At 47.4% G+C, this 243,621-nt stretch overlaps 5 protein-coding genes across 12 annotated transcripts; 4 read left to right on the forward strand and 1 right to left on the reverse strand.

Moving 5' to 3' along the window:
- The first annotated feature begins 5,078 nt into the window (after nucleotides 1–5,078).
- FUT4 (fucosyltransferase 4) lies at nucleotides 5,079–14,750 on the forward strand. Its single transcript, XM_077344161.1, has one exon. It carries the CDS (start codon nucleotides 5,079–5,081, stop codon nucleotides 6,438–6,440), a length of 1,362 nt encoding a protein of 453 aa, XP_077200276.1. The 3' UTR covers nucleotides 6,441–14,750.
- Nucleotides 14,751–22,466: 7,716 nt separating this feature from the next.
- PIWIL4 (piwi like RNA-mediated gene silencing 4) lies at nucleotides 22,467–65,880 on the forward strand. Of its 3 annotated transcripts, none has more exons than XM_077341471.1 (21): nucleotides 22,467–22,569; nucleotides 29,301–29,401; nucleotides 30,931–31,021; nucleotides 33,651–33,776; nucleotides 34,654–34,868; nucleotides 36,487–36,608; nucleotides 38,549–38,629; nucleotides 41,203–41,400; nucleotides 42,167–42,278; nucleotides 43,691–43,817; nucleotides 44,317–44,434; nucleotides 47,289–47,397; nucleotides 48,340–48,524; nucleotides 51,215–51,287; nucleotides 52,375–52,575; nucleotides 58,516–58,619; nucleotides 60,477–60,547; nucleotides 62,837–62,990; nucleotides 63,652–63,777; nucleotides 63,943–64,090; nucleotides 65,570–65,880. In XM_077341471.1, the coding sequence occupies exons 2-21, from the start codon at nucleotides 29,318–29,320 to the stop codon at nucleotides 65,684–65,686; spliced, it is 2,562 nt and encodes an 853-aa protein (XP_077197586.1). In that variant the 5' UTR covers nucleotides 22,467–22,569; nucleotides 29,301–29,317; the 3' UTR covers nucleotides 65,687–65,880. The 3 variants fall into 3 exon arrangements, with proteins under 3 accessions (XP_077197586.1, XP_077197585.1, XP_077197587.1); XM_077341470.1 differs by lacking the exon at nucleotides 22,467–22,569 and adding an exon at nucleotides 22,609–23,081; XM_077341472.1 differs by lacking the exon at nucleotides 22,467–22,569 and adding an exon at nucleotides 25,326–25,554.
- Nucleotides 65,881–75,384: 9,504 nt separating this feature from the next.
- AMOTL1 (angiomotin like 1) lies at nucleotides 75,385–161,854 on the forward strand. 6 transcript variants are annotated; one of them, XR_013231707.1, is made up of 16 exons: nucleotides 75,385–75,492; nucleotides 85,832–85,992; nucleotides 92,580–92,630; nucleotides 128,180–128,314; nucleotides 131,989–132,907; nucleotides 137,832–138,138; nucleotides 142,867–143,011; nucleotides 145,717–145,806; nucleotides 152,338–152,465; nucleotides 154,583–154,732; nucleotides 156,249–156,439; nucleotides 157,623–157,748; nucleotides 158,534–158,760; nucleotides 160,220–160,492; nucleotides 161,240–161,540; nucleotides 161,679–161,854. XR_013231707.1 is itself a non-coding variant. In XM_077341473.1 (15 exons), the coding sequence occupies exons 2-15, from the start codon at nucleotides 85,908–85,910 to the stop codon at nucleotides 161,344–161,346; spliced, it is 2,934 nt and encodes a 977-aa protein (XP_077197588.1). In that variant the 5' UTR covers nucleotides 75,385–75,492; nucleotides 85,832–85,907; the 3' UTR covers nucleotides 161,347–161,854. The 6 variants fall into 6 exon arrangements, 5 of the variants coding, with proteins under 5 accessions (XP_077197588.1, XP_077197591.1, XP_077197589.1 ...); XM_077341473.1 differs by having other exon boundaries at nucleotides 161,240–161,854; XM_077341476.1 differs by lacking the exons at nucleotides 75,385–75,492; nucleotides 85,832–85,992 and adding an exon at nucleotides 92,082–92,278 and having other exon boundaries at nucleotides 161,240–161,854.
- Nucleotides 161,855–173,506: 11,652 nt separating this feature from the next.
- On the reverse strand, nucleotides 173,507–185,972 carry CWC15 (CWC15 spliceosome associated protein). The gene is made up of 7 exons (XM_077341483.1): nucleotides 185,833–185,972; nucleotides 183,588–183,726; nucleotides 181,934–182,046; nucleotides 180,155–180,243; nucleotides 176,832–176,942; nucleotides 174,956–175,074; nucleotides 173,507–173,945 (listed from the first exon to the last, which is right to left on the reverse strand). The coding sequence occupies exons 2-7, from the start codon at nucleotides 183,716–183,718 to the stop codon at nucleotides 173,816–173,818; spliced, it is 693 nt and encodes a 230-aa protein (XP_077197598.1). The 5' UTR covers nucleotides 183,719–183,726; nucleotides 185,833–185,972; the 3' UTR covers nucleotides 173,507–173,815.
- A 34,210-nt stretch (nucleotides 185,973–220,182) lies between these two features.
- On the forward strand, nucleotides 220,183–234,878 carry ENDOD1 (endonuclease domain containing 1). The gene is made up of 2 exons (XM_077341484.1): nucleotides 220,183–220,953; nucleotides 233,545–234,878. Exons 1-2 carry the CDS (start codon nucleotides 220,657–220,659, stop codon nucleotides 234,658–234,660), a joined length of 1,413 nt encoding a protein of 470 aa, XP_077197599.1. The 5' UTR covers nucleotides 220,183–220,656; the 3' UTR covers nucleotides 234,661–234,878.
- The last annotated feature ends 8,743 nt before the right edge of the window (nucleotides 234,879–243,621 follow it).

The raw sequence follows: 243,621 nt of genomic DNA on the forward strand, positions 1-243,621 counted from the left end.
GGATGGATGGATGGATGGATGGATGGATGGATGGGCGGGCGGGCGGGTGGATGGAGATGGATGGGTGGAGATGGGTGGATGGATGGATGGATGGGTGGGTGGGCGGGTGGAGATGGGTGGGTGGATGGATGGGTGGATGGATGGATGGGTGGGTGAATGGATGGATGGATGAGAGAGGTCCCTGCCCTCCTCAGGTTTCAACCCCAAATCTCCATGAGTTCGCACAATACTACTCTCTTCCTTTCATGTATTTATTTTAATATTTATACCTCAGCAAGCAAACAAACCAGGGAGGAGGGTCAATAACAATTATTGGGGGCATGCCACTGTGCTCCACTATATACTACCCAAAATAATCTCAAAGCAGCTGACAATTGCCTTCCTTTCCTCTCCCTACAGGACACCCTGTGAGGTAGGGTGGGGGAGAGAGCTCTGAGAGAACTGTGACTGGTCACAAAGCTGGCTGCATGTAGAAGAGTGAGAATCAGACCCGGTTCTCCACATTAGAGGCCGCAACTCTTAACCACCAGGCTGGCTCCCCTTTCATAATGCATTATTTAAAGATGATGATGGGCTCTGAGGTAGCTGGATCCAAAGAGCACTGTCCTTCCTGCTTGCCTCCCTCTTTCTGTTTCAGGGACACAGGAGTGGAACCAGCAAAGGAAAGGAGTTGCCTCCTTTAAAAACTATATATCCAGGTTTGAAAATTCCTCCCCCTTTCCTTTCTTGCAGAGATATCTGCCCACACCCACCATAGTCCTTGCACCAACAAACAGGACACTACTGTCTTTTGATACGGTGGAAATAGGGGCAACCCATAGCTCGCAAAATTTAAAACAAATTGATGAGATAGGATAGACTTTCAAGGCTGTGCTCTGCTCTCAGAGCTTCTGTTTTATTTTATTCTTTCCCCCTCTAAGTTCCTGCAGGGTGTGTGTGTGTTAACTTTTCTCTCTTTGCTCCATTTCCTCATTGCTTCCTGTATTATTTGTTTTTACAAAGGATTTGTAGTTTTTGTAAAATCTCACCTGCACCTTTCAGGTTTGGCTGGATTTACTAGCTTGCCAGGCAACAATTCCTTTTATCCACTCACCCCCCTCCCACCCCCCACTAACTTGCTGTTCTACTTCCTTTTGCTGTTTATTACCTGATTAATCTTTTTATCTGTTTTGTTAATATATTAACTTTTTAACCTTTCTCTAGACCTATTTTGTCTGTTTATCGCTGGAACAACAGAAGTATAGGCTTTATTTCACCTTCGGAACATTTTTGTTTTTATATTTATCGTATTGGATTTGGTGTTGATTTATATTGATTTATATAGAAGAAGAAGAAGAAGAAGAAGAAGAAGAAGAAGAAGAAGAAGAAGAAGAAGAAGAAGAAGAAGAAGAAGAAGAAGAAGAAGAAGAAGAAGAAGAAGAAGAAGAAGAAGAAGAAGAAGAAGAAGAAGAAGAAGAAGAAGAAGAAGAAGAAGAGGAGGAGGGGAGGAGGAGGAGGAGGAGGAGGAGGAGGAGGAGGAGGAGGAGGAGGAGGAGGAGGAGGAGTTGGTTCTTATATTCTGGTTTTCTCTACCCGAAGGAATCTCAAAATGATGGAGGAGGAGGAAGAGGAGGAGGAAGAGGAGGAGGAGGAGTTGGTTCTTATATTCTGGTTTTCTCTACCCGAAGGAATCTCAAAATGGCTTACAATCACTCTCCCTTTCCTCTCACCCCAACAGACACCCTGTGAGGGAGGTGAGGCTGAGAGAGCCCTGATATCACTGCTCGGTCAGAACAGCTTTATCAGTGCTGTGGTGAGCCCAAGGTCACCCAGCTGGCTGCATGTTGGGGAGTGCAGAATCAAACCCAGGTCGCCAGATTAGAAGTCCACACTCCTAATCACTACACCAAGGTATGTCTACACTATATCACATTCAGCTGTTTCCTTGTGCTCCTTGCCAGTCTTCCCCTCTCCCTTTTATCTCAGCTTCTGTGTCAAAAATCTACCCTCCATCTCTTGTTTGGGTGTGGCTGAGTAGCGAGAAGGCCAAGTGAACCCCTTTATTTCCCTTAACTTTTGCATTTGCTTAAGTGTGGAGTTTCTGAAAACTCCTCAGTGTATCCGTTAAGCATGTGCAAAGTACTTTTTGATAAGCCTAACAACAGCCCTGTAAGGTATGGCAGCATGACAGATATGGGCTCAAGTTTCAGAGAAGGTGGTTTTCTGAGGCCTCCTAGTCTTTAGGGGTGATATTTGAACCAGAAACTGAAAGGCTGGCAGCTTAGGACTTATCTTTATTGCTGTTTAGGAGACTGGCCAAATCATTTCGGATCCAGCTGGCTATTGATCTTCCACCCACACACTCATTTGCGTTGGGAAATTATTTTAATGGGACATTAGTAGTTCTAATGCTTTTAATGGGTTCTTTCATATTTAAATGGATTATAACTGAATACCGGTTGGTGGAGTGCAGTTTAATATTTTAGTACTGTAATGACCATTTTGATACACGCACACACCTACAAATCTGGCTCCATAGATTTCCCTTTATGTTTTATTTATGAACCATCCTGAATTTCTGCTGAACTTCAAGAAAAAAGTATTCATTTTCCAGCTAAGTGGCTTTTAGAGTCATCCCTCCTGTTTCACTGGCAATTTATTTATTTGTTGGATTTATAACTCTGCCTCTCCCGGCATAGCCAGCTCAGGGCGGTTTACAACATTTAAAATCATACAGATCCAGAATAAGCACATATTAACAATGAAGCGTAAATCGATCATCCACTTGACATCTATTGTTGCTTCTGGCATACTGCCTGGTAATCCCTTCTTGTATTCATGAAGGTTGTTTATATGGAGGTGGACCAGGTAAATGTTCAATCCTCATTGGCCCCAGCCAAACACCTGGTGGAGATAGCTCCAGTGGGGCCCTCAGCTCTCCTGTGAGCTCCTTCCACCAGGCAGGGGCCAGGACAGAAAAGGTCCTGGCCCTGGTTGAGGCCAGACGTACCTCTCTAGGGCCAGGAATCACCAGCCTGTTGGAATTGGCAGAGCAGAACACTCTGAATAGGTGAATTTCCTCCAGGCCAGGCTGGATTCTGGAGATTTTTGGTGGGGGCGATCACTTGGGCATGGAATTGGTGTCACTGTGGATAGGCCGGTAGTTGTGAGTTCCTGCATTGTGCAGGGTGGTGGGCTGGATGACCCTGGAGATCCCTTCCAACTCTGTGATTCTTTGGGGGGGTATAGTCAGTCAGGTGGTCCCTCAGATGCTAACATTGTAAACTCAGAAGCAGAACCAAGTTTATGATCATGGCAGTGGGGAAATCATGTATGAAGATCGTTCTTTTTTGCTTCTGCAAAAAGGATTTGGAACTGTGCGGGGCTTGATCCCATGAACATGCCTGACACTGAATCCATCCAAGTCTTGTCTACCGAGATTGGCAGTGGATCTCCGGGGGTTCAGATAGCTCTCTTCCGCTCCTTACTGGAGATACTGAGGACGGAACGTAGTACCATCTGCATCCTAAGCAGATGTTCTGCCACTGAGTCACAGCCCCTCCCACATCCATTCAGAATGTTTTCTGGCCTATTAATAGCTTGGCCATTTGGCCTTTTTTTGTGAATGTATTTTGGAATATGGGCAGTGTCTCAGAATTCCGGAACGGGATGCAAGCCATATATTTGAACCAGCAAGCAAAGGATTCAATTAATGTTAAAGGAACATAAGGGATATTGATTGTAACAACAAAGAGCGTCTAACAATAAAGAGAAGCCAAAATACCAGAGTTTCAAAAGGTAAGGGTTCCTCAGGCCAATGGTTACTTACTGATTCAGCTCGCTCTATCATCCCTCCATCCCTCCATCTAGCCATTTATGTATTACATTTAAATACCGGCTTCCCCTGAGGCTCAAGGTGGCGCATATAAAACACAGAGGAACAAGAACAATACATCAGACTCAATAGCTACGTCAAGTGGATAGTAACAATAATGATAACAGCAATAAACAGAGAGAATAACATTCTAACAAAAAGGGAAATGTCTGTAGGTCTTATGAGGGTGCACCATATCTGTCTATCTGGAAGAAGAAGAGTTGGTTCTTATATGCTGCTTTTCCCTACTCGAAGGAGGCTCAAAGCGGCTTCCAATCACCTTCCCTTTCCTCTCCCCACAACAGACACCCTGTGAGGTGGGTGAGGCTGAGAGAGCCCAGATATTCCTGCTCGGTCAGAACAGTTTTACAGTGCGTGGCAAGCCCAAGGCCACCCAGCTGGCTGCATGTGGAGGAGCGCAGAATCGAACCTGGCATGCCAGCTTAGAAGTCCGCACTCCTAACCACTACACTAAACTGGATCTATCTATCTATCTATCTATCTATCTATCTATCTATCTATCTATCTATCTATCTATCTATCTATCTGGGGGGGGGGGGAAGCATGCACAAAATGTATGATGAATTTTGTAATGTGAGCTTCTTTACATATAGGTAGAACCTTAAGAGACATAGACAATGGGCCCTGAAAGAAAAGAGGAGAAATACTTTTATTGCATCTGCATTCCTGCCAGTGCAACCGGGACACGTGGCTCCTGGAAGCCCCAACCTGCTCTCCTTGTGGAAGGTAATCCCTGATCCCCCGGGGCAGATGGAGACAACAACCCCCAATGCTCCTGCCTTCCAAGCGGGTTGCCAGCTCCCCCCTAGAGACGGCGGGGGACAGTTGCCACATCCAGTTTGGGACACGCCTGGAGATTTCGGGATGGCGCCTGGGGAGGACAGGGACCCCCCTCCCCTCCCCTCCCCAAGCCTCCCTTTTCTCCAGGAGAACCGATCTCTGCCTGGAAAGGAGGGCTGCTGCCAGGGGAGGCCCAGCTCTCACCTGGAGGGTGGCACCCCTACTATCCGGAGGCTGCCCGCCCTGCCGCGACGCGACCGCTCCCTCGTCTCCAGCCCGCTCTTTCCGCCCGCTCCAGCGGCCGCGTCCGGCGGGGCTCCCGAAGGAGGCGGCCGGTGGCTGGAGAGGGGCGGAGCCGAGGCGGAGCCGATGGGAGGCCTGCCGGCCGGCCTGGCCGCCGGGGGTGGCGGCGGGTGGGGGCAGCATGGCCGGGCGGGGCGGGCAGGTCGGGCCGCGGGCGCCGCCAGAAGGGCAGGGCGCGGGGCGGAGGCGCTGGCCGCCTCCTCCTCCTCCTCCTCCCGGGGAGCAGCGGCGGCCGGAGCAGCAGCAGCAGCAGCATGCGGCGGCCCCGTCGGCGGATCCCGAGGCGCGGGCTGGCGGCGGCGGCTGCGGCGAGCGCCTCCCGGCGGGTTGGCAAGGGGCGTCGATGGAGCCTGCGGGGGGCGGCGGCGGGCGTCGCCGGCGTCGTCGGGGGGCGCGCTGGTTGCGCGCGTGCCGCTGCCGCTGCGCCTGGCGTCCATCATCGTCGCCGTCGTCGGCGCAGGGCCAGTGGCGTCTGCTGGCGGCCGGGCTGACGTGCTGCGCCGCGCTGGCCCTGTACGCCGCCAGCAGCCTGCACGACCTGCCGGGTCCGCTGGGCCGGGCGTCCGGGTCGTCGTCGGAGGCGCCGCTGCGGGTGCTGCTGTGGTGGGAGCCCTTCGGGCGCGGGCGGCCGCTGGGCGACTGCCGCGCGCGCTACAACATCAGCGCCTGCAGCGTGACGGCCAACCGGAGCGGCCACGGCGAGGCGCACGCCATCCTCTTCCACCACCGCGACCTGGCCGCGCACGGCGCCCACCAGCTGCCCGCCGCCCGCCCGCCGGCGCAGCGCTGGGTGTGGATGAACTTCGAGTCGCCCTCGCACTCGCCGGGCCTGCGCGGCCTGCGCGGCCTCTTCAACTGGACCATGTCCTACCGCGTCGACTCCGACGTCTTCGTGCCCTACGGCTACCTGAGGCCCCGGCGCGCGCCCCCGGCCCCGCTCGCCCTGCCCGCCAAGCGCAAGCTGGTCGCCTGGGTCATCAGCAACTGGAACGAGGAGCACGCCCGCGTCCGCTACTTCCGACAGCTCCGGCGCTACCTGCCCGTCGACGTGTACGGCGCCCGGGGCCGCCGGCTGAAGGACGACAGCGTGGTGGAGACAGTGGCCGACTACAAGTTCTACCTGGCCTTCGAGAACTCCCAGCACCAGGACTACATCACCGAGAAGCTCTGGAGGAACGCCTTCAAGTCGCGGGCCGTGCCCGTCGTCCTCGGGCCGCCCCGGTCCAACTACGAGCTCTTCATCCCCGCCGACTCCTTCATCCACGTGGACGACTTCGCCAGCCCCGCGCAGCTGGCCATCTACTTGAAGTTCCTGGACAAGAACAAGAGCAGGTACAGGCGGTACTTCGCCTGGCGGAGGAGGTACGACGTCCGCGTCACTGCCTTCTGGGACGAGCACTGCTGCCGCGTTTGCGAGGCCATCCGCGCCGCCGGGCACCAGCGAAAGACCGTCCAGAACCTGGCCCACTGGTTCGAGAGCTGACCCGCGCTTGGGAGTCTTTTGTTGAGGGAGCTGAGGTGGATGCGTTTTCTCAGTTAGAGTGCGCTCCGGAGGAAGGGAGCTCTCAGGGTTTGGGGCTGAGGTCTGCTCAGGCCGTCTGCTGCGGTCACCATGATGGATTGCGGCCTCCCTCCGCGGCTTCTGTGCATGCCGGTTCACAGGCCGGAGTCCTTCTGGGACTGGACAGAAGGCAGGATGGCATTTACGTTTGCTTCCACCCGTTGGGGAGGGGGGAAACTCCCTAAATGCAGAAAACTAGCTCCTCTGAGAGGAGGCTAACCTAAAACCTTGAGGGGCTGGATGTTACATGCAGGGCGTTGTACACATGGAGAGGGCGATATAAAGGGGATAGTCCCAGGAACATGGTTGGGGGGTTCTTAATTTGAGGTGGCCACCTTGGGGGACTTGCTGGTTGACTTGGTACGACATGATGATTGAGAACACCCAAACCTGAATTAGCATCTTTTGGCCCTGCTTGTGTTTTGAAGGGTTCATTGGACATGCGAGGGGCTTTGCCAAACCAGTCACCATGGCAAAATAATCTGAAAAGGTCATCCGCTCCTTTTCATGTGAACGAACACCGCATTTAAATGATGCCCCAAATCTCATCCAAGGCTACCATTTTACAGCTTGTTAAAAAGGTCCCCATGGTTAGAAGGATCGTGGCAGTGCATGGACTCTCTTGGGGCTGTGAAGCCCAAGGGCAATCGTGTTATTGGGCCAGGGGGTCAGCTAAATGCTGATTCAGAACCAATGTCCTGCTGGCGACAGAGTGGTCTTCCAACACTTGAATGGAAGAGAGACGGCACCGATTGGTCACGCCGTGCCCCTGAAATTGGTGATCTGTAGCTCAATCCAATGACGTCAAGTGAAAGGTTCAACTTTAGGTACAACAGGTTTTTCGAAATTGGTTTTCCAAGAAACTGTAATATTCTTCGGAAGTTTAGTGAACAGGACTCCAGTAGCACTTTAAAAATCTAACAGACTGTACCCCAGCTTAAGCTTTCAGGAATCAGGACTCTCTGCATCAGTTGCATGTTCTTTCTTTAGGCGGGTATGTTTTTACTCAAAGCAGCAGACACCAGGAGGGAAAGAAGAGAGACCAGGTTAAAATGATGTCCGAACTAAAAAGTAATCTGGCCATTCAGGGTGGAAAAAAAAAACACTCTTGTTGACAGATATGCAAAGCAAGATTAACATAAAATGGGTCATCTGCAGGATGAACCATCCACTTCAAACAGTATAGAGACATATTGTCACCCATAAAATGTTAAGATGTGCTAAGAATCTAGCATGAGTGGGAAATGCCAGGTCCCTGTTAGTTAGATATAACTTCTTGATGAGTGCTAATTCAGCCATTTCCTATTGAATTCTCTCTTTGAAGCAATAATGAGATGGACAATAATAAACTTGCTCCCCTAAACATCGATGTATACAATCTAATAATGCTGATCTTACCCTGTGATCTGCAGCCTCAGGGAATGTTCCAGATACACATTTAGGGTGAAGACGTATTCTCTCACCTAACCCAGCTTCCTCCATATTTTGAAACTTGTCTGATAAATCTACATCCCGGTGAAACTAATGCTGGTTCACTCATCTGTCACCCTGCTACACCTCAGTTTAGCTGCCTTTTTCTTTGGAAAAAATCAAAGCCAGTGTGGTGTAGCAACTAAAAGCAGCTGCCTCTAATATGGAGAGCCTGGTTTGATTTCCCACTCCTCCATGTGCAGCCACTTGGGTGACCTTGAGCTAGTCACAGGCCTCTTAGAGCTGTTCCTAAGCAGTTCTGTCAGAGTTCTCTCTGCCCCTCCCACCTTATAAGGTGTCAATTGTGGGGAGTGGAAGGGAAAGTGATTGTAAGCTGCTTTGAGACTCCTTTGGGTAGTGAAAAGCGGGGTATAAAAACCAGCTCTTCTTCTAAAATCCATGTTATCTGCTCATCCTTAATTTTTAAAACCACATTTTTAAAGGGCTATAAAACACCTTTTACAACTCAGAACTGTCTCCAGTGCATAGGCAACTGCAGGCAACTGAATGTGGAAAAGGTATTGAGAGGTTAGAAAGTTTAACGAGAACTGTCATGGGATGTGTTTTCCTTTTTCCCCCTGGGCTGACATATGAGCAGCAGTGGCTGTAACAGAAGATTCATTGTTGGCTTAAAAAAACAACAACAGCAACTTTGACCTTTGTGCATTTATGTGGAGACCCCTGGGTAGTATACATAGGCCTATAGACATATATTAAGCCAAAGTAGCATGAAAGACGCCCTTATCTCTCAAATCTTCAAACGGATCCGAGTAGAGGAGGCAACCTTTGGGGGAAAGAAAAAAAAAAGGGACAGGTAGATGCCATGAAAACAAACAAGCCCTTCAGGGTATAAAGGATTTCTTTCACTAAAAATAACTCTACTTTCGCCTGGGGGAAAAAAGCAAAGAGAGCCAGGGAAGGAAGTAAAACGCCTCCAGAACTTGAGCTAGAAACCTGAGTATATTTACCGGCATCTGCCCAATTTTCCCTTCACTGTCTCAGGGAAGAGGTAGATGCGCTCTATGACTTCATAAAACCCCAAGATAATTTATTTTTCTTCTTCCTTGTAGCCTTAGGTGACCATTATTGTGCGATGATGCATCCGAGGTTCTGAAATGCTGTGATAAGAAGTCGTTATGCGGATTTGCCACCTGTCTATTTGCAGTCGTGTCAAACATTTCCTTAGAGCTGCACAGTAGGGGAGGTTATTGGAGCATTGTGCAAGTTTTGCGATGTAGGGGTGGGTGGGGGGAGGTGGGAGAAGCACATGGCCAGATATGTTTGTAAGAGCGGGGTGGACTAGAGGGTGAAGAAGTGGCCCCCATACAAACTGATTCCGTTTTATATCTTCCAGCACAAATGAACAAAGCATCCCATGAGGGCTAGTAACTTGATTTAAGGGGAAAGCAAGTGTGCAAATGAAGATATTTCATGCCAAAATCTGCATGTTGTGGTACGACCAAAGCAATCCAGGTGTGTTTGATTGCAATTTGTATTATGTGTTTGGGTGCATCCTTATCAAAAGGGGAATGTTTTGCAATTTGTCCATCAAAGAATAGAATACAGTCAGAATGTATTCTTATCATATTTGGTCATGCGAAAGGATCTCACAGGGAAGACATGGAGTACAACCCAGCCATAAACAAACTGGTTAACTCCTTCTGGAGTCAGTAGGAGAATGTATTATGTGCTTGAGAGGGCAATCCTAAGAAAAGTTCGATCCTTCTGAGACCACAGGCATAAATATACTTGGACAGATGAAACTTTTCTGGAGATTCAGTGTGATGTGGAGCTTAGCATTAGACCAGGATCTAGGAGACCCTGGTTCAGATTCTCACCCTGCCTTGGAAGCTTGCTGGTTGACCTTGGGCCAGTCATGCACTCAGCCGATTGAATTCATTGGTTATGGGGACCAGATCTGACATGAATGTCACTTTGTCAGACCGGGCCATAAAACGTAATGCCTGGTGCAGGATATATAAACTTGATAAAGGATGCAGGCAAACCCAATTAACAATCTTATGTTTTTACTCTAAATGCAAACCTGCTTAAAACATTAGCAGTCTATTTCCTGAAAGTATGTCCCTGATATTTGTCCTCCGTCCTCCCATCACCCATTAGGAATTAGCCCTGGGGCAGCATACATATCGGGTCAAGATACACAATTTCGGTCTCACAGTTTGGATAAGAGCCCTGGACAGGCTGCTCCCAGCCCATGGGCTGTGTGTTTGGGACCCCTGCCCTTAAAATCCATGTTCAAACCACAGTAATCCTTATTACCACCTTGCTGAGTAGACCAGTGTTGTTATCCCCTTATGCAGAGGAGAGAGTGAGGTGCAGAGTAAGCATTCTCAACAGGAGCCATATGGCTCCTTGGATGGAGTAGCACATTGGAATGGGGCCACACACCGAAAAATGTGAGAAAGGGAGCCCAAGAGGTTTCGGGGGGAGGGGGGGCTGGTCACTGAACTAATGAAACACCCTTTTTGTCACACATCCCGTCATTCGTTGCTAGAAATTTTGACCTTTGTCAAGGGAAAGAAAAAGAAATCGTGCAGTCTGTTACTTTGTGTGATCTTGAATTCAAGAAAAAACGAACGTGCATGCTTCGTTTGATCAGATGTTCTAGAAATTCGCCTCACGTGAATGTAAGACAAGGTGCATCCAGTATAGTTAGCTCACTCTTAGCTTAGGCCTTTTTAAGCCTAGCTAATTTCTCAAGCGGCCAGCCTAGGAACCTGAGGGCCCAGGAACCTGAGCAAAGCTCCTAAAAGAGCTGTGGCATAAAAAGGAGGAGAATGGCTGCTCTAGAGATTGTATTCATATCTGGATTTAAGACTCTCGATAAACTAGGCGGGTTTCTTTTCTTCTTTTTTTAATGGGAGGCAGTCATGCATGCCCTGATCTGTATCTTAACCGGATCTTATTGTGAGCTCTGTCTGAGATCCTGGAGGGCCTATGAAATGGACTTGCTTGAACCACTGGTTTGATTCAGGAGAAAGCACCTTCATGCATGTTTGTGCTGCACCCACCACCCTAGATTTCTAAAGAGATTGTGCTCTGTTTCAATTGGCTGCTGATGTCCTCTGGGTGTTCTGCCCAGGTATCTTTGATGTGGGCAGGTTATTTGGGTAACCGTTCCCAGTGCACGGAGGCCACAAATGTTACGCTCGAAGGAGCCCTGAGAAAGCCTGTAGTCTGCTTTTCTCAGAAATACGAGGGAAAGGAGGAGAGGGAAAGAGAGTGTACCATTCTGAAAACAATAAGCTCATTCTGCCTCCATGGAGGAATTTTTTTACCACCTACGGACAAATTTTCAAAATGGTCAAGGAGAGGACTGGCAAAATGCCATTGCTGAAACAATTTGCACAGGCACTCAGCCATTGGAAATCATTCTTGTTAATACGAAGTATGTGCCATTAATTTGCTTCTGAATTGTGGTGACCCTAGGAACAAATGTCCTCCAAAATTGTTGGCATGCTTGCTCAGGTCTTGCAAACGGAGGTCCTTGGCTTGTTTGCATGAGTCATTCCATCTCAGGTTGGCTCTTCCTCTTTGCCTGCTTCCTTTTTCTAGGATGTTTGCCTTTTCCAGTGATTCTTGTCTTCTCAGTTCAGTCATTTTAGCTTCTAGCGAGAAGTGAGACTTGATTTTAACCCAGAACTCACTTATTTGTCTTTTTGGCAGGCCACGGTAGCTGCAAAACTCGTCGCCAACACCACATTTCACATCAATTAACTTCCATTCAGCTTTCTTTATTGTGCAACTTTCACACCCAGAGACAGTAATGGGGAATACGGTTGCAGGAACTAACATCTTGGTCCACCCCTCTTCCCAAAAACCAAGGGGCATACATGGTTCCTGTTTTCTTACCAACAACCTTGCAAAGTAGGTTAGGTTGAGTGACTGAGCAACTGACCCAAGGTCCCCCACTGAGCTCTGTGGCTGAAAGGAGAGTTGATCTCCTGCCCCAGTATCCTGACCTCTGCACCACACCAGCCCTTACTGGTTTCCACAACCTGCCTTAAAATGTGGCTCAGATCATTTGTCCGCTGCCCAATTTGCATTGCTTTAGAAAACAGTGAAAAGGCACAAAGTAGGTAATCACTTCCCATGGCCTAAATCTCTGCCCTGGATCTAAATAATGGTAGAACTCATTCCTCCCACCCAAGGATGTTTCCTTCACTGACAGCAGACTTCCTGGTACCGCTAAGAATTTGCAGAGGCTTTTGCTCTTTGGCAAAGCATACAGGTCATTTTCTGAAATCTCTGGTTCCCATTTTTGGGAAAGACTTTGTACTGAAGAACCAGGAGAATCAGAACAGGCAGCTCTAAACTAGGAGGATGGCTGATACAAAGCACCTTCTCATTGTAAAAAGAATTACTTGGACTTAGGGCCATTGTGGGTACAAAATGGGAGAAAACATCCCATTCCAGGGTTGCTTTCCTCTTTACTTTCGGTACTGAAATCATGGTACGGAATACATTCCCCTTGCAACGCTTGTGGATGAGGCATGAGCATTGAAATAGTACTTTTGGGCAAAATACATAGAGCCAGCCAGCCAGGTTTTTATTTTTAACCTGCAGAGCACCTCTTCTGGATTTCTCTTTGCAAAAAGCATCCATTTTTAATATGTGTGCTGTTGCAAAGGGCACACACCCATATCTGAGTACCGAATGTCAATCTAGAAACCGCTTTCTGTCAAACTATGGAATGATGCTGCAGAAACATGATAGAAATGATCATGCCAGCATCTCAGCATGACATTATGACCACAGCATCTCTCCTTTCTGATGGTAAATGGCCTCGTTGCCAAGGGAAGACAAGGAAAACCTCTTCTGTTGGTTTCAGCGGGTAGCTGGGTTGGCCTGCAATAAAACAATGAGATTTGTGTCCAGTGGCACCTTAGAAACCAGGATATACTGTGCAATAAGCAAAATAAGCAAATGTGCATACAATTCAATATCGCTCAGAGACATTTGGACTTAGCAGTCTGAGTCATGGTGATACCGAACACCAAAATTGAATGCATAATCGCTTTTTGAGTTCTGTGGAATCACAGTATTGTGAATTGGAAAATGCCATTTTGTGATAAAACTGGTCCCTTTGAGAATTCTACAGTTCCTGTACAAGCAATACATTTGTGAACTCTTATCATTACTTTCTGATTCTTTTGAGAATTCTACAGATCTTCTGCAAGCAAAATACATAAGCCATCTTCTGTCTCTAAAGAACTCTTTATTGAATTGTTCACATATTTATTTTGCCTATGGCACAATGTATTTTTGTTTCTAGTCTTTTCAACTACGATCTCTTGTTATATTTCTACCGTAGAAACCAAGCATTTCGTCTCTGCTGTAATCAATATGCATGGTACTTTTGCATCCTTTGCTAGGTTCAGGTGGGTCGCCGTGTTGGTCCGAAGCAGCAGGACAAAGTTTGAGTCCAGTGGCACCTTTAAGACCAACACAGTATTACTCAAGGCATCAATTTTCATGCATACACATGTAAAGCTTATACCACGGATAAAACTTGGTTGATCTCAAAGGTCTCAAATAGCATTCTGGGGAAGGCACTGGCAAACCACCCCGTATTGAGTCTGCCATGAAAACGCTGGAGGGCGTCACCCCAAGGGTCAGACATGACTCGGTGCTTGCACAGGGGATACCTTTACCTTTACCTTATTTGCTATCTACAATAAAAGGAATCTGAGATCCCCATTTCTAGCATATGTCTGGCACAGGGAACTTTGACTCTTGAAAATTTCTACCCTGAAACTCTGGTTGGTCTCTAAGGTACTACTAGACTGGGATCTAACCCTTTTGTTGGTGAAATTCTATTCAATATTTCCTTTCAGTCTTCCCTTGCCAAAGTTGTTTAACCCTGTCGCCCCCTTCTAGCAAAGTTTATGCTGCCTTCTTAGCTGCTTTAACAATGATATTTATACCAGCAGGTCCAGCAACTGGAAATAAGCAAACCAAAGGATGAGAGAGTTCAGGGCCAGTTGTCAACAGCAGGTGTGAGTGTCTCAAATCCTGTCCCCTTAATCCAGTATGACTCGTTTTGTTAAAAAGTGACTTTGTCTCAGGTGAGCGGTGGCAGGTGTTCAAATGTGCATCCTTTGGGAATGAATGTAATACAGAGGTATGGTGCGCCATCGGATTAGTGCCTGTCGTTTCTGATCAAACAAGGGAAGGGAAAGTGGGAGTTTTTTTTTTAAACTTGACTCTTTTGGAAGGTTGAATTCTGCTGTAGGTGCATAAAACATGTACAACTCCAGCTTGGATTCAGTGCAGCAAATTCATTAACTGGAGGGAGGGCACATTTTTCCCACTTTGCCTCTCTTGTTGCATCTCTGACTCTCCTCACATCATGTTCCTGGGGCAAGGGATGTGTCTCCTGTGCCCCTAGAGAACATTTTGGGCTGCACTGAGAGGGGGATCCAAGCCCTCCCCCCTGTTGTTATCTCTTTTAAACTGCTTATTCAGTAACAGAGTGTATGGGGGAAATGTTGCTCTTTGCCTCTCTTATAAACTATCAGGGGGCATCTGAAACAAATCAACTCCTGCAAATGACGATCTGGGTCAGCCGAAACAAAAAATGTGTAACAAGCCCCACATGTGCGATGCATGTTTAACTCAGGGAATTTTTATACTTGCAAGTATTTTGATCCCCGCGGAAGCAAAACGCACCCCAGACTTTTATATTTGTAGTCCTGTTTCTGGCAAGATGACCATAAAAATAAAGAGAAATGAAACAAACACAGACCACCTCTTCCTGTCTTTCTTAAACGTTTGCAATGAGCTCTGGCGATTTCCCTCCAGCTGTCTTGGTGAATGGCGCTTCCATGGCAAAGTAGGTGATGCAAGGGAAGGGTCAATTTGCCAAGGGCCAGGATTGGAAGAGACCCTGACCAGGTCAGATTGCAAGCCGGATACTGTGGTAGCATCTCACGCACGAGGATATTTATTTATCATTTGTTTATTTTTTGCATTTGTATGCCACCCTTCCCTTGTGGCTCACAAGACAACTGAGACCCCAGATTTCTCCCCAGTGGGGACCCAAAGTGACTTACATAGTTCTTCTTGCCTCCTACTGGCGTTGCCAGCTATGGGTTTGGTAAATACTTTGAGATTTTGTAGGTGGAGCCTAGGAACAGTAGGCTTTGAAGAGGGACCACAGCTGGGTACAATGCCATGGAGTCTAACCTTCAAAGCAGACCTTTATCCAGGGGAACTGATTTCTGTTGTCTGGAGATCATTTGGAAATAGTAGAAGACCTCCAGGCTCTAACTGGAGGTTGGCAACCCTACCCATGAAGTAGGTTAAGCTTAAAGAGTGCAAGTCAGACTCAAGGTCACTCAGCATAGGTGATAAGGCCTGATATAACAAAAGGGATCATTCTGTGAAGAGCAGGGCCTTCTCTGGTTGCCCCTATTGTTATTGTTATTATTAGGCTTATATCCCACCGCTTTCCAAAGACTTGCGGCAGCGTACAACATATTGTGGTTGAATTTCATCTCCCTTATTTTCCTTGTAACCCAGGGTTTCTTGATGGTCCTGGTAGGGTTTCCTGAATGGGTGAGGTTAATTTTTGTATATTTTTTAAAATTTGTTAAAGATATATGGTCATGTTGACCTGCCCTCCCCCTCCAATGGCCAATGGTGGGCCTGGAGGGGGTGGGAAGGGGCCCTGGGCAGGCTTGTACAAAGCTATGCTTCCCAACCATATTCTGCACGATTGCGCCACTTCTGGGGTTTCTCAAAGGCTGAAGAATGTTTCAGGGGGTTCTCAATGGTAAAAAAGTTGGGAAAGGCTGTTCTAACCCCTCAGCTGGGTAACCCTTCCCCACCTTTTAACAGCCTTTTCAGGTTGGTCTTTAATTGCCTTTAGCTTTTAAATTGCAGTTTCTGCTTTCAATTTAGTGTCAGCTGCTTTGAATACATTTGTACCGAGGCAGTCTATACATTCTTGAAGCTGGAATGCCAGTGCATTTGATTCACATCATCACTTAGCCCCGTGCCTGTTCCGTACACATTGAATAATACACTTTCCGTGCACTTTGGAGGTAGATTTTCCTACTTTGCACAGGAAAATCCAGCTGCAAAAGCTTATTGAAAGTGCATTATCCAACATGTGTGGAATGTTTGTGGTATAGAATCAGATGGCATGTGGGTTTCAAAGCCTTCCGGATACCAAATGCCTTCCCAGCAGCTGAGGAACCAGCATTGCAGATAAGTTTAAAAATAAGATCCTTGTGCCTCCCCCATCCCACGCTGTCTTTAACTAACGTGCCTGTGCAAACATACTTCTGTTAGTCACAGGCCACCTAAAAGGAGATGAACGGGCTCTTGTAAATCTCTGCTGGAAGGCAATTCTTATTGTATGTGACTGGTTCTTTATAAACCTGCATTGCAACCATGTCATCCTGAGTTCACTTGTGTCATAACCCCCTCAGACCAGTTTGGTGACTTTGACTCCTCTTGCGGGAAGACTCTAGGGTCAGAGAGCCAGAGGAACCATTGAGTGACATAGGGTTGCTGATTTTAGATTGAGAAATGTCAAAATATTTGCGGGTGGGGCCAAGGAAGGGCAGAGAAGAGACCTCAGTGGGATATAATGCCATAGAACATGAGTAGCCAAACTGGTTCTCCAGATATCATAGAATTGGAAGGGGCCATACAGGCCATCTAGTCCAACCCCCTGCTCAATGCAGGATCAGCCCTAAGCATCCTAAAGCATCCAAGAAAACTGTGTATCCAACCTTTGCTTGAAGACTGCCAATGAGGGGGAGCTCACCACCTCCTTAGGCAGCCTATTCCACTGCTGAACTACTGAATATCCATGCACTGCAATTCCCATGATCCCCTGCCAGCATGTGCTAGCAGGGGCTCATGGGAATTGTAGTCCATGGACATTTGGAGAGCCACAGTCTGGTCACCCCTGATCTAGGGGAACTGATCTTTTTTTCCCTGGAGATTAGTTGTGATTCCAGGAGATCTCCTGAATCTTGGTAACTCATTCTGAAAATGAACCACCAGGATAATGATGCTAGCCTCCAGTTGGGACCTGAGGATCCCCCAGAATTACAGCTCAGCTCCAGGCAACAGAGATAGCTCAGCAGGAATATGATCCCACCTGGCCTACCTCCTGAAGTTGTTGTTTTCTTCAGGAAGCTAAGTAGGGTTGGCACTGGTCAGCACTGGGATGGGAGACCACCATGGAAGTTCAGAGTCACTACTACCCAGAGGCAGGCAATGACAAGTCACCATGGAACATTTCTCACAGAAATAGTCAGACTGTGGCCCACCTACTGCCTCCAAATTCCTCACACATCCCCCACTGCCCCCAAATTCCCCACCACCACCCTTGATCTTTCCACCGCCCCTGGGGGAGCATGCTGCTCCCTTTTGGGAACTCTGATTTAGCCATTATAACATGCAGCACTTGGAAGGCTACATCATCATGAGAACATTCAGTCAGGTGCATGCAATTTGGATTGGGACTTTCCAAAAGCTTGTGCCTTTCCCCCTGTGCTCCTTTCCCAACCTGAAATGGCCCCCAAAGTGTTTTTTTCTCTTGTTGGGGACTTCACATGGGGTACGAGCAAGTTTCTCCTGGTGAGCATATCTGGCGTAAATTCCACCCCTGGAATCGTCTAAGAGCCAAAGCCCATTGTTACTACACCTAGGCTAAATTCCTGAATAGAAGATCAATCGATTATGTGAAACAGGAAAATATGCTTCTAAACTGCATTGAAAGTGGTCTGATCCTGCGTTGAGCAGGGGGTTGGACTAGATGGCCCGCATGGCCCCTTCCAACTCTCTGGTTCTATGATTCTATGATTATCTGTCCAGTTTCTCTGCTCAGCCGGTTACCCTGACACAAGCATCTTGACTACACATTAACAATAACTAGCTCCAGGGTTAGAAATCATATACTTGTTGTGACAGGTGCTTCCTAGAAATATTTTGCCTCAAAGTCTGGAACTGTCAAAGAAGGCGAAACTGGGCAGCACACTGGTTTGGTTCTCATTCCTCAAGCTCTGGAAGCTATTTGTGGAGCCGAGAAAGAATTCCCCCCTCAAGGTTACCTCAGATAGAATTTTTCCCTCAGGGTTACCTCAGGAAGAATTCCCCCCTCAGGGTTACCTCAGGAAGAATTCCCCCCTCAGGGTTACCTCAGGAAGAATTTTTCCCTCAGGGTTACCTCAGGAAGAATTTTCCCCTCACAAATACTCAACTTGCCCGGAAAACCCCAATTAAAAAATACCAGTCGAAAAATCAGGAAACCTGCCAGTAAAACAGTGTAGCTGAAAGTGCCAGATTTTGACAAACTATAGAAACACAGATAGATGCCTATCAAATGGAAGCATATTACAGAACCTGAGTGATGCACATAAGAATGCATAATGCTCTGCCCTCCTATAGATCTTACTTCTTGTATAGATCTTACTTCTATACAAGCTGAGACATGAAGCAGTGTGTTTGCCACATATCTATAAAAGCAAGTATATGGAAAAAGACCCTGAATTTACTCAAAATGCTTCCTTCTCACTCTTCCCAAAGTTCAGATAAGTTAACATAGGTGAAAAACAAATTCCTTAACTTAAAAGTAGTATCACGTACCAACTACTAAGGAGGAAAAAATCACCTCAGGGATACAATGGTCTACGCAAATAGGTGACGAATTTGAAAACCAACATCAGGATTTCAAATATTGACTGTTCCACCACCGGTTCTTTACACAAAAGGCTTTTGAAATAATCAGGTTTTATGGGCTCTTCAAAAGACCAACATGGAAGTGGGAGATGTGTATTTAGATAGTATGGTTCATTCCACACATGTTGGATAATGTACGTTCAATGTGTTTTTGCAGCTGGATGTCCTATGTGAAACAGGAAAATATGCTTCTAAACTGCATTGGAAGTGCATTATACAATATGTGGGGGAAGTTAGAACTGGAACTTCCAGATGTTTTTTCGGATAATCTCCAATGTCTTGATTGGCTAAATTGGAGACTTCCTGCTCCTTTGAGCATGCTTCCTCCCTGCTTTCCTCCAGAACAGACATGAGTACAGAAGAACAACAGTTAAACAGTTAGGATTATATCTCATTTCCTATTCCCAAAGTTGTTTCTCTTCTAAATAAGACTCTTTTATTCTTTTAAGAGTAAGGACATCAGCCTTAATACAAAGTGCCGGCTAATCAACACCATTGTCTTCCCCATAACAACCTATGGATGTGAAAGCTGGACCCTGAAGAAGGAAGACAGGAGGAGCATAGATGCCTTCGAATTATGGTGTTGGAGACGAATGCTGCGAATACCCTGGACAGCCCAAGTTACCAACAAGATAGTTTTAGAGAGGAGCAAACCAACCATATCATTAGAAGGCAAGATATTATGGCTAAAGCTCACTTTGGACACATCATGTGATTAAGCTCGCTAGAAAAATCATTAATGCTTGGCAGGGTCAATGGCAAAAGGAAATGTGGTCGCCAAAGGACATGCTGGCTCGACACAATCAAAGTCGATACCGGGATGACCATGAACCAACTAAAAGAAGCTGTCAGAGACAGGGACACATGGCAAAGACTTTCTTATAGAATCGCCGAGGGTCAGACACGACTGAACAGATAACATCATCACCATTCTTTTAAGCATCTTGGTGCTTTGCACCTCTTTGCATATTTAGCCTCTGCCAACAATAAGAAGGGATTTATTACAGAAGCTTGAACTCTTGTTCAATGGATTTAAAAAGGCCTATCACATGACAGGGGTGTTCTAATAAAGAAAAGCACAGAATAAAGGGTTGAGAGATTTGAGATTTTTAGGGAGCCAGTGTGATATAGTGGTTAAGACTGGCAGCTTCTAGCAAGGCAGGTTTTATTCCCTGCTCCTCCACATGCAGCTGGGTGACCTTGGGCTCATCTCAGTCCTAATAGCGCTGTTCTCAAAGAGCACTCCTGCCAGGGCTCTCTCAGCCCCACATACCTCACAGGGTGTCCGTTGTGGGGAAAGGAGGGAAAGGTGATTATAAGCCGTTTTGAGACTTCTTCAGGCAGTGAAAGGCGGGGTATAAAACCCAAGTCTTCTTCAAATTAATTAATGAAACTCATGGGCAGGAATGTTTAGGTAATTGCGATACTGAGAAATCTACCTTGTGCCTGGGAGAACCTCAAGTGGGTAGAGGTTATGTCAGGTAAATGTGCTTGCAGCAAATTCTAGTAAATATATTTATTTTAAAGTTTAAGTGTCTGTGTACAAACCCGAAACAGTAATAAATCTTATTTCAATCATTCCTCAGTGAGGCGAAAGAGAACTACAAGGAACAGGAGAAGGGGGAGGGAAAGGGCATTGCGGGACAAACGACAAGTCATAGAAAGTTCTACCATGTTTGCAAATGCCAGACCAAAAATATTCTACACAAAGCCAGCTTTCTTACATGGATGCTGTCCTTTCATAAATTAAAACTTTGTTTTCACCAGTTTACCAGTTCCGCCCTTGGATTATCCTGGGTGTATTTTCCATTCCGGATAGAATTTGATTCAACCCAGTTACTTGTGATTTCTGACCTCCCATCTAACCCTGTGCCAGCCAGATGACTTTTACTAGTTACTATTTCTACTAATATTTACTTGGGAGTAAGGCTATTGAACTGCAAAGGATTTACTCCTCAGTAAATGTGCACAGGATTGGGGTTGTTTAAATGCTTTGTATTTGAATTAAACTGGAAAACAGATTTTGTCCCCAAACTATGTGCTAGGGATGCTAGCCTCCAGGTGGGACCTGGGGATCCCCTGGAATTACAGCTCATCTCCAGGCAACAGAGATCAATTCCCCTGGAGAACATGACTGTTTAGAACAGGCTTTCTCAACCAGGGTTTTGTAAAACCCTGGGGTTTCTTGACAGTCCTGGAAGGGTTTCCTGAATGGGTGGGAGTTAATTTTATTTTTAATATATTTTGAAAATTTGTTAAGCATTTATCAGGTGACATGACTATATATATGTCATGACCTATAAATAGGTCATGTTGACCTATTTTCCCCCCTCCCAAAATGGCTAATGATGGGCCTGGAGGGGGGAGGAAGGGGAGGGGCCCCTGGTGGCTAAGCTTCTCAGCCATATTCTGCAAGATCTCACACTTCTGGGGTTTCTTAAAGCCTGAAGAATATTTCAGGGGGTTCTGTTTCTCAATGGTGAAAAGAATGAAAAAGGCTGGTTTAGAGGGTGGACTGTACATCCCCCCCCAAAAAAACCCTGTCCTCTGACAGCTCCACCCCCACCCCCAGTCTCCGGGTTTTTCCCAACCCAGAGCTGGCAACCCTACTATGTGCAAACCTCTCCACGATACCTTTCTTAACTTACTGCATTTGCCTCTCCCAGCAAAGCAATATATCTTTTCTCCATGAACACCTAGAGTACAACCCTGACACTTGAAAATAGCTGTGTGAATCTACTTTGATCATTTGTAGTGGGCAAAATATTTTGGCCTCCAGGAGTGTATGCTCTTTGTGACATGGGCTGCTTTGAAAAGGAAATTGTTTGCAGCTATTGTTCCGGAATGAAGTCTGATTGCATTTCAGACCACATTTATCCTCATAATTACAGGATTTGGTTAATCCTTTTGCTGTCTGCTGGGGTGATCAAGAAGAGCTCTCGAGTAAAGTCACCAAATTAGAAATTTGCTGTGGCAGAAAAAACAATGGAAGAGCTGATGCTGTACTTTCACCCAAACGAGAACAGAGAAGCAAGGCTATATGATAACATTAAGGGTAGCCAGGTCCTGGGTGGGAGATGGGGGGGGGGGGTAGAGTTACCAGATACAGGTTGGGAAACTCCTGGAGATTTGGAGATGGAGCCTGGAGGGGGGGGGGGGTAGATAGGGATCTCAGTGGGGGGAAGTTAGCAGTTCTTATAGGTAAAGTGTCAGGAGTAAAATTGATGATTTTACCCGTGCAGTCATGCCTGACCCTCGGTGATTCTATAGGAAAGTTTTCGCCATACGTTTCTGTCAATGACTGCTTCTTAGTCGGTTCATGATCATCCCTGTATCGGCTTTGATCGTGTCGAGCCAGTTTAATGAAAATGGTTAACAGATTTCAGAGATAAATAGGGGGGGGGGAACAGCAGTTTGGATTTGTCGGTATTCTCTTGAGATTGAATTGCATGGGAAAACATTTTGTGTACCATTGTGTCCACATTTGACACACAGCCAATTTTATCTTGGGTGGTTCAGGTGAGTAGCCATACTGGCCTGCAGCAGCAGAACAAAACTTGAATCCAAAGACACCTTTAAGACCAACAGCGTTTTATTCAAGGTGTGAGCTTTTGTGTGCACGTACACTTCCTCGTTGTTGAATCCAAAGCGACCTCAAATTTTGTTCTCTTATCTTCCGTGGGTTTTCCACACTGAAGTCTATCCTGTCGGTGCACTTCTTCGGCAAAGCACTAGAGGGCAGTGCAGTGGCTGTAATCAGTGCGCATGCCTGCGTGGTGGGTTCACCTGCTGGCACGTGGCTAACGGGCGGCAGCGTCTTCCAAGTCGGGCGGTTCTTTGTCTCGGTGCATCGACGAAGGTGGGCGCTGCCGTTGAGGGACGGGTAGCCGCTCCGCCTTGGCGTGCACCCCCTTTTGGAGCGATCAGGCGCAGCGACAGTTGCAGGCCACGCGCTTCTTCCAACAGTCGGCCTTTTGATGGCCTTTCTCTTTGCAAGCGTGCATGCCGCTTGCTAGCCTTTACCTTCCCTTCTAAACTTATCCGCTCCCTTTATTTGTTATTCCTTTGCTCCTTAGTCTTACATCATTCCCCTTCCCGCTTTAGTGGTGATTCCTTTTTTCATGAGACACCTGAAGCTGCTTTTTACTGACTCCATCCCGTGGTCTGTCGCAGTCAGTATCGTCTGCGCTGACTGGCAGCGGCTCTGCAAGGGCAGAGGTCTTTCACATCGCCTACAGTCAGATCTTTTTAACTGGAGATCTCGGGGATTGAACCTGGGGCTTTCTGCATCCCGGCTTCGAGTTATTCGTTTCCCACTCGTATCACCTGTTATTCCTTCCCGTTTTTCTGTGCTCCGTTTCCAGCGCTGTTGTAAGTCATTTGTTCATTTCCGCAGAGCTAAAAATGAGTGAGAGGCGAGGATCCGTCAATAGAATCACTAGTTACAAAATAAATACTAGCGGAAAGGGAGATGCAAGTGGGTCGCCATGTTCGTCTGAAGCAGCAGAACAAAAAGTTTTGAGGCCAGGGGCACCTTCAAGACCAACAGAATTTTATTCCAGCAAGGTATAAGCTTTTGTTTTCAGATACAAAGTGCGTCTGCACAGGAGAATGTATACCTTGCTTGAATACAATTTTGCTGGTCTTGAAGGAGCCCCAGGACTCTTTGTTCTAGTCAAAAGGGAAGTGTTTGGGAGCAGGGTGTAATTTTTTTTTAATGGAAGGTTTGTTGAGATTGGAGAAGGAGGAAATAGGTTCAGGTACATTTGGCAGAAATAAGCCAATTTAACTGTGGTTGACCTTCCACGTAACCAAGCTGAAATCTTTTCACTGGGCCTGCTTTTATGGGCACAACATTTCGGTAGGCTTGGGAATTATATGGAGTCTGCCTTTTACTGAAAAGAATTCTATGTAAACACCACAAACGAAACTACAATTGACCACAAACCAACCTACAGTGTGCTTTATCCTCTGTACATTCCCCCTTTTACTCCAGCAATCCTGAGAATGAAATCTGGCATGGTGAGTACCCTGAAATGTCAACTGAGTGTTGAGTGTAAATGAACATGGAATGAGGTGTATACAGTGTGGCCGATCCATTTGCACTCTGCACGTGCCTAGAGTCACTTTCTCTTCTCTGTTGGATGACCTTGGCGAGACTGCGGTTGTCTGAAAGGCCAACGTTGGTTTGTCACCCCCCCCCCTTCATCCTTTACTTTTGTCAAAGGGCAGCACACTGTCTTCTTTTACTTACTTTCTTGCTGAAATGGTGGATTATGTCAATAAACAAAGAAATAAGAACAGTATCTATCATAATAAAAGAATGCCGATGTCTGTAACATAGACAGCCTTGTCAGAAAGTGAGGTTAAAGGTCTCAGAATTGGTTATGAACGACAGTGTGGTGGTGGAGTGGGACCCTTCTGACCCACCTAATCTGGAGACAACCCCCCCCCCCCGGCTTTTTGCTTCGGAAACCCTTGTTCAGATTCAGATTCAGTTTATTAGTCAGCCATAGGCCATTTCAAACAGATTAACAATATCCACAATCAGTTAAAATTAATAAAACTAAGGTGACCAGATTTCAACATTGGTAAAGCAGGACACCATTGACCGGGGGGGGGGGTCTTGATTAAAAATTTGGTCTATATGGAACAACAAACATTTTCATAGAACACATAGAATGCAAAAATAGTATTGCAATACATATTTTTTACTTGCAACATAAGTACAGTTTGCCAGGTGCCCCCAGATGTCCCCCAAAAAGTGGGACAATCTGGTCACCTTAATAAAACTGGTAAGATCATGAGGAGTTTAAAAGTTGTCAGTTGAGTTCCTACATGGTAATAAAAGATTACACAGACAGGAAGGAACCATAATCCCAATTGCACAATTTGGACCTAATTTTTCTAGTGGCAAGAGCAAACAGTGCAACTCTATTGGTAATGTAGGCATCAATATCAGACAGTAGAAAAATCATGCATTCAGTTTTTGAGAGGCCTGAGGTGGTAGGGAATATTCTTTTAATAAGCTTGCCTCTTGGTTCATTATAGAGGGGGCAGTCCATTACATAGCGTGTGAGGTCCCTATCACATATGCAGGTGTATTCAAAAAGGGAGAGATGAGGGAACCCTATGCACCGCTATGGTAGAGATTGGAACCTTAGATGGGTAAGTGCCATCCTGAGGGATAGGATGGGAAACCCTCCAGATATGAGGATCTGCGGTGGTTTCTCTTGAAGGAAACCCTTTGCCTTGGCAATCTTTAGTCATCAGAAAATGAAGCTGGGCACTTGAAAATTGACCACTGAGTTCAGAATGAGCATGACAGTTGAACTGTCAGAACTGAAGGAAATCGGAGCGTGCTCGCTCACCTCAACAAGACCACCCCAAGCCCTATGCCAGGGGTAGTCAAACTGCGGCCCTCCAGAAGTCTATGGACTACAATTCCCATGAGCCCCTGCCAGCAGATACTGGCAGGGGCTCATGGGAATTGTAGTCCATAGACTTCTGGAGGGCCGCAGTTTGACTACCCCTGCCCTATGCTATTTACACCAGAAGCAAAGGTCATCTGTTTGAGGCAGACACGTGTAATTAAGCAGAAAATAAAGATGGAGATCTCAGGATTGGCCTCCAGCTTCAGGAGGATGGTGGGATGTGCAGTGCTGAAAGGGGTCAGAATTTCCTGGCACAAATTAGTTTCAGAACGTCCATCTGCTGTTGGCAATGGAAGCAAACATTTCCACACTAGAAACCTGCAAACGTCAGGCAGCAAAAACAAGGAAGGTGGAAAATATCTCCTCTGTAGCAAAGCAGTGTGGGTTTAACAATTTCTCTCTGTGACAAGGTGTGTGTGTGTGTGTGGGGGGGGTAACATTTTCCCTATGAGAATCTCTGTGGTGTAGCGATTAGGGCAGGAGTAGTCAAACTGTGGCCCTCCAGATGTCCATGGACTACAATTGTGGCCCATGGACATCTGGAGGGCCACAGTTTGACTACCCCTGGATTAGGGTGTCTGATTAGGATCTAAGAGAATCAGGTTTGAATCTTTGCTCTGCCACAGAAGTTTGCTGTGTGTTCTTGGGCCTGTTAGTAATAGTATCCCTCTGCCTAATGTTCCTAAGAGCATAAGAATAGCCCTGCTGGATCAGACCAGTGGTCCATCCAGTCCAGCACGCTGACTCACAGGGCATAGAGGCTGAGGCCTTCATGAGAACATCAGAAGAGCCCTGCTGGATCAGACCAGTGGTCCATCCAGTCCAGCATCCTGTCTCACAACATGGCCCACCTGTGATGTCCAACAACAGGGCCTTCCCCTGATGTTGCCTCCTGGCTCTTGGATACAGAAGTTGAGTGACTTCCTTGGTGGTCTCCCATCCAAGTACTAAGCAGGGTTAGGTTATGAGATCTGAGGAGATTAGGCTAGCCGGGCCTTCCAGGTCATGGCAAGTAGTCATTCATCCCTAGGTTTATAGAGCAATGCCTACACACTAGCTCTGCTTAGCACTTACCACCCACACTTTCTAGGTCATAGTTCATTTATTTTATTTAAAATATATTTCTATGCCACCCTTCGATCCAAATAGTAATGGACAGTGTGCGGCAACACAAATCAGGACAGGCAAGCCGGTGGTATTCTTTCTGATGACTCTGGAACTCACAGCTACAAGAAAGCAAAGTGACACTACTTGAACTGAAGAAAAGCCTCCAGAACATTGGATCTCAACCTGGGGGTTGGGACCCCTTTTGGAGTCGAATCACCCTTTCACAGGGGTTGCTGCAGCTTGGCCGCGGGGGGTGCCATCCACACAACAGCCTTGCAGGGTAGATCGAGATAGAGCATTCGTCTTTCTGGAGCAGCGGAAAAGAGCGAGATCGGCATGGTGGGACAAGAGGCAGAACTGAACCGTGAAACCCTGGGAAAAAAACAATCTGTATATAATCCTGAACAATGGATCTTCACGCCATGTGTCAGTTTCGGTGTAATTTCTGTGAAAGAACACTGGCATAATTTTATGGTTGGGGGTCACCACAACATGAGGAGCTGTATTAAAGGGTCGTGGCATTAGGATGGTTGGGAACCACTGCTTCAGAAGGATTGTTTATAGAGGCGAGGCATGTTCAAGCTTGTAGATTTCATCACCTCCCTACAGATTTTGCCTGGAAAGAAAGATCAGGTGCATAGGTAACAGTTAAGATAACATAATCCTATACCCACCTGCATGCGTCAGGCAAATTTCCCCTAAGGGAAATCTCTTGAAATCTTTTGAAAGGATCTGATTTATGCCTTGCAGCTAATTCTCTGCTCTGGACTCTGCTTAAAAGGTCCCCTTAGAGGTAGAATGCAGCAATTTGTAGGCCAAATCCTTTCCCCTGGTGGATCTGCTCATTTTATTAGCCGGAGCAGCCCTCTTTATAGCTGGCCTGAGGGGGGGGGGGAGCAGTTACCCCTCCCAAGGCAGGAATCTAATGGCAATAGGAGCAGCAAGAGTGACTCTTGTCTCCTGTCTCCATAAAGGGCTCCCCTGAGATTTTTGGTTGCCCCAAGCTCTTTTGTCGTATAATTTGTGAAAAGTGTGGTATAAGTGTTAAGAGTCCTGTACTGGGGCAGGGGTGTCCAGTCTTGCTGAGCCTGGGGGCACTTTGGGAGTGTTGAGAATAAGTGGAAAGGCACTGCTCAAAATGGCTGCCATGAAAGGGCAGTTAGAAAATGTTGTGTGGTTCCAAGCCACACAGTCTCCTACGATCAGGGTAGCTTTCCCTCTAATGAGTACTCCCTGCAGATACGGAGCGAGTGATTAAAATGTGGAATTCACTGCCAGAAGATGTAGTGATGGTCACAAGAATAAACTGCTTTAAAAGGGGATTAGGTAGGTTCATGGAGGATAAGTTTTATCAGGGGCTACCAGCCGTGCTGACTGAAGGAACCTCCGCATTCAGAGGCTGTGGTCTTCAGTAGTTGCAATGTATGGCTGTGAAAGTTGGACCATAAGGAAGGCCGAGCGTCAAAGAATTGAGGCTTTTGAACTCTGGTGCTGGAGAAGACTCTTGCGAGTCCCTTGGACTGCAAGGCGAACAAACCGGTCAGTCCTAGAGGAGATCAGCCCTGACTGCTCCTTAGAAGGCCAGATCCTGAAGATAAAGCTCCAATACTTTGGCCACCTCATGAGAAGGAAGGACTCCCTGGAGAAGAGCCTAATGCTGGGAGTGACTGAGGGCAAAAGAAGAAGGGGACGACAGAGAATGAGGTGGCTGGATGGAGTCACTGAAGCAGGAGGTGCAAACTTAAATGGACTCCGGGGAATGGTAGAGGACAGGAAGACCTGGAGGATTACTGTCCATGGGGATGCCTTCGCACCTAACAACAACATTCCTCTGAATCCCAGAGTCAGAAGGCAACACCAGGCCTCTGTGCACCGCTGTCAGCTGTCTAGGAGAACGATTTGGCCACTGTGTGAGGCAGGATGCTGGACTAGATGGACCACTGACTTGATCTAGTAGGGCTCTTTCGATGTTCTTAAGAAGGCCTCAGCCTCTACACATGATTTGATCTTTGGTGCCAGGATAGAGGTGGGTCAAGTGACAGTTGACCCCGTCCCATGGTCCGACCACCATACCCTGAACGCCCAGCTCAGGATACCACCCTCTCCCTGTATGGGCAAAAGGCGCATTTTAGCCTGCCTGCGGAGATTTACGGATCTGACCAGATTCCTGAATGCAGGAACATATAAATGTGAATGTTTAAAAAACATTTTTTAAAAGGATGATTTGAAAGGGTTGGCGAACTGACTGCGTTTAAAACTGATTCATGCATAATAGGCCCTGGAGTAATTCTTCTTGGGATTGCATTATTACCTCACTAGAATAAACCAGAGCACAAGTACCAGTTCTTCAATAACTGGCTCCTCCTCCTGGCAGGATGGAGGAACTGCACCCAGTGGGCCAATATAACAGTATAGATGCATGGCAGTATTATAGATAGACCACTAGACTAGAAGTAGAGAAAGGGAGAGTTTAACTACTTTGGAGCGGGTGGGCCTTGGTGGCCTGGTATGAGCGCTTCCAACTCTGATAGGCATGTTTTGGCATCGAGCAGAGTGCAGACTTCCAACTCTATGATTCTATGAGTATATGTTGAATTTATTATCATGTACTTGTCTTGTCTCTTTTGACTTCCCCTGCTGCAATGGGGGTGCGAGATAAGGGGAAACAATATGTGCGTGGGGGGGATTAACCCCAGTTTCCTCAACTCTGTGGCCCATAATCCAGATCAGATTCATCACCCCACCCCACCTCATGCAGCTGCTGTCAAATGATGTGCCAGAAAACCCAGCTGCAGAATTTAGAGGTCACATGTAGTTCATCTCTTAAGTGCCTTTCAGCTGGGGGTGCGGTGTTTATTCAGATGCAAGGTTATTATTTTTTTCACAGGCATGCCATCAAAAGTTACAATTCTGTCCAATAATAAATCTCTTTTTGTGTATAATTTTTCCAGGGGTCATCTTCTGTTGGAGTAAATGCAGTAGTACTGATTTCCATAACCCATTCTGCTGCCTGAATTTCATTGTGTCCTTTGGGTTTTCTTTTTCTCAGTCAGTTAAACCAGGGCGATGACTGGACGGGCTCGTGTGAAAGCGAGAGGGAAGGCCTTCTCTTTAGAAGGAGCACTTGGACAGTTTGGCTCTTCTGAACCGGTGTGTCTGCCGTCTTGTCCGTTCTTCTTGCATGGGTTCTGTGCTGGTCCCCTAAATCAGTGGGTGGAAAGCCTACCTCGGGGGGGGCGGTTTGGGTGTTCTGCTAGAACAGTGGTTCTCAACCTGGAGGTCGTGACCCCTTTGGGGGTCAGTCAACCCTTTCCACAGGGGTCGCTGAGGCTGTCGCCACCTCGCACATGCCCTGCTGCCATGGCAGCCTCGGCGACCCAAAGGGCATTAGAAAGGTTGAGAACCACTGTGCTAGAAGGTGGCAACTGTTCCGTTGATCTTTGTATTATATTTTACCCATCATGGAAAAGAGACACATTTCCTGATTGGAGAAGAAGAAGAGGATCAGTCTTTTTATACCTTGCTTTTTTGGGGTGGCACAGGTCAGGTCAGACACAGGATTGGGGAATCTCACTAAAAGCCACTAAAAGCACAAAGCCAGTAGGCATCACCAGCATAAAAACTATCCATAAGACAGAGCCATTTATTAAACAATTAAAATCTGGGGGAGGGGGAGGAGAGAGGTGGTTTAGCTTGCCACCTAAGCAAAAGTAAAGTAGGTCAAGGGCGTTCCAAACATAAGGAGGGGATTGGATAAACGTATGGAGCAGAAGTCCATCAGTGGCTATTCGCCCCAAGGGATAGAGGGAACACTATATCTAAGGTAGGACGGTCTGTATTCTTGGTGCTGGGGGTGCCATGTTGGAAGGGCTTCTACAGATCCAGTCCAGCATGGAGTGTTGGACTGGAATGGCCATTGGTCTGATCCAACATGGCTTCTGTATGGTTAAAAGCAATGTGCCACCACACAAATTACCCTGTCTCTAGTTATCAGTGTAGCCTTTTTCAGTGTATCAGCCTTTTTCAACCGTTTGGCTATGGAGGAGCCCCTGAAATAATGTTCTCCAGACCTTATTTTCCTTGTCATTCATTCATTCATTCATTCATTCATTCATTCATTCATTCATTCATTCATTCATTCATTCATTCATTCAATTTGTATACCGCCGCTTTTCCTAACCGTGGTGGTTCACAGCATAAAACCTTACAATAAAACCCCATAAAACCCCAAATTACAATAAAACAGCGAGCGGCCAGACTTCTAGAAAATCAATCCCGCCCCACCTTGTTCAGCCGGAGGCCAAGTCCTCTTCCACTGGGCTTCGGTGCAGAACTAATAAACCTTGGGAAGGGTTCCTTGTTGGAATACCAGGTTCTGCCCTGGCCTCAGCCATGCGCCTGGTGGAACAGACATGACACCTTCATAACACTATCATTCCTCCAACGAAAGTGTGCAAAAAGACCTCTTTTAGTAGGGGGGGGGGGAGGCAGAGCAAATGCAGAATGTCTCAGATGGCAGCTTTGCTTTCCGTGCTCTTGGAATTGTAGAATGTCATCCTTCACAAGCAGTGGTTTTCTGAGCTCGGTGCATAGAGATATATTTTATAAAGCCCTGAAGCAGTCCAGTCATTCTTTTTGAGCTGGTCGTCTTTTCAGCCTTGACATCGTTTGCCTTGTAGGGTTGCTCAGGATATGGCTCCTCCATTGCTGTGCCGCCTCAAGAAGATGCTGCTCAGAGCCACACGGGCGTTGGGAAAAGCTCTCCTAAATGTAAGGATGTGCCTTAGCGGTGCAATGACTACTGATCATGTACTCTGGTCTCCGGGTCATGATGTAGGGGTCAGGACGTGAGCGATCAACACCTACACAGCCTGGGTCCTGCTAACCTGGGCTAGCACTTTCTGCCGTGTGAAATGTTTTGTGTCATCAGATCTTCCTGTAAGGCACGGGTAGTCAAACTGCGGCCCTCCAGATGTCCATGGACTACAACTCCCATGAGCCCCTGCCAGCGAACGCTGGCAGGGGCTCATGGGAGTTGTAGTCCATGGACATCTGGAGGGCCGCAGTTTGACTGCCCCTGCTGTAAGGCATTGTTCCAAAACCTATTGTTCTCAAAAGCGAAATACATGTTACTGTAGAGCAGGGATTTCTCTGTGGCGGTCCCTCTGTTGCGAAAGGGAAGGACCACCACAGATGAGGCTTTGCTAAGCCATCCCAGCTTTTAAGCTGATTTTTAGTAGTGAGCATTTACACTGGGTGATGCTAATATTTGTAGACCTCAAAATAGTGGCTCCCACAGAAACATCTGAAGATTGAATCGCATACATATTACCATAGGATTAAGGTTCCGTATCGCTGATATATGATAGGAATGTATTTAAAGAGGACCTATTATTAAAGGTTACAGAGTATCTTACATCAGTGGTCCCCAACCTGCGGTCTGCAGCCCGGTGCCGGGCCGCGAAGGCCAGGGCGCCAGGCTGCGGTTCCCTCTCCCCGCCCCCCCCCCGCAGTAAAAAACTTCCCAGGCCGCAAGCTTGCGGCCTGCGAAGCTTCTTACTGCGGGAGGGGGGGGAAGGGAATCAGGGCCACGCCGCGCATGCGCACATGCACACTGCGTGGCCGAAATCGCGCATGCGCCGCAGTTCCGCGCATGCGCGATTTCAGCCACGCAGCTCACATGTGTGCATGGGCGGCCCAGCTCCGCATGCGCGATGCGAGGGCGTGGTCATCGCCCTGCCGGTCCCCAGCCGAAAAAAGGTTGGGGACCACTGTCTTACATCACTGACGAAGATACCGAAAACGGAAAAATACCTAGGAATTCGTTTTGATGTTTTGGAAGTTTGAGGAATAGTTTATAGTGAAATAACCTGTTCATTTGCCATCGTCAGCTTCAGAAGTATTTCATTTACTTGTATTACGGCTGACGGGTCTTCACCTGTTGAATTACTTCCTGGTCTCCAATGGAAGAGCCGACAATCTGTGTGTGGCTAATATCTGTTTATGCAGGTGTGCTGTTGGCAGAAGTACCTCAGTTTGGTTGCCTAGATAAGAAAGAATTAAAGAAATAATTAAAGTACAGCTAATTGAAATGGGTTTCATGTCAGAGCTGGAAATTCTTTATTATTGTAATAAATTCTTTATTTTTATTATTATTATATTGTCTAGAACGGCCTTTTTTGACATTTTGACCTTGGAGGAGCCCCTGGAATAAGTTTTCAGACTTTGCAGAGCCCCGGAAGTAATGTCAGCTGGCTATGCCCCGGAAGTGACCTCACCACCCACCCCCTTACCCCTTCCTTTTGCTCCCTCCCATTGGCTTTACAACCATTTACAACCATCATGGCTTTACAACCATCATGGCAGCTTTGTCTCATGAAGGCTGGAAAGAAGAGTAGGAGCTGAGAAGACAACCCGGATCCCCCCATCCCAGGCCATTTCAAAGTTTCTCTGGACCCCTTCAGAGCTCTGGCGGACCTGCAGGGATCCACGGACCCCTGGCCAGGAATCCCTTGCTGTTTAAAAAAAATCTCTGGTGAAATTAGGGCATTCTGGAACCTAGTCCAGCATTGTTTGATGGATATATTTGTGCAGCATTTCTTGCTGGAAACATTTTTCTCTGAAGAAGAAGAAGAAGAAGAGTTGGTTCTTATATGCTGCTTTTCTCTACCCGAAGGAGACTCAAAGCGGCTTACAGTTGCCTTCCCTTCCACTCTCCACAGCAGACACCCTGTGAGGGCGGTGAGGCTGAAAGAGCCCTGATATTACTGAAGAAGAAAAATTGGTTCTTAAATGCTGCTTTTCTCTACCCGAAGGAGTCTCAAAGCGGCTTACAGTCACCTTCCCTTTCCTCTCCCCACAACAGACACCCTGTGAGGTGGGTGAGGCTAAGAGAGCCTTGGTATTACTGCTTGGTCACAACAGTTTTATCAGTGCTGTGGCGAGCCCAAGGTCACCCAGCTGGTTGCATGTGGGGGAGCGCAGAATTGAACCTGGCATGCCAGATTAGAAGTCCCCACTCCCAACCACTACACCAAACTGACTCTCTGGATTATTTTCATTATATACCTAGATACCCAGATTTAAACAGGAAATAAGCAAGACTTCTTTTACTATTTACACTTTATTGCATGTACTGATATTGGCCATGCATGGATCGTATTGGTTTCTTGAGCTCCCGTGCTGTTTTATTGGAAGATCAGCAGGTATGGGGAAAGATCATGGAGAACTGCTGCCAGTCTGGGAACCAGTTCTGTGAACTCATTTTAAGGCAGTTTCCATATAGTCAGGTATAATATCACCTGTCGTCTTGCCCTGGTGTTCTTCTGTTCGCTCCTCTCTGAGTTTCCCTGGATACCATAAAGATTTTAAAGTTTTCTCTCTTTTTCTTCTTTTTGAGATGGTTTTTCTGTTGGCAGTTCTGGGTATAAAGTGATGGACCGAGGGGGTAGGATCCGCTGCAATTTCCAGGACATGGGAGTGAACACACGACAGACTATGGCACATGTGAAAAATGCTAAAACAGGTATTACAACCCCGGTGGTTTCCAGACAAGGAGCTTTTTCTTGCTTCAACCATGCAGCTACCTCCTGCTGGTATGCCAGCATTAGTCAATTGCTGCAGTGTTCAATCCTGTGTTCTACAACAGTGGTCACCAACCTTTTTATCACTGGGGACCACTCAACGCCTTTTACTGAGGCCCAGTGGGGGGGGGTAGTTTACTCCTCTACTCTCAACCACTGCCCTAACGCTCTCTGATCGCTATGGTAATGTTTAAACATCCCTTCAAAATAAGATACAGACAGGCCACAACAATGAACATAAGGGACATTTTATTTTCATGGAAATTTTAACTCATGACAATGACAAATCAATGGGAACCCTGAGCTTGTTTCTCTGCAACGAGATAGTCCCATCTGGGAGTGATGGTAGACAATGACACCCGAAGTGTGTTGTAAAGGGCCGGGGGGGATGAAATAAAGGGCCTGGGGGGGGGAGAAGGACCACATGTGGTCCGTGGCCCACAGGTTGGGGATCGCTATTCTACAAGGCAGCAGAATAACCATGTTGTACAATGAAATAGTTTTAACTACTGAAAAGCTGTGTGTTTCAGTAACTCTGTTGCCCTTTGCATCTCAATGATTATCTCTCGTCTAGACTGCAGAGTTAGGGAGCTGATCCCTCTGTAACATTAGAGGATGGAGTAAAAGAGCTGTTCAGCAGTTCTGTGCCGAGCATGGCGCTATGGCAGCTGCGTGACCAACTGTACCGACTCAACCAGAGCAAAGTCCCTCTGAATTACTCACTTGGGAAGTGTAGCTGTTCACCCTAGGCGAACCATAAGTTGCAAACGTACTTGCGCGAGAACTGACTTCATTTAAAAGTAATGCTGTCTGTTACAGGATCCACCGGCATCCCCATCAAAATCATAACTAACCTATTTGGTTTATGGTTGCCCAAAGACTGGCAACTGTACCAATATCACGTCAAGTTTAGCCCGGAGTTCGAATCCAGGCGTTTGCGGCTTGCGCTGTTGTACAGCCACGCCGAATTCCAGCGAAAAGCCAGAGCGTTCGACGGAGCGACGCTGTTTCTCACCGAGAGATTAGAAAGCCATGTAAGTATGTTCAGATATTTTAACGAGTACAGTTTATATTTTTCGCTCTTGAAATTTCACTCGGTGGTAGGGGGAGCATTGGGGGCAGAGAGGAAAAGGAAGGGTTTCCTGTCCACCTGCGTTCTTCAGGCATTAAACCCCTTTCTTTTCTCCTCTTGTGTATAAGTCCTCTTCTATATAAGTCCAATTTGGATATTTTATATTGCCATATTGGTTTCCCTGTGCGTCTGTACTGCTCTAGGGAGAGGCATGTTTTGCAAAACTGAACGTGTGTTTGCAGTTTGTGGCTGTAGTCCCAGCTTTTCCATCCTGGTTTACCTTCTCCAGGCCTCGTTTCGAGGCATTTGCCGGTGGAAACTTAACAAAAGGGAGATTTAAAAGATGAACCCGGCTGGCTTGATTTTCTCATACCTGCTATTGTGAAACAAACCTTCCTTTGTTGCCTTTTGAGAACTCAGTGTCACATTTGCTTCTGGCATGGACTTGTCCTAAGCAAGTCGGAAGCTTTGTACATCTGGGAAGGCGGGATTGTGCCAAGAGGCACAGCCCCTGGATTAGTTCGTTTTCAGGCCTGCCGGTTCAAGTTCTTCCACTTGCCTGCGGATTATTGCCCTTATTTTTAGAAACAGTAGGAGTGCTTTCTGTAATCGGGAAGACAGTGCGCGGAGAAATGGAACAGGGATCCAGTAGCATCTTCAACAGCATTTCTGTCAGCTTTTGGGAGTCAGGATTCATTTTGTCTAAAAGCCAAACAGAAACAGACAAAGAGGAGCAGTGATTTCCAAGCTGTACTCTGCTTATTCTGTCAAGAAACTGAAGATGGTGTTTCTTGAAAGAGTGGTATTTTGCAGGGATGGGCTTTCCATTTGCTAAGTAGCAGGAAGTTCCAGGGATAGCTCTTTTTTTGTGTGTTGTTTTTTTTTTAAGGCGGGTTCCTTTAATGGAGCAGTGAAGTCTAAGTTTTTCTCATTGCCCATTGGAATGACCTGGGCATCTCTCTCTACCACAGGCTGTGGTTGTGGTCAGCTACACTCAAATCCACGTCAGGGATGTTTGTTCTCCCCCAAATCAGCAGTTGTGTCAGAGTGCTCCATTTCCCAATAAGCCAAACCTCTGTATAAGTAAGTTTCTTTATTAAGGAAAGAAGACATCCAAACACTTGCCTAGACAGACCTGAGGGACAGAGTATATAACACATTGGAGACCATCCCCCCTCCCACCCCCGGAAATGGGACAAAATGCATTTCAAAGAAAATTACAACATTCGAGATAGCCTACACTACAAAGGGTGAAGCTGGGAGTACATGGGAGGGAGAGGGAGGGGAGAAAGAGGGAGTAGTCCCTGGGTGAGTTGTGTGTTCCTGCATTGTGCAGGGGGTTAGACTAGATATCCCTTGAGGTCCCTTCCAACTCTTATGATTCTCTGAGGAGGATCTCTTTAGGGTTTGGCAGGGGGAGTGGAATGATGGGTTATTATTGGAATCGTAATTATTATATGCTAGTTGAGTTACCTCAAGAGACTGATGGTTAGGGGGCGGCATATAAAGGAATAAATAAAATAGTAAACGACTTGTTGGGGCGGGCTTCTTTCTTTTTTGTTTGTTTTTTGTTTTCTAAGGTCACAGAATTGTCTTGTGAAACCCAAAGAGGAGAGGCTGTCAAGATCACCCTTACGCTGATCCAGCAGCTACCCCCCAGCTCTCCCACTTGCATCCAGTTTTTAAACATCCTTTTTAAGAAGTAAGCCTTTTTATTGGGACCCTGCTTCAAATGGATTCTTTATGTCCTCTAGGACAGGGGTAGTCAACCTGTGGTCCTCCAGATGTCCATGGACTACAATTCCCATGAGCCCCTGCCAGCGTTTGCTGGCAGGGGCTCATGGGAATTGTAGTCCATGGACATCTGGAGGACCACAGGTTGACTACCCCTGCTCTAGGAACCACATAAAATAGCTCCTCAAGATCAGTTGTTCTCAGCAAAAGCTGAATGTGCTTGGAATATATTTTATTTTATTTATTTAGATTTTAATACCGCCCTTCCCTACGGCTCTGGGCGGTTTACATAAAACATTTTGGAACATTTCTGTTGCTCAAACAACAAAATAAGCGGTGGTAGTGATGGTGATGGCGGCGGCGGTGGTGGTGATAAAAACGCCTTCCACAATTTTTCCTGTTCACTCCATTTTGTCTGCCGTTTCATCATTGCTTGGGAAATGCGGTACCTTCAGTGCTGAATTTTTTAACACTGTAAACTTCAATAGCCCTATCCTGGATGGTCTGTAGCCCAGTGTGAGGTTTCACCTGATTGCTCCCAATAAACAGATTTGGTTGAAGAAAAATCTCTTTATTGAAGAAACAGTGATGTGAGCATCTGTATGTCCTTGCTAAGACTGACCTCTCTGGGAACATTAAGAAAAAGAAGAGTTGGATTATTATACCCTTCTTTTCACTGCCCAAAGGAGTCTTAGAGCTGCTTCCAATCCCCTTCCCTTTCCTCTCCCCACAACAGACACTTTGTGAGGGAGGTGAGGCTGAGAGAGGCTAACCCTTATCAACCTCACCCCCCCCCCCCTCGATCACCCATTTGGGCACAAAACTGTTCAGATGCACTTTGGTGCGACAAAACCAAAAATTGGTCTTGGCTGGTACCTTTGCTTGTCAAGGTCGGGGATAGAGGTAATGTGCCCCTACAGTTCTCACAACACCAAATGGCCCAAGAGCTGGAAATCCAGAGGCACTAAACTAGCTATTTTCACACCTACGACCATGAATAACAAAAGGGCTTTAGGAAATGGAAAGCTGGGTGCAAGAAAGGAAAGTTGGCAAAAACATGACCGTTTATGCACTGGAGGTTTCATGCCAAGCTGCAGGCTGGAGTTTTAGTCATGGCAGGTTGCCCCACCTCTTCCTGAACCCGCACGGGGGAGCATTTGGCTTGGTGTGCCTCATCCCCCCCAGATTTGTGCTCCTGTATAGAAGCTGGGGCAGTGAAGTTCCCAGTGCATAAACGGTCCATGTGACAGCAGGGTTTTGCCACCCAGTCTCGTCTGATCTTAGAAGCTAAGCAGGGTCGGCCTTGGTTAGTACTTGGATGGGGGACCACCAAAGAAGTCTAGGGTGGTTATGCAGAGGCAGGCAAAGGCAAGCCTCCTCTGTTCAGCTCTTGCCTTGAAAACTCTAAACCGGTTACAGCTTAACAGCCCTTTCCACCACCTCATCAAAACATCTGCTCTGATCAGAGTTCTGTATTCTGCAGAAGGTTGGACTAAATGACCCTTCCCGCTCTATGGTAATCTGATTTACTTCAACTCGCATTGATAATGAAGATGTATTTAAAAGGCTAGAAACATCTTAAAATGCTAACCAGATCTTATTCCGGAATAAGATTGCATGGACTAGAACCCACTTCTTCAGTTCGTGCCATTTGGGCTGCAGCAGGACTTCCCGACCCCCCCAATACATTCATGTACTTACCAGATGACAACTTCTGGCTCATAATTTCTAGTCTAACAGCATTCTGTTGAGAGTTCTAATGCCTGAACAGTTGACACATAAGTTCACTTTTTAGTTCAAATGGCTTTGGGAAATGTGTTTTGTGTAAATTGAATTACTCGTGAAAATGATATTACCTCCCCCCACCCTCGTTCCTTGGTGTATTTAAAAATGTACGTTAATATTTAGGATTTTGAAAAAGCTGTCAATGTACCAAATTGGACGAAACTTCTACAGTCCTTCAGATCCAGTAGAGATACCCCAGCACAAGTAAGTCGGTTTCCTCTGCGTTGCAATTCTACAGTTGCGTCTCTTATTAACAGATATTAGTGCGGTATAGTATTTGGAATTTTTTTTTGCAGTACATGTAAGAATTAGTGGCAGAAATAAGTATCTGAAGAAGTGTGCATGCACACGAAAGCTTATAGCTTGAATAAAACTTTATTGGTTTTATTCAAGGTTTTGCTGTTAACCGTTAAGGCCATCCGCGGTCTGGGCCCCACATATCTGTGATACCGACTACTTCCTTATGCTCCCTGTAGGGGAGCTAGAGATTCCCCGGCCTGAGGAAGGTACGCCTGGCCTCAACCCGGGCCAGAGCCTTTCCGGTCCTGGCCCTGGCCTGAGCTGAGGGCCCTGAGGGAGCTTTCACAGTTCCAGAGGGCCTGGAAAATGGAGCTCTTGCAGCAGGTCTTTGGTTGAGGCCAGGATGAGTGAGATGTGAGCCCCTCCCTGAGCTAGTTATTGGGGAATGCAGAATATGCCCAGGTCATCAGGCTGCCTTTGTGGTTGCCCTCCAGAGGTCATTTTTTAAGAAGTCTCTCGAGCTGGAGATGGGAATTTTTTTTTGGTATGTGGATTTATTATGACGGTTATTGTCTCCCGCCACCAGCCACCGTGTGGGAGTGGTGGGCTACAAATCAAATAAATATTAATAAATTAATAAATTAATAAATTACAAATCAATAAATATAAATACATAAAAATAAAAGTGCCACTGGGCTCAGACTTTGTCCTGCTGCTGCTTCAGGCCAACACAGCTGCCCACCTGAATCTAGTCTAGTTGTAGAGGTAAAAGCGGTAGGCGTATCTCTGCAACAAAAGGGCTATAACCTTTAAAAAGAAAAAGATTAAGCAGGGAATTCAGAGAACCTAAAAGACTGCTTGTTGTGATGTGATGCAATAAGCCAATTTGTCTGCAGGAGTAGAAAAGAGCAAGAGTCCTGTTGAATCGTAAAGACTCACAAAATTTGTGGCAGGGGAGGAGTGTTTGTGAATCACCGTTCGCTCTGGATATTACACGGCTGCAGATATGTTTGCTGTGTTGGGGAAACCGCTTGTATCCCTTAAGTACTTGCTGCCCCATTGTCAAGTAGTAGCTCCCCAGAGCCATTTTATATGGGGGGAAACATCACAAGGGGAAAGGTTTAAACTTCCCTCTCCCCGCCCCCCCCCCCGGCCCAGATCTGAATGGGGCCCCCTGCGTGCCTGAGAAATAACCTTCAGCGTGGAACTCTTCGTGCTCACCTGGTCGATGGGATGTTCGAGAGACGCAAGGACTTTGTAAGGCACATCCCATCCCCCGGTAAGGATTAAGGTTTGATCCGTTAAGGCTTAAGCCCTGACAACTCCTGTTACCAGCTGGGCTCTCTGATGGGAATGGGCCCTTGTGCTTTGTCCAGAGGAAAGCATCACTGGAGCAAGGTTGTCGAGCCCTGCTATATTATTTTCTACTAAAGCATTAAGCCCCTCCCTTCATTAAACGGGCATCCGTGGAAGGGATCATAGATATCCCTGCATACTCCTGAACAATGTGGCCAGTGTCCTCGGGTTGATGATGCCTCTGGTATGGACTACCCTCCCAGTGAGGAGAGAAAGCCAGAGTGGTGTGGTGGTTAAAGAACAGCAAAGCACTGAGTTTGATTCCCTCCTTCTCCGCATGCAGGCAGCTGGGTGATCTTGGGCTAGTCACACTTCTCTGAGACATTTTAGTCCAATGATACCTTTAAGACCAAAGATTTGATCAAGGTGTGCATGCCTTTGGAAGCTCACGCCTTGAATAAATCTTGGGCGTCTTAAAGGTGCTATCGGAATCTATTTTTGTTGTGCTACTTCAGGCCCACACGGCTATCCACTTGAATCTTCTTTTAGAGCTGTTCTCACAGAGCAGTTTTCCCAGAGCTCTCTCAGTCCTACCTAGAAGAAGAAGAGTTGGTTCTTATATGCTGCTTTTTCTCTACCCAAAGGAGTCTCAAAGTGGCTTACAGTCGCCTTCTCTTTCCTCTCCCCACAACGGACACCCTGTGAGGGAGGTGAGGATGAGAGAGCCCTGATATTACTGAAGAAGAAGAGTTGGTTCTTATATGCCTCTTTTCTCTACCCGAAGGAGTCTCAAAGCGGCTTACAATCGCCTTCCCTTTCCTCTCCCCACAACAGACACCCTGTGGGGTGGGTGAGGCTGAGAGAGCCCTGATATCACTGCTCGGTCAGAGCAGCTTTATCAGTGCCGTGGTGAGCCCAAGGTCTGGCTGCATGTGGGGGAGCGGGGAATAAAACCCAGCTTGCCAGATTACAAGTCCACACTCCCAACCTCCCTCACAGGCTGTGAGGGAGGTTGTCCATCTGGAAAGTCACAGTTTGGCCACCCCTGATTTAGGATTTGTCAATCTAGTGGGGAAGAAAGGATAAAGAAAGGGCCCTTCATAATCTGGGGCCCATCCATCATTTGTAGTCTGGTTTAGAGCGAGGGTTTTCTCCCACACACTTTGATAGTCTGTGCCCGCTCTAGGAGTGGAAAGCTTTTGTCAAACCCAGACTGTTGTTTTTACTCCTCCCCCTTTCAGGCTGACTCTTTGGCCGGGGTTCGCAATGTCTGTCGGGCAGTATGAGAACAAAGTGATGCTGTGCGCGGACGTGAGCCATAAAGTCCTCCGGAATGAGAGCGTTCTGGAGTTCATGACTTCCATTTACAACAGCACGGAGGTGGCCCGTTGTGCAGAGACGTGTGAGAAGGAACTGCTGGGGCTGATTGTACTCACCAGGTGAAAGAGAGGAAGAGGGGGAGCGTGGTGGCGTTGGGGATGCATCTGGCTGATGAGTCAAGAATCCACAGCCTTGTTCATGCTGTTGTGTGCTTTAATTAATACAACGGGAAAGCCCGTTGTATTTCTGAATACAACGGGCATTAGGCCATCACCCCCACCCCTGCCCCCGGGCAGGCCAGGCAAGGCCCTGGTAGGGGGGAAGCGCAGGGAGGCAGATTGCTTCCCCCTCTGCCACCCCCAGAAGTCCTGCTGAGACCTCGATGGGCCTTTTCGGGGCTGGGGGAGGCGCTGGGGGGCATTTTGTTTCCCCCCCCCCCATGCCGCCTATGTCTGAGTGGTCTGGGACTTTGACGAAACGGCAGAACTGTGAAGAGACAGTTAGGGGTGGGAGTTCTAATTTGATTGGTGGATGGCCAGTCAGAGGTGTACAGGCTCCAATGAGCGACCTGATTGGCCCATATCCATTAACACCAAACTCCTCCCAGGAGCCCTTGCCCCTTTTATTTATATACTTATTATGGTTACAGATTTGTATCCGGAGAAGGTATCCCCCATCTTGCATGCATTTGTATGGCACTTATGTTACACCACTGGGGGAGTTCATCAGTTCCCATGTGCAGGTTTTTAAGTCTTCCTGTTCTGACAGATCATTGGAAGATGAGTCCACTTCATCCAGCTGGGCCTGTTATAGAACCTGTCATAGGAATGTATTTAGCTTTTTATAAGCTTCTGCCTGTCTTTCAGACGCTCTTTCTCTCTCTAGGTACAACAACAAAACCTACCGTATTGATGATATTGAGTGGACCGTCAAGCCAACAGATACATTCCAAAAACGCGACGGCACTCAGATCTCTTACGAAGATTATTACAAGCAGGTAAAGCAGACATGAGGTGCTGGGGAAACACTGCTCTTTATGGTTGAGTTTGAAACTGTGGAGCTTTTCAGGGATTCCTCAGTGCAACAAGTCAGTTCTCTTAAAATGGACAACCCCCCCCCCTGAGAAATTCAAGGAGGGTTTTTGAGGCAACTCCAAGCTACCATTTAATGGTGATGGGAAAACGAAAGTCCTAGAGCAGGGGTGGCCAGACGCTGCCTCTCTAGATGTCCCTGGGCTACAGTGATCTTGAGCCCTTGCCTATTGGCCATGCTGGCAGGGTCTCATGGTATGTGTAATCTGTTGACCACATAAGATCTCCATTGAGTTTCCCTCCCTTCCGCAAGCTCTGCCCTCCCCAGGCAGCATGACACCCCCTCCCAAGTCCAGGAGTTCCCTGAGAAAAAAGTTGATATTCACATATGCACCTGTCCATGGCTGCAAATCAGAGCAAAACTGAAAAAGGTGGGACCCAGCTCAGTGTAGAGCCCCTGTTTGGAATGAAGAGGGTTCCACATTCAATCTTCTGAATCTCCACTTAAAAGGACCGGGTAGCAGGTATTGGGAAAGACTTCCACCAAAGGCCCACCATAGAATCATAGAGTTGGAAGGGACCTCATGGGTCATCTAGTCCAACCCCCTGCACTGTGCAGGACACTCACAACCCTGTCGCTCATCCACTGTCACCTGCCACCCCCTTGAGCCTTCACAGAATCAGCCTCTCCGTCAGATGGCTATCTAGCCTCTGTTTAAAAATTTCCAAAGATGGAGAACCTACCACCTCACGAGGAAGCCTGTTCCACTGCATAACCACTCTAACATCTTCCAGATGTTTAAACAGAATTTCTTTGGCATTAATTTCATCCCATTGGTTCTGGTCCGTCCCTCTGTTCTTCTCCCCCTCTCCCACATCGCTTCTCGGCAAAAGTTTAGCTTCAGCAGCAATTGTGCTGTGGCCCTTCTCCTAGACCTACCTTTCCTTTCCCTGTCTCCTGGACCTTCCTGCTTCCCATTCAAGGGGAAATCTCCATATGGAAGCAGCTGTGAATTTACAGTGACTGAGTAAGTGAGATAGGCTGTAATGTAACAGCTAAGAGAGGGAGTTCTTGTGGACAGAAGCCCCAGTTGAATCTTGCCTCTTCGGCAAACTGACAAGGTGGTCTAGGCAGTCTACAGCATACCATACTGCCCCACTCCCTGTTTACAATCTGGGGCTAACAGCACTGGGGTGCATTCCCGGTCTGTTTTTTAAGGATCGCTGTGAGTTAGCACATGCAAAGTCACTAGAAGTGCTCCATCCCATTGGCTTCAAGGGGGCTTTATGTGCATTCCTCCCAACCACATGTGCACAGGTATTTGGGATGTTTCATGACCGTGGCTTGCTTATTTTTCATTTGTTTGTCCCTGAGCAGCAGTACGATATAGCTGTGAGTGACCTGAACCAACCAATGCTTGTTAGCCAATTGAAGGGTAAACGTGGCAGTGGCGCAGTCGAGCCTCGTGTGGCCCTCCTCGTTCCTGAGCTCTGCTACCTGACAGGTAAAAACAACTGTCCTCTGCAGAGATCCGACCACTTAAAACTGTTGCACTCCGTTAGAGTTGCGAATGTTTAAAGCATAGCATTGTTGATCCCTCCTTACAAATGCGCTGCTCCTAAGCTTCCCGCCACAACACTGTTTTTGACAGCTTCCCTGCGGCTGTTGCAACAGGCATCATGGTATGTGTGACGCCAGTGGGGCCGCTGGTGCCCAACCTGATTTACAGTATTTTTAATGATTGGGGAAATTCCCTATCAAAGCACTCAGTTGCCCTGAACTCCAAGGAAGGAGAAAGCAGGTCCCCAGCGTGGTTTACTGAGAGCCAGCTTGGTGTAGTGGTTAAGAGTGGCAGCCGCAAATCTGGAGAACTGGATTTGATTCTCCTCTCCTCCTCCGTAGGCATCCATCTAGGTGGCCCTGGGCCAATCACAGTTTCTCCCTTGCATGCCACAGAATTTAATTTCCCAACCCTTAAATAACCTTCCCAAACCCTTCATTAGGTTTGAGCAGCCGTGCGACTTCTGATTTCCGTCTGATGAAGGACTTGGCTCAGGAAACTCACCTGACTCCCGAGAGCAGACAGCAAAGGCTGTCTAGACTTGCGGACAACATTCAGAGGTAATTTTGCGTAAAATTAGCCGCCTTAAGATCTTTTGACCCAAGTTGGGTTTTTGTTGTGCTTGCATTTTCTTCCGGGCAAAACTTTCCAGGATGCAGAGTTCTAGAGGGGTTGAACAGTGCTTGTCTGTTGTGGCCAAAGTGATAGAGTGTGGATGATGAAGGGGTTACTCCAACTCTGAACTTGGGGATGGTGATCCATGGCCTTAACTGATGACTGGTGGAAGAGCACCATCTTACAAGCCCTCTGGAACTTAGAAAGCTCCATGAGGGTACACACCTCTGATGGCAACTCATTCCAGCAGGTTGGAAGCAGGGCTGAAAAGAGCCTGTCTCTGGCCAAGGGCAAGTGCACCTCTCTGGGGTCGGGGATCACCGGCTGGTTGGAATTAGCTGAACAGAGAGCCCTCTGGGGGACGTATTCGGAGTGGCAGTCCCTTAAGTATGCAGGTCCCAGACTGTGTAGGGCAGGGGTAGTCAAACTGCGGCCCTCCAGATGTCCGTGGACTACAATTCCCATTAGTGCCTGCCAGTAGGGGCTCTTGGGAATTGTAGTCCACGGACATCTGGAGGGCCGCAGTTTGACTACCCCTGGTGTAGGGCCTTGAGGGTTAAAACCAACACCTTAAACCTGATCCAGAACTCAGTCGGCAACTGGTGCTGTTGGTGTATGTGTTAGACTGATCCATGTGTGACCTACAGGGAAGAGAAATGTTCCCCTTTTGATGGTTTAAAAATATTTTTTAATTACCTTAATGGAGCTGAGGGACGAAAATGTATAAAAGTATATTAAATAAATTACTTTTATACAATTTTGTCCCTCAACCTTTTTGGTTTTCATCTGTTTTTCCTGTTTGTTTTTTTGTTTTCCATTCTTTGTGGTTGTTTTTTCCAGATATGCACACATACATCACTTGGCACCACCATCTTCCGTAATGTATGTGGCATAAATGAGTCTTTGCAACATAAATTGCATTGAGCCACATTCTTGCTGGGTGTCTTTTTCGAGGTTTCCCCCCTTTTCTGTTTCCTGAATTGATGTCCATCATTCCCCCACCCCACCCCGCCATAAATGGAAGTTAAAAGAAATCTTTTTAAAATTGCCCTTTATGTAGTGAAAAAAGAGGTGAGAAGGGAGGACATTTAGATCCTGTCCTGCTTGGATTACAGGTTATTACAATGAACGCACCTTGGCTGTCAGTCTCCTAATAACTGCGTGAAATTGCTTGGGAGGCTGATTCTATATCACCAACCCCTAGATGGAGTTAAAGTACAGTAACTCGTTATGATGCAGAGTTATTTTTAAACACACCGAGAATTTTTTTTTCCCATCGAAGAACCTGAGCCACACACAGATGGTCCACAGAACCGCCGTTGCAAGGAAAAATCACCTCTGCGGATAGAGGTTGTTCTTAAACCAGGGCCTGCAAGATGGGGGCTATTCCACCAGGTTTATGGTCGAGGCCTAAAATAACATCCTCCAATGCAGGTTAGCCTCACTGCTGGAGTTTTAAGGAGGAGAGTTGGAAGATCAGCTCCTTGCCAAAAAAAAAACAAACCCTTCTGGCAATTTTAGTTAGGGGGCAGAATAAGAATCAGAATCAGAGTACCTTTATTGGCATAAAATTGCAAAGCATAAAATGAAAAGTTCAAACAGTTTCAGATGTAAAATCTATCGTAAAAGATTTTCATTTAAAATTGCCAGTAAAAACTTTGCTACTTTTATAATAGTTGCCGTGTCCCTCACATTTAGTATCATTTTAATCCAGTGTTTCTCATTGACACAGCTGAATTTCAATTTCTTCAGATGATTAGCTAACGGGCGACGAAATACTGCAAACTTAGGACACACCAGAAGTATATGGTGCTACGTGTCAGGGACATTAGTAACACTGCAAAAGTTTTAACTTTGTGTGTTGTTTAAATGCTGCTACCTGCCCTGAGCAACATGGACATGTGGGATAAAAATTAAAATATATCATTATTATTCGGTTCCAGTTTTGAAAACCCACGTTAAAAATAAATCGGTGAAGATTGACTGATTTGTTAATTAGTCCTATCTTCAATAATGCCTGCCACTTTTCTCTTTGTGTGTCCATGTGGTAGCTGTGTCTGTATCCTCATATGACAGCGTTGACTCATATAAACAGCGTTAGATTCTCAACTCAGCTCACACCCAGGGTGTTAAATCAGTGACCCCAGCAGAGCATGGGGTAGGAAGACCAAGGATTTGCAAATGAATTTGTTGTTCCTTTTCTCTGCAGTGTACTGTGAAGTTTACGGCAACATCCTAAGCAAAATCGCACCCTTCTGATTCTACAAGAGTCAGTAGGTTTAGAAGGGTGAAACTCTCTTTAGGAGGGCATTGTTAGTGTGGGATTAGCTACATACCAAGAGCCCTGCTGGATTACAGCAGTGGCCGTTCTAGTCCAGCATCCTGTTTCATGTAGCGCCTGGCCAGTTACCCTGGAGGGCCAAGACAAGCTTGAAAGGACGTGGTGTTGGTGTTGGTGTTGGTGGGGATACCTAGTTTGCAAGGTCCTTCCCTTGGTCTACGCAGCAGCCAGTAACCACCCACATCCTTGGAGCTCTCCCATCCAAATATTAGCCAACACGTAGTTTAAAGCCATTACTGTGGGTCTTAAACTCTTCTGCCAAAAGGAACCACCCCTGGCCCTCTTCAAACTGACAACCTTTCAGATACTTCAAGAGAGCCATCATGTCCCCTTTCGACCTCCTCTTCTCCAAGTGGAATATTCCCAAGCCTTTCCTCCATATTCTGAGTTCTCATTGGTTAGAGAGTTGAGTATAAATGAAGTAAAAAATAACATTGGGCTCAAATGCTTTCTTGCAGAAACAAAGACGCCCGCTTAGAGTTAGAGACCTGGGGACTGCAGCTTGGGTGCCAGGTTTCTCTCACTGGCCGCGTGGTGACGACAGAAAAAATTCTAATGCAGAATGTGGTAAGTATTAAATCAGGGGTAGTCAAACTGCGGCCCTCCAGATGTCCATGGACTACAATTGCCAGGAGCCCCCTGCCAGCGAATGCTGGCAGGGGGCTCCTGGGAATTGTAGTCCATGGACATCTGGAGGGCCGCAGTTTGACTACCCCTGTATTAAATGCTCAATTTCCATTTGTGAATATGCCTGTGACCACCTCCTCAGTTAGTGGTGGTTCCTACGTAGTTCCAAGCATCACTGTCAGCTTCAGGTTGTGTATGCCAGGAAGATTTTAAGAGACTTGCTGAGCGAGAATGGTAACCAGTGACATTCATCCACCTATGGATGAATACGGAGGGAGGATCCTAACCAGAAATTTCATGCAGTGTAAAATTTTGAAATTAAGCAAAAAAACGATTTTATAAAACTGAACAAAAGATCCCAGTACACTTTCACCCTATTCAAATTATTTCACGTTATTTCTCAGAGGGACTCAAGGGTGCTTACAGATAGCAAGTCAGTATAATCAGCAGAATGGAGCACTCAGTAGCCCCGGTGCATTAGGATTTTAGAAGACTGAAACCGCTAGAAAGACCTGAAACATAACATGAGTGTCTGTATGACAGATTAAGTGGTACAGAAATTCTACGAATGGGATCTTACTTACCACAAACTACAGCAGTATAGACCCCAGTCCCCTAAACATTTATCGAGGCACGTTCATAAAACCATCCCCGGAAGAGGGATAAATGGCTTTGAGAGCTTTTTCACCGTTTGCAAGAAACAAAAGCCGGTTGGACAGTCCTTGCTCACCATGTCACTCAGCTGTGTGCAAAATCTTGTGCCGGATTTTGAAGACAGTTGGCAGAAATGGCTTTTAATGTTCTCGTTGCCCCATTTACTTGTGAACCTCCCGCCCTTGAATTGCAGCTTGATTCACATTTCTCCTGTTTTTCTTTTGACAGGTCACGCCCATGAGTGCTGGCGATTGGTTTCGTGACATACGGAACGTCCAGGTCATGGGGGTGGTGCCTCTGGAGAAGTGGCTTGTGGTGTGCAGCAGCAGGAACTCAGAGCTGGCCCATAATCTCATGCAATGTTTGAGAAGAGTGGGAGGCCCCATGGGGTTCCGCGTTGAATATCCCAAAGTGTGAGAGACCACAAAACCCTTGCTCTTTTTGTTGTTGTTTTTTTAATCTTTGGTGGGTTTATGGCGAGTGAGTTTGGAGGTCAGAATAGATAGCCCAAGAACCTGGACAGGATCCAACTTCACACACTTGTGTGTCCGAGAGGTTTTGTCGGGAAACTTCAGCAGAGCAAATATATCTCAGCGGAAATGAAGTCCCACGGAGACGTGTGTTCAGCTCCCAAGAAAGGTTTACTACAAAATTAGGGAAAGGGTTACATGGGAAGAAAAACAACAGCCCTAAGTAAGCCATCTTTCCAGCTCTGACCCATCCTGTGCCTCTTCTTATACACTGACCCTAAAAACCACAGAAAGGAAGTGTCCCCCCGAAACTCCACCGCTTGTGTATGTGCTGTAAAGTAGCGGTCCCCAACCTTCTTATAGTTGGGGACCGCCTCTGAGGGTGGGAGAGAGCCGGCGGCCCGGCCACCGCAGCTGCATGTAAATGCGCACGCGCGGAGCTGCCACACGTGCGCGTTTTCGCCAGCAGGGGGTGCAAACACGCATGCGCGGCAGCTCCGCGCGTTTGCGTCGCTGGCGTGCCAGCGGCTGTGCCTGCCTCTTCCCCCCCTCTCGCTGCGGGGGGGGGGAGGCAGGCGCGGCCGCTGGCGGCCCGGTACCATGGCCTTTGCGGCCTGGTACCGGGCCGTGGACCGGGGGTTGAGGACACCTGCTGTAAAGCATGTCCCATCTCCAATGTATTGATTAGCCAAACGTCAGCCTTAAGCTCATCTCATTGTCACAAAAATTATGTTTTTTCACAAACCAGTGATAGCAAACCACTGATGGCAAACCAGTGATAGAGACTTCTACAAGTCAGGAAGTGCCTGGTTTGATTCTCAGCGGCATTTTGACTTCAGTCGGAGGCTTTAGGCAAGCAAAGGTCTCTCCCAGCTTCAGTCCTTCCTTTCTGTACTGTAGGGATAGAAGAAGAGTTGGATATTATATTCCACTTTTCACTACCTAAAGGAATCTCTGAGCGGCTTACAGTTGCTTTCCCTTCCGCTCCCCACAACAGATACCCTGTGTGCTAGGTGGGGCTGAGAGAGCTCTGACAGATCTGCTCTGTGAGAACAGTTCTAACAGGACTGCGATTAGCTCCTGCAATTAGCAGAAGTAGGGATTCAAACCCGGCTCTCCAGATTAGAAGCCACCCTGCTCTTAACCAGTATACCATGCTGGCTAAGAACTGACCTACTTTCCTGGGCCCTTACAGGATTAAAATGGCAGCAGGAACAAAATGCTCGGGAAGGCTTGAAAGCCCCATTCAAATGCCAGGTCTTATGATGTTGGCTTCCTGCTTGTTTGAAATTAAAAGGAAGCCGCCATATTTCTCTCATCCGATTCCAGCTCTTTGATTGCCAGGGCGGGCGTATTCTCTGGATGAGGTTCAGTCTTCTGGGGGCGAACAGACTTTGCGTGGTTGGCTGCAGAATGCCAAAGATTGCTGCTCACACAAAGCCTGCGTTGATCTTTGCAGTTCCAAAACTCAATCTGTGCTTTATTCCTCGTTGAGCAGCCGGCGTCATCTCAGAGTTGGCCAGAATCACGGTGGGGTCATGTAACCACCGGACATTATTTGGCAATCGTGCCCTGGCTCCAAAGCAGAGAGGGGCCAGTTTGCCATCAGGCTTGGGCCAGATCCTGAATTAGGGTTTTGTTGGTTTGTTTTTGTTCTTGGCCGACTGGACCTTTGCCCGGGCTAGGGAAGTTGACTCAAATTTTGGTTTGTTATATTTTATACTTCATTTTACGTTTTCTCAGCGGGGACGCAAAGCAGCTCATGTCATTCTCCCCTCCTTTTTGTCCGGGCAAAAACCCTGTTAAGTAGCTTTAGCTGAGAGCATCTCGCTGGTCCACGGTCACCCAGCGAATCTCCATGGCAGAGTGAGGATTCGAATCCAGCTCTCCCAGATCCTAGTCCAGCACTCTAACCCAGCCTTTCTTAACTTATTTATGTTGAGAAACCCCAGAAATATTCTTCAGGCATTGAGAAACTCCAGAAGCGGCTCAATCGTGCAGAATATGGTTGGGAAGCAGAGCTATGGACATGCCTACCCAGATCCCCTCCCCTTCCGGGCTATTTTGAGAAGGATGGGTGGGTTAACATGAGCATATGTGATCATATCACCCAATAAATGTTTAACATATTTTAAAAGTCTATAAAAACAACTTCCGCATTCAGTAAATCCTTCCAGGGCCGTCAAGAAACCCTGGTTGAGAAAGCCTGTCTTAGAGAAATGGTTAAAGGTGGGCTTTCAAGCAGGTAGGCCAGCCTCTTGATGTTATTTCTAGGCCTCAGCCACAGGCCTGGCGGAACAGCTCTGTTCTAAGGCCCTGCGGAACTGATTAAGGTTCCGCAGGGCCCCGATCTCATCAGGACAAGCATTCCACCAGGCCTCGGGGCTAGAAATCCTGAGCAAGTTTTGACTTCAAGATATTCTCTTTGGACGGGGGCATATTAGAAATACCCAGTCTGTATAAGAATCACGAAATAAATATTTTGTGTGTCCAGAATATATACGTTTGATGTCATCCTTTTAGCCTCCCTGGGACAAACAGTGTGCTGTTTTAGCAAGGATGTGCCACAAGCTACCAATGTGGCTAATGTTCTCTAATGTGCTACAGTTTTATTTCTTTATTGTTGTCCTTAGCTTGCAAGTACAAGAAAGCCCTATGGCGTTCGTGAGAACCCTGCGGCAGCATGTGAATCCGGAGCTGCAGCTGGTACGTACGCAGGTTTTGTTAAGCGTTGTCCTTCAGCTGTGCATCGTTGAAGGCATGTTCACCCAGCAGTGTTCAAGGTTGCTGGGAGGTAGGCGTGAAGCTCTTTCCATTGGATGCCCATTTGTATGACGGCGTCGTGGATTTCCGCTTTATCTTCTGTTGTCCGGGAAGACTAACAATGGAACAGCCTTTGTACGTGTGTTCCGTATCGCAGTACGTTATGCCAGTTCAACCAAGGGCTGTGTGTATTGTTGAACAAATGGAATAGTCTTAATACAGAGAACTCTTTTTCAAGCCCACGACTTAAATAAAACCTGAAAATTAAAGGAATAGGAATCATTAGTGCGATGCATTCAGTTTCTCTTTGGTATCGTGCAGTTTTACAGAGCCCCTGGGGAGAATTCGCCTCCTAACAGTTATGTCTGAAATAGATTTATTTATGTTTTGGGTTTTATTCTGTCTTTTCTCAAAAAGACTCGTGATTATAATGTGAATGAACTATATACATTCGAGAAAAATATACAAAAAATTTAAAAGATGCCCCGATTACAAAGCTCACCCCAGAACATAGAAGAATTTTAAACCGTCCAGAGCTGTATGGAAGGGTGGTATAAAAATCCAGAGAGAGAGAGAGAGAGAGAGAGAGAGAGAGAGAGTGAGAGAGAGAGAGAGAGAGAGAGAGAGATTCAGGGAATTTTAGGCAATTAGAATGTGAAAAATTATAAAGCACAAGGTCTGGATGGACTTACAATGCTGTATTACAAACATGTCAATGAAATATATAAATTCAAAAAATATATTACAAAATTTAAATTGGTTAAATACGGTTTAAACATTTCAGAATTTCACAGCTAATACTGCCTTTTATTGGTGTTCTTATATGGGAAGGTCCCCTTAATGTAGCTACAAACATTTTGAGTAAGGAATAATGATACCATTACACAAATTAATGCAAATAGGAAATATATTGACACCCCACCCCCATGAATCCCTGTGCATGGCTGGTAAGCCACAAGGGTATTTCCTGGTGGGTCACATCCTGTGCAGCCCTGACTGGATATCCTTTCTCGGCTTGCTCTTTCCTTAGGTGCTGTGCGTGCTGCCTTCAAATCAGAAGGACTGCTATGACTCCATCAAGAAGTACTTGACCCTTGAGCATCCCGTTCCCAGCCAGTGTGTTCTTGCTCGTACCCTGAGCAAGCAGGGCATGCTGATGAGCGTGGCCACAAAAATTGCGATGCAGCTCATCTGCAAACTTGGTGGGGAGCTCTGGGCTGTGGATATACCAGTAAGTCATGTTTGCAACTTCCCCTTCCCCTTCCAAAGCTATCCCACTCACAAAGCATTGGGGTCAGTGCCTTCTCCATTGTGGCCCCAACTATGTTAGAATGGCCAGCCTGAGGAAGCCAGGAAGGTTCCCATTCTCCTGATTGCCTACAAACTATGCAAAACTGAATTATTGAAGGGGGCTTTTCTACACAGCCAACAGCTGCAGTGTACTAGAATAAGAAGAGTTGGATTTTATATGCCGCTTTTCTCTACTAGAAGGAGTCTCAAAGTGGTTTCCAATCGCCTTCCCTTCCTCTCCCCACAACACACCCCCTGTGAGGTGGGTGGGGCTGAGAGAGCCCTGATATTACTGAAGAAGAAGAAGAAGAGTTGGTTCTTATATGCCGCTTTTCTCTACCCGAAGAAATCTCAAAGGGGCTTACATTCGCTTTCCCTTTCCTCTCCCCACAACAGACACCCTGTGAGGGAGGTGAGGCTGAGAGAGCCCTGATATCACTGCTTGGTCAGAACAGCTTTCTCAGTGCTGTGGTCACCCAGATGGCTGCATGTGGAGGAGGAGCGGGGAATCAAACCCGGCTCGCCAGATTAGAAGTCCGCGCTCTTAACCACTACACCAAGCTGGCTCTACTAAAGGATTCTTCTTCTTCATCATCATCATCAATCATCATCATAGAATCATAGAGTTGGAAGGGGCCTCCAGGGTCATCAATCCTCTGCAGCAGTGGTCCGCAACCTTCCGGTTGCTGCAGACCGCTGCTCCGGAGTGGCGGGAGAGGGCGGCCCGGGGCCCCGCGCACGTGCGGTAGCCCCAGCGCAAACGCGCATGCGCGGACTGCCGCGCACGTGCGTTTGCGCCTGGTAGGGGCGCAAACGCGTGTGCGCGGCAGTCCGTGTGTGCGCGTTTGCACCGCCGCCATGCCGGCGGCCGCGGCTCCCTCTCCCCGCCCCTCTGGGCCACCAGCAAATCGGCCGCCAAAGCAGCCGATTAGCTAGCGGCTCGGCAAGCTTCTCTTCCCCCCCCCTCCCGAAACAAGAAGCTTGCCGGGCCGCGAGCTAATCGGCCGCTTCGGCGGGAGCTGCGGTCTGGCTCTGAAGAGGGAGCTGCGGTCTGGCGCCAAGGCCTTCGCGGCCCGGCACTGGGCTGCGGCCCACGGGTTAGGGACTACTGCTCTGCAGAATGCAGAAAATTCACAACTATCTGCCCACCCACAGAGACCCCAACTCCATAATAATAATTCCATTTATATCCCTCCCCTCACTCAGCGTCTCAGGTGGCTAACAAGCAGTTAAAATACAGCATGCACAGAGTTACCTGGAAAAAAGTTGAGGGGACTATGGTCTATAATATAGGCCCTATATTACTGTGATTAGGTTGCTGAAACTAGGATCTTCCTAAGGAATTTTGCATCCTGCCAGCATGATGTACTGGTTAAAGAGCAGCGAACTCTAATCTGGAGAGCCAGATTTGGTTCCCCACTCCTCCATGTGCAGCCAGCTGGGCGACCTTGGAACAGTGACAGTTAACTCAGAGCTGTTCTCTCAGACCAATCTCTCTCAGAGCACTCTCAGCCCTCCCCAGCTCCATTCTTCACTATGCCATCTCCGCTTCACTGTGTTAGAATCATAGAATCATAGAATCATAGAGTTGGAAGGGGCCATACAGGCCATCTAGTCCAACCCCCTGCTCAACGCAGGATTAGCCCTAAGCATCCTAAAGCATCCAAGAAAAGTGTGCATCCAACCTTTGCTTGAAGACTGCCAGTGAGGGGGAGCTCACCACCTCCTTAGGCAGCCTATTCCACTGCTGAACTACTCTGACTGAGAAAAATTTTTTCCTGATATCTAGACTATATCGTTGTACTTGAAGTTTAAACCCATTACTGCGTGTCCTTTCCTCTGCAGCCAGCAGAAACAGCATCCTGCCCTCCTCCAAGTGACAACCTTTCAAATACTTAAAGAGGGCTATCATGTCCCCTCTCAACCTCCTTTTCTCCAGGCTGAACATTCCCAAGTCCCTCAACCTATCTTCATAGGGCTTGGTCCCTTGGCCCCAGATCATCTTCGTCGCTCTCCTCTGTACCCTTTCAATTTTATCTACGTCCTTCTTGAAGTGAGGCCTCCAGAACTGCACACAGTACTCCAGGTGTGGTCTGACCAGTGCCGTATACAATGGGACTATGACATCTTGTGATTTTGATGTGATGGCTCTGTTGATACAGCCCAAAATGGCATTTGCCTTTTTTACCGCTGCATCACACTGCCTGCTCATGTTTAGTTTACAATCCACAAGTACCCCAAGGTCTCGTTCACACACAGTGCTACCTAGAAGCGTATCCCCCATCCAGTAGGCATGCTTTTCATTTTTCTGACCCAGATGCAGAACTTTACACTTATCTTTATTAAATTGCATCTTGTTCTCATTTGCCCATTTTTCCATTGTGTTCAGATCTCGTTGAACTCTGTCTCTATCTTCCGGAGTATTTGCCAGTCCTCCCAATTTGGTGTCATCTGCAAACTTGATGAGTAGTCCCTCCACCCCCTCATCTAGATCATTAATAAATATGTTAAAAAGTACCGGGCCGAGCACCGAACCCTGAGGTACCCCGCTACTCACCTCTCTCCAGTCTGATGAAACACCATTGACAACAACTCTTTGAGTGCGGTTCTCTAACCAATTCCCTATCCACCTAACGATCTGAAAATCCAGATTGCAGTCCTTCAACTTATCCATCAGAACATCATGGGGAACCTTGTCAAAAGCTTTACTAAAATCCAAGTAAATGACATCAACCAAATTTCCCCGATCCAGCAAACCTGTTACTTGGTCAAAAAAGGAAACTAGGTTGGTCTGGCAGGACCTGTTGGAGACAAATCCATGCTGACTTCCTTGGATCACCAAATTGTCCTCCAGATGTTTGCAGATTGCTCCCTTTAATATCTGCTCCATTATCTTCCCCACAACAGAGGTCAGACTCACTGGTCTGTAGTTTCCCGGGTCATCCTTCCTCCCTTTTTTGAAGATCGGAATAACGTTTGCTCTTTTCCAGTCCTCCGGGACATCTCCAGTCCTTAAAGAGGTTCCGAAGATGATGGACAAGGGCTGTGCAAGTTCTCTGGAAAGTTCTTTGAGTACTCTCGGGTGCATTTCATCTGGACCAGGGGATTTGAACTCATCCAGTGCAGCTAAATGCCTCTCAACCACCTCTCTATCCATGTTAACCTGCCACCCAGACACTATCCTTTGGCTACAGCCATCTCTAGATGTGCCTAAACACTTTGACCTGTGGGAAAAAACAGATGTAAAATAGGCACTAAGCCTTTCTGCTTTCTCTGCATCTTTCGTTAGAGTTTGTCCATCCGCACCCAACAGCGGGCCTATTGCCTCCTTTACTTTACGTTTGCTCCTCACATAACTGAAAAATCTTTTCTTGTTACAATGGGCTTCCCTGGCCAATCTTAGCTCACTCTCAGCTTTGGCCTTTCTGATGATTGATCTACAGTGCCTAGTAACCTGTAGGTACTCTTCTTTAGAGCTCTGTCCTTCCCTCCATTTCCTGAACATTTTCCTTTTCTTTCTTAGTTCCTCTTGAAGTTCTCTGTTCATCCAAATAGGCTTCTTAGAGCACCTGCAGTGTTTTCGTATTTCTGGAATAGACATTGATTGAGCATGCAATAGCTCTTGTTTGAGTAGCGCCCACCCTTCACATGCTCCCTTCCCTTCCAGCATTCTTGTCCATGGTATGACACTCATCATGTCTCTGAGTTTATTAAAGTTTGCCCTACGAAAATCCAACATCCGCGTCTGGCTACAAGCTTCCTTGGCTCCCAATCTCAAAAGGAATTCTATGAGGACATGGTCACTTCCCCCTAGGGTCCCCACCTCCTTCACCTCATCCACCAACTCTTGCCTGTTGGTCAGTATTAAATCCAGTATGGCTGAACCTCTTGTGGGTTCATCTACCATTTGATAAATGAAATTGTCAGCCAGGCAGGTCAGAAACTTGCATGACTGAGGACGCTTCGCAGAGTTTGTTTCCCAGCACACATCTGGGAAATTGAAGTCACCCATGATGACAAGGTCCTGCCGTTTGGATATTTTCTCAAGCTGCTCACAAAGTGCAGCATCCACATCCTCTCGTTGGTCAGGCGGTCAGTAGCAGACACCAACCACCACACTGTTTGTTTTCCCCTCGCTTATTTTCACCCAGATGCTTTCCACTGTAGATATACTCTCCTTCACTAGAATTTCCTGACAGGTAAGCCCTTTCCTCACATACAGTGCCACTCCTCCACCTCTTCGATCTATTCTGTTTTTTCTGAACAGTTCATATCCATCCACCATTACATTCCAGTCATGAGAATCATTCCACCAAGTTTCTGTGATGCCTACTAGATCATACCTTTCCATCAGCATGAGAAGTTCCAGCTCTTCCTTTTTATTGCCCATGCTTCGGGCGTTAGTATAAAGACATCTGAATCCTTTTACTTTTGGTTCCCTATGAGCTGGCCTTGCCGGTTGGGCTGCCTCCGATAGTTTTCCTTCCATACACTCCCTATGTTGATCGTCTCCTTCCCCTAGTGGCTTTAGTTTAAAGCTCTCCTGATGAATCTCCCCAGGTTCCTGCCAAACACATTCTTCCCCAGTTTCGATAAGTGCAGTCCATCAGGTGCTAGTAGGCCTTCCTCAAGAAAGCCTATCCCATGGTCCCAGAAACCAAATCTCTCCTGCCGGCACCAACTACGCAGCCAGTGATTCACCTCCATTATCTTCCTCTCCCGACGCATTCCTCTTCCCTTGACAGGCAAGATTGAAGAGAATACCACTTGTGCCCCCATTTGCTTGAGCTTCCTCCCCAGATCTTGATAGTCTTTTTTAATAGGAGCGATGGTATTCAGGGACATGTCATTCGTTCCCACATGGACCATCACAAATGGGTAGCGATCCGTAGATTTGAGGAGTTTGGGCAGCCTTTCTGAAACATCTTTAATTTTCGCCCCTGGCAAGCAACACACCTCTCGGGTTAGGGGATCGGGCCCAGCCACATGGCGATCCATTCCTCTTAGCAGGGAGTCTCCAATTACCAGTACTCTCCTTTTTTTTTTTTCTTCTCAACTCCATTTCCTTCTGTCCCCGTGGCCTCTTCCCTTTGTCTTAGAGTTTGTTTTGGGACGTCTTCCCTCGTTGACCCTTGCACCTCCTCTGCAAGGGCCTGAAATCTATTCTGGAGCTCCAAAGGCCCCGAGAACTGTCTCGCCCTTCGCCGTTCAGTCTTTTTCCGAACTGCCTGCAGAGGCTCCCTATTGTGGTCAATCTCCTTGTCCTCTTCAGGACTGGTTGTATTCTCTTTATTCTCTTTATTCCATGTTGCAGAGCTCTGGACTACGAACTCCTCCCCTTTCTTACTTTGGGTCAGAGTAATAATTTTGTTTTCTAATCCCCTAATCTTTTCCTCCAAAAGTCTTACGAGCTTACACTTGGGGCAGCTGTAGTCCATCTTGTCTTCTGGGAGGAAGGCAATCATGTCACACTCACTGCAGATGATGGGATGAGTGTCCTGGAGGTCCATTGTAACTTGTAGGCAGTGCAACTACTGGTCAGCAGCAACTCTCCCCAGTAGCTCTCTCCACGTGCTCTCAGTTGTCTGAGCTCTGCCTCTGGTGAGGAGTAGCCCTTTTTAAGCCTCCCAGCAATCACCTCACCCAGGCAGAACAATAACCTCACCTGGTCAGCAGCAACTCTCCCCAGTAGCTCTCTCCACGTGCTCTCAGTTGTCTGAGCTCTGCCTCTGGTGAGGAGTAGCCCTTTTTAAGCCTCCCAGCAATTACCCAGCAATCACCTCACCCAGGCAGAACAATAGCCTCACCTGGTCAGCAGCAACTCTCCCCAGTAGCTCTCTCCACGTGCTCTCAGTTGTCTGAGTGTTCCTTTTTTCTGCAGCTGAAGTCCCTCATGGTGATTGGGATTGACATCAACAAAGATGCCATCAACAAAGGAAGCTCGGTGGTTGGATTTGTGGCCAGCACTAATGTCAAGCTTAGCAGGTAAGAGCCTTTGTCCGTAAAGTAGGCATTTGTAGAAGACATTTTACTGGGAACCATTCTTTGGTTACCATTTGTCAGAATGTATACTACGAGTTTTGTTGAACCCCTTGACACTTAATTGTGGTGGAGGAGCAAAGCAGAAAAAGAAAAGAGGGGGTGTTTCCGCACAAGTGCCAACGTTGCCAATTGGTTCCACAAAGCGGAAACGCTATTTTAAATAGTGGAATCTCGGCGTTACGCATACCTGCATTTGTAGTGGAATCCAGTAGCGTTTCATTCGTTCCCCACAGGTTTCCGGTCTCGCAGGAATCGCTAGAAAGGAAGCGATTTTTTCTGTGCTTGGCCCCGCCCCTGGCCATCAATCAAACGAACAGCCAATGGGGGGTTGTTATGCTCCCGAAAAAACCCTTTCCCTTTAAGAACAGTTAAAAAAAAAAACCAACAACACACATTGCAACGAATATGCGTTGATTCGTTGCAACGAAAGACCCATCTAGCTGGCGTGTGAGCTGGCGATTCATCGTTACCACGCTCCCCCGAGTGAACCCCCCCCCCCCGCACGGGCACAATTTTTGGCCGAAAATAAAGGGAACTTGCAAACGGGGCTGTGTTGTGCTTGGGGACTTAGGGGAGCTTTAAAGCACTTCTGTGGAGGGACTGTAGCCAGAGAAGCCTCGCTGGGTGAATGAAGCCTCGCTGGTTCATTGCTTTCCCCGCTCGCTCCAAGGAAAAAAAATGGTGATCGCTTCGCCGGAAGTTCAGAGGAGAGAGTCAGGGGGAGGGACTTAGTTGGAACCGCAACAATGGGAACGCACAGGTCTTTTCCGCTAGTGTTGCAGATTGTTTGCAAGAGTGTAGCGCTTTGAATCCACTTTTCCCGATTTCCCTTTAAGCGCTACAACGAGTCGCTTTTCGCAGAACTGTTGCAGGAGTGTTGCAGATTGTGTGCGAAGTCTTGCGGAACTGCAAATTAGTAGTGTTTACAATATGAAAGCCTTCTGCTACATTAAACTCGTGCGGAATGGCCCAGGGAATCGCCCTTCCCCACTACATAAGTTTCCACCTTTAGCACGCCTTGAGAGAGTGCAGTTTTAAGCCTTAACTCCCGGAGAAGCAGCTTTCAATGAGATGCTGGAACATGATTAGACTTTAAAGTAAAAACAAAGTTTACTTGCTCAACTTTTCACAAGTGTATATAATGCTCTCTGATCTGGTCTCTCACCAGATCAGGGCCACAGAACTTAAGAAGTTACAAAACCATTCAGTTCTTACATGCTGTCAAATCAAAGCCACTGCAGTGGAGACAACAAGACAAGGCAAAGAAGCAATGACACTCTCTGAGCACAAAAGGCTTTCTCAGAGGCTGGACCAGTTCAAGTTGGTTTCTTGGTAGAGTCTGCAATTCCTGGCATCTCTCCTGACCAGGAATTTGCAGTGCAGAACCACCAGCCCTTCAGAGCAGGCCTGGACCAAATTATTCGCTGCTTGTGTTTCAATACATTTGCATCTTGCCTTCTGTTGTAACGTTTCCCAGTGCTCCCTGGAGATTGGCTACCCTAATCCTTGGGCTTGGCTCCCATGACATGCAAGCATGCATAAGAGGTGACTTTTTCCCACTTCAAGCCCCCACTGCAGTTTTCTGTGATCCCCAAAATTATGCCACAGTAGGTCAGTGCTTTTCCAGGAACACCATGGAAATCAGAGCCGGGGGGGGGGGGCGCAGTGAGAGGGGGGAAACAGCAAAAGTTGTCCTGTCCTTCTCCCCTTCTGCAAGCAGAAGTACCTATGGAAGAGAGTTAGGGATCCAAACAGTGTGCAGAGAATCTGGTACGTAACTTCATTGACTTTCATGCCTAGATGGTTCTCTCGGTGCATGCTGCAGAAGTCAGGAGCGAACCTGGCCGATTGTTTAAAGATCTGCATGGAAGGTAATGATGACATACAAGTTAGCCAAAGAGGCTTTGCTCTTGATTTTATTCCGGGTTCTGTCTAACAATGGCAGCCAGCCTTCTTGGAGGGTGGTGGCAGACGAATTTTGCAATTCTAATGGAGCCGAAATTTGTACGAGAGGCGCCTCCTCCTTATTGATTCTGCCTGCAGGCTCCCCCCCCCCCCCCGCCGGCATTCTCGTCAGATTCTGAAAATTATTATTATTATTATTATTATTATTATTATTATTATTATTATTATTATTATTATTATTATTATTATTATTATCTTTCGATTTATTGCCCGCCACTCCCTTACGGCTCGTGGCGGGTTACAACATTCTAAAACCCCCAATAAAATGCAATAAGCCTGACTGCAAAAAGGAATGCAAGGGAGACATTGCAGGGAGGGGGGTGGAGCCTGGTCCACGTTCTTACTGTTGTCCTTGGCTGCAATAACCAGACAGAGGCCACCAGTAGCTGCTTCTCATTGACCGTTTATGCACTGGAGGTTTCATGCCGGGCTGCAGACTGGAGTTTTAGTCATGGCAGGTTGCCCCACCTCTTCCTGCACCCACATGGGGGAGCATTTGGCCTGGTGCACCTCATCCACCCTCGATTTGTGTTCTTGCATGGGAGCTGGGGAAGTAAAGTACCCAGTGCATAAACGGTCATTCACAGACCTCTCCAGATGTGTAGCAGCCTGCTTGACTCTCTCTCTGGCCTCCCCCCTGCCTCCCCCCACGCCTTTTCTACCTGCCACCGGTTGGGATTGCCCTCTCTTGGGGCTCCTCTTCCTACCTGGGACTCCTTACCAGCCTTGGTTTAACTGATTGCCTGGATTGCTTCTTAGCCTCTCCTGTTCCGGAACTTGGGTTAACCCTTTAGGTTCTTCTGGGGTCAACATTTAGGTTCTTTTGTGAACCCACCGGTCAGTTTCCCTGTAGAGTTGTAGTGGTTTTCCCACTGACCCCTTTCTTCCATGTTGGATCGCCGGGCACCCTCCTGCTACAAATGCAATCTCTCTACAGCTTCTGTCCCCATTGCTTTTTCTTGCACGTGAATGAAAGCGATAAACTGACCATCAATGGGGATTTTTCTCTGCACTTCCCCATAGCATCATGATGCTCCTGCACCTCTTTTCTGTGATCTCTTCTTGTAGTCTCAGGCAGCCACAGCAAAAGGAGGAGGAGCTTGGACTGTGATGCATGGCTGCTGGGATATATATCTGAGATGGGTCAAAACCTGGAGTCCTGATGCACTTCTCTTTTGTCCTGGTGTTGCATCTGGCCAGCTAGTCTGAATATATGAAGGTGACTCAGATTGAGGGTAAACCACTAACACATCACTAACTCCCTTGGAGTTGTCTTTACTTCGCCAATAAATTACATGCACAAAGCGGCCACTGTACATAAATTTCTCAATACGCTACAAACTATGAATTTATTTTAATATTGTAAGCACACATTTCTAAACAGCGGTTATCTTGCTTGCTAAGCAGTAGTGTAAAGAAATTGAAACGTGGCAGTGGCGCAGGAACGGTATCAAACAAGCCACCAGTTGATGCTGTGTTTCGAAGTATTTCTTCATCAGTGATAGTAAATTTCCAAATGCAAAATACAGAGCTTTTCTCATTAAAAAAAACACCTTCAAATGGCTCCAAAATTTATCTTGTAACCGGACTCTCTATAATGCAGCATGCATGTTTGCAGTGTTTACAATATTAAAGCACATACATAGTATGTAGCATTGTATTGAGAAATTTATGCACAGAAGCTGCTTTGGGCTTGTAATTTATTGTACCCGTTATTACTGCGGCCGTATTGGTTTAGCTAAGTCTGTATTTGACTAGCAGCAGCTTGCAAGAACCTCAGGCAGAGGAAGGTCTTCCCTACCACCTACTTAATATCCATTAATTGAACAAGGCAGAGATTGAACCTGGGGCTTGTAGCGTGCTTTGGTTTTCAAAATGCTACAGCGAACTGCAGAATCTGTTGTACAGAGCGCATACTGTGACACAAGCGTACAGTACTGTTGGTCTCCAGTTTTAGTATAACAGGGGAAATTTTTTCCAAGAAGTCTTCCTTTGTTTCAAATGCAATTAAAAGCTCTTAAATAGCTCTCTCACACACGATGGTCAAAAATCCACTTTGTCGCTTTTGTTCCTGTGCAAGGAAAACCCACGGGGATGAAAGATCCCATGTGACAAACTTGTTCTTTCAGGGATCACCTCTGTGGGATCCCCCCTTACACGACTCCGCTCCACATTTCCTTCTTGTCTTTCTGTAGGTGCCCTGAATCAGTGGCAAAAGTGCAACAGGCAGTTACCTGCGCGCATAATTGTGTACCGCGATGGTGTTGGGGACGGCCAGCTGAAGATGGTTGTGGACTACGAAGTCCCACAGCTGCTTAGCGTCCTCAGTGAATATGGTGGGGTTCCCAGGTAATAGATTCTCTGGTCCATTGTCTATTTTCCTGAGCAGATGGATCAGTGCAGTAGAAGAGGGGAAGGGGAGATCCACTCCCAATGCAGAGGCAATGTTGTCCAGTTTTGTAATCATACCTAAGATACTAGGAACACCAATAGGTGTGCATGATTCTCGTTCCCTTTCTGCTCTTTTATGCTCAGAACTAAATGTGTGCATCATTTTCTTGGCACCCGTGGTTTCATCAACCACACATAGCCCAGGCTATAGTTTGTAAAATGGCTTCCGACCATGATGGTAAACTGTGGTTTGGAGCAAACCATGGTTAGTGTAGATAGATTCAGGTGCATAGCCATGTTGGTCTGAAGGAGCAGGACAAAATTTGAGTCCAGTGGCGCCTTTAAGACCAACAAAGTTTTATTTCGTGTGCAGGCACGTATCCTCAGGCCATGAAATGGGAATCATCAGAGTGCAGCTATAAGGACAGAGTAAATTAGCAGGAAATTGGTCAATAGCATCATGAAGATATCGTGCTGGAATAACAGAGTTATCAGTCCTCTGGGTTCAGTTGCTGTTCGCAAAAGCATAAGGGGAATAAAAATGTTAAGGTTAGTGATTAATGGCAGATGCAATCACTTACCTACTACAAAAACAAGGTTCCTTTTCTTATCTGGAAAGGCCCAAATTATCCGTGATTGTCGTCAGGAAGAGATGCCTCCTTCGCTTTTTTACCGAAGCCGACAGAAGACTACAAAATCCTCCCATCGGGACTGTTATTGACACAGAAGCCACACGACCTGAATGGCAAGTAGATCTTGGAGCAAGAGAAAAACCAACACGATGGCTTGTTCCTAGAGCACAGTGTCAAATGCCTGTTAACGGCACTGATGCATATTATAATACCTGTACTTATCGATAGATTTCATCTCTGTGGCTTTACCCACAACTAATTATGCCCTTCCACTTCAGGTATGACTTTTTCTTGATCAGCCAGCTCGCTCGCCAGGGTAGCGTTAATCCCACGCATTATAACGTGGTGTACGATGACAACGGGTTAAAGCCGGAGCATATGCAACGTCTTACATACAAGATGTGCCACCTGTACTACAACTGGCCTGTAAGTAAGAGTTGCATGCCGTCGCCCTTAAGTTAATGGGCATCTTTATCCCATATGACATTAGGAAAGGAACAGCTCACTGTTATAATAGAAACAGTTTTTGTCTGCTAACTGGGCCTCTACGACTTGTGACGTTGGATGCCACGCATAACATAGATACAGGACCTGTGTTCCCAGTCTTGAGCTAAACCAGGTTTCCAGGATGAAATTCAATTTACTTGTTGGTTGCAAAACTCATATCCTGCTTTTCTGCCCATTCGGAGCTGCCTAGCCAGATAACTATTAAAATAAACACTGTAAAAATATATTTTAAATAGAGTTAATAGATATATATATAAATAAAATAAGGAGCTAAAATGTGTATTTATTAATTTAAAATGTTTTTATGACATCTTTTCACCCAATCAGTGTCTCCGGGGTAGCAAACATCCAAACGTTAAAACACTTGAACGATTTAAAAGAATATTTGTTAAAATCTAAATATTTTGTTTGTTTAATTTCTAGACTGCAATACCGTCTTGGGGCGGTTTACAACACTGACAGATACAATAACAATTCAAATCATTAAAACAGTTAAAATGATTAAACTGTTGAATTATTAGACTATTAAATTGACCGAACAGTTGGCGACATCCCCAATAGGTTCTTCTTGGGACAGGCAGAAAGAGCTATCTGGATTGCAGCAGCAGGAGGCCATTTGTATGTTTGTTTGTCTGAACCGGCCTCCTCCGTAAGCCTGGCGGAAGATCTCCGTCTTGCAGGCCCTACGGAACTGTGTTAGTTCCATTAGGGCCGTGATGTTCTCTGGGAGCTCGTTCCACCAAGCAGGGGCCAAGGTTGAGAAAGCCCTGACCCTGGTCGAGGTCAGTCTGGCTTCTTTTGGTCCAGGGATTACCAAGCATAGAATCATAGAGCTGGAAGGAATCTCCTGGGTCATCTAGTCCAACCCCCTGCACTATGCAGGACACTCACAACCCTATTGCTCATCCACTGTCACCTGCCACCCCCTTGAGCCTTCACAGAATCAGCCTCTCCGTCAGATGGCTATCCAGCCTCTGTTTAAAAATCTCCAAAGATGGAGAACCCACCACCTCCCAAGGAAGCCTGTTCCACTGAGAAACCGCTCTGACTGTGAGGAACTTCTTCCGGATGTTTAGATGGAATTTCTTTTGAATTAATTTCATCCCATTGGTCCTGGTCCGTCCCTACGGGGCAGTTTCCTGTTGCAGAGCAAAGCGCCCTCCGGGAACATAAAGGACCATCTCAGAGGAGCTGCACTCTCCTTACATTGCAAGCTATTTCAGGTTTATATTTTATTAATTAATGCAAAAGTACATAACTTGTCCTTGGAATATCAGTGGCTAAGGAGTAAACAGTTTCTCATTTCGTATACAGTAGGAACATCGCAAGCTGCTTGCTGCTTCTAGGAGACCTTCATGGTTCAGGCTGCCTGATCTCTTCCTCCTGTTTTGTTCCTAGGGCCTCATCAGAGTGCCGGCTCCTTGCCAGTATGCCAACAAGCTGACTTTCCTGGTCGGTCAGAGCACCCATCAAGAGCCAAGCCTGGAACTGGCTGACAAACTTTTCTACTTGTGAAGAGCACAGAGACGGGGATTTTGAAGAGGGAGTAGCACCTGCTGCAGTTTGGAGTTTGAAAGGGGGGGGAATGTTACTATTTTAAAAACTGCAATAGCAAAAATTATGGTCTGTTACCTGAATGAAGAGAGCAGATCACTTATTTATACAATATTTATAAGAGACAATTGTTATTTTAAAAATTAAAGTTGCATTCTGCGTTCTCCTGCAGAGGAAGTGGTCCGTGACATATCTGCAGCTAGATCAAGCAGGTTGCTGCGCATAAAACCTGGCAAAATAAAAAGCCCTGCAGGGGCTCGTGGGAATTGTAGTCTGTGGGCATCTGTAGTCCATGGCCACCTATGGTCTAGACCAGGGGTAGTCAAACTGCGGCCCTCCAGATGTCTATGGACTACAATTCCCACGAGCCCCTGCCAGCGAATGCTGTTGTCCCCCAGGCACCAAGAAGACAGAGCATCACTGCCCCATAAAAAGTGTTCCACCTGTGCCTTGTGGCTAATAGCCACTGATGGACCTCTGCTCCACGTGTTTATCCCATCCTCCCTTGAAGCTGCCTATGCATGTAGCCATCACCACTTCCTGCGGCAGTGAATTCCACAAGTTAATTCCTCTCCTAGGGCCTTTCTCCCCCCCCTGATCACCACCAGCACCCCACTCATGCTTTCCTTCTAGCTCATCCACAGCCCTTCGTGCCTATATTTCCTTTCTTCCTGCTCCCATTAATCTTCCACTGGCCATGCTGGGTGGTGTGTGCCAGTGGGACCATTACACTAAACCCATCAGGATTGCCACCTTTCCTTCCCTGGAAGCATGCGGTGGCAGCGGGCTTTGCCAGAACCCCTGGCCCCTGGAGGCTTCCTCACACGAGGGTATGCTGAAGCCAGCCCTGAATCACGCACATAACAATAGGCTTGGAAGTAATCTTGATCACAGTCCTTCCCCATATCTGAACACCCGACCATCTTCTGTTTTCAGATCTGTAGATCAGAGGTAGTCAACCTGTGGTCCTCCAGATATCTGTGGACTACAATCCCCATGAGCCCCTGCCAGCGTTTGCTGGCAGGGGCTCATGGGGATTGTAGTCCATTAACATCTGGAGGACCACAGGTTGACTACCTACCCCTGCTGTAGATATTGGCCCAGGGGCCAGGGAAGGGGGCTCTTGAGTCTGTATTATATGCATATGATTTACTCTTCCGAAGCTTGAATAAGTTCCTGGAAAAGGTCAAGTTTCATTTCGTATTAAGACATGCCCTGTTGGCTCCCAGCTCCCCTTCATTGATGCACGGCATCTGTTTCCCAGTAATAACACTGAGCATTCACATAAGGCTTAGATTCTCCAGGGAGCTTTCTTTTTTTATCTTACTAATCCTTCGTATTAATATTATTATAGCAGTGGTAGAAAGATCTGTCTGTGTGTGTGAGAGAGAGAGAGAGAAAGAGGAAGGGGGTGCCTAAGGCTCCCTCCTTTCAATGCGGAGGTGAGATTTGGAGCAGGACTTCCCCAGGTTTGCTGTTTTCTTCTTAGGGCAGCCTTTTGCAACCTTTTGACTGTGAAGGAACCTCTTAAATACTTTTCAGACTTCCAGAAACCCCGGAAGTGGTGCCATGCCCCTTCAGAGAAGTGGGCATGGAAGAAATTTGGGGGAACCAGCCAGTCAATCAATTGATCATTTACTGTTCCCATCCGACGAGGCCTGTAGAGCAACAGGGGAAGTTGGCTCCAGTGATCTCTAGCGATGTCAGAAGCCATCTGAACTAATGGGGAAGGCCACGTAACCCCTGGATTCCCCAGAACCCTGGTTGGGAATCCCTGCTCGAGGGCAAGTCACAGCCCTGATAGTTCTCCCAGAGCAGTCCTGTCGGAGCTCTCTCAGCTTCACCTGTTGTGGGGAGAGGAAGGGAAGACGATTGCCTGAGACTCCTTCAAGCGGGGTTAAAAAAACAACTCTTCTTTTAAAGAGAAAGTGCAGAGAAATCCTCAGCCAGTCCTACCCCCTTTGAAAGGATAGCCTAACAATGTCATACATTTGTGAGCTCTATTCCCTTCTCTCGGTAAAGGTATGTAGATGTGTGAGCTAGCCTCATCTCCCCAGATCTCAGAAGCTAAGCAGGGTCGGCCCAGGTTAGTATCTGGATGGGGGATGTCCAGGGAAGAAGCGCCTTGCAAAGTGGAAGCAGCCAGTGGCTCACCCACCCCTGAACATCTCTTGCCATGAAAACTCCATGGGAGTTTTCCATAAGCCGGCTGTGACAAATGAAAAAGCCAACAAAAGAAGCTGGAGTAGCCTCAAGCTCATCAAAGCAGGGGATCGCCCACTGTTAAGTATGTGTGTGGATGGGAGCTTGCTATGCCAAGCAATGGCAAACCCTTTCTGCTCATCTCTTGCCTTGAAAAGACCCGGGAGGGGTTGTCTACCTGTTGGTTGCAACTTCACGGTGTTTCATGATTGTTATCTCTAGGGTCTGTCTCATTGGGGCACAGATGGACTTGGAGAGCAAGCTCCCTGCAGTCCTGCTTTTCCTGGGACACTTTGATGCTGAGGCTCGAGGTTCATTTGTTATAAGCGTGCCTTTCTCCGGATCATGTTTTAGGATGCTTTGGGCTGATCCTGCGTTGAGCAGGGGGTTGGACTAGATGGCTTGTATGGCCCCTTCCAACTCTATGATTCTGTTCATTGCAAAAGCACAGCAGCTGTTTTTGCCACGCGGTCTTGGCTGGGGTGTGCCTCAGTAGATCTGTGTCATTGCCACTGTGGTTGTACAGGTGGCAAAAGAGCTCTGATTACCAGCAAGGGACAATATGTATCCCTTAAGGCCAAGGCCAGGTCACTAAAACAACCTGTTGTGTTCAGGTAGACACTGCTCAGAAGCTGGGATTCCATGGCAACTTTGGACTGATAAAAAGGATTTCTAGCAATGGAGGTTGATGTTGTCTCCTCCCCACCCCCATTGTAGTCCCAAATGTCCCCTGAAATGCTATTCCTGGGGGAGTTGGAGGCCTGCAGGGAAGAGGGGGGATGAGCATTGCTCCTTCCTTCCACAGGCAGAAATCCTCCATTGGATTTAGCCCCTCGTTTGCCCCCTCTTCTAGAGCTTCTTGTGGCGCAGAGCGGTAAGGCAGCAGACATGCAGTCTGAAAGCTCTGCCCATGAGGCTGGGAGTTCGACCCCAGCAGCCGGCTCAAGGTTGATTCAGCCTTCCATCCTTCCGAGGTCGGTAAAATGAGTACCCAGCTTGCTGGGGGGTAAACGGTAATGACTGGGGAAGGCACTGGCAAACCACCCCGTATTGAGTCTGCCAAGAAAACGCTGGAGGGCATCACCCCAAGGGTGATGACTTGGTGCTTGCACAAGGGATACCTTTACCTTTACCTTTACCTTGCCCCCTCTTCTAGCCTGTGCAATAGGAAAACAAGTTGTATACCATATCTGGCCACTGCAAAATCCCCAAATAAAAACAAAGCACACCTTTCATTAGGACGAGTCCCAGCAGCAGAAAACGGAGTCTTCAAGGGCACCAGAGCTTTTTCTCAGGGCAAAAAAATTGATTTTTAAACTCCCCGTCTTTTCAAACTTTGTAACCTCCAACCTGATGAAGGGACCTGAGAACCCCGAAAGTTTGCCCAGTTTTCTGTGCTATTTTGGTGGATCCCAGTAAAGTATCCGGGGAACTCCGGGGAATGGCAGAGGACAGGAAGGCCTGGAGGATCATTGTCCATGGGGTCGCGATGGATCGGACACGACTTCACACCTAACAACAAGTAAAGTATGTCAATTTTGTTCTTTCTTGATTTATTTATTTTGGGCGTTGCCATTTTTTTTTCTGCAAGCACACTCGAGCTGTTTGGTTATGGATGAACAGTTCACTGAACGTTCAGCTCACACAGTTGCTGCCCACAAGCGAAATGCAAACCCAGCCAGAGGGTAATTGAGCACCCCTAGTAATCAGGGACAAGGGAAAGAGATAAGTTATCCCACTGTTAGGATACTTGAATCAGGATGAGCCAGCAAAACTGATTGGTTGTAGGTTTGGGATGGATCAAAGGAAATTCTTATTCAATAATTACAGAACTGGGGACCATAAGATGTACTACCAGCATCTAGTTCAGATGGCAGGGGTAGCCAAACTGCAGCCCTCCAGATGCCCATGGACTGCAATTCCCATGAGCCCCTGCCAGCAAACACTGGTAGGGGTTCATGGGAATTGTAGTCCATGGGCATCTGGAGGGCCGCAGTTTGGCTACCCCTGGATTAGTCACACATGTGGAGCTGTCAACCAACAATAGTATTTGAATCATGGCATTAGATTGTTGACTTATTTTGTTCATGGCTATCGTTACAGCTTCCGTCAATAAGCCGGTTCTTTAGCCATGATAAATGGAACCTCCATGTGCAGAGATAGTTAGCATAGTTTTGGCTACCCACATGACGGAGACGGGAAATGCTGTCACTTTTGTGGCTTTCCTCACTAGAGCAAAGGCCCAAGGGATTTGGCAATGTTCAGCCTGGAGAAGAGGAAGTCGAGAGGGGACAGGATTGTGCTCTCTTGAAAGGTGGTCACTTGGAGGAGGGCAGGGAAAGGTTCCTTTTGGTAGCAGAGGAGAGGACCCGTAGTTATGGCTTTGAGCTACGTGTAGAATGATACTGGCTAGATATCAGGAGAAATTTTTTTACAGAGTAGTCCAGCAGTGGAGAGATGGTGAGTTCTCCTTCACTGGCAGTTTTTAAGCAGCAGCTAGACAGAGGGAGAAGGAATTTGTGGGATCTAAGTTTTCATGATTATGGATTCTCAGCCCTTTCCTGACCATATCCCATAATAAATTATGGCTCCATGAGCCATCCAAGGAAAGGTATCAGCAGTCCTTGAAGAGCTCTTGAGCTCTTCAAATGCGGAGAGGCTAATCGAGGTAAGTTTGTGGAGAATGGTACAAATGGAAGGACAGTGACTGTTACTAATGAAAACAGAAGGGCAAACCCTTAAAACAGACCAGAGCCTTCCTTGGTAGTCTCTCATCTGGACCCTGCTTAGCTTCTGTGATCTGGTGAGATCTACTGATACCATGCTGCCTTTCCTTCCAAAACATCAACAATGACAAATTTCAAGAGAGATTCAGGTGGACAGGCATGTTGGTCTGAAGCCACAGAACAAAGTTTGAATTTGGGAGCACTTTTAAGACCAACAAAGTTTAATTTTGGGTAGATGCTATCATGTATCTGAAGAGGTCTACATGCACACGAAAGCTGATGCCCAGAATTAGATTATGTTGGTCTTAAAAGGTGCCGCTAGACTCACACTTTATTCTGGTTAATGTCATTTTTGATACTTGACTGCCACTAAAATCATAGAATCAGAATCATAGAGTTGGAAGGGATCTCCTGGGTCATCTAGTCCAACCCCCTGCACTATGCAGGACACTCACAACCCTGTCGCTCATCCACTGTAACCTGCCACCCCCTTGAACCTTCCCAGAATCAGCCTCTCCGTCAGATGGCTATCCAGCCTTTGTTTAAAGGAGAACCCACCACCTCCCGAGGAAGCCTGTTCCACTGAGGAACTGCTCTAATTGTCAGGAACTTCTTCCGGATGTTTAGATGGAATTTCTTTTGCATTAATTTCATCCCATTGGTTCCGGTCCCTCCCTCTGGGGCAAGAGAGAACAACTCTGCTCCATCCTCTACATGGCACTAGTTCTTCAGGATGAGAACAATGTTTCTTCAAGGCCTGCTGCCAGACACTATGAAGTACAGGACTGGACGTGGGACTTTTCAAAGCACATGGTCTACGGTCGAGTCATGGTTGTGACTCAGGGTTATGAAAATTCTTGCGTGATCCTTCAGTCAGGGCCCTGCTCCAAGTGTCATTGTGCACCTCAAAGGCATTTCAGAGTCATTTTCCGCAATTACTGTCCACTGAGCAGCCAAGCATAGAACCTCTGCGTGCAAATGTGTGATCTGTCATTCGGCCCTTCCTTCTCTCACCTTTTAATTAATTTTCTAATACATTGTCCATGTAATAAGGAAACCATTCAGTCTTCTAGCGTGTGAAAGTTTCTCAGCTCTAAGTGACCATCCAGTAACGTCACAAACTGGATTCTGCCTCCAAAGAGATTATAGGTTGGGCTCAGTAATATGTTAGTGGAAGAAGAGTTGGTTCTTATACCATGCTTTTCACTGCCTGAGGGAGTCTCAAAGCAGCTTACAACTGCCTTCCTTTCCTCTCCCCACAACAGATAACCGGTGAGATAGGTGGGGCTGAGAGCTCTGACAGGACTGCTCTGTGAGAACAGCACTATCAGGACTGTGACTAACCCAAGGTCACCCAGCTGGCTGCATGTGAAGGCATGGGGAATGAAACCCAGCTCGCCAGATTGGAAGCTGCTGCTCTTAACCACTGGACTATGCTGACAGTCACAAAGCTTCCCACTCCTTCCACAAGCCCTTTTTGAATCTGGGAACATTTTCCCCCAGGTTTGTGGGACTTGCTCAGACTAGTTGGTGTGTGGGGCAGGAGGCTATAACGGGGAGGTAGAATGGGACAAATGCCCTCCTTTGCTGGAAGAAGAGAACAATTTCCTCTCCTCATTGCAGCCTCTTGACCTGCATGGCTTTTTCGGATAGGAAATCTCTATACTGCCTCTCAGAACAGCTCAAGACAACTCATGAACAATTAAACAAATCAGTAACACAAATAACTGCACAATAATTAGTTCATGTGGGTCCCAGGACCCAAGATTGGAAGGTCTGCTTAGTGGGGTGGGGGGAGGAGAAGAAGGAAAACAGATCTGTAATCCTTACAGCCTCTTTGGGCTGGTTCCAATCCTATATTTCACATGCAGGTGGCTGAACATGCACAGTGCAGCATGAGACTCCTCCTAAATTAACAAAACAAATGATTTCATACTCAGGAAAAAAAATCTCTCGCTCATGCTGACAGATTAGTTCTTTGCTAGGTGTTGTGACTTTGTTAGGTGTTGTAACAGAGTCTCAAATTATCTGCTGGAAGTTTCCCGACCAAGCTGAAAACGCATTTCTCAAAACTTATATGTTGTGTGCGTGTGTATGTGTGTGTGTGATCCTGAAACTTGATCCTGAAGAAAAGCTAGCTGGCCCAGGGGAGAGTAACCAGGTGTAATGGCATTAGAAAAGAGCAACAGTAGGCTAACAAAATTTGTGGCAGGGTAAGTGCTTTTGTGAGTCACGGCCCAATTCAGTGTCTCACAGAAGTGCCTAACCTGTCACAAATGTTGTTAGTCTTTTAAGGACGCTTGCTATTTCTAGTATTACAGACAAACACAGCTCCCCATCTTGATATTTCTCCAAGTGTAATAAGAGCGGTGACCTTGCAGCCATATCCACGGACTACACATGCATGAAGGAAAATAACACCTTCGTTCGATGGGCACTCTGATGAATTTTCCCAGTTCTGAAGGATCACGTTTCTAGAAAAAATGTATGCGCAGAAATAGCCTATGTGTAACATTCAGAATCTGCTAGAGCAGGGGTAGTCAACCTGTGGTCCTCCAGATGTCCATGGACTACAGTTCCCATTAGCCCCGCTGGCAGGGGCTCATGGGAATTGTAGTCCACGAACATCTGGAGGACCACAGGTTGACTACCCTTGCGCTAGAGTAATGGACACTAACTAGCAGTGTTAGAAGCTCCTTTCTCACCTAGCAACAACTGGATGATGAGATACCGACACAGGATGTTTCTACGCTGGTTTTGTGCTGGTTTTTACCTTCAAGGCCCTGAACAGCTTTGGCCTGAGTTCTTGAGGAACCATTTCTCCTGTACAGTCTAGCCTGCCACTAAAGACCCTTCTCACTGGCCCTGCCTGCAGAAGTGAGGCAGGGGGAAACCAGAAGCTGGGTTTTCTCCCCCAGGAGTGGGCACCTCGTCTGTGAAAGGCCTATGTACCTACAAGGCCTACTGGGTGCCAGCTGTACTCTTATACCTACCAGGCCAAAACATTCTTTCCCCTCTTTTATTGAGAGGATCTTTTAAAACTTTTTACTGCCCACTTCTAGCTTGACAACTGTTTATTTGCTATATTTACATCCCATCTTTCTCTCAAACAGGGACCTAAATTAGCTTACATCATTCTCCTGTCTTCTATTTTATCCTCACAACAATCCTGTGAAGAAGTTAAGGTGAGAGAGTATGTCTGGCCCAAGGTCACCCAGCAAGTTTCCATGGCAGAGTGGAGATTTGAACCTTTGTTTCCTAAATCCTAGTCCAGAGGTGGCCAAACGGTGGCTCTAGATGTTCATGGACTTCAATTCCCATAAGCCCCTGCTGGCATGCCCAATGGTTAACGACTCATGGGAACTGTAGTCTATGAACATCTACAGAGCCACAGTATGTCCACCCCGACCTCACCCAATACTTTACTATACCTTGCTGATTTATGAGAATAATTTTATACTGTTAAATATTTTCTGCTATTTTTAAAGCTCTGGCTTAGTTTTTAACTATTGGGCTCTCAAGCTTATCATTAGCGATTTTATGCTGTTTTATCAATCTACCATGTTTCATTTTGTAAACTGACTTGAAAAGGCCTCACAGAAATTCTCTAAACGAATACACAAGTGAGCCTAATGGGCAAGGGGACTCCTTAGTAGAGGAACGGCCACAGAGTACGTCCTACCCTGAGTCATCAACCTCTTCCGCATGGTGGGAAGACCCACAGAAGAGCCTTGGTAATGTCCACAGTGCAGCTGCGGGACAAGCCTATATCTAATTCTGAACACAGCCCTAGAGGCGGATGGTTAAAGTCACAGATTAAGGCCATGTACAGAAAAGGGAGATCTTTCTATGACCTTGGAGGACCAAAAAAAAATCACAAATCTTTTTTAAAAAAATGGGATTTTACAAAATATGAGGAAGAGTTGCCTGTACAAACACGGACAACGGAGTTCCATTCTATCGACTGTGGAGTTACCAGTACTGAGCTTTCTGCCTATGAGCCAGTTGCTCATGTAGAACCGCAGGTGGGTTGGGGATGGGAAAAGGAAGAGGAGGGGAACTGGAGCTGCTGTCATTCTCTGCCAAACCAATGAAGCCACCAGAAGTAGCAGTGCAGCAAGCAGGTCAGCAAGTAGGTGGCCCAGTGAATGAGTAGAGGGGGAAGAGAGATTGGGATTACCCCTGAAAGTCTCATGGACCCCCCCCCCTCCCATTTTGTTTTCTGTTCATGGTGTAATATAATAAGGCTGGTGTGCTGGATCTTACCGTGTTTTACAGTAGCCCCAAAGTCAATGGGAGCTGCTGTTGCCATGCTAGCAATTATGGGATCAGCAAGGACAGAGCTATAGTGAGGAAGGGAAGCTGGTAAGACCACCCGCCTCTTTGGTGGTCCGGCCAAAAAGCCGGTTGCACCCAACCCTAACCCACTGTGTTTTAGAAGACATGCCTGAACCCACCCGATGGCATTTTTTATCTCCCAGGAACTGACACAATCGACACCCTTGTCTCTCTCCTTCCAGCTGCATTTCAATGGTTTTAATTTCCCCCAGTTAATTATATGACTCCTGACAATGAATATGCATGGGGAGGCTCCCATTATTTACGGGCCTCGTAGGAGGCTTGGAGGAGTCTTTTGAAGCTCTTTGAAAATGCAAGAGCTGTCGGATTCCAGCCCTTTCCCCATACAAACCTTAAGCAAGCCCAGACAACAGCTGCATACTTTTGAGAGAGGCATCACCGGACGAAGAGCTTGTCGCTGGTGGAAGGAGGGAGGGAGGTGGAACAAACCCCTTAGTCGCCTCTTAGAGCGTGGAGGAGAGCAGAGTTAACAGCAGACAGGTAAGCCTTTGGCTCTTTGCCTTTTTGCCATTTGTTCAATTGTTTTCTGGTTCACATAGGGGGGGCTGCCATGTTTGTCGTCCTTTCGTGGGAAGGTTTTGCAACTGGAGAAAGGCTTTGGAAGGAAGACCACAGGAGGCCAGAGGGTTAACCGATGCCACGTGCGGTACCCTAGGCTGGTAGCAGTAATTTTGGGGTCAACAGTGTTGGCAGTGTAAGTGGGGGTTCTGCAGGGCTAAATGAGGGTCACAGTTTGGGAGGGGAATTAATTCCAAGTGATTTCTGTCGCTCAAAAACGTGCAGACCTGTACAACGAAGATTTTCATAGCTCATGGATAAGTAGAACAATGGGCCACAGTCTCTCTGAGTTAAAACAGTATTCTTGCTTGCCAAAACTTCACGGGGAGCCCAGTCCGGCTGCTCGAATCTACCAAAGTCTTCTAATGCATTCCTTATTCAAAGGAAATCAATTCCACCAAATTCGACTTCTCCCGGAAGCTAGGCAGGGTTGGCCCTGGCTAGAACTTGGGAGGGCAACCTCCAAAGTATATCCGGGTTGTGAAGCAGGGTCGGGCAATGGCAGACCACCTCCAAACTCCTCTTGCTGTCAGCCAGACCATCTTAGGATCTCCTGACTATATTACCCACATGCCGTACGATAAATTCCATCAAATTGGACAACACACTCCCCAGACGGCAACTTTCAGCGTTAAAGATGTCGGCCCGCAATAACAGCATAATTACAAGTGATAATACCAGTTATACCAAATCTAATTCCCCCCCTTTGCCTAATTAACTTTGCACATGCATAATTTTCCAACTACCCGGAGCAAGTTGGTAACAGCCCAGAAAAATCTCATCCGACTCCCTTGCAAAAATAAGCTGACTGTTCCACTCTGCTAACCTCCATTCGTTGACTCTACCCATGCCTGGCTAAACCGACTCGTTCTTGGGGCTGACATTGGCATTGACTTGTGTTTTTTTGGATTTGCTCGCACCTGGCAGAGGCTTTCGGCTGGCTGGCGGAGCTAGAAGGGTCGGCTGGGCCTCTCTTCCCCACCAGCAGCCAAACCAAGAGCTTGCCAAGTGGAAACCGGATCAAAAGCCCATCAGTGACTCAGTGTTTGCCCAAATTACAGCCGGCTGCTCCTCCTCCCAGTGGAGTGACTCGCAGCAAAATGGAGAAACTTGTAGGCCTTGTAACTGTGAACATTTCCTTCTAGGTTTTTCAAGAAGTTATTTGACACATTTCAATGCAACAATTCTCAAGGGGAAGGGGGAGAAGGGGAACCGCGATTCAGCTTATGATCTCGAATGTCAATGGAAACAAGTCTGTTTTGAAGCCTGAGCATGATGCCTGGTTTGGCCCACCCTGTGTTTTATTTATTTATTTATTTAAACTTGTATACCGCCATTCGCCAAAAGGTCTCACGGCGGTTCACAATAAAACATTAAAATCACAATAAAAGCCCCATAGGTTCCCATTATATATTACACTATAACAACAATGATGGAGTTCCAGTCCTATAACCCCCGCCTGGTCTGTCAGAGGTCACAATGTTGGTCTCACGAGAGAAGGAGCTGGCCGATGGATCGAAGGCAGTGGTCCCCAACCTGCGGTCCGCGGCCCGGGAAGCTTCTTACTGCGGGAGGGGGGGAGAGGGAATCAGGGCCGCACCGGGCATCGCGCATGCGCAGCCCGGCTGCGCATGTGCACATGCGTGCTGTGCGACCGAAATCGTGCATGCGCGGGACTTTCGCACATGCGCGCATGTGCAAAAGTGTCACGCATGCGCGATTTTGGCCGCGCGGACGCAAAAGTGTCGCGCATGCGCGGTTTTGGCCGCGCATGCATGCTGCGCGGGCGGGGCAGTTGCCCTGCCGGTCCCCAGCCGAAAAAAGGTTGGGGACCACTGATCTAAGGGATCCAAGATGGAACCCGGGCTCTGCCATGGCCTCAACCGTATGCCTGGCGGAAGAGCTCCGTCTTGAAGGCCCTGCAGAAAGCTGGTAATTCCGGCAGGGCCCTCAGCTCTTCCGGGAGCTTGTTCCACCAGGTTGGGGCCAGGACCAAAAAGGTTTTGAAGGTTTGGCTAGGGGGTTCTTAGCCTATTACATGAGGGCGACTCATGTCTGGCAGAAGAAGAAAACATCCGTTGCTATAACTCTGTGCCGTTCGTTAAAAACGTCTGTTTTGAATAGAAAGCAGCGTCCTTAGGCATGCTATATTTATTTATCATTTACATTGAGAAACAGCATCGAGCCTGTCGTCCCAGGGTGGCTTGCATCGATAATAGTACACACCAATAAAACCGTCAATACAATCCAATTATAACTTTAAAAAACTTTAAGACCAGCTCTAAATTACTAGCAGTCAGTTGTCTTAAAAATGTCCCCTTCTGATTAAGAAGTGGGTGGGAGGAGTGAGCTACAAGCAAAGCAGAGAACTGGGGAGTCCCTTGATGTTCTGTTCTAGCTATACGGGCCTCAACCAGAAGGGTCCTGATGTCCTCTGAAAGCTCATTCCACCAAGCTAGGGCCAGGGCCAGGGCCAGGGCCAGGGCCAGGGCCAGGGCCAGGGCCAGGGCCAGGGCCAGGGCCAGGGCCAGGGCCAGGGCCAGGGCCAGGGCCAGGGCCAGGGCCAGGGCCAGGGCCAGACAACTTCCTTGGGACTGGGGATTACCAACCAGTTTGCCGTAGCTGACTGAAGCACTCTCCAAGGGACATATTTGGACAGGTGGTCCCTTGGATAAACAAGGCCCAGACCACGTATGACCTTAAAGGTTAAAACCAAAACCTTGAACCGAACCCGAAACTCGACTGGGAGCCAATGGGGCTGCTATAGTACCAGTCTTATATGGGACCTCCATGGTGTCCTAATCAGGACTGGTGCGGCAACATTTAGGACCTGTTGTAACTTCCGGATTAGGGTCAAAGGCAGGCCAGCATAGAGCAAGATACAGTAATCCAGTCTAGAGGTGACCGTTGCATGGATCACTATGAGTAGGTGTTCTCGGGCCAGATAGAGTGCTAGTAGCTTTAGCAATTGATGCACAACCCCATATGATGGAGCTCAGGATGCCAGCCTCCAGGTGAGGCCTGGGGATCCCCAAAAATTACAGCTTATCTCCAGACCCCAGACTTCCTCAGTTCCCCTGGAGGAAGAGGCAGCTTTGGAGGGTGGAGTAGCTTATATGGCTGAGGTTTCCTTTAGAACAGGGAGCCCTTCTACTATGCTAGCTTATATGGCTGAAGTTTCTTTTGGAACAGGGAGCACTTCTACTAAATAGGGAGCACTTCTACTATGCTAGCTTCTATGGCTGAGGTTCCTTTTGGAACAGGGAGCACTTCTACTATGCTAGCTTCTATGGCTGAAGTTTCTTTTGGAACAGGGAGCACTTCTACTACATAGGGAGCACTTCTACTATGCTAGCTTCTATGGCTGAGATTCCTTTTGGAACAGGGAGCACTTCTACTATGCTAGCTTCTATGGCTGAAGTTTCTTTTGGAACAGGGAGCACTTCTACTAAATAGGGAGCACTTCTACTATGCTAGCTTCTATGGCTGAGATTCCTTTTGGAACAGGGAGCACTTCTACTATGCCTCAGCTGATAAGCTTCCTGCAAGCTTCCTTACTTCCCTTTCATCCATTTTCCTGATGTTTGGCTGACTCTGAACTAATCCTAAACACTTGCGGCTGCTTATGTCCTTCATATGTAGCATCACTGAGGACTAGGGTCGCTACCTTTCTTTTCTGGTGGGGCTTCTTCAGCTTTAGGAGCCAGACAGACTGATAATTCCATGGATATCCAGTCAAAACCAAAACAAACCTCATCCTGTATAGAAAGCCTTGCTAAGCATGTGCAGAGTGCCGTTTTCACTCTCGGTTTACCAGGACCGAGATGTATATTTTGGGACTAGGGTTGCCATCTCTGGGTTGAGAAATACCTAGTGACTTTGGGGGTGGAGCCAGGAGTGGGTGGGATTTGGGGCGAGGAGGGGCTTCAGTGGGGTCAATGCTATGGAGTCCACCCTCCAAAGGAGCCATTTTCTCCAAGGGAAATGAATGTTGCCTGGAGATGAACAGTAAAACCGAGGAATCCTGAGGTCCTACCGGAGGACTGGTATCCCTGCTTGGGACTTCTACCTGCAAAATGCATGTTGGAGTGAGAAAAAAAATGGATGATTGTTGCAATTGGCCTCCCTGTGTCTTGTGCAAACTTGTGACCATCTCTGGATGCATACAGCAATGTCAGCTGTTTCTTTAAAACAAAACAAAACAAGACAAGAAACCAGTTCTGGCTCGCCTGAATCTTGTCTGAGAACCAAGCTTGTGCTGCTGCATAGTCCAATTTGGCAATGGTATATTTCAGCGTAGCAAGCACGAATTCCAATGAATCGCACTGTGGTGCAGATTTGGCTTCACTCGTTGCTGGTTAGCCGCCAGCGTGGAGGTGCTGATGCTCAGATGAAGCAGCCCTGTGCAGTCTCTTTAAGGCAGTGTGGTATGCTTTCTGTGGAATCAAGTCGAGGTCTTTTACATCACCTGATCTTTTTCAGGGGAGAGACTGTAGAATGAGCTTGGGAGTTGGGACCTTTGGCAAATCTGCCACTGAGCCACAGCTAGGGTTGTTAGACCCCTCCCCCTGGGGGAGGCTAGGCCCCCAGCTGCCAGGAGGGACCCCCTTGCTGTCAATCATCTTGCTGAAGGAGGGAACCAACCCTGAAAAAAGGGCGGTAAAACCGTCGCCACTGCCCACCCGACCCAGAAGTGACATTGGGGCGATGGTGTGTTCTCATGTCCCCCCCCCTATTAAAAAGTAAAGGTAAAGGTATCCCCTGTGCGTTACAAGAGGTTCTTATTCCCCCTATTAGGTTTAAATTTTTTTAAAAACAAAAAAGGAGCACAGGTGGGGCAGGAGTGCATAAAAATAATGCAGTACCTTTTAAAAGGTATTTGGAGACACCTCCATGGGTCTTTTACCCCTTTCTAAAAGGCAGAGAGAGCCTCTTGTGGCGCAGAGTGGTAAGCAGCAGAAATGCTGTCTGAAGCGATGTCCATGAGGTTGAGAGTTCAATCCCAGCAGCCGGCTCAAGGTTGACTCAGCCTTCCATCCTTCCGGGGTCGGTAAAATGAGTACCCAGCTTGCTGGGGGGTAAACGGTAATGACTGGGGAAGGCACTGGCAAACCACCCCGTATTAAGTCTGCCATGAAAACGCTAGAGGGTGTCACCCCAAGGGTCAGACAGGACTCGGTGCTTGCACAGGGGATACCTTTACCTTTACCTTTAAAAGGCAGAGTGAAAAACTCTTCTGTTTTGAAAAAAGCAAGCACAAGTAACGCTGGGTAGGAATAGCACTGTATCTTTAGCAACCTTTATAAACGAGTGTAATTTCCCAGTTTCCAATGATATCCTCCCCTCTGTCTCAAAGGCGGGCAGTTCTCTTCTGTTACACGAATGGTTGCCAGGGTCTTGTCCCTTGTGGTCATCGGCAAATGAAAAGGGGATTATTTTGACTAGTGCCTCACAGAAGTCCTGCAATTGCTCTGTTTTCCTTCAGACAGAAGGAAGTGCTTCTGCCAATAGCATCCTGCCCAGGAAATGCTAGGTTTTTTCAAAGGCAGGTTTATGTGTTTGTGTGGAAACAACGAGCTGTTCATGATCTGTGTACAAATATAAGATGAAGAAGAGTTGGTTATTATACCCTGCTTTTCACTACCTGAAGGAGTCTTAAAGCAGCTTCCCTTTCCCTTTCTCTCCCCACAACAGACACTCAGTGACATAGGTGGGGCTGGGAGAGCTCTGACAGGGTTGCTCTATGAGAACAGTTCTATCAGGACTGTGACTAGCCCAAGGTTACCCAGCTGGCTGGATGTGGAAGAGTGAGGAATCAAACCCAGCTCTCCAGATTAGAGGCCACTGCTTTTAACCACTATACCAAGCTGGCTCTGTGCACAAATATATAGCCCACTTTCTGTCATGACACTCTGCTGTCTCGTTACCACCTCATCCTCTTATAGGGTTTCCAGGTTCCCTCCTGGCCACCAGCAGGGGATGGGGGAGGGGGAGAGTTGCCATATCCAGGTTGGGAAACTTCTGGAGATTTGGCAATGGAGCCTAGGGAGGACAGGGGATTCAGTGGGGTACAATACTAAAGTCCCCCATATAAATTGATTTATTTCAGGATTTATGTTGTTGTTGTTGTTAGGTGCGAAGTCGTGTCCGACCCATTGCAACCCCATGGACAATGATCCTCCAGGCCTTCCTGTCCTCTACCATTCCCCGGAGTCCATTTAAATTTGCACCTACTGCTTCAGTGACTCCATCCAGCCACCTCATTCTCTGTTGTTCTCTTCTTCTTTTGCCCTCGATCGCTCCCAGCATTAGGCTCTTCTCCAGGGAGTCCTTCCTTCTCATGAGGTGGCCAAAGTATTTGAGTTTCATCTTCAGGATCTGGCCTTCTAAAGAGCAGTCAGGGCTGATCTCCTCTAGGACTGACCGGTTTGTTCGCCTTGCAATCCAAGGGACTCGCAGGATTTATATTCCACCCTAAATGGTTCTATTAGGACTACCTTTCTCGAAACCACCAGAGGCAGGATCGACTTCATATTTTGAAAATGCTTCTTAAATGAGTCATGGTCTCCCCTTTGTGTTCCCCCGAGGGTGTCACTCAGAATCTGCTTAGGGTCCTTGGCCCTAAAGAAATAAAACTTGTCTCAACCAGGGTCAGGGGTCTCTCAGCTCTGGCCCCAGCCTGGTGGAACGCTCTGCTGAACGACATCAGAGCCCTGTGGGATCTCAAGCTGTTCCGCTGGGCTTGTAAGACAGGATTGTTCCACCCGGCTTACGGTTGAGGCGGGCTGCCTCCCTCCCCAAGAGCCCACCCAAGCAGAACATCATTAACAAGATGTAATCCCCCTCTGCCGCTCCTGGAAGCATGCAGCGATGGGTTTTAAGATTGTTACTGTTTTAATCATTTTATAAACATTGATGTATTTTACGGTTTTAAGCCGCCCTAAACCTTTGGAGAGAAGAGCCTCTTGTGGCGCAGGGTGGTAAGGCAGCAGACATGCAGTCTGAAGCTCTGCCCATGAGGCTGGGAGTTCGATCCCAGCAGCCGGCTCAAGGTTGACTCAGCCTTCCATCCTTCCGAGGTCGGTAAAATGAGTACCCAGCTTACTTGCTGGGGAGTAAACGGTAATGACTGGGGAAGGCACTGGCAAACCATCCCGTATTGAGTCTGCCATGAAAACGCTGGAGGGCGTCACCCCAAGGGTCAGACATGACTTGGTGCTTGCACAGGGGAAACCTTTACCTTTACCTTTTAAACCTTCGGAGAAGGGCGGCATAAAAACTGAATTAATAATAATGATAGTTCTACACATTTTGTCTTCTGTCTGCCGTGATTAAAAGTAAAAAGGAGAGGCATGCCTCCCTGCTTGCGACCCAAGTCACTTGGCTTTATCGTGAGCTGTGATTGGGCTTTTCTGATATTCGAGGGATTTAGTTTCTGGCCCGGTGGTCAAGACTGCCAGCTCACCCTAATGAAGACAGAACCTTCCAGGCAGTGTCTGAAGCCTTTTGCCAGCGATCAGCTGATGCCTTTTATGTCTGCGGGATTTTAATCGGGATGGGACAGGCGGCAGATGGCTGGCGTGTGGATCTTAAAATGTTTGCGTCGTACAGGCAGGCCGTGAAAGAGGACGTCTGAGCACCCGGGATGAGAAACAGCCTTGCTTGTTAAATCGGTGCAGGAAAAGGAGCCCTACTGCAATTTTAGCCAGGGTTGACTTCTGCCATTTCGGGGATACGCATCACTCGCGAGATGAGTGTGGTGGGAGAGCAGGGTTGCCAGCTCTGGGTTGGGAAATACCTGGAGACTTTGGGGGTGGAGCCGGGAGTGGGTGGGATTTAGGGCAAGGCGGGGCCTCAGTGGAGTAGAATGCTATGGATCCTTTCTCTGAAGCAGCCATTTTGGCCAGGTGGACTGATGCGTTTAGTCTGGAGATGAGCTATAATTCCAGGGGATCTCCAGGTTCCATTTGGGGACTGGCATCCCTAGGTGAGAGCCAGTGTGGTATAAGGTGCCCAGATCCTTGGAGGCCTGCATCCCTACTCCCCAGGCTCTGCCCCCCAAATATGCACGGATTTCTTAACCCAGTGCTGGCCTATTCACGTGGCACAGTTGGCCTAGGCCAGGGGTAGTCAAACTGCGGCCCTCCAGCAAATGCTGGCAGGCGCTCATGGGAATTGTAGTCCATGGACATCTGGAGGGCCACAGTTTGACTACCCCTGGCCTAGACTATAGAGGAGGATTTCCCAACCAGAGCTCCACATGGTCTCCCTGGCCTTTCCCCTATATCCTGCCTTAATGGACTTGGCCACAAGCTATTCCCGGCATTGCCAGCCACTTCCATGGACCGAGGGATGTGGTCTCGTGTGGTTACCACGGCTGGGAAAGGGGGCGGAGCCTGGATGCCTGCTCCTGCCTCAAACTGCCTCCTTTCATCACCCCTCCCCTCAGTCCTCCTCAGACATGGCAGGGAGGTGGGGCCAGCTGACATCACTTCCTGTCTGGTTCCAGGGGCTCTTTGAAGCCTGAAAAGTATTTCAGGGGCTCTTTCATGGTCAAAAGTTTGAAAAACCATCCCAGTATTCAGCAACGTGGTTGCCCTCTCATTCTTCCCCACAGGTAGACCAGGGGCCATTCCGCACCAGGATCTATGTGGCAAATTGGTTGCGGGACGAAAAAACGCCATTTTAAATAGTGGAATTTGTCGTTATGCATACCTGGCTTTGTAGTGGAATCCAGTTGTGTTTCTATCGTTTCCCACAGGTTTCCGGTCTCTGCAAAAATCGCTAGCCAGGAAGCGATATTGCCGAGCTCGTCCCACCCCTGGCCGTCAAGCAGCCAATGGGCGGCCGTTATCATGATCCCAAAAAGCCCCTTTCCCTTTAAGGAAGTTTAAAAAAAACACACACACGTTGCAACGAATCTGCGTTGATTCGTTGCAACGGAGAGACCCATCTAGGTAGCAGGTGGTGTTTGAGCTGCCATTTCATCGTTGCCACGCTCCCCCCGAGGGAAAAAAAATAATCCCCCCCCCCCCGGCACGGGCACGATTTTCAGCCGAAAATACAGTAAAAAATAAAGGGAAAATAAACCAGCAAACGGGGCTGTGTGTTGTTTCATGCTTAGTGACTTAAAACAGCTTTGCAGCCGGGGAAGCCTCGCTGGGTAAACGAAGGCTCGCCGGTGCGTTTATCTCTGCTCGCTCGGAGAAAAAAAAATGGCGATCGCTTCGCCAGAAGATCAGAGGAGAGAGCCACGGGGTGGGACTTTGCAGGAACCGCAACAATGGTAACGCACAGAACTTTTTCACTAGTGTTGCTGATTGGTTGCAAGAGTGTAGTGCTTTCCGGAGGGTGAATCCACTTTTTGGGATTTCCCTGAAAGCGCTACAACGAAGCGCTTTTTGTGGATCGGTTTCAGGAGTGTTGCAGATTGTCAACGACGTTGTGCATAATGGCAAAACTGTAGCGATTTCAATTTGTAACCATTGTGCTATTTTGGACGAGTGCGGAATGGCCCCAGGTCTCTAGGGTTGACAACTGCGGTTTGGGAAATTCCTGAAGCTTTGTGGGGAGGGAGTTCAGTGGAGATATGATGCTATAGAGCAAGGGTAGTCAAACTGCGACCCTCCAGATGTCCATGGACTACATTTCCCATGAGCCCCTGGCAGGGGCTCATGGGAATTGTAGTCCAAGGACATCTGGAGGGCCGCCGTTTGACTACTCCTCCGTATAGAGCTATTTTTCAGACTTTGTGGAGCTCTGGAAGTGATGTCAACTGGCCATGCCTCCTGCCACACCCCCAGAAATGACATCACTACCTGTACCCTTAGCCCTCTTTTTGCTCCCTCCCCCCACCTTTACTACTATTTTGTCAACTCTGCCTCATGTAGGCTGGAAATAAGAGTAGGAGCTGAGGAGGAAAGCCTGAGCCCTCCCACATACCTGCCACCTCAGATCTCCTGCGAATCCCTATCAAAGCTGCTGCTTTGGGAATCCCTGCCATAGATACTGTCCTTCGAAGCTGCCATTTCCTGCAGGGGAACTGATTTCTGCAGCCTGGAGATCAATTGTAATTTTAGGAGAATTCCAGGCCCCACTTTAAGGGTGATAACACCACTATAAGCAAAAGGTGGGGATAAGGTAAACTGAAAACAGAAGCAGGAAAGTTTTCAAGTGCCTTTCTTCTATATCCTAATGTTGATGTGGCCGGTAAATATAATGTCACTATAACGTTCTAATTTGGCCTTTTTATTTTGGGAAGGTGGGCCTTCCTTTTCCCAGCCATCTGGTAAAGCGGTTATCTGTTCACAAGCTGGTCCGTGGCCTTGTGCGGAAGGATGGAATTTGCTGAGAACTGGACCCTAGATGACATCTGCTGGCTAACACACAATGGACTTCTTCATTTTGTCAATACATTAAGAGGTATGTTTTTATTTGGGGGGGGGGGGAAGGCTGGCCTTTTGTTTTCACCCTCTTGCCATTTCTGTCCCTCTGCTCCACAACATCCTTCCAAAAGGTCTGCTAATTATGCAAGAGGTATTTTTGGAAAGAGGATAATTTTCATTTTCTGGGTGAGTAGTGATTGGTCGCTTAAAGAGAACCACCCTATTAAATCAGACTGACTGAGTAACCAATAAGCATGAAAGGACAACAGTTGGATGAAATGCCACTTGTTCGTAGCATGAGCGAACTGAAGGGCCATCTGCGCATTGTTGCAAAGTATGCTAGAATTTGCCCTATATAGCTAGAATTTTCAACTGGATTTTCCTAGTTTAGACCAGGCAATCTAAGAACAAATTCTTCCTTTGGCCTTCTATTTACTGTATTAGTCAATTTTGCCATTATGGCTAATGCTGTCGTCTTATTTAACCATATATCCACGCCAGGCAATCGACAAACTAGAATCTCCTGTGATTATCCACAAGCTTAATCCGGATCACAAACGAACCGTGGTTTAAAACAAGAAATAGTTGGCCTTTAGGTTTGAACCAAGCCCCTCCCTCCCTCCCTGCATGGGCTGCCATCAAAATACACCAATTCCTTCAGTGTTCCATTCTGGGAATACACACGGACAGTGGTCCCCAACCTTTTTATCACCGGGGACCGGTCAACGCTTGACAATTTTACTGAGGCCTGGGGGGGGGTATTCTTTTGCCAAGGGATGTCGCCGTCGCCTGAGTCCCTGCTCCACTTGCTTTCCCGCCAGCTCCCCTGACTTCCCGCTGCCCGCTGGGGGGCGCTGCCAGCAGCAGCTGCGCAGTGCCACACTGAGGGGGAGCCCCAGCTATGGCGGCCACTGGAGAACACCAAAGGTGAGCCGGCAGCAGAGTGGCAGGACAGCCCCCGAGGCATCAGCTGGGGAGGAGGATGAGGAGGAGCCATGGCCCGGTACCGACTGATCCACAGACTGGTACCAGTCCCCAGACCAGGGTTGGGGACCACTGCGCACGGAGGAGGCCGTAGGACAGCCCTGTCTGTTCAGTGCAGCTTTGCTCTTATCCCATTGCACCACTGGGCATAATCGGGCCTTTACGGTGCTGTGTTCAACGCCAGGACCTGCTGAGCTCAGCAAGCGCCACTCTCCTTCACATTCACCGCTGGGTCTGGAACATACGGCCAGATGAGGTGATTTTTTTGGGGGGGAAAAAAAGAAACGCCTTAGTTGTAACATGGGTCTGGCCACTCAGCACTGGATTAACTCCTTACAGAAGAGCAATCACGCAGATAGACCTGGAAGCAGGGAGCCTCCGTGTTCTATAAATAAAGCTCGGTCAGCGTTATTCAGAAGGCTTTATTCAGGAAATGGAACTGAAGCCCAGAGCCGGATTAAGGCCAACAGAGGCTCAACGCACAAGCCCACAGTGGCACCCCTGTCCCATTCCATGGCTCATCTGGCAAGATGCTGAGGCTCAAGGTGAAATCTGAGGTTAAAAACTCAGTATTCTTCCAGCCCATCCCCCAGGTCAGAGCCCACAGCTATATTAAAGATAAATGTTTAAATTATGATTATTGAACACTAAATAGCATTATATGATACAAGCAGAAAACCCTCCAGGGAGGCCTTCTCCCCTCAATGCCCTAAATGTGTATTTATGTTGCTTATGCTGGTTAATCCAGAGCTGATGAAGTCAGAGCCAGCAATTTCTCTCACACTGTTCAGAATCAAACCAGCCCGTTTTTTAAGCAACAGTACCTTGTTTTGCATGAGCCTCTTGTGGCACAGAGTGGTAAGGCAGCAGACATGCAGTCTGAACGCTCTGCCCATGAGGCTGGGAGTTCAATCCCTGCAGCCGACGCAAGGCTGACTCAGCCTTCCATCCTTCCGAGGTCGGTAAAATGAGTACCCAGCTTGCTGCTGGGGGGTAAACGGTAATGACTGGGGAAGGCACTGGCAAACCACCCCGTATTGAGTCTGCCATGAAAACGCTAGAGGGCGTCACCCCAAGGGTCAGACATGACCCAGTGCTTGCAAAGGGGATACCTTTACCTTTATTTTAGCTTGTTTTGCATTTTATAAGCCACAAGAAAATGCACAACTGTTGTCTTTCGATCCATGGGTCATCAGTTTCCTCCACCTGAGACAGCCTTGCTGCACAATGGGCTCCAACTCCAGATTCCTAAATTTAGGCTTCCAAGATTCTTGTCAGGTTTTCCACTATTAGCTGTAGTTTAGGCTAAACTAAGGGAAGGTGAGTTATCTTTAGCTTGCATATTAAACCTAGAACAGGCCTTCTCAACCAGGGTTTCTTAACAGCCCTGGAAAGGTTTCTCAAACTGGAGTTAATTAATTTTTAATGCATTTTTTACAATTAAAAATATATATTAAATGATATGGCCATATAGAGGCCACCAACCCGAACCCCTATACCAAGCTGGATCTACAATGGGAAGAGTACGATCTTTTATAAAACGCTTTGGGGTTTGAGGCAGCCCCAAACTGAACCTTGAATCAAACCGAGCCAGACTTTCCCCTAACTGGAGGGATTGCAAGCTGAGAGAAAAGGGGGGTTGCCTTCCATCCACTTGGAGGTGCGGGGAGTGAAACACACATGTTTAATGGCTCATTTAAACAGCTGACAGGCAGACCTGTTCCAGTGTTAAGTTTAAATGGCTGGCAGCCATTTCAGCCTAACCGTGGGACAAATGGCCAAAATGGCTGTGAGCCATTTAACTTGTCTGTTTCCCACCCCAGCCCACCTCACCCCCGGCCCCAGTAATGATCCTTGTGTGATCCCATTGCTTGCTAACCTCCATTGCTAACTGTCCATTTATTCCTCCTCTTTGTTTCCTGTCATTTAACCATAAAATCAGAGTCCAGTAGAACCTTTAAGACCAACAAAGATTTATTCAAGGCATGAGCTTTCGAGTGCAAGCACCCTTCGTCAAACTGTGATCTTCTTAAATGACAGGGAATATAAGATCATGTAAAAAGATCACATGTAAGGTCATGAATCTGTCATTTAACCAGTTTTGAATCCATAAGAGAACCCGTCCTTTTATCCTGTGACTGCTAAGTTTACTCAGGAGTCTTTGGTGAGGTACCATGTCAAAAACCTTCTGAAAGTCCAGTCATATAATGTTTAACCGGTCAACACTGTCTACATGCTTCTATTTATTTATGTTTCATTTATACCCTTGTTCCCTATGGTGACCCAAAGCAGATTACATTATTCACCTCTCCTCCATTTTATTTTCACAACTCAGTGAGGTATAGAATCATAGAGTTGGAAGGGGCCAAACAGGCCATCTAGTCCAATGCCCTGCTCAGTGAGGGATCAGCTTAAAGGCTAAAGACAGCCTCCAGGTGGGACTTGGGGATACCAAACATCAGAGAAAATGGATGCTTTGGAGGGGGGACTCTAGGTATTGTACCCCAATGAGGTCTTGGTCCTCCCCAGGCTCCATCCCCAAATCTTCAGGAGTTTCTCACCCTGGAGCTAGCAACCCTCCCCCATCCTCTGGTGACCAGGAAGACCTGAACATCCTATGGAGATAGGTTAGACTGAGAAGGTGTGACTAGCCAAATGTCACCCACCAAGTTCCCATGGCATAGGAGTTTCAAATCTGGGGGCCATTTCGCACGGCTTCAAAATAGCACAATGGTTGCTAATTGGAAACGCTACTAATTTGCCATAACCCACGACGTCGTAGACAATCTGCAACAATCCTGAAACCAACCCGCAAAAAGCGCTTCGTTGTAGCGCTTTCAGGGGAATCCAGAAAAGTGGATTCACCCTCCGGATAGCGATACACTCCTGCAACCAATCTGCAACAATAGCGCTAAAGACCTGTGCGTTACCATTGTTGCTGGTTCTTCAAAGTCCCTCCCCCTGGCTCTCTCCTCCAAACTTCCGGCGAAGCGATCGCCATTTTTTTTTCTCCGAGCGAGCGGGGATAAACGCACCAGCGAGCCTCTTTCTGTTTAGAGGCTTCCCTGGCTTCAGTCCTTCACCTTTAGTCACTAAGCACAAACCACATAAAAGCCCGTTTGCTGAAATAAAGTCCCTTTATTTTTTACACATAAATTCAGCCGAAAATCGGGCCCGTGAGAGGGGGGGGGGATTTTTTTTTTATCACTCGAGGCAGCGTGCCAACGATCATACAATCAAACGACAGCTCACATTAGGCAGCTGGATGGGTCTCTCCGTAGCAACGAGCTATGGGTCTGTTTTTTTTTTTAAAAAAACCTTTCTTAAAGGGAAAGGGGCTGTTTGGGAGCATGCTAACGGCTGCCCATTGGCTGCTTGACGGCCAGGGGCGGGACGAGCTTGGCAATAGCGCTTCCTTTCTAGCGATTTCTGCCGAGACCGGAAGCCTGTGGGAAACGCTAAAAAACGCAACTGATTCCACTACAAAGGCAGGTATGCATAACGACGAATTCCACTATTTTAAATGGCGATTTTTCATTCCGCAAACAATTTGCAACAAAGATCCCCGTGCGAAAAGGCCCTGGGTCTCGCTACTCCTAATCACTGGGTGTTTTGGCATTTTCATAATATTTGCTTAATGTGCAGATATGCAGGTAGAGGCATTCCTACAAGGTAGAAGGTTCACTAAGGCACACAGCAGCCCAAAGGAAGAAAGAGAGAATGAGATCCAAAGCATAGAAGAAGAGCACTGCAGGATCAGACTAGTGATCTATCAAGACCAGCATCCTGTCTCACACAGTGGCCAACCAATTCCCCTGGAGGTCCAACATCAGGGTATGGAAGACAAGGCCTTTCCCTGATATTGCCTCCTAGCATTGGCATTTGGTGTACCATAAGATCTAGGGTTGCTAGCTCTGGGCTGAGAAATATCTGGAAATTTGGGGGGTGGAGCCTGAGGAGGGCAAGATTTGGGGCAGGGAGGGAACTCAGTGGTGTACAATACCATAGAGTCCACCCTCCAAAGCTGCCATTTTCTCCAGGGGAACTGGTCTTGGTTGTCCCGAAATGGATTGCAATAGCTAGAGACACCCCCCCCCCAGGTGCGGGTAGGAATCTGCTGGTTGTCCCCAGACCCCGGGAGGTGCGCCAGGCTTGGGCCAGGGCCAGGCCCTTTTTGGTCTTGGCCCCAACCTGGTGGAATGAGCTCCAAAAAGGGCTAAGGGCCCTGACGGAGCTCCCTATGTTCCACAGGGCCTGTAAGACAGAGCTCTTCTGCCAGGCGTTTGGTTGAGGCCAGGCTAGGAAGAACTACTCCCTCCCTGTGAAACTCTACAAGAGCCTCCAGAACATACCTTGTGTCTGCACTCTGGAGGATTGGCAACTGCTGATGATGAGGTTCAAGGGTGGGATTGTTCTACTGGGTTCTTCGGTTGTGTTTTTACTGCCATCTTGGGGTTTTATTTGAATGTTTTATTGTTTTATGGGATTTTTAGATTTATGTAAATCGCCACGAGCTAGTTGTCCCGGGAGTGGCTGTCTAAAAATCTGAAAATATATGAATGAATGAATGAATGAATGAATGAATGAATGAATGAATGAATGAATGAATGAATGAATGAATGAATGAATGAATGATAACTCTAATGTCAAGTTCCAGCAATGTCTACTTACCTTGCTCTGTCTGTTCTGGCACTACACTTTCTTTTTGCATGGACACACATTGGCCCACTTCTTTCAGTTGTGTGGCATCATGTATCCCAAGTCCACCAACTAAGGGCCACTGAGGAGAGATCTACAACCATGACGCAATGTTACTGTGCCTTCTTTGCGTGGTAGGGAATCATAGACTCTGCTTTTCTTCAGGCCTGCCTCTTTAAACCAAGTCCAAAGGACCGATGGGGTAAAACAACCACATCCCTAGCTTGCTACTTTGGCACGACACGGATCCCTGCAGGCTGCTTTTGTTACCACGGGGCTAAATTCAGAGGGACGTGACGTTCCAACGGGCTCACGCCTTTGGCCTTTTACACAGAGACGGAGAAGAAAATATCCTTTTGAAAAGATAAGCTAAAAAAAGAGGAAGGATGGAGAGGCAACGCCGAATTGCGTTTGCAGAGCGATGCCTGCTTCTGTTGCCTAGCAACTAGTGGGAGGCAGGGAGGATGGCGAGAAGGAGGCTTGTGTTGACGGGAGGAGACTTGGCCATGTCGGCTCAGGTGGGCACCAGAGTGGAATGCTCCGTCCAGGTGCTGTCTCCGGAGCCGTGAATGGCTGTCCAGGGGGATAAACTCTGGTGAAGAAAGAAGATGGGATCAGGGAAGGACCGTCCAGATAAAGAGGTGAGAGGGATCCTCTGTGCCTGCACAGCATGGCCATCGGGACGTAGACCTTAGAGATTTGGCCAGTTCAAAGTTTGCCAGCAGATGAGCATCATTCTGTGTGGACCGACGGTGTTTTTATTTTTTATTTTCCCACTCCCCGTGTCCGGTTAACTCACAGTTTGGTTGATGATTATTCTTTCTCCAGCCAGAAGGGTGATGGAAACTAAGGAGGCAGCCGGCATGAATTAATTTTGCCCCTCGATGTGTGCTTCTCAAACTAGCTGATCTTTCAAAGAGGGTTTTTCTCTTTTTCCTTCAGAGACGGAGGCTTCCAAAGCTGTTCCAGCGATTTTGGGGGCCGGTGAGTCAGGTAAGGATACTCTAATGACTGGAAATAACTGGGGAGATCCCTGCTATGATGTACTGTGTGAATATTTGGCTTATTCCTATCATATTGGCTTATTCCTCTTAGTCATGTTGTGAATCGTTCTCCCTCTGAATGGTGATTTGTGCTGTAACCCATGTTGAAGGTTAGACCGAAGAGGTCATTGTTGCAAACCCCTGCTTGCTAGAAACATGGAGTTCAACAGGGGATCTGTATAAGCAGCAGCCCTATATTTAGAGAGGCCTCCATCTCTTCCACAATTGCTGTTTTCACCTTGGGATAATTCTGGAGAGAAGAGGCTGTCGGCTTGGGATTGACTACTGCAGTGTACTCCACATAGGGCTGCCTTTAAAGGTATTTCTGAAGGAGCGGGTGTGTTAAAACATCTAAAATAAATAAATATAAGCCAGTAGTGCAAAATGCTGTACTTCAACCCCTGGGCTGCTTCCTTGTGACAAAATTTTCCCCTCATGGAAAGCAGGAACACCACATCTTAAAGAGGGTTCAAGTCATGTCCGTTATAGCAGGGGTAGTCAACCTGTGATCCTCGAGATGTTCATGGACTACAATTCCCATGAGCCTATGCCAGCAAATGCTGGCAGGGCCTCATGGGAATTGTAGTCCACGGACATCTGGAGGACCACAGGTTGACTACCCCTGCGTTATAGTATGCCTGGGACTTTCTCCTTCGACCTGCTGAGGGAAAGGCCCCATTTTAATTCATTTTATACGGGAATCTGTGGCGCTCCTGTGAGGGAATTTCTGTGAACCCTCCTTCTCTTGACACTATGAGGAGGATGGCAGGGGAAAGGGTTGCTTCCAAAATAGTTATGGGGCTTGTTACCACACAGCATTTCCACACAGACATCCCTCCCTCACCCCTTTCCCTGCTAAGCCATGTATGACCATCACTGTGAGAAATGTGAAATGTGGGGAAAGGAAGATCAGGTCTATGGGAGGGATGTCCCAGCAAGACAGAGAGAAAAATGGAAGAATGGAGAGTAGAGGAAGTAAGGAATTTCCATTGGCTGCAGAGGAGAGGACACGCAGTAATGGGTTTAAACTACAAGTACGATATAGGCTTGATATCAGGAAGAGATTTTTCACAGTCAGAGTAGTTCAGCAGTTGAATAGGCTGCCTAAGGAGGTGGTGAGCTCCCTCTCACTGGCAGTCTTCAAGCAAAGGCTGGATACACACTTTTCTTGGATGCTTTAGGATGCTTTGGGCTGATCCTGCGTTGAGCAGGGGGTTGGACTAGATGGCCTGAATGGCCCCTCCCAACTCTATGATTCTATGATTCTATGCTTTAGTCTGATCCTGCATTGAGCAGAGGGCTGGACTAGATGGCCTGAATGGCCCCTTCCAACTCTATGATTCTATGATTCTATGAATGGTTGGCTCTGAGACTGGCAGGCACACTTCACACCCATTCCTGCACTACTTGCTTCTGTTGCCACAGGGGAAGTGTGTTTTTGCACCACCCGGCAGAAGCCACCAAGGATGGGCTGTGGGGGGGATGATACATTTCACTCAGGGTTGCCAACCTCCAAGTGGGGTCTGGAGATCTCCCCGCTATGACAGTTGCCAGAGTGGTGTGGTGATTAAGAGCAGCAGCCTCTAATATGGAGAACTGGGTTTGATTCCCCTCCACATGCAGCCAGCTGGGAGATTTTGGCCTCCTGAGGTCCCTGAGCCCTCGCTCCAGCCTCTAGCCTCAAATCTCCAGGAGTTTCCCTACTGGCCAGTGGCCAGGTGGGACCTGATAATAAGTGGCCAGGTGGGACCTCAGATCCCGTCTTTGGTGACCTTCATGAGACACTGCCAGGCTGTTTTTGTCAGGGTTTTTGAGGGGATTTAAATGACGAACATCTTTTAAGGGCGAGAGATTTGGAAGTTTGCTATTTTATTTTGGTTTAAGTGAAGGTGCCTTTCACTCTTACGGTAAACTGCCCTGAACCACAAGGAAAGGTGGGCTAGCAGTCTTTAAATTATTTAATTAAGTAAAAAATGCTGTGTCATTTGGTAGACCTGGCTGCTTCATGATTCACGTCTGCTCCCAGATAATTCATGAACAGTTTTAATACCACAGCTTGATCTTATCCATACCTACTGTACCTGTCTGGACGACCTTCCAGGTATAGACCTCAGTTTGCCTATTTGAATTAGGGTTTTTGTTAGCTTGTGGTCTGTCTGTGCCTTGCTTGTTTTAATGACCTTAAAAAAACAAAAACACTACATTAAGATACATGATGTTCGGAGCTGGGTTGTGGCATCTGTTTGACATGCAGGTTCAGTCCCAGGCATCTCCAGTTAGCAGCAGGAGATGGGAAGAACCCTGGGTAGCTCCTGCCAGTATGAATAGACAATAGGGTCTGATTCAGTATGGCACCTTCTTGGGTTCAAGATGGTATACGATGCCTTGAGTCTGCTGGTAGAGAACTGAGGGGTCAAAGTGCCTTAAATAGATAAATAACACAAAGGATAGTAAAACGTTGGCATAGAGCAGGGATGGTCAAACTGTGGCTCACCAGATGGCCATGGACTACAGTTCCCATGAGCCCCTGCCAGCATGATAAGTGTAGTCCATGAACATCCGGAAAGCCTGACAATTTCCTCACAGAGGCGGACAACACACGCTGCCTCCAGGTTGCAAACGTGTGATAGTAAATTGTATGTTTGCACGCATCGCAGCTTTTCCCTTCTTGACAAGATGGCAGAGAAGCAGGAAATATGGACAACCTGCAGGTTCACCCTCCCCCCACCCCATGCTCCTCCGGTTGTCAATTTACGCAAGCCACCAATCTCTTCATAGCAGTTGTTTTGGGGACTCAAACGTCTGTCTCCTCCAAGTCCCAAAATTAATTTAAAAAACAAACACTTCCTCATTGCTACAGGGACATGCTACAACAGTAAAACAATGTTTTTTTAAAAAAAATTACATTTCTGCGTTGCTATGGGATCATGCCACATCAATAAAACATTTCCTTAGATCTCTTTTCAGGATTCTTTTTATAATACTGGTCTCCTTTAAGATCGGGTAGATTTCTGATAGGCTGGCCACGGTAATTGGACCGCAATAATTGTGTGTTCACAATAAAGATTTACAATAAAGAGCATGGATGCTAAGCTAATAGGGAGAGAACTGTTTCCTCACATGCTCCCCCCTTTCCCTGTTCATACCCCACCGCCAGAAAACACAAACAGGAATGTGGTTTGCTGCCCGATCCCAATATTACGGTGCACGCTGAAGATAACATTTTATTTAAACTGAGGGCACGTTTCTTTGCAGTCCTGTAGCAGTGTGGACTGTACCATTTTTTAAAATTTCGATCTGGAAATAGAGAAGAGAGGGCGGGTGTGAGGGCAGACAAAATGCTGCATAGACTGTTGCATGTTTCTCCTCCCAGACAGGCTTGCCACTGTTTGCACCTCGTTGTGCACCACAACAAGAAAGGGGGCTACATATTCTACCGCTTTTCCTCATTGTGCAGCAGACAGAATGAAAACTCGTGTCCCCCACTGGAGAGCTACGAGTTGCTGCCAATGTCATGTGGAAGCAGTATTAAAATCTGCAAACAACAAGAGGCTGGGCAGGGGTAAATTTCTTGTGCAGAAACGGTCTTTTAGTTTGGCCACCCCTGGCATAGTGTGCTACATCGAAGTGCTGTGGAATATTCTGGAGCTGAGGTTTCCAAGACAAGTTATACCGGCTGAGTTTCAGCGGACTTGATTTCCCAAGGAAGCCAGATGACCTTGTAAGGAAACTTCTAATTCTGTTTTAGAAGGAGATCTGGGTCAGTGCTGCAGGCAGGGGATTGGAGTGGATGATCTGTTTCAGTGGCTGCACCCACATGGCAAGGATTTTGTTTTTCTGTCACCGCTGCTGTGAACACAGGGGCATTTGCACTGCTGCACTGCATCCACTTAGAAGTTTTGTACACATTTCCCTCCACCAGCGAATGTTTTCTCTGCACCTTTGTCCTACTGTGTCACTGGAGGGTGTTTTTAAAAAGTGGGGATTATGCAGTGCAACAAAAAATTATAATAATCTGCCATTACAATTTAGTAGAACTACATTAAAGGCCAGTTAAGGATACCAGCCTTTGGGCTGGGATGTTCATGGAATTTGGGGACAGAGCCTGGGAAGGGCAGGATTTGGGGGTGGAAGGGACTTCAGTGGGATATACTACCATGCAGGGGTGGTCACAGACTGTGGCTCTCCTGATGTTCAATGGACTACAATTCCCATGAGCCCCTGCCAGCAGGGGCTCATGGGAATTGAAGTCCATGGACATCTGGGAGAGCCACAGTTGGCCCCCCCTGAGTCTATTGTCCATAGAAGTCATTTTCTCCAGGGAAATGAACTGTTATTCCTGGAGATCTCCAGGCACCACCGTCAGGAGGTTGGCAACCGTGAGTCGAGTGACACCTTGGACACCAACAAGATTCTTGGTGTATAGGTTTTCAAGACTCAAAGCTCCCAAAGGGATTCATACCATGAAAATCTTGTGGGTCTCCAATGGGCTACCAAACTTGATTCTAGCTCTTCTACTGCAGACAAACACAGCTATGCTCCTGAATTCTTAGCTTGTAACTTTTTAAAAGTCTCTGGGCCTTTTTTTGTGTGGCCATGCAATTTCTTTTAGTCCAGTGGCACTTACTTGGCAGGGTCCCCCCCCACCGTCAAGTTGCAGCCAACTTATCACAACCCCATAAGGATTTCAAGGCGAGAAACTCACAGAAGCGATTTGCCATTGCTTGCCTCTGCATAGCTATTAAGTCTGCGGGCTCAGTGCTCACAGACTCCACGTCTTCAGAACAGCTCTTTTTATTTAGCAACTCCAGCAACAGACTACAGCTACTGAACAGAGAAAAACAGGTAAACTCATGCACTTTTATACCTTTCAGGCAGCCCACTGATGCCTCTGATTGGCTCTAAGCAGAGCAATCCGATTGGCTCTAGCGGAGCAATCCGATTGGTCCTACCCAGAGCAATCCGATTGGCCCTAAGCAGAGCAATTGGATTGGCTTTGGCAGAGTGATCAGGTTCCTTGATTGGTTAGTTCCTTGGCTAGCAGAGAACCCTCATTTGCATCTGTGTCCAAGTGCCCACAGACATAACAATAGCAACCTCGGATTTCCTCAGCAGCCTCTCACCTAAGTACTAATCAGGGCTGGCCTTGCTTACCATCTAGGGTTGCTGGTCCTCCCAGCCCGCTGGCAGGGGATGCTGGGGTAGAGATTTGGGGATGAAGCCTGGAAAGTTCAGGGCTCTCAGTGGGGTGCAATACCATACAGTCCACCCTGCAAAGCAGCCATTTTCTTCAGGAGAGCTGACCTCTGTCATCTGGAGATGCATCCCCAGCTCCATCCCCAAAGTCTCCTCCTGACCCAGCTCAGACATCAGCAGGACAATTACAGGCATGACTGCTCTGAGGATCAGTGGTGCTTTGGTGTGGATGAAGCCGATGCAGAACAGACAGATGCTGGCACAGATGTGAGTTCAAACAAGAGATGCAACAGCAGACAGCCCTGATAGCGAAGGAGTCCAAAGCCTTTGTGATTGCAGAAACTGTTGTGTAACCGCTACCCGTAGGAAGCCAGTTCTGTCTGATGGTCTTTAAAGGGCGCATTGGGAATCCCCCAGCTGTTTGTTCCAATTTCCACCCAGCTGTGAGAAACTGGCTTTGCTCTCCACCCCCCACCCCCTTCTGACCTCATCTGAGTTTGGAATGAATCAAGGGAGCCAGCCGATGCTGTGCCTCACAGCATCCTGGATCAGAAACAAAAGAGGTCGAATCATTAAAGGGAAGAAAGAAACGAGCGCTCTTCATCCAAATGGAGAAAACAGAAGGGCAGAGAACTTCATTTTTGGGGGTGCTCGTTCCAGTTGTAGCACAGTGTACAATCCGAGAAGGCGAATGGTGGAGGGAGATTTACCTTATAAATATGTACATCCATCGCCATGGCAAAGATCTTGCGATGTGTGTTATTTTTAGGGGGGAAGGATACAGAATTTGGTCAGTGCCTTCCAGATTCTCGCTCTGAGACAGGCAATGATGGCTCTGAATGGTTCTTGCAGATGTAAAAACTGAGTGACTGTGAGATTCTTAATGTAAAATGGTTTCAGCCGGCAGGACACTCATTCAGTTATAGGAAGCTGCATTCTGTGTTTCGGGAGGGGGGTGGGATAAGGCTGGCATCTAATCAGAATATGTTGTGTTTCTACTAGGGTTCCTTGGTATTCCCTGACCACCAGCAAGGGATGGGAGTGTAGGGTTGCCAGATCCAGGTAGGGAAAATCTGGAGGTTTGGGAATGGAGCCTGGGGGGGTCAGGGACCTTAGTAAGGCACAATGCTATATTGTCCATTCTCCTAAGAGCTGGCGTGGTGCAGTGGTTAGAGAATGGTGGACAATAACCTAGAGAACTGGGTTCAATTCCCCACTACTCCACATGCCAGCTGGGTGATATTTGTCCAGTCCCAGTTCTTTCAGACCTTTCGCAGCCCCACCTGCCTCACAGGTTGTTGTGGGGAGTTGTCTGTTGTGTGTGTGGGGGGGAAAGGCATTTGTAAGCCGATCTGGAAATCCTTCGGGTAGTGAAAAGCAGAGTATAAAGGACAGCTTCCCTTCCAAGTATTTTTTCTGGAGGAACTGATCTTTGTAATGTTTGGATGAGCTGCAATTCCAGGGACCTCTGTTGGCAGACTGCAGAACACTAGGCTGTTTAAAGAATCAAATAGTTTTTCTTCAGAAGATAGACAACTATGCATGGAGAGGGGGAGAAAGAGAGAGAGAGAGAGAGAGCTCAAAAGGTGTGCTCCTGTTGAGTCAATTAGGACACTGGAAGAGATAATTAGAAACTGAACAGGAAGTTCCTAACCTATCTATGCTAAATATACATCCCCTCTGATGCCCCCTGCAGGTCACTCTGAATATCCTGCTCAATTATGCACACTGCAGGTCTTGCATATCCCATCCCTAGTTCCTACTATGTTTATTTGATCAGACGGAAATGATGGGAAATGACTTTCCTTTCCTGTCAGGTGACAAATCAACTGTCACCTGACAGGAAGGATGTGTGTGGAAGGACAGGCTATTTCAAGGACTGGGTTGAGCCTATCGTTGGCCCCCAAAAGGAAGCCACTCTAGAAAGGCAATTTTGGAAGGACTGTTTAGGGGTGTAAAATTGCCATGGATTTGGTTATTGTGTTGTTAATACCCCCCTTTGGGTTGTCTGTTTAAGGCAGGGGTAGCTAACCTGTGGTCCTCCAGATGTTCATGGACTACAATTCCCACAAGCCCCTGCCCGCAAATGCGGGCAGGGGCTCATGGGAATTGTAGTCCATGGACATCTGGAGGACCACAGGTTGACTACCCCTGGTTTAAGGGACCAAAAATGGCTGGAGATTGATCTGACAAGAGTTGCCAACCTCCAGATAGCGGCTGGAGATCTCCTGGGATTACAACTCATCTCCAAATGGCAGAGATCAGTTCGAGCAGAGAAAAATGGCCACTTTGCAAGGCGGACTTTATGTCATTGAAGCCCCTCCCCTCCTGTAACCGCCCCTCTGGGCCCACCTCTGAAATCTCCACGTATTTTCCTACCTGGAGCTGGCAACTATTTAGGCACCCTGCTTGTACAAGACCATTGAACCCCCTTGAGGGATTCTTCAGTGGGGGATTGAGGGTAGGTTTTGGTTACCAGGTTGGGAAATTCCTGGATATTCCAAGACAGGAGGGACTTCCAAGGGGCACAATATCATAGGATCTGCCATTGAAAGCAGCCATTTTCCTCAGAGGAACTAATCTCTCTTGTCTGGAGATCATTTGAAATTCTGGGAAAACTCCAGACTGCACTAGGAGTTTTTTTATGGTATTTTCTTAGCGTTGTTTGTTAGAATTCCAAATATCAATGCAGCCATGGGCTCTAGCAGTCACTCAGTAGGGGAAAAGCTGTTTGTCAATTTCTGCTCATTCTATGGGGGAATAGACTGAGCTGAAATTGACAAATAGCGTTTTTTCCCCCATTGGTTGACTGTGAGCCCATGGCTGCTTTGGTATTTAGAATTCTAACAAACAACGCTAAGAAAACGGCATTAGAGAATCTTCTAAGGATTTACATTAAGAATAAGGACATACGTTAGCAGTGGGATGAAATTCAAAAGAAATTCCATCTAAACATCCGGAAGAAGTTCCTGACAGTTAGAGCGGTTTCTCAGTGTAACAGGCTTCCTTGGGAGATGGTGGATTCTCCATCTTTGGAAATTTTAAAGCAGAGGCTGGATAGCCATCTAATGGATAGGCTGATTCTGTGAAGGCTTAAGGGGGTAGCTGGTTACAGGGGATGAGTGACAGGGTTGTCAGTATCCTGCATAGTGCAGGGGGTTGGACTAGATGACCCAGGAGGTCCCTCCCAACTCTACGATTCTATGATTCTAAGAATTTGTGTGTCACTGATGAAAATTTTGGTTTGAAAACGGCTTGTATATCTGAACTCTGTTCCAGCTCAATTTGAATAAAGGAAGAAAAAGAATTGCACCAGTTTCTTTATTAAATTGCCTTCACACAACTGGTGGGCCCATTTGTTTTTGGCATCCGCTAGGAGGTTGGCAACTCTACATCTGTGCTTACCACCACCCAAAAAAATCAACCCCAAAGTAATATTTAATTCATTTTATACCCTGCCTTTCTTCCCAATGGGGATCCGAGTGGCTTATATCATTCTCTCCTCAGTTTTGTATGTTTTATATATTTTAATGTTTCCTATGTTATTTCCCTTGCTTCGAGGGATATTAGGGGACATTAATGGCATGGGGAAATATTGTAATTGGTTTATAAGCATAAGAGCTGGTTTATAGACATCTGTTCCACATTATATATTTCCGGTAAGGGTTTGGAGGAGGAGCATGTCTCATGCCACTCAGCGCTTAACACCCACTCAGGGTGGCTGTCCTGCTCCTGAGTGCCTCCTCCTCCTCCAACCGGCTTGCCTGTCTGTCCAGCAGCCAGCCAATCACTTTCCGTCCCCCACCCCTTCCTCCTTCCACTTCCCTCTGAGGCTTGGAGGCTGCAGATTCCTGCTGAGTGAGAGCTGCCCCTGCCAGTGAGTTCCCTAATAGCTGCCTGCAGCCTTTCCAGGTCCTGCAAGGAGGGGGAGGCTGTTTGCAGAATTCTTCCACTCCACTCCCCTAATCTAGTGCCCGTTGTATTCCTGAATGCAACAGGCTTGGCCCCTAGTGAGACTATAAATTTTGTTAAGCAACCTGTTTCCTACATATTTTTCCCAGAAGGTCATGGGGAGAACAACCCCCCTGCTGTTTACCCACCGAGCTCTTCAGATGGAGATTCCTTTAACATTCATAGCTAAAGTGGCTAACCCTAAATTTGTCATCTATGAATTTGTTTAATCTCTTCTCAAAACCATCTAAGGCTAAGCTATTTACTATCACTACATTTTATGGCGGTGAATTCAATTGATTATACCAGTAATACCCACATGCCATGTTGCCCCTTGGGTTGTTTTCCAGTGTCCTCATGTTTCTCCCTCAAGGTGTCTCTTCCCCAAAGCAAAGAGCCAATCCTGGCTTTCTTCCATCTCACCGGAGCAAAAGGGGCTTCATAAACTCTCAGGAAGCATCTCCTTGGCATCTGCAGGGAGGACCCATTCAGATATGGCTCTGCCTATCACAGGAAGATACCTCGGAACCTTCTAGCAACTTGTGATTCTCCCCACTCATCGCAGCCATTTTGCGGTAACGCCCACAATCTTTTGTCACAATTTGTCACAGGTTCAACAAAATTTTAGGTCCTCTAGATTACGAATTGTGGAAAATAGTTCCTTTTGTCTGTCCTGAATCTTCTTCTCCTGAATTCTAGCCTTATGTGAGAGAGAGAACAAGTTCTCTCTGTCCAATTTTCCCCACTCTATGTCTAGTTTCTCCCCATCTTCTTTGGTTAGATTGAAAAGTCATCAGATCTTTAGTATGACCTCACAATGAATATGCTCTAACCTTCTTTGTGAGGAAGGGGTATGTAAATATTTATCACCTTCATTGTCGCCTGCAAATTTTTTTGTGTGTGCATCTATGAGGCCCACCTCAAATGTCACTGCAGGTTTCTGGAAAAACAGAACTGTGAGACGAACGTTTAGATTCCCTTGCAGAATGTGATCTGTCTAACGAGTGAGGCAGTTAGAAACAACAGATTTCAGCAGAAGAAATGTGTCATGTTATAAATTCACCGTGCCTTGGGAAAGCTGTTATGTGCCCTTTAATATGTTGCTAAGTGGAAATATATAGGGATGGGATTGACTGCAAATTATAACCTTCCTAACATTGGAAAACTAGTTCAGGGGATAGAATGGTGTACATTCAAGACAGTTTCCTTATATTGAATCACACCTTTAGCCCATCAAAGTCAGAACAGTCTATTCAGATTGGCAGTGGCTCTCAAGGTCTCAGACAGAAGTCTTTCACATCAACTCCTACCTGAACCTTTTAGCTGGAGATGTAGGGGATTGAACCTGGGACCTTCTGCATTTAAAGCAGATGTTCTATCACAGAGCTATGTGCACCTCCCCCTGCTTTCTTGCAAAAAGAAAAAAGACCAATTAGCCTGTTGTCCATATCAGAAAAGCCATATGCTGCCCACCTACAACTAAAGCTCCAGAGTTGGTCCTAAAATGTATCAATTCTGAGCAAATCTGTTTTTAAAAGAGTTTATCGATATTATAGCATGCATATGTGTTCTCCTCTCTAGCTGATATACATCATATTCTAAGGAGAATTTGATTACCACTTTTATGGACCTCAAGGCAGTCTTTGACAACATCTCATGCACAAGGCTTTGGATCAAATTAATTAATAAGAACATAAGAAAAACCATGTTGGGTCAGGCCAATTTTTAAAACAATTCCAGCTTATCAAAGAATTTTCTTCGTGGCTCGACACAATGCTCCACCCCTTAATAAATTATTCAGTAGATTTTCAGGTAGCCCGATCAAATCAGTTATGATTTGTATTCCTCAATAAGATAAATTTTTATTTCTCCATGAATATCACATTTCTCTATATATCCTCATAATTACCATCTAATATATCTGTTGTCTGGTAAATATAAGGATATCACTCTTTACATAATCTACCACCTAATTGCAGCCTTGAAGATCTGTCCGAATAAATAATAATTTTTCACCTAGATCAAGCTTTTTCAACCAGGGTTTCATCAAACCCTGGGGTTTCTTGACCACCCTGGAAATGGGTGGCAGTTAATGAATTGTAATATATTTTTTAGGTTTCTTAACCATCAGGTGATATGACCACATATGGTCATATTGACCTGTCCCCACTCCCCCATTGCCAACGATGGGCCTTGAGGAGGGACAAAGGGGAGGGGGCCCAGGTAGGCATTTATACAGCTATGCTTCCAAACCAAATTCTGCACAATTGCACCACCATGACCGTTTACGCACGGGAGGTTTCATGCCAGGCTGCAGGCTGGAGTTTTAGTCGTGGCAAGTTGCCCCCCCCTCTTCCTGCACCCACATGGGGGAGCATTTGGCCAGGTGCACCTCATCCGCTCCCGATCTGTGCTCCTGCACAGGAGGTGGGGCATTGAAGTTCCCAGTGCATAAACGGTCCATGATAAAAAAGCTGAGAAAGGCTGACCTAGATGCTCATATGCTTCTTATGGCCTCACAACTGGAAAGAAAACATCTCTGTGGTTTTCCACCTCATTTATCCCATTGCGTAGAATGTGCCTGAATAACTGTTGGGTATATCTTGTGGACATGCGTTTAACACACAGGGACTCAAAAGGCCCGTGTGGTGCTTCCCTTCTACCACCAGGGCCTCTCTAATTGTAAATGTTTACTGCATCTGTTTTATCAGCAAGTACAACCAGATCTGTTATGAGATTAACATTCTCTGAATTCCCCTTGCATGTTTTCAGCAGCTTGTGAAGCGAGATGAATCAGTAATATCATAATAATTGGACAGTTGCCATAGTTTAGAAGCCAATGTGACACAGGCTGTTGAGAAGTCAATACAACATACTGAGAAATCAATTCAGCATGAGAGTAGTCAGAGAACATCAACAATATAGAAGAAGAAGAAGAAGAGTTGGTTCTTATATGCCACTTTTCTCTACCAGGAGTCTCAAAGCGGCTTACAGTCACCTTCCCTTTCCTCTCCCCACAACAGACACCCTGTGAGGGTGGTGAGGCTGAGAGAGCCCTGATATCACTGCTCGGTCGGAACAGCTTTCTCAGTGCTGTGGCAAAGCCAAGGTCATCCAGCTGGCTGCGTGTGGAGGAGCAGGGAATCAAACCTGGCTCACCAGATTAGAAGCTACTGCTCGTAACCATTACACCCAGCTGGCTCTTGGGCAGAGGAGCTACTCAGGGACAATAGGAATCAGAACAGCTCTGACAGAAATTAGACTAAATTAGACTGTTGTTTTATTTTGTAAATTTTATTGTTGTGAGCCACTTGGAGCCAGCTGTGATGGAATTGGCAGTATATAAATATAACTAATAAATAAACTATTGTCACCCCTCTAGTATTCCCATCTCTTTAAGAACTTGCCACAATTTGTTGTGCTCCACACAATCTGTCTCTTATCTGTCTTTCGAGAAACTTATATGCAGGTCAAGAAGCAACAGTGAGAACCGGGCATGGAATCATTGGTTCAAAATTGAGAAAGTAGTTCGACAAGGCTGCATACTGTTGCCTTGTCTATTTAACTTGTATGTAGAGCACATCATGAGAAAGGTGGGGTTAGATGAGTCACAAATTGGGATCAAGATTGCAGGGAGAAATATCAACAACCTCAGATATGCAGATGATACCACTCTAATGGCAGAAAGTGAAGAGGAACTAAAGAGCCTGTTGATGCGGGTGAAGGAGGAGAGTGCAAAAGTTAGCTTGAAACTCAACATCAAGAAAATGAAGATCATGGCATCCGGCCCTCTAAACTCCTGACAAATTGATGGGGAAGAAATGGAGATAGTGACTGATTTTATTTTTCTGGGCTCCAAGATCACTGCAGATGGGGACTGCAGCAAAGAAATTAAAAGACGCTCCTAGGGAGGAAAACTATGGCAAATCTAGACAGCTTCCTAAAAAGCAGAGACATCACCCTGCCAACAAAAGTGCATTTAGTCAAAGCTATGGTATTCCCAGTTGCAATGTATGGCTGCGAAAGTTGGACCATAAGGAAGGCCGAGCATCAAAGAATTGAGGCTTTTGAACTCTGGTGCTGGAGAAGACTCCATACTGCTTTTTAGAAGGCCAGATCCTGAAGATGAAACTCAAATACTTTGGCCACCTCATGAGAAGGAAGGACTCCCTGGAGAAGAGCCTAATGCTGGGAGTGATTGAGGGCAAAAGAAGAAGGGGATGACAGAGAATGAGGTGGCTGGATAGAGTCACTGAAGCAGTAGGTGCAAACTTAAATGGGGAATGGTAGAGGACAGGAAGGCCTGGAGGATCATTGTCCATGGGCTTGCGATGGGTCGACAGGACTTCCCACCTAACAACAACAATTGTCATCAGTTTGAGAGCCAGTTTGGTGTAGTGGTTAGGAGTGCGGACTTCTGATCTGGCATGCCGGGTTCGATTCTGCACTCCCCCACATGCAACCATCTGGGTGACCTTGGGCTCGCCACAGCACTAATAAAACTGTTCTGACTGAGCAGTGATATCTGGGCTCTCTCAGCCTCACCCACCTCACAGGGTGTCTGTTGTGGGGAGAGGAAAGGGAAGGTGACTGTAAGCCGCTTTGAGCCTCCTTCGGGTAGGGAAAAGCGGCATATAAGAACCAACTCTTCTTCTTCTTCTTCTTCATCCCCTGTAGAAACAGCTGTGATCTTTAAGGAGCTGACCTTAACTCCAATTCCCTTTGGCTAAACTCATTCCCTTTGATCAGATATTGATCTCACAATGAGCTATAAAGTTCCTTTACCTCAAAGGAACAAAGATGATGTGAGGATTTAGGAGGGCAATTTCAAGAGCTCAAGGATAAGGAATCCCAAGTTGGTCTGTGATTATTTGGAGGGAAGACTGCTTCCTTCTCTGTCCATAGACATACCATGATTCCTATCAAGCCTTCTTTTTGCCTGCCCAGGTTTGAAGTCGCCTTAGCAAGATGGACAGCAGTCACTTGTCCTGTGTTGTTCAACATATTTATAAATGGTTTGGATGAAGGAATGCGGGGGTGCTTATTAAATTTGTAGATGACACTAAACTGGGAGGGGCAACAAACACACCAGAAGACAGAAACAGGATACAGGATGATCCTGAAAGGATAGAAAATTGAGCTAAAATGAATTTCAGTAGTGACAAATGTTAAGTTTTTCATTTAGGTAGGAAAAACCATATGCATGACTATAGGTTGGGCAAGACTTGTCTTGGAGAGCCAGCCTGGTGTAGTGGTTAGTAGTGTGGACTTCTAATCTGGCCAGCCGCGTTCGATTCTGCACTCCCCCACATGCAGCCAGCTGGGTGACTTTGGGCTTGCCACGGCACTGGTAAAGCTATTCTGACCCAGCAGTAATATCAGGGCTCTCTCAGCCTCACCCACCTCACAGGGTGTCTGTTGTGGGGAGAGGAAAGGGAAGGCGAATGTAAGCTGCTTTGAGACCCCTTTGGGTAAAGAAATCAGCATATAAGAACCAACTCTTCTTCTTCTTGGCAGTAGTATGTGTGAAAAGGATCTGAGTGTCTTAGCAGCCCAGACTCTGAACATGAGCCAGCAGTGTGACTTGGTAGCTAAAAAGGCAAACAGGATTTGGGACTATATTAAAAGAAGTATTGTGTCCAAGATGTTTGTGGAAAGGTTGAGGGGGCTTGGTCTGTCTAGCCTGGAGAGAAGATGACTAAGAGGTGATAGGATAATCATCTTCAAATACTTGAAGGGCTGTCCTAGAGAAGATGGAACACAGTTTTTTTTTTCCTGTTGCCCCAGAGGGGCAGACCAGAACCAATGGGTTGAAATTAATTTAAACGTTTTTGGCTAAACATCCAGAATAAGTTCCTGACAGTTAGAGCAGTTCCTCAGTGGAACAGGCTTCCTCAGGAGGTGGTGAGTTCTCCTTCTTCAGAAGTTTTAAAGCAGCGGCTAGATAGCCCTCTGACAGAGATGCTGATTTTATGAACTTAGGCAGACAGTGAGTGGGTGGGCAAGAAGGGATGCGCCAGGGTTTGTCTCTTGTGCCCCTTCCTTGCATACCCAGAGAATTGCTGATCACCACTGTGGGATGGTAACTGAATTTCCTCCAGGCCAGGCTGGATTCTGAAGATTTTTGGTGGGGGCGGGGATCATCTGGGCATGGAGTTGGGGTCACTGTGGTTGGGCAGGTAGTTGTGAGTTCCTGCATTGTGCAGGGGGTTGGACTAGATGACCCTGGAGGTCCAACTCTATGATTCTATGACTACTAAATTTGCCAGTTTTTGCTCTTTAAAAAATGATTTTAGATCTGAACTTACTCCTCATCTCTGTTTCATTTTGGGCCCCCCGAGATTTCATTTTTAGAGCCCAGAGGGGAGGGCTCGAAGCCCTTGAAGAGAGATCACAATAACACATTAACAGTATTTTAATAAGGCATTCCTCAAAAGGTAAAAATAGATTATGATTTATTGGAGCCAAGTTCCAGGAAACAGGGACTGTCTCGGCTAAATATGGACATTTGGAGCAGGATGAGATATTGGCTAGTCAGCAAATGGCTCGTCTGCACATCTCCTATTTTAAGGTATCGGTTTTTAAAGTACTGCACTGTTTTAAAACACCTCCTAGCCACTTGCCAACATGAACGGTTCCCTTTCCAAGGTAGGAGGCTGCAGGGATCATTTATCCACACCGAGTTCACAGAATGGAAAAGACATGTACAACCATATTCTTGAAGGGACTACACACTGGCCTATTCCGCACAAGGACCAATGTTGCCAATTGGTTCCTGAAAGCGGAAACGCTGTTTTTAATAGTGCAATCTCGGCGTTACGCATACCTGCCTTTGTAGTGCAATCCTGTAGCGTTTCAATTGTTTCCCACAGTTTTCCGGTCTCGCAAATATCGCTATACAGGAAGTTATTTTTTCTGTGCTTTGTCCCGCCCCTGGCCGTCAATCAAGGGAACAGCCAATGGACGGCTGTTATCATGCTCCAGAAAAGCCCCTTTCCATTTAAGAACAGGGTTTTTAAAAAAAACAAAAACACACGTTGCAACGAATATGTCTTGATTCCTCCTAACGTAGAGACCCATCTAGCTGGCGTGTGAGCTGGCGAGTCATTGTTAACACGCTCCCCCGAGTGAAAAAAAATTCCCCCCCCCGTGCATGGGCATGATTTTCAGCCGAAAATAAAGTGAAGTTGCAAACGGGGCTGTGTTGTGCTTGGTGGCTTAGGGGAGCTTTAAAGCAGTTCTGTGGAGGGACTGTAGCCGGAGAAGCCTTGCTGGGTGAATGAAGGCTCGCTGGTTCATTGCTTTCTGCTCACTCCAAGGGAAAAAAATGGCGATCGCTTCGCCGGAAGTTCGGAGGAGAGAGCCAGGGGGAGGGACTTGGCTGGAATCGCAACAATGGGAACGCACATGTCTTTTTCGCTACTGTTGCAGATTGTTTGCAAGAGTGTAGCGCTTTTCGGAGGGTGAATCCACTTTTCTGGATTTCCCTTTAAGCGCTACAACGAATCACTTTTTGCGGGACTGTTTCAAGAGTGTGGCAGATTGTGTGCGACATCGTGCGTAACTGCAAATTAGTAGCATTTACAATTTGCAAGCCTTTTGCAACATTGAAGTCGTGCAGAATGGACCACTTTATTTTCGTTTGTTTTTTTAAATTAACTATATGCATCCCCTACTGTTTGGCCCTCCTGAAGGCCACCAAGATAACTACCAAGTTAAAACACACCCCATAAAAATTGCACCTTAAAAACCCAACAAAAAAAACACACATCATTAAAACATCAAAATCCCAAGATGTCATAGTCCCATTGTATACGGCACTGGTCAGACCACACCTGGAGTACTGTGTGCAGTTCTGGAGGCCTCACTTCAAGAAGGACGTAGATAAAATTGAAAGGGTACAGAGGAGAGCGATGAGGATGATCTGGGGCCAAGGGACCAAGCCCTATGAAGATAGGTTGAGGGACTTGGGAATGTTCAGCCTGGAGAAAAGGAGGTTGAGAGGGGACATGATAGCCCTCTTTAAGTATTTGAAAGGTTGTCACTTGGAGGAGGGCAGGATGCTGTTCCCATTGGCTACAGGACACGCAGTAATGGGTTTAAACTACCAGTACAACTATATAGGCTAGATATCAGGAAAAAATAGTAGTTCAGCAGTGGAATAGGCTGCCTAAGGAGGTGGTGAGCTCCCCCTCACTGGCAGTCTTCAAGCAAAGCTTGGATACATAGTTTTCTTGGATGCTTTAGGATGCTTAGGGCTGATCCAGCGTTGAGCAGGGGGTTGGACTAGATGGCCTGTATGGCCCCTTCCAACTCTATGATTCTATGATTCTGTGAAAACATCAGGCAGGAAAGAAGGAACACTGAGGGCCCCTGGTCACCCAAGTGAGCTTGCACAGCAGGAGTGGGGAATCTCACCAGGGCCTATTCTGGGCACAATAGATAATGCACTTTCAATGCACTAGAAGTAGATTTTCCTGTTCTGCACAAGAAAATCCAGCTGCCAAAGCAAATTGAAAGTGCATTATCCTATGTGTGCAGAATAGGCCCAGGGCCTGTTCCACAGACTTCAGATAATGTGCTTTAAAAGTGTATTTTTCTGTTCTACACAGGAACATCCAGCTGCAAAAGCACATTGAAAGTGCATCATCCAACCCGTGCAGAATGGGCCCCGGCCTGGGTCCCAGATACTAGTCTGATATCACACAACACTGGCTCCCCCACTGCAGTTGAAATTCCACTGCGATCTCTCCCACCTAATGTGGCACAGCTGGGGTTGCCAACACTTGGCTGGGAAACACCTGGAGACTTTGGGGTCAGATTTGGGGCAGGGAGGGAGCTCAGCGGAGTACGAGGCCACGGAAGCCAGTCCCCAGGCGGGACTGGCATCTATTTTGTCCAGGGGAACTGGTCTCTGTCGTTTGGACCAGGGCTGATTCTGCACCTCTTGGGTACTGCACTTTCAATGCAGTTTAGCAGTAGACTACCCTGTTCTGCACAGGGAAATTCAGCAGCAAAAGCACACTGAAAGCGCATTATCCAACAGGTGCAGAATCAGCCCAATTCCCCCGGACAAAACAAATGCATGGGAGCGAGGACCCTAGGCATTATCCCCCCCCCCCCCCCCGCAGAGGTCCTGCTGCTCCCTCCCCAAACCCCCAAGATTTCAGGGTAGTCAAACTGCGGCCCTCCAGATGTCCACGGACTACAATTCCCATGAGCCCCTGCCAGGGGCTCATGGGAATTGTAGTCCATGGACATCTGGAGGGCCGCAGTTTGACCACCCCCGAGCAACCAATCTCTCCAGGGGGGTTGATCTCTTGTCTCCTGGAGATGAGCTGCAAAAGCAAGGGGGGGGTCCCCAGTTCCCACCTGGAGGCTGGTGTCCCTCTGGGCCCCCACAGTCTCGGCTCCCAAGGCTGGCCAGGGAGCGAAGCGCGCTAGGACCGGGGCCGGCTGTCCTCCCGGGCCTTGCGGCTCGGATTACAGGGGCAGCAGCAGCAGCAGCGGGCGGGCTCCGGGTACGCGGGCCCACGCTAGGACCCAGCGCGGCGGCCATGCTCGGGGCAGTAGGTAAAGCCCGGGCATTCCTGTCATTCCAGCGCGAGGATGGGGCTGGGGCTGGCGCGGCGGCCGGGGGGTCCCCGGGTACCTGCTCGCCGGCGCGCGCCGTCCCAGCCCCGCAAGGGGACGGCGCGCCCGCGGGCTGGAAGCCGAGCCTGCCTCCCCGCCGCCTCTCCCCCCTCCTCGGCCTCTGAGCGGCGGGGCTGGGGCGGGGGAAGCGCCGCGCGGGTCCCGCAGGCCGGCGGAGGCTTTGGCACGGGCAGCTCGGACGCCAGAGGAGTCCCAGGGAGGTAATGCAGAGCCCGCGTCCCCGGGCCGGCGCGCGATGGGAGGGAGGGAGGGGGTCTTTTTTTTTTTTTTTTAGGGGGGGCAACCGAGTTTGCAACTCTTTGGTGAAGGGGAAAGGCTGGGATGGCTGCAAAGGGGCGGGCTGGTCTCCCCCCTCTCTCCGCTGCATGGATGTTCCTTGCAAGCGCCGGAGCCGGAGCGGCGATTGCACATATGGCAGAATGTGCCGTTTGGGGCATGCCGAGGGCGGGAGGAAATGCCTTCTTTGCTGGTCATCGCCGCGGCCTTGTTGGTCGTCCCGCTGGCCGGGAGAAGGGCAGCCCAGGGAGGCGCCACCTAAATTGAAGGGGATTTGTCTCTCCCCCTCCCCTCCCCTCCCAGCAGCACTGGGTTTTATATATATATATAACTCGCAAGGTTGCAAGAAAAGAAAAAAGAATAAGCCTTGTGATTTGGGAGTGTTCAGATTCTGTTTATTAGTCAGCCAATGGCCTTTGTAAACAAATTAACAGCATACAAAATCAGTTAAAATTAAGACATGAGACTGAAAAGTCACGAGGAGTTTAAAAGTTGTCAGTTGAGTTCCTATATAATTTGAAAACAGAACTTCTAATGAGACCCGTTTGCATCCTTAGCCTTTCTCCCAGGATCTCTGGGGCTGCACTTCTTTGCCCTTTTCCCACAACTCTGGGAGGTTGGCCAGGCCAAGAGATCGGGGCTTGAGTGGGATTCTCACCCGGATCTCCCTGAAAGTCCAGCACTTGGGTCCACTGTACCATTTTGCCTTGTGTGTGTTGTCCTTTTGGAGGCTAATGTAGTAGGACTCTTTGCCCCGATGCAGCAGATGTATGTTTTGTTTGTATAGAAATAAGTCTGTCAAAGAGAGGGATTTCTTTCTCCGTTTGTGGGGAATTAACAGCTAAAGGGGGATTGTTTCCTTGGTTGTCAGATTTCTCGGAAGTGCTGGGATTGGGCAAAGTCACACCGGCTTGGGTTGAGGCTTTTTAAAAGCAAAATGGCAGGCCCCTGTGTCTTTAATGGCTCACTGACAGGAAAATATCGAAAGCTGCAACTTTCCCCATCCTTGCATCTCCTGACGGGAATAGATTCAAGCCGCCAGTTGTGCGGCTGTAAAGGCCATGGGGACCTATAAAAGAAGGAAAGAACTGGAAATCCTAGTTCTAGTGCCCAAGGCACAAATAATGATTTTGAGCTATGTTTAAATTGTCAGATGGGAGGCATTGGGGCTCCTTCAGTGTGCAAAGATGTTAAGTTGTCTTTCCTAGAAAGTTTACTCCACAGGGAGTGATTCCTTTGAGGTGTTGGAGAATTACTGATTGATTCAAAATGTTTTTTTGCCCCGGTTTTCCAATCGAATCCAAAGCAGCTTGCTGTGAGAACAAGCAAGGATAATATCATTAAAACCCCCAAAAGTACAAATCAAGAAGGCCAGTAACAAGAACAAAAAACACCTAGCATTTAGCAGACAAGAATAAATCTGCTGTGGGAAATATCCAGTCATATCATATCAAGAGGATATAAAACATCAGCACCAACCACAGGAACGAGATCAAAAGCCAGTATCACTCTGCCCATGTTCAGAGATAGCCTCTTTGTTATTACTCTACACTTCTAGAGGGAACCCAACTCTGATTACCAGAACGGGGACTGGGGCTTCAGATCCATATTCCGTAGTTGGAATCTGGAACTGGCCATGCTACTAACTAGATTTTAAGCGCCATTATTATTATTATTTATTTATAATAATAATTATTATTATGTATTATAATAATAATCATTATTATTTATAATTATAATAATTATTATTTATAATAATTATTCTATTTATATGCCCCCCTTCCCCAGATTTATTTCTTATTTAGACTCTGGCGGATAACAACATAGTAATTAAATTAGGCCCAGCTTGGTGTAGTGGTTAGGAATGCAGACTTCTAATCTGGTGATCTGGGTTTGATTCCCCGCTCCCCCACATGCAGCAAGCTGGGTGACCTTGGGCTCCGCATAGCACTGATAAAGCTGTTCTGATCGAGCAGTGATATCAGGGCTCTCTCAGCCTCACCTCCCTCACAGGGTGTCTGTTGCGGGGAGAGGAAAGGGAAGGCGACTGTAAGCCACTTTGACACTCACTTCTGATAGAGAAAAGCAGCATATAAGAACCAACTTCTCCTAAATAACATTAAAATAACAGTCAGTAGTTAAACCAGTTAAGACACATTTAAACACCTCGCTCCGTTCTGCTGCCACACCAGTAGATCCTTCTCATTTGTCCCAAGGGTGGGCCTGTCGCAGGAAAGGGCCATCTCAATGGTGTTACTGGTTATTGGCCCCAACCAAATGGCTGGTGGAAAAGCTCCATTTTGCAGGCCCTTCAAAACTGAGCCAGCTCTTGAACGGCCCACAGCTCTTCTGGTGGCTCATTTCATCAGGTGGGGACCGAGAAGGCCCTGGCTGAGGCCAAATGTACATCTTGGGGACCAGGGATCGCCAGCCTGTTTGTATTGGCTGAGCAGAATGCCCTTTGGGAGATATAGCCAGCCAGGCAGTAGCAAATGATTGTGTATGTAGGACATATTGTTTGGTTACCACAGGAAGAAGTAATTTTGGAGAGCCTGCCTTGGCCATGGTCTGGCCTTGTTTATGTCCCACCCAACGCAAATCAAAACTGCATCCTGATCAGAGAATTAGGCCTTAGTATTTGACTCTCCGCCTTTCCTGCACTGTTAAAAAACAATAGATTCAGGTGTGCAGACATGTTGGTGTGAAACAAAAGAACAATATTTGAGTCCAGTGGCACCTTAAAGACCAACAAAGGTTAGTTCTGGGTAGAAGCACACGCGCACAAAAGCTTCCACCCAGAATTAAACTTACCCAGTCTTAAAAGTCCCCCTGGACTAAAACTTTGTCCTGTTAAAAAGAACGGAAGTGTTGAAGTTCTGGCTTCCTTCCAGAAGGTCTTATCAGATAAGCCTCAGGCATATTGATCCTATTGTCTTCAAAGCGCTTTATAGTAGCCCACAGAAGTCATATTGTACACAGGAATCTCACCGTTGGATTGTGAAAGCTTGAAGAGGAATTCTCTCTCTGTGACCTCTTCAATTCCTTCTTAAGCCCATGTTCTGGGTTTGGAAGAAGAAGCTAAGAGAAGAGGTAATGTGTTGTGGTGGTTTGTCAGACTAGAATTTGGGAGACCCGGCTTTGAATCCGCACGCTATATTGGAAACTTGTGAGCTTGGTCCAGTCCCTCTCAACCTTAACCCACCTTGAATACAGGAAACTGCCTTATACTGGATCTAACCATTGGTTCATCATGGTTGGTATTGTCTGCTCAGACTAGCAGCAGCTCTCTGGGGTCTTGGGTCTTTCCTATCACCTACTGTTGGGTCCTTTTAATTGGAGGTGCCAGGGATTGAACCTGGGACCTTCTACATGCCGAGCGGATGCAAACCCACTGAGCCACAGCCCTTCCCTACACCTTACTGCATTGTTGTGAGGAGAAAGTGGAGGGAAAGAGAATGGTTCTTGTCAGGGAGAAAGCTGGAGTATAAATTAATAGTTTAGAAAAACCTGCAATTCTGCTTCCTGACATTTGTCAGATCCTGAACCTTTGAACGGGTGTGAGAGAGATTTTGGTAAGTAAGGGTGATCTTTGAATCAGACTTTTAACTTTTCTGTTAAAACATTGCCATAATTTTTAGTGCATTTTCTGTAAGGGCTGTTACCTATATCAGGTGCCTTATAATGGCTAGAGCCATAATTCCCCAAAATTTGTGCAGTGAGAGACCTGTTAGCCTGCCGTGGGAAGCCTGTTAAATTATTGAAAGCTCCTGGGAACCCCCTGAGGAGGATCCCTGTCGCATCTCTGTATGATCCAGTGTTCTAGTCGCACTTCTCTCTAGCTGGGCAACATGAGTAAATTCTGCCATTTGTGTGTGCATCAGGTGTGAAGAACACAGACCTAGCGCAATTACCTGCCCTCAGAGAAGACTGCTTGTTGCGTCTCTGCCACAATTGCTGTCATGTCAGGCCTTTTTTTCCCCCCCAGTCAGAAAATCTGGATCATGCGGGAACATAACAGTGGGGTGAAGACCAGGGTTTTTTGTTGTTGTTTTTTTAACGTTTGCATGTGATGACAATAGAGCATTTGTATCGTAAGGATGGAGTGTGGTTGCAGTTCTAATTTGGGGAAATGGTTTACGTCAGGCATCAGACAGTCCTAAAATCTTCGGTGCTATTCTGTTGAGTTTGGCTGTCAGGACCCTAGATTGAAAAACTGCTGAGCTGGCAAGTCTGTCACCTCCCATCTCCAGTGGCCGTGATGAGGATATAATAAGGCAACACGATGAATGCTGCTGATCGGAGCTCCATAGAGGCAACTGAGGTACTAACGTGATCAGTAGTAATGAGGGAAAGCACCAAGACCTGACGGCCTTCTGGCAGAGTCTTATAAAAAGATGAAGCATGAAGTGTCCCTGCCCTTACAACGAGCAATGAATGAATCATTGATGGTGGTATTGAAGCATTCCCAGAATCCTGGCAGCAAGCGTATATATATATCGTTAGTTCCCAAAGAGGGAGCTGATATGCGGAGAGCACAATCTTAGAGGCCAGTGGTTCTCAACCTTCCTAATGCCATGACCCTTTAATACAGTTCCTCATGTTGTGGTGACCCCCAACCATAAAATTATGCAAGGGTTCTTTCACAGAAATTAAACCAAAACTGACCAATGGCAAGAAGATCCATTGTTCAGGATTGTATATAAACTGGTTTTTTGGGGGGGTTTCTCAGTTCAGTTCTGCCTCTTGTCCCACCATGCCGATCTCACTTTTTTCTGCTTCTCCAGACAGACGAATGGTTTATCTCGATCTACCCCGCAAGGCGGTTGTGTAGATGGTGCCCCCTTCCCGGCTAAGCTGCTTTCCCTGCTGCGACCCCTGTGAAAGGGTTGTTCGACCCCCAAAGGGGTCCCGACCCCCAGGTTGAGAACCCAGAAAAAAATTAAATATTGGGGCATTTATTTAGACATAGATTTTAAGAAAATAATCCAGAACGGTTATTCTAAAACTTGGGGTCAAATCATGCAAGAATTGGAGAGATGGTCTAAACAGAATGTGACGTGTTCAGCAAGAATAGCAGCCATAAAGATGGCGTTACTACCCAAAATGAATTTCTTGTTTCCGTCTCTCCCCTTGGACATCAAGGGTAAAACATTTCAGAACTGGCAGAAAGAGATAACTTAATTTAAATGGAACCACAGGAGGCTTAGAGTGGCCTTCAAGATTTTGCAAGGTGATACATGAAAGGGTGGTCTAGGAGTGCTCACATTAAAACTATGTCACCATGCTGCGGCGTTGACATGGATTGTATGTAGATTGTATGTAAAAAGGGACCTTATGTTGGAGAAGATCAGTTTGAGCCAAGGTCTGCATAATCTGCTCTGGCCACATGATTATGAAAAACCCAGGAAGGAAACTCATTTTATAAGAGCGTCTTTTTTGATGATATGGAATAATACAACGAATAACTTAAGTTACGGTTGTGAGCTATGGCCCGCTCTGGCCACTTCAAGGAGCCCCGAAGCCCAGCAGAGGGGAGGGGCAGCTGGTAGCACCAGCTGGCACCCACACAAAGGCGCAAAGCTCTGTGTCTGTGTGCAGGCTCTGGCTGGCACGCCGCTGCCACCCCATCACAGCGTCGGCCCGCTCGGGCATCGGTGTTTGCCGAAGTGCACCGGAGTGCGCAACCCTACCCAAAATCTCCTTACTGAAATCCCTGTTGGAGGCATATGCAGAACAGAGTCAGCAACAGAAGCTAGAAACACTGAGATATCTGGATTTAATATTGTCTCAAGGACAAATAAAAGATTACTCCCAGATGGTACAAGAGTATAGAAAATTAGACTGGCTTACAAACAATGGGTAACCCTGGGCCAGTCAGAGCTCTCTCAGCCTCACCTCCCTCACAGGGTGTCTGTTGTGGGGAGAGGAAAGGAAAGGTGATTGGAAACCACTTTGAGACTCCTTCGGGTAGAGAAAAGCGGCATATAAGAACCAACTCTTCTTCTTTAGTAATATCAGGGCTCTCTCGGCCTCCCCTTCCTCACAGGGTGTCTGTTGTGGGGAGAGGAAAGGGAAGGCGACTGGAAGCTGCTTTGAGACTCCTAGTAGAGAAAAGCAGGGTAGGAAAACCAACTGTTCTCACCGAAAGGCAGGATAAAAATGCTTGGAAAAAATTGGGGGAAGAATTCAAAATCCTTAAAGTAACAAATAGATCTTCTGTAGTCCAGATGCTTTGCTGGACCTCTTTAGAGTGATCTGCACTAGAGGTAGGTTTGATTTTTCTCTTTTAAAACAGGCATTAAAGTGGTTATGTTTTTCATGGTCTGTGCAGTGGGTGCTGGGAGTTTTGGGCTACGACTGGGGACACTTGACTTTAAATGTCAACTTTGCCATGAATTAGGTCTCTGCCTAGCCCACTTTGCAGGGTTGTTGTGAGGATAAAATAGAGGAAGGGAGCTGTATACCCTTCGAGTTCCTTGGAAAACAGGAAAGATTAAAACGACTAATAAATGATAAAGACAATGAGATTTACCTAGTTCTGTCTACATTTAATGGGGAGAAAGTGTAGCCCAAGCTGGTTTCCAAAGAAAAGAATACCGAACCCTCTACACGAGATCAAAACCATAATAATACCTAGGACCTAACATTCATGTGCTGATTACCCCTCCAATTGAAGGTCTTGTGCATTTCCACTGCTTCCTAATTCTGCAGAAGACGGGGCTTTTTGCAAGCAAAACAATGTGTGCATTTTTACGCATGTATTATAATTTGTCCCATTTGCTGACTTTTGCTATTTTTAGCATATAATTCTAGACATGCACAGGAGAACAATTATTACAGCAATTGCCATTCTGATGGGGGCACGCCAGCATTTAGGTGACTTCTATGCAGTTTGTAACAGCAGGTACTCAGTCCCTTTCACGGAGTAAATGCTGAGTTGATGCTAGGTCTCTCTTTAATATATGTATAGGTCCCTCTTTAAAGTACATATATATCTTCTTCAGCAAATAATGGTGTGATTTGCATAAAGCACACCACATGCCGGGTACCCACAATGGGCTGTCGAATTGTGCGCTCAATTCCGAGCTAATGATCTTAGAAGTCCTTTCTTTGGCGGGCGGGTTGATAAAAGGCGAAGGAGGGGGAGGAAAGAAAAGGCAAATTGTGTGTTGACTGCTCTAAATGCTGAACATACAAGGAGGATTATCTGCAGTTATTTACCTTCACAGGGTTCTTTTCATGTTGGAAACTGCAGTGGGAGGTTAAAGGGATTTGAGCTGCTGGGTGGCAGATACAAAAAAAAAAAGAAGGTAATCCCTTTATACTAAAGTGATAATAATTGGTAGTGGTAATAATAGTTTGCTTATGTGGGTTTTTTACCCACCACCCTTGAAAATAGGCTGGTTCAGGTTACAGTTAAAAAATGCAAACCCCAATAGGTAACATTAAAACCATAAAACATAGTTACCAACCTATACTAGCGATAAGAAAATAGGTAAAGGTATCCCCTGTGCAAGCACCGGGTCATGTCTGACCCTTGGGGTGACGCCCTCTAGCGTTTTCATGGCAGACTCAATACGGGGTGGTTTGCCAGTGCCTTCCCCAGTCATTACCGTTTACCCCCCAGCAAGCTGGGTCCTCATTTTACCAACCTCGGAAGGATGGAAGGCTGAGTCAACGTTGAGCCGGCTGCTGGGATCGAACTCCCAGCCTCATGGGCAGAGCTTTCAGACTGTATGTCTGCTGCCTTACCTCTCTGCGCCACCAGAGGCTATGATAAGAAAATACCTCCCCATGTTCTTGTCCACCCCCCTCTCACTGCAAGGCACTCGAAAGCTCACGCCCTGAATAAATCTTTGTTGGTCTTAAAGGTGCTACTGGACTCTGATTTTATTGTGCTACTTCAGACCGACACGGCTACACATTTGAATCTATCTCTGTCACCAAATCTTTCGCAGGTTAGGAGGTTTCCATGGGGGTGTTTTTTTGTTGGGGAGCCCATTAGATGTTATAGGATCATTGGCCCCAACCAAACGCTCTGTGGAAGAGCTCTTTTTGCAGGCCCTGCAGAACTGAGCCAGGTCTATGGCTGAGGCCAGGGTAGGGGGGCAGCTGATGTGCACCCCCCTAAAGAAGATCTGCCACCAATTTTTTTTTCTTTTTTGAAACAGCTTTAATGGTGGTCGCTGTTGCATGATTGATCCCTTTGGGCAGGTGTATCGGTATGGGATAGGTTTTATTTAATACCATATGGGGTTGTATTTTTATGGGTTTTAATGGGGGGGTTATTGGAAGCTGTTTGTAACTGGCCACTGGGCAGCTTGCTGGGAGTCGTGGGCTATAAATCCTAATAATAATAATAATAATGATAATTATAATAATGATAATTTAAAAAATTGAACCTGGACCTTCTGCACATGCGCCACTAGTGAGCAATGGACCCACGGACGTTCATTGTTGATATCTGATGTTGGGTTGAATGTGCAAAAAGTCTATCACGCACATTAAGCTCTTTCGTTATCATCTAAAGCAGGGGTAGTCAAACTGCGGCCCTCCAGATGTCTATGGACTACAATTCTCATGAGCCCCTGACAGCATTTGCTGGCAGGGGCTCGTGGGAATTGTAGTCCATGGACATCTGGACATCTGGAGGACACACTCCAGTTTGTCTACCTCCCTCTTCAACTGGGGTGCCCAAAACTGAACACAGGACTCCAAGTGAGGCCGAACCAGAGCAGAGTAAATGTCTTGAGAGAAAGACTCAGGAAAAGGCAGCTTCCTGGCATAGGTTGCCACCTCCGGGTTGGAAAATACCCAGAGATTTTGTGGTGGAGCCTGAGTAGGGAGGGGTGGGACTTCAATGGGTGTAAGGCCAAAGAGTCCACCTTCCAAAGTAACCATTATCTCCAGGTGAACTGATCGGTCACTTGGAGATCAGTTGTAATAGTGGAAGATCTCCAGCCACCCCCTGGAGGCTGGCAACCCCAAGTTCATGTGTATTAATTATTGTCTCGCTGGCCTATGGGAAAGAATACTTATGGCACCAGGAAAGATATAAAGCAGGGGTAGTCCAACTGCGGCCCTCCAGATGTCCATGGACTACAATTCCCATGAGCCCCTGCCAGCAAACGCTGGCAGGGGGCTCCTGGGAATTGTAGTCCATGGACATCTGGAGGGCCGCAGTTGGACTACCCCTGATCTAAAGTCAATGCCGATAATCCGATTCCTGAACGGGGATAATTCATGCCTTTCCCTAGCAGTGTTGAGCAGTAGGAGTGACGCAACCAAGCTGCCCAATGAAAAATCAGCTGGCGAGGGAAGGAATGTTCTACGCACATCTGGGGAAGTGTCCTTTGAGCCATCGGTCATACAAAGCACGGAAACCTGATACCCCGTACAGGGGTGGGGGAGGAGGGATGCTTTTCACAATAGGAGTTCGGAAGCTGAAACTTTTAAAAGATAGATTCAAATGGGTAGCCGTGTTGGTCTGAAGCAGCACAACAAAACAAAACCAGTCCAGTGGCAATTTTAAGACCAACAAAGATTTATTCAAGGCGTGAGCTTTCGAGTGCAAGCACTCTTCCTTAGGAAAGAGGTACTCTGTATTCCCCTGAGTCCAGAACTGGGAACTGTGGCAGATGCATGCAGAAGAGGAGAACAGGAAATGCATGATTTACAGCTCTCCCTCCGCCTTCTTTTTAGCCGCCCAGCGTTTCAATCTTGTCTTTTTCATCAACTGAGTAAAGACAGAGCCAGTTTTACTGCCGTATTGTTTTGAAGCCAGGGATTATTAGAAAAGATGTCTGTGGTTAGTCTCTGGGGAGAGGAAAACCAGTAAATCCAATTCAGGTTGACTCATTTCCTTTGAGTGGGGGGTAGGTGTTTCTCCCCCTGGGGTAGCGTGCCTTGGTCAGTTACGGAAAGTGGAAAGTGTTAATTGAGGAAACACACCTCAGATGAACAAAGAAACCCAAATTTGCTAGACATAGCTGAGTCTCTGTCTAGGACACACCGCCCTTCTCTTTTACAGTCTGTAAAAAAAAAACCAACCAACACATCAAACTCACCCAAAACCTTTCATGGGAAATATGCTTTGAGTTTGTAGTGTAGGTGTGTCATCAGTTGTTTTACCAAGCATGAGCCCTGGTCTTGGTTTGATGCAGCTAAAATATCAAAATGTTTACCCCCTGCTTCAGAAGTCCACAAATATTCCTTCCTTCACTGTCAGAAAGTTAATTTAGTTTTTCGTGCACCAGAACAGATCCTTTGGAGAAAGTATATATTTTATTACTCTTCCACAATTTCTATCCCTTCTGGAGTTTAGCAAATCTACAACTAAATCCCAGTCTTATTTCTTGATCTGCTTTATGTGCAACTATAGATTCCCTGGCAAAGCAGCTAGAAGTCTGAAGAGGATTGAGATACTTTTAATCTGTGCTTTTAATGCTTTCATTTTACATCTGGGAAGAAGACAGGAAAGCACTTTAAAATTCTGTATGTAATCTGCCCGGATACCCTCATTCTGCACAGGTTGGATAATGCACTTTCAGTGAACAGGAGAAACCAGCTGCAAAAGCACATAGAAAGAGCATTATCCAACATGTGCAGAATGCTGCTTCATCAGACCTTGGAACCTAAGCAGCTTCGGCTATGGTTAGTACTTGGACGGCCCAGTGTTATTCGCCGTTTGATTTCCCAGCTGCATCCACCACTTTGAGTGATCATAGAGCCAAGAAAGATGAAATCATCAATGCGTTCAATGTTCTCATTGTCAGTCATGACTTTGGTGCTACTGCCCAGTAGTTGTCATGATCTTGGTCTTTTTGATATTTAGGTATAGTCCCATCTTTTCACTTTCTTCTTTTAGACTCTTTGTCAGGATCTTCAGATACCACTGTAATGATCAGATAAAGTGGAATATAAATGAAGCAATATGATATTCCATGTTTACAATGCAAATTAAAATTGTGCATAAATAAGTACTCAGCTCTTCCTTAGGTAGGCAATGCATTCCTTAGGCAGGTAAGGTTAGGTAGTGCATCAGAAAGGAGATGTCTCTGCACATTATGTTGCATTAGATTTTCTCCCAAGGGCTTCCTGGCTAGAATATTCTGAGACTTGTGGTGCCACCTTTTTTCCAGATAATTGCAACTGTGAGATTTTACTCCTACACAACCTGGCTAAGGGCAGCACTGTTTTTATTTCTTTATTATTTATTTATTTAGATTTTTATACTACCCTACAGCTCTGGGCGATTTACATAAAACATTTTAGAACATTTACATGGAACAATATCAAAATCAATATAACAATAACTCACCATCTAGAACAACATTTCAACAACAATAACTTTGACATTCCCTCGGTGGTTCGACTTCTCAGTCTGAGGGTGTGTGTGTGGGCAGGAACCTGTAGTTGTTTTGGGTAAGTCGGCCTTGAGCAAATGCCTTTTTAATTCTTTTCTGGAGAAAGAAGAGAAAGTTTTTAAAGGGGGCATGCCCTCGCTGTAGATCAGAAACCATTTGCACTTGAAACCATTTGCACTAGTTCAGCAGTGGAATAAACTGCCTAAGGAGGTGGTGAGCTCCCCCTCACTGGCAGTCTTCAAGCAAAGGTTGGATACACACTTTTCTTGGATGCTTTAGGATGCTCTGGGCTGATCCTGCGTTGAGCAGGGGGTTGGACTAGATGGCCTGTATGGCCCCTTCCAACTCTATGATTCTATGATTCTATTCTATGATTCTGTGAAATTATAGCAAATTTTGTAGGACGCTTCTCCGCAATATTTTGCATGCTCCACATTTGCCAGATAATATGATTATACATAAGAAAAGCACAGATTCTTAGAATGGCACATAGAATGGCAAACACTCACCACTTGGCATGATAGTTGATAATCCCAGATGAATTTTGGAGGTGTCCAGATGCATAGTTCATTTGTTCTCACACTTATGTAGGTGAATATGAATGTGAACAATCACATTTGCTGTTAAAATAAGTGCATTGGCCTACTGAAGACCGCGACATGCATCTGATGAATGAGGCTGCAGTTCACAGAAGTTTATGCGACTATATACATTTCATCAGATGCATGCAGCAGCTCCTCCCTATGCAGGTAATGCGGAATTATTTAAAGTTTATGAAGAAGCAAAATTTTCAGTGGCAACCAAGGGATCAGGAAGTGCAGGGTGAGGCTTAATTAAGCAAAATTCATGTGTAATCTAGGAAAGTACAGAGACCATTCACATGAATGGGTGATGAATTCAATCTATATTCGTGTTAATATGCTGATTAACACCTGTGAAGGCTGAGGAATCTAAGATGCTGATGAGGTGTTGAACATGTTTAATGACCGATGGATCCCAAGGCCTTGTTAAACTTTGAGGAGATGGTGTCAAGCGACTTAATTAATTTTAATTCAGCAGTTTCACTTACATTGAAGCATCTATAATATTCTCCTGGAGAATAAGGACTTTAAAATAAGCAAGAGGAAGTGTTCCCAATACTGCCAATTACATAATGTGATATCACTTCCAGGTGGTGCTCTGGGCTAATTCTCCAAGTCTCTGTGGTCTTTACCATACAGGCTAGGATACATTCCATGAGGGAAGGCCATTGTTTCTCATCTTTTTCAGTTCCTTTGAGATTAGGAAGCTTGGGAGGGGGGCTTGTAATTCCCTCTTCTAGGTGAGTAAATAGCAGAGCATCCTTGGGGAGTCAGCAGTTCTCCCACTGCTTTCTGAATTTATAAAGTCCATTCATGCTTTTGGATAGGGGTTAGCCTGGTTGTCCTATGTAAAGAGAATCTATGTAACGTCATTCAATAAAAGAGCCAAGCCTTGTCAAAATTCAAAGCAAGGGATCCACAAAGAGTAGCCCATTTATAAGACAGCTCATTAGCACAACTGAAACAATACCATTTAACATTACTGCGGATTAATAATCCCTTAAATTTCTGCAGCCCAAACACTGGTTGTCACAGAACTTGTATTAGAAGAAGAAGAGTTGGTTCTTATATGCCACTTTTCCCTACCCGAAGGAGGCTCAAAGTGGTTTACAGTTGCCTTCCCTTTCCTCTCCACACAACAGACCCCCTGTGAGGTGGGTGAGGCTGAGAGAGCCCTGATATTCCTGGTCAGTCAGAACAGCTTTATCAGTGCTGTGGGGAGCCCAAGGCCACCCAGATGGCTGCACGTGGGGGAGCACAGAATCGAACCTGGCATGCCAGATTAGAAGTCCACACTCCTAACCACTACACCAAACTGGCTCTATTAGGAATTAGCACCCAAAAGGTGCCACAATTATAAATACTTGCAGGAACACCTGGTGTAACTGTGCTACACTGGTATAAAACTGGTTTCCTGTCAACTGTGGACAGGTAATTTTAGTATCCTGATACCGACCTCTCCAGTAGATCTCAACATCAAAATTTCGTTTGCCGTTTTAAGAGAATGGTTCCTCACTGATCTATATTTCGTCATAGCTTGAAGCAGCCCTTTTTAAGTTTGAGAAACCAAAACGTTTCTGGCTTTGAGAAATCCCAGAAATGGTGGAACCTTCCAGAATAGGGTTGGGAAGCATAGCTGTGGACACGCCCACTCAGGGCCCCTCCCCTTCCCACCCCCTCCCAGCCCATCATATGGTCATATCATCCAATAGATGTTTAAGAAATTTTAAAAAATATATTAAAAATTAATCAACTACCCATTCCGGAAACCCTTCCGGAGCTGTCGAGAAACCCCAGGGTTTCATGAAACCCTGGTTGAGAAAGCCTGGCTTGGAGATTGCCCTGCCTTAGAGGAGGCCTGCTTCATGTATGGGCCCTACTCAAGGCAGTTATCGCATCCCAAGAAGCCCCGTTCTCAGTCTGGTAAGAACAAGAAGCAAGGAGAGGTCAGTGATTACTCCCTCCTTGTGCAGTTTCTTCTGCAGAATTTTTTTCTGTCCCGGCAGCTTTGTTTTTTAATTGCCAAAATATAACACACAAAAACACCCTTAAAAAAAAAAAAGACTCAACAGGCACTTTGGGCTGGGATAACAATGCACTTTTAAATTTCTGCACTGCATTCCCTCCCAGCATTGATATCACTTTAAAATAATAAGCAGGGTTACTGTCACTTTTTTGCTTTGTTTTTATTATGACGTGTTGCAAATGCTGCCCTGGAGCTTCCGGGAGTCACGCGGTGCAGCTTGAAAACAAACCAAAGCCGAATAAATGGAACCTCCTACATTTAAGAGCAGATTACCGCTGGGCGCCAGATGTTGAGCTCAGGGCAAACAGCAAAGGGAGGGAAATTTTAGAACTAGAATGTCGAGCTGTTCAGATTTCGTTTTGAACCAGAAAAAGGTCACTCTGATATTTTTCTGTGGCTTTATCGTTGGTGATTCCTTTGGTGGTGGACTGGTTTGGTGGCCCACATGGCAGAGGGGTTAAGAGCAGTGGTTTCTTATCTGGAGAATTGACCATCTGGAATTTTTTGCCCCTACTGTTGACGCAACCATTTGCCATGAGGTTGGTTGTTCATCATCAGGGGTAGTCAAACTGCAGCCCTCCAGATGTCCATGGACTACAATTCCATGAGCCCCTGCCAGCAAATGCTGGCAAATGCTGGCAGGGGCTCCTGGGAATTGTATTCCATGGACATCTGGATGGCCGCAGTTTGACTACCCCTGCTTTATACCTTTCCTGGTGCCATAAGTATTCTTTCCCTTAGCGAGACAATAATTAATACACATGAACTTGGGGTTGCCAGCCTCCAGGAGGTGGCTGGAGATCCTCCACTATTACAACTGATCTCCAAGTGACCGATCAGTTCACCTGGAGATAATGGTTACTTTGGAAGGTGGACTCTTTGGCCTTACACCCATCGAAGTCCCATCCTTCCCTACTCAGGCTCCACCACAAAATCTCTGGGTATTTTCCAACCCGGAGATGGCAACCTATGCCAGGAAGCTGCCTTTTCCTGAGTCTTTCTCTCAAGACATTTGCTCTGCTCTGGTTCGGCCTCACTTGGAGTCCTGTGTTCAGTTTTGGGCACCCCAGTTGAAGAGGGATGTGGACAAACTGGAGCGTGTCCAGAGGAGGGCAACAAAGATGGTGAGGGGTTGGGAGACAAAGATGTGTGACAGAGTGGTTTCTCAGTGGAACGGGCTTCCTCGGAAGGTGGTGGGTTCTCCAACTTTGGATATTTCTTAACAGAGGCTGGATAGCCATCTGACAGAGAGGCAGATTCTGTGAAGCTTCAAGGGGTAGCAGGTGACAGTGGATGAGCGAGAGGGTTGTGCGTGTCCTGCACAGTGCAGGGAGTTGGACTAGATGACCCATGAGGTCCCTTCCAACTCTATGATTCTATGGTGGGCCTTTGGTGGAAGTCTTTCCCATTACCTCCTACCCAGTCCTTTTAAGTGGAGATGCAGAAGATTGAATGTGGAACCCTCTTCATTCCAAACAGGGCATTGAGCTGGGCCCCACCTTTTCCAGTTTTGCTCTGCTTATTTTTACCAGCCTCTGGTGTATTTGAGTTTTCTCCTTTGTGCACTGAAAGGTTTCAAGCTGTCTTTTGTCGATAGTGCTGTAACCTGTTGGACTTCCTTCTTGTTGCAGTTTGGTAGCAGGTCTCCTTTGGTCTTTCCATTTAGGGGCCCTAAGACATGCTTCTGTGAGCAGAATTGTGTATAAACTCAAGGGTTCCACTCCCAAAATCTCCCTCAATTGGCAACCCTATGAAGGACTGGTAAACAGCTGAGGGGCTGTGTCCTATTAGGAGCAGCAGAGTGGGAAGAAGTGGGACCTCTGGGTCTCGGTCCTCTTTTGAGGCTCTGGGAGGGCTGGAAACTCAAAGACCCAGCGTCCACCTCAGAGCTCTTAGATGTCAGAGACTCAGGTGTGGCCCTTAGGCTGAAAAAAACACGAGAAAAGTGCACACCCCAGGTGTGTTATTGAAGCCTAGCCCACTTTTCCCAGGGTGCTCTAACATTTATCAGTAACCCACAAAATATGAGCCATGCATGAGACAGAAATCTTCACAGAAATGGTGTTTGCTGTTTCATGGGAGGGCAGGATGCTGTTCCCATTGGCTGCAGAGGAGAGGACGCGCAGTAATGGGTTTAAACTACAAGTACAACGATATAGGCTAGACATCAGGAAAAACATTTTCACAGTCAGAGTAGTTCAGCAGTGGAATAGGCTGCCTAAGGAGGTGGTGAGCTCCCCCTCACCAGCAGTCTTCAAGCAAAGGTTGGATACACACTTTTCCTGGATGCTTTAGGATGCTTAGGGCTGATCCTGCGTTGAGCAGGGGGTTGGACTAGATGGCCTGTATGGCCCCTTCCCACGCTATGATTCTATGGCCTGTATGGCCCCTTCCAACTCTATGATTCTATGATTAACTACCTTCCCCTCCCCCTCTTCTTTTCCTGTAGGCCCCCCATCCATTTGCTCCAGCACTCCTGCCCATATTCTGGAAGAAATTAGCTACCTGTACGGCGAGCCCCAGCTGCTTCGTGGCAGGCAGGATGAGTCCCCATTCATGGTAGAGGTGATCAACAGTCTCGAGGGTAAGTCCTTGGCTTTGCCTGTTACTGAAAGAATGTTCATGTTCTTTGCGATGCTTCCTTTGGTGAAGGCTGGATTACCTTTGGCAGGGTGGTGTCGAGGTCAAAGAGCAATGGACACTAATCGGGAGAACTTGGTGGGATTTCCTTGGACAGTCACAGTTCTTAGAGCTATTCTCACAGAACAGTTCGGCCTCACTTGGATTCCTGTGTTCAGTTTTGGGCACCCCAGTTGAAGAGGGATGTAGACAAACTGGAGCGTGTCCAGAGGAGGGCAACAAAGATGGTGAGGGGTTTGGAGACCAAGACTTATGAGGAAAGGCTGGGGGAGCTTGGTCTGTTTAGCCTGGAGAGGAGATGACTCTTTAATTCTTCAAAAGAAGTCTCTTATTTTTATTATTTTTACAGAGTGGTGAGCATATGCCATAGAAGGTGGTCTCCAAAAAGTCTAAAATTTACATATATTGGTTGGACTAAATGACCCATGAAGTCCCTTCCAACTCTATTATTCTATGATTCTCTTAGAGCTTTCTCTGCCCAACCTACTTTGCACGGTGTCTATCATGGGGCGGGGAAGGAAAAGGTGTTTCTAAGTCACTTTTGGACTCCTTCAGGTAGTGAAAATCAGGGAATAAAAAACCCCAGCTGCTGTTTCTGCTCAGCTGAGACCCCCTTCGCAATGAAAGGCCTGCAAGGCCTCAAACTGGGAAGGGTTTTGGACGATCTTGCTGAACACACGAATCTACTTATACTGAATCAGACCTTTGGTCCCTCAAAGTCAGACTGGCAGCAGAGCATCAGGGTCTCAAGCAGAGTCTTTCACATCACCTCTGCCAAGGAGTTCCTGTCTGGGCACTGTGGGTCCCTGGGGCAAGAGTGTGCAAATAACCGGATGCTTTGTAAAAAGAGATGTGTTATCTAATAGAAGAAATATAGAAATGTTCATTTTAGCAGATATATTAGTACAGCTCAAACTCTTAACAACCAACACAGGAAAGAATAACAGCTTGATTATTATCTAGTTATTTTAGAATGGCATTAGGTGATACAGCTTTACATTCTTGATGCTGCAGGCCACATTTCAAGCATTCTCTCTGAAAACTCCAAGCCAGCCTCCTTTCTCCAGATATAGTTCTTGCCCCGCCCAAGTCAGGTGATGGCACTGAACCAATGAGCCTCCATCCTTGTTGGAACCCGCTAGAAGATTACCTCATCCCTCCAGCTGTCCGCCTCCCATCCTGAGACCCCGATTTCTTCATTTTACCAATTATTCCAGGCTAGGTCACCTTGTCCTTGAAGGTGATTTTAAAAACTGGAGAGAAAGCTAGAGCCTCAATTAGGAACATCTACAAGATGGAGCCACCTTGAGGTAGCACACCTGGTCCATTTAACAGGAGATGCCTAGGATTGAACTTGGGGCCTTTTGTGTGCCATGCAGCAGTTCTATCACTGATTCACTGCCTTACCAGGTGTCCTTCATCTTCCCTGGCCTGCTTACATAGGCCACTCTACCAGTCCTTTCTCCTGGCTTCTCCCTCCTTTCTATCTCTTCACTCAACCAGAAGTCCCCTGAAGCTCTACCTCAGCTGCAGCTGCCTTTTGAGGTAATTTCGGGCTTGTGGCTAGCCCCACCTGGCTGCCCAAGTGAGCTTAGATCCCACAGCTGTGCTCTGCCTGCTCTCAGTGTCTCCTGGGCTGGTTGGTGCAGCTTGGGTGTCTTTCTGCCAAGGTGAGTTGTTCTTGTAAGTCTGGGGTTGGTCCCACTGCTGGCTATTCTTCTTTCCCCCCCTCAAATGATCTCTTAGTTATCTCTTCTTTCCCCCTCAAATTATCTCTTAGGCTGCCCAAGAAATCCAGGGCTGCTACATAGAGGCAGAAATTGTTAAGTACAATAAACGTCAGATAACTAATTTGTCATAGTTTCTTCCTTCAATGATTTCAATTGATTGCATAATTTGCTCGAAGATAAAAAAAAGCCCTGAAAATGTTTCCGTGTGTACTTTCTTCAGTTCAGTTCTGTTCAGTAAACCAGAAACAGTTGTATGTTACAGTCAAAACATTCAATATGAGCCATCCCCCTGTGCCCCCCCCCAACACTAAAAATACAGAGCATCAATGCTCCACACGTAGTGAATGCATCAGACTCCAAGTTATCATAGTCTGCTTTTGTGGGAGAGCCCCAGGAGCAGATTTATTAGAATCTTTGTGCAAGTACCTTTGGGTGGAGATGGCCAGAGACTGAACCAGGGACCTTATGCCTGCAAAGCATACATTTTATCAGTGGCCTGGAGCCATTTGCTACATGGGGATGTGTGTAGATCTTTCCTATTTTGCCCATTGTACATCCCTGAGGAGGCAGTTCAGGCTGAAAGTCCTTGACCTGCAAGTGACTCCAGTAATAAGTGTAGAAAAACAAGAAGAAAAGTTGAGAACTCTTCCATGCAATAATCTAATAACAATTACTATTACTATTACTATTACTATTACTATTACTATTACTATTACTATTACTATTACTATTACTATTACTATTACTATTACTATTACTATTACTATTACTATTACTATTACTATTACTATTACTATTACTATTACTATTACTATTCTAACGTGCCCTCTTCTGGAGGCTCAGGGAAGGTAATAACATAAATAATGAGCAATAAAATAATATGGTATAATTCTATAGGCATAAGCATTCAAGTCATAAATTAATTTGCAATCCAGTTTAAAATCAACGCATTATAAAACCCAACAAAATTTGAGTCCAGTAACAACCTTAAGACCAACGCAGATTTATTCAAGGTGTGAGCTTTCGAGTGCAGGCACTCTTCCTCAGACAAAATGGAACAAGGACCATAAGCGAACAGATATAAGGGAAAAGTAAAATTAGTAGCACATTAGTAAACTGTGTCATAACATCCAAATTATGCAGAAGGATCATTCTTTGCTTTAAAAAGCTAATCAGTTCTTTATTGGCTATTGGATTCAAATTTCATGCTTTTTCTATAGCACCCTCCCAGCAAACTGGCTTAGGACAGTGTACAATGCATAACCACAATAACATTTTAAGTATTTGAAATGTTGTCACTTGGAGGATGGCAGGATGCTATTTCTGTTGGCTGCAGAGGAGAGGACACACAGTAATGGGTTTAAACTACAAGTACAGCGATACAGGCTAGATCTCAGGAAAAAAATTTTCACAGTCAGAGCAGTTCAGCAGTGGAATAGGCTGCCTAAGGAGGTGGTGAGCTCCCCCTCACTGGCAGTCTTCAAGCAAAGGTTGGATACACACTTTTCTTGGATGCTTTAGAATGCTCTGGGCTGATCCTGCGTTGAGCAGGGGGTTGGACTAGATGGCCTGTATGGCCCCTTCCAACTCTATGATTCTATGATTAAATTCATGGCTGCTCACTTGAATTTTAAAGCCACTTTCTTTGATCTGGTGAGAGGGAGGGATGTAGACATAAATTCCACAATCAAGTGATAGTTTGACTGGTGTCTTGAGCAAGGAGGCCGGAAGTTCTATATAGTTTGGGCCTCAATCGTTTTCCTGGTGGATGATCTCCATTTTGCAGGCCCTGTGGAATTGTCCTAAGTCCCGCAGGGTCCTTATCTCAGCAGGCAGAGCGCCCTACCAGCTATTCAACTCTCTTTCTCTGTGTCTTTGTTTGGTACAGCTGAAGACCCCCTTAGCCACTTCCACCCTCCGCACGTCCTCCAGGTCTCAGAGGTGGAAATGAGAGGTTCGGAGGATGCGGCCCCTCGCACTGTGTTACAGCGGCTGATCCAGGAGCTGCGCTATGGCAACCCGAACGAGAACATGAACCTGCTGGCCATTCAGCACCAGGCCACGGGGAGCTCAGGACCGTCCAGTTCGGCTGCCGGCACCCTTTCGTCCGCTTCCGTGGAAAACCTCGTGCCGGAAGACCCACAAATGGTCCAGCGGTTGGCACGGCAGGAACCACAGGGCCAGGAGCACCAAGGGGACAACTCTGTGATGGAGAAGCTGCCTCGGGGAAGCTCCCAGCCTGAGCAGAACAATGAGGAACTCCCCACCTACGAGGAGGCCAAAGCTCAGTCCCAGTTTTTCAGGGGTCAGCAGCCCAGCGCCGTCGGGCCGGGCAGCTTTTATGGGGCCGCGGCCTCCTGCCCAAAGTCTCGGACCGAGGGGCGGCCCACTCTGGCCCGCGCCAACAGCGGGCAGGCACACAAAGACGATGCCCTCAAGGACCTCAAGCAGGGACACGTGCGGTCTCTGAGCGAGAGGATTATGCAGCTGTCGCTGGAGAGGAACGGGGCCAAGCAGTACCCCCCTGCCATAGGGAGAAGCAAAGGGCTCAAAGCTGGGGGACCGCCCTCTTCCCAGGCGGCAGGCAAAGGGGTGGACCTCAGGGGCCCGCCCCCGGAGTACCCGTACAAAAGCAAACAAGTGGTGTCCCCGGTGAGCAAAGCTCAGGAGCACGGGGTGTTTTTTGACGACCAGCATTCTGCGATGATGCAGGAGGCGGCCAAGAGTTCCTACGCGGCTGCGCAGCCGGCGAGGGCCGAGGTGGCTGCCGTCCGGTATCAGCCTCCCCCAGAATACGGCACGAGCAGGTAACGTGGAAAAACATCCTTTTCTTCAAACCTCCAGGGAGTTTTCAAAGCTGGAATGAGATCCTGGGGACGAGGCTGTCGTTCTGTCACCAACAGGCTGAGGACTCTCTCATAGGAGTATCACTTCACCCTCCCCTTGCTGGCTTAGAATCATAGAATCATAGAGTTGGAAGGGGCCATACAGGCCATCTAGTCCAACCCCCTGCTCAACGCACAATCAGCCCTAAGCATCCTAAATCATCCAAGAAAAGGCTTCATCCCCCCCTTCCCTGCCCCTTCCCAGGAGGGCTACCAGCTTGGTGTTGGTGGGAAGTGTTGTGAAGTCGCAACCAATAGGTTGTGTTTTCAAGGCAAGAGACGTTCAGAGGTGGTTTGCTGTTGCCTGCGTAGCAAGCCTAGATTTCCTTGATGATCTCCCCATCCAAGTACTAACCAGGGTTGACCTTGCATAGCTTCTGAGAGATGGCAAGATTGGGCTTGGGAAATTCCTGGAGGTCTGGGAGTGGAACCTTGGAAGGGCCCAGTTTATCCTCTGTTCCACATAATAGATTTCTGGTAAGGGCTTGGAGGAGGAGCTGGTCTCATGGCTTAAGTGCCACTCAGTGCTTAACACCCACTCAGGGTGGCTGTCCCGCCCCTGAGTCCCTCCTCCTCCAACCGGCTTGCCTGTCTCTCCAGAGGCCAGCCAATCGCCTTCCATCCCCCAGCCCTGACCACCCCTCCTCCTTCCGCTTCCCTCTGAGGCTCAGAGGCTGCAGATCCCTGCCATGTGAGAGCTGCCCCTGCCAATGAGTTCCCTAACAGGAGCCTGCAGCCTTTCTGGGTCCTACAGGGAGGGGGAGGGGGAGGCTGTCTGCAGAGTTCTTCCACTCCACCTTCCAAACTAGCACCCATTGTATTCCTGAATGCATCAGGCTTGGCCTGTAGTAGTAGTAGTAGTAGTAGTAGTAATATTTCTATAGCACCATCCCAGCAGACTGGCTTAGGCCAGTGTACAACGCATAACCGCAATAACATCAATTACATACAATAAAATAAGATTTATGATAGACTTATCCTCCGTGAATCTACCTAATCCCCCTTCCTGTGGCCATCACTGCATTTTCTGGCAGCAAATTCCACCTTTTAATGACTGCCTGTGTTAAGCGGTTCACCGGCTCTGCCTCCAAATTGTCGAGAATTTCGTGGGAGTTGGGAACCCTGACGTGGGTGGGAAATGGGCCTGAGTGGGAAATGGGCCAGAGAAGGGACGTCAGGGTAGTGCTTTAACCCCTTGCTGTTTCTTCTGTCAAGTGTCAGAGTATAAGAAGATCCCTTCTTGATCCGACCAGGGATTCCTCTGGTCCGACATCCTGTTTTGCAGTCCAACCAGCTGGCCCGGGGGAAGGAAACACACAGGCCAAGGCCTCCCCCTGTCCTGGCTTCGTTTAGTCCTCCTGGCTGGCTCCTTCGATGGACCTCTTCTCCATCAATCTTTGCGCTGGAGAAAATGTTGGCTGCGTTTTAGATGGCTCTTTTCGAGCAGATTGAGACCCCAAAGGCCTGGCCTGTCACCTGCGCAGCCTGAGTGTTTAAATCAGGTCAGGGGGCAGCAGCAGCAGCCGGTGGCGGTGAAGGTTTTGTAGAAATGTGTTTCCTGAAATGATAATTTGGGAACCGGCCTTGAAGCTCACTGCACTGCTGACCTGTTCCTGAAATGCAGGGAAATAACGTCGCATTCCTTCCAACCGGCATGTGTTTTGTGTCTCCAACAACCTACCGGGAAGTTTCTGCGACCCTCCTGCCAAAATTGTTTTAAAAGAGAAGCAAAAATCCATGTTTATGTAAGCAAGGCATCGCTAAGATGATGAGAAACACCAGATCACGGGGTCAAGTTTGGGTTACTCTCAGGAAAGTGTAAGGGGATTCCATCCTTTAGGCTAGGGCTTTTGCAGGTGTCAAGGCATAGATTCCATCCGCCTGCTAGACCAGAGGTAGTCAACCTGTGGTCCTCCAGATGTCCATGGACTACAATTCCCATGAGCCCCTGCCAGCCCCTGTCCATGGACATCTGGAGGACCACAGGTTGTCTACCCCTGTGCTAGACAACAGCCATTGCTAATTAAAGCGGCAGACCAAGGGCCAAGTAAGATTAGAACAGATGAGTTAGTGCTCACCTCCCTCCCATGGCCATGCACAAAATCCTTGGCACTGATTGACACGACTTCTACGGTTTTCAGAGGCTATGGTTTTCTGATCCTATCTGCGTTAAATATGCATCTTCTCTGATGCCCCCTGCAGGACACCTGTTATATTCTGCTCAGTTATGCACACTGCAGATTCTGCAGATTCCAAAAGGTCATGGGGGTCACCATACATAAAAATACAAAGCGAAAGGTGTTCTGAAGAAGTGAGCTCACAAATGCTCCGCCACAGATTGTGTTCGTCCTTAGGATGCTACTGGACTCTTAATGTTGTTTGTTTGTTTGTTTATATACCGCCCTCCCTGGAGGCTCACCAGCAGATGCCCTGGGCAGTCCCCGCTTGCCCTAGCTCAGGACTGGCCAAACTGTGGCTCTTCAGATGTCCATGGACTACAGTTACCATGAGTCCCTGTTATGCTGCCGGGGCTCACGGTAATTGTAGTCCATGGACATTAGGAGAGGCACAATTCGGACACTTCTGCCCTAGCTGAACAACAAGCTGCAAAGCCGTCCCCCTGCACTGCCTGCTTAAAGAAACCCTTGCTGGGTGCCTCTCTCCGGTTATTACAAAAACTGTTTTGTAAGAGGCTGGATGTCAGCGAGAGGCAGGCCGGAGAGCTTGCTAGTTCCAAAATTGGCCGGCTTGCAGCCGTGAGATGCATTGAGTGCCGTGTGTGGCTCAGCCCCCTCTCTGCACTCAGCGCAGTTATGCGTGCAACAAGAGGAACGGTTTCAAAGGCAAAACAGGGACGAGTAATGTTGATAAGTGGGACAGGGAACACTGTCTGCCTGACAGAGCATCATGCATGACAGCCATGCATCAGAAGGAAAGCCAGAAGGATGGTCCAAGGGAGAAAACACAGGAGAGCATGGCTAATTCAATGGCATCATATATGACACAGAGACCCTAATTCAAGGCAGTGCACAAAAGGGGGTTTGGGGTGGTTAACCCCCCCCCCCCGAGATTAGATAAAAGAAGTCATTTTTTAAAAGGTACTCATTGAATCAATGAAAATTTATTAACAGTGGCATGAAATAGAAAAATAACGGGGAAAGAGTTTAAAAATAGGAAAAGGGAGAAAGAACTAATTAAGACATTTCACAAAGGTTCTGGATTGCATTGTAACCCCCCCCCCTTTTTTTTAAAATCTGGTGCATGGGCCTGCCCTACCAATATATATATATGCAGGCCCTGGGTATATTCTGGCCCAGATTTGTTTCATCCCCGTTTTCCCTCCCTCTCACTTTTTTTTTAGTGGCAGTAGGGCCTGGGCAGATGCTGTAGATCCAGGATATTCTGGTCCCACAGGTGGATCTTCTGATGGCACCTGGGTTTTGGCCACTGTGTGATGCAGGGTGTTGGACTGGGTGGCTATTGGCTGGATCCAACATGGCTTCTCTTACATTCTTATGATATGCATTACAGAATATTGGTTCCTGTTAATTGTAGGTTTGTTGGCTTCTTAAAGAAAGTTTGTAATCCTTATTTGCTAGTTAAGGTAGACACAAAATGCTTGTCTTTTGAACCTCATAAGCCAGAAGAGTCACTAGTGAAGATTTCACTGAATTCAGCAGTTGTGGGCTAGAACAGGGGTGGCTAAACTGTGGCTTTCCAGATGTCCATGGACTTCAATTCCCATGAGCCCTTGCTAGCACATGCTGGCAAGGGCTCATGGGAATTGTAGTCCACAAACATCTGGAGAGCCACAGTTTGGCTAGAATGCATACATTTTAAAGGGATCTGGCAGTCAGTGTGGGAGAGCAATTTGAGGAAGGCCTGGAAGCAAGGGGTGACATTTTAGATATCTTACTAGATAGATTTTAACTATGTTGATTTTAAGCTGATGCAAACCACCCTGAGATGCCTGGGCCAAGAAGGGCAGTCATGTAAAGCAGGGGTAGTCAACCTGTGGTCCTCCAAATGTTCATGGACTACAATTCCCATGAGCCCCTGCCAGCAAACACTGGGGATTGTAGTCCATGAACATCCGGAGGACCACAGGTTGACTACCCCTGATGTAAAGTTTAAACCCAATTAGAAATAATATAAGAAAGATAATTCCGGTTATGACTTACCATCTGGCTTCATAGTTGCATCCCTCCTTTGCAACTGAAATAAAAGTTAATGGCCTGGAATTTCATTGGCTCGCTTTTGTCCTTTAAGCTCTCCCCTTCCCCCCCACTTCCCAGAGTCAAAGTTCATATTGCAAGATCTTTGGGGCAGGGACTGGACGTATTCTTTGCACCAACCTTCAGTCTCTAGTTAGCCAGTGATCCTGACGTTATTGGCAACCTGGCCTCTATAGAACTGAACAGTCCAGGTTTCTCAACCAGGGTTTTGTGAAACCCTGGGGTTTCTTGACGACCCTGGAAGGGTTTCCAACGTTGGGCCAGGAGGGGGGTAGAAAGGAGAGGCGCCCCAAATGGGAATGTCCACAGCTCTGCTTCTCAACCATATTCTACACCAGGGGTAGTCAACCTGTGGTCCTCCAGATGTTCATGGACTACAATTCCCATGAGCCCCTGCCAGCATTTGCTGGCAGGGGCTCATGGGAACTGTAGTCCATGAACATCTGGAGGACCACAGGTTGACTACCCCTGTTCTACACGATTGCACCACTTCTTGGGTTTCTTGAAGCCTGAAGAATATTTCAGGGGTTTCTCAGTGCTAAAAAAGCTGAGAAAGGCTGGCCCGGTCTAATGAATCTACTCTTTCTTTCCCTTTCCCCCCTTTCCCCCAGCCGTCAGAGCCAGGCGTCTTTCCCATCCTACCCCCTGCAGCCGCAGCAGCAGCAGCAGCACAGCCCAATGTCCTCCCAGGCGTCCTCCCTGTCCGGCCCGTCTCATTCCGTGTCTTTGCCGCCGCTTTCCATGGCCGCGGGGTCTCAGTCCTTGCCCGCCACGCCGCCCACCCAGCAGCAGCTCCCCGCGGACGCCTTCGCGATCGTGCAGCGAGCTCAGCAGATGGTGGAAATGCTGTCGGAAGACAACGAAGCCCTGCAGAAGGAGCTGGAGGGCTACTACGAGAAAGCGGACAAGCTTCAGAAGGTACCCGGCAGGGTCGGATAGAACAGGCCCTTGTTTCCAGATCCCCCGTGGGGTGAACAGCGTCGCTTTGTCAGTCTGGAATGTGAGAAATGTCCGTGGCTTGTACCAAGTGGAGCTGGTGTAGTCTGGCAAAGAGAAGGGGCTAGATCAGGGGTAGTCAAACTGCGGCCCTCCAGATGTCCATGGACGACAATTCCCAGAAGCCCCTGCCAGCATTTGCTGGCAGGGGCTCCTGGGAATTGTAGTCCATGGACATCTGGAGGGCCGCAGTTTGACTACCCCTGGGCTAGATGGACTCTGTGCCCAACTTGGCTTCAGCCACACACTCAGGGGGGACATTGTAGCTGTGGAAGCATGTGTGCACATGAAAGCTCATACTTTCACTAAAACGTTGTTGGTCTTAAAGGTGCCAGCTGGACTGTAAATTTGTTCCAGAGGGAGTTGTAAGCATCATTCTTCAGTTCACCCTCTACAGAAGGGTCCCCAACACGGCACCCTTGGGCACCTTGGTGCTGCTGACACCTTTACTGGCACGTGCCAAGTATTTTAGAAAGAGCGTGGGGCCCCTTCCAGCAGGGCTTCTGATGGTTGTTGTTGTTTTTAGATTCAAGTTGGGTAGCCTTGTTGGTCTGAAGCAGTACAACGAAACAAAATCAGAGTCCAGCGGCACCTTGAAGACCAACAAAGATTTATTCAAGGCATGAGCTTGTTGTTGTTATATTTATAGACTGCCCCTTTTCCAAGCAGGCTCCAAGCAGTTTACAGAATTGTTAAAACATTCATAATATTTATGATGATGATGGTGATGATGATTAAATGAATTTGCATCCTGCCCTCCCACACGGCTCACGGCAGTGAACATCATATCTGTAATACAAAGCTATAAACTATACTATTTTTTAAAATTTAAACATCCTGCAGTTAAAAAACCCCTACCCAAACCACTCCCACCCCACCTACCCAAACCCCACCCTGCCCCAAACATCTTCCATCTGGCCTACAGATTGGCCATTGCTTGGGGACATAATTTCAAGCCAAGAGGAAAGTAGGGAGGGGAACCTGGAGAGGAGAGGCAGGAGGCTCAGCAGATTAAAATGACATTTTGTGGCAGCTGCCTCCATAGCATTTGTCTTGGTCTGTCTCTTGCTCGTCTGTCCCAGTGTGTTTTTGAAAAAATAGCCCTCATCTTCTTTGCACTTGGGCTTCTTCCTTCTCCTCCTCCCTCCTTCCCTATCTGGCTAGTTCCGTCTCCACCAGAGTGGTGTTGTGCTTAAGAGTGGTGGCTTCTAATCTGGTGAGCCGGGTTTGATTCCCTGCTCCTCCACATGCAGCCAGCTGGGTGTCCTTGGGCTCATCAAAACTCTTTCGGCCCCACTTACCTTACAATAAGTGGCAAATGCTGGCAGAGGCTCATGGGAATTGTAGTCCATGGACATCTGGAGGACCACAGGTTGACTACCCCTACCTTACATGATGCCTGCTATGGGGAGAGGAAGGGAAGCCAATTGTAAGCCGCTTTGAGTCTCCTTCAGGTAGTGAAAAGCAGGGTATAAAACCAACTCTCCTCTTCCTCCACCCCCATTTTGGAGTTGCACTCACCACCCAGTGTCCGAATTCCAAAGGTGCCTGCAGGCTCAAAATATTTGGAGGCCCCTGGATAAATAGTGGTTAGTATAGCCCTGCTTTTCAGTGTCATCGCAATGATATACATGTCCGCCTTTGAACTCCATGAAGCGCAGTATAAGTGCCAAGTACAGCCGTCTGGCCTGTAGCAAAATTCAGTGTGGCACAGGTTTGTTGACATTGCCCTGACTTTCCCTCCGACCGCGTTCTTCCTTTCAACCTCTGCCAGATTGTAAGCAAGGGATATGTTGACACAGCCGAGGGCTGCCTCACGCCAAAACAGCGGAGTCCCGTCCCATCGTCCCCCCCCCTCCCCCCTGGGCCTTTGTCGGCTAGGTTTTTCTTCCCTGACCTACCTGGCCGGAATTTTGCTTGGCTGCTGTTGGAATGTCTTCTTGCTGCCAAGGAGAGCCCAGTTGCATCCTTCCATGTATGCAGCAGTTGGTCGTACTAACTTAGTGAGAGCTACAGAGAACCAAAGGGGGTGGGGGAATCGCACAAATGCCACGCACAGATTGGTTCTTCATCGTGATCGCTATTCATCACGCCAGTGGGCACTTGATTCTGTGTAGAGAATCCTTCAGAAACTTCTAGAGTTAAGCCAGAAGTGGCTTTCAGGGCTCATTCTGTCAGTTGTGAGAAAAAACGAATTCCCCTGTGCATATAACCAACCAGGTGGACCAGTACCTTCCTGAGGGCCAGCTTGGCATAGTGATTAAAAGTGGCCGACTCTAATCTGGAGAACCGGGTTCGATTCCTGGCTGCTTCTCCACATGCAGCCAGATGGGTGGCTTTGGGCTAGTCCCAGTTCTCTCAGAGCTCTCTCAGCCTCACCTGAGGGTGTCTGTTGTGGGGAGAGGAAGGGAAAGTGATTGTAAGCCGCTTTAGGACTCCGTTGAGTAGTATAAAAAGGGTTATACAACCCCCCAACTCTTCTTCCAGCCACAGCTGAGGCATTCGGAAGGAGTCTCTGAAGAACTTGTGAGATAGGCCTCCTTTTATTCTTAAAAAAAGATCATCATTACATAGAACATTTTGTTTTATTTAGATATCCATCATGTCATTGTCTTTGACGGCATTCTCCCCTTCCCCTTTCCATCCCTCCATTGCTCTGGGAGTGTAGCAGAAGAAATGGCTTAGACTCGTAGCATCATAGAACCATAGAGTTGGAAGGGTCTCTTGGGTCATCTAGTCCAACCCCCTGCACTATGCAGGACACTCACATCCCAATCACTCATCCACTGTCACCTGCCACCCCCTTGAATCTTCACAGAATCAGCCTCTCCGTCAGATGGCTATCCAGCCTCTGTTTAAAAATTTCCATAGACGGAGAACCCACCACCTCCCGGGGAAACCTAATCAAAAATATCTAAAGAAATGAGCAGTGATTCATGAAAGCACCTACCCTGCCATAGATTTTGTTAGTCTTTGAGGTGCTACCTGTGGCACAGAGTGGTAATGCAGCAGACATGCAGTCTAAAGCTCTGCCCATGAGGCTGAGAGCTCGATCCCAGCAGCCGGCTCAAGGTTGACTCACCTTCCATCCTTCCGAGGTCGGTAAAATGAGTACCCAGCTTGCTGGGGGGTAACCGGTAATGACTGGGGAAGGCACTGGCAAACCACCCCGTATTGAGTCCTCCATGAAAACGCTGGAGGGCGTCACCCCAAGGGTCAGACATGACTCGGTGCTTGCACAGGGGATACCCTTTACCTTTAAGGTGCTACTGGATTCTTGCTCTTTCCTACTTTTCAGAAGCACCACTTATGTGGAGGGACGTTGTCTTCTTGAAACAGTGCTGAAGGTCTTTTTCTTTGGCTTGGCTCTAGAAACGTCCAAAGGGTCCTCTCTGTGCCGTTGAATCCTCCATAGCGTGACTAGCAATGAACACGATTGGATGCTAAGGAAATGTGGACCGTATGCGGTCGTAGGCTTAGTGAAAAATGCACACAAAAGGCTGGTTCTGACAAAATATTTTCACGGCTGGCAAGAAAAACAATGGAAGGAGCCATGAGAAAAAATGCGAGGGCGGGATGTAAAATTGGGAACGTCTGCCAGAGTGAAACCCAAACAGATTACTAATAGAAGATGATTTTTTTGCCACTCTGCTTTTTCCTACCTGAAGAAGTCTCAGAGCGGCTTACAATCCCCTCCCCTTTCTCTCCCGCCAACCTTGCGAGGTGGGTGAGGCTGAGAGAGCTCTGAGAGAACTGTGACTTGGCCAATGTCACCCAGCGGGCTACAGGTAGTGAAGTGAGAAATCAAACTCTTTTCTCCAGCTTAGAGGCCGCCGTTCTTAAGCATGATACCAAGCTGACTCTCAGTGGAACTTCCCATAATATTTTACTTATTTATTTTATTTTAAATTTCTATAGTGCCCCTTTTGGCACTGCTGACTTGAAGCTGTTAACAAGATTTATACACACATATATTGTCTATTTTGTGTGGTTTTAATGTTGTTTTATTGGGGTTATTGTTATGGGACTTTTTGTAGTCTAACCTGCCACGAGCCCGTACGTCAAGAGTGGCCGGTAAGAAATATAAATGATAAACAATAAATAATGATAGCTACGTTAAATAATAAAATACAATTAAAACAGTTAAATTGGTTCAGTCCCTGCATCAGCCATAGGTCTCGGTTTCTGCGTCCTCTTCTCCCATTCAGGGGGTGGGCTACCTGAATTTCATACACTGGCCTTTTGTTTCTTTCACATGAAAGTCTTGAAAACCCATCAAATGTGGTTTAGGTCAGGATCCCGAATGGTGAATCCATCACTGTGTCACAGCTCTTCAGGAATATTTGGCCAGGACAGAAGTGCTTTTTCTAGCCTAGGTTTGCTGAGGTGGACGGGTAATTGCTTCCAGCCACACCAGGGATCCTTTATGCCAGTGAAGGAGCTCCACTTTGGCATCCTCAGCAGGAGAATTTGTCCTGCGTAATCACGTCGGTGTGAAAATTGGCAGGCACCTCGGACCACCACACAAAACTCTCTTTCAGAGAGCTCCAAGCCAGCGACAGGCATCCCTGCCCAGGTTTTAATGGACAATCTCTCTCTTTCTTTTCCCCCTCTCCATCACTGTCTGGGTTGCTTCCTCCCGCCGCCCAGTTCGAAATAGAAATTCAGAGGATTTCGGAAGCTTATGAAGACTTGGTGAAGACCACCACCAAGAGAGAGTCGCTCGACAAGGCGATGCGGAACAAACTCGAGGGCGAAATCAGGCGACTCCACGACTTCAATCGGGACCTGCGGGGTATGTCCTTTTTGCGGAGACCCGTTTAATTTTTTTTTTTTCCAGAACGCGCATATCTCGTTTCTAAAGAGTCAAACTCCAAATTGCTTCATCGGACAAAAACTTTTAGATGCCATGGATTTTTAGGTATGCCATAGGAAAGCTTGTTAACGGATTTTTTTTTTCCTGACCTGGATCAAAAGTGATACTTCCTTCTCTACACCCTGAGCAAGATGGGTCCCTCAGTATGTTCTTAAAGAAGTAGGTTTCTCCACCTGCCTTTTCTCAGCCCTAAGGCATCTTTAAGCGGCTTACAATTTCCTTCTCCTCGCTACAGGAACCTCGTGAGGCAGGTGGGGCTGAGGGGGTTCTGAGAGAACCGTGACTGGCCTAAGGTCACCCAGCTGACTGCATGTGGAGAACAGGGAATCAAACCCGGTCCTTCAGATTAGAGGCCACTACTCTTAACAGTACGTCACGCTGGCTCTTAAAACCAAGCTGAATGTATTTGTATTTGCAAAATGTCATTGAATCACAAAGGATAAGGTCTGTGGTATGGATCTAACAGCCAGGTTTTGGGATTAGGGGTCCTGCACCATTGCTGCCAATCTAGCCCTGAGCTTCCTGACTCCCTACAGCATCTAATATTAATTCATTAATTCTGCTTTATGGGCTGCTTTTCAACAACAAGTTCAACAAGCCAGAGGGCCATATATGTAAAGAATACACATGTTTGTTACTGGTATTTACTAAAAACTAGTAAATACCAAAAATGCTGCCACTATCGGGTTAAAAAGGCACTTGAGTCCGCTAACATTGTCCTTCCCACACACACATAAAACACCCTGTCACAGCTCTCCATCCGTCTCTGTTCAACTAGTCAAATGCTTGCTACCACCCCCCCAAAAAAAAGGTATTTTCTAAATATTGGTGTAGTGGTTAAGAGCAGCAGCTTCTAATCTGGTGAGTTGGGTTTGATTCCCTGATGTTCCACAAGCAGCCAGCTGGGTGACCTTGGGCCTGTCACAGCTCTGATAGTGCTGTTCTGACCGAGCACTCCTGTCAGAGCTCACCTACCTCACAGGGTGTCTGTTGTGGGGAGAGGAAGGGAAGGCGATTGGAAGGCACGTTGAGACTCCCACTGGCATGGAAAAGCAGGTTAAAAAACCCAATTCTAGTTCTTCTTCCTCTTCTACCCCTTCTTTCTTTTCTCCTCCGCTTTCTCCTCTTCTTCCAGGACCTTGAATTCCTTTTGTCCTATAGATCAAGGGTAGTCAGCCTGTGGTCCTCCAGATGTCTATGGACTACAATTCCCATGAGCCCCTGGCAGCAAATGTTGGCAGGGGCTCCTGGGAATTGTAGTCCATGAACATCTGGAGGACCACAGCTTGATTACCCCTGCTATAGAGTGTCTTATTTCACAATAATGGTTCTAGCATGGCTGAGGATCAAAAGCAAAGAAAGATCCACATGCTGGGGAGTCCCTTTAATGCATCTATGTCCTGGTTGTGTGAGGCTATTCTGATTATTTTCCCTCAGATCTTGTCGCCCTCTCCTGGAAGAGTGTTGTGACTTACCAGGCTGTGCCCTTTATATGAAGAATCTGAAGGGTGCTGCCAGGTAAGGCGCAATGCAGAAAGGAATGGGGGGGAGGACAGATATGAGATAATCAAACCTCGTTTCACCTGCTAGGTACACTGCCCCCCACCTAGGGTTTCCAGGTGCTTCAAGGCTGCTAGCGGAGGATGGGGAGGAGCTTTTTGAGAGCTTCCAGGAGGGGAGGAGCACCTTAACATGCTGATGTCACCTGGAAATGACATCAGGATCGCAGCAGGGGAGCGCTCTAGCTTTTGAGCAAAGCGCTATGGTAAAATATGCTTAAAACCATGGAGTTTTGTCCAAAAACCAGAGTGTCACCTCCCGATGACCCCATGCCCTGATGTCACTTCCGGGTGACATCAGCACATCACATTAAAATGCTGCATTCTTCCAGATCAAAGTAAGTTGTGGGGGGTTGTTAAGGGACATGAGGGGAGTCCGGAAAGCGGGGGACCCCCACCCAGTCTAAGGAGGAAAGCAGGCTATAAATTTAATTAATAATAATAATAAAATAATAATAATAAACCCGCCACCCCATGATTCGCGGTGAAGCCGAGAATTGTCTCCAACATGAATATGCAAATCCACACAATGGGGCTGTTCACAGCTATGGTTCAGGTTTCTCCAAATCCTTAGAAGTCCCCAGATTTGCAGAATAATCTGACATTAAACAGTAGAAAACTCTTGGGGGGGGAGGAACCAGAAAAGGAATAGTAGTACATATGCACGTGCTGCTTCTCTCCCCCCCCCCCCGCAGGTTCTGGAGTTTGAGTGACATTTTGGGTTCTAGTGGTACAAAAGCTGGCGGAATGCATTGGAATTTGCTAGCTACAGCTACAAGTATAAATTTGTACAAGCAATTGTCACACCCCCATTGTAACTGCAACTGTTAAAATGAATCAAGCTTTTGGGAAACTGTCTAGACTGGACTATCTCTGCGTTTTGGAACCTCAAGCTCCCGTTCTTTGTTGTTTGTATAAACTGGCCTCCTCCTGCTGGCAGAATGTCTTGCTCCCAAGATTATTTGTCGATGGCCATCTATGTCTTTATTTCTGTTGCTGGCCTTTGAATCACCCCCCCTCTTTATGTATAGATTTGTGCTTAAACCATTTCCTGTTTTGGTGCAGAACGTTTGGAGACAGCCAACAGGCAGCTGGCCAGCAGGCAGTTTGATGGAATTGAAGACAAGGTGGCGGAAGGTCTCTATGCCTCTCAGAGTGAGTGCCATTCTAATCTGCACGGAAGGTACAGGCATGGGGGGAGGTATGAAAATAAAGGGGGGATGGGCTTGGTCTGTTCATTGGAAGGCTGACTGCTGCAGACAAGGGATGTGCAGGACCCCTTAATGCTGGAGTTAACGGGCCGGGTTCAGCCTAGATTTTCCACCAAAGGCAGGCACTTCCGCTTTTAGCGGAAGGCTAGCGGAAGGCACCTCAGCGGAACAGAACTTCCCTGTCTCTTCCCCTCCCACTGCAGCTCACTGGTTTTCCTGAAAGGCTGCAGAGGGCCTTCAGGAATGGCATGCTGGACAAATAGGGAGCCTGTGGAAAATTTGGTCTGGACCCAACCTGAGGATAGGGGGAAAGGGAGCACACTGAATAAAGAACTTGAGGTAAGGGAAAAAATCTCAGGAAAAACAAGGCTGCCAAGGAGATGAACAGTTCCGGATTCATACGGGTATGAATAAAAGTCAGACTACGCCTTGGGTCTGAGCAGGGCTTCATGCGCCTTAGAAATGCGCCTTACCACAGCACTCTTAAGAGCTGTTTCTAAGGCGCTTCTTCCCATGGCAGTGTGGTAACATCTACTTGGAGAAACCATAAAAATCACCTTGGTAAATGAGGCCACAGAATACTGTTTCCAACAGTGGTCAGTCAGACGTCCCTGGGAAGTTCTCAGGCTGCAGAAAAGCAAACCTTTCCCTCTCATCATTAAAAACAAAAAAAGGTATTTTCTTTTTATATCTTAAAAAAGCAAACCTATTTAAGGCAGCTTCCAACATCTGATTAAAATAGAGCAAATTTTTTTAAAAAGTAAGCTTTTTTTTTTAAAGTTCCAAAGCAGATTTTAGAACACAAGATCAAAATGAGAAAAAAATTGCCGTCTTGAACGTCTGTCTTTGCTTTGGAGCTTTCATTTTTCTGTCCTGGCTAATCGCCCTTGTCAGGGTGTCTGTTGCGGGAAGAGGAAAGGGAAGGCGATTGTAAGCCACTTTGAGACTCCTAGTAGAGAAAAGCAGCATATAAGACCCAACTCTTCTTCTATAATATCAGGACTCTCTCAGCCTCCCCTCCCTCACAGGGTGTCTGTTGTGGGGAGAGGAATGGGAAGGCGACTGTAAGCCACTTTGAGCCTCCTTCGGGTAGGGAAAAGTGGCATATAAGAACCAACTATTCTTCTTCATTAGATTCCCTGTGTGAATTTGTCTAATCCTTTAATAAAAGGCAGCTAAAGTTGTGGACATCTCCCCATTGGGCAGAGAGGGGGGAAATAAAGCCAGTTCAGATTGTACTGTGCCGTTGCTAGAAAGCTGACAGGGCATCCCCAAAGTTACGCCTTAACTAACACAAAGGGGACTGTTCCAGACTCTTAGAGTCCCTCTCCTCCTCAGTTCAGCATCGCCTGGCTGTTACTTTCGCGGCTGACCACAGCTATGCAGAGAAGTATGCCCCTGTTTATATATCACTAAAAATAAAAATACTGACCGCGCCGGGAGTTTACACAGCCTGACGGCAGCTATCAGCTCACAGCTCAACAGAGCAAATATAATTGCTTCAGTCGGGATCCAAGAAATATGACAGGTCTGTTTAGTATGTTCTGCCCAGGCAGGCCAAACAGTTCAGCACTCCGAATAGAAGATAAAATAGTTCCTAGAATAGAATGAGCTGCAGGCAGGAGCTCTTCAGGCAGGCCGTATTTATTTATAGTCTGATTGATACCTTTGCCAGGGCTGCAAGGAAGCCATAATTGTGTTCGAGTAGAGAATAAAGTCCTTGATCAGGGATTTCTAGGGTTACCAGCTTTGGGTTGGGAAATATCTGGAGATTTTGGGGGTGGAGCTGGAAGTGGGTGGGATTTGGAGTGGGGAGAATTATATGGAGAATTATGCCATACAGTCTGTCCTCCATATTGTTACACCGGGTCCTTGTTGAATTGCTAGGAGAAGAGATGTTTCTGTGGGCTGGAAAGACTGTTAAAATTGTGGAGAAGTTTTCTCATAGAATCATGGAGTGGGAAGGGACCTCCTGGGTCTTCTAGTCCAACCCTGCACTGTGCAGGACACTCACATCCCTATCGCTCATCCACTGTAACCTGCCACCCCCTTGAGCCTTCACAGAATCAGCCTCTCCGTCAGGTGGCTTGCAACCTCTGTTGGTTATGAACTGTTACGATTATGAACCGTGAGGTACCTTTAAAAAGGTAAAGGTATTGCCTGTGCAAGCACCGGGTCATGTCTGACCCTTGGGGTGACGCCCTGCAGCGTTTTCATGGCAGACTCAATACAGGGTGGTTTGCCAGTGCCTTCCCCAGTCATTACCGTTTACCCCCCAGCAAGCTCATTTTACCGACCTCGGAAGGATGGATGGCCGAGTCAACCTTGAGCCGGCTGCTGGGATCAAACTCCCAGCCTCATGGGCAGAGCTTCAGACTGCATGTATGCTGCCTTACCACTCTGCGCCACAAGAGGTACCTTTATTTGGGTGCATAACTAGACACTTATCCTATGTCCGCTGCAGAAGCAAAATTGAGGTTTCATCCGAATCTTCGCATGGCATCTGAAATGTGAAATTAACCGCAGTTAATGAAATTAGCCGCAGTTTGGGGAAATGTACGTGCTCTTTCCTAAGCATTTGAATATGATATTTTTGTAAAAACCATTTTTGATTTAGAGTTTATCACACAGGGCTTTTTTGCATAGTGATTTCTGGTTTGTTGTGTCATGTTTACACATTGTGCACCCCCCTGGTTGGTTCCTGGCTCTCGCCTGGAGGCTGGCAGCTCTAACCATTCTGAACCCTGGTTTTGCCACTCACCAGCAATCTTGGGGGGGGGGGGTGTGAATTTTTTAAAATGCTCAGTAGAAAATTAATTTTGATATTTTTAAAAGTATGCTACACAGTACTACGGTGGGGGAATTTTGAAAACCGTCAGTGTCTTGGCATGGTTTCTAAGGTCTCTCGCTATTACGTTAATGGTCACCAGCATACCAGGAGATAAATTTGAGGCTCACAGGAAGCTGCATGCAGAAGGGAGAGGTTGTGAAGTTCAATTCCATGACCGGAACTCTTTCTAAGCTGGTAGTAGAACACAGTTTAAGTCCAGTGGCTCCTTTAAGACCAACCAAGTTTAGTTCTGGGTACATGATTCCACTGGATTCAAGCTTTGTTTTATTGCTCCAGGCCAGGCCAGCAGGGCTTACCCCCCCTGAATTGGAGGTGGCATTGGTAATTCCAAATACAATATTATGTGCCTGTAAAGCAGGGTTGGACAAACTGTGGCCCTCCAGATGTCCATGGACTACAATTCCTATGAGCCCCTGCCAGCATTTGCTCATGGGAATTGTAGTCCATGGACATCTGGAGGGCCACAGTTTGCACGCTGCTGCTGTAAAGTGACGTCAAATCACAGCTGACGTATGGCTCCCCCACAGGATTTTCATGGCAAGAGATTGTCAGTGGTGCTGTGCCCTGCCCCCCCTCCCCCCAAGCAACAAGAAGACAGAGCATCATTGCCCCAGACAGAGTGTTCCATCCACACCTTGGGGCCAAGAGCTACTGAGGCAACTCTGCTCCACGTGTTTATCCAGTCCCCTCTTGAAGCTGAAGAAGAAGAGTTGGTTCTTATATGCCGCTTTTCTGTACCTAAAGGAGGCTCAAAGCGGCTTAAATTCGCCTTCCCTTTCCTCTCCCCACAACAGACACCCTGTGAGGTGGGTGAGGCTGAGAGAGCCCTGATATCACTGCTTGGTCAGAACAGCTTTATCAGTGCTGTGGCAAACCCAAGGTCACCCAGCTGGCTGCATGTGGGGGAGTGCAGAATCAAACCGGGCTCACCAGATTAGAAGTCCACACTCCTAACCACTACAACAAACTGGCTCCCATTCCTGAATCCCACCTCCTCTCTTAGTGCAGACTGTCCATCCCCTCTTAGCGCCGGCCGTCCCCTCTTCTGTAGACCAGGTGACCTTTGGCCTCCCCGTTGAGCTCCGTAATCCTGTGACTCACCCCTGTGAAACCCCTCGAGGCACCTTCACTCCGTCAAGGCCAAGAGGCCCACGGGGCAGCCAGATAATCTCTCCTGCTGAATGAGCCGGCCGAGGGCTATCGTGTAACCCGCTGGCCGCTCCAGGGAACGAAAGCTATTCCGGAACGCTCGGCAGCTGCCCGACGGCACATTTATTCCCGTGCGTGTCGATAGCTTCCCGCAAAGCTTTGCTCGGATGGCGTGAGGCTAAAAAAAGGACGCGGAAGCAGGATTGTCGGTACTCGAAAGGCATCTTCCGAATCGACAGCTGGCCTGGAAAGAGCAGCAGAGATTCAGAAACGAGGGCTGTTGTGGTGTACATCAAGGGTAGTCAACCTGGGGTCCTCCAGATGTCCATGGACTACAATTCCCATGAGCCCCTGCCAGCGTTTGCTGGTAGGGGCTCATGGGAATTGTAGTCCATGGACATCTGGAGGACCACAGGTTGACTACACCTGGCCAGAACAGAGTATCCAAAAAACCCGCCTGCCCTGTTTAGCTATAAAGCTCGCTGTGTGCGGCTGTTGTAAGTATAAAATAGCAGTTAGAGGCATGTTAGGAGGGAAGGCAGCATGGTACGGCCCGATCCTGTCAGATCTCGGAAGCTAAGCAGGGTCAGCACTTGGCTTGGAGACCGTCGAGGAAGGCAACGGCAAGCCATCTCCTCTTGCCTCAAAAGCCCCTTGCTGGACTCCCAGTAAGTTGGTTGTGACTTAGCAGCACCTGATGGTACATGAGCCTCCTGGAGCTCTTTGAAAACAGGGCAGCTAATGAACGAAGCTGCAGGCCCAGGTGAATTTTCAGGTTGTCTCTCCCACCCTGGCTGCAGTGAAAATGGAAATGCCAGCCAACCGCAGACCCTTTTCAAGTTCACTTTTACGTGCCGAAGAAGCTAGCCAACTTGCCGTTGAGGAATCTGAATCATAGAATCATAGAATCATAGAATCATAGAGTTGGAAGGGGCCATACAGGCCATCTAGTCCAACCCCCTGCTCTACACAGGATCAGCCCTAAGCATCCTAAAGCATCCAAGAAAAGTGTGTATCCAACCTTTGCCTGAAGACTGCCAGTGAGGGGGAGCTCACCACCTCCTTAGGCACTGCTGAACTATTCTGACTGTGAAAATATTTTTCCTGATATCTAGCCTATATCATTGTACTTGAAGTTTAAACCCATTACTGCGTGTCCTTTCTTCTGTAGCCAATGGGAACAGCATCCTGCCCTCCTCCAAGTGACAACCTTTCAAATACTTAAAGAGGGCTATCATGTCCCCTCTCAACCTCCTTTTCTCCAGGCTGAACATTCCCAAGTCCCCCAAACTATCTTCATAGGGCTTGGTCCCTTGAAGCTGAATCTGAGCTGAAAGACGGGCTTGCCTTCTCAGTAACTCAAGGCAAAGGGGCTGAGGAACCTTTGGTGGGTTGGGTGTGGTTCTCTCCCGTGCATGAAAACAAGTCGGGCCAAGATCGGAGCAGAGGTTTCCGATTTCCAAGCGCTCTCCCATAGTACTGGCAGCATAGTCAAGAATGTGAGCCTCTGGAAGGGGAAGCAGCGCATGAGAGTTGGGCTTTTCAACTGCAGACTAGTCAATAGCCTCCTTGTCATGCTAAGACATGAGAGGGTCTGTGGGTCCGTGGTGTAGAGCAAGGGTAGTCAAACTGTGGTCCTCCAGATGTCCATGGACTACAATTCCCACGAGCCCCTGCCAGCAAACGCTGGCAGGGGCTCGTGGGAATTGTAGTCCATGGACATCTGGAGGACCACAGGTTGACTACCCCTGGTGTAGAGGATTTGCTTTGCAAGTCAAAGCCCCAGGTTCAGTCTCCGGCCTCTCCCGTTCAGAGGATCAGAATATGGGTGAAATGAGCAACTGTTGGCAGTAGATGGAGCTGCTCTTTCTAGACCAGTGCTGTGGCTCTTGTTTAAGGCAGATCTGTGTGTTTACAATAACGAACATGCAGGGAACATCCACATTCAGAGGCAGTCAACCTCTGAATCCCGGTGACAGTGCCTCGGTGTGAGACAGGATGCTGGGCTAGATGGACCACTGGGCTGATCCAGCAGGGCTCTTTTGAGGTTCTTATGAAGGTCTCAGCCTCTGTGCTCTGTTCTTGGTCCTACAAATTAACTGGTTGGCCACGATGTAAGACAGGATGCTGGGCTAGATGGACCACTGGGCTGATCCAGCAGGGCTCTTTTGAGGTTCTTATGAAGGTCTCAGCCTCTGTGCTCTGTTCTTGGCCCTACAAACTAACTGGTTGGCCACGATGTAAGACAGGATGCTGGACTAGATGGACCACTGCTCTGATCCAGCAGGGCTCTGATTAAGTTCTTATGAAGGTTCTCAGCCTCTATGCCCTGCTGACCCAGAGGAACTGGTTGATCGCTGGGTGAGACAGGATGTCAGACAAAAAGGACCACTGGGCTCTTGTTAGGTTCTTAAAACATTTCTCACCTTTGTCATCTGTGTTAAACGTCCCTGATGCTGAACTTCCCTCTTCCAGATAAAGAGAAGCTGGAGATGGAGTTGACGGCCGTGCGCCTGACCAACGAGGAACAGCGAAGGCACATTGAAATCCTGGATCAGGCCCTGAATAATGCTCAGGCCAGAGTCATCAAGCTAGAAGAGGAGGTGAGAAATTAGACCATCCTCACGCTTGCTCTTCTATGTTGTTCTTCTACCTATGCACACAGGCAAGCATTCCTTATCAGCATCTGCTGCCTGATCCTAGCCATGAGTTTGATATTCATTCCAAATAAGTATACTTGTGATTGCAGATCCTATTAAAGCTTGAATCGGAACATAAGCTTCCTAAATTAGTGACAGCATTGACAATCCTCAAGGCTTGCTTCCTGCTCCAGGGGAGATGTCTCCTGAAATGCATACTTAGTGTATTTATTTAGAAAACTTTATTTCTTTCAAAAAAACAAACACACACAAAAATAAGGGAAAAAATGTAAAAGTCCAGCAACTAAATAAGGTTTTTTTTTAAAAAAAACAGAAAAATAAAGATATATAAAGATAAGGCAAAAATATAACAGTAGTGTTTCTGGATCAACACATAAGTTTCTAAAAATGGTTTCCAGCTATCTAAAAATAAATCCGTACTCAATTGCTGTTAATCTTCCATGCATTCAGGTGTTCTAAGGCCCTTAATCCATTGTCTTATTGGGGGTGGGCTTTTATCCTTCTAGAGCTGCCAATTTTGAAAATGACATTTTCTCCAGCTGCTGTGGGATCGCTGGGAAAGCAGGTCCTCGGCTTGCCCAAATGCGTATCACGTCGTTTGGCCTCTAGACGTCCTTTCCTAGGCCTGATGTCTGAAATGCAGAGAGGGATAATGGCTGAAGGGGGGGGGGGGAGGAATGGCAGCTGGGCTTGTGCATACAAAACTTGTTCTCTGTGTTATTACAATCGGCACTCTTCACTACGCTGTATCCCACTGTAGTGATTCTGCTTGCAGGAGGTGGTGGTGGCATCAGGCGTGGACAACTTAAAGAGGGGATGGAATAACTATATGGAGCAAAGGTCCATCAGTGGCTACGAGCCATAACGTACAGATAGAATGTCCTGTCTGGGGCAGTGATGCTCTGTATTCTTGGTGCTTGGGGGTCCAAAGTGGGAGAGCTTCTGGAATTCTGGCCTTGCTGGTGGACCTCCTGATGGCACCTGGGTTTTGGCCACTGGGTGACACAGAGTGTTAGCCTGGATGGGCCATTGGCCTGATCCAACATGGCTTCTCTCCTGTCCTTAAGAGTAGAGGTCCATAGTGGCTAGTAGCCACAACATACGGATGGAATGCCCTGTCTGCAGCCATGATTCTCTGTATTCTTAGTGCTTGGGGGCAACAGTGGGAGGGCTTCTGGAGTTCTGGCCCTCCTGGTGAACCTCCTGATGGCACCTTGGTTTTGGCCATTGGCTGACACAGAGTGTTGGGCTGAATGGCCCATTGATCTGATCCAACGTGGCTTCCCTAATGTTCTTATGTCTGGGGCAGTGATTCTCTGTATTCTTAATGTTTGGGGGGCAACAGTGGGAGAGTTTCTGGAGTTCTGGCCTTCCTGGTGGACCTCCTGATGGCACCTGGGTTTGGGCCACTGGGTGACACAGAGTGTTGGACTGGGTGGGCCACTGGCCTGATCCAACATGGCTTCCCTAATGTTCTTATGTCTGGGGCAGTGATGCTCTGTATTCTTAGTGCTTGGGGGGCAACAGTGGGAGAGTTTCTGGAGTTCTGGCCTTCCTGGTGGACCTCCTGATGGCACCTGGGTTTGGGCCACTGGGTAACACAGAGTGTTGGACTGGGTGGGCCATTGGCCTGATCCAACATGGCTTCCCTAATGTTCTTATGTCTGGGGCAGTGATGCTCTGTATTCTTAGTGCTTGGGGGGCAACAGTGGGAGAATTTCTGGAGTTCTGGCTCTGCTGGGGGATCTCCTGATGTCACCTGAGTGTTGGACTGGGTGGGCCATTGGCCTAATCCAACATGGCTTCTCTCCTGTCCTTAAGAGTAGAGGTCCATCAGTGGCTAGTAGCCACATCATACGGATGGAATGCCCTGTCTGTAGCCATGGTTCTCTGTATTCTTGGTATTTGGGGGGCAAAAGTGGGAGGGCTTCTGGGGTTCTGGCCCTGCTGGTGGACCTCCTGGTGGCACCTGGGACATGTCCATGGTAGGACGCAGAGTGTTGGACAGGATGGGCCATTGGCTGGATCCAACATGGCTTCTCTTCTGTTCTTCTGTTCAGCTGCGGAAGAAGCAGGTGCAAGTGGAGAAGGTAGAGAAGCTTCAGCAGGCGCTGGCTCAGCTTCAGGCCACCTACGAGAAGCGGGAGCAACTGGAGCGCCGGTTGCGCACGAGGCTGGAGAGGGAGCTGGAATCTCTGCGGATGCAGCAGGTGAGAAGGATCCTGGGCCTGCTAGGACCGTATTGTCAGGGTTTGTGTGTGTGTGGCCCCAGAGGAGCTCTTAAGCTGCTGGTTCAGGGGTTCCTCCAGTTGCAGTTCTGTAGTGTTACGTTGTTGGCATGGGTGTAGCATCCATTGCACGTGGCACTGCTCTGACACTGCTTTGTAACCTGGGCCCAATAAATAACTAAATAACCAGTTAAGTTCTGTGCAATATAAGTAAATGTCTCATGAGAAGAGGACTGTTTGGTGTGTCCTGATTCGGGACAGCAGGAAGGGAATGGTGACCTGATGGAGGAACACCACCTTTCACAAAGGTGATGCGATAACAGAGAAGGCAAGCCCATTGGACGGATGCATGCGAATGCCTGATTCGTATTGGACCAGACGGAACGTCAGATCATAGAATCATAGAATCACAGAATCATAGAGTTGGAAGGGGCCATACAGGCCATCTAGTCCAACCCCCTGCTCAACGCAGGATCAGCCCTGTACATCCCAAATAATTAAAGGATTTAAAAGAACTGTGAATGGAGCTAAGAGAGAAACGTGTGTTTGCGGGAGAGGGTGGAGCATGAAGACATTAAGGACACAAGGAATGCTTTATTATAGGGAAGGGGACAGGACAAGGCTGCTGTGCGGACTTCCATATTTCTTACAAATGCTTGGTTCCGCCTTCAGATCCATGGTCCTTCTCACAAAGCGTGTGTGACAAAAGCCACTCTCATGGATTTGGCCATGTTCATTTGCAAATCTGAAAAGCTCAGATCAGGGCTCATCTTTTCCCTTCCACCCTCGTTGGATAATAATAATAATAATTATTAATTAAATGTATTTCTCGCCTTTCTCCAAAGGCTCAAGGCGAGTTACAATGCTTAAAAACCCCTATACACAATAAAACACAGTACAAATATATGCGAATCTCATTTGGGAATAAAACGTGGCGGTAAAAACAATAGATAACTACAACCCACCCAGAAGAAAACCATTCTAAGATTGGGGGGAAGAAGAAGAAGAGTTGGTTCTTATATGCCATTTTTCCCTACCCGAAGGAGGCTCAAAGCGGCTTACAGTCGCCTTCCCATTCCTCTCCCCACAACAGACACCCTGTGGGGTGGGTGAGGCTGAGAGAGCCCTGATATCACTGCTCGGTCAGAACAGCTTTATCAGTGCTGTGGCGAGCCCAAGGTCAGCCAGCTGGCTGCATGTGGGGGAGCACAGAAGTGAACCTAGCATGCCAGATTAGAAGTCCGGACTCCTAACCACTACACCAAACTGGGAGATAGAGGGCGCTGTTGGCATTCGCTACTGCTACTCCAATTACTCCTATAGGGGGCCCTGATCTTCCTTGCAACCTGGCTTCATCCCTGATGGAAGAGCTCCATTTTACAGGCCCTGCGGAAAGCAGGAAGCTCCTGCTTCTGGCAAAGGTCCAAACTCTCCGGGTTAAGCAAGTCGGTTCAGGCGGCTCTTCCATTAACCGTGTCTTGCGTTTGTGTTTCTCCAGAAGCAAGGCAATTACCAGGCCTCCACCCTGCCCGAGTACAACGTGCCCGCCTTGATGGAGCTGGTGCGGGAGAAGGAGGAGAAGATCCTGGCCCTGGAAGCCGACATGACCAAGTGGGAGCAGAAGTACTTGGAGGAGAGCACCATCCGGCACTTCGCTATGAATGCTGTGGCCACAACAGCCACCGAGAAGTAAGAAGTAGAATCCTAGTCTTTGCTTTGCTCATGTCTAGAACTGCAGAGTGCATCAAACATTCTGACGGGGTACTGCCCATTCTATCACCTCTTTCCATTGCCTCTGTAGACTTATTCCATGTCTCAGTGTCGTCATCCCGCATCCATTCTTGCCCAAGAATTCAGATTTGGGGGGGGGGGGGACACCCTTCTGATTGGGCTCTCCCTTGAAAAGGCTCATTTGAGAGCCAGCTTGGTGTAATGGTGAGGAGCAGCACTTTCTAATCTGGAGAGCTGGGGTTGACTCCCTGCTCCTCCACATGCAGCCGGCTGGGTGACCTTGGGCTCGACACAGCACTGATAGAGCTGTTCTCACAGAACAGTTCTGTCAGAGCTCTCTCAGCCTCACCTACCTCATGGGGTGTCTGTTGTGAGGAGAGGAAGGCGAATGGAAGCTGTTTTGAGTTGGGTAGTGAAAAGCAGGGTATAAAAACCTTTATTCTTCATTTGATGTTGTGCCCAAGAAAAGGGTCTTTTCTATGGTGACCCTGCTATTATAGCACACCCTTTTCAAGGAGATGTAAATTGCCACCTCGTTGTCAATCTCTAGGAGGCTGTTGAAACCAGTTTAATTTAAGGCTGCATTTTGATTGATTTAGTTTTTACTACCGGCATTGTTTCATCTGTGGGCTTTATGGGGTTGTAGAACTCTCGGTTTTCATTCTGCGTTTCATCATTTCATCATGTTTTGTTTTATATCGTAAACAGCCTCGAGCTCCACAAGGGAGAAAGGCAGCTCACAAAGGTTTTAAAATAGATCAGTAAATCCCTGTTTCCTTGCTAACGTTAGCCAATCAGATCAAGCGTGTGTGTTTGTGGCAGGGAGTGTCGCATGAGTTACAGAGAAGGGGCCAGCACAACGCTATCGTGTTGGTTTCCAAGTTTCTTCCAAGTGCATGATTCCCCCTTTAAATCCATGCCAGGTGGGTTTGCTCCTTCATTGTCTTTTCCGACAGCCATTCCTTATCCTGGGTCGGAAGCTATTTCTAAATTCCCTCTGAGTTTCAGAACTAGCCTTATACAGAAGACTGTTCCCCAAGCAGAGGCTCAGAACTCCAGGACCTTGCAGCAAAGTCCTTTGGCTTATCCTCGATGGAGGCTAATTGAGAAACACCCGTCTTTCCCTCCCTCCTGTCGCTAGGGATCCATCAGCCGCTAATCACTCACGGAACGGCAGCTATAGCGAGAGCTCTCTGGAGGTCCGCCTGTGGCAGGACGAGGAGGAGATCCTGCAAGCCAACCGGAGGTGCCAGGACATGGAATACACGTAAGGCACAGCTGCTGAATACCTTCGGTGGGGGTTTCTGGGTGGATTCATGGAGCCAAAGCCTCGGCATGCCCTCCCCGTTGAGTTTACTTGGCAACATGCATTTTCCAGATTTTGGAGGGAGATGGCAGTTCAAGCATCAGGCATTTTGCTTCTGAGCTCTTAATAATAATGAGAAAAGTTTAGCTGAGAGCTCTTTAAGAAGTTGCATCTTTATTGGCTGGGAAATCATGTGACTTCTAAAGCGGTGGTCTCCAACCACCGGGCCGCAGCCCAGTGCCGGGCCGCAAAGGCCCTGGCACTAGGCCGCAGCTCCCTCTCCCCCCCCCCCGCAGTAAGAAACTTCCCTGGCCGCAAGGAGAGGGAAGCAGGGCCGCGCACATGCGCATGCGCCATGCGCAGCCGAAAACGCGCGGCAATCGCCCGCCCTGCTGCCGCCGGGTGAGGGTGGGAGGCACCAGCCGCACAGCAGCCTTGTGGGGTAGATCAAGATAGAGCGTCTGTCTGGAGCAGCAGAAAAGAGTGATATCGGCATGGTGGGACAAGAGGCAGAACTGAACTGAGAAACTCCGGGAAAAAGACCCATTTATATGAACAATGGATCTTCACGCCATTGGTCAGTTTGGGTTTAATTTCTGTGAAAGGACACTGGCATAATTTTATGGTTTGGGGCCACCCCGACATGAGGAACTGTATTCAAGGGTCGCGGCATTAGGAAGGTGGAGAACCCCTGCTCTTACAGAGTCTCCCTTTGGCTGTCTTCCTCCGCATACGTATTTTGATAGAATAAAGAATCTGCACGCAAAAATCATTGAGAAAGATGCCATGATCAAGGTCCTTCAGCAGCGGTCCAGGAAGGACGCCGGCAAAAGCGACACCGCCAGCCTGCGGCCCGCCCGGTCCGTCCCGTCGATCGCGGCGGCAACGGCTACTCATTCCCGCCAGACCTCCCTCAGCAGCAGCCAGATGGCGGAGGAGAAGAAAGAAGACCGAACATGGAAAGGGAGCATAGGTGAGCTTCGGGGCCAGCCGGTCCCCCGCAAAGGAAAGGGTCCCCAAGCTAGAACACGGATTGGGCTTGTAAACAACACAGAGAAAAAGGGATGGGGCTCAGTGGTCTGTTTTGAGCTTGGATATTGTTTTGTAAAAAGAGTGTGTGATCACATGAAGCTGCGTTACCCTGAATCAGACCTTTGGTCTATCAAGGTCTGACTCTCCAGGGTCTCAGGAAGGGGCCTTTCATATTACCTAGTGCCTGATCCTTAAGTGGACATGTTGGGGATTGAACCCAGGACCTTCTGCATGCCAAGCAGATGCTCTGCCACTGAGCCATGGGTGCACCCCTGTCATTTGCTACCGGTATTCACATGTTTAAATCACTGATTGTTCCTGCAGGTAGCAGTCGACAAGGCTGCAGCCAAGGGGGGTGGCCAAACTGTGCCTCTCCAGATGTCCATGGACTACAATTCCCATGGGCCCCTGCCAGCATATTGTAATCCATGGGCATCTGGAGAGCCACAGTTTGGCTACCTTTGGTCTAGTTGGGTGCATGGCGAAATTCATCTCTGCTGATTATCCCTTCCTCTCGCAGTAGCAGATCTCGGCCATTCTACTGGCTGGAATTCCTGAGTGGCTGGAATGTTTGTAAACATTCCGTGGCCATCACAGACTTGGCCGATATATATCAAAAGGCTTCCCTGCCTCAAGTGTAATGCTATATTTATTTATTTATTTATTTAGATTTATATACCGCCCTCCCCGAAGGCTCAGGTGTACGGGCCATTTCTTCCGTGTTGTGCTCCTGTTTTATTTTTTAAATGACATTTGCAGAAAATATTCCTTAAAAACAAAACAAAAAAACCTCAGCCGTGTTTTAACTGGCTTTAACTCTTCATTGAACTTTAAATGAACGTGGAGTGGATTTATTATTATTGTTCTTGTTGGTATTATTATATTTATTTCCTGCCACTCTCGGCAAAGCCGGCTTGTGGTGGGTTACCAGATAAAATATACTCCCCTAAAACCCCTATTTCCCTTAAAACCAACAATTAAAAACTACCCAACAACCGGCGACAACCAGCATACCCACCTCACTGTGGAAACAGGGAGAGGATGACCCCCACCGATGGCTTATGGTGGGGAATTCCACCTTTGGGGAGGCCCATAGATCTTCTCTTCGCCCTGGCCTCAACCATAAGCCTGGTGGAAGAGCTCCGTTTTCAGGGCCCTGTGGAAAGCCAGAAGCTCCTGCAGGGCCCGCAGCTCCTCCAGGAGCTCATTCCACCAGGTAGGGGCCAGGACCGAAAAGGCCCTGGCCCTAGTTGAGGCCAGGCGAGCCTCCCTGGGGCCAGGAATGACCAATAGGTTGGAGCCCGCAGAGCGCAAGGCCCTGCAGGGGGCATAGGGCGACAGGTGGTCTTGCCAACCTAACAAGGCTGTCGTTCCCCTCCCCCGGATTTATTTTCTTCCAGGACTGCTCTTAGGGAAGGAGCCTCAGGACCACTCGTCCGTCCCCTTGCTGCCACCTCCTCCGCCGTCTCTGTCATCGGCAACGTCCCTGTGGCCAGTGACCGTGAGCCACGTTAAAACAGGGAGCAAAGACAGCAGCACTCAGACAGAAAAGGGGGCCGAGCTTTTCTGGCCAAGCTCCGCCTCCTTCCCAGGCCGGGGGAAGTTTGGGAACACGCCTGCCAGCAGTCCGGCCCTGAGGCACACGGCAGCCAAGGCCGTCGGCGAGAGATTGGGTGAGTGGTTCCAGCTGAGTGGAGCTGACTGGTGCAAAATCCGGAATTTTTATTCCATATATTTTTTTTTTTAAATTATGCAATCAAAAAAGCCATAATGTGCAACATTAGTAGAAATGTACAGAGTTGAGGTTTGTTTGTTTGTTTATTCATTTATTTATTTTGTATACCACCCTCCCTGAAGGCTCAGGGCAGTTTACATGAAAAGGAAACAATACAGTTAACTCAGTTTATAGTGCTATGGTAACAACAGTAACAGTAACAACAAAGATTCTCTCTCTCTCTCTCTCTCTCTCTCTCTCTCTCTCCCTCCGTCCCGTCCCGTCCCATCCGTCTACCTACCTACCTACCATCTCCTTCCCTCCCTCCCTCCCTCCTTCCTTCCTTCCTTCCCTCCTTCTCTCCCTCCTTCCTTCCTTCCTTCCCTCCCTCCTTCCTTCCCTCCTTCCTTCCCTCCCTCCCTCCCTCCCTCCTTCCTTCCCTCCCTCCCTCCCTCCCTCCCTCCTTCCTTCCTTCCTTCCTTCCTTCCTTCCTTCCTTCCCTCCTTCCCTCCTTCCTTCCCTCCCTCCCTCCCTCCCTCCCTCCTTCCGTCCGTCCATCCATCCGTCCGTCGAAGCAGCCGAACCGCACCAGAGCGCGCAACCATAGCGTCAGGGTACCGGAGAACTGTTCTGCATGTATTTCACTCGGGAAGATTTTGCCGACCTCTAAACGTTGCATGGAACCTCTCTCTGCTTTTCCCCACAGAGCACTCTACCAGCCACGGGAAGCTGCCTGAGAGCAAAGGAAGGCTGAGCAGTCTGCTCCACAAGCCTGAGTTCCCGGACCCGGACATGATGGAAGTCCTCATCTAACGTGGCAGCGGCTTCCTCCGCTTCTTCGGCCAAGGGCACGTACCTCCGAGGAAGGTCCCGTCCTTGGTGCTGTGCAAGCCTTGAGAACGTTGGTCAAATAAACGAATTCTAACGAAAATGGAGCCGGGAAGGAGGCCACCGGGCGGACCTGACTTTGTTCTTGCAAGTGAAAAGGCGTGTGGGAGGTCGGAAAGGTGAGTGGACATTTGGACTATCTGCTGCAGACAATCGAAAGAGCGTTGGCCAAGGAGAGGCGGACGAAGAAGGGAACGGCAGCAACCCACAGGATGTGGTGTCTGCTGTTTCCAAGAAAATCTCTCTCTTGCGCACAGATCTTTAAAAGGTGTGGTCGGCATTCAAGTTACGATTCCGCAACTACCAGGACGGTGCGTTCGTCACTGCTGTTGGCCAGCGAGAGCGGCTACATTCCCTGTGTGAGATTTCTTGTACCGCATACACATCCGGGACGAGGGAGCAGGACTTCCAGTTATTAAAGTTTTAGATATTACCTGTGGATTTCTCCTTTTCTCTTTCTCTTTCCACTCACCTTAGTCCGTCATTAGCCTCTGTATCTGAATACCTTCATGCAGTAATGGGGAAGTGAACAGCGAGGCATCCTTCTCCGCAGGGCTCGTCTTGCTTTTAATATTTATCACGCAATGGCAGTTTGCTAGGTTCCCCTGCGAATGCAGAAGTGACACAGACTTTTCTCTGGCAGCTTAGAATGGGATATCCTGACAGGGTCGGCATCAGCATTTGCTTTAGGATGCCTTGGTCTGATCCTGCGTTAAGCAGGGGCTTGGACTAGATGGCCTCTATGGCCCCTTCCAACTCTATGATTTTGTGATTCTATACACTGAGGTGGGGTGGAGTGCTTTTGAGAGGGCCCACTGCTGTGGATCCCCCCCCACTCACACACAGATGCTGCCAAGGAGGGACATGCCAGTGGTTTATAATGGGACACATCTGGGAGGGACGGTGGTATTCCACACATTACCCAGCACCATCAGAGAAGGACATATGGTCACTAAGAAGGCCAAGCAGGCAGGTGAGATGTGGGTGAGCTGAAGGGGAGGTATTGGTGGGGCTCCTGGTGGGAATCAGAGGAGGAGAAGGGACCCCTGGACATTTTCCTGAAGCCCCCGAATACCTGGATCTGGCCTTGCATCCTGTCTCTGGAGGCCCCACTTCAAAAAGGACGTGGGCAAAATTGAGAGAGTGCCGAGGAGAGAGACGAGGCTGAGCCAGGGCCTGGGGACCGAGCCCTGTGAGGAAAGGCTGAGGGACTTGGGAATGTTCAGCCTGGAGAAAAGGAGGTGGAGAGGGGACATGATGGCTCTCTTGAAGTATTTAAAGGTTGTTACTTGGAGGAGGGTAGGGAGCTGTTCCCGGTGGCTGCAGAGGAAAGGACACGCAATAATGGGTTTAAACTACATGTACAACTGTACCAGCTAAAAGTTTTCACAGTCCGAGTAGTTCAGCAGTGGAATAGGCTGAGCTCCCCTTCACTGGTGGTCCTCAAGCAGTGGCTGGACAGGCAACTTTTCATGGATGCTTTCGGCTGATCCTGCACGGAGCTGATCCTGCACGGACTGTACGGCCTGTCTCTACGAGGCTATGATTCTATGTTACAGGTAAAGCCTTCCTTCCAGAAGGTTAACCACAATTTTTTCCACGTTAAGCCACTAAAAACCACAGTGTTCTGCATCACTTTGATGCTAATTCATTGTGGCATAAATACGTGCTGGTTCTCTTCATCAGAAGCATAAAAAGATCGATAAGGCTCACAAATGCATACAAATTTGACCGGTGTTGTGACCGTGGATTGTAGGGACGCAATAGCGGGGTGGGTGGGGGTGCTCTGAGATATGTTGTCTGCTGTTGTGGGAAACCGGATGCTGAACAATTGGTCTGATTTAACAGCGATGTTCTTATCTACAGCCCTGAAGTGCATGCATTCCCAGTCTTACATACGTTTGTGTGCATTCAGTGAGAATGCTAGGCAGCTCAATTACACATTTTGTTTATTAAAAGAAAATCGGATCCGTCAAGAAATGGTTGCTTGGACCATATACTTTGGAGGAGAAGAATGTGAAGAAGAATCATATTCCCTGCCATGGGTTTTCCCAGCCTCTGCACACAGCAAGACGTGTATTGTTTCATGTATGTCATGCGTGTAAACGGTTACTAACCTTGGTTAGTCCTGTGCAGAAGAAGGCAATGGTGAACCGAATGTAGCCTGAACTCTTCCTAGAAGTTAAAATGACTGTGTGCAAGCACCAGGTCATGTCTGACCCTTGGGGTGACGCCCTCTAGGGTTTTCACGGCAGACTCAATACGGGGTGGTTTCCCCAGTCATTGGGCTATTGTACTTTGGCCATATTATGGGAAGACAAGAGTCACTGGAGCAGACAGCCCGGACTGGGATAGGCCAGGCAAGCCCACCAGGTCTCAGAAGCAAAGCAGGGCCAATCCTGGCTAGTATTTGGATGGGAGACCTCCAAGGATCTGGTGGTAGTTCCTCTAAGGAACACTAGGGGTCATGACGCAGAGGCAGACAATGGCAAGATCATCTCTGACGGACCCTTGCCTGGCTGACGTACAATCCTGGCTGGGTCTCTACAATACACACACCCTAAGATAAATGCATAATCCAGAGCTAACGCAGTGTGGGTTTTATAAGCAATTAGTGGCCTGGGGGCACCAGATGGGGACCGTTCCCATCTCAGGTGGGATTGTGCCATACAGGTAAGGATGAATTCAGACGGCATAGTTTGCCATCTTATGGGGTTGATGATTTTATCATGATGCTGTAAGCCGCCACGAGCCGGCTGGTTCCGGAGTGGAGGTGTAAAAATTTAATAAATAAATAACACCTTGCAGAAGCATCAGTAATTAGTCTCCTGCAGCTCCTGTTTGCAGGATTGGACCGTATAAAAATGAAGTGTGGGATGTGGGAAGCAACACAGCGTTTCTGTGTGGGACAAATGCGCAGAAGTGTTTAGCTTAATCTGTTCAGTGTTGAATTGACAGATGCATCCTATTCTCTGAGAATGTAGCTATACCTTACAGACAGCGCTCCTTTCATTGATGGGTGCTCTGCTTGGGCTCCCATTCCAAACATTTGCCTCTTTCTTGAAACATCCTGTGTTAAAGAGGCCTTCCACAGCTTGTAGCCCCTGTCAGTCTCCAAGGCAAACACAGCTAGTAGCGGCTGCAGATGCCCCCTTGCTCTTTGCTCTGGAGAGAGAGAACCTTGCTGTATTTGCTGGATGAGGGAACATAGGGTTGAGAACTCCAGGTTAGGAATTCCTAGAGATTTGGGGCCCAAGGTCACCCTGTGAGCTTCCATGGCTGAGTAAAATTCGAACTCGAGTCTTCCCAGATCCTAGGCCGATGCTCTAACCTAGGGGTAGTCAACCTGTGGTCCTCCAGATGTCCATGGACTACAATTCCGATGAGCCCCTGCCAAACGCTGGCAGGGGCTCATGGGAATTGTAGTCCATGGACATCTGGAGGACCACAGGTTGACTACCCCGTCTAGCCACTAAGGAGGGGAGGGTGCCAATAGGGATGCCAGTTCAAGGTCGGGAAATACTTGGTGATTTTGACGGGTGGAGACAGAGGAGGGCAGAGTTCGAAGAGGGGCTTCAATGGGATATGATACCATAGAGTCCACCCTCCAAATCAGCCATTTTCTCCAGAGAAACTGATCTTGGTCACCAGGAGATCAATTATAATTGGAGGAGATTTCCAGGTGCCCCCTGGTGGCTGGCAATCCAAATTATTCAGGCTTTTCTTTTTTTAACTAAAGGAAGGAGGATTTGTTTTTTCTTACTCGGGCATTATATAACATTTAATGGGCTGGCACATCCTGAATGCAGGACTGTGCCGTGTAGGTACAGTGATCTGATTCAAATGTTGGACTCAGATTGGGGAGGCTTCAGTTCAACTCTCCAAGCTGGAGTCTGACAGCTCCCCTGGGGGTAGGGATGCCAGTCCCCAGATCCCCCAGGCTTACAGCTCATCTCCAGGCAACAGAGACCAGTTCCCCTGGAGAAGACAGCTGCTTTGCGGGGTGGACTCCATAGCACGATACTCCATTGAGGTCCCTCCTTGCCCCCAAATGCTACCCATCCTGGCTCCGCCCCCAAAGTTTCCAGGTATTTCCCAACCCAGATGTGGCAACCCTAACTGGGTGACATTGGGTCAGTGACTCCTGGTCATCCTAACACACTTTTTAGCATTGCGATAATAAAATGGGAACAGGAGAACCATGTGATCTTGCTCCTCAAAATTCCTTGGAAGAAGAGTGATTAGAATGTGACGGCAATCTTGCATGAGACTATATCAGTGCAAAGGGTGGCTACCAACCTCCAGGCAGGACCTGGAGGTCACTCAGAATTGCAGTTCTCCAGAAAAAGCACTTGGTGGTTTTAGAGAAACAAGATTCAGTATTGCTCAGACTCAGGTAATTTATTTTCACACTTATATTCTGCCATTCCCAGCACAGCCGGCTCAGTTTCCTGGTTTTCTCACAATGAAAAGAAGATGAGGCATATGTGTGTGTGTCTCTCTCTCAAAGATGAACAGTCAGGCGAGTGACAGCTGATGTGTCTCTGTAATTGAGTTAATGTCTTTGCTGACCAGCAAATAGAAGTGATCTTTCTAAAACTTGCTTCAAACACATGGTTCTTATTAGAAAGCCATCCAACGCTGTTGATCTGGAGCCCAAGCAAACATTAATTTCACCCGGGAATTGTTTGTCTTTAATTTTGAAAAACTAATTTTGAAAGTTTTAATGCCAGAAACTTGGCAGTTTGGCGTGAAGAGAGTGGGAAAGATCTGGAGAAGCCAAGCCTTTCTGACCTTCAAGGGTTGTAGGCTCCATCAACCCAGCTGCTTGCTTGTGTTCAGTCCATCCTCCCTTATGTGCAGAAATAGAATCATAGAATCATAAAGTTGGAAGGGGCCATACAGGCCATCTAGTCCAACCCCCTGCTCAACGCAGGATCAGCCCAAAGCAGCCAAGAAAAGTGTGTATCCAACCTTTGCTTGAAGACTGCCAGTGAGGGGGAGCTCACCGCCTCCTTAGGCAGCCTATTCCACTGCTGAACTACTCTGACTGTGAAAAACTTTTTCCTGATATCTAGCCTATATCACTGTAAAATCCCATGGAACTGCACATTAAAAAAAAGTATTTCTTTGAGCCTTTCACAGAATGTACCTTTTAAACACACAGCACTGATCTTTCTTAGCTCACATCTCCTCCACCGTGGCATACCTTAAAGCAGGAGTACCCAACCTTTGTGACCCTGGGAGACCCCTGGAATTCTGACAGTGTGGTGGGCACATCCACAAAATGGCTGCCACAGGAGGTGGCTTGCCTTCAGACATACAGTGAAGATCCTTGTATTGTGCTCACAGTTGCTGGCAGAAGAGAAGAAGATGAAGACGAAGAAGAGGAGAGTTTTGTTCTTATATCCTGCTTTCCTCTACTCAAAGGCGTCTCAAAGTGGCTTACAGTCATCTTCCATTTCTTCTCCCCACAACAGACACCCTGTAGGGTGGGTGGGGCTGAGAGAGCCCTGATATACCTGCTGGGGTAGAGCAGTTTTCTCAGGGCCATTTCGCACGGCTTCAAAATAGCACAATGGTTGCTAATTGGAAACGCTACTAATTTGTCATAACCCACGACGTCGTAGACAATCTGCAACAATCCTGAAACCGACCCGCAAAAAGCGCTTCGTTGTAGCGCTTTCAGGGGAATCCAGAAAAGTGGATTCACCCTCCGGATAGCGATACACTCCTGCAACCAATCTGCAACAGTAGCGCTAAAGACATGTGCGTTACCATTGTTGCTGGTTCTTCAAAGTCCCTCCCCCTGGCTCTCTCCTCCAAACTTCCGGCGAAGCGATCGCCATTTTTTTTTCTCCGAGCGAGCGGGGATAAACGCACCGGCGAGCCTCTTTCTGTTTAGAGGCTTCCCTGGCTTCAGTCCTTCACCTTTAGTCACTAAGCACAAACCACTTAAAAGCCCGTTTGCTGAAATAAAGTCCCTTTATTTTTTACACATAAATTCAGCCAAAAATCGGGCCCGTGAGAGGGGGGGGGGATTTTTTTTTTATCACTCGAGGCAGCGTGCAAACGATCATACAATCAAACGACAGCTCACATTAGGCAGCTGGATGGGTCTCTCCGTAGCAACGAATCTACCTAGATTCGTTGCTATGGGTCTGTGTTTTTTTTAAAAAAACCTTTCTTAAAGGGAAAGGGGCTGTTTGGGAGCATGCTAACGGCTGCCCATTGGCTGCTTGACGGCCAGGGGCGGGACGAGCTTGGCAATAGCGCTTCCTTTCTAGCGATTTCTGCCGAGACCGGAAGCCTGTGGGAAACGCTAAAAAACGCAACTGATTCCACTACAAAGGCAGGTATGCATAACGACGAATTCCACTATTTTAAATGGCGATTTTTCATTCCGCAAACAATTTGCAACAAAGATCCCCGTGCGAAAAGGCTCTCAGTTCTGTGGCGAGCCCAAGATCACCAGCTGGTTGCTCGCCAGATTAGAAGTCTGCACTAACCACTACACCAAGCTGCAGACCTAATCAGAAATTTCTAAAAACACTTGATGAGCCCCAGAAATTGTGTCAGCAGGTCCCATGGTGCCCACAATCACCATATTGGGGACACCTGCCTTAAACATATAGTAATATCCTTCCTGGTCCTTGCTGAGGATGGTGGGGTAGGGCTGCCAGATCCAGGTTGGAAAACTCCTGGAGATTTGGGGGTGTAGTCTGGGGAGGCCAGGGATCTCAGTGGGGTAGAATTTCATAGAGTCCACCCTACATAACATCCATTTTCTCCAGAGGAACTGAGCTTTGTAACTCCTAAAAGAGGAAATCCTAGTACACAAATCCTGTGGGATTTTGCCAGCTTTTGTTTGGGATGCTCCTAGAGTTTTGATGGGGGAACCATGGGAGGGTGTGGTTTGGGAAGGGAAGGGACCTCAGCAGGGCATAAAACCATAGTCCAATCTACAAAGCAGTCATATTTTCCCCGGGGGGGGGGGGACTGATTTCTATAGTTGTACATCAGTTGTAACTCCAGGAAGATTGTCAAGCCATACTTGGAGACTAGCAACTCTAAATCTGCGGTGGGATTTTCCCATTATGGAGGCTGCCTGTCAAGAGAATGATTTCCTTGTAGGAGTGCCATTGGTGAGGGATGGTGGGTACTTACCTGGGGGTTAGGAGAGGCGCAGCCAACATTCCAGTGAAGCGTCTGCATCACTTCCGTTGTCCCCTGGAAGTGACATCATCACGCAGTGCCATTAGAGTTGCACTCTGGTTTATGGGCAAAAACGCTGGTAAATTTGGCTTCTCCCATAGAGTTTTCGCCCATATCCCACCAAACATGATGATGTCACTTCTGGGTCGTTTAGGGCAGGAGTAGTCAACCTGTGGTCCTCCAGATGTCCATGGACTACAATTCCCATGAGCCCCTGCCAGCGTTGCTGGCAGGGGCTCATGGGAATTGTAGTCCATGGACATCTGGAGGACCACAGGTTGACTATCCCTGATTTAGGGAGTGATGTAGACACATTGCTGCAGCACAGAGGGCCTCCTATTTTTCCCAGCAAGACGTCCCCTGCCGGCCAGCTGATCGACAGCAGGGCGCTATGGGCTGGCAATGGAAGAACCCCATTCCCTTGGAGGCTTGGAGTGTAGGGTATGGATTCCTTTCTGGATTTATTGCTTCACATACAGGGGTCAAGACTACAAAATCAGAGTCCAGTAGCACCTTTAAGACCAACAGATTTATTCAAGGCATGAGCTTTCGAGTGACCCGAAGCTTCCAGCTGCCAGTTAATACTTGCTTTGCACATATTAGCTTTCCAAGTTTCATCTACAGTCCCAGTCTTAAACCATGTGAACTTTGGGCTGATATTGTTTCTTCTGGCTAAGACCAATGGAAACAGCACGACCACATCCTAATACAATGTGCCGGAAACTGTCCAATAGCCTGCATTTTCTGCTTTTGTGGAGAAAGGGTTGGTGTTTAAGTTTCCACCCGTGTCACAATAATATGGGGGATCAGCATAGAGGCTGCCTTTGGGGTTAGCTGTTCAAAGCCAAGAGACCATGAGAAAGAAAGAAGGTTGCAACCTGCATTCCAGTTAGGAATCTGTGGCCTCTTTTTACAGTGGGACTGAGAAAGTTTCCCCCCCTCTCTCTGGAATTTCCCAAGTAGGACCTGAGCCAGTGGCTGGAGAGATGAATGGGAGGTTTGACTTGCCAAGACACATCACCATAGATGGAAAAACTACCCTAACAGGGGGCAGGTCTGTTTCTCCAGTGCCTTGAAAGCTTGTTATGGACTTCTCTGCTTTTTGACGCACTGAACGTTCAGTTTTTCTTTGTTGCGATCCTAACCTTCCTTTCATGGAAACAACTGCCATTGAAATAGGTGGTGACTTGCTTCCCAGAAAAGGGCCCTGATCCAGCCGGTGGTTCTGGCTGCAGAACATGTATCCCTCCTTTAAAATCTTAGGCTTGCCAGCTCCCAAGTTTGGAAACTCTTGGATAAAGAATTTTAAACATAATTTTTGCAGATAAAAATACTTATAAATCTTTTGGCTTTGTTAACCATGTAAGCTACTTTGAGACTCCTTCAGGTAGAGAGAAGCAGCATATAAGAACCAACTCTGCTTCTTCTTCTGTAATATCAGGGCTCTCTCAGCCCCACCTCCCTCACAGGGTGCCTGTTGTGGGGAGAGGAAAGGGAAGGCCGCTTTGAGACTCCTTCGGGTAGAGAAAAGCGGCATATAAGAACCAACTCCTCTTCTTCATTTGAATTTAAGCAGCACACAGATGTAATTCCACTGGGCTCGATATACACCAGGCCACATCAACCACCGTATTCTTCCAAATCTAGATTCCTGGGATTCAGTTTAGGAACTTCTGTTCTCCCACAAACACAGCCCAGTTCAGCTCTACCCATCTGGGCCCGCAAAAAGGTGGGGCACTGTAACATCATGCTCTGCTGTTCATTTGGAGAGGAGTCCCTCTCCACTGCAGGCTCATTTAAAGGTAAAGGTAAAGGTAACCCCTGTGCAAGCACCGAGTCATGTCTGACCCTTGGGGTGACGCCCTCTAGCGTTTTCATGGCAGACTCAATACGGGGTGGTTTGCCAGTGCCTTCCCCAGTCATTACCGTTTACCCCCCAGCAAGCTGGGTACTCATTTTACCGACCTCGGAAGGATGGAAGGCTGAGTCGACCTTGAGCCGGCTGCTGGCATCGAACTCCCAGCCTCATGGGCAGAGCTTTCAGACTGCATGTCTGCTGCCTTTACCACTCTGCGCCATTTATTTTAGGCTTAATCTGAAAAGCCCCAAACCAAATAGGCTCCAGTAGCAACCCAGCTTCATGCTGTGCAAAGGACCTCACAGAACCAATGACAGCCATTCTCACACCATACCTGAAAGTTAGGCCCAGTATTATCCCTAAATAGCAGACTGGAGATGGGTCTGAGATGGAGAGATTAAACTTTGGGGAAGGTTGTGTGGTGCTGTGGTTAGAGTCTTGGACTGTTTCCTTTTATAAACTCTAACCCTTTTGTTCTAGGATGACTCATGTTCTAGGATGAACAATACACCATGAGATATGATTTTAGGCTGATGAATTAACATGTTTTTTTTCTGTTTCTGCATGGCTTGTGGGCTGTAATAAAGACAGACTGGCTATGACAAGGAAGATCCAGGTTCGAATCCCTGCTGTCCATGAAATTTACAGGGTGAAGTTGGATCTCTTGTTTTTTCCTGGCCTAACCTATTTCATGTTATTGTGAGGATAAAAACTGGGGGTGGAGGAGAGAACCATGTAAGCTGCTCTGAGCGAAAGAGAGTGATTAAAAAAACACTGTACATTAATACATACAATTAAATAAGATTACATTTGAAGTGGGTTCACATGCTCAGCTGCTATGTTACCCAGCACAAATTAGCAAGCAAAATCTTGGTTTCTGTCTCGTATCTGGAGACCAGCACAGCTTAAGGAATCCTGATTAGGCATCCATCCAAATCTTGCTTTTCTGCTCAGTGGCAGAAAATTACCCAGGGTGCCCATGAGGCAGCAAGATGGGGATTGTCGTGAGCTTTTATAGGCACCAAATGAAGCTTACAGCCTCTGGTGAGGCAGATGCTGATTTCCCGCCCAGTGAAACCTGACAAGGAAGCATCCAGATTAGGGATGGGTAAAATCAGATACAGAAGGGAATTTCAGAGCACGACATCCACTGCATAAGGAGCTTAAGAGGTGTACTTGCTGAAGAAACAGTTCAGTCCAACGACAAAGATGCAGAAGAGTCCGAGAACATGCTGAAGCAAAAACCCCAAAGAGAGTTTATTTCTCCTCATTGCCTTTGCCTACACACACACCCAAATCCCCCTCCTGAATAAAATGTCAAAATACCTTTTAGATCAGGGGTAGTCAAACTGCGGCCCTCCAGATGTCCATGGACTACAATTCCCAGAAGCCCCTGCCAGCATTAGCTAATGCTGGCAGGGGCTTCTGGGAATTGTAGTCCATGGACATCTGGAGGGCCGCAGTTTGACTACCCCTGTTTTAGATACTTAAAACATGCACACACACAAATACAATATGGCCAACACGGTCCTCAGGAACTCTGAGGAAGATCAGGCAGTAAAAAAGGGAAGGCGGGAGGGAAGCGGGACTGCTTGAAATAACCATAGAGCTCCAGAGACGTAGCAATAATGGGAGAAATGAAACCGCTGTCCCTGTATCCCTTTACTCAAAATTGGGGCTACAACAAATAACATCCACTTTAGAACTGTGATGTGAAAAACTTCTGTGCATCTCTCCGGGGTGCGGAGAATGTTGTATGCTGACCAAGTACTCTTAGTCACACTTCTAAATTACATGACTGACATCCATTTTGTGTCCTTTTGGGCTAGGCTGTGTATGGTCCTTATGATATCTGAGACGATCTATTAGGATGGGTGTTTATGGCTTTCTAGCTATACACTGCTCCTCAGCAGGAGGACGGGGTTTGACTGCTAACATATTATGCGCATTGAACCAAAGATTCAGTGGGTGAGAAAACAAACAGGCTGTCTTTTCCTCATGAAATGCATTCTAAATGAGTGAATGAAGGATGCACAATCTTTTGAAGGCAGGCAAAGACTGAAAAATGTGAGAAGGGGAGCCCAAAGGGTTTATGGAGGGCCCTGGTGACTGAACCAGAGATGTCCTTTTAATGTCGTATGACACCATTAATTGCTAAGGAAAATAAAAAGAAATAATGTAATTAATGCATCCGAGGGAACAAAATTCATATGCTTCTCTTGGTCAAATGTTCTAAACTTTAATTTCGTACCGTCTCTTAAAAGGTTTTCCCAGTATGTCAGAATGTTCACGTTTTCTTGGTGTTCAATATATTATTTTCTGTTTGTGTTGTATCCTTTTAGGAGTTCATGAAAAGGCCATGGCCCCCAAAATTTTGAGAATGGCTGGTGTAGTGGTTAAGAGTGGAGAACCGGCTTTGATTCACCTTGGGCTCACCACAGCACTGATAGAGCTGTTCTCACAAAGTAGTTCTGTCAAGGCTCTCTCAGCCTCACTTCCCTCACAGGGTGTCAGTTGTGGGAAGAGGAAAGGGAAGGCAATTGTAAGCCACTTTGAGCCTCCTTCAGGTAGAGAAAAGTGGCATATAAGAACCAACTTCTTGCTTGAAGAAGCTTGCACTCGAAAGCTCACGCCTTGAATAAATCAAGATGCTACTGGACTCTGATTTTATTGTGCTACTTCAGACCAACATGGCTACTCATTTGAATCTTTTAAGTTGTCTTGAGATTCCTTCGAGTAGTGATAAGCTGGGTATAAAAAACAACCTTTTTTCTGTTTCTTCTACATACAGTCAGACATACATACAAACGTGTGTATTATGTATCAACGCACATATTTCCTTCATTTTACTCCCCCATGCTGCTTCATAGAAATGTTACCTTTCTGATCTACAGATTTTGGTCTGCACCAGGCTGAGTCTGAAAGCAGCGCCCCTTAAAACCTCTATCCTCAACTAAATGATTGAATCTGCTTTTAAAAAGCAGGTCCAAAATCTCGTAAGTCAGACAAGCCTTCGGACACAGGATTTATTGCAAACCATTTTCAAAGCATTTACAGAAAGGCTGTTAAAAAGAAAATCCATATCAACAAACATCCATACATTTCTGGGAAGGAAGCCAGCCTAGCTGGAACACAAGAATCACCGGCGGATATTCCAGATGCCGAGTTAGGTTAAAACAGGGATGGTGGATTCGGGAAGGAGCCAGTCTACACTGCAGGTTCTCACTTTTGAACGGTGAAGTTTTCCAGGTGGGGAAGAGACTTGCTCTGCCCAGTCTACTGACACACGCAGGACCCTTAGAACTGAGAGCAGAACATGGACTACTTGATGTATTTTTCCATGAACTTTTTGTGAAATTCGGACCGCAGCGTATCGTTGACAAATCTTTTGTCTTTTTTCATCTCATCGATCCCCTTTGCGCAATTCTTGAAAACCACATCATCGTCCCACCTGGAAAAAAGTGGGTTGAACAGAGAGAGAGAGAGAGAGAGAGAGAGAGAGAGAGAGAGATTATTTCATCCAAACTATTATGAGAAATGGATAGGAAGAGAAGGCAGTTTTGAGATTAGTCTGCCTAGGAATGTCATGGGAGATTTTTGCTTTCTGCAAACACCTTTGGGCTACCGATGTACCTCCCTGCAGGGTTCCCAGGAGGAAGAGGGCCCAGCTGCCAGACAGAAGAGAACTATTAGAACCATCATGATTTTGTCAGCTTTGACCTGGACTCAAACTGATGGTAGAAGGAAAATGGAGCAGAGTTGTTTCCTGTTGCCCCAAAGGGGCAGACCAGAACCAATGGGTTGAAATTAATTCAAAAGAATTTTCGGCTAAACATCTTGGAGAAGTTCCTGATGTGGAACAGGCTTTCTTGGGAGGTGGTGGGTTCTCGTTCTTTGGAAGTTTTTAAGCAAAGGCTAGATAGACAGAAGTGCTAATTTTATGAACTTAGGCAGATTGTGAGTGGGTGGGCAGGAAGGGATGTGCCAGGGTTTGTCTCTTGCGGCCCTTCCTTGCATGCCCAGGTAATTGCTGGTTGCCACTGTGGGACAGGTGAATTTCCTCCAGGCCACGCTGGCTTCTGGAAATTTTTGATGCGGGTGTGGGAGGGATCACTTGGGCATGAAATTGGGGTCACTGTGGGTGGGCAGGTAGTTGTGAGTTCCTGCACTGAGCAGAGGGTTGGACTAGATGACCCTGGAGGTTCTTTCCAACTCTTTGATTCTAAGATTTCTATGACTGCCCATCAAGTTTGGTTTAGCTTAGCTACCCTATATATAAAGTGCAAGACTTACGAATCTACTACAAAGCAAACAGCTGTTTAAAAGTTCAACAAGGTTTTATAAAAGACCCCTTTCTAAAGGGGACCGGGATCCAGTTAAATAGCTCTACGATGGGGACCCCATGGAGGTGATGCTGTGGTCTGAGGACCTCTTTACGGAACAATGGGCAGAGCTCCCTACCTCCTCTTCACTTTGAAGCTGGCCTGTGGCTGGACCGGACCGGTAAGATTCAGCAGTGGGTTGCCGCTCAGGATGTTCTCCATCCGTATCCTCTCCTCTTCGGCTTTCTGCTCTTGCTCCTGTCAAGACAAGGCAAGGGACAATCGGTCAGGATGTGGGTTCTTTCCAGCCCAACTGAGAGAGGAGGTTGCAAGGATAACCACAAAACATCCTTTCCCAGTGAGTCTGAAAGAATTCTTGCTGCACTAGTTACCCAGGTTGAACGCAAAGCAACTGTAGCCATTCCTTAGAATAAATGCAACATTGAAACTGAACTCAGTGCTCATGGTAATGGCTATTTTAAACCACTATTTCAATACAAACCAAAAAGGAAAAAGAACAATATCCGAAATTTAGCAATAAGTATTTTAAATCACTATTTCCACACAGATCGAAAAGAAAAAAGAGCAATATCCGATCTTTCGAGTTACTTGCAACTGGTTAACTAAGCTCCCATCCCTCCCCCTGAATCTGTTATCTTGCTAAAAGGACCGCAGCTTTCAATAGGGAAAAATTCCCACCTAACCCTTTGATAGTATTGTTAAACAGATAATGATTCTGCAAGCCGAATTCAGGTATCTGAAGAAGTGAGCAGTGATTCACAAAAGCTCCTTCCCTACTGCAAATTTTGTTAGTTTTGAAGGTGCTCCTGGACTCTCTTCCCTTTTTCTCCGCTACAGAGAAAAAGCAAATGATCACATCTGGAGAGGACATCAGCTGTCAGGCAAAAGAGAAGCGTGTACAGTGCAGGACAGGGGTAGCCAAACTGTGGCTCTCCAGATGTCAGTGGACTACAGTTCCCATGAGAATTGCAGTGCATGGACAACTGGAGATTCACAGTTTGGCTACCCCAGTGTAGGGTTTCTCTTGCCATTTCTACCGGCCTCTAGTGGCCATTTTGAGACCTCATTTCTCTATTCCCGTATAGGTATACTGCTGCTAGATACATTCTCTTCTTTTGATTTGGGGCACTGGAAATGTGGGATTCCCTATCACTGAATTAAGGCCCCAGCCTGTCTACTTAAGAATATTTCAGGCAACGCAGTTGGCCTAGGACCCCGGGAAGCTTCTGCCGGTCAGAACGGGCAATGCAGACCAGCATGTCCATGGAGACTCATGCAAACAGGATTCAGCTGTAATACATGGTGCAAAATCATCCCCATTAAATGTTTGCAACCTACATTGCCCCACACGATGAAGAGGGTAGTTCGTGGCTGCTCCCAGGGTCTTCTAGTTTTAAAAAGAAGACACAGAACTGAGAAAGGGCACTGCCCAGAATGCCAGAGACTTGCTGCCAATTGGAACTGACTATTGTAGGTTCCAATTGTAAACGGTAATGACTGGGGAAGGCACTGGCAAACCACCCCGTATTGAGTCTGCCATGAAAACGCTGGAGGGCGTCACCCCAAGGGTCAGACATGACCCAGTGCTTGCACAGGGGATACCTTTACCTTTACCTTTATTGTAGGTTAGACACAGTCAGGACAGGAGCAAGTGGGTGAACTGTAACTAGTTACTCCCATCCGGAAGCCACTGTGTACACAGGCGGAAACAGGATCCAAAGCTTTCGATTAAGGAAGTGCAAACTGGGAGGCCCCTGTTTCAAATCTTGCTCGGAACTCAACAGACTTTGGGGAAGACGCCCCAGTCTGCCCCCAGCCCCCCACAATATGAGGATGATGCAGGCCAACCTTTTTGTAAAGGTCACTGTGATAATGTACGTGAACAACTCTGAACACCAAAAGCCCTCTTGGAATGCCAAGCGCTGGTTTGCGGTGGTCCACCTCTGCCTAAGGCAGCTTGTTGAATGATAAATAGACAAAAATCCTATTTTTACCTTTCGGGCCTGTTCTTCAGCCCGCTCCTTTTTTATCTTTTCAAGCTCGGCTAACAGCGCTGCTGTGTCGTCGTCGCTCTCTTCCTCGTAGTCCTCATCCTCGTCTTCCTCCTACAAAGGAATCCACATCAGTGTTCGGTTCTCTCCCAAGTTGGAAGGACATTTCAGTCAATGCTTCAGGTGCATCACTCTGGGCTACCAGGCTGTTATTCTACTGCCAAAAAGAGAGAAAAACCTGTCCCAAGGCTACTAACACAATGTTTTCAAAATTTATTCTACGTTGCTTTATTGTAGGATCCAACCAGAATGGTTTCTAGATATCTCCCGTTTTCAAAGGTTAAATTTCCTCCGGGGTTGTTCCTCTCGCTTATAAGTAAATTGGATCCTACAATAAAGCAACATAGAAAGAAGAGACTTTTTAATTTACTTTTCTTTATTCTGTATACATTTTGAAAACATTGTTAGTAGCCTTGGGATAAGTTTCTCTCTCTTTTTGATAGTAGACCCTACAAACCGCCCCTTTTGTCTGCATTTGCCTGTTATTCTACTGCAGCAAAGCCGGCCTGTAACCCTTTTGACACCGGCATTCTAATTCTGGCTTTTACAAGCCACTTTTCAAAAATATCAAGATAAACACAAATGTGGCAGGCCATGCAACCCGTTGGGAAGCTGTCATGAACACTGAGGTTTCCCACCATATTTAGGCACAAATACAAACAGAGCCTCTTGTGGCGCAGAGTGGTAAGGCCACAGAAATGCTGTCTGAAGCTGTCTGTCCATGAGGTTGCACAGGGGATACCTTTACCTTTACCATTTTTTACAAAAAAAAGACCCATCCGGGAGAGCCGAGTCCATGAAGATGTTTACAGTCTGCCCTTCAGCCACCTCAAGGGCCTTAGCGACTGGGAGGCTGCACTAAGTTTGGCATCAAGAGGGAGGGGTGGAAAAGATGAGCCTGGAGGGGTTTTTCACTTTCCTCTGGGCACAGAGCAGGGGTCACTGGGGGAACAGAGGGGGAGATGGCTGTGAATTTCCTGAATCATGCAGGGGGTTGGAGCAGATGACCCACCCCCCAGGGTCTCTTCCAGCTCTGTGTTTCTAAGTTTCCTGACCAACCCAAAGGCTCAGCTGTAAGGATGCAATCAAGAGAATTTGGGCTCACTTGGATGCACTTGAAGCAACAACAAAAGCAACCTCCTAGTCCTATGATAGTAGAGAAGCTTAAGGAAACCAGTGAAGGCAGCACTTCCCGGAAAACAAAGGCCTGTGTAATTTGCAACCCACGAAGCAAAATGCAACACACCTGCCTTGTACAATGATCTAATGGGCGACAATTCACCAGAACGTATGGAGCTGCCTTATGCTGAGAGAGGCCACTGGTCTACCAAGTTCTGTATTATCAACCTGAGCTTTTAAAACTGGCAAACAGAACCTGGAATCTTCTGCATGCCAAACACATGCACTACACCAGGGGTAGGCAAACTGTGGCCCTCCAGATGTCCAAGGACTACAATTCCCATGAGTCCCTGCCAGCACTTGCTGGCAGAGGCTCATGGGAATTGTAGTCCATGGACATCTGGAGGGTCACAATTTGCCTACCCCAACACTAAGCCATGGACCTTCTTCAGCAGGCAGCCAAATCAAGAAGAATTCCTGATGGGCCATAATACATAGGGACAGGGGGGATGAGCAGCATTCGGCTCTGTAGGCGGCAGGGTGTACAAGCCGATGAAAGATTCTTAGATGGACTCTGTGTGGTGTGTCCATGGTGGGGGATTTTTAGAGACCACCTTTTTATTCAATCTCACTGGGCCAGTGAGGCTCTCCCTACCCTTGTCTACCCATACCTTCCCCTGGCACTTAAGGTACTTCATTACATACACAAACATTACACAGTCATAATCATTATGCACATTACACAATCTGTTTATTGCACTGAGGCCTCCTTTTGCAATCCAGCTTTAAGGAGAATCCAGTGTGGTGCAATGGTTAAGAGTGCAGCCTCTAATTTGGTGAGCCAGGTTGGATTCCCCACTAATCCTCCACATCCAGCCAACTGGGTGACCTTGGGTTAGTCACAATTCTGTAGAACTGTACTCATGCAGCAGTTCTTTCAGAACTCTCTCAGCTCCACCTACCTCTCAGGGTATGGGGAAAAGGGAAGGCAATTGTCAGCTGCTTTGAGACTCCTTTGGGTAGTGAAAAGCCAGGTTTAAAAAACAATGTATTCTTTTTGATACATTGTGTACCGTATGTAACTTAATGTTTCACTGCTTCGTTCTCTAATCCTGTAGCTTCATCTTTCCCAGCTTGTATTATACTGAGGGGTGAATGGAGAGTTCCCAGCCACCTGGGTTGTTTTTCCTCTGAATCTTCCCACGTTAATTGGATCCCACGAGGAGGGTTGGGCAAAGGCGTTATATACTGTGTAACTGCACTGAAATTTCAGTGCTGACAATGTTTATGTTTGTGTTCTCTTGCTTGCTCTAGAATAAAATCTGTCTTTTGCATCCAGTCAAATAGCGTGCTTTCTTGGCAACAAAGAAACATGACAGACTGCATAATAACTATTTACATTTACAGTGGCTTACGATTAGTACTTGTTTCCCCTGACAGCATAGTCATTGCTGGGTGCATAGAAGAATCATAGAATCATAGAGTTGGAAGGGGCCATACAGGCCATCTAGTCCAACCCCCTGCTCTACACAGGATTAGCCCTAAGCATCCTAAAGCATCCAAAAAAAGTATGTATCCAACCTTTGCTTGAAGACTGCCAGTGAGGGGGAGCTCACCACCTCCTTAGGCAGCCTATTCCACTGCTGAACTACTCTGACTGTGAAAATTTTTTTTCCTGATATCTAGCCTATATCGTTGTACTTGAAGTTTAAACCCATTACTGCGTGTCCTTTCCTCTGCAGTCAACGGAAACAGCATCCTGCCCTCCTCCAAGTGACAACCTTTCAAGTACTTAAAAAGGGCTATCATGTCCCCTCTCAACTTTTCTCCAGGCTGAACATTCCCAAGTCCCTCAACCTATCTTCATAGGGCTTGGTCCCTTGGCCCCAGATCATCTTCGTCACTCTCCTCTGTACCCTTTCAATTTTATCTACGTTCTTCTTGAAGTGAGGCCTCCAGAACTGCACACAGTACTCCAGGTGTGGTCTGACCAGTGCCGTATACAATGGGACTATGACATCTTGTGATTTTGATTTTGATTGCATATAGTTATACAGTCCTTGACACCCTGCTGTGGATTGCTATCTGTCTTGAATCTCAGCGAGAAAGGCCAACTACAAATGAGGTAAATAGATAAGAATGCCTACGTCTGTTAATGGGTCATCTGCATCCAGGTTAGCAGCAGGAATCTGATCTAACCGGGGCTTCTTAGACACCGAGGAGGAAGTTGTGTGTTCTGTGGAAGAAACACAGGAACAATTGAAAGCACTCGCATGTCCAGTATCAATGGGAGGAAAGGAACCACCACAGCGTACAAAAACTGATTTTGCAAACTCCAGAACTTTGATGCCTCAGCTGCACCAACACAGTTAGCATCCAAAAGCTTACGGTAACTAGAACATAAGAAGACCCCCTACAGGAACAGACCAGTGGTCCATCTAGTCCAGCATCCTGTCTCACTCAGCAGTCAATCAGTTACTCTGAAGGCCCACAACCGGGTATAGAGGCTGAGACCTTCTGGAGAATATAAGAGGAGCCCTGTTGGATCAGACCAGTGGTCCATCTATTCCAGCATCCTGTCTCACACAGTGGCCAACAAGTTACTCTGGTGGGCCCACGACAGGGCATAGAGGCTGAGGACTTCATGAGAACATTAGAAGGGCCCTGCTGGATCAGACGAGTGGTCCATCTAGTCCAGCATCCTGTCTCACACATAGGCCAACACGCTCCTCTGATCCAGCACAGACAGACGAGCATCTGGCTGCAGAGACCTTCACGAGAACGGAAGAAGAGCCCTGCTGGATCAGACCAGTGGTTCATCTAGTCCAGCATCTTGCTGCACTCAGTGGCCAACCAGTTACTCTGGAGGGCCAGCAACAGGGTGTCGAGGCTGAGGCCTCCCCCTCATGTGGCCTCCTGGCTCTGGGATCCAAGGGCTTAGTGCCTTTGAATGTGGAAGTTCCCCTCAGTCACCATGGCTAGTAGCCACTGAGGGACCTCTCCTCCATTAATCTACCTAACCCTCTTATGCAACAGCCTTGTGCAGTTTTGAAAACCTGGCCAGAGAAGGCATCCTATGCACCTCCTTCCCAAAGAGTGGACCCCCCCCCCCCAAAAAAAAAAAAAAAAAGCTATTGGGTTAACCCTGAGCTGATAGCTGGGCAACAGGTACCATAAAGGGGGGGGAACAACCTGAAAAATAGGGGAGAACCAAAAGGGTTAGGGATGAAACAATTATAAAAATAGAAACATTTTGTTAGAGCTCATGTATTTAAAACCATTAAAAATATCTGTTGGCACACATGAAATACCTGGGTGAGTACACCATTGTTGCCAAGCTGTTAGGACCAGTACCCAACACGTACTGATAGCTGGGCAAACAGATTCTCTCCTTCCCAATATATTTCCCGAGCAACTTCTGTTTCTTGCACCAGCTTGAGCCAACTATTATGTGCTTTCCCCTCTTGTCTCCCCCCCCCCCCAAACCACCTCTCCGCTGTACCCCTAGAGCCTTGTTTTTCATCTCTTGGATTCTCTCCATCCCAGCAGTCAGTAAACTGGAGCCCTTGGGAAATCTCTACTGCGCCTTCTAAGCAAGCACGGGCCAGGATGGTATAGTGGCTAGAGTATCAGACTAGGATCCGGGTTCGAATCCCCATTCTGCCACTGATGGCTGCTGGGTAACTTTCAATCAAACATTTGCACCCTAGCTAACTTCAGGGTACCGGGGTGCAGCTACAATGGAGGAAGAGGGGAAGAGGGTTGGCCACGTCGAATCATAGAGTTGGAACACAGCCTTATTTCCACTACCTCTGTTTACTCTCTGGAGTGTCCAAGGACTACATTGGAGCTACAGGGAGTTCCCCAGCATCTCACAGGCCACAACCCCGCCACAAGTAATAACAGCCTGCCCAGACAGCACAAACCTCGTGGCGGCCTGTCTCTGTTCTTCTCTCTGGCAGCGACGCGCTCCCTCTCCTCCAGCTCCCTCCTGAAGTCACGGTTGCGCACCTCCTCGGGGGCATCCTGAGTGGTTTGCCTGGAACAAAAAGCAAGTGGGCAAGCTGAAGGATGAAAGTTATTGTGCGGGCAGCATTTGGGCAGGGGCTGTGGATCTGTGGGAGAGCTCATGAGGGCTGTGCAGTAGGCCCCAAGTTCAATCCCTGGCATCTCCAGTTAAAAAGCATCAGGTAGAAGGTGATGAGAAAGACCCCAGGAGACCCTGAAGCGACAATGACCTTGATTGACCAATGGTCTGACTCATCAGAAAGCAGATTCACACGTTCGTGTATGTATAGTACAGTGGTCCAGAATGTGAGCTGGGAATCTCCCCTCCGCTTAGGCCTTAGGCAAGCCCTTTTTCTCTTGCAGCCCCCATGAGAAAGAATGGGAACAGTATTACACCATCAGGACAAACAAAGCAAGAGTTTACTCCAAGTTTCTGATCTGGCAGCAAGCGTTCAGTCCAACCCTGTGCAGAATTATGCCGGACTGAGCCAATGAAATGTACAAACTCATGTGCATTATGTGCCATCAAGCTGCTTCTGGCCTATGAATGAATAGCCTCCAAAGTGTTCTATCATTCACAACCTTGCACAGGTCTTGCCACACTGAGGACCAAGGCCTCCTTTGAGCCAGTCATGTTGGATCTTCCTCTTTTCCTGCTGCCGTCAACTTTTCCTAGCGTTATTGTCGTTCCTAGTCAGCCTGGTCTTGTCATGATTTGAGGAAGACAATTAATTGTCTCTGCAATTTTAGATTCTACGGAGAGTTCAGGCTTGATCCGATCTAGAACCCGCTTATTTGCGTTTTTATGGAAGCCCACGTTATCCACAAAACCTTCCTTCGCCACCATATTTTAAGTGAATCAGTTTTCTTCCTGTCAATAGACTTAGGCTGGTGGAATTTTTCACAGGACTGTCCCATATACTACATCCCAAGGTGCCCAAGAAACTCATCAGCAAATATTAATGTAAGACTTTCCCCCTGCCATTATGACACAGTGTTGAAGAACTGCCTTGTCCAGTTGAATTTATTTTTATTCACTTGCTCATGCATGTTGAAGAAATTCTGAAGACACAACAGAGGCAGCAGAAGAGAGCAAGAGCCCCTTTGGAGGGCAATTTAAATAGGCAATTGATGAGCTTTTGTGAGACACTGCTCACTTCTTCAGATATACAGCTATATCTGGAGAAGTGAGCAGTGGTTCATGGAAACTCTTACCCTGCCACAAATTTGTCAAGTCTTTAACATGCTCCTGGACTCTTGCCCTTTTCTGCTGCTATAGACAGACAAACACAGCTACCCATCTTGATCTATCTCCCAAGAGAGAGGTGGTAAGTGTCAGGAAAACAAATCTTGGAAATAAGTCCACAAATTCACACATTTTTTTCCTGGTCTGTTTGCCTAGACCTGCCTACAGTCATTTGTGGCCAGAAAAAAAATTAGAATGTCCTCCCTCCTCCAGCTGATCACGTACTAGGGCAATATTCCCCTATAAACCTGAGAAAACCCAGTCCCTGCCAAACTGATTATTGTTTCAGAAATCGCTTTGAACAAAATGCGTAAACTATCTTTTACCTGTATTTGATCTTTGTATGAGAAGGGAGATCTCTGCTGGAATACTGTTTAGATAGCTGACTTAGGTCGCCTTCTCCTTTTCCTCTCCCTCCTCTCGCAGGCTCAAATGTTGGTCTGGCTGCAGTAGTCATCTTCAACACTGTGGGACCAAAATGCACAGTGCATACAAGTTACAGCCTCCCTGTTAAAGCACACTATTAAAGGAAACCATAACGCTCTGCTGTGTGTGTGGTTTTGCACTGTGATCCTTTTCACATGCACTTGGAAGTAAGCCACACTGAGTTAAACTGGGCTTACTTCAGGTAAGTCTTGATAGGAATTAGGGGTTAACAGATATTTTCTTTCAATTCCTTGCTTTCCCATCGCTCTGTGCTGATATAGCAAATAGTACATTTCTAATATAAACTCTTTTACGATAATCTTTTTGAGATCTGAGGCAGTTCACAAAATATAGTAATGAACACATTAAAGGTGAATAGATTAAGAGAGGCATAAACTGAGGTGAGACAGAACCTGCTTGGTCTCCATGCATCTGATGAAGTGAGCGTTGGCTCACGAAAACATATGCCACAATAAATCTGTTAGTCTTTAACATGCCAGTGGGCTTGTTGTTACTTTGGCTGCAGAAAATGAACACAGCAACCATCCTCAAAGTAATTTTTAAAGCATCACAAGGTTTGTCTTGGGCAGAAAGTGAGGCTGTTAAAACTGCAGCAAGCTGATTCTCCTGTACTTAGAATAAAGCGTTATCATTTTAAATTCCTGCAGAGGCTAATTATCTTTTGTTCTGCAAAAGAGATGCTAAGGCACTAGGATTTTCTTAAGGCCATACATCCCAGGTCTGTTGTAGAGGTGGATCTGGTATTCTAGCCTTCCTATTATCATTTAAACTCTTAATGATATCCTATCCCACCCCCGAATTCATACTGCATTTCCACATGTCTGGACATTCCAGTGCATCATTTGACAGAAGAAAAAGATTCCTTCGAGTCACAACTGACTCTGGCAACCACACCCACAGGGCATTCCAGGCAGAATACAAGCATAAATGGTTTGCCATTACCTGCCCCATCCATCGCTACTCCTGTCTTCTTTGGTGATCCCCTATCAAGTACAAACCAGGGCCTAACCCTGCTTGGTTTCCAAGTCCTGACAAGCTTGGGATAAGCCAGTTATTTGATAGAGGTCAAAGCAAATGCGAGAATGAGCTTTTGGCAACAGGAGCAATTTCTTAGATGCCTGGTTATATATATTTTTAAACGTACCTTTCAGCTTTCTTTCTCTCAGTCTTTGTTTCCAAGGAACCATGAATGGAAATCGGAAGTGAAATCATATCTCACTTTGCCCATTTGGCCAAACATCTAAACATCCCCCTTGCAGCATTTTAAAATGTCATGAATAAAGAGTATGATATTGTTTCCCCACAGATTTCCAGTGATGTATTTCTCTTAAGCAATGCTGCTGCTTTAGCAAAAGATGCAAAACCTATTCCCCTCCAAGACCACTTCATCAGATGCGCAAACTAATTCTCAGCAGAAAAAGACCAATATGATTCAAACTCCGCAGGGACAGCCAAACATCACCACTCCAATAGGCATATGGTTGAGGCCTGGACAAGTGAACACAATCTCATGGGCTTCCCTCTCCATTACAAAATCCCACCACTGAAATATAAGGAAAAGTGGCAGGACAGTGGAGCACTCAGCGTATTTACTGCTTGTATTGTATTTTAAGCCAAAATCTTAACACATGGTAAACCACCCCTCAACTGTTCACAGAAAGGGGCAGTCTATAAATTTCATTATCAAGTCTTATTATCGTATCAAGAGGCAGCTGGCTGAGGACCTATCTATGTTACAGAGCAATATTTATGCGCAAAATAAGCACAGCAATGACTTTCAGCAGACATAATGGATAATAATACACTCTTCTCCAATTATGTTAAGCCAGGTGTGGCCAACCTGTGGCTCTCCAGAGGTCCATGGACTACAATGACCATGAGCCCCTGCTCAGCAGGGGCTCATGGTCATTGTAGTACACGGACCACTGGAGAGCCACGGGTTTAGCCACCCCTGCAATCCAATGCAACCCCTGCCACGGGTCAGAGATGCTTCCTCTGGGTTTAAACCCTGGTTCAGACACTGGAGGCCACCCTGCGTTGGGCTGGGGCGGCCAAATCCACACAATTACGCGGCCAGCCACAAAGGCCGCCCCCTGGAGGCTCGGGGGTCCCGGGATTACCCACCTGAGAGCCGGGCACGACCCCAGCTAGGCCAGCAGCGCCATTACTCTTCCAGCATCCCAGAATGCGCCGCGCCGCGAACCATAGACGCGCGTCCATTCTGGCCAACCATAGAAAGGACCGGCAAGAGCGGCCACCTTTTCCCCCCTCCATAGAAGCAAGAGTGGCGTCGGGTGCGGCTCGACACTTCCGGTCTCCAAGCGAAGCCCCCAGCTTCCCAGGGCAGAGAGAGAGAGAGAGAGCGCGCGCATTTTAGGCTTTCATAGAAAACAGCGGGCGATGGTGAATTGCACTTTTTGTTGGAAGCTCCGTGTGTGTGTCGATAGATTCGGGTAGGGGGTCTGAGTCCAGTAAGACCAACCAGTTAGATTCTGGGTCTGAACCCCCGTGTGCATGCACCTTGCTTCAAATTCAGAAATGTGCATGCCCCAGGAAGCTTCTACTCAAATTAAACTTGCTGGTCTTAAAGGTGCCAGTGGACTCAGACTCTGGATGTGTCTGTCTGTCCCTATAAAAATCCGCACAATTTTTCCTTTGCAAGCATCTCACCAAGGTTCAGCACAATTAAACTAGAAGCATCTCCGTTTTATACATCATGTTGTTGCCCCGCAAAGGGCAGCAGCCAATTGGCAACCGGTAGTGTGAAAACTCTAAGCCTCCTTGCCCTTTTCAACTCAGGCTCCCGCCCCCTCGGGCAACTTTAGGGGCCCGCGTCAAGGCGTCACGTGACACCGAACGTTAATGGGATTGGGTAGAAAAAAGGAAGGCGCAAGATCATAGCATTCAACACTGCCCGTTACTTGTGATGTCTTCATGCGTGGGTGGAGGTGGATGGGCTCTACAACATGGAATGCTATCAATCCCTAATCTTGGCATTTTTATTCTCTCTACTATGTTTATTGAACTGGAGTTGAACCCAAAGGTAGCATGGAGGCACACGAAAGTGAATAAATCTTTGTTGGTTTTGAAGGTGCTATTGGACTCACATTTTTTTTTTAACTCAGAAGGCTGTAATCTTATTTGTTTAGTCAATTTCTATACTGTCCTCCTGGCAAGCTGGCTTGGCAGTGCACAACGTCACAGCAAACAATAATATAGGTTACAATAATTAATAAAATAATTAATACAATAAATAATAATTAATAATAAGAGATTAAACCAATCTAAAAGCATTTAAATTCACAATTGTAATTAACACCAGCATTTGTGTATGGCTGTTACTTCTAGCGCTGATCTTTTCAGTGGGTCTGTTTCCAAGTTAAGGTGTTATCGTGAGGGTTTTTTAAAAAATTAATTGTTATTGCATTTGGTCTATCCCAAATGCTCAAGGCAGATTCCAGTACTTTACTATTCCTCTAACAATTTTGGGAGAGGCAACTTGATAAATTCTGCTTGTAATTCTAGCAATGCTCTTGAACTGGCTAAGCATCTTCATTATACTGCACATGTTTTGGATGTTTTTGTGATGCTCTCGAACCTAAAAATAACTTGTCCCTTTCTAATAGTAATTCAAAATGACCATTTAGGATGAAGAGGTATATTGAGCTGGAGACTTTTAACCCAGTGGTATAAATAAACAAATATTTTGCTATCCTGTCCTTCCCATGAGACTCAGAGCGGGTATCCAGCCTTGCTAGTTGGGTTAGGCTACAGGCAGTTTCCAAGTGTGAGGGATCAAGGAACACAATGGAAAACAGTTTTCCTCAAACACTGCAGGATTGTAATCCTGTTACTTGGGGATTAGAATTAGTGTTAGAAAGGGACAAGATATTTTTAGGTTTGAGAGCTTTTACTTATTTTTAGCAAACAACTTCCTTTCACAGACAATAACTTCCTTAAGAGATGCCTGGCCAAACATATTTTTATTCTGTATGAGTTGAAATGTTCTTTAAATAAACCCCTTGACTCAACAACATTAAAACTAGCCTGCAGCTATATCCTTAATTTTTTTACATTTGCCTGCTGATAGCCAATGTCTGAGGAAGAGTTGTGTATAGAACTCAAAAAACTTGCTTCCAGCATTTAAATGCCCATCAGATTAATTAAAGTACTGTGGTATATCCCAAATGCTCAAGGCAGATTTCAAAACTATATATTACAACAATCTTGTGAGGGCAAATAAAGATGAAAATTCATAAAAGACATCCATCCAGGGGAGCAGCTGAGCAGAGCCTTTTTATGCATGAAACAAATACCACAAAACTATTCGTGTGAAAAGATAAACTGTTTAAGAGACCACAGTCCGAGGGAGTCCAAACCGTGGCCCAGGTGAGAAAACTTTTTAAAAATCATCTTTTTTTGATATCTCCATCTTTTCCATTTAGGATGCTTAAATATGTTAATTGTCTGCTTTATTTGTTGTTTTTTGAATCACCTCACATGTGAGCTTGGATGATTTTGATAGTATATTTGTGTGTTGTTCCTAGTAAATATCAAACAGGTGACGTATTGTGGTGTCTGCTGACAGGTATCCTGATGCTCATTTGCTTCTTCCACAAAGTGTCTCATTCCCAAAGCAAAGAACCAGTCCGACAGGAGGTGCTTCAGAAGAACCCGGGAAACGTCTACAACATGTCATTTTCTCAGTGCCTGTGGCAGCCATTTTAGGATTATCCAAAGATTGCCATTTGGGAACTCCTGGGTCCATTCCGCACAGCGTTAATGTAGCTGAAGTCTTACCATTGTGTAACGCTATTTTTTTAACGTTATGCACAATGTCGTAAACAATCTGCAACACTCCCGTAAAAGCGCTTTAATATAGCGCTTTTCAGGAAATCGTGAAAAGTGGATTCCCCCTTAAAAAACCACTCCTGAGAACGGCCTCCAGCACACCCAAAAAAGACGTGAGTGTTCTCAAAATAGAGGTAGAAAGAATATCCCCCCTAGCTCTCACCCCCAAGCTTCCGGAGATGCGATCACCATTTCCCCCCCCCTTAAACCGGCAAAAGCAACGAACAAGCGAGGCTTCTTCGGCTGAAGTCCCTCCACAAGCAGTTCAGAAGTGCTTAACACTAAAACAAAGCTCCCTTCTGCAATTTTCTTTAAAATTCCTGAGTACAATACAGCCCCCTGTTCAACACTGGCCGTAATTTCAACCAGAAATTGCACCCATGGCACCCATGGGGGGAGGGGGGATTTTTTTTTAACTTTAAGTGTGTGTAAACGATTAAGCTCCAGCTCCCTACGCCGGCGAAAAAGTTCTTTCTAAGACATCGAATGAACAAATATTCGTTGCTATTGGTGTTTTCGGGTTTTTAGAAAACAGTTTTTAAAGGGAAAGGGGCTTTTCGGGAGCACGATCACATTTCATTGGCTGTTCTGTTTGATTGACGGCTGGGGGCGGGAAGGAAGCTTGTGGATAACGAAAACAGCGCTAGTGGGAGAGTGCTTTTCCCGATAGGAAAGGCTGTGTGCATTATCAAGACCTGCCGCTATTAATTCTAGCACTTAGCGCTTACAATAGCGCTTACATGTGGCTACATAGGCGGTTGAGCGGAATGGACCCTGGTGTTGAAGAAGGTTTCATCTTCCAAGGGCTTACAAATTCAGAGTAGCTTCTTTATTTAAACAATCAGCTCAGTGAAAGATGTGGTCCTTGCATTCAAAATACCAAAAACCTTCCACATGGTCACAGGCTAACCATAACCTCCTACTCTTCAGTTGGTAAACACAAGCCATAAGAGGGTCTCTGAATGTTTTTTCCAAGTTAACTTTTATGGTTCTGTCCCTATGGTAAGTGACTCTGTCAAGCCACAAGCTCAATGGCAGACAGTATTTACATGGGTAACACCTATAAAGTGTAAAGGAAGTTTGCTATGGACTGAATGGAAGACATTCATAGAATCGTAGAGTGGGAAGGGGCCACACATGCCATCTAGTCCAACCCCCTGCTCAAGGCAGGATCAGCTTAAAGCATTCAGGATAAGTATCAATCCAGGCACTGCTTGAAGACTGCCAGTGAGTAGGTAACACCTATGAAGTGTAAAGAAAGGTTATCTGTAAATTTAGATAACATCTTAGAAGAAACATAGAAAGGACCTCAAGGTTCCTTGTAGTCCAACTCCCTCCCTGCACAATGCAGAAAGATCACAACTCCCTCCCACCCCATTTCCCCAGTGACCCTTGCTCTCTGCCTAGGGGCAAGGAAAAAAACTTCAGGACCAGTTGCCAACCTGGCCTGGAGGAAAATTCTTTCCTGATCTCAAAGTGGCGATCAGCATTACCCTGAGCATGAAAAAGTGCCACTTACAGTTTAGATAAGTATTCGTAAGAAAATTAATTATATTTTCCCTCAGTCTTTCAGGTTAATCACCATTTGACTGATCAAAATGTTTTGAATTGATTTTGCCAATTAACTGGAAAAAATGTTGCTTCCTTACTTAACAGATATCTGCCACATGGAAGGGGGATTAAAAAAAAGAAAACAATCACACATCTTTTCCAGTGCCAAATTTCTTCACTATACACCTGCAATCTTGTGGCAAACATACTATAGAAATTGACACTATATAAACATTCCACAACTATGTGAGAGCCAGTGCGGTGGTGTAGCGGTTAAGTGCAGGGGCCTCTAATCTGGAGAAACGTGTTTGATTCACCGTTCCTCCATGTGCAGCCAGCTGGCTGACCTTGGGCTACTCACCGTCCTGTTAGAGCTGTTTTCACAGAGGAGTTTTGTCAGAGCTCTCTCAACTCCACCTGCCTCACAGGGTGTCCGTTGTGGGGAGAGGAAGGGAAAGTGATTGTAAGCTGCTTTGAGACTCCTTTGGCTGATGAAAAGCAGGGTATAAAAACCAATTCTTCTCTGGTTATCACAACATTTTGTTGTATTTCCATGTTGACGTCTCTACACATGGTTTTTTATGTGTGCTGCCCCACATAACAGCTACAACGAGAATCACTGACCATTCTCATTCCGCAGGGCCTGCAAAAGGGAGCTCCTCCACCAGGCATTTGCTTGAGGCCAACCAGCCCCAAAACACCAACTTGCCCCCCCCAACACCCCCTCCCATGACCAAAGAATCCGACCTACCCAAAGCTGTGTCGGTCTTCCTGTTTAAATATTGTTCTGGTTGACATGTTATGATTGTTATACTTGCTACATTTGTTTAAATGTTTCATGTATTTACCTCATGATGTTATATGTAAACCACTCAGAGAGGTATGGAAGGGCGGTATAAACATCTAAATAAATAATAGTCAGCCTGCCTATTACTGAACACTTATTCACATTTCTCTTCTACCCCTTTATCAGTTACGTCCTGGTACATTATTATCCTGCCCACTAGCTAAAGCCTGGCTTCTCAAGCTGTGCATTGTTATTTTAGAAGGCTACAGTTTTGTCTACAATCTAGCAAATGTTGCTGCAGCCTTGAACATGTCCAATCTAATAATGCCTTAAATCTTCAGCATATCAACGTGTACGTTTCTGCTCTGCATGTATGCTGAATTTAGCTTATGCAAGCTGCACCTAAAATGGCTCTAAATGAAAGGTATCCCCTGTGCAAGCACCAAGTCATGTGCAAGCACCAAGTCATCCCTTGGGGTAACGCCCTCCAGCATTTTCTTGGCAGACTCAACACGGGGTGGTTTGCCAGTGCCTTCCCCAGTCATTACCGTTTACCCCCCAGCAAGCTGGGTACTCATTTTACCGACCTCGGAAGGATGGAAGGCTGAGTCAACCTTGAGCCGGCTGCTGGGATTGAACTCCCAGCCTCATGGACAGACAGCTTCAGACAGCATTTCTGCCGCTTACCACTCTGCGCCACAAGAGGCTAAATGAAAATAGGCCTCTAAAACAGCCTCACTTTGGCCCATCACTCCCATAAACTGGTTTCCCAGAGTGGAATTGGCCCATGGGACTTACTCTGGCTTTCCTTGAATGACCCAGTTCTCCAGTCGCTATTGGGATTCAGAATACAATAATTTCTGTTCATCTGCATTTGAGTGTGTTGTCACATCTTGTCTTTTTCTCACAAATCCTCTCCTTCCCACATTCTGAACTTCCCTGCTTTCTAGACCATTTCTTGCCTATGCATTTGTCCTATGCCTTTCTCCTTGAAACTCAAGGTGAGTTACAGTTGTAAGAACAATGCAAAATAGTATAATACTTACAATGGACAGTGCTGTAAAACTGGGTTACTCACGGAAAGAGCAAAGGAATTAAAACAGTATATACTATATAATGCCTCTTGTGGCGCAGAGTGGTAAGGCAGCAGACATGCAGTCTGAAAGCTCTGCCCATGAGGCTGGGAGCTCGATCCCAGCAGCCAGCTCAAGGTTGACTCAGCCTTCCATCCTTCCGAGGTCGGTAAAATGAGTACCCAGCTTGCTGGGGGGTAAACGGTAATGACTGGGGAAGGCACTGGCAAACCACCCTGTATTGAGTCTGCCATGAAAACGCTAGAGGGCGTCACCCTAAGGGTCAGACATGACCCAGTGCTTGCACAGGGGATGCTTTTACCTTTATACTATGTCATATACACACACACTCACCAATAAATCACTGGACCCGGCTGAAACACACACTTGGACAAAAAGGAAACTTTCTTTTTTAAAATAATGTTTTGTTGAATTTTAATAAAAGAAATAGATTACAAAATCAGGAAAAAAGCTTGAACACAAGAAAGTCAATACAGAAATATATTAAATCTAAAATAGAAGGACATCAGGTACTTTTTCAATCCTTCAGCAACCTATATGAAGAACATTAAGATTGGTTTCTCAGTGAACTAGGAAACTATTTACTTATTCTCAAACAATTCGGTAAAGGCTTAAGGGGGTGGCAGGTTACAGTGGATGAGTGATAGGGTTGTGAGTGTCCTGAATAGTGCAGGGGGTTGGACTAGACGACCCAAGAGGCCCCTTCCAACTCTATTATTCTATGATTCTATGATTACAAATTATTACCAAATGTTAGGTAAAGGTAAAGGTATCCCCTGTGCAAGGGTCATGTGTGACCCTTGGGGTGACACCCTCCAGCGTTTTCATGGCAGACTCAATACAGGGTGGTTTGCCAGTGCCTTCCCCAGTCATTACCATTTACCCTCCAGCAAGCTGGGTACTCATTTTACCGACCTCGGAAGGATGGAAGGCTGAGTCAACCTTGAGCCAGCTGCTGGGATCGAACTCCCAGCCTCATGGGCAGAGCTTTCAGACTGCATGTCTGCTGCCTTACCACTCTGCGCCACCAGAGGCTCTTTACCAGATGTTACAGATTTGTTAATAATAATAATACCTCTAATAGTGATCAACTTCAATACAATAGGTTTTTTCCCTTACTCCATAAAAAGGAAGCTTTCAAGAAATTGTGTGTGTGTGTGTGTGTGTGTGTGTGTGTGTATGGGGGGGTCTCATTTTCTTGTATATCCCCTTTCCCCACTATTTCCTCTTTTCCTTCCCTGGCAGCCCCTGTAGAATCCCCACTTTTCCTCCTTCCCACTCACCAGCTAACATACCTTACTTGCCATCTTGTGTCTGGCTTTTCTTTCTTCTATCCATTAGCACAGCCTCTCTGGATTGGGTAATACCTGGAGATTTTGGAAACAGAACCTGAGGAAGGTGGGGTTTGGGTAGGAGAGGGTCTTCAACAGGGAACAATACCAGAGAGTCCACCTTCCAAAGTGGCCATTTTCTCCAGGTGAACTGTCACCTGGAGATCAGTTGTAATCCCAGGAGATCTCCAGCTACCACCTGGAGGTTGGCAACTCTTCCCTGGAAGCCTCTCTCTGGGTTAAAACTGTTTGAGTTGTCCAGTGGCCACTGCCACTGGGATGGGTTGCATAGTGGTTGTCACGATCAGGCTAGCCAAATTGGATGGATAGTGAGTCTCCATAGCTGCCACTGACTGGTCCCCAGTCAGTTCTTCTCCATGATAGGGACATGATGGGGCCATGACAGAAGGGGGATGGAATATTTTCCAGTTCTATTTTGACTTTCAGGAACTCCCCCCCCCCCTAGTTTTGTTTCACGGAAGCAAAGGTTTAGAAGACTCAGCAATATTGTTGTGGTTGCCTAGCAACCTCCAAAGTGCCCGCTGAGAGCTCATTTTAATCCCTTGGTTTTTTTTTTTTTTAAGATTTCAGGCTTTTTCAGCAAACCGAAGATTTCCTTTCCATTTGTAAAGAAATCCCCCCTATCTATCCCTGTCTCCACTTTGCAGATTTATTTATCTGCACTCCATGGCGTAGTAAAGAATGTGACGGTTACCTATGTGCTAGACCAGGGGTAGTCAACCTGTGGTCCTCCAGATGTTCATGGACTACAATTCCCATGAGCCTCTGCCAGCAAACGCTGGCAGGGGCTTATGGGAATTGTAGTCCACAAACATCTGGAGGACCACAGGTTGACTACCCCTGTGCTAGACAGTCTCTGTTGTGGAGCTTGTCTTCTCTTGTGCTAGCACTACTGTTTGCGCAGTGTTGTGGTTTTCAGTGAGCTCTTGCGCAAACAGAAATGTAAGGACAACAGGAAGCATGCTGCACTGCAGGATGTGGAATTTTTTTTCATGGGATCCAAGAACCTGTAATACAGCTGCAAAACAATGCAGGATGCAGGTGGAGTAAACAGAGAACTGCCTAAAATTTTCATAGCCAATTAAAATTCCAGCACTGTTACCTTTATAGAAAGCGCCCTGCACACAATTCCGTTTTGCCAGGTCCCTGCACCTTTTGTGAAAACACCCTCTGGAACATCCTGCAACATGACCAAAGCATGGGAGCCCTGCTGATGTTGTCAGGCAGGCCGTTCTACAAAGTAGGAGCCAGAACAGAGGGCGACCGGATATGGGCAGCGCCTTATTACTCCTAGGCCGGTTGGCACCTTCAGCCAGACATTCAGGGACACAGAGCGCTTTCAGTAAATCAGTCCTAGGCCACGAAGGAGAGAGAGCAAGGTGCAGGAGTTAAGAGCGGCGGCTTCTAATCTGGCGAGTTGAGTTTGAATCCCCGCCCCTCCACATGCAGCCAGCTGGGTGACAGTGGGCTCTTCACAGCCCTGGTAGTGCTGTTCTCACGGAGCAGTCCTGTCAGAGCTCTCTCAGCCTCTCCTATCTCAAAGGGCGTCTGTTTGGGGGAGAGGAAGAGAGGTGATTGTAAGCTGCTTTGAGACGGCTTCGGGCAGTGAAACGCAGGGTATAAAAACCAGCTCTTCTTCTTCTTGTAAGTAATAACCAGAACATTTGCACCAAACCTAGAAAATAAGCGGTAAGCAGTGGTGTGGCTGCAGAATACATCCCACTTGTCTACTGTCACTAGCTCTGGACTACAAAACAGCCACTGTAATGGTTACAGTGCTGGGCTAGAACAGTGGTGCCCGAACATTTGAGGGGCTGTTGCCTCCTCGGGTCCCAAATCATAGCCCTAGTCCTTCCCATCCCAGCATACAAGTACATACTAGGGTTGTGTATGGAGGCATCCAAACTAGCTGTTCCAGGAACGGCTGATTCGGACACCACCACACACAACCCTAATACATACCGTATACACCCGCATATAAGCCGAGGAGGGCTTTTTCAATGTGAAAAGGAGTGCTGAAAAACCTGGCTTATACACGAGTATATACGGTACCTTTTTCCTGGTGTTAGGTCTGCTGCAAATTAAAAACACACTATGTTGCCTACACTTCCTTTGGGGTTGTTTTGCAGTGGCCATATTTTAGTCTGGAATATATATGTATATATCTAATTCCTTTGTCAAAACTATCTGCAGAAGCCACTTTGAGTCCTCACTGGGGAGAAAGATGGATGGAGAAAGAGAGAGAGAGAGACAGACAGACAGAGAGTAGGGATGCCAATTTCCAGGTGATGCCTGGAGAGAGTCAGTCTGTCAGTCAGAGGTCTGGGAAGAGCTGGAAAATCCCATGGCCAGAAGCAAGTAGGAGAAGGTTTGTACTTGTGTATATCTTAGCTCCCCAACATGGTGCCCACGGGGGCTATTGCCTGCTGAGACCACTTCTGGCTCCTGCCAAGTGTTTTTAGGAGATGGGGGTTAGTTAGGCTTTAGTCCAATAAGGCTTCTGATTGGCTATTGGAGACTTAATTGGCTGTGCAAATGTTGCTTGGGCAGTAACTGCCCCCAGAGCACAAGGATCTTCGCTGTGTGGCTGAAATTAAGCTACGGCAACCATTTTGCGCCTGGCTCCGCCTCCCATGGCAGCCATTTGGTTGCTGCACCCACTATGCTGTGTCAGAAGTCCAAATATGTCTGCAGGCTCAAAAAGGCTGGGGATTCGTGGCATGATAGCTGATGTCAGTGGATTTAGAAGAAGAGGAAGAGTTGGTTCTTATATGCTACTTTTCTCTACCCGAAGGAGTCTCAAAGCGGCTTACGGTCGCCTTCCCTTTCCTCTCCCCACAACAGACACCCTGTGAAGGAGATGAGGCTGAGAGAGCTCTGATATTACTGAAGAAGAGTTGGTTCTTAAATGCTGCTTTTCTTTACCAGACGGAGTCTCAAAGCAGCTTACAGTCACCTTCCCTTTCCTCTCCCCACAACAGACACCCTGTGAGGTGGTTGAGACTGAGAGAGCCCTGATATTACTGAAGAAGAAGAAGAGTTGGTTCTTATATGCCGCTTTTCACTAACCGAAGGTGTCTCAAAGCGGCTTACAGTCTCCTTCCCTTTCCTCTCCCCACAACGGACACCCTGTGAGAGAGATGAGGCGGAGAGAGCCCTGATATTACTGAAGAAGAGTTGGTTCTTAGATGCCATTGTTCTCTACCAGAAGGAGCCTCAAAGCAGTTTACAGTCACCTTCCCTTTCCTCTCCCCACAACAGACACCCTGTGGGGTGGGTGAGGCTGAGAGAGCGCTGATATCACTGCTCAGTCAGAACAGCTTTATCAGTGCCGTGGCGAGCCCAAGGTCACCCAGCTGGCTGCATGTGGAGGAGCGTGGAATCGAACCCGGAGTGCCAGATTAGAAGTCTGCACTCCTAACCACTACACCATAATGGGAAGAATTCTGCATTGTGTTGCTTCTCTGGTGTGGATCCTGACCAAGTGGGCTTTAGAACTTGGCAGGCCCAAGACACAGTATGGCATGCTAACCGTGGTGCTACCTTCTTGGAATCTAAATTAGTCTCTCCCTAAAAAATACATTCCTCCTGCCACCCAGCAAAAGCATGCAAGTGCACCTACTGAAGCTGTCTCTTTTAAGGTGGGGACGTTTTGAAGTTTTCCTTTAGCTGCTGATTGCAAAGCCTGCCTGGAAGGTTCAAGAAAACCTTTCTAAGGTGGGGTTTGGTGGGGGAGCAATCCAACCTGTTTCCAGCGATTTCCAGCCCTGCCTTTTCAGCAACATCTCTCCGGAATCTGTTTCCATAAGTCAGAGTCCGTGAGATTGGCGGGATGGCAAGTCTGGTCCTGCTGGAGAGGGGAAAGTTTGCTACCTGCTCCAGCAACAATAAAGAAGAGAGGTGTGCTCAAGCAAGTGTCGGTTCACTGCCAGACAATTGCTTGTAGCCAGTGGAGCTCAGGTAGCTTCTTAGTCCGTGTTAGAGCTTGCACAGAGCCTGTTAAATCAACAATGTTTATCTCGTGGGCTCAGAATGCAGGGAGGTGGGTGGAATTATGCAATTTGGGGCCTTGACCCTAAAGCTGGGGCTCTTCTGTACCCAAAGGCAACAGGAAGGAACATGTGGTAGAAATCTGGACACCAAGAAGAAGAAGAAGAAGAAGAAGAAGAAGAAGAAGAAGAAGAAGAAGAAGAAGAAGAAGAAGAGTTGGTTCTTATATGCCGCTTTTCCCTACCCGAAAGAGGCTCAAAGCGGCTTACAGATGCCTTCCCATTCCTCTCCCCACAACAGACACCCTGTGGGATGGGTGAGGCTGAGAGAGCCCTGAGATTACTGAAGAAGAACAGTTGGTTTTTACATGCTGCTTTTCTCTACCCAAAGGAGGCTCAAAGTGGCTTTCATTCGCCTTCACTTCCTCTCCCACCATTACAGTGGCTCTTTTGTAGTCCAGAGAGCCAGTTTGGTGTAGTGGTTAGGAGTGCGGACTTCTAATCTGGCGAGCCGGGTTCGATTCTGCGCTTCCCCACATGCATCCAGCTGGGTGACCTTGGGCTCGCCACGGCACTGATAAAATTGTTCTGACCAAGCAGTGATATCAGGGCTCTCTCAGCCTCACCCACCCCACAGGGTGTCTGTTGTGGGGAGAGGAATGTGAAGGCGACTGTAAGCCGCTTTGAGCCTCCTTCGGGTAGGGAAAAGCGGCATATAAGAACCAACTCTTCTTCTTCTTCTTCTTCTTCTTCTTCTTCTTCCCCACAACAGACACCCTGTGGGGTGGGTGAGGCTGAGAGAGCCCTGATATCACTGCCCGCTCAGAACAGTTTTATCAGTGCCGTGAGGAGCCCAAGGTCACCCAGCTGGTTGCATGTGGGGGAGTGCAGATTCGAACCCGGCATGCCAGATTAGAAGTCCGCACTCCTAACCACTACACCAAACTGGCTCTCACACCTAAACACTCTGCCAGCATTCCATCTGTTTGTCACAAGGGGGTTTTGGACAGTAAGAGAAATATTGGATCAACAGAAGGCTGTTGCCAGGAATGTGGGTGATTTTCATTTCCTAGTGAGTCTCGAGGCAGTTTTGGAATGAATGAATAAGGGCTGATGGATTGAAAGTTAATCCTGACAAGATGGAGGTGCTAATGGTGGAAGGAAGGTCTGACCCGGGAAAATGGGCTTTATCTTGCCCTGGAAATCGGCTGTCCCCTGACTCTGAAGCTCTGTGCTCCTCTGTAGCCTTGTGGTTCCTTCCAAGCTGAATTTCTTCGCCTCCTTCCTCCCCTTCTGGCTCCATCCAGCCAACGAGTTGGCAAGGAGTAGCAGGGAATTCTGAATGTTGCCCACAGTCTTGCCTGTTCAAGTTTTCGACGGGGTGGAACAGGCAAAAAGCTCAGAAGTGGTTCCCCCCCCCACGCTGTTATGTAGAACAAAAATGGCAACAGATCAGAAGCTAATGGTTCTATAGCCGGCAGCTGAGAAAGCCAACAGCTCTATTAAGGGAGTGAAGAGGATTAATATCCCAAGTTAATTTTCTTTCCTGGTCTATGATTATATGATTATATGTTTTATGACAATAGTCCTAATAATTAGTACATGTACAGCATGTTGAATGAGCCCCTGGGGAAGGGCGGGGTATATAGGCAAAAATAAGTAAACAAATAAAAATGTTCAAAACACTCCAGCAATATTTCCTTCTTAGAATCCCGTCAACAGCTTTGTAAAGTCAAAGGAGATGAGAAGAGATGAGGAGAGGAAACTGAGCAACTTGCCCATTAAGAATGTGGCCTTCAATTTTCCACTCAGAATGCACTTAATTTATGGTGGTTTGGAAGTGGATCTTGAGGAAGGCGGAGCTTGGGGAAGGGACTCAGCAAGGATACGATGCCACCCTAGGGCTTCCATTTCTTCTCAACTCTATGGTATACCATAGAGTCCATCCTCTGAAGTAGCCATTTGCTGCATGGGAACTGAACTCTGTAGCTGGGAGATCAGTTGTAATTCTAAGAGATCTCCAGGCCCCACATTAAATGAGCCAACATGGAGGATCCTTCTCCATTAAGGAGGGGGTTTGCTTAACTGGCTGCTGCTACTCTCGGCACGTCTGGAAAGACTGGCAGGAGCATTTTGTGCAGGAACAACACATATTTCCAATGAACAGTGACACAAATATGGCTGTCTTACGGCCCCAAGACTCACCTGAAGCCCCAGGACTAAAAGCTATTGATGCAAGGCATACAACCCTATAATCAAGGGGCAGGAGAAAGAGAGAAAAAAAGAGAATGTTTCAAGTCTTATCTATGAAATTGTCCCAAGGGTTGGGGCAGAGATCTAAAATTATGTAGGTACCCATGATGTCCCTCTCTCGGCACATATGATACACGTACACGGCAGCCGTGAAATCAAACAGTGAATAACACTGGGCCAGACCGCAATGCTAGGCATGAACTGAATATGGAAGAGTCAGGATATCAGCCTGAATACAAAGTGCCGGCTAGTCAACGTCATTGTCTTCCCCATAACAACCTATGGATGTGAAAGTTGGACCCTGAAGAAGAAAGACAGGAGGAGAAGAGATGCCTTCGAATTATGGTGCTGGAGACGAATGCTGCGAATCCCATGGACAGCCCAAGTTACCAACAAGATAGTTTGAGAGAGGAGCAAACCAACCATGTCATTAGAAGGCAAGATATTACGGCTAAAGCTCACTTACTTTGGGCACATCTTGTGATCAAACTCGCTAGAAAAAACATTAATTCTCGGCAGGGTCAGCGGCAAAAGGAAATGTGGTCGCCAAAGGATCTGCTGGCTCGACACGATCAAAGCCGATACAGGGATGACCATGAACCAACTAAAAGACGCAGTCAGAGACAGGGACGCATGGCGGAGACTTTCCTATGGAATCACCGAGTGTCGTACATGACTGAACAGATAACATCATCATCACACGGCATCTGCATGCAATTCCGGCAGTCCCACCCATCCATCCTGCCCCAGAGGGTGAGGTTCCCATTGCAGGCCAGGCTGACCTGTGGAATACAGAGATAACTCAGGCTGTGATCATGTGATTGCCCCTGAGCTCTCTGGTTTCCCAGCTCTGGCTGGCAGGTTTCCATAATGGGGCCTACATCTCTTTATCTCTTTCAAGGCCAGCTTCAAGAATGCTGTGATTGGCTAATCATGGGGGTTCCACCTTAGGAACATTTCAACGGCCTGCTTTTGTTCTGTGGATAGCTTGTATGCTGTTTATGTCTTAATGGCTTCTTTTTTTTTTAATGCTGCGGTGTTTAATCATCAATCATCTTGAGCAGGACTCTGAAGAGGCAGAACAGAAATAGCCTAAATAAATAAAGTGGAGAAATTAAAGGAGTCCAGAACATCCTGATGTGGATATAACCATGCGATGTATTCTGATGTTATGAGCACAGGAAGAGCTCCCTGCTCCATTATGTATACGTGTACAGTACATATGTGGTTTTGGAAGGCCTGCATTAAATTGGCAATGGATTTTGCTTCCCCTGCACAATGCTTTGAACAAAATAATTTCAGTTGCGGTATGTTTTGCTTTTTAATCTAGAACTACCTGCCCCAGATTTTGATCAGAGATGGTTGTTGTTTTTAGGTGCAAAGTCATGTCTGACCCCATGGACAATGATCCTCCAGGCCTTCCTGTCCTCTACCATTCCCTGGAGTCCATTTAACCTTGCACCGACTGCTTCAGTGACTCCATCCAGCCACCTCATTCTCTGTCGTCCCCTTCTTCTTTTGCCCTCAATCGCTCCCAGCATTAGGCTCTTCTCCAGGGAGTCCTTCCTTCTCATGAGGTGGCCAAAGTATTTGAGTTTCATTAGAGATGGTTATGTATTTTTAAATTAAGGTATGATACCTCTTCCAGTTTTGGGGACTGAGTTGTTCTGAGGGCGGTTAAATGTTTTAAACAACCATTGGGAATGAATAAGACATGATTAAAATTGATAATGAGGTCTGGTAGCTTTCTTAAAAACTGCAGTTGTCTTTAATCCGAGACGTACAAAGGGCAAAGGTGTATCGGATGCTGGAAGGCCACTGTGTAGCCGGAAAAGAATCCAACTCCCTTTGATCTGCAATTTAAAAAAGGCCACGGGACAGAAAACCGAACAGAGAACCATGTGCGCGGAGAGTTGTCAAAAGTTGCTCAAAGAACAACCCTCACAGGCAGCCCTCCCAGGGCGTGTTCAGATGTGTATTCTTCTCTCCCTATGTTTGCCGTTCTACAAAACCAACTGGAATGCTTTGTCAGCGTATCAAACAATCCAAACAGATCTTTTGCCCAGTAGCCAGGTTTAACGCCAAAAGCATTCGTCCGGTATGTATTCTGAGCCCACTTCGAACTGGATTGAGCAATTACTGCCTCTCACACAGGCTTCCAAAGTTTGACGCTTGGCTCTGCGCCTTGTCTGATCCCTGCACGGGCATGCAAAACCCAGCCTATGCAAAATGTACTGTTGCATGCAGGGATCAAGCAGGGTGCCTTGATATTTCCACGCTAGTACATGTGTCAGTGAATCGGGACTTGAACTGAGATGGTAAAACCAAGAGGGGCGGAATATGAATAGACCAATAAAACAAATAAATGCATAATTCTGGTATATAATATTCAGACTCATAGTATAATAATAATATTCAGCCTAATGACAGTAGAGCATTTCATAACATCAGCATGACTAGTGACATATATGTGATCTTTTCCTAAGAGTTCAAACGCACTGTATTCTTCAGCTAAGCAAGCCTTATAAATATTATTTATTTGCATTATTTGTTAATTAGATTTTTATCCTGCCACTCCCAGACAAGCTGGCTCGTGGTGTCTCACAATATATACAAATATAAAAACCCATAAAATACAATAAACAGATTTACAAATATAATGTGGTAAACCGCCCTGAGACGGCAGGTCCAATAGATGTGATAATTAAATGAGTAAGTAAACTACCCACTGCCTCTGATAGAGTTGGTCTCTTTTTATTACTTGACTCCTTTTTCATTCTAACTGTTAGTGGTCATGTACTGAGCTATCCTCTTCTTCCTTCTTATTTCCGTTCAATATTTCCACAGGAGAAAGCGATCTTACTCTTATCCCAGTGGTTCTCAACCTGGGGTCAGGACCCTTTCACAGGGGTGGTGGCAGGGCAAGCAGCTTGGCCAGGGGGAGCACCATCCACACAACAGCCTTGCGAGGTAGATCGAGATAGAGCGTTTGTCTGTCTGGAGCAGCAGAAAAGAGCGAGATCGGCATGGTGGGGCAAGAGGCGGAACTGAACTGAGAAACCCTGGAAAAAACCAATTGATATACAATCATGAACAATTGATCTTCACACTATTAGTTAGTTTTGGTTTAATTTCTCTGAAAGAACACTTGCATAATTTTATGGTTGGGGGTCACCACAACAGGAGGGACTGTATTCAAGGGTCGCGGCATTAGGAAGGTTGAGAACCACTGATTTATCCTGTTCTGTTTCTTCATCAAAGGTCCCTGGCATTTTTGGAATTATGAGAAAGGGTAGCAGATACTATGACAAAATTGTGTCCTGCTACTCACAGGGTGGGCACAAAAATGGTGGCCACAAGGAGAGCCCAAGCATAACATTACTGCCATAAGGGCTGGGGTCTCAACCATAAAGTGTTGAGAAGCGTCACAAAATATAGGGAAAGCGGAAACCTGACAAGGTGGAGACATGGGAGGACACTGTTGGTGTGACAGTGTAATTTCAGTCCTGGGGGAAACCCAGAAGTGATGTCATTGCTGATCTACAAATCACTGGAAATTCAATGGTAAAGTGATTGTAAGCCGCTTTGAGACTCCTTTGGGTAGAGAAAAGCGGCATATAAGAACCAACTCTTCTTCTTCTTCAGTAATATCAGGGCTCTCCCAGACTCACCTCCCTCACAGGGTGTCTGTGGTGGGGAGAGGAAAGGGAAGGCGAATGTAAGTCACATTGAGACTCATTTAGGTAGAGAAAAAGTGGCATATAAAAACCAACTGTTCTTCAATTCTTCAGGGTTCTCTCAACCTCCCCTACCTCAAAGGGTGTCTGTTGTGGGAATTGGAAAGGAAGGCAAATGTAAGCCACACTGAGAATCCTTCTGGTAGAGAAAAGTGGCATATAAGAACCAACTCTTCTTTTTCTTCTTCAGTAATATCAGGGCTCTCTCAGCCTCTCTTACCTCACAGGGTGTCTTTTGTGGAGAGAGGAAAGGGAAGATGATTGTAAACCGCTTTGAGACTCTTCAGGTAGAGAAAAGCGGCATACAAGAACCAACTCTTCTTCTTCTTCTTCTTCTTCTTCTTCTTCTTCTTGGTTTATTATGGCCATTAGCTAGATCAGAACAGCTGCAATACTTAAAAATCGGTCATCCAATGAAATCTGGATTACAACATGAACATTAGTACAGGATTAAATAGCTAACTAAATTAGGCATGACCTTGTGTTTCCTAATCTCTTTGCTAATTTGAAAGGCCAACCATCCACACTTGGGAATATTCCAAGTCAGCTTCTGTTTTTTTATCAACTAACATGATTGACAGAGGGATTCTTCTACTTCGACCAGGATAAGAAGCAAGGATGGGATTAATAACAAATTCTCTGATCCTACGGTAGAACCTACAGTCAAAGAAGATAGGCTGAAGAGATCCTGGACTTTCCACTCCACCTGCACAGGGTTTTTTTTTTTTAGTGGATCCAGTGAATTTAGCCTCAAGTTAGAGCAGATCCTCAGTGGAACAAGCTTTCTTGGGAGGTGGTGGGTTCTCCTTCTTTGCAAGTTTTTCAGCAGAAGCTAGAGAGCCATTTTATAGAAATAATGATTTTATGAATTTAGGCAGATTGTAAGTGGGTGGGCAAGAAGGGATGTGTCAGTGCTTGGCTCTTGTGGCCCTTCCTTGCATGCCCAGGGAAATGCCGATCACTGATTTGGGGTCGGGAGGCGAATTTCCTCCAGGCCAGACTGGCCAGAGATTCTGTTGTTTTTTTTTAGGGGGGGCATCATCTGAGCATGGAAGTGGGGTCACAGTGGTTGGGCAAGTAGTTATGAGTTTCCTGCATTATGCAGGGGGTTGGACTAGATGACCCTGGAGGTCCCTTGCAGCTCTATGATTCTAAGAATAGCAGAGGGTAGTGCATTGTACCTGTAAACCACCCTGAGCCCTCGGGGAGGGCGGTATATAAATATAATAAATAAATGAGTAAAAATTCTCCTGTTGTTAAAATTCCCTAAAAAATAAATATATTATTTCAATGTTATTCAGTGCAAGCCATGACTAGTATTATGTCTTTGATCCTGTCGTAGTATTAAGTCTTTGATCCTTTGATTCTCATCCAGGGTTAGACCTGTGGTGTGGAAGCCTGCACATCCTGTCATGCTGCCCAGGGATCAATTCAAGGACCTTGGATACCAAAATGGTCCATTCTACAAAAATAAACAGTTGTTCACGCCTAAACCATTTGGTGCTGGGAGGAGTTGTGGGTTTAGGGTTGATAAGGGGCACTTGTGTAGAATTCCCCAGTCTTAGCAAGGACCCTGTGATGATCTAATCATGTTCTCTCCAATAAAGAACTTTCTTCTCCTTAATGAAGTCTGATTATTGGGAGCATCTGGAGAGTCTCACAGTAAGCAGACCACAGCAACCATTGCCTATAGTCTAGCCCTGTGTTTCTGCCAGTTCCTTGGACAGTCACACCTGAAAGATTCACCCACAGGCATCCTTGGAATTACAAGACTCGCAAAACCATAATGAGAGCTGGAAGTCTCCTACTACAAGATAGTCCCCCCCCCCCAAAAAATAACAACAGATCACCAACTGCTCAAACCAGTCTATGGTATCATTTACAGCCCGTCCTGAACAATTATCGTTGTCTCAGAGCTTGAGTGGTAGGCCTTTTGTGGCTTACAGACAGTTCCATAAAACAGCTTCTGAGCCACCTAGCAGAGATACAGCATGGGTTAAGAGCAGGGCCTCTAATCTGGAGAACTGGGTTTGATTCCCTGCTCCTTCTCCACATGCAGCCAGTTGAGTAACCTTGGTCCAGTCACGATTCCATCGGGGCCTTCTCAGCCTCACCTGCCTCACAGGGTGTCTGTTGTGGGGAGAGGAAGAGAAGGCGAATGTTAGCCACTTTGAGACTGCTTCAGGTAGAGAAAATCGGCATATAAGAACCAGCTCTTCTTCTTCTTCTTCTTCTTCTTCTTCTTCTTCTTCTTCTTCTTCTTCTTCTTCTTCGGTAATATCAGGGCTCTCTCAGCCTCATCTCCCTCACAGGGTGTCCGTTGTGGGGAGAGGAAGAGAAGGCAATTGTAAGCCGCTTTGAGACTCCTTCGGGCAGTGAAAAGTGAACCCACTTTTCTTTTACTTTCCAGATATCAAGGCGTCAAGTTGGGTAGGGACATTTCCTTTGAAGCCACTGTTTCTTCCAGTGGAATTGGTCTCCAATTAGCTGCAATTCCCGGAGAGCTCCAAGCTCCACTGGGAGGCTAATAGCCCTACTGCTCTGTCCCCATACAGGGAACCTCATAATGCTACGGGACTCTGATTATATTGTGCTACTTCAGACCAACACGGCTACTCATTTGACTCTCATAATGTGAAGTATACCACCCCAAATTCATCCACTTGCTCATCTTCCAATTTGACGTGTCATCCTCGGTCAATAACATCCGGGACAGCTGAACAAACCCCTACGTAAAGGAATAAAAAGTGACACAGATCTGACACTAAATGCTGTAGCAATTCAGAAACCAGTCGGAAGACATTTCAATCTCCCGGGAGATATTACTTCTGTGCCAAAATAACTTCAAAGGGAGACTCCCGCATGCATCCGCTAATTAGGGTTCATTAAGAGTTTTCGCAGTATCTCCCCCTCAACTTTGAAGAGAGACTAGTGAGTCCTAACTCACTGCAGATGGCTAACTTGGCAAACCCTGAGATTCCCCACCCATTGCAGGCGTCAAATAGCTTTAGCATAACTGTGAACGGTTGATGTATTTTCCTGCATTCCTAAACTTTACATAGGAATATAATCTACATCTTGCGTTTCGTGGCCCCTTGACCCAGCTACTAGTTTATCTTTTTTTCAAAAATGTCATCTACTTAAAATGTCTACACACTAAGGAACCCACGGACTGCATCTGAACAGAGCTGGCTCTAACCCACAAAGGTTTCTAAAAAATGTAATAATGCCAGAAGGTGCTTATTCTGATGATGAATATAGTAGCTAATCTTCAGGTAAGGCCTGCAGTTTCCTGGAATTACAGGTAGGGAGTTCTTAGTCTGACGAAGGGTGCTTGCACTCGAAAGCTCACACCTTGATTAAATCTTTGTTGGTCTTAAAGGTGTATTGGACTCTGATTTTATTGAGTTGACCTCCAGGTTAGAGAGATCTGTTCCCCAGGACAAAATGGATGCTTTGGAGCAGGGGTAGTCAAACTGCGGCCCTCCAGATGTCCCTGGACTACAATTCCCAGGATTCGCTGGCAGGGGCTCCTGGGAATTGTAGTCCATGGACATCTGGAGGGCCGCAGTTTGACTACCCCTGCTTTGGAGGGTGAACTCTATGACATTGCACCCCACTGAAGTCCCCATTGGGTCTATATCCAAATTTCTAGAAATTTCCCCAAATCATTCAAGTTGGCCACCCTAAATGGGTCTCCAATTCTGCCAATTGTAACAGGGGATTGATTAGTATTCAAAGAAATACTAATTTTTGTCAGATTTAAATGTGACTGTTGAGAATATCTCTTTAAGGTAACGCCTTTGTTAAAAGAATAATTACATCTTACATGCAAATGTGTTCTTCATGTAGCCAGCTGTCTGGTTAAGAGTGATGGCCTCGAATCTGGTAAACCTGGTTTGATTCCTTACTGTTCCTCCACATGCAGCCAGCTGGGTGACCTTGGCCCAGTCACAGTTCTCTCAGAGCTCTCTCAGCCCCACTGACATCCCCCAGGCACACTCCTGGCTGTGCAAGGAGGACTGCGCATGGAATAAGTTTTATTTCTAGGTCACTATAGAATCATAGAATCATAGAGTTGGAAGGGGCCATACAGGCCATCTAGTCCAACCCCCTGCTCAACGCAGGATCAACCCTAAGCATCCTAAAGCATCCAAGAAAAGTGTGCATCCAACCTTTGCTTGAAGACTGCCAGTGAGGGGGAGCTCACCACCTCCTTAGGCAGCCTATTCCACTGCTGAACTACTCTGACTGTGAAAATGTTTTTCCTGATATCTAGCCTATATCGTTGTACTTGAAGTTTAAACCCATTACTGCGTGTCCTCTCCTCTGCAGCCAACAGAAACAGCATCCTGCCCTCCTCCAAGTGACAACCTTTCAAATACTTAAAGAGGGCTATCATGTCCCCTCTCAACCTCCTTTTCTCCAGGCTGAACATAAGCAAGAATGGTCAGGCTAAGAGAAGTCTTTGCCAAACTTTGCCAAACTCCATGTGAAGCCAGTCTCATCCAAATGACTTTCTGGATGTCACAGGAGTTATGCAAATAATCTGCACAAAGAAAGGGTTGGCCAGTATGCTCTTTCCTCCACCCTGGCATGATGGAGACAAAAGAATACAACACGTGGCCAACCTTCACTGGAGTAATTCTTGTGGCAGCTTCCTCTTGTATTTAATCACAGGTACATCCAATTCCCATAAAGAGAGGGTTTGCCACACCTGGACACCCCTCCCAGCCAATATGCAGATATGTGCAACACTTCAAGAACACCCAAAGCATTGTGTCAGCACTAGAGATCTTCCAGAGAGCCAGTTTGGTGTAGTGGTTAGGAGTGCGGACCTCTAATCTGGCACACCGGGTTCGATTCTGCAATTCCCCACATGCAGCCAGCTGGGTGACCTTGGGCTTGCCACGGCACTGAGAAAACTGTTCTGACCGAGCAGTGATATCAGCGCTCTCTCAGCCTCACCCACCTCACAGGGTGCCTGTTGTGGGGAGAAGAAAGGGAAGATGACTGTAAGCCACTTTGAAACGCCTTTGAGTAGAGGAAAGCGGCATATAAGAACCAACTCTCCTCTTCTTTGCCTTCGCCTTCGCCTTCTTCTGGCAGCAGCTGTGACCACAATACAAGGATCTTCACTGTATGTCTGAAGGCGACTGTAAGCCGCTTTGAGCCTCCTTCGGGTAGGGAGAAGCGGCATATATGAACCAACTCTTCTTCTTCTTCTTCTTCTTCTTCTTCTTCTTCTTCTTCTTCTTCTTCTTCTTCTTCTTCTTCTTCTTCTTCTTCTTCTTCTTCTTCTTCTTCTTCTTCTTCTTCCCCCCAGTAGGCCCATTAAGGCTTCATTGCAAAAGTCCAGTTCTCCCATTAGTGAACCCTTTGTTTCTTTAACATTGCTCAATTAATTCTGTCAGACATTGTCATGGGGCTTCCATACCCTGCCACTAGACCCCAAGTTATAAAATTTGTTATAAAAAGAGAACAGGGACTAGCCATTTCTGTTCTTTGTCTGGTTCTTCCTTGTACAAAATGCAGCTTGTAGGACAGGCTGTTGCTCCTTCTGGACTCTTATCTACATGTCAAATGGTAACTATAACTCTCTTTGGCCCAAACGTAACCCCTTTTTGCACCCAATCACCTCTTTATTTTTCATCTGTGTGTATGCGTTTAGATTAAATGTGTGCTTGTATGTTAGGGATCTTATTATTAATTACAGCTAAAACAACATTTTGGTCCTTCTGCCAGCTTCAGGAAAGGTGAATTTGGAGACGAAATATGGTGGCACTGGAAGAGTTGCCAACTCTGGGTTTGGAAATTCTTGGAGATTTGGGGCTGGAGCCTGGGGAATATGAAAAAGAAAAACTCTCATCCCCCCATATCCCCCTTTTCTTTTTACTACCTGAAGGATTCTCAAAGAGCCAGTTTGGTGTAGTGGTTAGGAGCGTGGACTTCTAATCTGGCATGCCGGGTTCGATTCTGAGCTCCCCCACATGCAGCCAGCTGGGTGACCTTGGGCTCGCCACGGCACTGATAAAACTGTTCTGACTGAGCAGGAATATCAGGGCTCTCTCAGCCTCACCCATCTCACAGGGTGTCTGTTGTGGGGAGAGGAATGGGAAGGCGACTGTAAGCCGCTTTGAGCCTCCTTCGGGTAGGGAAAAGCGGCATATAAGAACCAACTCTTCTTCTTCTTCTTCAAAGCAGTTTACAATTGCCTTCTTCTCCCCGCAACAGACCCCTGTAAGCTAGGTGGGGTTGAGAGGGCTCTGGAAGAACTGATCTATGAAAACAGCTCTAACAGGACTGTGACTGGCCCAGGGTTACCCAGCTGGCTGCAAGTGGAGGAGTGGGGAATCAAACCTGGAAACCCAGATTAGAGGCTGCCACTCTTAACCAGGCCGCCACTCACAAGGCTATGGTTTGAGGAGGGAAGGGGGGTGGAATTCAGCAAGGCATAATGTCCTAGAATCTGCCCTCCAAACAGCCCTTCCCCCCCCCCCCCAGGAGTTCTCCAAGGTCCACCGGCAGGCTGGCAACCATAGGTGACAGTGGGTCTGCTTGGCTTGTCTCTCTCCTATTGACGGGAAAAGGAGAAGCAGTTTGGAAGATTTCAGGCAGTAAAGCAAAGGGCAGGAAAAGGATTACACACTTCACACCAAGCACATTCCTCCCTGCTCCAAAATGCCTCTGGATGTAATTTTTCTTAGAAAAAAGAATCTTTTTTTCTCTTTTTTTTCCTTTTAAGCACATGTTTATAAAGTGCTCTTAGGCTCTCATTTACTGAAAGTGAAAGTACTGGAATTCATGGCTGGTCGCCAAGGAGGAAATTCTATCTTGGGTGTATTGTTTTCTTTAAGCCTCTAAATTTCCCGTTGAGAAATGACCTGCTGTTCCTTTTGTGAGATGGATTTAGGATCTGGAATCTTTACACAGAGATACTGTGGTCAGTTCCACAAAAAGTAATGCAAAGGGGGGGGCATCATCTGGACATGGAATTGGGGCCACTGTGGGTGGGCAGGGAGTTGAGAGTGTCCTGCATAGTGCAGGGGGTTGGACTAGATGACCCAGGAGGTCCCTTCCAACTCTATGATTCTAAATAGGGTGGGGACAGATCAGGGTTACCAGCATTGGGTTTCGAGATTTTGAGGGGTGAAGCAGAAGGGCAGGGTTTGGGGTAAAACAAACCTTCAACAGGGTTTAATGCTATAGAATCCATTTCTCAAAAAGGCCGTTTTTCTGACGCCTGGAGAAGAGTTGTAATCGTGAGAGATCTCCAGTCACCACCTGGAGATTGGCAACCTTATGATGGAGTCAAATGCAGATGGAGCTTCTGTAGCTTTAACAGGGATGTAGGAGGAGGAAGTTCAGCGTCTGCCATGTGACCCTTAAGCAAGGCTGCCAGTTGGGGAAGAATATGTTTTCTTTACTCCACTCAAGCCCTTGAGAGAGCTGGTGTGCTTGTTGGACTGTGATCTGGGACAACCGGGTTCGAATCCTCCCTGGGTGGCCTTGAGCTGCTCTCTCAGCTGAACCTGCCCAGTTCAGTTCTGAGGACAAAATGCTGGAGGGGAAAGTGATGCACCCTTGTCCTCCTAGGAGGGACAGGATAAAAAAGTGATACTAATAATAATAATATAATAATGACAAGAAATGTTTATTTGTAGCCTGCCCTTCGAAACGCTCAGGGTGGGTAAAATCCGTAAAATCAGCATGCAGTTTTAAAACTTTAAAACAATTAACACATGCCCCTCTAAAATACCCAGACAGGGGTCCTCTAGAGCAGGGGTAGTCAACCTGTGGTCCTCCAGATGTCTATGGACATCTAGAGGACCACAGGTTGACTACCCCTGCTCTAGAAGGGAGCTGATCTTCTTCTTCTTCTTCTTCTTCTTCTTCTTCTTCTTCTTCTTCTTCTTCTTCATTGGATTTCTTTCCTGCCACTCACAGGAAGCCATCTTATGGAGGGTGACATAACAAAACTCCATAAACAATAAAAATCCCAGTATAACCTAGTGGTGAGGCCAGCTGTTTGGTGGGTGTTACTGTGGGCCTCGACCATAAGCCTGGTGGGACAGGTGCATCTCACAGGCCCTGCGGAACTGACTGAAGTCCTTCTGGGCCTTGATTTCTCTCGGGAGCTTGTTCCACCGCGCTGGGGCCAGAGCCGAAAAAGCCCTGCCTCTGGTCATGCCAATTTCACCTTTCACTGGGGTGACCCAGAGCAGATCCTGATCTGAGGATCGTAGCACTTGTGGGGGGTTATAGGGGGAAAGGTGGTCCCACAGGCATAATTTCTACCTCTGGGTGGGCTGAGAGCCAGCTTGGTATAGTGGTTCGGAGTGCGGACTTATAATCTGGCACGCCTGATTCAATTCTGCACTCCCCCACATGCAACCAGCTGGGTGACCTTGGGCTCCCCACAGCCCTGATAAAACTGTTCTGACTGAGCAGTGATACCAGGGCTCTCTCAGCCTCACCCCCCTCACAGGGTGTCTGCTGTGGGGAGAGGAAGGGAAGGCGATCGGAAGCCTTTTTGAGCTTCCTTCGGGGAAAGAAAAGTGACATATAAGAACCAACTCTTCTTCTTCTTCTTCTTCTTCTTCTTCTTCTTCTTCTTCTTCTTCTTCTTCTTCTTCAGACATCGCTGCCGCATGATCGATCCGTCTGCATGGTGTTCATAACATAGCTAAGTAGTGACTGTGTGGCATGTGTAACAATTCTTGCACCAGCCTAGGGTTGCCAGCTTTGGGTCAGGATATACCTCGAGACTTTGGGGGCGGAGCTGGGAATGGGCAGGATTCGGAGCAGAGAAGGACCTCAGTGCTGTATAATGCTATGGAGTCTGCCCTCAAAAACAGCTACTTTCTCCAGGGGGAACTGGTCTCTTTAGTCAGGAGATGACCTGTAATTCTGGGGGATCCCCCGGTCCCACCTGAGGACTTACATCCCTCCACCAGCCACAATGGAACAGCACTGTAGGGACATCATGTAAGGACTGCAGGCTCACGCATCCGTCAATAACCGTGCAGTGTCTGTACCACAGTGGAGCTTTTATGGCCAGCTCCCGTGCAATTGCCAATTTGGAATGAGATCGTAGGTCGAAGCCACGAGGGTTGTTCGTCGCTTGATGACTGCCACGTCAAGGAACCACCTGCCTGCCTGCCTGCAACGGCCCTCGTAAGCCAAGCACCTTCCAACACAAATATATTTCCATTCAATGGGAGCTACTCACGCTTTCCAGCTACAGGTCATGAGGAGAGAAACCACCAAGTGATCGGCATGCCTGAATCAGTTCCGAATCATGACACGGCACGGTTGACTCAGGACTTCCCATGTAGGGCTTCATTCCTTTGGTGAGGTAATTAGTCGCTATTTGTGTTGATGTGTCAAAAGATTATGACTCGGTAGGAGCCTATTTTATTGTTTTCAGTTATCCTAGATTGCTATTCCACCTTTCCTACCTCACAACGGCTAACAATTGAACACATATGTCGTAAAATCACATTTTTAAAGCCAGCACCCCAAAACATATGCAAGAACATAAGAAGAGCCCAGCTGGATCTTGTCCAGCATCCTGTTTCACCCAGTGGCCAACCAGTTCCTGTGGACAGCCAACAACAGAGCATAGAGGCTGAGGCCTTCATGAAAACATCAGAAGAGCCCTGCTGGATCAGACCAGTGGTCCATCGTCCAGCATCCTGTCTCATATAGTGGCCAACCAGTTCCTCTGGAGGACCAGCAACAGGGCAGGGAGGCTGAGGCCTTCAGGGGAACATCAGAAGAGCCCTGCTGGGTCAACCCAGTGGTCCATCGTCCAGCATCCTGTCTCATATAGTGGCCAACCAGTTTCTCTGGAGAGCCAGCAACAGGGCAGGGAGGCTGAGGCTCAACTGGTCATGTTGTAAACCACCCTGAGACAGCTGTGCCAACCTTGAGGACTTCACTTGAAGGCTGGGTCCTCAGAGAGAGGATGAAAGTTTTTCCTTATTTAATAGATACATCCAGAGATTGCGAAGGCACTAAAGAATTCAAGAAGTTAACTAAGATCGAGGCTTTGGGATTCCACGTAAATTGTAAATGCCGTCCTACCCACTGAGGAAAGATCCTTGAAGAAAAATCAACCCAGAGATCAATCTGGCTGGACATCAAAGAAGGAAAAATGTTTTGTTAATTAATTTGGTAGTCTCTTTACCCAGGTATTCCCTGTTTTCACGCTAATTGCTGACCTGTGGTGCTTCTTTGTACTTGGCTCTCAACCAGTTCCTCTGAGGCAGGGGTGGCCAAACGGAGGCTCTCTAGATCAGGGGTAGTCAACCTGTGGTCCTCCAGATGTCCATGGACTACAATTCCCATGAGCCCCTGCCAGCATTTGCTGGACAGTCCATGGACTACAATTCCCATGAGTCATGCTGGCAGGGGCTCATGGAATTTGTAGTCCATGGACATCTTGGAGAGCAACAGTTTGGACACCCCTGCTTTGGAGGGCTTGCAAAATGCAGCTCTTCCACCAGGTTTATGGTTGAGGCCAGCGCCCGGGGAAGATCTGGCGGGCCCCCCTGGGAAGAGATGATGCCACGCTGGCTCTGTTGTCGGTGTGACCAGTTGTCAAACTCTCTCAGCGTCCCAGCTGGCAGCCTCCCCATGGTAGGGAGGGCTTATTTATTATTATTATTATTATTATTATTATTATTATTATTATTATTATTATTATTATTATTATTATTATTTTGATTTATTTCCCACCACTCCCAAATGGCTCGTGGAGGGTTACAGTGTCTTAAAACCCCATTAAAACTCCCATTAAAAGACTTTAAAATGTCACAACGTGGCGGCACAATAATAAGATCCCCTTCCTACCCCACTTCCTAAAAAGGGGGGGTTGGAGGAGAAGGAGGTCAACGATGTTCAAGAAGAAGCCCGGGGGAGAGCAGTCGATGTACCACAGCAGCCCCAGCCTCAACCGTTGACCTGGCGGAAGAGCTCCGTCTTGCAGGCCCTGCGGAACGTTGAAAGGTCCCGCAGGGCTCGTAGCTCACCTGGGAGCTCACTCCACCAGGTGGGGGCCAGGACCGAAAAGGCCATCTGTAAAATTTTACCGCCATCTGTATAGTACTGTCGAGGTTTTTAAGGATATGGGTCTTAAATGGGGTTCTAATTGGGGATTTTACTGTGTTGGATTGTTATGTAACCGGCCACTAGCCAGAATGCCAAGAGTGGTGGGTAATAAATCAAATAATAAACAAACAAACAACAGGTCACAGAGACCCTTATGTGGCCTCTTGATTCTGGGATTCAGAGGTTCTGAATGTGGTGTTTCCTCACACATCACCAAAACGATTATAAACTGAGCTAAAATCCCTACAAAGATATAGAAACGATTTGGGCAACATCAGTTTTTTTGTTGTTTTAGGATGGAACCAATTTCTTATATGGTCAAGAGTTACCTCCATGCTGGCCATTGCCCCCATACCAGCCCTTCCCCACAACTGCAATGCGTGTGCGCATGCGTGCATATGGGAGGGTAGCTTTCCAGTGACATTGTCATGCAGTTGTTCCCTTTCCAGGTTTTCCTGCTGCATCACAACACGTTTTTCCAAACTGGTCGATCCCTCTGGGCATTGGCAGAGTTTAAACTGAGAAAGGGATGATGCACCAGACTGATTAAAAGAATAAAATAGTTTTATTAAGAAGAGAAACAAACTTAACGTAGAAAGAGAAGACAAGTCTTGTCTAGCGGTCTAACTGTCAGCTGCAGTCATTTTGTCTGTTGAGGAGGCAAGCAGGGAGGAAGTAGGCTCAAAGGGGCAGGAAGAGCCAATCAAGACACTGGAGGATATCATTTGAAAATATCAGGACGTTCCCAATCTAACTATACTAAATACATGTCTCCTCCGTTGCCTCCTGCAGGGCACTCTTCATATTCTGCTCAATCATGCACACTGCAGAGCTTGCATATTCCAACTCTGGGAATGTAGTTGTCAAAGCAAGTTTGATCCCTGTATGTACGAGAAGGGGAGACCTCCAAACCCATTCCAGCACCATTTCCTCTCATGCATGTTGTTCCCACCCTCTTCCACTGGTGGGTCTTTTGCAGGGTTTAAAAAATAAACACACACACCAGTAGTAAATATTTTTAGAGAGAAGCCATGTTGGGTTGCAGTTCAGTAGCACAGAACAAGATGTTTGGGTGGGATACAAGCTCCTGAGAGGTCTTTTAACTGCACAGCTATAGCAACAATTAAAAAAAAATTGGTGAAACAGGGCAGTGGAAGAGGGAGTGGTGGGCATGAAGAAGAAAAGTTGGGAGTTTTATACCCCGCTTCTTACTACTCAAAGGAGTCTCTAAGCAGCTTATAATCACCTTCCCTTCCTCTCCCGACAACAGACACTCTGTGAAGGAGGGGAGGCTGGTAATGATAGAGATTCAGAAGAAGATGATGATGAAGGAGCTGTTTCTTTGTACCCCGCTTTTCGCCTCCCAAAGGAGTCCCAAAGTGGTTTACAAATGCCTTTCCCTTCCTCTCCCCCATAACAGATACTCTGTGATCTAGGTGGGGCTGAGGAAACTGCCCTGCAAGAACAGCTGTAAGAGAACTGTGACTAGCCCAAGGTCATCCAGCTGGCTGCATATGGAGGGGGGTCAAATCTGTTTCTCCAGATTAGAGTCTGCCGCTCTTTACCGCTATACCACACCGGACCTCAAAAGAAACGGGGGAAACCTCATCATATCCTACCTCATCATATCCTAGAAGGACATTTTACGGGGTCTGAATTTCTAAACTATCCCCCTGGCCTGTGATTTCTCATAGCCTCCCTGCTTGTACCGTGTACAATAAAAAGAGCAGATCAGATAGATATGAGATGTACATTAAAAGTATTGTTGCACCTATTTTCAGGTTAGGGAGCCTTTACACTGTGATTGTTAGAGGATCTTCATACTTACACGGCTTGGGGATCGCAAGAAAAGGATCACACTGGTATCATCTCGCTGAACCCAAGCACCCTGCTTCTCGGTAAAATCAGTCCACACGTGCCGTGTCAAGCCAGCAAAAGACAAGACAGAAATATCAAAGGTGCATCAGGCCGGAGAACAGAACGGGACTGTCTGTTGTGATACTTCCTCCTGGATTGATCTGACAGAGGATCAGGAGTTTTAATATTATTTTTTAAATGTTTTACATTACATTGTTTGTATTTGCTTTATCTGAGAATGGCTGCATTTAATAAACTCATTCATTCATAGAATCATAGAGTTGGAAGGGGCCATACAGGCCATCTAGTCCAACCCCCTGCTCAACGCGGGATTAGCCCTAAGCATCCTAAAGCATCCAAGAAAAGTGTGCATCCAACCTTTGCTTGAAGACTGCCAGTGAGGGGGAGCTCACCACCTCCTTAGGCAGCCTATTCCACTGCTGAACTACTCTGACTGTGAAAAAATGTTTTCCTGATATCTAGCCTATATCGTTGTACTTGAAGTTTAAACCCATTACTGCGTGTCCTCTCCTCTGCAGCCAACAGAAACAGCATCCTGCCCTCCTCCAAGTGACAACCTTTCAAATACTTAAAAAGGGCTATCATATCCCCTCTCAACCTCCTTTTCTCCAGGCTGAACATTCCCAAGTCCCTCAACCTATCTTCGTAGGGCTTGGTCCCTTGGCCCCAGATCATCCTCGTCGCTCTCCTCTGTATCCTTTCAATTTTATCTACGTCCTTCTTGAAGTGAGGCTTCCAGAACTGCACACAGTACTCCAAGTGTGGTCTGACCAATGCCGCATAGTACAATGGGACTATGACATCTTGTGATTTTGATGTGATGCCTCTGTTGATACAGCCCAAAATGACATTTGCCTTTTTTACCGCTGCATCACACTGCCTGCTCATGTTTAGTTTACAATCCACAAGTACCCCAAGGTCTCGTTCACACACAGTGTTACCTAGAAGCGTATCCCCCATCCAGTAGGCATGCTTTTCATTTTTCTGACCCAGATGCAGAACTTTACACTTATCTTTATTAAATTGCATCATGTTCTCATTTGCCCGTTTTTCGATTGTGTTCAGATCTCGTTGAACTCTGTCTCTATCTTCCGGAGTATTTGCCAGTCCTCCCAATTTGGTGTCATCTGCAAACTTGATGAGTAGTCCCTCCACCCCCTCATCTAGATCATTAATAAATATGTTAAAAAGTACCGGGCCGAGCACCGAACCCTGAGGTACCCCGCTACTCACCTCTCTCCAGTCTGATGAAACACCATTGACAACAACTCTTTGAGTGCGGTTCTCTAACCAATTCCCTATCCACCTGACTATCTGAAAATCCAGATTGCAGTCCTTCAGTTCAATTTATCCATCATTCATTCATTCATTCAGAACCGGAGTGCAATGGTCTTTATCCGGCAGTGATAAATAAGTTTTAAAAAACAGCCATCTCGTGCGGTACACTGGGTCTTCGTCATCAGGCAATTGCAGCATCATAGGCCGAGTTCCACAGAAGAGTTCTGCATGTACGACAGGCCTCGTGCTGGTGGAAGAGCGGACGCTCATGTGTAATGGCACAATCGTATCCCCATTACCTTTTCCACGCGCCCGACGCATAGAACATGATGTTTGCTCAGTTTCAAAGTCACACGATGTGCGGTTATGTGTATTACCATGTCTCGTTCATACCCCTGTTTCCTTGGCACACAGTTGTTTTGCCAAGAATTATAATTAGCATATTGCTTTTCCGATCCTGTTGCCCCGGCGGAACACCATGTTCCCTTAACCACTCACCTACCACTGAACACAATGGGGTTTGATGCTCTGCAGGTATAACTAGATGGAGATCTGGGAGGTAGGTGGGTGGGGAGGAAACAGCTAAGGATGCCAGCCTCCAGGTAGGACCTCGGGAACCGCTGGATGGAATCACGGCTCACCTACAGACTACATAGATCAGTTCCCCTGGAGGAAATGGAAGCTTTTGGAGGGTGGACTTGATGGGATTGTGCCCCACTGAGGGCCCGGCTCTCCCTGAGATCCATCCCAAAACCTTCAGGTGGTTCTGGCAACCCTACCCCATACCCCCTGCCAGCACCTCTCCCACCTCAGCTAGGCCCCCGCCCCCCACCTCCACATATTCCTTGTGCATTTAGTTCTTCAGCCTTAATACAAAGTGCCGGCTAATCAGCGCCATTGTCTTCCCCATAACAACCTATGGATGTGAAAGTTGGACCCTGAAGAAGGAAGACAGGAGGAGAATAGATGCTTTCGAATGATGGTGTTGGGGATGAATGCTGCGAATACCATGGACAGCCCAAGTTACCAACAAGCTAGTTTTAGAGAGGAGCAAACCAACTATGTCACTAGAAGAGAAGATATTACGGCTAAAGCTCACTTACTTTGGACACATCATGCGACCAAACTCGGTAGAAAAATCATTAATGCTCGGCATAGTCAGTGGCAAAAGGAAATACGGTCTCCAACAAGTCCGCTGGCTCGACACAATCAAAGCTGATACAGGGATAACCATGAACCAATTAAAAGAAGCAGTCAGAGACAGGGACGCATGGCGAAGACTTTCCTATAGAATCGCTGAGGGTCGGACACGACTGAATGGATAACATCATCATCATCATCTCCTTTAATCGGATGGAGGCCTTTTGTTGTCATAGTTTGTTATGCGGGATTATGGTGATGTCTATAACATTGCTTAGAACTGGATTATATAATTTGACGTAGAAAGAATTCCAAATTTAGATGGAAGCTCTACATTCTATGAGACGCATGAGAATGCACTCAGACTGAGAGGTCTATAATAAGGGAGCAATTTTGGAGAATAATTATTTCAACGGCAGGCCCCAAGAGAGATATTTGGACACATTTGATAAGTGTGGGAGATTATTATTTTAACCACTTTATAACCCCCATTACTGTATTACCCAATTGTATTCAAATATCAGACCACTGAGGAAGACCCCAAGAGGGGTTGAAATGCATTTCGGGTTTTTGGTATCGGATCATTTCTCCATGCGTCAATACGCCCTGGATTCGTGCCACAGTGTGAGACTAATGTTGATGTTTTAAAATTGTGCACAGCAATAGAATAAACATTTGTATTTGACTATTTCATCTATTCAACCTCTAAGGGTCCCAACTCCCATCCGCTAGGTCGGGTTATCTCCTTCCCGCTTTTGCTGTTCACTTTATTTGGACGGCGTTGGTGTCTTTCTTTCTTGGGTGGCACCATAATGACTGACAAAGGTTTATTCCCATCGGTGTAACCAGATATTTTTATAGAATCATAGAGTGGGAAGGGGCCACACAGGCCATCTAGTCCAACCCCCTGCTCAACGCAGGATGAGCCCAAAGCATCCTAAAGCATCCAAGAAAAGTGTGTATCCAACCTTTGCTTGAAGACTGCCAGTGAGGGGGAGCTCTCCACCTCCTTAGGCAGCCTATTCCACTGCTGAACTACTCTGACTGTGAAAAATGTTTTCCTGATATCTAGCCTATATCGTTGTACTTGTAGTTTAAACCCATTACTGCGCGTCCATTCCTCTGCAGCCAGCAGAAACAGCATCCTGCCCTCCTCCAAGTGACAACCTTTCAAATACTTCAAGAGGGCTATCATGTCCCCTCTCAACCTCCTTTTCTCCAGGCTGAACGTTCCCCAGTCCCTCAACCTCTCTTTTTGGTCTGTGGTGTTTTCTGTTGAGGTGTCTATAATCAAACTTTCTAGCAGATTGATATAATTTTTTCAAGGGGGCGGGGGCACTCCCTCTCCCCCCCCCCCTCGGGGATGCCTGTTCCCGAGACTAAGTCTTCGGCACCGCCCCTCTCAGTCCTCCACCCGCCACCAGCAGGGGGGTGGCCGGGATGCGCCCAGGAGGTGGGGTCTGCCAGGCCGGCGTCGCGCGCCTGGAAAGGGGGCGTCGTGGTGCCGCCGTCGCCGCGCCGCAATGCAGTCGTGCTCTCCCTGCCGGCGGGCCGGCGCGAGGCGCGGGGGCTGAGGCGGTGACGTGGGGCTCCGAGGCACGCCAAGCATCTCCCCCGCCCCCTCCTCGCCCTGGCGCGGGGCGCGCGGGGCTCTGAGCGCGTGCAGAGCGCCGCCCGGGCGCGTTTGCGGCGTGTGTCAGCGAGGCGGCCCTTCACGTGTCCGCGCTCGCCGGGCGGAAAGGCTATTTGACGCGCGCCTCGGCCGCGGCGCCGCATTTGGCCAAGGCTGCGCCGCGCGCCTCGGAGCCACCCGCTTGCTGCGCCCTCGCGCTCCTCTCCCCGCTCCCGCCGCCTCGCCTCGCCTCGCCTCGCCTCGCCCGCCGAGGGACCTCGCCAGCGAAGGAAACCAGGGACCTGCCCGAGATGCGGCTGGCCTTTGCGCTCGGCTTGCTGCTGGCCGCGGCCTTGGCCCCGGCCCGGGCGCGGGTGCTGGGCCCGGACGAAGCGGGCTTTGCGGAATGCGACGCCTTCTTCTTGGGCCAGACGCCCCCCGAGGGCCTGCCCGGGCCGCCGTCGCACCTGAGGGTCTGCCAGACGTACAAGCAGCAGCCGCGCTTCGCCACCCTCTACAGCGCGCGCGACAAGGTGCCCGTCTACGCGGCCTTCAGGTACAGCGAGGCGGCGCCGAGCGGGGAGGACGCCTGGCTGGTGGAGCCGCAGGTGAGCGGGACGGGGCCCGGGAGGGGGGAGGGAGGGAGGCTTGGGGTCCGTTTCAGGGCAGGGCGGGTCTTTCTCCCGCGTCACAACGACCCTGCGAGGGAGGTCTGGAGGAAAGGGGCGGGAGTTTGCAGGCAGGGGGCCGACTGGAGGATGGTTATCCCAGACCCTGGCCCAATCCGGGTGGTGGGGGGGGGGTGGGATGCAGCTTTGAAATTACACCGAGCTGTCCCTCAACGGTGCCTGGCCCTTGGTCTGGCAAGGTCAAGATTGTCTACTTTGATTGACAGCTGCTCTTCCGCATCACCTTTTACCTGGTCTCGTTGACTGGCGCTGTCCGGGAATTGAACCTGGGGCCCTGTGCTCGCCTGGCAAAGATGCTTGACCACGGAAGCACAGCCCTTCACCTTAGAACTTGGTGAACAGCAGTGTGATCTCCCCTTTGGACTGGTTCTTTGGTCGATCAAGTCGGTACTATCTCCTCTAACTGGTGGTGGCTCTCTAGGGCAGGGGTAGTCAACCTGTGGTCCTCCAGATGTCCATGGACTACAATTCCCACGAGCCCCTGCCAGCGTTTGCTGGCAGGGGCTCATGGGAATTGTAGTCCATGGACATCTGGAGGACCACAGGTTGACTACCCCTGCTCTAGGGGCCGTGCTTGATCCTCTTTCCGGGAGATGCCTGGATTTGAAGCGGAGAACAGCAGCTGGGTTCAAAGTGAACCAGAGCCCCCCCCCAAGGACTTGCCAGCAAGCCTTAGTTGAGCGCCCCCCCCCCCATGAGCATCCTTTTTCAGATTCTGCAGTAGCCCAGCCCAGGGAAACTGGGAGGCCTAGAGGGAACTGTGGCCAATCCTAACGCTGTGGCAACTATTCAAAAAAAGAGTCTGATCACATTTTTTACTCTCCCCCCCGACCAATCCTGGTGCTCTTTGTGTGGTTTAATTAATTAAAGTTCTGTAACATGTACTGCGGAGAATTGCGAGAATAATTACAAGAGAAAATGAGACAAGGCTTTAGAAACGACCGGGGATGATGAGAGGACATGTCAGTTTTTCCTTTTTTGGTGGTGGGGGGGAGATCACTAAAGGGACTTGGTGGTCGCCCTCCCAAGTACTGACCCTGCTTGGCTTCCGAAGTCTGATGAAATAGGGCTATATTGTGCTGCATCCCTTTTTTATACATCCCATAATTACGAAGCGAGCGATCTGTATCTAGGTTTGCCACAGTTCTGGCCCATTGTTCACATGTACCTGGGCTTGTCCACAGCAGACCACAGATGAGGGAAAGTTCCTTCTGGATCTTTGTTGGCAGAGGCTGATGGGAATTGTAGTCCATGGACATCAGGATAGCCAGCGATTGGCCACCACAGCTCCAGTTCGGTATGTTCTGCTCTGTCTGGGGGCAGTTCTCCAGGATCTCTCCCAAGGACCAACTTCCTAGGATAATTTCGGCGGGTGATGCCAGAGAGTGAACTTTGCTCCTAGTGCATACACATCACATGATCTTCTTTTGAGCCATAACTGCTTCCCATATAGAAAGCTAGATTCAAAAGACATCTCTCCCCACCCTTTTGGCTGACAGTCTTGCTGGTTTATGTAACCCAAAACTTGTCTGGAGCTGCCTTCCAAGTACCACCTGCAAGTCTTTTCACTGGACAGGGTGTAGATTGAGCCTGGGATCTTCTGCATGGAAAGTTCTCCCGGACTTATCTGCTGCTTGTTTACTAGGCCAGCCCTGGATAGGGGTTACAGCTTGGTGTAGTAGTTGAGAGCGGCCGCTTCTAATCTGAAGAGCTGAATTTGATTCCCCACTCCTCCACATGCAGCCAGCTGGGTGACCTTGGACTTGTTGCAGTCCTGATAGCGCTGTTCTCACAGAGCAGTCCTGTCAGAGCTCTCTCAGCCCCAACTACCTCACAAGGTGTCTGTTGCGGGGAGAGGAAGGGAAGGAGAATGGAAGCCGCTTTGAGACTCCTTCGGGCAGTGAAAGGCGGGGTATTAAGAAACCCAGGCTCAAATCCTCATGCTGCCAGGGAAGCTCAACGGGTGGTCTTTGACCTCCATCAGACTCTCTCCGCGTGTCCTGCCTCATTGCTTTGTGGTTGTTAGGATAAAATGAAAGAGGAGGGAATGAAGTTGTAAAGTGATAAGTAGAGTATACGTAAATTATACGTATACCAGAGAAACTCTGTATGCTGTAGAACAGGAGTAGTCAACCGACGTTAAACATCTCAGGTTCAATCTCTGGCATCTCCAGGTGAGGACCTGGTAGCAGGTGATGTGAAATTGCTCAGCCTGAAACCCTGGAGATTCACTGTAAGTCTGGCTGGACAATACTGACCTTGATGGGCCAAAGGACTAGTTAATGTGTATTCAGCTCCTTTTCGTCTTGCATTTGTGCTGAATGTAAATGCATCCTCTCTACAGCTGTGCATTGCAAGGAAACACACACCCCACCCCACATACACACACTAATGTTGGAGGAACTGGAAGTTTGTTTCCCCATTGCTGATCTTCTCACAGAGGCCTGCCTGATAAGTGGCCCGGGGAATCCCTGGAATGTTGCCCAGGATCCACGGTTCTCACAGGGAGAGGGGGAGGCCGCCTCCCGGGGGAAGTGAAGCTTGTGCCAGCCTCTGCCCCGGCCCTCGTGGCGCAAACAGTCTTCGGCTCAAAACAGAAAAGAGATTCCAGGCCAAATGAACAGGGAAAGGGGAAGGAGGAGAAGTGTCAGCTATTCTTTCACGTACAAATGCATCCTTTTGTAGTGCTCTAGGTCCTCTTTAACAGAGAAGTTCACAGAGTCTTTAAGGGAGACATTGTTAGGCCTGGGGGCCAGTTGAGCAGTTTGAAGCATGTTTTGATGCTGGGTGATGTTCTGCTTTGCGCCGCCCTGTTAGAGGTGCTCAGTTAGAAAGGGAGGCCTGAGATACTGGCAAGGGTCGGAGGGGGGAAAGGTTATTTTTCCTGGCAAGACCATGACGCAAAGCCAAGAGGCGCAACGATCTGTCGGACAAGTTCCCAGAGCTCCCCTGGCACCTCGGTCAGCTGCTCCCCCTCAGGGCCCTGTGGAGAGCAGCCATTTTGCCCCCGAATATGGGACGGAGGCTGCAGCCTAGTCAGTGTGGATCGTTTTGGGGTGTGGTAGTATGAGATGATTGTGGAAACGGTTTTAGCCAGCCAGGAGGGAAAGGTGTGTCTGGCTGAGTTGCCAGATAAATATTTCAAAATGTTTCAAGAACTGGGTGCAGTGAAAATTCTGGAGAGAGAGAGAGAGAGAGAGAGAGAGAGAGAGAGAGAGAGAGAGTTTGTGTGTGCACAGAGCAGGGTATATGATTTATTATTTCTGCAGATCTCAGCATGGAAAATGATCTCTCAAGCTTATTTTGCATTGATCCATTGGGCTGAGAGACAGTGACCAAGCCCTGTGAGGAAAGGCCGAGGGACTTGGGAATGTTCAGCTGGGAGGAGAGGAGGTTGAGAGGGGACATGATGGCTCTCTAGAAGTATGTTAAAGGTTGTCCCTTAAAAGAGGGCAGGGAAAGGTTCCTGTTGGCAGCAGAGGACAGGACCTGAAGTAATGGGTTTAAACTATGCAATCCCAACTAGATCTCAAGGGAGAGAAATTCACACTAAGCGTAGTTCAGCAGTGGAATTGGCTGCCTAAGGAGGTGGTAAGCTCCCCTTCACTGGTAGTCTTCAAGCAGTGGCTGGACAGATATTTATCCTGGGTGCTTTGGGCTGATCCTGCACTGAGCAGGGGTTTGGACTAGATGGCCTGGGTGGCCCCTTCCCACACTAGGATCCTGTGAGTCTAGTTCAGCTGTAGAATGGGCTGCCTAAGGAGGTGGGGAGCTCCCCCTCACTGGTGGTCAGCGGCTGGACAGATCCTTCTCCTGGAGGCTTTCAGCTGATCCTGCACTGAGCAGGGGGTTGGATTAGATGGCCTGGATGGCCAACTCTGTTTCTGTTCTATTATTTACTGGTTCATGTATACAGGAAGACTGGCTTGATAACCGAGGGTCAAGCTAGATATGGTAGGGTCCTGCCCCAAGGACGCTGCCATGTCTAATTTGGCCAAGATTTCCGTGGGTGCCTTAGAAGTGTGGATAGGGTAAACCTCCATAGCCCTTCAAAGGCGCTGCTACTTCTTCTGGAAATGCCTCACACATCCCATGACAAAGTGCCAAGAAACCACCTGTAATAGGAAACAGCCCCCAGAGTGCAATAATCAAAGGTTGAGAAATCCGGTGATTCACTTGCGTGTGTGGGCCAGGCCTGATTTCGGATCTTTGAAGCTCAGTGCTATTACGCGTTGTAATACGCTGGTCCCTGTTGAGTGACTAGGAAGATGTCCCCAGTAATTTGTTCCCTAGTCATCCCCTCCATGTTGATCAACTGGTGTAACTTGGCCTGTCAGTCGAAGATGGCGTGGCCTATACAGAGAGCAGTTATTCCTGAGGGACTCCATGATAAGTCCCGAGGGCTTAAAAATGATTAGTTTTATAAGGGATGTGCCTAACAGTAGCTACTAGCTAGGGGCAGGTAAGTGGAACCTCCATGTTAAGAGGCAGTCTAGCCTGGTGTGTCACTTAATGACAGGAAAGGGCTGTATTGCAGCCACTGGTTTCCTGGATACAGCTGGTTGGTCACCCATGGCAACCAAATGCAGAACTGGTCAGCCCTTGAGCTGATAACTGCATAGTGATTTTTTATGTGGTGCTCCTTTAATTACTGTATTTTCATACTCTTCTTTTTAGCCTAGGGTGGACCCAAAGCATTAAAATATCGTTCTCCCCTCTTCCATTTGATCCCCACAAATAACAACAACCCTGCATGGTAGGCTTGGCTGAGAAATTGACAGCCCCAGTGTTACTCCTCCATAAAGCTTTTGTGGCAGAGGGGATTTGAACCCAGATCCTATTCTGAACTAACCACAGCACTCTTCTATCCTGGTGCGCAGAGCCTATTCTGACACTAATCCCACCACTCTGTCTATCCGGGTGTTTACCAAACAATAAACTTACCAAACAATAAACTTTCAATCTCTTTTCAACGCGCTTTGGAACTGGATTTTATTGTGTGAAATGACAAGATCTACTTGCAGACGGTCACTGAATTGTATTTAAGCTGCATTATTTAGTACACATGAAAGTGGCTTCCATCTCTGTATCTCTTTTCATGAATTACTGGGTTGTTACATTAGTCTTCTTGATGCTTTTTCCTCCCTTCAAGTGTTCTGGCCTTGGATTTAGCAGGTTGAGTTTTTTCCCCCCTTTGAGCTGCCATGCACCGACAGCTTCACTTTGATCAGTCACACAGCTGTTTAGTACACAGAAGGAGAAGGTGGCTGGCAACCTAAGGCGAGATTCCCAAATATGCTTTAATTTCAGCCTTCAAGTGCATTATGTCTTCCCTTTGGAATCCGAAACATCCTTAATGAGTACCTGGAAGACACTTCAGCACTCACCTGCCTGGCCAGCTTGGTGTAGTGGTTAGGAGTGCGGACTTCTAATCTGGCATGACAGGTTCGATTCTGCGCTCCCCCACATGCAGCCAGGTGGGTGACCTTGGGCTCGCCATGGCACTGATAAAACTGTTCTGACCGAGCAGTGATATCAGGGCTCTCTCAGCCTCACCCTCTGCACAGGGTGTCTGTTGTGGGGAGAGGAATGGGAAGGCGACTGTAAGCCGCTTTGAGACTCCTTCTGCTAGAGAAAAGCAGCATATAAGAACCAAATCTTCTTCTTCAGTAATATCAGGGCTCTCTCAGCCTCACCCACCTCACAGTGTGTCTGTGGTGGGGAGAGGGAAGGGAAGGCAACTGTAAGCCGCTTTGAGCCTCCTTCGGGTAGAGAAAAGCGGCATATAAGAACCAACTCCTCTTCTTTTTCCAACCTGCCTGGCCTTTTCCCAACCTCCTCTAACTAACTGGCTCGGCTCACGCTCATCTCCCAGCCGTTTCGACACCTCTGGGAAACCAGCCATTTCTCCGTCTCCTGGTTTTCGTGAAGTCCCTCCTACTGTGGGCCAGTGCATGGCGAGGTCTAGAGGTCACGTCCCAGCATCTGCCCGTGAGCGAGTTATTTCCGCCTTTTCGCCTTTGTTCCACATCCATAGCATGTCAGCAGTGAGTCTTCTGCCTTCCTTGCAGAGTTGTTTTCTAGGGCCAGCGGAACAAAGGATGAACCTGCTTTGCACGTGATAACATAAAAAGGATAAACAGCAGCACTTGGATTCTTACTTCCGTCTGTTTCGGCGTAACTGAAGGAGGGTCGCCTTGACACATGCCAAGCCAGTCCCTGCTTATATCCAGAATAATGCTGGTTTTGGGGTGCCAGTGGACTCCAGCTTAATTCTCACCAGATCTGTATGCCAACTGAGTGCCATTTGCTTTTCTCTGAATGCTGATGTTTGGCCATCCACAGGCCTTCTGCCTTAATCCAGTCTCAGATATATTTGCCGGCATATAAGACGACTGGGCGTATAAGACGACCCCCCAACATTTCCACTCAAAATATAGAGTTTGTTACAATACATTACGGTACTATGGGCCACTATGGGCAGCTATGTCTATCCCGAAGTGCACCCGGCGTATAGGACGACCCCCCCACTTGAAGGCATGTTTTTCAGGGGGGGAAAGTAGTCTTATACACCAGCAAATACTGTAATCACCCAGTTTCTTATGCATGGAAATAGTCCTTCTTGATAATTAACCCCCATCCCCAACCCTCTCTCTACCTATATGTTATGGCTGAGGAAATCTTTGAAGAAGTATTCTTCTTTATCAGTGTTTTTATTTGTACTCTGCTTTTTGGCTCAGGGTGGACCTAAATCAGCTTACAAGATCATTCCCCCCCCTCTTCCATTTTATCCCCACGACAGCCCTGCAAGGTAGGCACGAAAGCTGTTGGTGTTAAAGTTGCCACCGGACTCACACTTTGTCCTGCTGCTTCAGACCAACACAACTCACCTGACCCCTTGCTTCCAAGCATTTAGCCATCCAAGCAGATCTTCCCTGGAGGCTGTTGCTGTCTGCCCTTTGAAATCTTCCATGCAGGTGGTAATTGTAGAGCGCTTCCAAGCTGCAGCTGGTTGTGATGAGAAGACGAAGAGTTGGTTTTTATACCCTCCTTTACACTGCCTAAAGGAGTTTACACACTAAAGTGGTTTACATTTGTCTTCCCTTCCTCTCCCCAAAACTGACACCCTGTGAGGTAGGTGAGGCTGAGAGAGCTCAGTCAGAACAGCACTATCAGGGCTGTGACGAGCCCAAGATCACCCAGCTGGCTGCATGTGGAGGGGGTTCAAGACAAAAGCCATTCGAAGGTGGTTTGCCACCTTGGGGGTCTCCTGTACAAATACTTAAGGCAGATTATAAGACTAGGAAATGGTGGGTATTTTTTAAAGTATTAAGAGATTAATTAAAATTAACAGTTTGATCTTTTTTTCTTTCTTTTGAGACACAGTGTAATGTAGTGGTGAAGAGTGGCAGACACTAAACTGGAGAACCAGGCTTGATTTCCCACTCCACCTCCACATGCAGCCAGCTGGGTGACCTTGTGTCACAATTCTCCCAGAGCTTGGGATAGTGCTGTACAAGTACGATAAATCACAAGTCGAATTGCACAGGCTTGCTTTTTCCCATATTGGAACTAGGGGCCAAGCTCATATTGAAACTAGGGGCCAAGCCCTTGCATTCAGGAATACAATGGGCGCTAGATTAGGGGGGTGGAGTGGAAGAACTCTGTGGACGGCCTCCCCCTCCCCCCCAGGACCTGAAAAGGCTGCAGGAAGCTGTTAGGAAACTCACTGGCAGGGGCAGCTCTCACACAGCAGGAATCTGCAGCCTCCAAGCCTTAGAGGGAAGCGGAAGCAGGAGGGGGTGGTCAGGGGTGGGGGATGGAAGGTGATTGGCTGCCTGCTGGACAGCCAGGCAAGCCGGTTGGAGGAAGAGGCACTCGGGCGGGAGAGCTGCCCTGAGTGGGTGTCAAGTGCTGAGTGGCATTTAAGCCATGAGACATGCTCCTCCTCCAAGCCCTTACCAGAAATATTAAGTGGAACAGATAAATGTGGCCAGACTTTCAGGTGCCACTTGGCTTCTGGTTTATTACAGGATGCTGTCAGGGATACCAGCTACTGTTCAGATTACTTTGGCTCAGTCTTGTCATTTCTGTGGTGTATTGGCTTTTGCTTTTTTCTTAGTGAAAGCCAATTACAGGAGGCTGGAGAGGGCTGGTGCAAGTTGTGATCTACTAAAGCAGGAGTCCCCAAACGTTTTGAGCCTGTGGCCACCTGTGGAATTCTGACAAGAGCGGGGCAGGGGCAGCCACAAAATGGCTTCTCAAGTTTACCTGCAGTCACACAATGAAGGTACTTGTGTTGTGGGGGAAGCTGCTGGCAAAACAATGTTTTAGAAAAAGGAGTTGGTTTTTATGCCCTGCCCAAAGGAGTCTCAAAGCGGCTGACCATCACCTTCCCTTCCTCTCCCCACAACAGACACCCTGTGAAGTAGGAGAGAGGCTGAGAGAGCTCTGAGAGAAACTGCTCTATGAGAACAGCTCTAACAGGACTGTGACTAGCCCAAGGTCACCCAGAATGTGGAGGAGTGGGGAATCAATCCTGGGCCTCCAGATTTGAAGCTGCTGCTCTTAACCACTACACCAAAGTGCCTCTTAGAAAAATCTGCGTTGCAAACCTAATATCCCGTGGCCAGTCAGAAGCCATCCTGGGCAGATATCCTGCTGTGGTCCTGTTCACTTCCTACAAACACTTGGGCAATGCCAGAAAATGTGTCAGAGGGTGCCGCATGGGCACTATGTTGGAGAGCCCTGCACCAAGGGTCCTGCAGCCCGCCAGCCATGTATTGTGGCTTTCCCGATGTTTCCCCTAAATCCTTCTGCCCAGTTTTTGCAAATACAGGCAGCTGACTGAAACCCATTTAAGGGACTGAATTTGTCAGAATGCATGAATTGTGCAGGCTTGGAACAGAACTGGGTAGCAACTCAACTTTGTACAGGACACTGACCTCCACTGGACCTGTCCCGACTCCTGAATGTATTCCTATGCATTTCTCTGGATCGTGGCTGCCTGCAATTCCCTATTTCCAAACCTGGCCCAGGCATTTTGCAGGAGTTGGGATGGAAGGTATGCGTGAACATGGTTGCCAGGCAACTGTCGAGCAGTCGGCCGGGTCGTAAAGCAACTTCTGCAGTCAAGGAGATTTCATGATGAAAACAGCTCTGGCATTCGGTAACAAGAAAGGCACGGAGATCACTGGGGAGATGTTTTTGTAGTGGCAGGTGTGGCATTTATTTACAGGTGGTTGCCTGGCAAACAGGTGTAGGAGGGGGGGTGTTGAACCTCATTCCTGTGATTGGCAATAGGTAGGACTTAATTGGAGGGTCAAACCAGCCGCCTAGATGGAGAGCCCCAATTAACACCTGCATTTTGAAATAAAGAGCTGCAAACACGAGGAGGTGGCCTCTAGGTATTGGCTCAAAGGGTGACCCCTCCCCCCGTCCCATTTTCTTGATTACAGGCTTGGGCCTACAAGAAGAAAACATCCAGACGTGGTACCTGCAATGGGGCAGATGGCGACAGGGGGTGGCTGACATTGGGAAAACCAAACGGGGAAAGAGTTGACTGCCGTGGTACGATGGCTCTGATCTGAACTGCCCCCTTCCACGACTGCTTTTAGCTGCAAAGAATAGCAAAAATGTTCTTATTTGCCCTGAGCCATCACTGTGTCCTAGGAAAAGCCATGGCCCATCATGGTGTGGGGCTCCGGGCACTTGGAGAGCTATGTCCTTCTGTCAGCAGGGAAAACCTGCACTTTCCATGCTGGCACGGAAAAAAAAAAGCTAAGCAATGGCAGGGGCTCGTGGGAATTGTAGTCCATGGACCTCTGCAGGACCACAGGTTGACTACCCCTGCTTAAGTGCATTCAGTCTCCTGCCTATATATAAACAATAAAGGTGTGTGTGTGTGATTGCTTTTCGTCATCACTGGGGCTGTAAACGGCTGTTGTACAGTTTTGTTTGCAGTCATCAACAGGGTGTGACAGATGCCCATGGTTGAATGAGGTCACTCTTAGGAGGCACCGCTCTTGCGGCAACACCAAGAATTACCCTTAATTTGCGAGATTAAAAGGGCAGTCATGAAAACAGTCGGTCGTGGTGGAAGGTGGCAAGAAAAATACCCCCGGGAGGAGGCAGCCCATTGATAGAAGAAAACAGCTTAGGTGACACAGTTCCTGAGAATTGTTGGCATGTTTCAAGAGTCTGCATTCTTCCTCACGGGAAACAGGAAACAATGCACCATTTTTACAGACGCCGCTTGGTGGTGGAAAAGGGTTGTCAGGTTGTAGCTGACAATATGTCGTCCCTGTTGGGTTTTCAGGCAAAACACAAGCAGAGGTGGTTTGCCATTGCCTACCTCTGCGGAGCGACCCTGAGCTTCCTTGGTGGCCTCCCATCCAGGTTCTAATCAGGGCTGACTCCGCTTCGCTTCCAAGGTCAACACTGGACAAATCTGGGCTATCTTGGTGAGGATGCCATCTCCTCAGGCATATTATAATTTCGCATTATAGTAGGACTAGCTTCAAACCCCCTTCCTAAGAACGGGCCTTCAAAGCGTCCCCTCCCCTGGCCCCCTGCCAGTCAGCTTAAAGTGGCTTTGGGCCGCAGTTCGCAGGCAGATCAAGTGGGGCGGGCGGGGGCTGAGCAGCTCGTTAGCAGGACAGAGCTCCTTAGCAGGCAGTCAGCAGGCCCTAGTCAGCAGGCCCTGCTTAGCAGGGCAAGAGGCCCTCGTTAGCAAGCCCTCCACCACGACCCTTTGCCCAGGGCCCTCTCCCCTTACCTGCTGCTGGCTCCAGGCACTGAGGCGTCTGAGAGCAAAGAGGCTAGAGTCCAGGGACAGAGGGCGGGAGCTGCAGGGGCAGGGCCAATCAGGGCAAAGCTGGCTGCACCCTGATTGGCCCTATTCTAACTTGGACAGACTCCCACCCCCTAGGCTGTTTCAAAAATATATAGAGGAACAACAATGGATAAGGATTTTCCTGTAAATGGGGTTCAGTTTATATTGTGTTCTGCTCTCCTCTGCGTGGGTGCACAACAATGCCTGGATCCGTTGATGTGCTTTATTTATATCCTGCCTTTCTCCCCAACGGGGACCCAAACCGGCTTACCTTGTGCTCCTTTTATGTTATCCTCACACCAACCCTGTGAGGTAGGCTGGGCTGAGGGAGTAAGACAGACCTCAGGTCACCCAGTGAACTGCCACAGCACAAGTGGGGATTCAAACCTGAGTCTCTCCGATCCCAATTCCATGCAGTCTTAACCATTACATCACACTCAAATACCTTTTGTGAGGGAAAATAAAAATGACACAAAATGGTGCACTTTTTGGGGAGTAGGCTTTCTTAATCTGGACTCTTTATCCTCCCACCCACTTTAAACATGCAGCCAGATAAAGATCTCTGTGGAGCTCAGAGGTTTGTACACCCTGTCCTGCTATTGCAATTGGTCTTAATAACCAATGCCATGTTACAGCCAATGCAATGCAGGCGATTCCAAAACACCTAAGAATTTTGGAATAGGTTACCATTAATCTATCAGTCCTTCCGTTGCCCTGAAAACCACGCTCACTGGAACGAAGAGGCAGCAGTCTTATGGAACCAGTGCTAGCTATAGAAAGCAGTCCAGTTTTTTGGAAGAAAGCATCATGAGCCTCTCTTATTCCTTATTGGAGGAGGAGGCACTGAGGGGCAGGACAGCTGCCTGAGTGGCTGTTAAGCGCTGAGTGACACTTAAGCCATGAGACACGCCTCTCCTCCAAGCCCTTACCAGAAATATATTATGTGGATATTGTATATTTTTAAAATTTCTATATTTTTGTTGTGTCATGGAGTCTGCAGAGAAAGGACAGGTAACAATAATAACAATAGGTAATGATGAGGAAGAAATGATGATGCTGATGATGAAATGTCAGATTTCAAAGTGCAAGAAAAGGCTGAACTCTGAAGTCCTCCGGTTGATGTAGGTGTTCGAATGGCTAGTGATCCATCTTGGGGAATCCAAATTCTGATAAGGCTTTTCTTTTTAAAGGCTTGGGATGAAGTTTTGTATGGACTCGGATAATCTTCCGTGTAACCCCACTGCTGCCACCACTGTAGAATCATAGAATCATAGAGTTGGAAGGGGCCACACAGGCCATCTAGTCCAACCCCCTGCTCAACGCAGGATCAGCCCAAAGCATCCTAAAGCATCCAAGAAAAGTGTGTATCCAACCTTTGCTTGAAGACTGCCAGTGAGGGGGAGCTCACCACCTCCTTAGGCAGCCTATTCCACTGCTGAATTACTCTGTGAAAATTTTTTTCCTGATATCTAGCCTATATCGTTGTACTTGAAGTTTAAACCCATTACTGCGGTTCCTTTCCTCTGCAGCCAACAGAAACAGCATCCTGCCCTCCTCCAAGTGACAACCTTTCAAATACTTAAAGAGGGCTGTAGATCCCGTTGCAAATGTAGGCCCGGGTTTTCATTTTCGCTCTGGATCCAATTATTGTTCTCCCCCCCCCCTTAACATTTCAGATTGATGACCCTCAAAATGGCTCAGAAGACATGATGCCAGAATCTGAGATCACGGGTTCAGTGGAGAATTTGGGGGAGAACCAGGCCCTCATGGCAGACTACGTGGATTCTGGCTATGAGAGACAACTACTGAACCCCAGCTCTCTCCATAAGGGCGATCACCAGGCCGCCACGTACACGCTGACCAACGCCATCCCCGTCCCCTCAGACGTCCGGGAAACCTGGGATTGGGAAGTCACTAACCTAGTAAGCCGGGCTCTGGCGCCTCACTGCGAGAACGGGAAAGACCTCTACCTCATCTCAGGGGCCATCCCTTCTTCCGTCAAAGTCAAAGACAAGGTTTCCGTCCCCGAGTCTCTCTGGCTGGCGGCCTGCTGCGACGACGGTGCCAAGGCCTGGTCTGTGGCGTTTGAGAAACAAGTGGCTGCCGGGAGCCGTCTGAAAGAGTTGCCCTTGAAGGAGCTCGAGAAGCAGCTTTCGGGTGAGGCCCAGCTGTTCAAGGAGCACTGCGGCCAGGAGAGGAACGACCCGAAGGCGCAGGAGGCGGTGCACCAGTCTGCCAAGGAGATCGAGGGCGAGGAGCCGCAAGCGAAACAGACCCCGCAGCAAACGACCGAAACCAAGGAAGAAAGCGGCTTTCTGATGAAGCTGTGGGGCTTCTTCATCACGCCTATCGTCAAGCTGCTGCAGTACATCTGCAGCTTCGTTTGGCAGCTGGTCCAGCTGATCTGCAGTATGCTCTGGCAGGCCGTTCGGGGCCTCATCCAGGCGGTGTGCACCTTCCTCAGCGGAATCTGTGGCGTGCTGATGAGCATCTTCGTCAACCTGGTGCAGGCGATCCTCTGCATCCTGAACGGCATCGCGTCTAGCATCTACAACATCCTGATGCTCGTGTACCGCCTGCTCAGCATCCCCCTTAACCTGCTTGTGGACATCATTTGCTTCCCTTTCTATGTCTTGGGCGCCGTCCCCTGTGTCATCCATGACATCGCTTCGGGCTTCGGCGGGCTGTTTCTGCTGCTCATCAATGCCATCACCAATTTTGCCAAGGGCCTCAGCTACGTTGCTTCTTGCCTACTCGGATGGTGTTTGCCTAAAATGTCCTCCGAACTCTAAACGGGGGCCGAATTGGAAACTGAATCGCAAAAGAACAATACCAAAGCAATATTCTCTCCCCCACCCCCACCGGATACCGTCCTAATATCTGTCTGCTCCTATACGTATTTATTGTGTTGACACTGAACCGTGATGAACCAATGTTCTGGTAACATGGGTGAGCTACTTGACCCTGGAAGGGGAATTTTACAGAAATTAAAGGTCTACTTATGCATTCAGCTTTCAGTGGATTATTTTCCGTGACACTTCGAGTCTTTTAAGAGTCCTCTTCCCTGGGATACATGAATAAGCTGATAGACTTCCCATTTTTCTGATTTTCAGGAAGCTTTTGGGGTTTGTGGGAGAACAGAATTCCAGGGGCTCTGGGGAGCTGTGGAGCTCACAAAGTCATGCAGTTAGTTCACATACAATGCCAGGGTGTAATCACAGCCAGGTGGGAGGGGCAGATGTGGAACCCATAAGAGCCTTTGTGAATAAAGGAGAAACAAACAGTCGAGTTTTCAGGTTCTAGTGCAGCCTTCTGACTGTGGAGGAACTGCTGAAATATTTTTCAAGCTCCAAGGAACCACAAAAGTGGCGCCGTGCCTCTTCGGAGAAGTGGGCATGGAAGTTAAGAAGCGGGAGCCAGTCAATTGATCGAGCGATCATTTACCGTTTCCATTGTGGACAGAGCAACTAGGCCTGTAGGGCAACTGGGAAAGCGGGCTTCAGTGGTGTCTGGTGAGGTCAACAGGTGTCTGAACTTCTGGGAAAGGCCGCACAACCCCAGAGTTCCTTGGCAACCCTGGTTGGGAATCCCTGTCCGAATGTAACAGTTCTGCCCTGATCTGGATATCTCAAGCTAGTCTAGTCTCACTAGAACCCTGAAGCTAAGCAGGGTCGTCACTGGCTAGAACTTGGATGGAAGACCATCGTCAAAGTCTGAGGTTGCAATGTGAAGGTAAGCGATGGGAAACCACCTCGGCTCATCTCTTGCCTAGAACACCGCGTGGTGTCACCGTAAGTTGGCCATGCTTCCCCCCATTGTGGCAGTGGGTTCTCATAAGCCATCGTCCCAAATCCTGAATGTGGCTTAAATAAAAGAGCAAAATGGCAGTGCTTGTGTGCAATCAGCATCTTGAACGCCGCAAGTTTTATAGAAAGCTTTTGAGAGTACATTAGGCCAAAGGGGGAAAGTTTGTGACCTCTCTTCCCCGGCAGCCTGAAGTGACGCCGTGTAGAAACAGGTTTAGGGTGTCACCAGCTGTTTATAACAATTAAGCCTCTTTGTGATATGAGTCCTTTAATCCTGAAGTCTGGGAACTGGTATTAACAAGTCTCTTAGGAGGCATTTTATTTACTGACAAAATTTTATCACCTGCCTTTCTGCCCTTGAAGAGATGGTGCAATCATCTTTGCTGCCTCAGGTGTCTCTTCTCGCTACAGCCTTGAGGCCCTGCTGTCTTATTTCGAGCACGTATGTCCAGTTTTCTTACTTAGGTGATAAAATCTGCAAGAATTTTGATCCCACACTAGTGAAGGGTCTATCCAGGGCTGTCTAACATTATTTCAACAGTGGTCAGCTAGAACAGGGGTAGTCAACCTGTGGTCCTCCAGATGTCCATGGACTACAATTCCCATGAACCCCTGCCAGCATACGCTGGCAGGGGCTCATGGGAATTGTAGTCCATGGACATCTGGAGGACCACAGGTCGACTACCCCTGAGCTACAGAGTAGGGTAAACTTGACCTGGTCTTGATCTAGCAAAGCACAGCTTCTTTAGAGAGCCAAGCTTGGTGGCTTGGTTATGAGCAGCAGACTCTAACCTGGAGAACTGGGTTTGATTCCCTACTCCTCCACAGGCAGCCAAGCTGGGTGGCCTTGGGCCAGTCACAGTTCTCTCAAGATGGGAGAACAAAGGGAAAGGTGTTTGTAAGCGGCTTTAGGATTCCTTCCGGTAGTGAAAAGCAGGATATAAAAAGCCCAGCTCTCGTCCTTTCTCACATCAGATATACTGACATCTTAACAAACATGTCCACTACCAAGGCAAACACAGGTGTAGACAGTTGAACTTAGAATGTGGAAGCAAAATCCTGAAATCTACTGTGCTGGGTTGATGGTTTAGTCTCCCCTTTTATGGAAGACTAAGGATGGGCAATTTTGGAGACTCATTCTTTCCCAGATCTGCTCCATGAGCTGTTGCACACCCAGTTGCATAGATTGCCAGAAGTCTCAGTTTTGGTGCCAATGGCATGATGTTCTCTCAACAACGTTCATTTTACAACAGCAGCTGGCTGAAACAGGACTTTTCCTCCCTGGGCAGGTCGTCATAATTGCTGTGCTGGATTAGAGCAAAAGTACTTCGAGGCCAGTATTCTGTCTCCCTTAACACCAGCTTCTAGGAAGATGGGAAGAAAAGCATCACGGAGGCAACTAGCTTCATTCCTTCCCAGAATCATATTGTGCCAAACCGGTGCTGCACAAGGATGCTCCCGAAAATGATGGCTAATCACCACTGAGAGACCTCTTTTTTAAAATGTGCTTTAAAAGTCAGAAAGCAGAAGAGCTGGCTCTTATATGCCACTTTTGACTACCAAGAGTCTCAAAGCGGCTTACAGTCGCCTTCCCTTTCTTCTCCCCACAGCAGAAACCCTGTGAGGGAGGTGAGGCTGAGAGAGCCCTGATATTACTGAAGAAGATGGTTCTTATATGTCGCTTTTCTCTACCCGAAGGAGTCTCAGAGCGGCTTATACCTTTTCTTTCCCACAACAGACACCCTGAGAGGGAGGTGAGGCTGAGAGAGCCCTGATATTACTGAAGAAGATGGTTCTTATATGTCGCTTTTCTCTACCCGAAGGAGTCTCAGAGCGGCTTATACCTTTTCTTTCCCACAACAGACACCCTGAGAGGGAGGTGAGGCTGAGAGAGCCCTGATATTACTGAAGAAGATGGTTCTTAAACGTCACTTTTCTCTACCCGAAGGAGTCTCAGAGTGGCTTATAGTTGCCTTACCTTTCTTCTCCCACAACAGACACCCTGAGAGGGAGGTGAGGCTGAGGGAGCCCTGATATTACTGCTCGGTCAGAACAGCCTTATCAGTGCTGTGGCAAACCCAAGGCCACCCAGCTGGCTGCATGTGGAGGAGGAGCGCCGGATTAGAAGTCCGCACTCCTAACCACTACATCAAGGGGATGTGTTGCGTGCAGGTTGTCTCTGGCTGAATCCCTGGCATCTCCAGTTAAAAGGATCATGCTATGGGTGATGCAGAAGCCTGGAATCCTCTACCTGATTATTGCTGCTGCTTGGAGTAGACTAGACTGGCCTTGAAAGACTAGCGGTCCAATTCAGTTTAAGGTTGTTTCATGTGCTCTTGTGTGTAAATTCGTGTCAGCAGATGTTTTTTTCCTGTTACGGCACAAGGAAGCAAGCACTATGTGGAGGAAGTTCTTAATGTTTCATGTGGTTGAACTCAGCAATGTGTCCCCTACAGCAGTGGTCCCCAACCTTTTTATCGCCGGGGACCACTCAATGCCCATTGAGGGGGGGGGGGTAGTTTACTCCTCTACTCTCAACCACTGCCCTAACGTCTCTGATCACTATGGTAATGTTTAAACATCCCTTCAAAATAAGATACAGACACTCCACAACAATGAACATAAGGACAATGACAAATCAATGGGAACCCTGAGCTTGTTTCTCTGCATCGAAATAGTCCCATCTGGGAGTGATGGGAGACAATGACACCCAAAGTGGGTTGTAAAGGGCCGAGGGGATGAAGTAAAGGGCCGGGGGGGAGGGGGGAAGGCATCCTTTGGGGCCCACCTCCAATTAGTCGAAGGACCACATGTGGTCCGCGGCCCACAGGTTGGGGATCGCTACCCTACAGAACAAAGTGAGGACAAGGAAAAGGGGGGGGGGACCAAGCAACAGCAGATGTAGCAAACTCAGATAGGCTGAATGCACAGATCTAGCCTTGCAAATTATGCTGTGGAAACCCTCCCAACAGCCAATCTCTACACTGATCAATTTTTCCATGACACGTTCCTCAAGGGACTCTTACATAGTGTATAGCAGGGACGGCCAGACTGTGGCCCTTGGAATGTCCATGGACTACAGTTCCCAGGAATCCCTGCCAGTATGGGCTCTTGGGAATTGTAGTCCATGGACATTACAAGGGCCACAGTCTGGCTGCTCCTGGTATACAGAATCTTCAGGTTGCTTCTTGAGGGCTGCCGGGACTTTGAGGTGGTTGTTGGGGCACCAAATGAGTTCATGAGGATTCATAAAACCAAACTCTTCAGTGTTTCTGAACCCCTCACCCTAAATCGGTACACAAATACTGAGTAGCTTAAACAGGCCCCAGAACACAGATAGTATCACTGGATCAAGAAAGCCTAGGTCAGGCTTTCTCAATCAGGGTTCTGTGACACCCTGGGGTTTCTTGACAGCCCTGGGTTTCCTGAATGGGCGAGAGGTAATAAATTTATACACATATTTAAAATTTGTTACTGCGTGACAACAATTATATTTTTGACCCACCTGCCCTCTCAAAATGACCAACGATGGGCCTGGAGGGAGGGTGAAGAGGAGGGGCCCGGGGTTGGTGCATGCTTCTTATGCTTCCTAACCATGTTCTGCACGATCACACGACTTCAGGGGTTTCTTGAAGCATGAAAAATGTTTCGGGGGTTTCTCAATGGGAAAAAGGTTGAGAGAGGCTGGAGATGAAGCGCATCGGGTAGGAGTTCTAGCAGTTTATCGCCCTCTAATGTTCAAATGAGGAAAAGCACACATTAATTTTAACTCTGGCTGGGTCCCATGCTTGCTGATTGCTACTGCCTCTGGTAGCAGAGAAGTAGAGAAGCAGAGAAGCATCCAGAAGTAACACCCTTTAAAGCAGGGGTAGTCAAGCTGCGGCCCTCCAGATGTCCATGGACTACAATTCCCAGGAGCCCCTGCCAGCATTCGCTGGCAGGGGGGTCCTGGGAATTGTAGTCCATGGATATCTGGAGGGCCGCAGTTTGACTACCCCTGCTTTAAAGTCAAGATAATTACAGTGGAAAGGACCTGCTCTGTCACAGGTCTGAGAAGGGCTCAGCTTAGATATGCAATAACTATCAATGTTGCTATGTCAAAAAACAGTTCCTCTGCAGCACAGAAAGGGAGAAGAGTAACTGAGTTGCTACTGCCTTTTAGAGAAAAGAATTCTGTAGTCTCACGTGCCTAGATTAGAGGCCTGGTGATCCTGACTGGATAAGAGGAAATATTTCTTGCCTGTCACACCGGGAATATGTGGAACTCACTCCTGAGAGGTGTGGTGATAGACTTTTCCAGCTGCCGCTGTTCAGGACAAGCCAAACAGAGCCTCCAGGGTTAGAGGCAGGCTATCTCTAGATTCTGGGAACAAACAACTTTTTCCTCCTTGTTCTGCCTGCTCCCTGTGGCTTCTGAAGACACAAGGCTGACAGATTTAGGAGAGCCCCTTCCAGGAGGCTGCCTCGCTGAATAGAAGGAATTAAAAACGGACACGTTACAGGGTGGGGTTTTCTGCCAGTTTTATTGAACCAATAACATTCCTACTGATAACAATGAAAGAAATTTCAGCAAGTATAAATGCTATACAGTTTTAACAAACCCCATTGTTCCGTACCTATAAATAGATTTTTTTTTCAAAACCTCATAAAAAGTGCAGATCTTATGAATTGCTGTTAACAGGTTAATACGCACACATAAAATTCCTTTATTGAAAAATACTTGGGTCCCCACCCCCACCCCAGCTCCATATAAAGTTCCTTCAGCATCTGCTCAGATACAAGTCAAGCTGAGTAACTAGAGGAGGACGAGAGAATCGCATAGGCAGAACCAACTGGACTGGGCTCATCTCCAAATCCAGGCGAGAGTTTTCTGTTTATGCTGGCTAAAGCCTTGGCTCGGCCTGCAGGAGGGCCTGAGGCCTGATTCAAAAACCTGATGGTGGCCGAGCCAGAAGAGCTCACCTGTCGGGATTTTTACTTGCCCAGCATCCAGCTTAAATGAGGCACCTCCTTTGTGCAGCCAAGCAGCCCAGTTCAAAGGAGACTTTGGGGGAGCGTGACATGAGCTCTTCTCTCCTGCTTTAGCCACTGCTCAAGGTTCAAGCCAGGCCTGTCAGACATGAGTAACACACGTGAGATGTTTTTTGAGAAGGGGGAGATCAGAGTGTTTTGGATTCAAACAAGCACTTAAGGCACACTCCTGTTGGGAAGCCCCCTCCTGCGGGAGAAGGGAAGAGCTTCCACAAAGGAGCTGTCGTGTTGCTCCGCCTTGCACTTGTCCCAGCGTGAAACGGAACGCGTCACCATGCTAGACAGTTTTCGACATGGGCATGTTAAGTCCCTGTCCCTTTCCCCTTTCGTAGCCGAGAACATATCCGAGAGACGGACAGAGGCAATAAGCAAGCGGTCGATGGAACCTGCCCTGTGACCACCTCCCGTTTTGAGAATTTGCCATATATGACCCCCAGGGAGGCAAAACAAATCTAGCTGTAGAGGCTTTTCGTACAGCTCACTTTAGGAAGGAGGGGGTCAGGAATACCTACAAGGATGCAGATCATGTCAGTCCACCTGTAGCAGCAGAAAAGAACAAGAGTCCAGCAGCGCCTTAAAAACCTAAAATTTGTGGCAGGGGCTGAGCACCGCTGAAGGGTCAGAAGAAGTGAGCAGTGAGGCACAAAAGCTCATTGTGTTAAGCCTTGAAGGACTGTTGCTGGACTCTTGGTCTTTTCTACTACGTACTGGACGCACTGGCCACACGTTGCTGGCACTTGCTTACAGATGCCCGTTCAACAGCAAGGGAGCCAACAAGGAAAGGTGCACCATCCCTGATGGGCTATCGGTTAACCAGCCAGTCTAGTCCAGGGGTAGTCAAACTGCGGCCCCCCAAATGTCCATGGACTACTATTCCCAGGAGCCCCTGCCAGCTTTTGCGAAAGCTGGCAGGGGCTCCTGGGAATAGTAGTCCATGGACATCTGGAGGGCCGCAGTTTGACTACCCCTGGACTAGTCTCACACCACAGTTGTGGTGTTTCCTGAAAACCAGCAGGAGTCGGCACCTCGGTCTCTTTCGCACTTGGTCCTGCATCCCACTGAACACACCCATGTGAGCAGTGGGGCCAATCCTGCTGCAAAAGTGCAGTAAAAGTGCGTTTACCCCTCCCCCCCCCACACACAGTGTGTCACTCCCTGAACTTAAGAAGCAATCTCTCACGTATGGCAAATGCTGTTTAAGCTGGGATAGTTCTAAGCGGCTAAGGATTGATTGAGTCAGTTGCTTTAAAAAATAAAAGGGGGGGGGAATCAACACTTTTAAGCCTATGACCACGTCATCTCTCGTTCTCTCCCTCAGTCAACACACACACACACACATACAAACATACAGGCCCCTGACATTATAAAAGGGCACAAATCCTAAACTGCATCGTCGATAAGCTTATTCTACTTAACAGCCACAACGTAGTACGCGCGCCCGAGAGTGGGAGATCTGGAAGGATCAGACAGTCCACCTCGGTTTGGGCCACAGCCCTAAGCTTCATAAATCTTTTTTTTTTTAAAGTTACAGTAACAAAGTACAGGACCACAAAGGCCTATCACAGCTTCTAAAAAGTACACTAGGTTGTGTGGGGGGGGGGGGGGGGGTAGAAGGAAGCTCACAGAAGGGAAGCAATGAAAATACTGATTAATCGAGGAGACCTGTCAGGTGTTGGCAGCGTGCTACAATTACTGCTTCCCGACTCAGGGTCAATTCGCTTGGCCGTCCTCCTTGCACAGCAGGTCATTTTGCTTTCGGCATGGACTACGCTGCGAATGCAAGTCAGGGAGAGATGCCTTCTGCGTTACGGAGCATTGCAATACGCACTAACAGTGAGACTTCACCATCCAACCACTGCCCTCCACTGGGTGGGCCGGCTTAACAATAGTGTGACTATCTCTTAGCACTTAGCAGCCAGCTTGGTGTAGTGGTTAGGAGTGCGGACTTCTAATCTGTCGGGCTGGGCTTGATTCTGCGCTCCCCCACATGCAGCCAGCTGGGTGACCTTGGGCTCGCCACGGCACTGATAAAACTGTTCTGACCGAGCAGTAATGTCAGGGCTCTCTCAGCCCCACCTACCTCACAGGGTGCCTGTTGTGGGGAGAGGAAAGGGAAGGTGATTGGAAGCCACTCTGAGATTCCTTTGGGTAGAGAAAAGTGGCATATAAGAACCAACTCTTCTTCCTTTTCAAATAGGCTGTGTGCTTACGAAGGGGACGGGGGCACTGAAAAATAAAACTGCTTCCTGAAAGCTCCCCACTTGACAATTCTGCCTTTCCTAAATGTGCACAAGATAGCATTGCCCAACTACTTCAGGTGAAGTACGGGAGGAGCCTTGTGGCTTCTTCCGCACATGTGAGGGAGAATGTCGGTTCGGCCACTGAGGGAAGTGGGCCAACTGGAAGTGTTTTGGGGGAAAGATTCAGCCTGTGGAAGGAGGAGTCAGTCAGCTGGTGTGCATTTCTTATCATAAATCAAGAAGGGGGAAATGCCAGGTGATAAGCAATAGTTTTATTTTACAAAGTTCCTACGCATCAATAAAAGCACAATTTTATATTTAATGTATGTCGTAGAAAGATCCCCATAGTAAAATTAGGAAAAATATTTGATAACAGAAAATAGATTCATATTTGTCAATATGCTCTGTAAGAAAAATAAACTATCCACTGGGCATTCAATAACCATAAGCATACGGAATATATATGTGAAGTACAATGCTGGCCAGGACATTCACCTGGTGCCGGAACCGTCCAGAGCAAATGTGTTCTTTTACAGCAGGGAATGACACAGCATGTCCCCCCCCCTCCCTAAATTCAGCAATTAGCTGAGCAAGGTCAGAAGTCCCAGATCTAAGTTTAACCCCTGAGGGGCCAAAGTCCACTCAATTTCTTTTCTTAACTTTATCATTATAAATC

This window comes from Paroedura picta, chromosome 6, assembly GCF_049243985.1.
Source record: "Paroedura picta isolate Pp20150507F chromosome 6, Ppicta_v3.0, whole genome shotgun sequence".
Classification (NCBI taxonomy): Eukaryota; Metazoa; Chordata; class Lepidosauria; order Squamata; family Gekkonidae; genus Paroedura; species Paroedura picta.

Coding starts and splice junctions, on each gene's coding strand:
- CWC15 (XM_077341483.1), bottom strand. CDS start 183,718: ATGACTACTGCAGCCAGACCAACATTTGAGCCTGCGAGAGGAGGGAGA. Junction 176,943..180,154: donor CAGATGACCCATTAACAGAC/GTAGGCATTCTT, acceptor ATTCCTTTGTAG/GAGGAAGACGAGGATGAGGA. Junction 175,075..176,831: donor CTGAAGAACAGGCCCGAAAG/GTAAAAATAGGA, acceptor TTGTCTTGACAG/GAGCAAGAGCAGAAAGCCGA.
- ENDOD1 (XM_077341484.1), top strand. CDS start 220,657: ATGCGGCTGGCCTTTGCGCTCGGCTTGCTGCTGGCCGCGGCCTTGGCC. Junction 220,954..233,544: donor CCTGGCTGGTGGAGCCGCAG/GTGAGCGGGACG, acceptor TTAACATTTCAG/ATTGATGACCCTCAAAATGG.
- AMOTL1 (XM_077341473.1), top strand. CDS start 85,908: ATGGAATTTGCTGAGAACTGGACCCTAGATGACATCTGCTGGCTAACA. Junction 156,440..157,622: donor GCCACAACAGCCACCGAGAA/GTAAGAAGTAGA, acceptor TCCTGTCGCTAG/GGATCCATCAGCCGCTAATC. Junction 158,761..160,219: donor AACATGGAAAGGGAGCATAG/GTGAGCTTCGGG, acceptor ATTTTCTTCCAG/GACTGCTCTTAGGGAAGGAG.
- PIWIL4 (XM_077341471.1), top strand. CDS start 29,318: ATGACTGGACGGGCTCGTGTGAAAGCGAGAGGGAAGGCCTTCTCTTTA. Junction 31,022..33,650: donor TGGGAAAAGCTCTCCTAAAT/GTAAGGATGTGC, acceptor CTTCTTTTTGAG/ATGGTTTTTCTGTTGGCAGT. Junction 38,630..41,202: donor GTAGAGATACCCCAGCACAA/GTAAGTCGGTTT, acceptor TCCCCCTTTCAG/GCTGACTCTTTGGCCGGGGT.
- FUT4 (XM_077344161.1), top strand. CDS start 5,079: ATGGCCGGGCGGGGCGGGCAGGTCGGGCCGCGGGCGCCGCCAGAAGGG.